The 288,358-nt window shown below is 37.2% G+C and overlaps 6 protein-coding genes and 1 long non-coding RNA gene across 11 annotated transcripts; 5 read left to right on the forward strand and 2 right to left on the reverse strand.

Annotated features, from left to right (window-relative positions):
* The first annotated feature begins 5,708 nt into the window (after window positions 1–5,708).
* On the forward strand, window positions 5,709–71,296 carry LOC137238212 (microtubule-associated protein futsch). 2 transcript variants are annotated; one of them, XM_067762951.1, is made up of 12 exons: window positions 5,709–5,758; window positions 19,681–20,009; window positions 56,194–56,214; window positions 56,590–56,894; window positions 57,033–57,158; window positions 57,237–57,356; window positions 61,044–61,435; window positions 61,491–61,691; window positions 61,754–69,149; window positions 69,225–69,317; window positions 70,642–71,100; window positions 71,175–71,296. In XM_067762951.1, the coding sequence occupies exons 2-12, from the start codon at window positions 20,006–20,008 to the stop codon at window positions 71,181–71,183; spliced, it is 9,126 nt and encodes a 3,041-aa protein (XP_067619052.1). In that variant the 5' UTR covers window positions 5,709–5,758; window positions 19,681–20,005; the 3' UTR covers window positions 71,184–71,296. The 2 variants fall into 2 exon arrangements, with proteins under 2 accessions (XP_067619052.1, XP_067619051.1); XM_067762950.1 differs by having other exon boundaries at window positions 71,201–71,227.
* Window positions 71,297–74,874: 3,578 nt separating this feature from the next.
* On the forward strand, window positions 74,875–88,176 carry LOC137238213 (uncharacterized). Its single transcript, XR_010949135.1, has 2 exons — window positions 74,875–82,357; window positions 82,521–88,176. It is a non-coding gene; the product is annotated as an uncharacterized lncRNA (long non-coding RNA).
* A 2,936-nt stretch (window positions 88,177–91,112) lies between these two features.
* LOC137244998 (glycine dehydrogenase (decarboxylating), mitochondrial) lies at window positions 91,113–97,964 on the forward strand. Its single transcript, XM_067774938.1, has 6 exons — window positions 91,113–91,412; window positions 91,493–91,571; window positions 95,013–95,313; window positions 95,374–95,599; window positions 95,661–97,721; window positions 97,783–97,964. Exons 1-6 carry the CDS (start codon window positions 91,194–91,196, stop codon window positions 97,891–97,893), a joined length of 2,997 nt encoding a protein of 998 aa, XP_067631039.1. The 5' UTR covers window positions 91,113–91,193; the 3' UTR covers window positions 97,894–97,964.
* Window positions 97,965–102,924: 4,960 nt separating this feature from the next.
* On the forward strand, window positions 102,925–104,735 carry pont (pontin). Its single transcript, XM_067762954.1, has 3 exons — window positions 102,925–103,922; window positions 103,983–104,181; window positions 104,241–104,735. The coding sequence occupies exons 1-3, from the start codon at window positions 103,106–103,108 to the stop codon at window positions 104,593–104,595; spliced, it is 1,371 nt and encodes a 456-aa protein (XP_067619055.1). The 5' UTR covers window positions 102,925–103,105; the 3' UTR covers window positions 104,596–104,735.
* LOC137238214 (uncharacterized) lies at window positions 104,644–125,702 on the reverse strand. Of its 2 annotated transcripts, none has more exons than XM_067762952.1 (3): window positions 124,800–125,702; window positions 106,701–106,871; window positions 104,644–106,609 (listed from the first exon to the last, which is right to left on the reverse strand). In XM_067762952.1, exons 1-3 carry the CDS (start codon window positions 125,583–125,585, stop codon window positions 105,683–105,685), a joined length of 1,884 nt encoding a protein of 627 aa, XP_067619053.1. In that variant the 5' UTR covers window positions 125,586–125,702; the 3' UTR covers window positions 104,644–105,682. The 2 variants fall into 2 exon arrangements, with proteins under 2 accessions (XP_067619053.1, XP_067619054.1); XM_067762953.1 differs by lacking the exon at window positions 124,800–125,702 and adding an exon at window positions 106,986–107,188.
* Window positions 125,703–135,148: 9,446 nt separating this feature from the next.
* Window positions 135,149–227,620, forward strand: LOC137238219 (piercer of microtubule wall 1 protein-like). 3 transcript variants are annotated; one of them, XM_067762961.1, is made up of 3 exons: window positions 135,149–136,555; window positions 218,189–218,379; window positions 218,452–227,619. In XM_067762961.1, the coding sequence occupies exons 2-3, from the start codon at window positions 218,241–218,243 to the stop codon at window positions 218,634–218,636; spliced, it is 324 nt and encodes a 107-aa protein (XP_067619062.1). In that variant the 5' UTR covers window positions 135,149–136,555; window positions 218,189–218,240; the 3' UTR covers window positions 218,637–227,619. The 3 variants fall into 3 exon arrangements, with proteins under 3 accessions (XP_067619062.1, XP_067619064.1, XP_067619063.1); XM_067762963.1 differs by lacking the exon at window positions 135,149–136,555 and adding an exon at window positions 163,835–164,672 and having other exon boundaries at window positions 218,452–227,620; XM_067762962.1 differs by lacking the exon at window positions 135,149–136,555 and adding an exon at window positions 194,150–194,888.
* Window positions 164,042–164,984, reverse strand: LOC137238218 (serine protease SP24D-like). Its single transcript, XM_067762960.1, has 2 exons — window positions 164,714–164,984; window positions 164,042–164,656 (listed from the first exon to the last, which is right to left on the reverse strand). The coding sequence occupies exons 1-2, from the start codon at window positions 164,953–164,955 to the stop codon at window positions 164,122–164,124; spliced, it is 777 nt and encodes a 258-aa protein (XP_067619061.1). The 5' UTR covers window positions 164,956–164,984; the 3' UTR covers window positions 164,042–164,121.
* Window positions 227,621–288,358: the final 60,738 nt, after the last annotated feature.

Consider the following 288,358-nt stretch of genomic DNA (forward strand, 5'->3'; position numbering starts at 1 on the left):
AGCACGACCATATGAGCCACTTAAGTTTCGTAAAATAGTTTTTAAAAATATTCACCATTTATCGCATCCTGGCGGTCGAGCGATTAAAAAGTTACAAAGAAAATTTTCTGGCCTTCAATGAATAAGGATGTGGTAGAGTGGACCAGATCTTGTACCTCATGTCAAAAATAAAAAATTTCAAGGCACATTTCGAGTTCACTTGGCAAATTTCCAGTAAGCAGTGGTCGTTTTAAAGAAGTCCATATAGATTTGGTTGGTCCATTACCAATATCCGAAGGATGCAGTTATTTACTCACTTGTGTTCATCGATTTAGTCGATGGCCGGAAGCTTTCCCTATTGTAAATATTAAAGCTGAAACAGTTTGCAGAACGTTTTACGATTTTTGGGTATGCCGGTTTGGATGTCCAAATAATATTATTTCTGATAGAGGTCATCATTTTGTATCATCACTTGTTCGTGATCTTGCAAAGTTTCTTGGAGCAAAACATCATGTCACCACAGCTTATCATCCTCAATCGAATGGTTTAGTTGAGCGTTTTCACAGTACTTTAAAGGCAGGATTCAGATGTAATGAAAATTTGCAATGGACATCATCGCTAAATTCCGTACGCGAAACCAGTCTTTCAACCGAATAAATTGCGATATTAATTATTATTTTCACCTTTATGTAATTTCTTAGAGGGGAGCCTTGTTATGTAATATTCCATTTAATATTTTTATTTCAAGAACTCTTTGTGAAATATTTAAATGTGTTCGTGGTATGACATATATAAATAAATTAGCGGTACCCGACAGTCACCCTGGTCCACATTTTGGTCGATATCTCGAAAACACCTTCACATATACAACTAAGGGCCACTCCCTTTTAAAACCCTAATTAAGACCTCTAATTTGATACCCATATCGTACAAACACATTCTAGAGTCACCCCTGGTCCACCTTTATGGCGATATCTCGAAAAGGCGACCACCTCTAGAACTATGGCCCACTACCTTCTAAAATGCTCTTTAATACCTTCCATTTGATACCCATGTCATACAAACACATTCCAGGGTTACCCTAAGTTCATTTTCCTACATGGTGATTTTCTCTTATTTTGCCTCCAAAGCTCTCAGCTGAGTATGTAATGTTCGGTTGCACCCGTACTTAGCCTTCCTTACTTGCTTATTTAAAACTCATTTGAAAGAATTAAACGAATCTTTAATTGATTAGAAATTTTACTATATACCAATTTTATTGCATGCGAATATTGCACACCCGTTTATTCAAATTTCAAAATCAGCAATAAATTGATTGATTGCGAAATCGGTTAATGTAGACAGCTGCTTACCTACGTATATCGCGTTTTCTTTCCCACATCCATTTGAATACCCCAATGCTTTCGAAAAATTTACATATCAAAGTCACTAAACTAAAATTCATGCATGGAAAAATCTAAAACAAAATAAATATACAAATTCGTTTTTTTGATAAAAATTAAAATTTTGTTAAATCGTACGCAACTCAAGCCAAAAGTTGATCAAATTAACCTATTGTGCACCAGTGCAATAATAACAGCAACAACATGAGGTATGTACAATCGGAAAGCCGCTGATAAGCCTTAATTAAAACAAACTTGCACGTAACTTTTTGTTCAATTCCCACCACTTATTCAAACTTTGTTTTGCATTTTACCATTAACAGCGACGTTAAACAATTGCTGAGCTCACTTTTGTGGGACATTTACGGTAAGCAACGACGTGACGAAAGTGCGCAACGTTTCGAGAAATATCGCAATAAATTTAGTGAAGACGATCCGGATATGGCCGATATGAGCTCGTTTCGATTTGCCACCTGCGCCAAGGATTTAGAACATTTAAGTGAACGCAAGTTGATTGATATTTGTGCAATTTTAAAGGTGGAAATACGTTTGATGGGCTACTTTTTGGAACGTGTACTAATTGCGCGTGAACGCAATAAAAATCATCAGGATGTGTTGTGCGCATTTGTGGACGCTTTGCTTTATGTAGAATATCGTAAGTTTGAATTAATATCTTAGTGTAAATATTTTAAGTGATTAAACCTAGACAAGGACTCATCAAATTTGATCCTCAAATTTAAGAAAATTAAAAAAAAGTGTGAGTACCAAGTAATCTCGCATACCACAGCATCTAAAAGTGGGTAAGAGTCTAAGCAATCCCTTGAAAGATTCGAGACAGGGAAAAGCACACATCTATATTGGGTCCCAGGGCATATGGGAATAGGTGACAATGGAAAAGCGGACGGACTAGCTAACAAGGGCGCATCTCTCGAAGTTTACTTGGTCGATATTAGGATAAGGCACATGATCGACCAAGCGGGAATAGCGTGGACACAAGCGCGGGCTGCAAAGTTTCGAATATTATGTGTAGGTCTTACTACCTTAGACTAACAAAGTTACTCCTATCATTATAACGAGAGGACTGTATACTCATGACAGGTATTTTGACTGGGCACTGCCTTTTGGCTTCACAGGCCTTTAAATTAAGCTTAGTCAGTTACAGCAGATGTAGGAAGTGCGGGTTGGAGGAGGAAACAATCGAGCACGTTTTGCGCTTATGCCGCTTGCATTTGTTAAGGGGACGGAAATATTTGATATTATATTTGATTGGATTCTTCAGTTTAGTTGTTAAACAAATTTCTGGTAAAACTATGGACTCATCCAATCTATTTGAGGTCCTCATTGACCGGAAAGTTCGACCCTACCTAACCTAAGTGCTCTAAGTTTGATTTTTGAACACACACGTTAACTACCCTGCAAAAATTGTTGGATTGCGTGTTCCATTTTCTTCATGTTGGAGTACTCTAACAATAATCCTTTACAATGCGTTTGCGGACCACCATCAGCCGATCGTTGCTCGTTTTTTAACGACAGTGATCACGACACGATGACGATCGAACAGAGTTGCCAAAAGTAAAATATTGCATGCAAATAACTAATAATAAAATTTTACTTTGGCAACTCTGATAAAATGCAACAGCGCACTGGCTTTATGTATACATACTAAAGTATGTATAGAGAAATATTAGTTTCTTTATTCACGCAAATGCTAAATAGCATAAGAATATTCGTAGTATAAAATATAAAAGTTGTATTGCCCCTCTACATTTATTTTCATATTAAATTAAATTCACTTCGATAATTCTTTCCGACACAATTCCTCTTTAGTACTTTGGCATATGATCATCTGCGGGTGCTCCATGGAGTACTACAGTGAAAGTACGTTGGAAAGTACTCTCACGTATGTACTCTATGGAATACTCACAAACAAAGCAAGAGTGGGATCACCTACTCCTCTCCTAGGACATCGCAATGTCGCCCAGGTGTTGAAGTTAAACCACAATAGGGTTAACTTTAATAGTAACAAATTTTGAGAAGAACTTCGTTGGATTCTTATCGTTACCAATCGATATCGACAAGATATGGTTATATTATCGGATTATTATCGAGAGCCAATTATTTTCGAATTGGCGCCGGTTGGCAGAGAGAAGGAGCGACTGGCGCGCCTTGTTGGACGGCCATAACCGTTTAAACTGTTAAGCGCCAATTAAGTAAGTAAGTAATTCTTTTGGGCGAGTCATCGGTTTCTTATTGGTTTCATATTAGCTTCATAGCGACGGCCGACGGGATTTTATATTGAAAGACTTTCGTTTGTGTTTGGTTGAAAGAGTTTGTGCAATGGCTGATGCGAGTGGAAGATGATCTTAAAGGATGTAAGCTTGCAATATGCCAAATTGGAACTGGTGAGGGTTAAAGAATCAAAGGAACATAAAAAACAAAATTCTGTAGGGTCATCGGAGCAGATAGGGAATATGTGTAATACAACATGTTATATGAGACTTATGCACATTTATGAAAGTACCAGCCTTATTTTGTTCAGCACGATACAGCGTCGGTGTATGCTAAGACATGTTTTCCTGTTAGAGTTAAATTTATATATATCTGGGCTGCATGGAAAACATGAGGGACTTTCTCGCCCGAATAAGGTACCAAATTTGAGAACTTAACTAATTTCGTGGGATTTTTATTCTTGTTTAATTGGTATCACTAGACACAGCACGCTGTTTTGCACAGCTCTCTGTACACGGTGGCGGATGACCTGATTCATATGCACTGGATCTCAATCCTGGCCAAATGGAGCTGACTATTTGATATAAGATCTCTACTTTCAAGACTCCCAACATTGCGGAAATACAGCTGGCACTAGAAAGTGTTAAATATTTAGGAGTTATTTTGGGGCGGGCAGAAAACTGGCTTGAAGATTAGAGCTAAGACGACTTCGCTTACACAGTACAATTTCAGAGTTTCTAACGGCAGAAGCTGGGAAACTGTCACCAAATGTATTAAAAAAGCTTAATGATAGACTTTCTAAACCGCTTCACTGGTGCTGTTCTGGGAGAATAAAGCCTTGAGATCAACTGTGGTGCAATGAAAGGTGAACTGGGAGTGTTTGGACCGCGCTTGGGATTGCAGCGCACTTGATTAAGATCAAAGGTATATGGGTACCGGGACATAGCAGCGTCACGGGAAATTGTCTATTTTAAACTGAGCCAAATATTGATGGCAGTAAATTCACACGTGATCTGCCGCTGTGTAGATGTGCTTTGAGCTAATTGAAGCCAAAGAAGGCTTTGGACAAGGTGACTTCATATTGGCTTATTAACGACGAGTTACAGATGTGCTATCGATTTGCAGTTTTAACGGCATCTGATCAAAAATTCGAAACACTCCGATAAGAAATCCGTAATATTTGGACATTACGTTAGTAATTTTCCTTAGCAAATCGATGAAACCACAATACAAAATGGATAACTTTTTGATAAAATATCGGTATAATTTCGATTAATATTCAAGTACTTTTCTATAATAAATTGATAAAAGAATTCGAAAAAATTGATAGTTTTTCGATAACTTTCTGATAAAACTGACAAACTATCGATACATAATGAATAACTTTTCGATAGTCAATCGATAAACTGATTGCAAAAAATCTAGAAATTTTCTATGACAAACCGATAAAAAATCGATAAGTCATCGATAGCTTTTGTCAGCGAAAGCAAGTTTATAACACTTTAATTGCAAATCGATAAGTCGTTTATACCTTGCCCATATTATACCGATATCAAACCGCTATCGATTTGTTTTTCTGTCTTCATTAATTTCCATGGCTTGATTTGCCATCTGATTTCGCTAATATCAAATGTAGCGCGTACATTGTAGAGGCCACACTTAAGGGCGAATTAATGGTGACTTATAAACATAAAGCCATATTCAGATAAAACAGCTGATCGAACCTACCTTATGGAAATCAATGTAATCGATTAATGGTGCCATACCATAACGCTAACTCGATTACATTTATTTCCATAAGGTAGGTTCGATCAGCTGTTTTATCTGAATATGGCTTTATGTTTATAAGTCACCATTAATTCGCTCTTTAAGCTTACATTTTATGTTTCCCGTAACATACCTTGGAAGTGGTACGCTTGCATTTACTCTTAACTTACGCTTACACTCTGGATATTCACGATGGAAAATATACCACAATTAACTATTTGACCCACTGTCTCAACTGCCAGTGTGAAGCATCTGGCACTTACTACGCAAACTCCCTTTATGTCAAAATATTGTGTCAATGTCAAATTATGCACTAGGAGAGTGCATATTTAACATAAAACCATTCAGTCACTTCGTGAGCCTGCTGCTGTTAACTTGTCTAAAAATCCGGAAGAAAACTAGTGAGGTTAACACATAATTAAGTGCATGGAGAGAGAAGAAAAGTACTGGGGAAGCATTGACCAAGAGTTACATATATCACCCACTGCATTGTGTATAATAACAAACAAAGTAACAAGAAATAAATGGTTACAAAGAAAATAAGTGAGAAAATTATTGGAAAAAGTTTTTCACAATAAAAAGTGCATATAAATACAATGTAAAAGCAAACAATGGCAAGCGCAAACAAAAATGTAGAATTTTCTATGAAAAAAAGTGCAAAGTCAAACAACGAACCGACAAACTAAGATAACGACTATGAACCGAGACCACAACTTCTGGGACACGACATAACCAAATTCCAACGCACAACTTAACAGACAGCAACATACACATGGAGAAAAACGCAATAAAACACACACACACAAACAAACTAATATAAGCATTTCAGTTCTAACAAGCCAAACCACCCCAATTGGAAGAGCGAACCCACACACACTTTATGTGCATACACTTTTATAAGTATGTATACTTGTGTGTGGGCTTAAAAGAGAAACGATAACAGGCACATATTCATAATATTTAACTATGATGGCTATTAGCCTTGATATTCTTGATGGATAGTTCGTTACTTGGTTTATTCGGTGTTCGGGAGGTGACAGTGTTTCTTGCCATGTACTTTCTACTACTAACTGCCATGTGTGTGTGTGTCATTGTGCTAAAAACGTGTTGTCAGCTGAGGTCGCGTTGATTACGAGAATGCACTTTTATGCGCTATTTTTAAGGTGCACTTTTTAAATTGCTATAAGCAATTTTTCAACACAAGAAATTTTCCGTCAGCTTGTTTAATAAAAATTATGTGAAAATTTTTGAAAAAAAAATATGTATTACAACAAATTAAAACTTTGTGCAAAAGTGAAATTTGTCATTATTAAATAACAGCAAGTTCGATCGATTTGCTTATTAATAAACAAAGCCCTGTGCAGAAAAACAAATTTTTATTATCCGGAAAAAAATGAAATAAAATGCCAATGTTACTCATACGACAGAGTGTGCAACGAATTCTTAGGTCATCTCTCACCAGCTCAGCGCCGCTCAATTAGTAAATAATGTTTGCTTAGTCTTATGAGCAATATTTTAAGGTTTTGTTGACAATTTGAGACTTGATTACGTGACACCTTTATAATTTTTCTGCATCTTTGCACACTCATACTTGGGTAGATGTAGAGCACCGAACACAAAAATAGCAGTGGCAATTTTTATTAAGAAAACCCTTTTAGGATATATGTAACTGTAACTATGAAAAACAGTCTAAAAAGATTTTCGAAAAAATTCGAGAAATCTTTCTAAAGTTTTGAACTGCTTATTTCGAAGTGAACGAGTTTTTTTTAATTTGAAGTTTTTTAGTTCAGTCAATTTGGGTCTAACAAAATTCAAGTTACATATAAGCCACTCAATACTCACATTGATTTTTGACAATTTTTTCCCAAGGGTGTTTTAGATTTTCCCCCATACAAATTGCAAGCAATTTTTGTATATGGAAGCAAAATTTAAACACCCTTGGAAAAAATTTACAAAATCAATGCGAATTTCGACATAACCAATCGATTATACGCCGATAACAAATTGATAGCATCTAGGCAACTTTCGATAAATAACCGATAACTTTTTGTTAGTAAATGTATAGCTTTTCTATAACAAATCGGTAACCTTTTGATAATTTATCGATGAATTCTCGATATATAAGCGATAACTTTTCATATAATACATCTATAGTAAATCGATAACTTTTTGAAAACCTATCGATAGTTTTTCGATTAATATTCTAACAATAATTTCGATAGTAAATCGATAAACTCTAGATAACAAGTCGATCGCACCTCGATAAATTTCGATAACTCATCGATAACCTTTGTTATAGATAGCAAGTTTATAACACTCAGATAACACATCAGCTTTACCAAGTAAAATGTTCCACTTTCAAACACTACGCTCACGCTTACACTTACCTTACGCTTACATTTTGAATGATCCATTCATTGTGGATGAAACAAGTGGGATATCTTATCCGTCAACTGCTTGACAGGGTGTTCAAAAAGGCTTCTTTTTAGCATTTTGGTAACGTTTTGATAATAAAGAATGAGACAACGATAGTCAGTTAACAAGTAAGGAAGTCTAAGTTCGGGTGAAACCGAACATTTCATACCCAGCTTTACACTTGAAATGCTGTTGTTGATTGTTTTGTGTGCTTAATAGTGTTACAAGGCTGCGTAATAATACATATACATATGGTTCTATTCTGAACAAATTTTTCTTCGACTTATGGCTCCCGAAACATAGAAAATTGCTTAGTCGTAAAAGGAGCGGTGCCACGCCCATTTTTTTAAATTTGAAGTTTTTCCTATTTATTGTTTTAAATCCACTCGGGAAATGAAATGCCATTGATATAAAACTCTTTTTTTCAAAGATATAGCTTATTTTATTCGTCCACGACCCTTTCAGGAATCTTTTATATACAAGTGGGCGTGGTCCTTAACCGATTTCGTTAATTTTCCTTCAAAGCATTCCTTACAGTAAAGGCAACCTCTGGCGAATTTTTTTGCGATAGGCTTAACGATTTTTGATTTATGATTAAAAATATTTGTAAAATTGATTTAAAAATTTTTTTTCTAATTTTTATCAAAGTCTCAATATCAAATTTCAATATTCTAGGTGTATTATTTACTAACAAATCATATTTTTTGTGTTTTCCAAAATGTTATATACATATAAAAAAAGTGAGAACGGTCGGTTATCATCCGATTCGCTCATTTTCAATACCAATCTATTCTGGGTCCAGATAAGCTAGTGTACCAAATTTGGTGAAGATATCTCAATATTTACTCAAGTTATCGTTTAACGGACAGACGGACGGACGGACATGGCTCAATCAAATTTTCTTTCGATACTGGTATTTTGATATATGGAAGTCTATATCTATCACTATTCCTTTATACCTGTACAACCAACCATTATCGAATCAAAGTTATAATACCCTGTGCATAAGTACAGCTGTGTATAAAAATCAGGTGATCGGTTCTATTTGTTATTTTGACGTCTATGCAGAAGCTATCAGACTTGTCTTATCCACAATTAAAGACATATACACATGATTTATTTTTGCAGAAGTTGCTTTTCTTTCGCTCTCTACTTTAACTCAACGCTCGTATTAATGCTATCACTTGCTTGCTTCCTGGACTTTGTACTTCTCATTCGTACCACTATATACCGAATACAAATCATATGTGCCGCTCCTCTTTATAGGAGGGCGCTGAAAGATTGTTGGCCATGAACCAGAGCAGAGGTGTGCGAGCACGAACAAAAAAATGAGCTAAGCAACAAACTGTACAAAGAGGGGAGGAAAGCATACTCAAAATTCAGCGCACCACTAAGGATTGTCCAACTTTTAGAAGCCCGTGGTCGCCTCAATCGGCCGCGAAGCGAGCGCCTGTTTATCGAAAAGTTATAGATTTTTAGCAAACATTTATCATTAAGATAAATCAAATTGTTATTAAAAGTTATTGATTTGTTAGCAGTGTTACAAATTTGTTATCGACGGTTTTTCGATTGACTCACGGTTTACTATGAAGCAAATACCGATAAAAACTTCGAACTAAAGTTGATGACGCATATGTAACCCTTCGATGAAAAATCCCATAAGCGACCAATAACAAGCCAATAACAAACCGATGACTCGACGATAACTGCGCCATCGATAATAAAGCGATAGTAAAACAGTTACTTAAAACCATTGCTTTTCTAGACGTGTAAGTAGGTATGTATGTAAACACGTCGAACTTTCTTTATTAGCTCTGTGTATGCATTCTAGTATTGTGCCCACTTTTTCAAAAGATGAGTGACATACACCGTTAGCTTACATTTAACGAGATTATCTTAATTTTCTTACTTAACTCCTAATCGTTCCCATATAAATTTCATCCCTTACGTAATCAGTAATTACCAAATATTTTGTCGATATGTTTTTTCATAGAAAACATGCCACCTCTTGAGTGTAATCTCTAATTGGAAGCACGAAACGAGAAACGTGAAAAATTGACAGATAACAATCTAGTGCCTACACTGAAAGAAAAAGACTGGTAAAATACGGGTCAATTCAACCGAAATTTGTATCCATCGCAACAAGATGTTGAATCAACTGCGCACAAATCGTTGATTCGTAATTGACCGCTTTAGTAGTCAAATGAACAAAAAAATTTGTAAATAAATGTAAGGCGCGATAACCTCCGAGGAGCTTCTCTTCCAATTTGCGTCGTGTTCCTCTTGATTTTCCCTACAAATTGGCCGGACGGGACCTACATGTTTTATGCCGACTCCGAACGGCATCTGCAAGGCAGATGAGTTTTCACCGAGAGCTTTTTATGGCAGAAGTACACTCGGAGCGCTTGCCAAACACTGCCGAGGGGCGACTCCGCTTAGAAAAATTTTGTTCTAATTGAAAAGCCTTATTACTAAAATTTTGATGTTGCTTTGTCCGGGGTGCGAACCCAGGCATACGGTGTGGCAGGCGGATCACGCTACCATCACACCACGGTGGCACTTACTAACCGAACGTCAACTGGGCTACATCAAATATGCTGGCACACATTAAACATTATACACTTTATTATTTTGTTTTATTAAACGTACTTTCACCAAATTCTATATTTTATAATTTATTTAATTTATAGTTTTGATTTGAACTTCCCTTTGCAAATAGAAATGAAAATAGTAGTCATAAAGCTGATTCCCAATTCTTTCAGTTGCAGCTCAGCTCATTCTCAATTTCTTCTCTCGCATGTAGTTGCCACACGTGATTGTTTCGAACAAAATTGTAGTATAAATGTTTGACGTAACATTTTAAAAAGAGAACTTGTAAGTTATAGAAAAGTAAAGAATCAAATCTCAGGAAGGTAATTCACCACTGGAGTAACTTTACATGTAATTCGGCAAGTTTAATTTTCGTAACACTTTAAGATGAAACGATTCCAAAACAACTCAAACTTTTATGTTGTCGGAAATATCAACATTAAAAAATGATGTTTTTTATTATCTTATTAAATTCGTTCGCGTGAGTGAAAATTCGTAAAAACTTGAACAAAATGTTACTAACTTTGGAAAAATCATGTTCGTTCAAACAAAACTTTTGCAAAAAGAGGGCGCAATTTTGCATTTCGCTTGGATGAGAAGTTGCCAATTTGTACCCGATAGATAGGTGTCCCGATATCTAATAATTTTTGCACAGTAAATTCAAAAAAGGGTTTTTTCGTTTTGTATTGATAACTGAAAAACTAGTTTTTTGTTGTTTTCCCATTTTGTGTGTTTTTTCGATTTGATGGTTTTCTAATTTTGGTATTTTTTTTTTTAATAAGTGGCGCCATCGTGATAAGTACAAAGTAGAGAGCGCAGTGAGCGTAAAATTCTCTTTGAAATTTGCGCATATATTGACAGTTGTTCGCCGTTGAAATGACCTGTAAGATCAGTTGTGTTAACAGAAAAATTAGTTAGATTGACCAGAAATCTGTCAATTTTACAGAATTTTGTTAACTTAAGAGTGGAAATTTCTCTTCTGTTGAAATGACTAAACTAGTTTGTTCGTTTGACAAAGAACTCGGTCGAATTAACCATAATTCGATCAATTTCACCGAATATCCGTTAAGTCAAGAACAACAAAACCGATTTGTTGACTTTACTAGCACCATTTCTTTCAGTGTAGGGATGGAATATATGTAAACGCCTAGATTACCTATTGAGGATTAATTGTAGATTAGTACATGCGTTAACGTGGTCTTAGTTTGTAATTTGATAAATATCCACTCCCTGAGTCTTACTCCTGATATCTGATTGCACCTATATCCTTCTTTATTGGTAAAACTATGGTTACTTTCAAGGCCAATGTTGCTGCTCAACTAGGTGAATCCTTCTACAGTTCATAATTTTCTTTCTGATTGTTCCAGTTATAGACAAAACAGCGCTCAATCTGACTTTAACTGTAGCTGAAATCTGTGATTTCGACATTACAAATTAGTTGTTAAGTTTTCACCAACACGTTTTTTTTTTTTTTGGTTAGTGCATCTTTATTACACTTAATCAAACATAGATGGCCTTGACAAAATTTAAAATATTTTATCCAGGTCACCTACTCACCTCTGACAGTAATTGGAGCATAGAGTTAGCAGATGTTAAGTATACTAGATGATACTGTTATCTGCCACAAAATGTCATTTTGTGTGGCTTAGACAAACTGTCAAGCTCTTAATCCGCCTTTACGAGTACTTGTCCTCCTTTACAATGTAACGCGCTTTATTTGAATTTTTTCGCTTTAATTGTTTTATTTATCTGCTCACATTTTCATTCTTTATAAAAATAATATACATATATACATATGTGTATAAGTAGTGGCATATAAAGTAGCACAGTTAACGTAAAAATAGACAGAAGGTATATCATATATAAAGTGTTTGCCAAACACTGCCGAGGGGCGACCCCGCTTTGAAAAATCTTCTTCCAATTGAAAAAACTTGTTTTTCCCGGGGCGTGAACCCAGGATCTTCGGTGTGGTGCCAAGTTGGTTGCTATATTAGTCCCAAAAAACAGTACTCGAAGGTTTTTGTGACGTACTGAGAATGAATTCTTTGTCGTATATGAATCTCTTTCTCAACGGAACTAACCCGTATGCAGCTTGAATACTTTGAAAGGATTACGCCGAATCTTATTAGTAATTTCATTTTGCAAGGCTGTACCACACAACGTAAAGAAAAAGTTGTAGACTGATAGAGATGGACGCAAAGCATTGACGTGCTGCCAGTTTCGGCATTACGAGCCTTTGCTGCATCATCTCCTTCGGTAAAGAACTTGAAGTCGGTCGGTTATTTTAGAGGATATCATAAATAAAGATGAAGGGTATATTGCGAATCGAGTGCTCTGGGAAACAGAGGATCCATGACCCGAGCTCAGTGATTTAGTAGGCAAATTAGATTAAAATAGAACGGTAACTACGAACTTAGCAACAACAGCTAACATGCATTGTTAGTTATAGTGCTTAAAAGTGAAAACACTGCCTATGAGTCATTGGTAAACTAAACAGTTAAGGCAAAACTGAATGAATGGGCAAAAACCAACCAACGTCCGGTGTTGAGTACTACACAGGACACTTTTTTATTTTCTATTAGCCAAGTAAGCAAAATCCGTGTGACTCACAAATTTGATGCTCTCTTTCTAGCATGATAGAAATCTCCTTCTTAGGATATACATAGATACATGATAAATAGTCCCTGCGCCTTATATACATTCTACTGAGTTAGAAATTCGGGAAGCTTCATAAGCCAAAATACCCTTGACGAACAAATAAGTTTTTTCAAGAAACTGCATTTACTTTGCCGCTCACTAGGTACTCCGTTTTTCAGCCCTCAAACGATTACAGCGGCGACAGGACGTATTATATTCAGATCCCATCTGTGCCGGCCGAATCCCAACTGTCGAGTGCCCGGTCCCTTATCCCTTTCTCTTCCTCGCACACTGGGCAACACCTGTTGAAACTGCAAGTTTCCGTGAACTTTCGTTAGAGGATATTTCTGACAATTTGTGAGTGGCCGCACCTGTTGGATGGGGCGAAGCACTGCTGCAATAACAGCAACAACGTTAGAGTGCAGTACCGCGAATAAACAGATTAATACCCTAGTTGTTATGCAGATCAGACTTTGAGTACCCGCACATTGCCGCAGCTACTATAGTGGTCCACATACGGTAATAACCCCAGCTCCGTCTACCTACTTACCTCTACCTACCGCACTCATTATCGTTCTACCTGTACCTTTGCCTCTACCTTTACCTCTAGCTATACCTGCATCTCTATCCCAATCTGTATCTTTATCTCTTGGAAGTTGGGGGAGCGCACAGCCCTCAAGTGGTCCAATGAAACCAGGCCAATGCTGTTCATGTACCCACACACCGGAGTTCCGCCGTTAGGCATTACCTTACAGGGGAAAAGGAGGTCGTATTTCTCTGCGCTCCCATCCGGCTCCCTCACATCAGTCCAACAATGCATGTCTGCACATTAGCTTAACTCAGCTTAATAGGCTCCTCTCCAAGAACTCTGTTTCTGCTATGTTATGCGGATATGTCATTTCACTTCACAATAGATCTACTGGGATTCTCCGAGATCTCTATCTCTATTTCTTATACCTATTTCCCTTTCTTTATCTCCTTACTCCATGCATAGTAATTTTCTTTTAATCTTTACGATGATAATTCTTTTGGCTTTACATGCGATTACGTAGCAATTGCAGGAACTGGGTCAAGATAAAAATAAAAAATCAACTACCAAAACGTAAAATGTGAATAAGAATGAGTATAAAAACTAGAGACTATAGAGATAATCGTTACAAATACTTACACAAATACACAAGCGCGTAAATAGCAAACAAGCAAAACTAAAAGCACAAATACATTAAAAATAAAATAAGTACCTAAGACAAATCAAGAAAATAGTAAAGTAGGGAGAGAAGACAAAAATAATCCTAAAAAAGGTATACTATAATAAAAAGGGATGTCGGCCAAAGAAATATGGACGTGTAACTGTCGCTTTAACCTCAGGAAAATACTTCAAGTCCACGCGTGTGTGTGTAAAATGTAATTCAATTACGCTTCACATATTTTACACGAAAACTCACGGCTGAAAGTCATAAGCCAGATACAGCACCTAAAGGGATCAAACAGCTAAAAAATGTTATTAAACCTTTGTGAAATTTTTCTGTTATTGTCATACCTACAGCTCATTTTTTCAATTTCTTTGTAAATAAACCGCTAGCGAGCTCGACATCCCGTACCCAGCAAACGTTCGTAGTCATAGAAGCGTCAGAAAGGAGTCCATAATTAGACGGTTTACGCCCTTCATGAGCTCATTTAGGAGTCCGAAACGGACGCATTTCCTTTCTTACAATGGTCGTCCGATATGAACGTAATTTTATGTATTATGTGAGGATGAAAATGAGTGAAATGTGAGTTAATATAACGGCGTCGCAAAAAGTTAATTTTCGACACTTATTGAACTCCAAAAGAACTATTTTATGACGATTTTCGGTGTAAGTTATGATCCTTGTGTATGTGCTTTTTGGCTCTTTACATTGGAATTAGCGCCTTTTCCAATAGTGCCTACAGATATTTGCTAGAAAATTCATTAAGATGTCCATACATATACGAAAACATGAAATACGTTTCTTTATTGGTAGAGCATACGAAGGAGCAAATTACGCTGGCACAATTAATCAGAATAAATGACTAAAAATAAATGTAAGGCGCGATAACCTCCGAAGAGATCTAAGGCCGAGATTCTCTTCCAATTTGCGTCGTTCTCCTCTTGATTTTCCCTACAAATTGGCCGGACGGGACCTACATGTTTTATGCCGACTCCCAACGGCATCTGCAAGGCAGATGAGTTTTCACTGAGAGCTTTTCATGGCAGAAATTCACGCAGAGCGCTTGCCAAACACTGCCGAGGGGCGACCCCGCTTAGAAAAATTTTCTTCTAATTGAAAAACCTTATTTCTAAAATTTTGATATTGCTTTGCCCGGGGTGCGCACCCAGGGCATACGGTGTGATAGGCGGAGCACGCTACCATCACACAACGGTGGCCGCCATCAAATGCAAAGACTTAAATTGAACGACACCAATTATAAAAACAAAGTCCATTTCAATCTAAAATTGGCAAGTGAACAAATTTTAAAACATAGGCCATTGTTTAATTTTTGTTTGAAATGTAAAAATTGTAACAAAAATATGTATGTATGTATGCATATGAACGTTTCACCCTAAGTGGCTTTGCTAAATCAGCATTCATGGAACACAGCTCATAATTTTCTTCATATTGGAGTCAAAAAAGATTCCTATATGATCATATTTCTGAGTCTCATATGTCTTACATCTTTTGGACTCAATTCGTATTCTGAAGCTATGAGCGCTCCTAGAATGTTTGTGGTTTAGAACAAAATTCTTTCGTTTTCTTTCGCAATTCGTTTTTTTTTTTTTTTTTCAATTTTCCAAGCCTTTCTTTATCAATTGCTGCATACATTAAAGGTCTATCTGATTTGGTGCAGCTGTGTATGATTGCCTTTTTTACTTCCTCTCTTCTCCGTTGGTGTTTGCTTTGCTTCTTTTTTTACCAACTACCGAAAATAGTTTTCAACGCCACCTTTTTTTCACTGAGAACAACAGCAAGCAAATGTTACTTTCTTGTGGCCTACTTAATATATAAACAGTTCAAACAGGCAATTGTATATACACACCTATACGAGTACACGTACATTTGTATGAATATGTCAATATACACATATCTGCATGTTAATACACAGAAGTAGGAGAAGAGAGTACTCGCTATCCACTTAACCCTTAGGATTTTAAATACCCTAGATTTTCGGCATAAATGAGAAGCCGGAAGGGGGTAGGGAATTTGCTAGTTAAAGTTCTGATGGAGATATTAAGAATAGTATTGAAGTACGTACAACGTCAAATTCCGCTAGATGGTGTATGGATTGAGACAACTTGGCGCAGAAATGAGGACTAGTAACTTTTAAGTATTTTAGATTTGAAGAAGAAGATATAGCAATATAGGAGAAAAAAAATTTGAAAAATTCATACGAAATTGGTAATTTTTCGGTAGATTTTAAAACGGCTTAATAGTTAAAATGAGACTGAGAATTTGAAATATGGTTCAATTTCCGTTGGCAATGTGAAGACTCAAAAACGGCGCCAGGTGGCGCAAGAATAAATATATTTAGAAAGCTATTACAAGAGAAAGAAATCTTGCAATTGGTTTAAGCAACTTCCTAGTGACCTACAGATTTGACACCTTCCACATAATCAGGAATTTAATCACAATGCGATATAGGAAATAAAAAGGGCTAGAATACCAAGCACAATTTGTATACTCAGTTGAGCACAGCTCACAGAGTATATTAAGTTTGATTGGATAACGGTTGGTTGTACATATATAAAGGAATTGAGATAGATATGGACATCCATATATCAAAATAATCAGGATCGAAAAAAAATTTGATTGAGCCATGTCCGTCCGTGCGTCCGTCCGCCCGTTAACACGATAACTTGAGTAAATTTTGAGATATCTTGATGAAATTTGGTATGTAGGTTCCTGAGCACTCATCTCAGATCGTTATTTAAAATGAACGATATCGGACTATAACTACGCCTTCTTTTTCGATATCGAAAATTTCGAAAAACCGAAAAAGTGCGATAATTCATTACAAAAGACAGATAAAGCGACGAAACTTGGTAGATGAGTTGAACTTATGACGCAGAATAGAAAATTAGTAAAACTTTGGACAACGGGCGTGGCACCGCCCACATTTAAAAGAAGGTAATTTAAAAATTTTGCAAGCTGTAATTTGGCAGTCGTTGAAGATATTATGATGAAATTTGGCAGGAACGTTACTCCTATTACTATATGTACGGTTAATAAAAATTAGGAAAATCGGAGAAGGACCACGCCCACTTTTAAAAAAAAAAATTTTTTTAAAGTAAAATGTTAACAAAAAATTTAATATCTTTACAGTATATAAGTAAATTATGTCAAAATTCAACTCCGGTAATGATATGGTGCAACAATATACAAAAATAAAAGAAAATTTCAAAATGGGTGTGGCTCCGCCCTTTTTCATTTAATTTGTCTAGGTTACTTTTAACGCCATAAGTCGAATAAAAATTAACCAATCCTTTTAAATTTGGTAGGGGCATAGATTTTATGACGATAACTGTTTTCTGTGAAAACGGGCGAAATCGGTTGATGCCACGCCCAGTTTTTATACACAGTCGTCCGTCTGTCCTTCCGCATGGCCGTTAACACGATAACTTGAGCAAAAATCGACAGATCTTTAATTAACTCAGTTCACGTGCTTACTTGAACTCACTTTATCTTGGTATGAAAAATGAACGAAATCCGACTATGACCACGCTAACTTTTTCGATATCGAAAATTACGAAAAATGAAAAAAATGCCATAATTCTATACCAAATACGAAAAAAGGGATGAAACATGGTTAGGTAATTGGATTGTTTTATTGACGCGTAATATAACTTTAGAAAAAACTTTATAAAATGGTTGTGACACCTACCAAATTAAGTAGAAGAAAATGAAAAAGTTCTGCAGGGCGAAAAAAAAACCCTTAAAACCTTGGCATGTATTACATATATAAATAAATTAGCGGTATCCAACAGATGATGTTCTGGGTCACCCTGGTCCACATTTTGGTCGCTATCTGGAAAACGCCTTAACATATACAACTACCACTACTCCCTTTTAAAACTCTCATTAATACCTTTAATTTGATACCCATATCGTACAAACTCATTGTAGAGTCAACCCTGATCCACCTTTATGGCTATATCCCTAAAAAGCGTCCACCTATAGAACCATGGCCCACTGCCTCATAAAATACTCTTTAGTGCCTTTCATTTAATACACATGTCATACAAACATATTCCAGGTTTTCCCTCGGTTCATTTTCCTACATGGTTATTTTACCTTATGTTGTCATCATAGCTCTCAACTGAGTATGTAATGTTCGGGTACAACCGAACTTAACCTTCCTTACTTGTTTTAATATCAGCTTATTATCGGCAACGAGTAATAATCATATCGTTTTGTTAACGAGTCATCAGCTTCTTATTGTATTCTTATCGGCTTGTTGTAATCGTATCACATATGTAGATATGTAATCTTTTTTAAAGTGAAGTTTTATCGATAAAAATTTGGTTTTATTTCGATAACAAATTAAACTTTTTTCAATAACACACTGATAGCAACCAAGTAACATTCTTTAACACATCGCCAACTTTTTAATGAGATATCGGTAACTATCGGAACTTTCGATAAACAGTCGACAACTTTTCGATAGTAAATCGATATATTTTCAACAACATGATATCATTTTGTTAACATGTCAATCACTTCGCGATAAATTTCACCTATAACAAACCTATGGAACACTTCGATAAGAAATTGATAACACGCCATCCAGTTGCGGCTCCGGCTTCGGTTTTTACTTCAGGTTCGACCTGAAATTTCTTTTCTTCTCCCCTCTTTTGTTTAATATTTTCGTTTCATGTCTATTCCTTTTCGTTTTCTTAACTCTTCTATTTTCCCTTTATTGCCTTTCCCTTCCCTTCCCTTCCCTTCCCTTCCCTTCCCTTCCCTTCCCTTCCTTTCCTTTTCTTTCCTTTCCTTTAGTTTCCTTTCCGAAAACGAATTAACGAAATTGGGAGTCTCTTAATCTAGTCTTAAATGGCTTCACGTTAGTTAGAAGCTTGAAATGTGAAACATAATCACCGCACCGATCGAAAACTTAGTTACGGGCAATTTAGAATGTTTACTAAAAGCGGTGCTAAGCTCGGTAAAGTAATAGGCACCCGGATACATATATGCTATCGGCGCGGAATGATTCGCTGAGTTGGCTACGAAAATATTAGTATTTCGAAACCACGAAGCCGCAACAATAATAAAAAAAATTAGAATTAAGATTAGTATGAAACAAACTAAGAAGCGAACATGATCATCGTTCGTTTGTGCGTATATGCATAAACATACATACATAGATAGTAACGTTATACAAATTCAATGCGCACAAACGAGCTACGGTTAGGTATACTTCGTAGTTTGCTTCATACTAATCTTACTTTTTATTAAATGTATATAATAAATTGCGTTCATGTGTGAAGACACCGACTCGTGGTCTACTTAGTCTACTGGGTATATTTACTGTAAAGTTAGGTCAATATTTATATACGCATTTATGCACACACATGCATAATTATGTATATGTATATATATTTGTACAAATGTATTTTCATACCAAATGAATTTCTATCTTTGCACCTGCTTACGTTTTCACATAAAAGTTTCATTGCATAATCTTAGGCGCAATGAATGCGTACACAACAAATAAAATATGCAAATTAATGCATACAAATTAGAAAATTATTTAGTGAGCTACGATTTACTTGAATATGTAAAAGTATAATAAAAATTATTAAAAAAATAAAAAAACAAAACACAAAACACAAAAGTGCTTAACCTAACAAGCATCTATATATTTAACAAAAAAAAAAAAAAACAACAACAAAATGTAAAACAGCAAATCATTTTATCTACTCAACTACCAGCTGGGTTAGTCTACCAGCGTTCCAAATAAGCAAAAAAAATCGTATTCGCCTTGTATGGATCATGGGTAAATATGCAAGTTCCTATTTGCAAAGTTATTTGTATTTTAAGAAAAAAGCGTGAGAAAAAACCGTTTTATTTTGTACAGTTTAAGGCAATGTAATCACGAAATTTTCATGTGCTGTTTAAGTGTTTTTCATGAATATTTTATTAGAAAAAATTAATAAAACGCTTAGATATAAATATAATATTTTTATTAATATAATTTACTTGTTGTTCTAACTACTATTATCGCTATCTCTATACATTTGGAACAAGCTTATGTTTTCAGCAATGAAAATTTTATAATTTTCTATACAATTTAAAATGTTTGAAAAATAACTAATATATTTCTAAAAAAACAACACATGATATGAAACTTAAAAGTTAACATCTGAGACAGGTAACTTAACACGTTGAACACTTAATAGACCATTTGTCAAAGGGGTCGTTCCGTCTCAAATCGACAAAAGTTGGGAGTCTATCATTTGCAACAATTTTACTTTCAATTTTTGACAGATGGCGCACGGGTCGCAACATTTTGAAAAATGGTCCAAACCTGGAACTTTTACGGGCTTGAAGTTTTTAACATAGCCTACAACAAAAAGGAAATTTTGCATTTCGATATTTAATTATATTTCCATAAGGCTACAGACTACGAATATCATACATAACTTTAAGCGCCAAGAGAGTGCAAAAAAAGTAGTTATAATTCCGTTAGATGACGCACGAATCAATATAATTAGAAAATTCGTACGAAGTGTTTATTAAAGTGTTATTTCTATGTGGCAGTGGAATATTTAGGTGAAAAAAGTTCCTTAAGGAGGCGCACGAGTCCAGATATTAAGAAAAGTTGTACGAAAAAAAATTTTGTGATGAAGTTTTAAGACAAAAATAGACGAGATTCAAATCCAAAAAGTTGAGCGCTCAATATCGAACTTAGTTTAACAAATTCGTTTAGTTAATCTATTGATTTTTTCGCAGTGCAAATCTCTCAATTGCGAACCATAATTCCTAGTACCTAATTGTAGTTTTCCGTTTGGTCCTCCAATATATCAGCGAAACAGGTCTCCCGAATACAAGAGCCAGTCTGGTAATACCACTCACACATTCAGTTTATATGTTTATATGAAGTCTTTATTGACCGGGCAGTTAGTTCTTACATTGCACATACATTTTTGCAGCAGCCATTGTTGACATTTCAAAAGGCTCGAACTAGTCCAGAGTTGATCCTGAAAGTAAATCCAATACTATCAGAACACCGACCTGACATTCTCTCGAAAAAGTTCAAAAATATGCGGCCAAACGGCGGAACGAATTGATACCGAAAAGCATCCCGAAATAGTCCCGAATTTATACCGAAATCACTCAAGATTTATTTTTAAAAGCGTGCTTGAATAATCATGAAAAAAAACATATCTAAACAAATCTCGATACCGAATTGATCGAAAGATAGAAGTGAGTAGTCTCGAAAAATTCTTAAACCATACCAAAGTATTTCTGAAGTGATTCCAAAATACAGTGTGTTTTCGAAATTATCCTTAAACCATTCTAAAGTATTCTGAAGTGATCCCGACACAGCAGAAAGCATTTCTGAAAGACTCTAAAATGCTTCCCATAGGTCCGAACAATCTCCACATCCGGCCTTAAATTGTCAGGTATATTCATTAGTCTCAAAATTATTCCTAAAAGCTAGCCTGAAACTGCCCCAAAATAGTTCCGTAATGATCTCGAAGAATATATATCAATGGTATTAAATTAGTCTCAAAATTCTTCCAAAAACTACCCAAAAATATTGAAAAAATTACTCGGCCAAAATAACCGAAAATATTCCCGAAATAGCATTCACATTCATTCCCGAAATCCACACTCCTGCAATGATCGATCAGTTGACAAAAGGACTTGACCAACGCCTTGTCTTGTTCTGCTCAAAACATTACAAAAAGCGCATATTTCTTTCTTTATTGCAGTGCTTCGGTTTTAAATAAAATACCAAATCAATCCGAAATACTAACAGCAAAATAATTGTTTCCTCTGGATACGGGACTATTTTTTTTTAAGTTTTGATTCATAAATCGAGGCCTCGAGCTCGTTAAATATTTAGAATTTATAAATCTTAGGCCGAAAATAATCAGAAGATAAGTTTTGATTCATAAGTAAAAAAAATCCTTTTATCATTTTTCGAAGTTGGGAGACATTGACTTTTGAAATTCGAAATTCATAACAAATTTTATTTATTTACTAGCAGGCCCAGCAGATGTTGTTCTGACCTAACTTTGGTCTAGCTGTATAACTTTTAAGGAGTTTTCAACTCTTAATCTCCCCCCCCCCCCTTGGTCTAGCTGCTTAACTTTTAAGAAGTTTTTAACACATAATCTCACCACCAAAATTCTGAACTCCTTTAATAACTCTAAAAAAATTCTTTGGCCCAATATCCAACCAACTGTTTTACGGAGAGATGATAGACTCCCACCGATACTTTTAACGAATTTGAAATGGAATAAGATAAAGATATCTTAAGCATTTTTTCATTTCAAATTAATTCAACAACTGAGTACTTTAAAGTGATATTCATTACTAATGCATTATTGAAATTGAATGTGCTTTCATTTTACTTTAAATACATTTAACCATTATTTATTTTCCATTTACTTTCATCTTCGCATTATTACATAAAGGCATCGTTCATTAGTTCAATTAAATCTAAATTTCATTCTATCAACATTTACCCCTTACATGCTCCTACCTGCCGCAAATAGCATTTGCCATCGTATAATGAAACCAATTAATTTCTATAATTTTCATTTTACAACTACAACAAAGATTTTGTTCACCTGCCAACAGCCACATTGTTTTAACTCAATAAACCCACTTTGCGAGTCTTCATTTTATTTCATTATTCCTAATAATCTTATTATATTTCGAATACTTAAATTGAACCACCACCTTTAATATCCTTGCACTGTCAATGCATGGTATTTACCCTTTGCATTTTTTTTTTTATTTATCTTGAATTTATTTTTATGTTTGTAGTTCGATTTACAGCACGTTTTTTGTATTATTTGATTAACAAGCGGAGTTTCTTACTTACTACAGCATGCATATTAACAGCAAAATCTATAAACAGCAAAAACTCCCAAATTTTTTTACAACATAACTTCCCACTTAGTAAGTATCTATTTAAGTACGCCCACATTATTACAAGTTCAAGTTTTTCATAGAAAGTTTGCCAGTGTAAAAATGTTGAAAAACATATCCCTATGAAATTATTTTTGTGAAGGTGCAACTTACACCCACATGCGTACATATTAAAGGTTGGTATATGAGAACTTTTATGTATGCATGCGGGCGGCACAAATAAATGCATGCACATTAGGGAGGGTCACAAAAAGTCGAAGCTTGTGCAGAGAAACCTCTTCTAGAATACACTTTTTGTTACATCCTTTGCATTAGTTTCGTTTCACATACGAGTTTCAGTACAAAATTGTGGAATCTTTTCAATCGGTTTTTGAATAACTTCCCGTGGAGCTACAGCCTTGAGACGTGAAATTATTCAGAACCCGATGACAATTTAACATGAGGGAAGAAAATTTCGGTAGGTGGCGCAGGAATTGTGATATTTTAAAATATTTTCCGAATTAGGAAATTTTGCGAGCAAGTTTTAAGTAAGTTCAGGAAGTTAGTTAAAGAAATTTTGAACACAGCTTAGAGCCCTATTATAATTCAATTTTAGGATAAAATAATTTACTGGGTTGAACAGGGATCGATATATTTAAAAAATTTATAAGGAGAATGTGGATTCTTGTAATAGATTTTTAAGTACTTTTCCATTGCAATGCAACAAATTTAGAAAAAAATTCCGTCAGATGACCCATGTATCGAGATAACAAAAAAATTCGTGAAAAATTGAGATCAGTTTTAAGGCGATTTTGCGATAACCTAGGAACTTGAAACTTTGAGCATTGATTAAAGCCGTTTTTTTTTTTTTAATTTAGAATAAGAAAAAACTATTCTATATGGAGACATCCATTTAGAGCATTTCGAATCTTGCGATCGCCTTTGGAGTAATTCTCATTGAGTTAGAAGCTTATAGTATAAGATATACTGAGTATAAGGTATACTGAGCTATGAATACGGTCACCTTGACATTAAATTGTTCGGTATATTTAGGAAAAATCGTACTGATCGCATTTGAGCTACAATCTCAATACCTCATCCGTAGTTGAAAACTCAAGAAATTTCGTACCACACTGTGGCATCTTTCGATAAAGTTTTAAGAAACTTCCCTTTGAGATACAAACTTGAAAACGTACGCATTGTTCAGAGGAGCAAGTCAGTATTCAGAATTCATTTTTAAGGAACTTGCCGGTGAGCTAGATACCTGAAATTTAAAACGTGGTTGAGAGTTCAATGACAGTTTAGCGCATTTGATAAAAAGTTTCACACGGATCTAGATATTTTTAAAAATCATACGGAAACGCTGGAGTTCTACTATCAATTTTTGAGAGACTTTCCATTGTGATACAAACTTAATATTGATAACATTTGATTACTTTACATTAATAAGGGACGTTTTGTAAAACATCACTATGCTGTTAGTAAATAAAAACAACAACAGTAAGCCATTTACACACATACATAGAAAGCGACGAAGAATATTTCACACATATAACCAGCAAAGGTAGTCATCAGATAAGAGCGAAGAAGAAACAATCACACATCACGTTATCGTCAGCTAAGAGCAAAAGATGCTACTTACGCATACACACGCATATAGCTAGAAGAAAAACATAAACCACAGATAAACATGTATATAGCTAAATAACTAAGTATGAGATCCAACGGTTCTAGAAGGCATGTTCAAGAAAAGTTCAGACCTTAGGACAAATAAGCGAACGAAGCTAGCTGAGAGTATAAAAGCAGCGTGGTGCAAGCGATAATCAATCAGTTTGATTTAAGCTCGCTTTAGTGAAGTACGCGATGATTGTAATCAAGGAATTTCTTAAAATTCGTTACAATATTTTAACTTAGAGTGTTTTCAACCTATCTGTCGTGGTAAAGTTATATTTCATCCAGCAGTCGATATCTTTTTTTATTTTTCAATTGAGCGCTGTGGTGTCAGTGAATTTGGATTTAAAAACGTACAGATACCCATTATAAGTTCGCTGAAGCTTTCTCAGCAAAAATGCTTAAGTTTTCTGTCTTTCGCCAACCAATCCGTAAAAGAGAAGTTAGGTACCGGCAATTTGTATGTGCGTCGAGCGATATTGGGTGTTTTGCTATATAAGCATAAAAAAGGAAAGGGTCAGAGCGCAGTATGTCGTTTGTTTATTTTCTCCAAACGATTATGAAGCAATCAGTTTATGTATGCTTGGACGTGTTGTAAAATTAAATAGTTTAATTTAACATGTTTTCAATAAAATTGCTTTTGAAACATATCCCTGTATTAATCTGGGGCAGACTGATGTAATTTTAGGATAGAAATCAGGTAAATCGATCTAGTAGGCGATCGGCTATTTTGCTTTAAGGGAGTAAGGGCTTTGAATTTCATGTTTTCATGTTCATGTTTAGAAAGTTTTTTCTAGTTTAGTTTTAAGACAAATAAAGCATATTTCCCGTCTCCAAAGTAAATTTTCTCCTTCTCCGGCAGCAACTAAATTCATAGCTTGTAAACTCTTCTGAACTCAAGAGTATAAACAGATTGTAGATTTCAAATTTTGCATACTCAGCTCCCTTCGGCGTCGGGTGTAATTCGCTTATTCAATCTTTTCATTCATGTAAATGTAGAAATTGAATTTCAACGCAAATTGCCATATCTAAGTACCTATTTAATGAAATGCTAGTCTTGACGTCAGCTGCTGCTATCGTTATTCTCACAATCACTGTTTTAGTTGTCAACATTTTCATGTTATATTATTATTTGTATGCTTGCACAGCGAACAATACATGTGATGTCTTGACGCAAATTAAAAAAAAAAACCAAAGTTATTTCCTGCGTAAAGCTAAAACGCTGTCAAAGCCAAGCAGTTAAAAATAAGCATAAATGAACACCGAAGTGTATTTACTTTGGTATTATATTGTGGGTTATTAGAAAAATTTATTGAATAAAATTTTAAAACAGAAAAAATACTCAAATGGAAATTGTATATTCTTGAACGGAAAACTTTTGGGACAATTTTATAAATTTTTAAAAAGTTTTGTTAAGTTTTTGTTGACTCTTCGCAAATTGAATTCTCCTTAATTTTTGCACATGTAAAAGCATTTTTATAAAGCAAAAAATATTTATAGGCACATAAGCTTTTCACCTAAGATAAAAATGTCTCTTCAGCATCTCAACAAGCTTTTGCGTATTTATTGACAATACCAATGCACTTGAAATACAATTTCTTTCTACAACTTTCGTTACACTCAGCAAAAGCATACGAATTTTTACATACGTACAGACATACGTAATAGATACAGTAGCGGCAAGAAAAATAGCAGTGACAATTTTCAACAAACTTCACCTATCAAATCCTTTTTTAATTATCGATATCTAGACCATAATTTCTTTGAATTTCGTAACTGAAACTAGGCAAACTAATCTCAAAAACATTTTCGAAAAAATTTCGAAAATGCGAGAACTTTTTATTTGAAGTTTTCTGAATTTCTTTTTTTTTTGTTTTTGAGTATACAGTTTTATAGCTCAATCAATTCTAGAAGAAATACAAGGTATATGTCTCTAAAAAATGGCATTGAATTTTCACAATTTTTTTGCATAAGGGTGTTTAAGATTTTTTTTTTTTATGCAAGGAAAATAATAACGAATTTTGAGAGAACTTTAACTTGCAATTTGTTATACCTTTTCACACAGAAACTTAATCGAATAACAATTCTATTTAATGAAATAATTAAGTGGCGACCACCGTGGTGTGATGGTAGCGTGCTCCGCCTACCACACCGTATGCCCTGGGTTCAAACCCCGGGCAAAGCAACATCAAAATTTTAGAAATAAGATTTTTCAATTAGAAGAACATTTTTCTAAGCGGAGTCGCCCCTCGGCAGTGTTTGGCAAGCGCTCCGGGTGTATTTCTGCCATGAAGAGCTCTCAGTGAAAGCTCATCTGCCTTGCAGATGCCGTTCGGAGTCGGCATAAAACATGTACATAGGTCCCGTACGGCCAATTTGTAGGGAAAATCAAGAGGAGCACGACGTAAATTGGAAGAGAAGCTCGGCCTTAGATCTCTTCGGAGGTTATCGCGCCTTACATTTATTTTTTTTTAATTATTTTCCCTTTTCATACAGGACATTTTGCTTCATTAAACGAACATCTGTCAGCAACCCCAAACAATTATTTCGTTTTTAAAAAAATTGTTAAAATGGAAAGCAGCAGTTTCTTTTTAACTATGTACATAAACAATCCATACATGTTGCACCTAACCAAATATGTGCCTATTTTCGAAAAAACCATATTACCTTTTGCAGCAAATGCAGCGAAAATTAAATTTTGAATTTTTTTGTGTTTTTCTATTTTTCGTAAATCATTGAAAATAATTTATTTTTGATTGTCATTTGTTACATTGACAATAAAATTTGAAGCACCAGGGAAAGCCGACTAAATTTTTCACTCGAATAGGCATTTAATAAAGCAATAATGAGATAATTAAGAATTTGTATTTTGCATGGAAGATTGAGTTCAATTAGGGCTTTAAAGTAGAAAACTTGACTAATTATTTCATTAAGCCTCTGTGTGAAATTGGCATTAGGCTTAAATCGATTTTAATTTAATTTGGTGTTTTCATAAAAAAATCATAGAAGTTTTTTCTCAAAATATCAAAAAGAAAAAAAGGAGAGTAACTGATGAAATTCGATAAATATTGCAACTATTTTTCTTTTCGCTGCTGTACTTATGCGCCTCAGCAGTTGCTGCTCTAGTTTTTGCCAAATTTGAACTTTATAACAGTATTTTCATTGAAATTTTGCCATAAAGCGGACAAAAGTTTCCAAGGACATATGTGAAATTAAGTAGCGCGAGTGTGCATTACTAAAAATGTATTCATTCTTGTTTTCTTTGGCGTTTTCGATTTTTTGTTTTTGCGACAAATGTCGTAGATATAATCGATAAAAGAAAAGACAAGATTTGTGCATTGCATTCGAGGTCAGGTTTGCAATCACGGGCTAAAGAATACCTACGAACTTTTGAAGGCATCAATGGCCACAGCTTCATGCCGCATTATGTACTAACTTATTTATTGCATTGCTTGGAAGGTATAACAAAAACTAAACATAAAATGTTTAATGCTTTGAACTTTATACGTGTATATTACTTGGTTATAAGGTCGCTATTTACTCTGTCATGTTATGCTCCGGCTAAGACAGTATTTTTAGCAGAACTCGCCTAGCGAAGCAGAGGAGATTCACATCCCAAATTTGTTAAGTGGATGGCTTTGAGATGAATGATTTCATCTATCAGATCCGTAGAAATATCAATGCCATAAATCGTGCAGAATGCCGCTGCATTTTCTCTGGGTTCTTCTTCCGTCAGATCCTGATACTTCCACAAAAAACTAAATTTAATCGCAATGTCATTTACGGCTTCGAAACGTCTTGTCATGTTACCAATCAAGCAGTCCAAAAGAACGTAAAAAACTTGCTGTTTGAATTGAGTTTCGGAATCACACTCAGGTGATTCGCCAGGTAATTCATCGAACTGGCGCTTCTTATCTTCCTTCTCTTCTCTGCGAAGGTATTCACAACTCCTATACTCCCTGCCAGAACCTTACATTCTTGAAGTATGATCGACCATTGATCCCTGAACTTCTTCAACTCATCAATGACCTATGTAAGCTTACCCACGGCATACTCATATGTTTGCACAAATTTGCGCTTCGCAAAACAAGTCAAGTGTACTAATTTTTTCAAATTAGCGCTCTAGTTTATTATCAGCCTGTATTTACAGATGTCGCTGGTTTTACACAAATGAAAAAGCAATACGACCAAACCGATAGGGGCATAGCTATAGTCGAAATAAAATGTGATTTTAAGTTAGTTGAAGCATTTTTGACAGATAGCGCTTATAAAATTGTGTCAAAAACGTTTATCTAAGTTAAAATCACATTTTATTTCAACTATGACTATGCCCCAGAGTATTTGACTGGATGCTTATGATTTTAGTTTAGTGATTTTCAATTTAAAAATAATTTTTTGTAGCAACAAAATATGTATGTATCTATGAAATCCTAGTTAGAGTACTGTCAATACTGCTTTGCCTTGCCGGGCCCCCAAAAACCTTCCGCGCCCCAGAGCAATTGCCCTAGCAGCCTCCCCCCCCCCTCTCAGCGGCCTTTAAAAGCATTGTAGAAATGAATTAACAAAAGTATGTTGTGATTATAACATATAATAATAATATTCAGTAGAACTAAAATAAACTTAATTAATGGGCCATAATAATTTATGAATATAATTAGCAACGAACTTGTGTGCACTTGGCGATAAAATAGGGTTGTGCAGCACAGTAATCATCATAAATTTGTTTGGTGTAGTTAGTAGTGAATATAGATGAACATGTACGCGTAAATGGATATATGAATAAACGGTTCATATTTCTGGTACTGCCAAGTGCTAATGCGTATTGCTTATTAGTTTTTGGTAATTTTACGACACAGCGCAATGATTAACAAATTAGTAAAGTTTTCTTGAGTTTAAATAGCAAATCTACCCATAATTATATTTTATTGAGAAACTCAGTGGTAATCTTATAAAATATCCTCCGGAATGCCGCATTAATACAACTTAGAAGCAGCGTTTACCCTATATTCAAAAAATCATGGAAATAGGTCAAACATATTTTGATTTTCTCTCAGATTTATGAAGAAACTAGTACAATGTGGCTGGGTGGCAACCTCGTGTAGGTAGAAATTCTATATTAAAATATTATCATTGAAATTCGACGTTAAATACCCTCTGGTTTGAGTCCCTATTGGAATATCTTTTCTTAATTATTTTGTTTTTCAAATAGGTGGCAATGTTGCGAAACATCAGGATTTAACAGTAATGGCGTATGAGAGTTGAGAGTGATATCGTATTACTTTTATTCAAAATTTCAGCCAAATTGATTAAGTGATCTTTCATATAGTAGCAAACACATAAACAAATAAATAATGGTGTTTGGTGGTAACATATATAGGGCAATCGTACTTGAAAATATTTTTATTGAAATGGCACTGCAAATAAAATAAATATTAATAAATAAATGTAAGGCGGTAAAACCCCGAAGAGATTTTAGACCGAGCTTCTCTTCCTATTTACATCGTGCTCCTTTTAATTTATCCTAAATATTGGCGGGATGGGACCTACCCTCTTACTTGTTTTATGCCGACTCCGAACGGCATCTGCAAGGCATGGCAAATACCTTCTGTTTAATATCGATTCTGACATACCATGCAAAAATCGCGAGTACTCTATGCATGCATATATGGAGTAATCGCTATGGACCAACTGAGTGCTCCAAAATTAACCACAATTCATACAAAAAATATGGTACAATTAACATTGCGATGTCCTAGGACTGGACGATATACTCCAGCTCCGCATTACATCAGAGTAATCCAAGGAGTACCCACAGTCCAATAAACGTCGTGTAGTTATTACAATCGTTAAAAACGAGCAATGATCGGCTTCCAATATGTTCGTGTAGAAACATGAGTTGGTCCATTGCTGCATTACAGTGGAGTATAATGGTAAGTAGTCCAGTGGACCACATGATCCAACGATTTTTGCAGGGAGGGAGCTGGAACAGCTTAGTGATGTAATGATGTGCGATAACATCCGCTATAATAAATACGGTTTTTTCTGGCTAATACCATATCATTTAAAAGTGAAAATATATCAATGAACTTTAAATGTTTAAATATGTCGAGAAAAGTTACAGTGGTTAATATAAGAAACATTAGTGCGAACATTTTTGGGATTTTTCTATTTTTATTTTTGGTTCATTCCAAACGAAAAAAAAAAATGTCCGATGAATATCGACCTCATTAGCATAATTTCTCCTTAAACCTTTAATATCAAATTTCATTTTATTTAAAAGGTGTTCAAGGCTTTTACGTTAACTTAATGATTGCAACACAAAACTGCAGCTTTTAGCATGAAATCTAATTTTGATATTTTTTCCATCTTTTTCTCTGCTATTAAACGCCAAAGGAAAGATTCAGTTTCTGCAATTAAAATAAAAAATTATTACGCAAGTGAAGCCTATACAACCACTGCAAAGACCAACACATAAAACATACCACACACGCACAGATGAAAAAAGAAATTCGAGTCTGCTCGTAGGCTGCTTTGTGCAGTTTAATTACAGTCGGGAGTGAAAAAATGGCAATTTTAATTGAAGAGCTAAAAATTTTAAGTTTCTTATCCAGATGCTTTACGCTTTTCCTTTCATGTATGAAAAAGTAATTTGCCCAAGTAAATTCAATGAAATCTTAGGCACCTTGAAGTGGAGTGACATTAATTGGACTCATACATTAAAAACTGAAAAAAGTTCTCAATCAAAAAAATAAAAACTTCGATAAACCTTCTTTAGCACGTTTATATAAGCTTCACTTTTAACTATCTTTTGTAACAAATATTAAAAGAAATGTTATGTTTACGCACAGGAACCCGTCTTTTTATGTGGTATGGATATGTTTACGTGTAATTGGTTTTTAATAAAATAAGGTGCTTATTGAAGCATAAAGTTGTTTGGTGAGCTTTGTGTACGGTTTCGATTTGTTTGCTGTTTTTTCACCCACAACTGTATGTAAATCCAAAAGTTTAGTAAATTATGTACCTATTTATGTGTATGTATGTATACATAACTGCGGCATAGTCGCAACATGACTGCCGGCGCCAACAGAGAAATACATAAATAAAGAGAGCCATTTTCTAACTGTGGTGGCGTCATTAAACGTGTCAAGGATGCCCAAAATGCTTGCCATGGCACAAAGTGACGATTGCCGAACGCGTAGCGGATGAATGAATGCTTTTTATACTCAGTTGAGCAGAGCTCACAGAGTATATTAACTTTGATTGGATAACGGTTGGTTGTACAGGTATAAGGGAATAGAGATAGATATAGACTTCCATATATCAAAATAATCAGTATCGAAAAAAAATTGGATTGAGCCATGCCCGTCCGTTCGTCTGTCCGTTAACACGATAACTTGAGTAAATTTTGAGGTATTTTGATGAAATTTGGTACGTAGGTTCCTGGGCACTCATCTCAGATCGCTATTTAAAATGAACGATGTCGGACTATAACAACGCCCACTTTTTCGATATCGAAAATTTCGAAAAATCGAAAAAGTGCGACAATTCATTACCAAATACGGATTAAGCGATGAAACATGGTAGGTGAGTTGAACTTATGACGCAGAATAGAAAACTTGTAAAATTTTGGACAATGGGCGTGGCACCGCCCACTTTTAAAAAAAGGTAACTTAGAAGTTTTGCAAGCTGTAATTTGGCAGTCGTTGAAGATATCATAATGAAATTTGGCAGGAACGTTACCCTTATTACTATATGTATGCTAAATAAAAATTAGCAAAATCGGATAACGACCGCGCCCACTTTACAAAAAAATTTTTTTAAAGTCAAATTTTAAAAGAAAAGTTAATACCTTTACAGTATATATGTAAATTATGTCAACATTCAACTACAGTAATGATATGGTGCAACAAAATACAAAAATAAAAGAAAATTTCAAAATGGGCGTGGCTCCGCCCTTTTTCATTTAATTTGTCTAGGATACTTTTAATGCCATAAGTCGAACAAAAATTTACCAATCTTTATGAAATTTGGTAGAGGCTTAGATTCCAGGACGGTAACTGTTTTCTGTGAAAAGGGACGAAATCGGTTGAAGCCACGCCCAGTTTTTATACACAGTCGACCGTCTGTCCTTCCGCTCGGCCGTTAACACGATAACTTGAGCAAAAATCGATATATCTTTACTAAACTCAGTTCACGTACTTATCTAAACTCACTTTGTATTTGTATAAAATATGGCCGAAATCCGACTATGACCACGCCCACTTTTTCGATATCGAAAATTATGAAAAATGAAAAAAATGCCATAATTATATAACAAATACGAAATGAAACATGGTAATTATATTGGTCTATTGACGCAAAATATAACTTAAGAAAAAAAAACTTGGTAAAATGGGTCAAAATGGTGTCACACCTACCATATTAAGTAGAAGAAAATGAAAAACTTTTGCAGGGCGAAATCAAAAGCTCACGGAATCTTGGAAGGAATACTGTTCGTGGTATTACATATATAAACAAATTAGCGGTACCCGACAGATGATGTTCTGGGTCACCCTGGTCCACATTTTGGTCGATATCTCGAAAACGCCTTCACATATCCAACTAAGGGCCACTCCCTTTTAAAATTCTTATTAATACCTTTAATTTGATACCCATATCGTACAAACACATTCTAGAGTCACCCCTGGTCCATCTTTATGGCGATATCTCGAAAAGGCGTCCACCTATAGAACTTAGTTCTACGCCCTTTTAAAATTCTCTTTAATACTTTCCATTTGATACACATGTCATACAAACACATTCCAGGGTTACCCTAGGTTCTTTTTACTACATGGTGATTTTCCCTTATTTTGTCTCCACAGCTCTCAACTAAGTATATAATGTTCGGTTACACCCGAACTTAGCCTTTCTTACTTGTTTTATATTAACGATGTTATTGTAAACATTTTTTTTTAATTTGTTCTTTACATTTCTCCTTGTTTGGCACAAATGTTTACCATGTGCCATGGCCAACAAAATCCGCAACAGAATAAACAGAAATATGTACTTTGTTATATATGTATGTATGTATACTAGGACGCGTCGTTTCCCCATGCTCACTGAACTCGATATCTATTAAGATGAAAAATGCGAAGTTATGGAAACTATTGAGTTGAACAAAAATGGGCAAAACTCAAAAGCTGATGAGGGGCCTTATTCTGTAACTCGAATCGAGAAAAATCTCTTTCACATTTGAAAAGAAAGCATGTAAGTTAATACTATTCGTATCGCCATTCCTTTGGGATGGAATTATAGAACAAGGACCCAGAACTAGAAATTCAATTATCTAAACAAATTTTACAGAATTTTGTTTTAGTATAGAAATAAGATCGGAAAACCGGAAGCCGCCAAAATACTTCCGAAAACCCCCCAAAATGATTCGAAAATTTTCCCGACATGATGCTGCAAGTTATTCAGAAATAATTCTGGAACTATCCGAAAACAATGTAGCAATACGAAAAAATTCCGAAATTATCCCAAAATGGTTTATAAGTGGTTCCATAAAAGTCATGAACTCTTTCAGAAATAGCTTTAAAATAATCCCGAAATGATGCCAAAATAATCATGAAAATATTTCAAAATAATCTGGAAATGATCTTGCTATAGTTCTGAAATGATTTCGAAAAAAATGAAAAAATGATCCTGAAAAAAATTATCCCGAATGGTGTATATTATACAACGAAAATTGTCCCGATAATCCTGAAATTACTTCCAAATACTGTCGAATTGATGATAAAAACAAGTAAGGAAGGTTAAGTTCGGGTGTAACCGAACATTACATACTCAGTTGAGAGCTGTGAAGACAAAATAAGGGAAAATCACCATGTAGTAAAAAGAACCTAGGGTAACCCTGGAATGTGTTTGTATGACATGTGTATCAAATGAAAGGCATTAGAGAGTATTTTATGAGGGAGTGGGCCATAGTTCTATAGGCGGACGCCATTTAGGGATATCGCCATAAAGGTGGATCAGGGTTGACTCTAGAATTTGTTTGTACGATATGGATATCAAATGAAAGGTGTTAATGAGTATTTTAAAAGGGAGTAATCCTTAATTCCATAGGTGGACGCCGTTTCGAGATATCTCCATAAATGTGGACCAGGGGTGACTCTAGAATACGTTTGTACAATATGGGTATCAAACGAAAGGTGTTAATGAGTATTTTAAAAGGGAGTGGGCCTTAGTTCTATAGGTGGACGCCGTTTCGAAATATCGCCATAAAGGTGGACCAGGGGTGACCCTAGAATGCGTTTGTACAATATGTGTATCAAATGAAAGGTGTTAATGAGTATTTTAGAAGGGAGTGGGTCTTAGTTCTATAGGTGGACGCCATTTCGAAATATCGCCATAAAGGTGGACCAGGGGTGACTCTAGAATGTGTTTGTACGATATGGGTATCAAATTAAAGGTATTAATGAGGGTTTTAAAAGGGCGTGGGGCTTATTTCTATAGGGGGACGCCTTTTCGAGATATCGCCATAAAGGTGGACCAGGGGTGACTCTAGAATGTGTTTGTACGATATTGGTATCAAATTAAAGTTATTAATGAGAGTTTTAAAAGGGAGTGGTGGTAGTTGTATATGTGAAGTCGTTTTCCAGATATCGACCAAAATGTGGGCCAGGGTGACCCAGAACAGCATCTGTTGGATACCGCTAATTTATTTATATATGTAATACCTGCCAAGATTTCAAGGGTGTTTTATTTCGCCCTGCAGAACTTTTTATTTTCTTCTGCTTAATATGGTAGGTGGCACAACCATTTTACAAAGTTTTTTCTAAGGTTATATTTCGCGTCAATAAACCAATCCAATTACCATGTTTCATCCCTTTTTTCGTATTTGGTATAGAATTATGGCATTTTTTTTCATTTTTCGTAATTTTCGATATCGAAAAAGTGGGCGTGGTCAAAGTCGGATTTCGTTCATTTTTTATGCCAAGATAAAGTGAGTTCAGATAAGCACGTGAACTAAGTTCAGTAAAGATATGTCGATTTTTGCTCAAGTTATCATGTTAACGGTCATGCGTAAGGACAGACGGACGACTGTGTATAAAAACTGGGCGTGGCTTCAACCAATTTCGCCCATTTTCACAGAAAACAGTTAGCGTCATAAAATCTATTCCCCTACCAAATTTCAAAAGGATTGGGAAATTTTTGTTCGACTTATGGCATTAAAAGTATCCTAGACAAACTAAACGAAAAAGGGCGGAGCCACGCCCATTTTGAAATTTTCTTTATTTTTTTTATTTTGTTGCACCATATCATTACTAGAGTTGGATGTTGACATAATGTACTTAAAAACTGTAAAGATATTAAATTTTTTGTTAAAATTTTACTTTTAAAAAAAATAAAATGGCCTTTATTAAAATACTTCACAATAACACTTATACTTTGTAACTAGCTTGCTTAACAACCAAACTAATTGATAATTCAAATGAAACTCTACTATTGCCCGCTAGATTGCGTGCTTAATCAATAACTTCTTGATAGCTCAACTCAAACTGAATTTTAGCGCCTCTACATTTGCTGCCTTTTATTCTCTCTGATTTCAACGTTCGCATCTTCTAGGCACTTCCAGAATTTACTAGTTGACATCAGCTCTCAAACTTCTCAGCTGTAACTACAATTGCATGATTTTATAGCTTCTCTCATTGCAAACTTTCAGGATTATCTCAGATATATGCACGTGTTTGTGCATTAACTCTCCACTGCTCGTATACGTACATGGTACATATGTGTAGACGCAATTATTATTTTGTTTATGTAGATACATAATGATTGAATTATTGATGTGAATTCACGTCACTGCTTAGCATCGGCCTAGAGATAGCAGCACCCCTTAGTTTTGTTAATATTCGTAACAATATTGTAAGTGAGCGGCCAAAAGGCCGAACTATTTCTAAACATCTAATTTATTTACCAATTTTCTTGAAACTTGGTGAAAAGATAGCTTTTTTAGTATTAGGCGAATCCTTTTCCGGCAAGGGGTCAGGGACCGACACACTGCAAGAAAATATGTAAGTGCGCCCGCGTCTCTACCGAATCATATTTTTAAAAGCACAACTGCTCTGGACGCAGGTAATCAACCAGCTTAGGCAACTCGACACAAGACCAATCAACAGTGAAATACAGACGTTTTTTCGGTCATTATCAATCAGCTCTCTGATGGATAAGGAGGTTTGGGAATCTGATGTTAACCACCAACGCCTGGTCTCTTAGTATCATTTAAAAGTTACACACCCTAATATAGGTACCTTTCTACTTTCTCATTCGTACGTGAAATTATGGCATAACTTTAGGCTTAGTATGAAGTAGTAATGAGAAAAAAAAAAAACTTTGGGAAAAGTCACGTTTCAACTGCACACGCACGCACATTGGGAAAGTGTTTCAGAACATTAAACCGCAACAAAACTATGAGTAAAAGGCTTACACGAACATATTTTACTTTGAAAAATGTTGCCGAATGCGTACAATGCAAAATGAGCGCAAGTTACATAATTGCCTGGGGTGACGTCAAAATATGCACGCAAGGCAATAATCGCTGTTTTTTTAACTTTCTGTGTGCTAAACAATAATCTCTAAAAAAAAAACTATAGAAATAATGGGCGTGTCAACAAAAAATCCACGCACACACAGACTAATCCCAACTCTCAGCAGACGATGTACCAAGTCATCCATTCGCCGCTTTGCACGCACACTTCCTGTTTGAGTTATTTATGGCATAGTTTTTTGAAGCTACTTAAGTATGTGTGCATGTTAATATGGCGATATTTAAATTTCGTAATCAAATACATACGCATTTTCTTTTATATTCAAATAAATCGTGCGCCATTTAGTCTGTGTAAGTTTGCTTACACTTTCTACTCAAGCGTTTTGTTTTATTTTTGGAATCCTCAATCAATCATAATAAAGTAATGAGTAAAAAAGAATAGTTTGTTTATTTCTGATACAATTTCTACCTACAGTAGTTTGGGTATAATTGTTTTTTTTTTTTTACTAATTTCTATGGAAAGTCTTTTATGACTCAGTTACAGCTAGTAAGTAGTTTGCTTTTAACGTGAGTACTTGCCTTAAGGCTCAACCTCGCGGTGTCAAAACAGCACAGATCTAATTGCTTGATCAATGACCCAACTTTCATGTTTCCTTCCCAACCACTTCAGCGCCCGTTCAATGGTACGAAATTAGCTTTTAATGGGTTGTACAATCACAAGCTATTACCTTGGTGGGACATGGAGTCTATCAAAACTCCTAACCATTTTAAGGATTATGGCATGCGGTTGCAAGGCAACTCCACCGTGAGTTCTATTACCATTATGTTCCAAAGATAAATAATTCATTGTGATGCTTGGGACACCGTTAGATATATGATACCACTCCACAATTTTGAAACAAGTATTAAGGGATATGAACAGCCTTTTCTGTGGACCAAGAATAACCCTCATAGTAAAGGATGTGATAACAACCTTTTCGCCCCATCAATGCGTTCGCTGTAGAATTTACAGCACTTCTCAGCTGCTAGTCGCATAGCCTGAAGCAGCTTCAAAATATTTCAAAAAGAAGAGTGAGCACAAATTATCAATTGTTATCCGAAAATGATAGATATTTGCTTACGTCCATTTAATACATCCATGTATTTTGTTTAAATCCTCGGTCCCTCAACAATGCGATACATCTTCATTTTCAATCCAATTTTCACTCCAATACAGCTCAATTTAGGAATGTGCATCTCAACGTTTTCTTTCACGCAGAAGAATTTTCGAAATATATATGCTTAGTGCCCAAGTGTCAATAAATACGACACTATGGCATCATTACCATAAAACAAGTTCATTGTTCACATCGTTTCTGCAACAGATGTCGCAGCATGATAGGAGTAGAAATAATTAAGATAAACAAACTATGGCAGCGGCGTCTAAACGTTACCGTTGAAGGAATGTAGCACCTTTGGCAATTGTCTAAATTTTTTCTTTATTCTATTCTAATTTAAAAAATTGTTCGTTTAAGAAAAAATGTATCGTAACAATAATATTGTTAGCCCTTGAGTACGATTCGCACCCGGGATATTATATATGCTTAGGTTAGAATACATAAGAAGTCTGCTTTACCTTTGTAAGCGAACCAAGGGAAAACTTTTTGGCCAACTTTCCAACGAAGAAGACCGCATAACTGCGAACAGAATGCTTTATTGTCTACTTCGAAGGCTGAACTGACCGTATTACTCAGAAAAGAATGCTTAATTGCCAACTTCAGCGGAGTAGAGACTGCATAGCTACGTTAATTATGTTTTATTGTCAACTTCTCCAAAAGTTAACTCGACCTCATGTAAGAAAAAAGTCAATATGCGGGATAAAACCACTGCGTACCGTGAATCTCCCATTAGGGGACTGGTCCCAAGGACAGGAGATGATAGCCTTTTTAGTAGTTTGCTCACGTTTTACGAACAGTATACCTAAGATAGTTATATTCTAACCTCTTATCCACAGCGCGGCTATCAGGATATGGTATAGAATGGTTTGTAGTTAAAAGGGCATGGTACTTATAGGTACGACTTGAAAGCATTCCGCCAATTCGAAAAATATAGTTTATTTTAATTTTTACTTCCCCTAATACTGAAATTGGTTTGTGTAGTAAATCTCATTTTTTTACGAGGCAACGTTTTTCTTAATCAAGTTCTTCCTACTACGCTCGTATGTACCACGCAGATTAATTTTATGTTTTACTGAAGGCAAAAAATATAAATGAAAAAAACAAATGCCATAATTACATCTGAATCATACACTACTATATAAGTTTGTATGTTAATTTGCAATAACCTTCCGCTCATTCTTCCATGCATTCTGAATAAACAAGTGAGCGTTGTTTAAGTTGCGAATTACATTACTCATACGCCGTGTAACACCACAGCAAATGACGCAGTTATTTAATAAGTTCATATGCATTTGTAACAATATACATACATACATATGTATGCCATAACATTAATGGTAAAGCGGGCAAATAAACTTGATTTAATTGCCACAAATTTTACCTTTACATAAATGGATCAAAAATGAGCAAATAATTTATATAGGACGCATACATATATACATATGCACATGTGTACGTATATAGGGTGAGTCGATTTGTATAGACGAAAGTTAACCGATATCGCGCCATCGATTTTTCGATAGGATTTGGGCTCAGGAAAAATGTTCCACTACTCATACCCAAAAAAATAATTTTCGAGCCTGCGAAATTTCATTTTTTTTACTTTTTTCGACTTTGATTTTTAAGGTTTTTTCCATGACCTACTAAAAAAAATTTCATATGTATACCCTGTCCGACCAAAAAATGTCCGCTAAAAACGTTGGCAATAACAGTTTTTTGAAAAAAAAGGTAATTGTTTACTTTAGCTCACAACTGCTAAAACTGCAAAATTTTATTTCTGTCAAAAGTTATTTCCAAAAAACCGAAAAATGGCCCTGGAGCGCTCCGAAACCGGGGGTGGGATCCATAGTATTTTTGCGCAGAACACCTTTCTGCATTGGCGGCCTCCGGCCGCGCTTATAAAAAATTACCCTGGGTGGGTCCAACACCGGTTTGGAGACCAAAACTATATCAGCGCAAAACACTTTTACCCACAGTTTTTCTTGTGGGTACAACAAAATCATCAAAACAACAACAACCACATGAAAATTTTCAATTTTGTTTGCAAATATCTCCGAAACGAAATAAAATTTTGAATTTCCGCTTTCGGAAGAGTTTTAGCAGTTGTGAGCTAAAGTAAACAATAACCAAAAATAAATATATTTTTGTTTAGTGAACATTTTTGGGTCGGAATTTTTTTTTTAAATTTTTTAGTAGGTCATGAAAAAACCTTAAAAATCAAAGTCGAAAAAAAGTCAAAAAAATTAAATCTAGCAGGCTCGAAAATTATTTTTTTGGGTATGAGTAGTGAAACTTTTTTTCCTGAGCCCAAATCCTATCGAAAAATCGATGGCGCGATATCGGTTATTAAATCGACCTAGTTCAATGTATATCACAACTTCATATTAAGGCAACTCACTCAAACTCAAACCTTGTTAAGATGGACACCTCATAAATGTAACGACTTTTCATATAAGTTTACGAGACTTACATGGTGTATGAGCTTGCAAGCTTTCTGACTGTCTGAAAGGAACCCTTTCTCAGAAAGCTTTCTAAAAACTCCCCTTTTCAGAACTCCATTGAAGGTAGGGTAGGGCTTCCCACCTCGGAATTTTATTGAAAAGCGCCCTGTCTCAGCTTAAATTTAATACATTTGGCAAGTTTATTTTCACCGCGAAACTTTTCATGCCATATGTTTTCAAAAACTTTTTCTGAAGATTTTAGTATTGCTTTTCTCAGGCCTGCAACCTAGGACCTTCGATGTGGTAGGCGTAGCACGCTACACCATCACAAGACTGGTTTGTCTTTAAGTAAAATACTTATTAAGATACAGTGCCATAGTTGGCAACTTTTTGAATGTATAGCATACACCATTACTGCACATTTGATTCATAAACCTCACACACATACATACATATATACAAAACAATCTTAGTTATTGCATAATATTTTTCTTTGCCAATTTCTCTTCATCTGCTTCTTTTGTTTTGTAGCTCTACTCCTCGCTGCTTTTATATTATTTTTCTCTTTCCTTTGTTTCGTCAATTTCGCAGTTTTATGAATTTCTCTTTTCTTTGCTTAAGACGTTTCCGTTCCACTCCCTATCTGGTTTTCCGACTTCTTGTCCCTTTTATTCCCAATTACCTTTTCCACGCCCCCTCCTTTTCTTTCTGCCATATTCATTTCCTTCACGAGGCCTCTTCCTTTTCTCAATACCCCTTTTTTTCTTCTTTTTTGCTATACATTGTCCACTGTCTCCCTTTGGTTTTCCAACTATCGTTCCGCCTACACTCTTCGATTTCTTTTCTTCTTACTTCCTTTTCGACTTCACCTTCCTTTCTGACTACCTTTCCGTCTTTAAGTCATTCCTTCTTTTACCTCCTACTATTTCTTTTCATAACCATTCTCCTCTTTGCTCCTATTCATCTAATAATATCTTTCCTCATCCATCATCAATTTTACCATGCCTTTTCGTCTGCATTTTCCTTCCCGATTTTCTTCTCTTTTTCCACCTCATCTTCACATACTTGGCCACCTCATATCTCCTCTATTTTCTTCTTACTCTTCCCCTCCTACTCATCCCTGTTTACCCTTCTCTTCTTTTCGTCTCGCACGGCTACTTCCACTTTCTCCAATTTTATAATTCAGGATCTTCAAGATTCATATACATACATCTGTATAAATACGGGCCTCCTTTTCAAACGGTTTTTCCTTTCTTTTTCAATCAATTTACTCTTTTTCTATGTTGCACCCCCTTAGCCTCCCTCTTTTTAGCATTCTCTTTCTCCCTTTATCTTCTTTTTTACTCCGCCCTCCTTCTCTCACTCTTCTTAATCTTAAATGGGATCACAAACAGTTGCGGAGATCACTGTTTTTTTCGAGGCTGGGCGTGGCACCGCCCACTCTAATCTTTAAAAGGAATGAAAAGTGTTTAAAAGCCATCACATCTTGCACACAAAATACGATGATATTGCGGTTAAAATACGAAATATATGCCAGTGACCTAAGTGTGCGCACCACTATCAATAAACATTTATTATTACATGACCACCAGCGTTCTTTGGGCTAATCTGTGCTAATTTATTATTCACAGCAATTGACTCAATTTACGGTAATATCAATTTGCCACGTACAAACTATTGTTGATTTTTATGGGTTAGAGTGCACAGTTCCATTCATACTAACACACATACACAGGTTATTATTTACATTCACAAATTCTGCTAGCCGTGACTACTTATGTGTTTCTAAGCGCAGTGATTTTAGTTCGTCACTGTTACTCAGCAGTGATTGAAAAGCAATAACATCTAAACTGCAGCTTAAAATCATGCTCACCAATAAACGAAATCACAGCTTTCTCACAGGAACAACTAGCTACGACAATTCGAGTCAATAAATCCGTGATTTGTCCTGCTATATGTCGCAATAAACTTATATATAAATAAGCTGTAAGAGAGCGTTTGCAAAGTCACCAATATAGGAGTATATAGTGGCACCTATCGGAAGATAGCAGCACAAATCACGGACTCATTGACTCATGTTCTCACAGCTAAATGTACAAGTGCTATGATTGAGCTTGCGATTGTGATTATTAGTAGACGTTATTACTAACCAGGCGCAGATGACGACACGGGCAATTGGTCGCTGCAGTTTCTTCAAAGCTATCGCTATGAGTCACTATAGTCATTGTGATAAAATCTTACATGAATTTACATTTTTCATCTCTGGTTAGTATGCGTAGCTTTGAGAATGCAAGATAGCGTCCAAAGAATGCAATTTCAATAGGTTCGTGGTAGTAATAATTTTAAATGTTAGTTGCTGTTGCATCGCTAATCAACTTTTTGAACAAAGTACAACAAATATTTAATTGATGTAGTTATTATTAAATCCTTTATAAAGCTATTAACGTATCGCTCGTTTGCTATGCCTCAAAATTCATTAAATCCTCATGACAAATACGCTTTTCTTTTCTCGCGCAACGCTTTCAACCCGTTGCCCCTCTATTTGTTGCTACTCCCTTAGGTGCACTTACTTTTCATCCTCAATTTGTAGCACAGATTTTTTTGTTGTACTATGACCTCTTGTTAGCCTTTCATTCGGTTGTTCACTTCACTTCGGTCCATGAACTGTTGCAAACTTCCTATGAATTGCCTTAGTTGTGATTTATTTATGTGTTAGTGATGAAGCTTTAAAGTTTGTTGATGGATGACAAATACGATAAATATGTAAATAATAAGTTGACAGCTAAAAGTCCGCAATTTTATGGATTAAACTTTTTATCCGATTAAATATCTCTTGTGTATATTTTATACCACGCTGCATTGTGGTAATTCGCTAATGACTTTTTATGACTAGATTATGCTAAGATCCGTCCGAGGTTGTAGCACTATTAATCACGGAAGGAAGAGCTGATAAAAGTTTAGGAAGTGAGTGCGTATTTCTTAAAATTTTGCTTCAGTTTTTGACGTTTGCTCACCGTACGTGTTAGTGCAATTCGAGAACAATGTACATGGTCGAGTAGAAATGAGAGCGATCAGATATAAATTCACCAGTACCTAAGTCGTAGCCAAACCCTTATGTAGTGTGAATCCGGAATCAGACATTAAACCGAACAGAATTTGGAACTGTTGGCAGAAATGAAACTGTATCTAGAACCAAAACTGAAATAGATAACGGATCGAAAGCAGCACGTAGTCTGAATCCGGAATCGGAACTGAAACGGAACCAAACCCGGAACTGAAACCATACCGAGTCCGAAACTAATATCAGAAACGAAATAACTCAAACCAAAAGTACATCTTGAAGCAAAACTGGAACCAAACTGGCAACCACAAACCAGGAACCAAAACCGTATAGGAAACCAGCACCAAAATCGGAGCCATACGGTAACCGACGCTGTAATCAGATCTTGAATTAGATTCAGAATTTAATGTCGGAGTCGAAATCGGACCGGAAACATAAGCAGAATTTAAACAGCACCGAATCAGGAACCGAAATCAGAAACGAAACTGGACCGCGAGCAAAAACTGAAGCTGGAACCGAAAGCCGGATTATATCTGGAACGAAACCAGAAACGCAACCTAAACTGAATCGGGAACCAAAACCATAATCGAAAATGAACTAAAGCCAGAACCAAAACCAAAAATAGACTTAAACCGAAATCAAAGACAGACGGACACTGGAACCGAAGTCAGAAACGAAAATGGACCGAAACCGATACAAAGACAGATCGAAACCAGAAACCAAAATGAACCGAAACCAAAACCCTGTCAAAACCTGCCAAACCGAAATCGTAAAAGGACAGAACTAGAACCGAGTGCTCTACCAAAATGGGAACACAACTTGATCGAAACTGAAACGGAGTACGGATCCGAATTAGAAACCGGAACGAAAATTATATCAAACCTGTATCACAATGTTAGAAGTGTCCGTTGAAAGCACTGCAAAGGGACATAATTAGAACTATTACCGCCTCTTTATGCAATAGTTTTTCGCTAGTTCGGAACTGGTGCGATTGGCTGAAGAGTTGCCAAGGGAGCCTTTTTTAGTACCTGATCCTTTTTAAAGTCGTATTCGTTGCAAGATAATGTTTTGCAAATTCTGGCCAACGCTCGTTGTAGCAGACCTTTAACTTGTGGATCCGTTTATTCATGGATGGAAAGTGAACGATTGAGCAGAATTATAGCGAAGAAAAACAGTCCAAGGCCTTAAGCTTGTCTGTCGTAAGAGTAAAAGTCATTGTACACTTTTGCGAATTTGGTATCTATTGCATTTGAATAGCTTTCTAAAACCCACATCTTATCCTCCCGTTAAGCAAGTCTATGATCTCTTCAGGAGTTGGACCTTAATACCAAACTTCAAGTCCTTTTTATTGCATCATAGGCTTATCTGTAGAAACTAAATATCATAATACAAAAGTAAGCCTTGACCTGATTGTTTGTCTGATTGTAATATTTCAAGAGCAAATAAGTATGTTATTGGTTTTGTCCTTCATAGTTTATATAAAGCAACATTTCCTATGACGTAATATAAAAACTTCATTCTCACAAGTGACAAAAACATAAGTATACGGAAGCATATATATGTACATAAATAGCAAATATATACAAGATTTTCGTCAGCATATGCGCATTCGATAACTTTTGTTACCATACAGCAAAACCAACTATTTGGAAACTACATACTTCACAGCTATGGCGAATCTTATGGCCGACTAGGCTGCGAACTGAGTTCACTTTTGCAGAGTGGCATTCTCTTTGCAACCGCGGGTGAATGACAGGCGCTCAACTGCACTAATTGGGTTCACTAAGAGAGTTTACTAAATGCAGACTCCACCGAATTTACTCTTGAACAATTTGCTACACTCTATAAATATCGCTGTCAAAATAACCTGTACTCAGATTCCAGATACTCTGGTTTTCATCAAAAGTTACTAGTTAGAACAAAGCATTTCCTAATGGATCCAGTTCGATTTTAGACAGAGAATTTTAGTTGTAACTCGAATATTTTGGGGCAATTTGAATGTTTCACTGGTGGGTAAAAGTGCACATAAGAAGTCAAACTACTACGCATACGCCAACACATGCATAATATAGATATGTATATGTATGTATGTGTCTAGTTTATGATTTTGCGTAAATCGAAATTTACTCACAGTATGCATGAGCATAAGTCTTCAACTAAATTTGAGTAAATGTTATGGTCCACTTCACGTCATCATGTTTATGCATACATACAAAGTTTACTTATCTAAAACGCCATACATGTTAGGTTAGGTCAGTTTGAACTGACCAGTCCATGAGGACCTACGCCATACAAGTACCTATATCAGGATGATCTTTAAAAATCATATTTTTGATTTTATTCAGTGCTAAAAGTTTGGATTTTGCTATACAAGCTTAAAAGAATTATAAATTTTTTTGCAATACATACATACATACATATGTATGTATGTAATAAACACTTTCACTCCGACCTACAAAAAGTGACGCCTCAACAAATAACTTCCAGAAACAACTAATTACATAGCTGCCAGCTATAATTTTTATTAAAATTCAACAGTCCTGAAAGTTTCACTGCGTGTTCAGCTGAAATTTCTGTATACCTGAAATACTGCCTTCCTATTCAATCCATTGTTCAGGTCATTCATTTCTTACTGAATTTCAGGGCATTTTTAATGCTGAAATTTTACCTAAATTTATAACACCTTACCTCAAAAACTGCTGGGATCTCTTCACTTCGAGCTGTTGGTTATGTGTGTGCATGTACTTCTTGTCGCCTCCCATGTATGTGTGAAAATGATGATTGATGATTGATGTGTTCATGTACAGAAGTGTGGCTTGCTTTAATGTTTTTGTGTTATGATTATTTACTCACATAGTGATGCTAATATTCGCCACAATATATTTGAGTTTTTAAAGACCATCCTAATGTACACAAACAGCATATTAATTTTATGGTATATGCCAAACAAAAAAAGACTTCACTCAATGTTAGCAAAACGCATGTCAACTTAACTCAAAAACAATTTCGAAAGCATCGCCAGCGAACGGAATAATTTTAACTTGCAACTCTCACAAAATGGTTTTGCAATAGTCCGAAATGACTCGGAAGTTGTTCCAAATTGATACCTGAACTAATGTCTAAGTAATCCTCTCATTGTTGTTGTTGTTTTTGTTGTAGCGATAAGCATACTTCCCGAAAGTTTTGGGAAGTGTTATCGATGTTAATGGTCCTTTGTCGGATAAGGAACCGGCGCGTTTCGGTTACAAGCACCATTAAAGTACTAGACCGACCATCGCGCGAACAATTTAATATGAAAACATTGAACTTTCCACAAGTGATCTTGAAATTGCCTAGAAATCTCACCGAAAGGGTTTCGAAATTACCTTAAAATAACACTGAAATGTTCCTACAGTAATCTGGTAAGGTTTACGAATCAGTCCGGAAATAGTGCCAAAATGGTCCAGACATTTGCGACACAATTACTTCAAAATTGGATCGAAGTGCATCATTCCGTTACGCATGAATTCTTAGTAGCTTCACATTAGTTAGTATGCGAATCTCCCCCCCCCCCCCCCTGACTGAGTCTGTTCATCTTTAATTGAATGACCTGATATGTCCTCTCCTTATGGAAGAAAAACCAAGAGTCCCTTCTAAATTTTATGAATGGAAGTGTACCAGTTTGAATGAGAAAAAAATTGGTCCCGTGTTTACTGAACTTTCGCTAGTATTCACTCTTAATTAAAATGCCGTTTTTACTGTCGCCCTCTCATCTTAGTTCAAAAACAAAACACATAGTAAGTAATGCATTTTTTTAGTATGAAAATAAATTTCACTTTATCTAGCTCTGGGAAGTTTCCTTCATGACCTCCCTCCTTTTGTGAGGATATATAAGGAAATTAATTTATCTCGAATTCTGTCAGCACTTTTTTAAGGACAAGCAATGTTATGGTTACAATGCTTACAATGAAATGTTGTTTTATGTAAGTTGTTCCCCGCGTGGTTTTAGCAGAGCAGCGCATACAACAGCAAATAAAAAAATAGCAGTGACAATTATATTATCAAATTTTGTCAACTAAATTCTTATTTTTTTTTTTATTTTTGATATTTTAAGAAAAATTTCAAACAACATTTTCGAAAAAGTTTGAAAATTCGAGAAAATTTTACGAAAGTTTCTAAATTTTTTCTAGGAGTTTTCTGATTTTGTTTTTGGGAATGCTGCTTTTGAGCAATAAATTTTTGTCTCACAAAGTACAAGCTCTATCTTTTTCAAAACTTGCATTGATTTCTGCCAACTCTTTTTTTCAGTAGCGGTTTAGATTTTCAAGCATATAAACAGAAACTTTCACACTTAGTATTCCGAATAGACCTCAACATTAAGGTATATTTCGTGATGAAATCCGCCACAAAATTTAACTTTAAAGTTCCTGAAGGGAAGTCAGTAACTAGTGAATATAAATATGAAATAAAATACATGGTTCGTTGCTAGACCTAAAGTGCCAAATAAGTGTAGCTAGATCCTCTCCAGTTATAAAAGCGGTAGTTTGGATTTTTATTTTTCATATTTAACATACAATTTCAGAATTTGTCCAGGAACAAAAAAATCTGCTGGCATCGCGAGTTAATATCGAGCTCAAGGCCTAACAATAATTATTTTATCATTATTATTGTTATAATATATTTTTTCTTAATTGAAAAAATTTTAAATTAGAATAGAAGAAAGAAAAAATTTAGACAACTGCCAAAGCTCGTTGTATAGATCCATTTCGGGAACTGCTAAATTCCTTCATCGGCAACGTTTAGGCGCCGCTGCTATAACCATTCAGCCACCACAGCGTTTTTATTTGTCTTCATTATTCCTACTTCAATTCTGGTTCTTGCCAATTGATATTCACAGCACTGCGACATCTGTTACAGAATAGTTGTGAAAATTGGACTTTGTTTATGGCATCTTTAAGGAGCTTCGTATGCCTTTTTCCCCACACTTTCCCACCAGGTCGGAACTATCGAAAAAAGGAATAATATCGTACCAGAAGCAAAATGTAGATTTTCTATGCGGTTCGGAGATAAAGAAATAGTACCAATAAAGAACTAGATCTAAGCTGTAAATTTTTCCACTAATTCGAAGCTATCGAAAAAGTGTCAATAAAGAACTAGTTCTAAATTGGAATTTGTGTATCTAGTTCGGAACTAGTAAAGAGGGGAATTCCCATCGCTTGGGGCATCGCCTTGTTAAATTCGCCGTTGTAAGCATGTAAAAGAGATAGAGGGTGAGCTAGTAGTGGTTCCGAATGCACTAGAAACGCATTAGTTTTGAACTAGAGATTTTCCCTACAGGGCTAGTGCACATTCGTAGCAATACACTCTGTGTTAACTTTTTATTTGTTTTTGTTACCGAAATTTGCTTATATTCATACACACACACTCTCACTTCCACTGACGTCAGCTGCTGCACATATATGTTGGTTGAGTTTTATGTTCGCACGAGCTCATAAATTTGAAGATGATGCTAATGATGGTTTTTTTGGTAATAAAAATGAAATGCACTTTTCGTTCGTTGCTCATAGATCAAACTTCAGAAGAATAAGCAGTTCGAAATTAAAAACAAACATCTATTAAGTACATAAATTAAAATAATTATTTCATTTTATTTAACAAAGCATTTTATTTTTCTAAAACAAAAATAATAAAGATACAGGCACAGAGTAATGTGAGTAAAGCTTACAACTTCTTCATTTGTTCGAGAGGAATTTCTTGCTAGTTTACGATTCTCGCAAGATTTCTGCGTCTCGAAATTCTCACAAGACTCGCAAGCTTCTCGACGTTAATTTTTTCCAGAAAAGAAAATGTTGAGTAATTTAAGTATCATTGAAAAGGTAATATAATGAAAAATAAAGAAAAAATAGACATCATCATCATTCATCGTTAATTGACGCTTGATCGCCTAAGCGATTTTCGCCGTTTCGTAACAAATCACTCCATCTATTTCTGTTTCGCAATAACTGACGCCAATAGAGAGTACCTTCCCTATCCAAACTCAGTGGAGGGCTCTCCCTTCTTCTACATTTAAACTGCGGTGCCGACTGAAATACTTTCTTGGCCGGAGCGTCTGTGTCCATTTGCATGACATGAACTAGCCAATGCAGCCTTTAGGTATTTATTCGTTGCACAATCGTCATATCTGAGTAAAGCTCATACCGCTCATCTTTATACTTTTCCGCCGTCGGTAACACGGAGAGGACCATAAATCATACGTAGATCTTTTCTCTCGAACACTCCACGAGCTAGCTCATCTTCTCTCGACTACATCTATGATTCCGAGCCATACAGCAGGACAGGTATGATCAGTGATTTGTGGAGTGTGATTTTTGTTCGTCGAGAGAGGACTTTATTCTTCAATTTCCTTCTCAGTCCAAAGTTGCACTGTTACTTACTTACTTAATTGGCGCTTAACCGTCTAAACGGTTATGGCCGTCCAACAAGGCGCGCCAGTCGCTCCTTCGCTCCGCCAACCGGCGCAAATTGGTCACACCAAGGGAGTTTAAATCGTTTTCCACCTGGTCCTTCCAAAGGAGTGGGGGCCGCCCTCTACCTCTGCTGCCATAGGCGGGTTCCGATAGAAACACTTCCTTGGCCGGAGCATCATCTTTCATTCGCATAACATGGCCAGCCAGCGCAGCCGCTGCGTTTTAATTCGCTGGACTATGTTGATGTCTGCGGATAGCTCGTACAGCTCATCGTTAAATCTTCTTCGGCACTCGCCATGGTCAACGCGTAGAGGTCCATAAATCTTTCGAAGAACTTTTCTCTCGAACACTCCCAAAGCCGCTTCATCTGGTGTTGTCATGGCCCATGCTTCTGCCCCATATAGCAGGACGGGTACGATAAGTTACTTGTAGAGTATGATTTTCGTTCGCCGAGATAGGACTTTACTTTTCAATTGCCTACCTAGTCCAAAGTAGCATTTATTGGTAAGATTGATTCTTCGCTGGATTTCAGTGCTGATGTTGCTAGTGTTGATGCTGGTTCCCAAATAAACTAATTCTTTTACTATTTCGAAATTATGGCTGCCAACAGGAGCGTGGTTGCCAAGGAGCATATGCGCTGACTCTTTGCTCGATGACAGCAGGTACTTCGTTTTGTCCTCATTCACCATCAAACCCATCTTTACCGCTTCTTTTTCCAGTTTGGAGTAAGCAGAGCTAACAGCGCGTGTGTTTAGGCCGATGATATCAATGTCATCAGCATATGCCAGTAATTGCACGCTTTTATAGTATATTGTTCCAGTGCGGTTAAGTTCTGCAGCTAGTATAATTTTCTCCGGCATCAAATTAAAGAAGTCGCACGATAGGGGGTCACCCTGTCTGAAAACTCGTTTAGTTTCGAACGGCTCGGAGAGGTCCTTCCCAATTCTGACTGAGCTGATGGTGTTGCTCAACGTCATTTTGCACAGCCGTATAAGTTTTGCGGGGAAACAAAATTCAGACATAGCGGCATATACGCAGCTCCTTTTCGTGCTGTCGAAGGCGGCTTTAAAGTCGACGAAGAGGTGATGTGTGTCGATTCTTTTTTCACGGGTTTTTTCCAAGATTTGGCGCACTGTGAAAATCTGGTCGATGGTAGATTTACCAGGTCTGAAGCCGCACTGATAAGGTCCAATGAACCGGTTCACGGTGGGCTTTCATCTTTCGCACAATACACTTGAAAGGACCTTATATGCGATATTGAGAAGGCTAATTCCAAGTTGCAATCTTGGCAAGAGTTATTCTCACTGCGCGTTTGTTCAGGTCAACAATATCAATGTCATCAGCATACGCCAGCAATTTCACGCTCTTATAATAGATCACGGTTTGGTTCTGCTGCTAGAACTACCTTCTCCAGCAATATGTTAAAAAATTAACAGAGTGTATAAAAATAGCCAACGCAGAATCTCGAAATACGAGAATCTCGCGAGAAGTCGTGTTCTAGATTTATCGAGTCTCTATCTTCTTGCTTGTGCTCGAGAAGAAGTCCTCAGCTCTTTAAGTGAGTACTATGTTTTTATGTTGTGTTGTTATGGGTTGTGGGCTAATTTTTAGGTAATCAAAACTCAAAAGTGGTTGTATCACCAAGGTCAGTCATAAATGAAGCAAATAATGATCAATAATTGAGATATGGCTTTACGAATTGCAAAGTATCAAATATTCTTTAACAGGGGATCCGAGGGATTACTATGACCATGCAACTGGCGCTGTACTTTTTCGAACTCAAAGAAGAATTTAATAAACTGTTATTACATATTGTAACGACTTTAGGGAAATTCCGCTTATTCCAAATCTTCTGCCAACGTTCGAATCACTAAACTGTTGAATAAATAACTCCAATATTGAATAATGCAAAAATGGTATTTTTTTTAGACTACTTGAAAATAACACTTATATTTCGCAACTGATAGCTTGCTTAAATCAAACTGATTGCTCGTGCCTCAACTGTTGCTGCTTTAATACTGTTTGGTTTCCTCGTTGCATATTTCTAGGCTTTTCTATTTCTAGAATTTACTAGCTAGTTAGCAGCTATAAAATTACCTGCTATAACTACGTTTATAGCTTCTCATATGCGCGTGTGTGTATGACTGATACTTGCAAAAATTATTGCCTACTTTTGGGAGTATCTCAGATATATGCATGTATTTGTGCGTTGCTCTCCGCTGCTTGTATGGACATATGTATAGACATAATGACTGATTTATTGATGTGCATACAAGTCACTGCTTAGTATTGGCATAGAGATGATAGTATCCCTTAATGGTGCTAATATTCGTCACAATATACACCGTGTTGATTTTGGTGTTTATAGCATGAAACTATATAGACTTATATATATTTATTTTATGTATGTAGGTATGTAACTATATCTTAAGTAGTACTTTAATGACATTTTTCAACCCACTCAAACAATCTACGCACCACGACACCCCCTTTCTTAATTATGAATTTGTGCACTTTCATATTTTTGAGCTTTTCCGGTAAGCAGCTTTAAACTTTTTTGTAATTTTTTGTTTAAACCAAAACATATTTTAGTTCGTTTATGATAAATTAACAACTATTGCCTACTTTTATGCCTATGTACATTAGGCTGCTTAATTTTAAGTTAGCACGAACTGGCCAGTCCGTGAGAACCAACCTCGCATAGACTGAATGAGTCCGTATTTTTATCAGAAGTTTTCTCAACGACCAAACTGAAAAGCTCTATTAGAAACCTGGACCTATGCTATAAAATAAATCCGTCCTCTTGGCAAATACTTAAAGCTTTCTAGGACCTACGCTACTTTCTGCTTCTAGATCCGATAGCTGTGCCACTCCTAATAGTTTTAATCTCAGCCTGGCGAGCGGAAAGCGCGTTTTCATCTGCTATAACTGACCAAGCCTAATTTAAACGCATGTGACGCCAGATGGTCAGAAGTGTCCAGTCAGAATACCCGTCATGAGTCGACAGTCCCCTCTTTTTTGGAATATTACTTTGCGAGTTTAAGGTTGTAAGACTTGTTGTTGTTATTGTATCAACGATAACGACACTGCCAGAAGGTTTTGGTGAATGTTATCGATGTTGACAGTCCTTTGCTGGATATAGATCCTGTACGTTCCGGTAACAAGCAACATTAAAGTACTAGCCCGACCATTTCGGGAAGGTTGTAAAACCTACACATGGTTTTCGACACTTTGCAGTTCTGCGCTTGGATCCACGCCTTTCCCGCTTTATCGATCATGTACAGCCCTCGCCCTCTTTTAATCTCGACCAATCTGATTTGCACATCTCCGGTGTAAGCTTCGAGGAATACGTCCTGCTTAGGTAGCTCATACGCATTACAATAAAACGCAGCAATACTTGGAAGAACTTGCCGTAACTGTCGAACTGTGACGACAATTTCGTCTCATTCGCAGTCACTCATACTATAAATTGATCCATTTCACACTCAAATCTCACGGGAGCACTTTGGTCTATTGACTAACCTCCGAAGTAGAGTTGCTGTTATGTTCATAAGCCGCTTTTGTGTTCCATTTTTCTTATAAGGAGGTACTTATATTAAACACCATGCCACACCAAAATGATATAGCACCTCAGATTAAATGTCAAACACTGAAATAAGTGAACGTTCTGATAAGATACGAACTTCCTTTTAGACCAGGAGAGTGAATCCTTGCACTTTATAAAAGTTGACCGAAAATAGCTACGAGACGAAGCAGCGACATCCGGATTTGAAAAAAATCGATTTATCGTAGAAATGTGTGCAAACTGAAGATGTGAAACACAACAAATTATAAGGCTCAAATTTTAAAACAGACATCTATATAGATCTATATGTATCTGAATCCGGATAATAGTACTCGAATAACAACTATTAATAATAAGCGTGAATGTGAACTGCGATTAAGGTCATATTGCTCTTACATCAATGACAGTCACAGTCACGTATAAAAACCGCTGCTACTGAGAATTCAAAGTTTCGAGTCACTACTGCGAGACCTGCCAAATCTAGTTTCTATAGCCAAGTTGTTGTTAGTCATAAATTTATATATATATATATAGGGCGAGATATACTTCCGAAGAGATGTTGACCATGCTTCTCTTCCAATTTGCGTCGTGCACCTTTTATTTTGTCCTACATGTTTTACGCCGACTCCGAACAGCATCTGCAGGGCAGGTGAACTTTCACTGAGAACCCTTCCATGGCACAAATACACTTGGATCCCGGTTAGAAATGCTTTTCTCTAATTGAAGAAAGTATTTCTAAATTTATGATTGTTCAATTTTTGAGTGGGAGTTGAACTCAGGATCGTCAGTGTGGAAAGCGTAGCACGCTATCGCCACATCACGGCAGCCGCTATCCCATTAATAAGAAACAAATTCGAAATCAACCAAATTAAAACACAGTCTCTATTGACCTGTTGAATCCAACCTATAGAAACCAAAATCAAAAAAATGATTTTCATCGTATGTCTTCTATGGCAAATGTTAGTTTTCAATGAACTAAACATGTTAGGCACATTTCTTTTCTTCCTTCCAGTTAGCACAAAAAAGGAAATGCACCTCAGATTTAAACACCCTAATGTTAGTCGTACGATATCGCTTTCACGCCAAAACATTTCACATTAAATTCATATGCGATTTTACACATTTCGCTTTCACTTTACGTATATTCAAAAGCTTTGGGCTGCATAAAAAATATTTCGCTTTTAAATAAATCGAATTGTTCAAATGTAATTCCAATTTTTTCTAAATAATTTGACTTCTACGGTATATATGTAGCATTGTGCATAAGACAAGTGCGATATCAAAGGCCCGAAAACATAGCAATAACCTATTTGACGATCTCCATATCCAGCACCGCGCGCTGACAGATGAGTTGACTGTGTGTGTTTCCATGGGGATCGTCAAATAGGTTATTCTTATGTGTTCGGGCCTTAAGGCGTAGACATCAAAATTACAATCAGCTGTTTTTAAATATTACTATCTTCTTGTCATTCTGCGTCTCTTTCTAACACTTATTGAAGATGGCAGTCAAATTGAAACCTTGTACAAATTATGTCATTTTGTATGATTAAAGGCTCCATTACTAATACTTAGCATAGACTTGACTTGACTTGAGAACTGTCACTTACAGTTCTGTTAAATGAACATTGCATGTTACTGATTACTCAAAACTTAGAAACACTTAACTTGACTTAGAAGTCTGTTGAATTTTGATTTTCTATGTAAATTTTAAGTGACGTTATATTTTGAGATGCCATTTGTTTGTTTCCATTTTATTTTGACATTTTGTCATATAAATTGACATTTATTGATTATAATCCCAGATTGTATGCGCTAAGTGGAGTATAATCGTGGCTAAGTTGCCAAGTTTACGCCAAGTCAATTCAAGTCTACGCTAAGTATCAGTAATGGAGCCTTAACCGGTAGAGTTTACGTACAGAATACGCTGTCACTCAGTTTGACAGCTACCATATCACGTTTGTGTTTGTACACAATGTTATATAAAATTGTAAATTACTATTTATGCTGAAATTGTGTGTAATTTTTTTATATGTGTGTTCATTGTAAAACAAAACTTGGTTCTAAAATAAATTTTTGATTTTTTTTGTTTCGTTTTCTCTTGTTTTCTTAACAAAAAAAATAAAAAACTCAAAAAAAAAACTAAAATGCTAAATGCCGAAACTACTACTACTACTACTGCTACTACTCTACTACTACTCTCTATTTACCAAAAAAAAAATAACTAAAAGTTTGCATACTGCACGGATATTGTAAGTCTTAGCCGAACTGTCAATTAATATACTAAATTATTATTATTTAAGACAAAAATAATAAATACAAATTTATTTATAATACATATAAACTATATTCTATGTAAATATATATCTTTGTATATGCATTAACAATATATTTTTAAAATCTCTCTGTCTATATATCTACATACATATACATATAACTTTATATCTCTGTCTCTCTCTCTCTCTATCCAACCAATTCTCTCTATAACTCTTGACAAATATACAAAAAGTATCTAATTTTTCTAAGCGCCTTTATATATGCTATGTTTTTAGATTTCACATAGGGTACATTTAATTACTCTTTCCGTTTTGCATTTCCATTTCAATACCACCATTGACAATTTGCAGACAATGTTCATCCAAAAATGCGATTCAGTCTCTCACCACCACCATCCAAGTCCGCTTCCGTCATAACATCGCCCACAAATATGCAATCCAATTACAAACAAAACAACAATAAAGATTCACATGCTTCCGGCATTGGCACACGAAGTGATGATGATATTTCACCCGGTAAAGCCACCTCCAACTTCAGCACTCCACTCAGCACCAAGGATGCAGAGGATGCTGCATCTGACTATAATCAATGGCTGCATGCAATGAAATTGGTTGCGCGTTTGCCTGGTGGCATGCCACCGGAATTTAGACGTAAGGTAAGTACTTAAGCTAGAGGCAATAGTAAGTCAGGTCGACTAGCTTGGCGCGGATATTCAAGTAATTGCTTTTTAATTGAAATATATATATTTTTCTACGCTTTCATGCACCCACACACACCACTTACTCCAACATAGTTGTGGCTGTCGTTGGCTGACAAGTATTTGAAATCGAAAAATGTGGACTGGATAAAGGAAGAGGAAAAATGTTTTTGTGAGAAATGGCGTGAAGATGACGAAGAGTTGGGCATACAAATTGTAAAGGTGAGTAGGATGGTGAAAGAGACGTATGAAAAAGACGGTGTGAGTTGTATAAATATATTTCATTTTGTAATTCCGTAGGATTTGCATCGCACTGGCTCAAATTTATGCACCGGTCCGGCGGGCTCTATTAATCAAGCTAAATTAAAGCGCATACTTTTAGGCTACGCGCGCTACAATCCTGAAGTTGGTTACTGTCAGGTAATTGTACAGAAAAATTAACTCTTTTACTGGCATTTTCTACTAATTTTATGATTCTAAATGTGTCCTTTTTACTCTGGAACTAGAATTTCCCGGTCCGTAACGACCTTGTATTTACTTAATGGGGCCTCTGGGACTTGGTGAAGTAAGTTAATTTTTATACTCAGTTGAGCAGAGCTCACAGAGTATATTAACTTTGATTGGATAACGGTTGGTTGTACAGGTATAAAGGAATCGAGATAGATATAGACTTCCATATATCAAAATCATCAGGATCGAAAAAAAATTTGATTGAGCCATGTCCGTCCGTCCGTCTGTCCGTTAACACGATAACTTGAGTAAATTTTGAGGTATCTTTATGAAATTTGGTATGTAGATTCCTGGGCACTCATCTCAGATCGCTATTTAAAATGAACGATATCGGACTATAAATAACCACACCCACTTTTTCGATATCGAAAATCTCGAAAAACCGAAAAAATGCGATAATGCATTGCCAAATGCGGATAAAACGATGAAACTTGGTAGATGGGTTGACGTTATGACGCAGAATAGAAAATTAGTAAGATTTTGGACAATGGGCGTGGCACCGCCCACTTTTACAAGAAGGTAATTTAAAAGTTTTGCAAGCTGTAATTTGGCAGTCGTTGAAGATATGATGATGAAATTTGGCAGGAACGTTACTACTATTACTATATATGCGCTAAATAAAAATTTGCAAAATCGGATGATGAACACGCCCACTTTTTAAAAAAAAAATGTTTAAAAGTCAAATTTTAACAAAAAATTTAATATCTTTACTGTATATAAGTAAATTAAGTCAAAATTCAACTCCAGTGATGATATGATGCAACAAAATACAAAAATGAAAGAAAATTTCAAAATGGGCGTGGCTCCGCCCATTTTCATTTAATTTGTCTAGAATACTTTTAATGCCATAAGTCGAACAAAAATTTCCCAATCCTTCTTAAATTTGGTAGGGGCATAGACTCTATGACGATAACTGTTTTCTGTGAAAATGGGCGAAATCGGTGGAAGCCACTACCAGTTTTTATACACAGTCCACCGTCTGTCCTTCCGCTCGGCCGTTAACACGATAACTTGAGCAAAAACCGATATATCTTTATTAAACTTAGTTCACGTATTTACTTGAACTCACTTTATCTTGGTATAAAAAATGGCCGAAATCCGACTATAACCACGCCCACTTTATCGATATCGAAAATTACGAAAAATGAAAAAAATGCCATAATTCTATACCAAATACGAAAAAAGGGATGAAACATGGTAATTGGATTGGTTTATTGACGCAAAATATAACTTTAGAATAAACTTTGTAAAATGAGTGTGACACCTACCATATTAAGTTGAAGAAAATGAAACAGTTCTACAAGGCGAAATCAACAGCCCTTGTAATCTTGGCGGGAATACTGTCCGTGGTATTGCATATATAAATAAATTAGCAGTACCCGACAGATGATTTTCCGGATCACCATGGTCCACATTTTGGTAGATATCGCGAAATTGCCTTCACATATAAATCTAAGGGCCACTCGCTTTTAAAACCATCATTAATACCTTTAATTTGATATCCATTTGTACGATATACATTCTAGAGTCACGCTTGGCCCACCCTAATGGCGATATCTTGAAAAGGCGTATAGAACTAAGGATTACTCCCTTTTAAAATACTCATTACCACCTTTCATTTGATACCCATATCGTACAAACACATTCTAGAGTCACCCCTGGCCCACCCTAATGGCGATATCTCGAAAAGGCGTCCACCTATAGACCTAATGCCCACTCCCCTTTAAAATGCTCAGTAACACCTTTCGTTTGATACCCATATCGTACAAACATTCTAGAGTCACCCCTGGCCCACCTTAATGGCGATATCTCGAAAAGGCGTCCACCGATAGACCTAAGGCCCACTCCCTCTTAAAATGCTCAGTAACACCTTTCATTTGATACCCATATCGTACAAACACATTCTAGAGTCACCCCTGGCCCACCCTAATGGCGATATCTCGAAAAGGCGTCCACCTATAGACCTAATGCCCACTCCCTTTTAAAATGCTCAGTAACACCTTTCGTTTGATACCCATATCGTACAAACATTCTAGAGTCACCCCTGGCCCACCTTTATGGCGATATCCCTAAATGGCGTCCACCGATAGACCTAAAGCTGGAGTCATTGGTGCCGTATGTCGTATCGCTGTATCCGTATCCCTAACGTAATCAGCTGTTTATCGTTACGACGGTAAACCAAAACCCAATTGGTTGGCTACGATACGGCTACGACTTTAGCGGCACCAATAATCGATTGCATTGATTCTCATAAGATTGGTCGAATCAGCTGTTATAAGGTTACCGATACGGTTACCGATAAAGCACCCATGTATCCAGCTTAAGGCCCACTCCCTCTTAAAATGCTCATTACCACCTTTCATTTGATACACATATCATACAACCACATTCCAGGGTTACCCTAGGTTCATTTTCCTACATGGTGATTTTCCTTATTTTGCCTCCATAGCTCTCAACTGAGTATGTAATGTTCGGTTACACCCGAACTTAGCCTTCCTTACTTGTTTGTACATAAAAATGTTCAAGGCAATAAACAAATGTTTGACATATAGTGGTAATTGCACCAAGCCCAACTAACCTAAATAGCAGCCAGTTTTATGTTTTCCATTGCAAAGAAATCGATTTCTTGAAGAATTTACGCAGGGCCCATGTCTTCTTCATCCAGATAGTGCGGTATCATAACAAAGAAAAATTCTACCCCATAATCTATGGTAGCGGCCACCCAGCCGGTCCTAACCTCTCCATAGCTTTTTCTATGTTTTCCACACTGTCTATGAACTCAATGAACTTAGAGATAAGTTCGGCTGTAATAGGTAAAATTAAAGCTTGAGTTTGGGTTTCGTTCTCATTTATTCATTTTATTGACAACCCGATTACAATTCTGTGCCATCTTCAGTCCAAAGTCTGTGGAGCGCGAGAGCTTAGCTGTAAACGAGAGACGGACTAGTTAAGCGAAGACGGTTTTGGTAAGAACCTACGGTGGTAGTCAATAGTCGGCAACAGTTGAGCGGGATATCGTTGGAGTAGCCGAACGACTGAAGATACCAAGGACCGTAACAGTAACGACAACTAGTAGGACCAGCTGCGAGGTGGTAGAATATCAGGCGTTCTTGGGTATCTGTAACAACTGAGTACATCAGAAAGCAATGTCTGGCTATGGATCAGTAACAGCAGCGAAAAGAACTTAACCGGTAACACTGAGCGCCACAATAATTTTGTACGGCACAAACTGATTTTCCAAGCAAAAAGTTAGTGTTGGCGCTGATGCAGTGGCCACGGTAGTTTTTCCTCTGCGAAAACGTTCCCGAAGGGCACTGCCGCCAAGCAAAGTATAATCGGTTCACAGTTGAAGCCAAAGCTGAAGACGACTAAGAGGTCCGACTGATTCGCTTGATGACCTTTAACAGCTGTTTGCTGTTTGTGCTGATATTAAGGCGTAGCCGAGGTTATATGCAACATCGTGACTGCAGGTATACTGTAAGGAGTCCTGTCTAAATTTGCAAAGATTTTTCGTAAAAACTAGTCTCCCTGCCTTCAATTAGATCGCAATACCCAATAGCCTATGAGATTTTGATATGATTTTCTCTTATTTCACAGGGTTTCAATATGCTTGGCGCACTTATCTTACAAGTGATGGAAAAGGAAGAAGTCGAATCGATGAAAGTAATGATTTATTTGGTTGAAGGCGTGCTACCACCTGGCTACTTCCACGGCTCTATGGGTGGTCTGCAAGCAGATATGGCTGTATTTCGTGAATTGATGCAAACTAAGCTGCCGCGCTTAGCAAAACATTTGCAAAAGCTACAAGGTCCCATTGAAAATGCTTACGAGCCACCATTGACGAACGTCTTCACCATGCAATGGTTTCTGACATTGTTCTGCACCTGCTTACCCATGACATGTGTGCTGCGTGTATGGGACTTGGTGCTTATCGAAGGTAGTGATGTTTTGCTGCGTACAGCACTGGTATTGTGGAGCCTCCTGGAAGAGTAAGGATATGAAATTAGATTTAATTAACTTATGCTAAGCGTAATGTTTCCACAGACGCGTCTTGAGCACACGCACAGCTGATGATTTCTATGGCAAAATGGGTTCCTTCTCTAGCGAATTGCTTAATGGCCATCTCATCGACTCGAATGGTTTGATTGAAAAAGTGGTGCAACTTGGGCCGATACCCGATATACAACGCTTGCGCGACAAGCATCTCTACAACATTACGCCATTGCGTCACAAGCAGGGATTGCAGTAAGTAAATATGCAGGAGACACAAATTTTTTTTTTAACTCGCTTTTCCTTTTCTCTTTAAGATTTTATTACGACGACGAAGAGCCAGCCGGATCGGATGAGGAATCACGTCTAGCCGTCGCTACTGTCTGGGGCATGCCTTGGGCACGTCGTGGCTCTCAGGGTAACACAAGTACCAACACCGCCACCACCAATAACAACAACACATTCAACAAGCAAGTGACCGAAAATAAAGAACGCCTCGCATTAGATATTTCTCTACTGAAGAAGCAGTACGACCGTTTGCGTGAACGTCAACGTCAAGCTCATATAATTTTAACCACCGCCTGCTCTACAGCATGTCAAAGTGCCACTTCAACTACCCAACATCCCAGCCAATCTCTCACGGTCAATCAATTACTTTTAGGACGTCCGGCTATAGTGACAAATAAAGGAAGACGAATCGGTCCACCGCCTGGTGCAATACCACCTGCACGTAAACCTTCGTTACCCACGATTCTGCATAAACGAACACCAGATCGCCAATTGCGTCGCGGTGAAACCTTACATTGGCAGGATACAGACATAAGCAAGCGACGTAGAGAGAGTCTAACATGGAAAGAGATTAAAGCAGATCGTGCTACATTATTGCGTGAGGGTGCTGACGCTATGCCGAAATCGCAAAAGCTACGCAAACGTCTTGGTAAGAGTGATTCGTCATCGTACAGTGAAGAGAGTGATGACTATGATGCAGATGTTGGTGTCGGTGGTTCAAGTTCGGATACCAGTCTGTGTGATGAAGACGAAGCAAATTCAGGTGCCAATTCGATTGAAAATAGCCCTAAGCGTAAATCGAAATCGACACGCAAAACGAGACAACTCGCGGCGAAGCTCGGCAGCTTACACGAACGCAGCGATAGCGACAGAGAACGTCAACGTCCTAAATCATGGGCGCCATCATCCAGTGAAATACCTTTCATGCTGATGACTGCAGATTCACCCACGCTGAGTGGTGATGACCAAAAATCGACGCGTTCGCACGGGGAAATGATGAAAGAGGAAGAAGACAGCACAACCGAATGCGATCGATTAGGTTATAAAAGCAGCACAGCTACGCTTGATTGGCCGGAAGCGCGGTTCTCATATATCGCTGGAGATCTTGCATCTACCAAGTCGGCGCCAGTGCATATCGAAACGGATGTGATAAAGTTTCCCGTGATAACAAGTACAAGCCAACTTTCGCCTATGCCCGATGTAACGGCCTATCTCAATGGTACGCATATAAGTCCATTGCCAACACCAAAGCCTTTCTTTTTGGACTCGACAAATTCGCTGGGTAGCGGTGAAGAGGGCGAAGGTGGAAAAAAATTTGCCGTGAGCGATGATGGTGTGACAAACCAATATTTTGAGCGTGTCAATAGTGTAGAAAGACCAACAAAGTTAGATTTGTTTTATTCGCTCAACGAAGAAGAAGATGGGATAAGAAGAGATGGAGGTGACGTAGTAGAAGGTAAACGTAACAATAAAGAATTGGAGAAGGAAGAGGTGGTGTCTGCGCTCGAAAAAGTTATGAGTCAGTCCTACAGTGAAAAACTTTGCGCAGAGAAGAATACAAGCGAAATTGCGGCTAAAACCGAAATAACTGATAAAGACGCTCATAGACGCATGGAATTGTTAATGAGCTATTCGGAAAAGTCCTCGGCGGCCTTCATAGCCGAAGCGACAACTGAACTCTCCACAAATCTAAGACATGATAAGACTAAAAACTCTAGTGAGGCAGACGATCTTTCATATGCAGTATGCAGTAAAACGAAAAATCACGAATTTGAAAACGCCATACCCGCGATGAGAGATGATAATATTCCCGGAGAAGCATCTTACGAATTTATCGAAAACTCTACAAAGGTTGACGAAGAATGGAAAACGTACACACCACGCTCAAATAATGTGGTTATGCGGAAACCGAACGCAATGAGTAACGCTTGCCGCAAACGCCGCGATCCTAGACGCATGACGCTGACACGATCCACAACCTTGGATATCGAAGAACGCTTTCAAGCGTTTGAACGACGCTTGAGTGAGGAAACGAAGGAGAACATGGCTGAGAAGGAAGTTAAGAAAATAATACCAACAACTGCAGAACTTGAGAAGCGTCTCAGCAAACTGGAGCAGCAATTAAGTAGTGATGCGGATGAACGTAAAAGGTTTGCTGAAAGTAGTAATCTTAGTAGAGATTTAAATACACCACACGAAACAACCAAACTAATTAAGAGCCTATTTACAGAAATAGAACAAGAAATCCCATTAAATACAAGTTTCAATGAGAATATAGCTTTAAAAGAGCCCGTACACCCAATAGATAGGAAAGTTAACATACCCGATGTCGTACCTTTTCAAGAAACACATGAGCCTAATCAATTTGAACGCACTCATAATCACATACTGTTAACTACAGAGCTGGAGGAACGCTTCAATGCGATGGAAAGGCAAATGAGCTCTAACGGTTCGCCGAGCAAGCAATCAATGGACTTGCGTCGAGTTGAAAGACGGGTGAGCGGAGAAGAAGCGCAAACACCGCCGAATACGCCAAGCGAGAATAATAATAAACAAGAATTAGAGAGAGGTCAGAGCAAGGGGCGACTTAGTAATGAAATAGAAAAGGAACAAGCAGCGGAGTTCGAAGCTGAGGAGGTAGAGAAACCACGGCTAAAAAAATTGCCATCCACTGCCGAATTAGAAGATCGGTTCAATGCGCTTGAACGTAGGTTGAGTTCGCAGAAGTCAAGTCCGGCGAAGACAAAGAAGGAACCACCCGATGAAGAGAGGGGTGGAGGAGAAACACACAAGAAACCAAATCCGGTCAAGTCAGAAAAAGAGTCACCTGACGAGAGAGAGGCGCGTAGCAAAAAAACGACGCCTGATGAAGGTGGGAGCAAAGAGAAGAGTGCTTACTCCAAAAGGCAGGAAGAAAAAGCAATGGAAGTGGAAAACGAAGAAGAAGAAATTAAAGTGGTGGCTAAAGATAAAGTTTCACCAACAGAAGAGAAAGAGCGAAAAGAAAGGCAAAGCAAGAGAGAGACAGAAACCGGCACTACTAAGAGACGAGCAGCAGGCGAAGATGACACTAACCAAGAGACCAAAAGAAATATGAATCAAGCAAGCACAGAAAATAATAAGACGGTGAAGAAATCAGACACTACAGAATGCGAAGTTGAAGAGAACACCACAATGAAAACTAAAGACAGAGAAAGAGAGCAAGTGAGTGAAAGTGAAGTTACAAACAGCGTAGAAAGAAGAAGTAAAGTTAAAGATGAAGAAAAAAGCACAAAAAAACAGGCCGACGACGACGGAGCAGAAGAAAAGAGCGATCGGTCCAACAAAAGATCCCCACCCAGTACCGAGGAACTTGAGAAACGCTTTAAGGCGCTAGAAAAACAAATGAGCAGTACAAATCTAGAAAGCAACAAAAACATGGAAAATGCAAAAGAACCTAAAAAGGCGCCGGCAGGAACTAGCAAAGAAAGGAAGAGTCAACAAGAGCATGAAAGAGGACAAACAAAGTCTAGCAAAGAAGTTGAGATGGATACAGACTCTAACAAAAAGAAAACGCAAAGCCAAGTTGCAACGCATGAACCGACAACCAACACCAAGACCATGAAAAGTTTTGAAGAAAAATGCAAACATGTAAATAAAGAACCCGCCAAGCAAACCACAATTGAACCACATAAAGCGGAACCCAAATTCGTGGAGGTTTTCAATGACAAATGCAAAGAAATTAATAAAGAGCTAACAAAAACTACAGGAGAGGCCGATGAGGAGGAAGGTGCCTCTGAGAGCAAAAGTGAGCAAGTGGAAGCTGAGAAAACACGCACCTCAGAACCGCCATCTACAGAAGATTTGGAAAAACGTTTTGAATCTTTAAAACAGCGCATGAACACTAAGTCTATAGTCGAAAAGGGATTTGGGACAAAAAGTAAAGCCAATGCCTTGGTTGATGAAGAGAGGCAGGAAACGCAAGACCTACGGCTCGAAGCTGAAAAAATAGTAAAAAGAAAATTTTCCGAACCACCAAGCACTGAGGACTTAGAAAGCCGTTTTGAAGCGTTACAACGTCGAAAGAGCGAGCAGAGAGCATATGAGCACGAGAAGCGACAAACAAAAAATAAGTTAGAGACACGCGATAACATAGAAATTGAAGATGGGAAAACAAGCAAACAAGACGAAGCAACAAAAGGAAAAACACGTGCTCAAGTTGCAAGAAAGGAGAGAAAAGAAGAAGAAGCAGAAATAAGCGAAGATAAAACAACTGCCGCACACATACCAGCAGCACCACCTATGCCAAGCCGATCACCAGGCGAACCCGTAATCAATGTCGAGCAACATCGAGCGCTCATCGAAGAATTCCAAAGCAAAATCAAGATACAACCCAATGGTGAAAATGTCAAACCGAGTGATATAAAACCAAATCGTCGCCCAACACCCGAACGTCAACGCACTTTGCCATTCGATGGAACCTCGGAAGCACATGCAAACACCGCTTTCTTTAGATCGGAAAATTACGAATCCTCCTGGTATAGTCAACCACACATAATGGTTCGTCGTTTTTCCGATTTACCATCAAGAGCTGATCTTGAGAACCGCTTACATTTTTTGGAAAGGCAATTCCTAATGAAATTCTACAAGCAGCGCTGTGCAAGTGATTCCGAAGTGGCATCGAGAAAACAATTTATGGACGCGAAGAGTCTATCGGCCGAATATGACAGACCGAGTACATCAATGCGTGCTCAACAACAAGCAGCAGATGATTTGGAGAAACGGGTGTTGGCATTAGAAAAGCAACTCAGTGAAAATAGCCTCAAATTGTTGGAGGCCGTGCGTGCTAAGCAAGAGCAGATACAGGTGACGGATGAGACAGACACAGCACAACGTCTAAGCACGGATACTGTTGATGCAACAGGTAGAGAACTTGTACGGTATGTAGGCGAAGTTGAAGAGGCTGGCGGGGCTATGAAACCAATTAATATTAGTATTAATATTAAAATGTTGCTAAAGAAGGGTGAGATTGCAAGCAGCGAAACGAAGGGGACACTTCCAACCGCAGCAGAGTTGGAGAAGCGCCTAGAGGTGTTGGAACAGCAGCTAAAAATATCGAGAACACGGCGAGAAGGGAGTGTGGATCACCAAAGTGGGGATAGAGCACATGAATTGAAAAGTGATCAAGAGAGAGCGGCAGATGTGCCTTCAAAGGAAGTAGCTGACGCCAGTATAAAAGAAGCGAAGGAAATTAAAAAGGTTGTAAAAGAAACGCTGAACGAAGAATACAAAAGTATCGACAAAGCGCCGGAAAAACTCCCAAAAACACCTACAGAAAAAGTCACGAAAAATATTACAGATGAGGTTCAAAAAAAGGTCGTAGCAAGTGGCAATGAGAAAGAGCAAGAGGTCGAAAAAAATAAAAGTAAAATAGAAGCTTCTAAGGCTGAGAAGACACTAGAGAATCAACAAATCGCGCGTTCAAATAAGGAAATCATCGAAAATAGCGAAACTGCTATAGATGAAGGGAAAAACAAAACAAGCTCTAAGAAGAAAGATGATGAGAACGACAGTCAGAGGAAAGTGGAGATATCAAAAGACGAAATGCCCGAAATGAAGCAGACTAAACATGAGCGTGAAATAACAAATCAAGTTAAATGCGACAACGAAGATGAAGAAAAGAGGATGGTGAAGAAGGATGAGACAGATACAGAAAAGCAGGATGTTAGCAAAGAGTCAACAGAAGCGTACGAAGTCAAATTACCAAAAAGTGCTGACACATCAGGTACGCCCACACAAACTGTCATACAAGTTGGTTCGTCTGATCCCAACAAGAAACCTCTTGTCTTACTGCTCGATAACGAGCCAAAAGCCGTTAAAGTACGACGGCTAACACGCGCCAACACGGAAGAACTAGAGAACCTCTTCCAAGCGCTAGAAAAACAGTTGAGTGAGCGCAATCTTATCAAATCTGAAGATGGCAAGCTAACGCACGCAACCGCAAAACAGGATGCGCTACCAACAGAAGAGTCCAAAGCGCTAACACAGCTCTCAAAAGAGATAGAAGACTACACCAAAGCAGATCGGACCGAACTTGAGAGCACAGCGAAAAATGAAAAGGGAAGGGAAGTATTGAAAACTCCACCACCACCGCCCGATGATTTCGATTGGGGTCTAGACCCAGTTAAGAGGCATTTGAAACGAAAAACTGCTCACTTGCCATCAACCAAAGAATTGGAGTCACGATTTAGATCGCTTGAAAGACAAATCAAATTACTTGAGGATGTAGAGAAAATCGACGTGGAACAGCGTTTGAGTGAAATTGAGCGCAAAATCAAATTGCAATATTCGCTATCGCATGAAAAAGATCTTACCAAATTTTTAGAATTATGTGAAGGCAAAGGTTTGGATGAGTTACCCGATGCTATAACAGCTGCGCGTGATAAATACCAGCCGGAAGAGGCACGCGGCTCAAGAACGCCCACGCCAAAACAAGCTAGATCGCCATATACTTCGCCGTCGCGTGCTAAAGAGAAAACTCCGCCTTACATATCACCAGCACATACACCACGCGAATCGCGCAGCCCCAAGCGGTATGTATCGCCTGGACGTGTACGCATACAGGAGGATGAACGTACAACATCCAAAAGCCCCAAAAAGCATACCTCACCAGGTCGTGTTCGCTATGAGGAGCCACCACACATACCAACAACTGAAGATCTTGAGTATCGGTTTCGTGCTTTGGAGTTGCCTAGATCCAAATCAAAAGAGTCTCTCAAGACAAAAACTAAAAAGAATTATACAGAAAAATCACTCATACATCCCATAGAAATGTTGCTCGATCCCAGCTCTGATGAGGATGCCATACCTTCCACAGGTGAGTTGGAGCATAGGATGCGCGTTCTGGAAGAGAGGAAGCGAACAACGTCACCAGCTCAGCACCGTTCAGGCTCACGTTCGCCTACAATTGAAGACATAAAAAATAAAAAATTAATTGAAAGTCAACAACCGCGTACACCCATACACAACTTGGAGAAAAGGGTCGTTTCGCCTACCAAAAAGGAGTTACCAACAGCTGATGAGCTTGAGGCACGTATGTATGCTTTAGAGCAGGACCAACGCTTCGACTTTAAAATGCAGAAGTCATATGAAGAGTTCAATGAAAAGCTCAAAAAGGTAATATCACCATCACTCTCCTTTGAAGAGTTGAAAGCAATGAAATCACGCGAGCAAAGCCCCAGACGCAGTGGCGAGGCAAATCGTGCTACTACACCCAAATCAGCTTTACGCGAATCTGCTAGTAGCTATGATGATATGGTACACACTCGCTCGGTTAGTCCAAAATCGATCAGGTTTCGCGATGAAGAGGAGGATGATTATATGATGAGCATGTCATCGAGACCTAAATCGCGTGCGGAATCACGTGACACACGTGAAGGACGAATGGTGGGCACTAATTTGAATGGCGCTTTAGAAATAATTAAGGAAAATTCTAAATCACTTGAACGTATTCTTATGCAGACTCTTGCAGATTCATGTAGCAGTTTGAGTACCGCAAGTGCAGCAGCGCATGTGTCGGAAGGGGTCGATGAGTTTGGCAGCCGTATGATGAGGGTGAGTTTAAGAAGGGCATGAGGGGATAGCATGTTGCGTTTAAACTATGTAAGATTACCCGGCCAAAAAAAAATAATTGTCTGATCGCCAACGGTTCGTGGTTCGGCCCTTACCTTAAAAGTCGCACAAAAATCATGGCTGATTGAGCGTTTTATGATCATACAGCTGAATCGGGGCGATATTAGGCTAGGTGATCTAATTAGGCTGTGATAGCTTTAGCTATGCTATTTTTATATAGATATAGATATTTTGTTATGAAATTATATATTGTGTTATATTTTGTTATGTTAAAATAACAATGTTATGTGTTATATTGTAACATGTCATGCATTTTGTATTCTGTTGTGCTGTTTTATGTTATTTTTATAGAATGTGACTTCATGCTATGCTATGTTATGATATGTGGCGTTATGTATATTATGTTATGGTAGGTTATTATACCATATCTTATATGATTTTTTATTATTTTTTGTTGTGGTTAAATGGGGTTACACTGAAGTAACAGCCCTTGGTCGGGAAAAATCTCGAGTTGCTCCAGATCATAGAACCGGCTAACTTGGGAAGCAATTGGGATTATTTTTTGTCATTTTTTGTTGTGTTGTATTAAGTTTTGTTTTGATATGTTATTTTATGTGACGTTTGTTATTGTGTGTTATTTGAGGTATCGTAATTTATGTTTTTATATTATGCCTATAAGGTTTTGTGATGCTGCCTTTTGCTATGATATGCTATGTTATTTTATGTTATGTTTTTTGTTATATAATGCGGCGTTATGCTAAAATAAAAAGAAATGTAAGGCGCGATATCATCCGAAGATATTTTATGCCGGGCTTTTCTTCTGATTGGCGTCGTGCTTCTTTTACTTTTTCCTACAGATTGGCGAAACGGGACCTACTTGTTTTATGCCGACCCCGAATGGCATCTGCAAGTCAGATGAGTTTTCACTGAGAGCTTTCCATGGCAGAAATGCACTTACAATGCACTTACACACTGTCAAGGGGCTACACCGCTTACAAAAAACTTCTTTTAATTGAAAAAAACTAGTTTCTTAAATCTTGATGTTACTTTGCCCGGGTCGTGAACCCAGGATCTTGGGAGTGGTGGGCGGGGTACGTTACCATCACACCACGCCAGTCGCCATTAAGTTACGTTATGTTATTTTATGTCAAACTTTTTTATATTATTCAATGTTTTTTATCTTTCGTTAACTTATGTTATGTTAAACTATGTTCTGCAGTGCTTTGTTGTGTTTTCTGTTGTTGAGCTACTTCAAGTACATACATATGTCCAAATATGTATTCCTAAACTTTCCATTTTCTTTTAGGAGACATCACCTCTACAACGCACTGGCAGTCACACAGGCGTACCTCTTCGAACCAACGACAATATCAACGAACGCTTGGATTCCATTAAAAATACAATCAAATCTATTGACACGCTCTGCGAAGAGAAGCCATATCGCAAAGAGCGTTGCCAACGCTATATCAACTCCTTATTTTCTGACTCCATACACTTTGCCAGCAAGAAGACCTCCTTAGAAGATCTTTCGCGTTCGGAGAGTCGTATACATCGTGATTATACGCCATCCATACGCGTCTCCGATCATAGCTACAGACAAGCCGATTATTTATACGGCCGCACCGTAGGCTCAGCGGATTCGTTACGTTCGACGAGCCCATTACGTGCTGCCAGTCCATTACATCATCGTTCAAATCGTGATATACGACGTGAAATTTCACCACGACGCCGACGCGAAGAAGAACGTGAAGAATATCAAAGTAGGGTAAGACGTGCAAATATGTTGCCAAATTTTAATTTTTATGATAATCCTAGTGATATACGAGTAAGTAGCGATAGTTTAATTAAGTTTCATAATAAAGTAGATAGACAACTAGACACATATGTAAGTGATGATGAAAGAGATAGATCTTATTCACGATCGGCCTCCAGATCGCCATTGATATCGCCGTATGGATCGAGGGAGATAATGATGTGGAGGATGGAGGAGGAGCTGGAGCTAACACGAAATAAAACCAAAAATACGGCGAGCACACAACAACAACACAAAAACACCACGACTGACCATGCGCGTAGCGATGACGATGACGATGAGTACCGTTATAGTAGTAGTAAAAGGAAAACAACGAAAAATTTTGAATTGGATTTAGACAGCAGCACCACCATCAGAAACATAACATCGCACAGCTATGATCCATTTAAGCGTTCGACAATAACATCCGCTTATGAGCCTGGACGTCTTGATATACGTCATACTACGGTTACGGCAACTTTTTATGATCGTTTATTGGCTGAAAAGGAGATTGAACGTAAATTTTCACGTCCTCTCAGTCGTTCGCCTATCGTTTCACCTTCGGTTACCTCGAAAAGTTATATAGATTTGGTAAGCGCAAGCTCTCGAACATACAACTACCAGGACAGATCCCCAACGGCGACGTTGACAACATCTACAACTACAACGACTACTACTACAACAACTACAACTACAACCACAACAACCTCAACATATCCAAGTAGCAGAAATTCCGTGATCGGTAGTTATGCGGATAGCGTTCATACCGTTGTCACCTCGACGCTGCATCCGACGCAATGCAGTACAACAACAACTACAATCACAGCTTATTCCGTTTCCCAGCAATCCTTGAATCTTTCCAAATTTAGTACCTCCTATACCGAAAACGACACTACTACCGCTACACAGAACTTGTCTACTACCACAACAACAACAACACCGTACACAGGTAATTTAAGCTCTAGTACTAACTCATATCAGTCATTAAAATTCATGCGGTTACCTGAGGTAACACGCGACTCGCTCACACATTCTTCTACTCCAAATGTTTTAATCCAATTCAAATCTAATATCACAAATATGAATGCAGCTGGGTTAGGACAGGAGCATATGGCTAGCCTTACAACAACAACAAGTACTCCAATAGCTACAACACCGACCACAACAACAATAACCACAACAACAGCAACAACAAGTGCTATCAAATCAGCAACAACAACGGATACTTTTACTACACCAACAACAACTACTACTTTGTTTACAACAAGCATTTCGTCGCTGCTACCACCGCTGCCTATAACGCAGCCGGTAACGACGGCCACAGCGATAGTGACCGAAACACTATTAGATGATAGCGAATTAGAAACAAATCCCATTATGATGAATTATCGCATTGCGTTAATTGAAAAAGAGAACAAACAAAAACACACCCGTGCAACTTCAACAATGGCAACAACAATTAGTTCATATTCCTGTACCAGCATCACAAAAACAACTACAACAACATATTATAATCTTATGTCCACAGGCTTAGACAGATTAACAACAACGCTACCGATTACAACAGCAAAAATTGCAGCAACAACTGAACCGCCAACTGATAGTTTTAGTACGAGCACAATGACACCAAACACTACAACAAAAATAGCACCAGCAACAATAACAACTACTAGAAGAACATTACCAATAATAACAACACTTCCAGCAACAGCAATATTACCCATGACAACTACAAAATTACCGATATTACCAGCAACAACACCATATACAATCCCAACTACAACTACAGCCACAACAACAACAGCTAGTACTTACAATTTTTATAATTTTCAAAGAAATACAAAAACTCCCACCACAACAATTACAATAACAACTAGTAGCTACAATTTTAATAATTTCACAAAAACTACAGTACTGCCCACCCCAACAACAACAACAACAACATCCACAACAACAACGTCTAGTAGCGAAACTACCTTTCAATTCAAAAAACCTCCATCGCTGTTAAGCTTCAAAATGCCATCGATTGGTTTCGGTTCCTTAATGGGTAATAAGTAGTACGCAAGTCTCGCAAGTGTCCCGATCTTTGCGGCAAAGCTCTCAGTGCGTCAACAGTCCCTACACTGGGTTTTTATACTGGACGTAAATGTTTACAGCAGGAACAATTCATGTGATCATGTAATTACAACACCACATTGCGGAGCCAGTAACAGGTGACAGCCGGAAATCTGGTACTTTTTTAATATGTTTTGGCCCTTCAACTTCTGGCGCAGTACGATTTTGACATTAGTCCATCGATTTACAAAAACAAAGTATATGGAACTTTTATTTATGTTTGTAATTATGGTTCCGCCATGCAATACCAGTAAACATTATAAAGGGAGAGTAAACACGAGGCTTTATAAATTTGTGAACGTATTTCCCTATTTTAGACAGTACTTAAAAACTTAAAAATAATAAGCATTGACCTGAGATGCCTGAATGCAACTACAAAGAGTGAAATAAGCGGTTAATAACATTGTGCAACTTTTTACATATCTCCCTCGTGAAAAGGTATTTTTGGCATCTTTGTGAGAAGGTACGAATAAAATTACGAATAATATGCACTATCAAATTTCACTTATCGTGTTCTTGAATAAAATCCTTGTGCTAGAACACTTGATAATCGACTTTCGAAAAATGATCGATTATTTCTAATCGAGGAGTTATTTGCTTATGGCTAGTGACAGATTCTTTTTCTTTCGTTTAATTTTTCAATAAGTTTTGAGATTCGTAAGAACGTTTTGGAGTTATTGTAAGTCATCTGCAGCTAACATATTTCGCATTTTGGTTCTTTGCATACTCGGGTTAGGAAAGAAAATCCCAGGCCAGCTACGTTTTCTGAAACTCATTTTACAGCAAACAATTTAATTTTTAAGAAGAATGAAACCGTCAGTGCTCGAATGATGACAGTCGGATGCATAATTTTATAATCGATTCTAAATAAGAGGCCAACCTTGTATACATAATGTAAATTTTTGTTTCCGACAAAAAGTGCGAATTAGGTAAAGCATGACAAAATTACAAAAACACTTCAAGGTGGACAAGTTTTTTTTTTCTTTTTGTTGTGTTTGTGGACCTTTCACTAAGATTTTGTAAAATGTAAAATTTTTACACAAAATAATCTTTTACAATATTGTAACGAATTAAGGGAATTCCGCTTACTTGAAACCTTCTGCTAACATTCTTATCGCTAAACTTTTAATAAATCACTCCAATATTCAGTATTGCAAACTGGTCTTTATTTAGATTACTTTAAGAGTAGTACTTCACAACCAATAGCGAGTTTAAATCAAACTGATTTTTGATTACTCAGCTTGGGCTGCTTTTATCTATCCATTGTTTCGTTCGCATATTTCTCCTAAGGTCTAGACGTTTCGTATGCGGGTGTATGTATGAGTAACTACTTCGGCTGATGATTACATGTGTTTCTGAGTATCTCTTCGTTGCCTTGTACATAAGTGTGGCTAGCTTTAATGTGGCGGCTTCATATTTTTTGTTGTTGCGTGATTATTAACTAGCCTAGTGAGCTCAACATTCGTCACAATATTTTCACCCTCGAGCTACCTCTCTAAATCCTAGGCTAGGTGCGAGTTCGCCTAAATTTTAGGTACCTAAACTACTATTCCACTGGAACCTTCCATCACTGCTACAGTTAAGACTAAAAGCTGTCGAATTAATTTGACAACTAACAAATTTTTGTTTATGTATATTTTAAGCTACGCAGATCTATTGTGTTGGATGCAAATAAAAACAAAGATTATTCCACCTTTCAGCTCGACGTTTCGCCAAATTTCCTTGGCATCTTCAGGAGCGCGACAAATGATGGAAAATTAACGAAAAACACAATTTTCAATAAAACATTTAAACATTTAAAAACATTTGAATATTAAAAAAATTGTGGACAGTTAATAAAGTAGAAAAAATCGATACCACCTACACGCGGTAAACTTGTCATACTCCGCACATGTGGAATAATCTTTGTTTTTATTTGCACCCAACACAATAGATCTGCGTAGCTTAAAATATACATAAATATTATTCAAACACATCGGAAGAAAATTATATATAACAAATTTTTGTCTATGCAAAGCATACAAAATTGCGATGAACTCGCATATGCAGGCTTCAACCGGGCAGGGGTTAAGGGATGGGAAGCATCCCTAGAGAGCAGAACAAGAAATGCAGCATCTTCGGCTTATATAGCCCCTGTTTTGGACTAGCATTGGGTACTGCTCAAAAATCTTATTTTAGGCAGCAGTGCATTGAGGAGTATGAGCACATTTCTTATTCTGCCTGATTAAAGCTATGAGGTAACATCTCTACACTATTCAGGAAACGATTGGACACCAACCGCAGTACGAATCACAGCCCTCTGGTCTATATGGCAGCTCTTATGAATGCTTAGGCGCATTTTATTTACATGCAAATCAAAAAATTAAATAAAAACTCAATTAAGAATTTTTTTGTTTTTGGAATTGGACATTTAATTTAGGTTGAAAAGTATGCCAAAAAATTCGAAATACTTTCTTTTGTATTTTTTCCAGTGATTTAGGCTTTTTATCTATTTAGATAGCAATTTAGGGGAACTCGCCCCAGCCTTATTCGATTTTTATATAAAAGAAAATTGAATCAAAAGCCGCCTTATGTATTTTATTCCAAAATTACCAAAGCAAAATATTGCTCAAGTTCTATATAAGCCAGGGCCTTTGATTCATAAACGGAATTATTGCGACCACAAAAATGCTGTTGCACAGTGTAATTTTAGTTTGTTCCGTGAAGTTTATTAAGGCTTCAATTGTTCGAATTCAAGGAAAAATTTGTTTCAATATCTTTTCTTGGTATCGTAGTTTTCATTATGTTTACTTAACTTCTCGTACTTCGTTTAATCATAAAAATATTGAGAGAACGTTCAGGCAAATTACAAATCAGTGATCAAAGTGCATTCAAATTAATTATAAGAAGAATATGTCGAAGATTAATAGATTGATCCATATAAAAGGCGAATATCAATGTACATAAAAAATAAAAATAAGAATAGAAAAGCTCTCTGCCGTTGTTAATCCTTTATTCTATATTCACTATCAAATTTTACTTAAATTACATATGTACAATTACCTATAAACATTGAAAATTACATAAAAATATAGACCAATAAAAAGCAATAACACAAACATAGTTACATAGGCAAATACGCGCTTAACAAATAACTTCAATCTGAATAAGTGATAAATAAAGCACCAGGGTAAGACTTTTTCAACTGAGCACCGTTTTCACCAAAGTCAATATTTTACGACGATATTTGGTCAGCGCCGAATCTTGTGGTCGAGAAGAACACTGTGTGAATTTTGTTGCAAAATTCTGCATGTTTTTTTTTTATACCTTTCATGAAAATGAAATGGTATATTAATTTCGTCACGAAACCCAAAATTGTAAATCCTTAAAGGAAAATAGATAGACCCACCATTAAGTATACCGAAATAATCAGGATGAAGAGCTGAGTTGATTTAGCAATGTCCATCTGTCCGTCTGTCTGTTTGTATGCAAACTAGTCCCTCAATTTTTGAGATATCTTGATAAAATTTGGTGAGCGGGTGTATTTGGGTGTCCGATTAGACGTTTGTCGGAACCGGCCGGATAGGACCACTATAGAATACAACCGATTTTTCAGAAAAAGAGGATTTTTGTCATATCTTACTCAATTTAACAGATTAAAGCTTCAAACTTCACCATATAATTTCGTATATTGCACATATTGTTGCCTGAAAAAATTGATGAGATCGGTCGTATATATGTATATATCCCCCACAACCGATTGTCAGATAAGAAACTTTTCGTAATTACTGCCCAATTTTAAGAGCTAGAGGCTTCAAATTTCAATGAATGCTTACGCTTATAACATATATTTGTCAAAGACGACTGAGTTACAAGTAAATGATTCGTATACACATATGTACTATGTATTTATTGGAATTTAAAGAAATAAGAGTTTAATATGAAAATTGATGTTTGAATTACTGAATATTATGTATGGGACTCGCACGTCTGCACCTGGCGAATGCTCAACGCACACTACTCTTTACATTCGGCCTCTCCTGACTCTTCGACCGGCCCGGTCGATTGGCTATCGTCATCATCGGTTGTATCCAACTCTGGGTTAAGTGCGCACCAAGGTTTAATGTGATCTACACTAACTACATTACTATATCGTCGTTGAGTGATCATTGTATCCGGTAAATCTTCGATTAGATACCTGTCATGATCCAGTACCTTAGATACAATGTATGGACCCCTATAGGCTGGATCAAGCTTGTGTGATTCGCCCGTAGCCACTGGTGCGTAACCGACAAATACCAAATCGCCGACTTCATACTGGTGTGGTTGTAAATGTTTTTTATCATACCTCTCCTTCCACTTTTGGCGTTCAGTTAAGATATTCGTGGCTGCTTCTTTACGCTTTGTTTCGATGTCTCCATCTTCATATTGATCATGCAATGCTTGGATGATTCGATTAGTAGATACGTCTCTTGGATTGAAATGAAACACCAGCTCATTTGGAGTGAATTTGGTAACACTGTTTTGCTGTGAGTTTAACGCCCATTGGATGCTTGGTAGGGAGCAATCCCAATTTTTCGTTTCTTTGGTACTGCACTTAATGCAACTGAGAATATTTTTTTTGACCCGCTCGGCCTGACCATTAGCTCTAGGAGTCCTGACAGCTGTTTTGACGTGTTGTATACCATTCTTTTGCATAAAGTCCTGGAAAGCTTTAGAGGTGAATGCTGTACCGCGGTCAGATATGAGACGGACTGGCTGGCCAAATATGGACATCATCTCTTCCAATGTTTTCGTGACAGGTTCGGTTTTTGTATTCCGCAGTGCTTCAGTAGTACATACTTGCTGAATCCACATACAATGACCAAGACGTATGCATTACCCCTTTTGCTCTTTGGAAACGGTCCCAGGTGATCAATATTCACCGTTCGGAATGGTATCGGTAAGACTTCGATAACATGAAGCTGACTCTCAGATTTCCCTCCTTTCACCTTGAAAAGACAACACTCTTCGCATGAGTTAATGTACGATTTTACATACCTTCTTATTCTTGGAAACCAGAAGCGCTTCCCAATGCGTTCCACTGTCTTCTCTACGGCAAAGTGGCCCATATCATCATGACATGCTTTTGTTATTCGCCATCGTACTGCTTTCGGAATTACCAGCTTTGGTTGCCCTTTGACGTCACGATATAACCGACCTTGCTGCATCTGGTAATCACTCCGTATTTGCTTTTCGTCTACGTCAGGTGTGGAGGTATTGTTTTTTAAAATGTGAACGATCCGCCTTAACTGGTTATCTAGTATTTGCAGAGCGTAAATCCAATCATCTTTGATAGCTGTCGGGTCACGTACTCTCATCACCTTTTCGGCTGCTGTCATCGTGGCTTGCGTACCTGCTTTCAGCTGCACTGCACTGTCGACTGTAGTATTGTACTGTCTTCAGACCTTCGTCTTCCTTTTGTAATAATATACCTGAGATACCTAGAGCGCTGGCATCTGTGTGCACCTCATGTGGCTTTGACGGATCGAACAGTGCCAGAACCGGTTCAGATGAAAGTGCTAACTTCAGTGCATCGAAGGCTTCATCTTGTGCTTTCGTATATTCGAAACATTCGCCCTTTCTGAGCAATTGAGTGAGGGGCTTCGTAATGACACCATAATGTGGAATGAACCTACGAAAGAAACCGGTTAGTCCCAAAAACTGACGTACCTGTGTCGCTGAAGTCGGTAGTGGGAAATCTTTGACGCTTTGCACTTTCCCCTCGCCTGGCTGAATCCCATTTTGACCAATTATATGCCCCAGAAAAGTAACTGTCTCCGCCAAAAAAACACATTTCGATGGTCGGAGCGTCAAGCCTGCTTCGCATACTTTTGCTAAAAACTCTGCCAATACGTGAATACCCTCGTCCTTTGTTAATGAAGCAATGATAACTTCGTCGACATAACTCACAATCTTGTCCCGTTGCTTGAGCTTCTGAATAATCTTCAACACCATCTCCTGGAATACCATAGGTGCATTCACCAGCCCGAAGGACATAACATTGTGCTCAAACAGCCCATCCGGGGTAATAAACGCAGTGTATTGTTTGCTCTCTTCCTTCATTGGGATTTGATAATATCCCGCGGTCATATCCAGTGTGGTATAGAATCGGTTGTTCCCTAATCTCGCTAGCTGTTCCTCTACTATAGGCATTGGAAATGGTTTCTTGACAGTCACAGCATTGAGTGCGCGGAAGTCGACACACATTCTGTCTTCACCATTGGACTTCTTAACTATGACCACTGGAGCTGCATGTGGCGACGTACTTGGACGAATGATATTGTGATCCAATAGATTTTCCACTATCGTTGACAACACCGGACGTTGCGAAAATGGCAATTGATAGCGCTTTCCCACAATTGGCTTATCAGTGGTGACTTGAATCTCCATTTCAGTCATGTTGCATCTTCCTAAGGCTGACAACTCTTCTGAAAAGCAATCTTCGTACTGATCTAACAAGGTGCTCAACTGCTTGGAGTCACCCCCATTCACGATGTTTACTTTCATCTGTGGCCCTGGCTCTTCTATCCTCAACACTCCTGAGTCGATGACAAATTTTGCGTCTCCACTACATAGCACATCACGACCGATGAGTAACTCATATGGCATAAACTCGTCTGCCACTATGATTAACCAAACTTGCACTTCTTTACCATCCAGCTGCATGACGACATTTACCTTCTGCTCTGTTTCGACTATACCGCCTCCGAAACCTTCAAGTTTCTTATTGGCGGCCTCACGTTGTAAAGTGATAGGAACTAGAGACTCCTTGACCATTGACACATCGCTGCCCGTGTCAATAAATGTTGAAATATCTCGCCCAAATACATTTACATTTTTGGTTACTGGTGGTGGTACTGTATCCACTGACTCTGCTATGTTTGCTACCGATGGTTTCGCTATGCCACATGATTTGGCTTCGTGTCCAAATTTGTTGCATTTCGTGCACTTTATTTTGCGCTGTGGATGTGGACACTTAGCTGCTATGTGTCCCACCTCGTTGCAATTATAGCACCGTACTGACTTCCGAGCTTCTTTACTATTCGGAGCTTCTGTTGTACCCTGGCGCTCGTCTAATACACTCTTTTGCCACCCAGGCATCGCAGATAATCTTTCAATTGATAAAAGTAATTCGTGGCATGACCCCAAATTCATAGCATGTAAAGTTCTGGAAAGATTCATATCATTTAGACCATTAATAACATAAGAATTTATTGATACTTCATCTATATTTCCGCTGCGTCCCAAACTTAGCATTACGTAAAAGTATTCTTTCAAAGATTCACTGGGCCTTTTCCTGCGTCTCCCCATTTCGTATTTCAGCTGAGCTTGGTGCACTTGGGAAATCTTTTCTTAACATCTCAACGAATTGAAACCATGTTCTGAATGCTGGCTGGGAATCAGCCCAATCTTTTGCCACCCCTCTTAATTTTTTTTTCGCCGCGAATAGTACTTCTTCATCACTCCATAAATATATATCTCGCAATTGTTCGATCTTCGCTATGAATTGACTCGTTGCTCGGTGTCCCTTTAGTGGGTCAAACTCTGGCAAAATGCCGATAATCTCCCTCATTGAATACCTTGTACCTGCATGCGTCGTCGTCGATGCTTGCGAACTCCCAGATGCTATTTGCTGTTGGCTTACCCCTTGTTCCAAATTCCTATCTCCAACCTGGATTGTTTCACTACGCCCTTGCGTTATAGCCTGTAATCCACTCACGGTTTTTGATAAGCTGCTCATAATTTCTTTGAGTTCACCAATTTGTTGCTGCCACGATGGATATTCACGCGATTCGACCTCCTCAATATCCACCTCATCCGACTCATATACATAGTTCCATTAGCGATGCAATCTTGTCGCTCTTATTGCCCGAAACTGCGAGACTACATTTTTGCAACAAAGCATTCAGTTGCTCCACTTTCAGCGATGAAAACTTAACCTTTCCTTGGCTTTCCTCCAATCCTATGATTGCAATGCCTTCTGTTACATCCTTACCGCTTGTACAACTTTCAACTTCTCTCTCTTAAATTCAACCACCAAAATATTCGTCGAAAATCCAACTCTGCTAGCTTACAATTCCTCAAAATCTCCGTTTTCCAGTTAATTGCAGGAACTGTCATGTTACTACATAAACAAAATCTTCTTCACATCTTTTCAATTACTCTGTTTGCGTCTATCGCTGCCTAAAATTTTTGTCTTCTAATGTTGATTTCCACGAACGACTATAGTTTCTCTGAATTTTTTTGAACGTCTATCGTTTCTCTGAATTTTATCGCGTCTATCGCTGATCTCTCCTGCCTTACCAGTTGCGTTCAATAACTTAATTCCGTGAAGCCAATACACACAAGTGTGTATATACTTTAGTTTAAAAAAAATTCTTTGCGTGATCAAAATTCCTTGAATCGAATCCTACTTCTGACGTTGTCAAAGACGACTGAGTTACAAGTAAATGATTCGTATACACATATGTACTATGTATTTATTGGAATTTAAAGAAATAAGAGTTTAATATGAAAATTGATGTTTGAATTACTGAATATTATGTATAGGACTCGCACGTCTGCACCTGACGAATGCTCAACGCACACTACTCTTTACATATTGTTGTCTGAAAAAATCATAAAGATCGGTGGTATATATGTATATTATATACCCCATATAAACTGTAATTTTTGCCCCTTTTTTACAGCTAAAAGCTTCAAAATTCATCAAATTTAATCAAATAGTTACGTTTACGTCATATATTTTTGAAATACGTGATTCGTAGTCATAGTTTTTACACGCAGACCACAAAAAACCTGAAACTTTGCATCCTCACACAAAGTACCTACCTGTTTTTTATTTTATATTTATCTTAAAAATCGTTTAGGTATGTAGATCTGTTCACTATATATTTCTTATCTTATACATCCGATTATTCGGAAATTACGAACGGGATAAGGTTATTGTTCAGCCCCATTCATGAAAGGTATGAAGTCTTCGGCACAGCCGAAGAGTGTCCCGTTCTTACTTGTTTTAAATTGACAATTAAATATTTTTGGATCCAGAAAAAATTCCATCAGGTGCCAATTACATCAAGAATACTGCCATCAAGTTGGAAGGACCAGGTGGAAAACGATTTAAACTCCCTTGGTGTGACCAATTGGCGCCGGTTGGCGGAGCGAAGGAGCGACTGGCGCGCCTTGTTGGACGGCCATAACCGTTTAGACGGTTAAGCGCCAATTAAGTAAGTAAGTAAGTAAGTACTGCCATCAAGTAGTTCGGCTTATTTTTCCGATTTTTTTTTTCACTGTCGCCCATAGGATTTTCCACAATATTTTGCGAACCGTCTTCAACAGTGGAATTTATTTACGTGACATAAAAAATAATTATAACCTTTGCACAGGGTATGACCAGTATTTCCATTAGGAGACGAATGTAATTTTCCGTTGTATAAACATTTTCATCACTTATTTGCACTAAATTTGTCTACACTGTATTGTGGTTATTTCTTTGAAAAGGGTTCACCAGTGATTTGGATTCGGCATTTTGTTCACCAATATGCTCGTATTTAATATCAATGCAAACACAATAATTATTAATAACTCTATTTTTATTTTTTTCCTTATTAAAAACAAAATGTTTAGTACTAAAGGTTTTGTAAAACAAAGCAATGTTTTCAAACTATGTCAGATCTCAAGTATTTTTTTCGTAGATTATCCTAGAAATGGTTCCTAAATAAGCTGTTCTTTAAAATTTCCATCTGCAAGGCGGAGAAATTGTTTAAATATTCAATTGTTTATAGAAAATTTATTGCAAACCAACAAAAGAAACAATTTTTACAAAAAAAAATAATTTTGCCCTATACTTGAATGCCTTTTGAATCTATGCATACCTAAAAAATTGTTCCATTTGGACGCTTACTTTCGGATAAACAATTAATTTCCCAAAACAGTTAAAAAATATTTAATTGCCAATTTAAAAAAAATCATGCAGAATTTTGCAACAAAATTCACACAGTGTTCTTCTCGACCACAAGACTCGGCGCTGACCAAATATCGTCGCAAAATATTGACTTTGGTGAAAACGGTGCTCAGTTGAAAAAGCCTTACCCACCACTTAATATGCATGAAAGTATTTACTATTCAGGCGGCGGCCACGGTGGTGTGATGGTAGCGTGCTCCGCCTAACACACCGTATGCCCTGGGTTCACACCCCAGGCAAAGCAACATCAAAATTTTAGAAATAAGGTTTTTCCATTAGAAGAAAATTTTTCTAAGCGGGGTCGGCAGTGTAGTGTTTGGCAAGCGCTACGGGTGTATTTCTGCCATGAAAAGTTCTCAGTGAAAACTCATCTGCCTTGCAGATGCCGTTCGGAGTCGGCATAAAACATGTAGGTCCCGTTCGGCCAATTTGTAGGGAAAATCAAGAGAAGCACGACGCAAATTGTAAGAGAAGCTCGCCTTAGATCTCTTCGAAGGTTATCGCGCCTTACATTTATTATTTTATCCTTAATTTAGTTGTTGAAATTTTTTCTCTCGGCCGTTGTGGCAGCTCACGGCCCTTAAATGGCACAATGAAACCAGGCTAATCCTGTTCAATTCAATTTCAAGTTTACAGTGATTTTAAACTTAGGTTAGGTTCACACTTTCATGCTTTAAGTCTGAATCTTCATTTACTCATAAACGACATAAAAACTTAGTAAAGTTTTAGTAACGAATGTACAACTTTCCGTGTAAAGCTTAGATTGCAAGTTATATTACGAATAATTATGTAAACTAATTTTGTATATATAATCTATAATCTAGTGCTACTGGCCACACTGCCGCGTGAATTACTTTTCTTTAACCCCTGCAACTTGCGAGTCTGTGGAATTAGCTACCTTTTACTACAAGCCTTTACCCGCAGGTATAAAGAATATCTATTCGTTGTGTATTGTATATTGTATTCCTTTCCCATGGCTTCCAGTATAATAGTTGAATAAGTTTGATTGGACGTATTGATCATTATTGCGATGATGCCAAAAGCTTTTGTTTTTGAGGCTTTAGCTTCCTATGGAACAGACTGAACTTTGCGTAAAGAAATTTTTTTTGACTTAACATTGAGGCCGAGGTTGTATAATTCTCTTGCCACTCGATACTTGGTACTGTTTACTTAGAGAAGCATTATGAAGTGGGGTTAAATAATCTTACTTTGTGCGAAGCAGAACGAAAAACGCCGATCATCTATGACGAGAAGAAATTGCTTTCACGTTCCTGGTAGAGTGCATAAACCTAGGAGCTGTACTTATTTTTACCCTTAGCGGTCATGACACGCCTCAGCGGGAAAGCTCGCATCCACTTTAGCAAAACATCCTAATGTTCTCAATCGTTAACCCTGCTGGGTAGTAAGCTTAGTCTGGGGAAACCCCTTCGAGCTAGCAGCAATGGGTCACTTAGTTTGGGTAGTGAGACCGCGGCACAAATTGGGTTCAATTAATCCTTTGTATGTATATGAAGCAGTTTCTTGGATCGTAACGGGATTTTGAAATTCGCTCGGAATGTGATTTTTTGGCCTTGGCAGATTTCTTGTCTTGTATTTTGATAAGTTTTGTAAAATATTGTTGAATTGGAAATGGAAAGGTTATTGAATCTTTCTGAATTGCGAAATCAATTAAAAGTAAACCAATCGAATTCTGAGTGATATATCACCGTGCCGCTGTTTTGATAGTATCATATCTTAAAAAAAACTTTTAAAAAACGTCCTATCTTAGAAGCATCTCAGAATTTGCTAAAAAACGAACTGGTTGCCGAGATAAGAGTGATATTCCACTCAGCACTCGAAATTATGTGTAGAAATAATGCCATTTAAATTAACTGAAGATAGTCATATATCCGATAGTTCATCTAAAGCATGTACAAACTGACGTCCAATCCCATCGCATAAACGTCCTGCATATGTGGGAATGAGCCATAAGTCACAGTAAAAAAAAAAAATTAATACTACAACTTGCAGAAGTAGAAGCTAACTACAGTTAACTGAGAAATAGTGTCAAATAAGCCAATGCACACAAAATCAGCACGATTATTTGATTATTTTTTTGGCGGAAAAAAAGCAGAGATTACATCTGCATTACTTTACGACTACACCTTTTCCAGATTAAAACCAAAAGAGCGCAGTTGTATTTCAGAATAGGTACCTGGATTTCAGAAATTGTCATTTGGATTTAAAAATAGATGATTGGATTTCAGAATGTGCTTACAGGAATTCACAAAAGCGAATTGGATTTCAGAAAATCAAAATTAGATTTCAGGATAGTTAATTAAATTGTAGTTTGTGTAAAATGGATTTCAGAAATATGCAATGCAGTTGCGGAAATCGGGTATTCGATTTCATATACGTTCAAAATATATTTGAGATATTTGTAAAGGAATTTATAAGTACAATATGTATTCAGATTGATTAATTAACATAAAATAAATAATAAGTTAATATATTTATTTAGAAAATATTTTAAAACAATTATTATCCAACTCTGATAAGTATGTCGCATTGCTATTGCGTCTTAAAAGAACGTTTTCTGAAATAAATTTAACCATGTTTGAAATTCAATTATCTATTCAGAAATCTAATGAAAATAAAAAAAATAATAAGTAGGAGCAACAACAACTAACTATGATAAACAAAAATAAATAAATGGAAGGCGCGATAACCTTCGAAGAGGCCGAGCTTCTCTTCCAATTTACGTCGTGCTCACTGAAAGCTTTTCATGGCAGCAATATACTCGGAGTGTTTGCCAAACACTGCCGAGGGGCGACTCCGCTTAGAAAAATTGTCCTCTAATTGAAAAAATTTGTTTCTAAAATTAATGAACCCAGGATCTTTGGTGTGGTAGGCGGAGCACGCTACAATCACACCACGGCGACAGCGATAGCTGGTTGCCAGGCCTGGATTGCCCTTTTGCTTTCAAATGTATTCAAGTTTTTTTTATAAGCAATTACTTAAATTTTATTTTATTGAATGTTTGGGAAAAATTTAAACAACTTGGCATTAGGACGCACAAGTGAGTGCGAGTTCAAATACCGAAAAAGCTGTCGCCTTGTTCATCCTAATGTCGAGTTGTTTACATTTTTCCCAAACATGTAATAAAATTAAATGCTTTTAGCATTCTTACTTTTTTAAATTTAACCTGAAATTGGTTCTGTTGAAGATTAAGGCCGGCTTGCAGAGAGCAAGTTGTTTTTAAACTTACAGTTAACTTGAGTTAACTTAAAATTTTGTAAAAAATATTTGAGTTTAACCTCTCATTTGAAGCCAATTCTGAGTTTAAAAGATAATTCGCCGCTGGTCTGAAGGGGTTTGCTACTAAATCGCAAAGCTTTCATTTGTTAAGTTAGTTAATCTGGATTAAGGGGTGCTGTTTGTCAATGCTTTAACATTAACATACCTCATATATATACATACTTACATGCAAATATACTAAAATACTTGAAAACATATTTACATAAAGAAAAGTGAACAAAAAGTGTATATAAACACTCTTTAACTACTTAAACCGCATATGCGAACTATACTAAGCAAATACAAATGAGTTGACAGTTTTTCAAAATCTAAAACTTAAACATATTTAAAGGACTTTCGAACTCAAATTTCTTCAAATCTCTTTTACTTGCTTGTTATATTTGTGAGCTTCAAATATTAATAATAAATATGATTTTAATTTTAATTTTAAATTTTGTATGTTTTATTGCGTTTTTAAATATATGTGACCCGGTCTATGAAAAGGTGGCTTATGCAGCTATTTCTCGCAAAAAAAAAAAAAAAAAACTGTTAACGGCTGTTTCTCGCAATTTCTTTTTTGAGTCATAAGCCACCATTTCATAGACCGGGTCATATATGTTCATGCTAGTTGTGCGTAGTCAGAAAAAAGTTTCAGTCAATGCCGATATTTGTAAAAATTAAAAAAAATTAACTAATTTATTGCAATATACAAGCGCAAATACAGTAGACATTATGCAATTGAAAAAAGCATTCAAAAAACATTAATTAGTTTTTTTTGTATTAAATTATAAAAAAAAAAATTTAGTTTACAAATTAGTACCAAATTTATAATTACAGTTGTTAAAACAGAATATGTAAACGAGAATTCAAAAATGCAATGCCATGGCTGCTTTGGATAGTACCAGAAAGTATTAAAAAGTAGAAAACGAAAAAAAAAATAATAAAAATTAAATGATGAAAAAATTGAAAAAACAAAAGTATTCATCGATAAAAAAGGTATAATAAAACAAAAAAATCACAATGAAATAAAAAATAAAAAACAACAAAAAACCGCAAAATGAACTCGAAAATGATATACTTTTCAAAAATTTGTTTTTGCAAGCGTTACATTATATATACAATAATTATTATATAGTTTATTGAAAATATATATATATGTATATATATACAGTACTTATGCACTAAACGCGTTGCCGAGTAGATATACTAAATATACAAGAAACAAATAATTAATTACAAAAAAGTTAATATATTTAAATAAAAAAAAAAATAATAATATTTAGTTAAATTTAAAAAACAAACGCAGTTTAAATGAAAATTTTATTTATGAAAAATATTTATGTATGTTTATAAATGTATGTACTATATGTATTAGGAAAATTTTTTTTTAGTTACTTGCTTTTTTTAAATGAACCAAAACGAGCAAATATGAGCCATTGGAAAAAAAAAACAAAAAAAGTTTAAATTTATTTTTATGCATGTTATGCATTTTATTGTACTGTATTATTCTTGTTGTCTTTGCGAGACAATTTATAATTTAATTTCAGCAGTTCATTTCATATTTGTGTATATGTATGTATCTACTTATATGTATTTGTACATTACTGTAATTTCTTAATTTAAAAATAATAAGATCCACACCCTTACAACAATTTAAGTACAACAATTTAAGTACAATATGTGAAGTTTTCAAAAAAAAAAAATTAATAACTGTGCAATGTATGCATTCTATATGTATGCATTTTAAATATCTATATTTGCTGTATTTTATATAATTTATGAATATTGTTTATTTATTCCCTTATAAAACTTTAATATTATTAATAAATAACTAACAAATCCACTAAAAGCGCATTAAAATGAAATTATTGAAAATAAAAATACGAAAATTGTTTAAAACTCATTTGCAAGTTAAAACCTATATGTTTTTTGCAAGGTAAGTACAGTTAACGCCGAGCGGATAGCCAACTTTGCTAGCTCAAAATGATGATGATTATAAGGCGATTGCAATGATGATAAATTATTAATAGGAGCTTAACCGCCGAGGCGATTTTGGCCATCAAGTAGCAAAGTGAAACCTTCTTAGCATTAACTGACGCGAGTTTGGGAAATCTAAGATATCTCTTCCCTTTCGCATCTCAACAATGCTCCCATACACTGCACGTTGCTGAGCCGGTAATTGGCCCTGCATGCAGCGTCTTACCCCAAGATAGTAATTTAACTCGTTTGGTCGAATACGTTGCTCAATGAGCAGCCGCGAGAGCCGAGTGTATAACTGTTTTCTTCGAGCAAGCTTCCAGGAAGCAAAATTTTCTTCTTTTCCCCCTACGAGAACACTTTTCTCTGCGCGACGTTTACGTATCTCTGGTGCAACAAGATAAGGATCCGGGTGGATATTTAGATGTCGTGAAGTGCGAACGTTTAGAGTATTGCTGCTTTGCTTGCCGTCGATTAAATTGTTATAGTGTCATAAGAAGACTGTCAAGTAAGTTGGTGTTATTTTTACCTGCAATCTAATATTACAGATTACCATATTTTGAGCTATGGCGAAGTCAATCTACTTCAATCCATTGAGAGATATTACTTATTGGAGGCTGAATCAAGCGACTTTAGTATCAAAGCTTAATTTTTATGTCAAATCACAGCCATAGTATATTTTAGGTAATTTTTTCTTTAAGGAGTACGTCGAGCGCCTAGATGTAAAAGTAAAATTTAGGACCCTATGTGAAAGTATATCATCCACTTCTGAGACAGTAAAGCCCTAAAAATATTTCAATATATATATTTATTAATCAATGTATTAACCCTCTTCTGCAGCTAAGTATACCTCGCCAAACCTGAGGAAGCTCGGTATCCAAGCAACCTCAGACTGAAGCCTCGCAACCCCGCTCTTCTGGGCGGTTATATGGGCAATAGGGTCCTTTGATCGAGAGAATGTCAGGAAGTGGACGTCTGCGTTAAACCAAAATTATAAAGCGGCTGAAGGTTGAACATCAATAAAAAGACTGGCAAATTAACTCGGGTAAAAATGTCTTCGGATTTTAAAATTTTCCCTATATATCATGGCGCTGGACGATCTCTGCCAGCAACTAACCAACAACGGAATGGGCTACCGAAGCAATGGGGACGATGTTTTCATTATAGTAAGCAAATTTGATTATTAATCCCACCTCGGTAAACCACTCCCTTATCACTCTTTGTAATTTAATCCAAAGTGAGTTGACATTAATTGGGGAACTGAAATATAAGTAATAAGCAACCCAAATAATACAGCTATGTCTATTTTGGAACTATAGGAGAAGATCACTCAGATCAGAATCATCGCATCTAAGATCTGTATATAAAACTCAAGATTTCTTATATGGAACAACATCCACCATATACACAACCATAATATTATTTGGAGCGGTTATTTGGAGACAACCCGAGCATCGCTTATGACAGACCAGAAGTATCTTACTATACATACAATGTATATACATTGCCGGAGCCGCTGAACAAGTTCCCAGTGGCACATAGTAAAGTCAAAGAGGTATATCCTGCTAAGGTAAGCTTTGGCAAAGTCGAAGAACTGAGATGGTAGCTTGCCAACAAGTGCTGCTTTGGGCTGAGTAGACAATTGAAAAGTAAAGTCCTCTCTACAAGTCGCTCATCATAACTGCCCTGATGTATTGCTCGGAATCAAGGACGGTGTCGTGAGAAGATGAGATGGCTCTTGAAGTGTTTGGGGTAAAAGCTCTCCGGAAGATTTATGGTCCTGACCGTGATGCCGACGGTGAGTATAGAAGGAAGTATAATGATGAGCTCTATAAGCTTTACGCAGATATGACAATAGTGCAGCGTATAATAACCGAAAGGTTTCGCTGGCTAGGGGTTATGATATGCGAATGGACAAAGAGGCGACGGCCAAGAAAGTATTTCATTCGATACCTCAGTTTAGAAGCAGAGGAAGATAGAGAACTCCACTTAGTCGGTAGAGAGAGGTGGAGGAAGACTTGGCCTCCCTTGGTGATCTCAATTGGCTTCAGTTATCGCGAAACGGGGATAGCTGGCGTGACTTGTCAAGAAACTGCCAAACCGTTTAGGCGGTTGAGCCCTTATTAACGATGAACAATGATGACGGGATGGCAACATTCATTAATTAACCTATCTAAAAAACTTCCACCAAGGCTACACTATTTTATGGTACACGAGCTTCTGGGGGTCTTTTGCTGCAGACCCATATGTATATACTTTTGGAACAGGGCTCACAAAATTTAATTAAACAACGTCTTTGGTACGCTTCATATTCTCTATTTATATTACAACTCCAAAATAAACACTCTATTATCCGATACCTTTTTATATTTGTATATCAAAAAGGTCTTCTAAGCTAATCTTTAAATAATTCATATCATTGTGCTACTACACTGATAAGAGAAGCATCTCAATGGCAATTTAAAACACAGACAAATTGATAAGAAAATTGAGCAGCAAAGCGCGGCTCAGACTCTCTGCTAAATATTCTTTTTAGTTGCATTCAATCAGTCGGTATTTCGTGTTTGGCGGCAGTTGAGCCAATTGTCTCTCGCAAAGTGTCTTTAATCTTTAGCTTTAGTGACGTCAATAATTAATTTAAAAAAGTGGTTTTCTATGTAACCGCTATCCTTGTGCATATCTCAATAAAAAATTTCAACAAAAAATACTAACAATGCAACATTTAAACCGCGTTTCCTCGCGCCAATTTGTTGTGCTATCAAGTGTTACTAGTAAAGTCGGAAAACTGCCACGTGTACTAGTCCAAGCACGTTACCTAACAACACCACCAATACAAGATATTTTATATCCCACAAAAACAGACTTTCCTAGCCGTCATATAGGACCACGTAAAACGGATGTTGTCGCCATGTTGGATACGCTTGGCTTCAAGGTAATTTTAGCATGAAGGCGCGAGAAAGAAGCATTTTTGTAAAGTTTAAAAACAATTTTTTGCTCTTCCTCCACAAATAGTCCTTGCAGGAGCTAACGGAAAAGGCTGTACCAAAGCGTATACAATTGAAGCGTGATTTGAATTTGGACAAACCTTTGAGTAAGTATAATTTTCTAGTGCGTTTGCCGTCCTTCTTTGCCAATCATCTCCCTCAAGAGACTATTTCGTAGTGCTCAACTTGTTATGTACTAGATGTTTCTGTGTGATTCCATATCGCTTACTATTTTGAGAGTTGTGATGTGATAATCATCCTGAATAATATTGAACTCATGCAGGGGGTATAGCGATAATGATTATGCACACCTCTTCTGATAAGATAGTCTATGTGTGACAACAATAAATATGTAAACGCGTTGATTTGTATAAAAATAAAAAAATAAATGAAAAGCGCGATAACCTCCGAAGAGATTTTAGGCCGAGCTTCTCTTCCAATTCGCGCTGTGCTCCTTTTTTAATTTTCCCTACAAATTGGCGGGACGGGACCTACTTGTTTTATGCCGACTCCGAACGGCATCTGCAAGACAGATGAGTTTTACTGAGAGCTTTTCATGGCAGAAATACACTCGGAGTGCTTTCCAAACACTGCCGAGGGTCGACCCCGTTTAGAAAAATTTTCTCCTAATGGAAAAAACTTGTTTCTAAAATTGTCGACGTCCCGGGAAAAGGGGCGTGAACCCATTATCTTCGGTGTGGTAGGCGGAGCACGCTACCATCAGCCGCCGTGATGATATGATTTACCACTTTTTTGCAAAGACGCCACAGCTCACATTCCTGCTGACATCGTCTTCATTAATCCTCAATTAGTTACGATTATTTACTACTACTAGACTAAACCCGCGGCTCCGCACGCGAAAAACATCAAGATCCATCACACAACTTCCAGGAATGCCTAGAATCACTATACAAAATTTCATGGCATTCCACGTTGTGGTTCAAAAGTTATAAGTGCCCAAACGAACAGACATTGAATTTTATAGATATAGAAAGAAGATAGAAGATAGGTCCCCATATCCTTTTCTTCCCTTTCTTACAGATATTCTTCTCTACTTTTATCTTTATTATCTAACTATAGGTATAGCATCGCTATGCCTTTAGATGAGTTTATTGGTGCATGTAAAGAGAGAGGCCTTCACATATCCGAAAGTATGAGGAAAATTCACTATATGTATGTGTCAAACTTTGCTCTAAGAGAAAGTGCGAGAGTTGGAGGTGGCGGAAGGATATTACTATAAACGGTCTGCCCTATGACGGGCGCGCTTGGCGGGTGCTCCAGTGACGCAAAGACATGCGCGCAGTCTTTGTGTCGACGTCACAGTAATGAGAGCTGTTATTTGTGCTCCTTACACCACTATTACTATCAATTTGTACATACTCTCCGCCTCTGAGGACTGCAATACACCATTATTGCTTTTCTGGCCTCTCTTCTCTTTGAAGCACTAATGCCGGTAGTATGTCATTATACCAAGAGATTTTTATCCTTCCTATGATTTTTATATCCACTTGACTGCAACTTCAGAGTAGAGGCGAGTCTCCAGTGCAAAGGTGTCGTTATTCCGTCCTTTTGTCCTTAGTTCGAAAAACGATACATTCGAAAAATGAGCACCTAACGGCTAACTTTAGCACTTTCGGCTCATGGCTAGATATCAACTTACGAAACTCCCCCCCCCCCCCCCCGACGAGGGGGACTACTTCTAGACTCAAAATTGCAGCTGTAAAAGGTAGAACCTAATGAGCAGAACGGTGAAATCCAGTAAAAAACAGCTACATTCTATGTTGAACCAACAGGCCTTAAATAATAGCCACAGAAGGTAAGCTTCTGCACCGTGAACTTTGTAATCAAATATGCCAGAGAGACTAGCGATCTTTATCATAACTACGATCTGAATATGTCAGTGCTACTTGCCTGGATACAAGGCCAGAACGGCGGTAGTTCGTTTAGGGGCTGATAGCTTAGCAAAAAATTCAGAGGCTACAAAGCCCATTCTGCCTAATCCATTTCTTGCAACAAGTTCAGATACCATCAGGAATCTACTTAGCGAAGAAGAGAAGCAACCAAAAGAGGCGCTTTGGCATTAGGCCACGGGTCTGCGACACTCAAGGCTCTTATTGGAAGGATATAATATCAATCGATCATAAGACTATCCAAGAATGAGTAAAAATTGTTCATACATATTCAAAGAAGGCACCGTTTACTGAACATTCCATGGGGCAGCCTCTGTCGGTTCGATGGCATGGCAAATGAGACTGATGAGGATATTATTATAGAGTGCGATGACATTGCTCAGAAAATAGGAAAGTATCTTGGCTCACTTTTGGCAGAAGATAAGCATAGAATCTCTTTGTCTATGTGAAGTTCCGTGACGAGAAGAGGACACAATAGACCTAGATGACAATCCACTTTATCGAGGAGCTCAAAGGAGGCAACTCATCCTAGCTCTGAATGATGATGATGAGAAGGCTTTGGAGGCATGTAGTGCAACGATCACGTAATTTATCTGAATTTATACGTCAATTAAAGCAGAATTCCATAACCGGGCCTTCGATTGTTGTTAAATTTTACCTCGTTTGTCACCACCAAGTGTGAAAGGACGCTTACGGAGTGCCGGCTTCTGAGCAATGATACTGGTTTGGGGGTCTTCTTTGCTGCATGCGTGATTTACGAGCAGTCGGGAGTTTAAACTTATAATCGCCTAAGTAGTTTACTACCTTCTTTGACTTTATATTTCCAGAAATGGTTTTAGAGCCAACCTCTGGCGGTATGTACTTAACTTTTAGGTGCATCTAACGTCCCAAAGATCAGAAACATGAATTGATCCTTGTGCTGCTTCGAATGTGATTTTCATGTTCTTCGAGTCACCTCAGGTTTGGTATATAATCCGACAACGCGGGATTCGGTAACATGGGACTTGAAATCGTTTGTCTAAGGCGCTAGCATGTTTGCATATGTCGTGCTGAAAGCGTGTCTTACGTCAAAGATTTGAAGGAGGACAATTAGTATTTGGAATTGCGCTCCGAGGTTAATTTTTTTCAATTCTGAAGCTCTGCTTTAGTGATAAAAGTCATCCTGTTTGTGTTATGAAGGGTGTAATAAGTAGTTTTTAGAGCTTCTCAAAAGCATCCACACTGGTCAAAATGTGGATAGACACTTTGGATTCCCGATATCTTATGGCTATTAACACTAGCCTTTCCTATCAGAACATCTGAGCCCATTTTTTTAAGTTTTAATGGATTATCGTGGATTTCCGTTGTTGTTGTAGCAGTGCTTCCTGGGGTTCCGGCCCACCCTGTGATCATGTAGTTTTCCAATCCTATACCTGCATATTGGAATTTTTCCGTGGTAAACGGCCGAGACCTACGACTTTCTGGCTTGTTTTCTCTTACTGACCTGATTTCTTGAATTGCTTATCTTATCCTTTTTTGTTGTATTCGGCTATGGTGTCAGCACACTTACCCTGATCCCTTTAAGGACTATATTTCAGCCCAGACCAAATATGTTTGTGTAGAATTTTCAAACTGTACCAATGCAATGTCACCCTTCAGACGAGCACGAATTGATAGCACACATACGCGATATCGCCAAACGCAATGAAATCTGGCGTTCATACATCGGAATGGGCTACCACAACTGTCATGTGCCACATACAATACTACGAAATATCTTTGAAAATCCCGGCTGGTTTACACAGTACACCCCGTATCAACCGGAAATCTCGCAAGGACGCTTGGAATCGCTATTGAACTATCAAACATTGGTAACCGAGCTGACTGGATTGGGTGTAGCAAATGCATCGCTATTGGACGAGGGCACTGCCGCTGCAGAGGCAATGAGCTTGTGCACGAGGTATGACGATCCAAAAGAGTTACCATATTGAACATTTTCAAAAATATTTTTCAATTTCAGACATAACAGAAGAAAGAATATTTATCTATCCAATAAACTGCATCCGCAAACTCTATCTGTGGTGCAGACACGTGCAGAAGCTCTAGAGTTTATAACAGAAATCGGACCTATAGAGAAAGCTGACTTAGGAGGACGAGAAATATCCGGTATATTGCTGCAATATCCTGATACTTTTGGTGATGTAAGGGACTTTGAGGATATTGCCGAGAAAGCACGACAAAATGGTGTAAGTTTCATGAAGGAAAAATTGTTTTAAATTTAATGCTTATTTTTTTCTTCTTTGTTAGACCCTCATTGTGGTCGCCACAGATCTACTTGCGCTGACATTGCTACGGCCGCCTGCTGAATTTGGCGCTGATATCGCCATAGGCACATCTCAACGGTTGGGCGTGCCGCTCGGATATGGCGGTCCCCATGCCGGCTTCTTTGCTTGCAAACAAAACCTCGTACGTTTAATGCCGGGACGTATGATTGGGGTTACGCGTGATATGGACGGCAATGATGCATATCGTTTGGCGTTACAAACCCGCGAGCAACATATACGGCGCGATAAGGCCACAAGTAATATTTGTACAGCTCAAGCACTACTTGCCAATATGTCCGCCATGTACGCAGTGTATCATGGTCCGGAGGGGCTTAAGGAGATCGCAAACCGTGTGCATCATTTCACGCTTGCGCTGCAAACCGGACTACGAACGGCGGGTCATCAAATAAATAACAAAAACTTTTTTGATACTTTACATATCACGCCTTCGGAGAGTTTGTCACTCGATGAAATTAAGGCGCGAGCAGCAGGGAAGCGCATAAACTTTCGCTACTTTCCAGATGGTAATGTGGGTGTGGCACTTGATGAGACAGTTGGAGTGCAGGATGTCGATGATGTTTTGTGGATCTTTAAATGCAAGACGTTGGATGAAACGCTGACTGAGCAAAATATACAAACGAGCTCAATTGAACGCTCTAAATTTCATCGCACCTCACCTTACTTGCAACATCCCATATTCAGCTCACATCACAGTGAGTCGCGTATGGTACGTTATATGAAGCGTTTGGAGAATAAAGATATTTCACTCGTCCACTCAATGATACCGCTTGGTTCGTGCACAATGAAACTAAATTCTACCACCGAGATGATGCCGTGCTCCTTCCGTCATTTTACTGATATACATCCCTTCGCACCGGTAGAGCAAGCTAAAGGTTTTCATCAAATGTTCGCCGAACTTGAGAAGGATCTTTGTGAGATTACTGGCTACGACAAGATTTCTTTCCAACCCAATTCTGGCGCTCAAGGCGAATATGCGGGACTTCGTGCCATACGTCGATATCATGAACATCATGACGAAAGTCGTCGCAATGTTTGCTTAATACCAATTTCGGCGCATGGCACCAATCCAGCTTCAGCTCAAATGGCTGGCATGAAAGTCGAACCCATTCGTATCCTAAGCGATGGCAGCATTGATATGGCCCATTTACGTGATAAGGCGGCGGAGCATGACGTAAACTTGTCATGCTTGATGATTACATATCCTTCTACAATGGGTGTATTTGAGGAGACCGTGGCGGATATATGCGAGCTCATACACAAACATGGCGGTCAAGTATACTTGGATGGCGCTAATATGAATGCGCAAGTTGGACTCTGCCGTCCGGGTGATTATGGCAGTGATGTATCACATTTAAATTTACACAAAACTTTTTGTATACCACATGGTGGTGGTGGTCCTGGCATGGGTCCTATTGGTGTTAAAGCTCATCTGGCTCCCTACTTACCAGGACACCCTGTGATCAGTCCACTTGAATGTGAGCAAGAAAGTTTTGGTGTAGTTTCAGCTGCACCATTTGGCTCTTCGGCTATCCTACCGATATCTTGGTCCTACATCAAAATGATGGGTAGTCGTGGTCTAAAGCGCGCCACACAGGTAGCCATCCTCAATGCGAATTATATGTCGAAACGCTTAGAAAATCATTATAAGACTTTATATAAGTCATCGCAGAGTGGTTTGGTGGCTCACGAATTCATTTTGGATCTGCGCGATTTGAAAAAGTCGGCTAATATTGAGGCTGTAGATATTGCCAAACGCCTAATGGATTACGGCTTTCATGCGCCCACTATGTCTTTTCCAGTCGCCGGCACTTTGATGATTGAACCGACCGAGTCAGAAGATAAGGAAGAGTTGGATCGGTTTTGTGATGCGATGATTTCAATACGTGAAGAGATTGAAGAAATCGAGGAAGGCCGTATGGATAAGGTTGTGAATCCTTTGAAGATGTCGCCTCATACACAAGCACAGGTTATATCGGATAAATGGAATAGACCATACACACGCGAGATGGCTGCTTTTCCGGCGGTGAGTATAAAAGAAACTCATTTTAGTTTTCGGGTTTTTTTTACGAAGTCCTTTATTGCAGCTTTTCGTGAAACCTGACTCCAAGATTTGGCCAACTGTTGGCAGGATCGATGACGCTTATGGTGATAAGCATTTGGTATGCACTTGCCCGCCTATCCTGCCTGATTTATAGAGTACTGCCTTAAATTTGAGATTTATAATGCTTTCCTTTAGGAATTTTAAGACATCGAATGTAAATAAAGAGTAAGAGAATTAAGATAAGCTCGAGGATAACTCGGTTGGGATTGATTCACTTGCCGTTGTCTGCGAAGGTTAAGGGGAGTGTAACGGCAGTCTTTTGCCGGATATGAAGGTCCAAAAGCGCCAAATTAGTAGTGGGGAGATTAGCCATTGAGTTGTGCGTCACTACCCTTTGCGGGTCTTTATAGGGTTGATGCCTTGTAGATTGTGCGATGGTTTAAACGAACTCTGCCTTATCGCCGCCATAGTCCAGGGTGTTATACGGAATGTTACGAAACCGAGCTGACTGAGGATGTCGTGGAGGCTTTTCCACATTAAGGGGCGCTGCTGTGGGTGACAAGCAATACCAGAGAAGAAGAGCAGCGATAGGACGGAGCCGAAAGCTTTCCTTTAAGATGCATCAGGGGGAATGGCATGGGCAGTTGTTGTTAATGCGCCATAGGAAATGAAATCATTTGAATAACAATTATAGAACTCTAGAAGCCGGGTAGGTTGAAAGGGTGCTGTTGGAGAATACAAACTGCGCTATAAGGAGGATTCGTTTGATGTAAAGTATATTTTACAAGAGTCAATGTCTGTGCTTAGAAACCGCGGGTTCAGTGTTTATTACGCGAAGAGAAGGTGGGAGTTGATGTCTTGTAAGCTAATTGTTACAGCTCTCTTATTCCTGTAGTGGTCTAATTCCAGCAAGCTTTTATATTGGCACCCTGCACATGATTGAAACCGTGGATGCTTCACCAGAGGAACTAAAGAGGATACTGGATGAAAAGTGGCCGATAATGGCACCTCATAGGCATATGCGAATACGCACCACGCCATGTCTTCAGTGGCGAATTAAATAAACAAGGAGTCCCTCTTTTTTGTTTTATACTCCAAGGCTTATAAGTGAGTAACATGTATGGCGTTCGTACCAGGTCAGGCAATTGAGTACTGAGCCGGATATATCAATAAAAGCCATCCTTCTCAGATTATGCGTATATCAGCATCATCCTCCTAAAGAAGTAAGAGAACGGAGGGGCCTTAAAAACTCAATGGTAACGGACTGGATCAAATTTCAAAAATATGTAGAAATAAAACTGCTACAGCCTAAAAAGTTATAACCGCATTGTAGGTCGAACGATCAAACAAAGCCGCTAAAAAAAGAATATAACAGACTAAAGCCTGTTAAGATTCCTTATAAAAGATAAAATCAAGGCAGTAATGAAAGGATGAGTAGCTGAATCCTCTTGGAAAGAGTTTTATAGATGTGCCGAGTTTCGAGTGCTACCGAGAAACAGGAGTTTGGGGAAATTGAGTTTCTAGTCTCTAAATGAGCCTCACGGCACACATTTTTCAACTAGATATAAAGTTTTATTTTAAATAGGTGGGTCCTGATGGGGTTTTCCTGCTATGCAGCAGATTGCAGCCCTCAGCGGTTTAAGGGGCTTAGAATATTCTCTAAGTCGAGGTGTCGAAAAAATCGTTCTCGAGGCAGTCGGGCTAGTACCACAAATTCCATTTTGCGGTGACAACATTGTAGAAAGACTTCAGATAACTGAACACATTTCGCGCTCTTCAAGAACGGCTGGAGCCTTCTTCAATCCAATAAATGCTAAACACTGTTCGTATTTCCTGTTTTTATGTACTCTATTGACTGGTTAACACACGTCCAACGTATTCAGAGGTTGTAATTTAACGACTTGGCACGTTTTGTGAACTGGGCTTTGTCAGTTAGGTTGGATATTTACACAGCCAGCGTATGCTTTCAGAACGTGTGCGAAAGATAAGAACCACCGAATTTGAAGGCATGTGCTTCTTAAACAACCTGTTCTTACAAGTCCGGTCCCGGTGAAACTACGAGTTTCCTGCGTCTTCGGTTGATGAGCTCGACCAGTGCATGTTGTATCAAATCCTGATACAAGAGCAACAAAACCGCACTCGTGGGATTTATATGAAAGCAGTGTTTTTATTTCTAAACGTTTAAGTGCTAACAGATATGAGTTTTTAAGATCCATATGTCTGCTGGGATGCCTTCCCGCTTCCCACGGCAGCCGGTTCTATGCACCGGAGAAACTCGGGATTTGTTTCCCGGCCAAAGGCTGTAATTTCATTGTAACCCCATTTATTTTTCTGCGTTCATCCCACAAAGTTTCATCCTTGGAGTTCCTTGCAGCTGGACTGCTCCATACCCTCTTGCTCCGAGCAGGTATTGAACCCAACCCCGCCCACGTGCTCCGAGTCACCAGTTTGGCCAAGGAGCTCAACATTAGAGAGCACACTAAATGCTGAAAAGTTTTTGCCTAATGCTCGGTTTTTCAGTGCGAGTTTAAACTCTAGTTAAAGTTGACTACAGTCTGCAGTTTAACTTTGCCACTTTGTTCGATAACATAAAATTTTGCTGCTCATCTCAACTTAAGTGACCGAAGTGGCAGGGTTAAACTCTGGTCACGTTTAACTGGAGTTTAAACTCGCACCGAAAAACCCGGCCTTATTGTCACAAACCTGGACACCCTATCAAACAATTGCTTGATCTATCCTCACCTCCAAAATGGTTAAGGGACATCTCCATAACAAAGAAGTTGAAATTTTACCTTCTTTTGCATCACTAACAACAACATTGCACCATGTCCATGTTGTTGTTGTTGTATTAACGATAAAGACACTCGCCGAAAGCTTTGGGGAGTGTTATCGATTTTGATGGTCCTTTGCCGGATATTGATCCGGTACGTTCCGGTAATAAAGCACCATTAAGGTACTAGCCCGACCATCTCGGGAACGATTTATATGACCACGTTAAACCTTCTAGGCCATCCCGCCATTCCGCCATCCCCACCCCCTAGAGGAACTTTATGCGCCAAAACCTCGCCTACTAAATATGTGTACAATACATTCCTTTAGAGGATTCCCCTCGCGTAGGTGAGAATGACAATTGGGTTGTGGAAGCTTTGAAGCTATAAAGCTTTGTATTGCGCCTATCAACCCCTTGAATTACAAGCACCATGTCCATCTTGCCTGGCGGCCATCATCTGGCGGCCACCGTGGTGTGATGGTAGCGTGCTCCGCCTATCACACCGTATGCCCTGGGTTCAACTCCCGGGCAAAGCAACATCAAAATTTTAGAAATAAGATTTTTCAATTAGAAGAAAATTTTTCTAAGCGGGGTCGCCCCTCGGCAGTGTCTGGCAAGCGCTCCGATTGTATTTCTGCCATGAAAAGCTCTCAGTGAAAACTCATCTGCCTTGCAGATGCCGTTCGGAGTCGGCATAAAACATGTAGGTCCCGTCCGGCCAATTTGTAGGGAAAAATCAAGAGGAGCACGACGCAAATTGGAAGAGAAGCTCGGCCTTAGATCTCTTCGGAGGTTATCGCGCCTTACATTTATTTTATTTTTATGTCCATCTTGCCATTCACCATGTCCATCTCGCCTCTCACCACATCCATCTTGCCTATCACCACACCCATCTCGCCATTCAACGATTCATTCAACTCGCTATTTCGACTCTCATCATATCAAGGCGAATCTATACCAGGTGGTGGCAAAGCGAATTCAATCAATTCGCCGAACAGATGAATGTAAAGTCAAAAGAAAATTTTCATAGATTTCGATTAACTGACATTTTGTTGTACAAGGCTTTGTATGGAAAATTATCAAGAAGAAGCAATCAGCTGATGGGATAACACCACCTGGTACTGAATTCGCCTTGCATCATATCGATCTCGCCCAAGGCGAATCCATACCAGGTGGTGGCAAAGCGAATTCAACCAATTCGCCGTGCAGAAGAATGTCGTCAAAATAAAATTTTCATTGATTTCGATTAACTGACATTTTTTTGTACAAGGATTTGTATGGAAAATTATCAAGAAGAAGTAATCAGCTGTTGGGATAACACCACCTCTACTGAATTCGCCTTGATCTCGCCATTCACCATAATTTGTGTCACATAAATACTACACTGCCCCACTTCCCTAAAACTTTTGCGTTTCATTGCGTAACGATACAAGGTGGCAGCACGGGACAGCTGATTATAAACTTTTTTTATTTGATTTGATATATCAACTTCCGGCGCAGTACGATTTTGACATTTGTCCATCGAATTTACAAAAACAAAGTACATGGAACTTTTATTTATGTTTGTAGGTACGTCACCATGCTGTTACCTTGTATCGTTCCGCCATGAGTGACTTACAACAACCTCCGCTGCCGTCTTTCAGTGAGTTTTACAGCTCCGGCTCACGCTCAATTCTCACGGGAATGCTCTGGATCATTGAGAGACTTGAGAAGCAGATGTCGTGAAATTTTCGCACTCGTGAAATGTGATAGGCAGATGTCGCCGCTATTTTTCATTTAACTCATACGGCGAAAGGCTAAGCAGCGACATCTATTTTTGAAAAAGTAGGTATATTAAAGGCCGCGTTGCCAACCTAAAAAGAAGTAATTAACAAATTATCTGGGTCACAAATTGAACCAGACTTCTATCTGGATTTATCTGGCTCAAATCGTTGTTGTTGCATTTACATGCAAAATTATTTATCTGGCTCAAGCCCCCATTACTGATACTTAGCATAGACTTGACTTGACTTGGCGTAAACTTGGCAACTTAGCCACGATTATACTCCACTTGGCGCATAAAATCTGGCATCATAATCAGTGTTGAAATTTATTTTTAAATAAATGTCAATTTGTATGACAAAATGTCAAAATGAAATGGAAACAAACAAATGGCATCTCAAAATGTAATCGTCACTTAGAACTTACATAGAAAATCAAAATTCAACAGACTTCTAAGTCAAGTTAAGTTTTGAGTAATCAGTAACATGCAATGTTCATTTAACAGAACTGTAAGTGACAGTTCGCAAGCCAAGTCAAGTCTATGCTAAGTATCAGTAATGGAGCCTTCAGGATTTTGCCACCGGATGATAGCTTGTGTGTGATTTGTACAACAAGCTGAATGCTATGAACGCAAATTCATTTCTCACTTTTCACCTTGACAACAGCAATTGTTTGACAGCCGGCCGTCAACTGAAAAACCAAAAACAACACAATAGCGAACAAGCGTGCGCTGCGAAAATTGTTAAATATTTCAATTATTCGTAGAAAAATATAAATTTGATCGATAAAACCACCAAAGTTTGCCATTTGTAAAACCCAGAGAATTAGAAACGATATGAAGATCGAAGAAGTAAAAAGCACAGTACGAACACAACGCATTGCAGCGCACAGTCACGTGAAGGGCCTGGGACTGGACGAGAATGGTGTGCCACTACCAATAGCGGCTGGTCTAGTGGGACAAAAAGCGGCACGAGAAGCAGCAGGTATTGTAGTCGATCTAATTAAATCGAAGAAAATGGCAGGGCGCGCATTACTTCTGGCCGGACCGCCTGGCACCGGTAAAACTGCAATTGCTCTGGCCATAGCGCAGGAATTGGGTAACAAAGTGCCATTTTGTCCAATGGTTGGGTCTGAGGTGTTCAGCAGCGAAATTAAAAAGACCGAAGTTCTTATGGAGAATTTCCGACGTTCAATTGGCCTACGCATACGCGAAACAAAGGAGGTGTACGAAGGTGAAGTAACTGAATTGACTCCAGTTGAAACTGAAAATCCAATGGGTGGCTATGGCAAGACTATTAGTAATGTTGTAATAGGTTTAAAGACAGCAAAAGGAACAAAACAATTAAAACTTGATCCCAGTATTTTTGAATCGTTACAAAAAGAAAAGGTTGAAGTAGGTGATGTAATTTATATTGAAGCGAATAGTGGCGCTGTGAAGCGTCAAGGACGTAGCGACACTTTTGCTACAGAATTCGATTTGGAAACAGAAGAATATGTGCCACTACCCAAAGGCGATGTACACAAAAAGAAAGAGGTTATACAAGATGTCACCTTGCACGATTTGGATGTGGCTAATGCAAGACCACAAGGCGGGCAAGATGTGCTCTCAATGATGGGTCAGCTGATGAAGCCAAAGAAAACTGAAATTACAGGTAGGCACCACTTTTATTTATTTTGGTTTCACAACTTAATACACTTAAATTATTTGGCAGATAAATTGCGTATGGAGATAAATAAAGTCGTCAACAAATATATCGATCAAGGCATAGCTGAACTTGTCCCCGGTGTCCTCTTTATCGATGAGATACATATGCTTGATTTGGAAACATTTACATATTTGCATAAGTCACTTGAATCGCCGATTGCGCCTATAGTCATCTTTGCTACAAATCGTGGACGCTGCGTTATACGGTATGTTTTAGAAATCTCTATAGCTTTTGTGTTTTAAACTAGTGTGTTTCTCCTTACAGTGGCACCACCGATATCGCATCACCACATGGCATACCCTTGGATTTACTTGATCGTTTACTTATCATACGTACATTACCGTATTCCTCAACCGAAATGGAGCAGATTATTAAATTGCGCGCTCAGACCGAAGGTCTACAATTAGAGGAAGCAGCTTTTACCCGTCTCAGTGAAATCGGTAGCACTTCTACTTTACGCTACGCTGTACAATTGCTTACACCTGCACATCAAATGACTAAAGTGAATGGCCGCACACAAATTACCAAGGATGACATTGATGATGTACATTCTTTATTTCTCGATGCTAAACGTTCTTCAAAACATTTATCAGAGAAGAATAATAAATATATGATGTAATGTGTGGCGCATATTGTACCTATATGGAAAATGCGTTTTCTCTACTTTTAAGTATTTTTTTTTATTTTTCAAAACATATTTCGAAGGCTGTAGAATTTCGCTTGTCTTAAAAATAAATCCAACTAACTTCATATACTATACTTAAATCTCGTGTAACATTAATATATTATTTTTTAATGGAATTAGGCAATCCCTTTGTTGTCTAATTTTGTACGTCAAAAATTGGGACTGCAATTTTGTCAATTATTCAATAATTTGGCTTTCCGGTTTCAACTACCCATGTATATTTAAAAAAAAAAGTGAATTTACATATAATTTCTTAAATGCATATTGACGATCTTCATTTTATTTTAATTCAGCCGTTTTTCAATCTCCGCACGATTTGTAAATCGATGAGGTTCATATCATTGTAAATTTCGGTAAGCTAGCTATTGTTTTAATTGTAATAGTTTGCAACGAAATACAGCTAAAGATGTTTTTGTTCAAGTGACACGGTCTGTATTTCATCACTCTTGTTATTGGATGGGAATCCTAAGACAGTTTACGACTTTAATGCGTATCATGAATTTCTTAGTAAACAATTTTTTCAACATTAAAAGTTTTGTTCAAAATCATAGGTTCTTAATTTTATAGTTTAATGTCAACTTTACACAGTGGCCTATCGAAATAATAAGTTAAGTTTTATAGATTAAAGCCCTTTTTGAGCTCAATATTTCATGCGAAGGAAAATATATGGTAGCAAAGCTTCTGATTTTAGAAATCCTCTCGAAAGGCTGACCAACAACTGTTTTTTTTTTAAATCTGTTGACGAGATTTGATTTTAATGGTAATTGGCTCGGCACCAATGATATCAGCAAGTACACTACGCGCTATAGCCCAGAGGTGGACGAGAGGTTCGAGTATTCGAATTTTGTTTATTCGGATACGGTCTATAACCTTCATTAAAGCTACCTTGCATTGTAAAAACTCAAGGCATATATAAAAATTACGAGTGTTACAACATTCTTAAACTTAAATTAGAGACTTATAAATAGGACATGATTCTCCCAGCGTTAAGTGTATTAACAATTGTAGAGAAACACATATTTTAGTAATTTCGCTTTTTCAAACGTACTATAAAGCTAGCAATGCATCTCTTACGATGTTTAACAAATCTTACAGAGCTTTTGCAAACTCGCTTACATATATTACAGCGATGTGAAGCATTAAGTTGAATGTTAATCGGCCTTTTCAACACCATCATACGCTCAAGTGTAAAAGTAATGCAAGCCCGTCCTTGTTTGACATCATGCAAACGTAAGTGTTCATTGAACATTTTTCTAGAACTGCAAACAAATCCACACCAATATATCGGACACTGTTTGTATGACTTACGACGTTGCTTTTTAGATTTTGTTTGCCGCTTTTCCACCTTACAATTATGTGTTGACATTAATTTTTGATGCTCAAATTTTAAACCACACAAATGACAAAGCGCCGATGGCCCCCAGTGTAGAGCCAAATGCGAAAGCATACGATCCAAACTTATTTCAATTTCCCCACAAACCATACATTCTCTTCTACCATTCATATAAAATATAGACTTTTCTCGTGAGTATATTAAAAATTCTTCTCTTTCGCTTAATTTGTTTTCATCATTTAACACACCATTGTTGTTGTTGTTGTTTGCAAATGATAAATCATCTTCTATGTTACATTGGATGCCAATATCTCCTGATTTTTTGGTACACTTTGTTGTTTGTATGGCACGACTACGACAAGGGTTGCTACAATCAGTAGTAACTTCGGCATCTGCGACATCAGGTTTTACTGTTGATGCTTCATCTACAGATAATGGTGGTGCTGCTGTTTGGGTAGATATTTGAGAGAAGGACTTCCTTATCATCGAAGCATTCCTATTGTCAGTGATTGGTAGTAATGTTTGCGCGGAATATATTTCATTTTGTATAGCTATTTGCTCAGTTATGAAGCGTGTCTCGACTACTACCATTTGAGGCAGCTCTGTCCAAAAATTCTAAAAATGTAGAATTGATCAAAACATACGATATGAGATAAGATATCTACAGCGGCGTATCCCTCACTCATTTTGTTTTTTGTATATCTACCTTGGCTACTGGTGAAGATTTCATATTAATGCCGGTTAAGGGGCCACCATTTGCTAGTAAGCTTCTGGTTGTGTGATCTAGATTGGCTAATGGTAGATCCTTTTGACCTGGCCTTTCCAGCGACACCGTGATAATGGGTTCGCCACCATTATTCATCATTTTGTTATTTTTCTACAAAAATAAATGACGAAAAAATTAATGCATCCAACTTCAGCTTTACCTTTGTAACCCAAATTCTTTTTAAGTGTTACTTGGGAAAACAATATTTCTGGATTTATATATTACCGGCGCGTAATTTCGAAACAATGCAACAAATAAACAAAATTTGGAGACGCAACCCGCTGTACTTGACAACTGCACGCACATTTTTCGTTTTTATCGATATTTCGACAACGGTAGCGATAGATACTGAGAAGAAATTGGGCGCATTAGACTGTGCCTAAACCATTGTGGGCTCCTGCCAGTGAAATAGCTTCTCATCACTCTAGGCCCTAATTAGGTATTAAAATAAACTGAGAGGGAAATTAAGGACAGTTGTTGTTGTAGTTGTAGCGATAGCGACACTCCCCGAAGACTCTTCTCATCTCTCTCAATATGAGATTTCTCATTAGATACAATTTTTCTGACTTGCAATGATTTCGGTATTCAGTAAGTGAAAATCACAAAAAAACTGTATTTGGTTCGTCCCACATCGTTTTTATCATGACACTAATCAGCTTCCTTTCTACAAATCTCTACCTTTCGGTAAACATTGTCCCAGAGGGGTTGAAGTGATGTCTTGTTTATCTCTACGTGGACAGGCGGGGACGCAACTTTAAGGGCTAATTAAATTTCCTTAACCCTCACGCCATAGTCGTAACCATACCCATATCCATAACCATCTCCAATGTGACCGATTAATCGTGCCTTAACCTAAAAATCGTGAAAATTTCATAAAAATTAAGGAAACGCAAGAAATTACAAATATATTCCACAATAAATAAGTCTCTTAGTCATAACGTATCCAAAACAATGAATAAAACCTACAAAAAGTTATTAAATCCACCAACTCAAATATTTTTAGGTTATGGATATGGCGAGAAACCAACCGCCTTAGACGTCCTGATGTCACGTTGTTTAAATTTTTCCCAAATTATTAAATAAATTATAAAATTAAAAATTGCTTAAAAAATGTTTTCATACATTTAAAAAAGCAATACGGGCAATCCCCGATTAAATCATAAAAACCAATTGGTTGGCTATGATATGGTTATGGCGTTTGCGTTATGGTATGGCACTATTAATCGATTACATTGATTTCCATAAGGTAGGTTCGATCAGCTGTTATCTAGTTATGGTTTTCTGGTTATGTTACCATTAATTGTGCCTTTAGCTTCCGAGTGAACAAGGGACTCCTTTCTAGCTTCCTTTAGCTTAACAAAAATTTCGTCCTTTCTGATAATATCGCTAGTCCCCTCCTTTGATGTATATAGGTCCATAGTGGATAGCTTGTTTCGCGGACCTGAAATTGTATGTTTTCCCTTATCTTTCGTCTCATAAAATGAGGTTTGCCGCCTTCATCCGGTCGGCGCTTTTTCTTCCTCGACGGATTGTTCGCCACGAAGTTCCAAACGCTAGATTTCGCGGCCAGTAGAGTCGACTACTGCTGTTGTTGTTGTTGTTGTAGCGATAAGGTTGCTCCCCGAAGGTTTTGGGGAGTGCTATCGATGTAATGGTCCTTTACCGGATACAGATCCGGTACGCTCCGGTACCACAGCACCATTTGGTGCTAGCCCGACCATCTCGGGAACGATTTATGTGGCCACATTAAACCTTCAGGCCATCCCCTCCCTCCCGACCCCCAAGTTCCATGAGGAGCTTGGGGTCGCCAGAGCCTCGTCTGTTAGTCAAACAGGATTCGCCTCGGATAGGTGAGGTTGACAATTGGGTTTGGAGAAGCTATATATTGCGCTGGCAACCTGAAAGGTTGCGCTACACAGCTCCTTGAATCTGGTATTTTAGTCGCCTCTTACGACAGGCATACCTACCGCGGGAATATTCTGACCCCCTAACCCGCTGGGGCATGAGAAGCGTAAGTGCACTTAGAAGCGTACTGCTCATAATCCCTTGTATTATATGGCGCACTCCTCCCCCTCTGTATTGGAATGACTCTTGTTGTTGTTGTAGTAATGATGCTTCGCCTCATCAAATGGGCGTAGTTTCTCACAAATTGTCATCAATATCCTCTACTTCCATTCCGAACTCCCGAGGAAATTTGCTTATTCAACAGGTTTGTACTAAGATGGGACCCCAGCAATTAGTTGTCTGCTAGGATACCCAGGTTTCGGAGTATTTAACAGTAACTGTCTGGTCAGCATTTCGTTTTTCTCCTTTATAGGGAGTTTTCCCGCTGATGATGTTGTTCTGCCGACATAAGACGTCGCGTGATAGTTTTGAATGTGGTGTTTGGAAGGCCTACATTTTCTTTCAGTGTTCATTTTAAGCTTGGCGATCATATTGCAGACGATTAGCGCACAAGCGGCTGTTCAATTTTTTTATGGGTTGTTATGAGCGTTTCTTTGTCTCCGGCCCAAGTGGGGTAAGCGAGGGAGTTTGGGATATTGTTCTTCGGCTCAAGTGGAGTTGAGGGTTTTGCTACACCTCTGAACCTTGGGTACAATTGCTGCTGAATGCTCGCGAAACTTTTGGGTGTCAAATAGTCGAGAGCGAAAGCCATCGACGCGGATGTCCAACATAGCGGAAATTTTCTTTACCGCATTTGTGAACAAAGTATGTAGAAGTAGTTCTTAATTGTACACCACAACTCATCAGAAGGACAAGGACCTGCTACCATTATCGTGCAGTCGACGGCGTAGGCACCCCTTATTCAATTTATCTTGGTTTTGATGTTCCGTTCCTGAACTGGACCGATACCTGTCGACCACTCAATTTATTTGCGGTCCAACTTTTGAGACTAGGTAGATCTTTCCAAGTCTTGAAGAAAAGTTGGTGTGGTTGACTCTGCTAAAAGCTTTAGATAACTGTGGCATTACGCGTACAGTTCTGTGGTCAGGTTCTTGGTTCCATCCTCAGTTTACTTGTGTGTCGATGCCCGTTAGCGCGGTGGTGGCGTGATGTAATTTTCGAAAGTCATGCTTTTGGTTAGCAAGCCGCACGTTTGTGAAATAAGTTAGCAGGACTGGTTCAAATGTCTTAGCTACTGCCGACAGGGGAGATATCGGGCCTAACATGACCACATTGAACTTTCTAGGCCATCCCCCACCCACTCCCTAGTTCCATGAGGAACCTGGGGTCGCCAGAGCCTCGTCTACTAAAGAACCAGATGAAGAAGCTATTAATTTCGCTAGCAGCCCTGAATCCTCTCGGTATTTTAGTTGCCTCTTATGATTGGAATACCTATCGCGGCAATATTCTCTGCCCCAAACCCGCTGGGACATGAGAAGCGTAAGTGCACTTTGAGTGTCCCAAGGCAAGTTCCGTTGTTGTTGTTGTTTTAGCAGTGTTTCGCCCCATCGAATAGGTATGACCAATTACAAATTGTCATCAATGTCCTCTAACGGGAGTGATTAATTAAATAACATAAAATAAATAATAAGTTAATATATTTACTTAGAAAATATTTAAAAATAATTATTCTCCAACTCTCATATGTCGCACTGCTATTGCGTCTGCATAGAACGTTTTCTGAAATAAATTTAACCATTTTTGAAATCCAATTATCTATTCTTAAATCTAATGAAAATAAAAAAAAGTAGGAACAACAACAGCTAACTATGATAGTTGATTGTTATTGCAAAGCGGGGATTGCTCATGTGCTTTTAAATATATTCAAGCATTTTTTGCAAGCAGTTATTTAAATTTTATTTTATTTTATTATGTTTGGGAAAATTTAAACAACTCGAAATTAGGACGCACAAGGGAGTGCGAGTTCAAATCCCGACCCCCAGCGGGTTAGGGGATCAGAATATACCCGCGGTAGGTATGCCTGTCGTAAGAGGCGACTAAAATACCAGATTCAAGGGGCTGTGTAGCGCAACCTTTCAGGTTGCCAGCGCAATATATAGCTTCTCCAAACCCAATTGTCAACCTCACCTATCCGCGGCGAATCCTGTTTCACTAACAGACGAGGCTCTGGCGACCCCAAGCTCCTCATGGAACTTGGGGGTAGGGAGGGAGGGAATGGCCTGAAGGTTTAATGTGGCCACATAAATAGTTCCCGAGATGGTCGGGCTAGCACCTTAATGGTGCTATGGTACCGGAGCGTACCGGATTTGTATCCGGCAAAGGACCATCACATCGATAACACTCCCCAAAGCCTTCGGGGAGCAACCTTATCGCTACAACAACAACAACAACAGTTCAAATCCCGAAACAGCTGTCGCCTTGGCCGCCCTGATGTCGAGTTGTTTAAATTTTTCCCAAACATTTAATAAAATAAAATGATTTCAGCATTCTTACTTTGATGAGTTTATCGTGAAATGGGTTCTGTTGAAGATTAAGGCCCGCTTGCAGAGAGCCAAGTTATTTATTAAACTTAGAATTTTGTATAAAATATATGAGTTTAACCTCTTATATGAAGCCAATTCAGAGTTTAATGCCCCTATTACGGTATACAACTCAACTTAGTTGGGTTGTAATTAAAACAACTCAACTTTCAGACAACTCAACTCCTGTTTGGTATTACGAATTACAACTTATTTCAGTTGAAGTTGAATTGAGTTGCCAACTTCAGAAAGTGATGATTTGACAGATAAATGAACAGCTGATCAATTTGTGGAGGAAATTCGTCGATTTGTCGTTGAAGCTCCTCATTTTCTACGCGAAGGGTAACGAGCTGATCTTCATCTCGAAGCATTTTATGAGATACGCGTTAAACTTTTATCGGGATCACCAATATAGGAAAATAAAGAATAAATATTTCCTATTGAAATTTAAATATAAATGTATTTTATTATTTCACAATGAAAAATATTTAATGACTGACTCAACTATGAAAACTTGTTGAACAATATAAAATTTAAATGTTAGTTGCTAAGCAACACTTTTGTTCTGAAAACTTGAACTGCACCGCCACACATTTACAAAATAAAAGTAAAACGGACATTATATGAAAATCTATTTTATAATGGCGAAAATGTTGGTGATTGACATGTCGCGAATACGGAAAACATTCGCGTGATCATTCCAATCCCTTGGAACTACCAAGCACCAAGTAAGAAAATGTTTAAGTAACAAATGATGAGCTTCTCATGAAGTTATTTGCAGATTTGAATGGAAGGAATTTAAAATACGCGTTCGTATTTTAAAATTATGCGCCATACTCCGATTCCTTGCTGACGGCAGCTATCAAAAATGCTGTGGAAATGATTTTGGTGTTGGACTGGTTTTAGATATTGAGGAGCATATTTGTGCCATGTGGATTAAAACCCAAACAGCAAATATTGTATTTTACTCTAAAACAGGATTCCCAGGTGTAGTGGGTAGTATCAATGGTACTCACGGTCGCATAATTTCACCTATTTTGGCTGCCACCGAACTCCGGCCAGCCTCATCCAACTTCGGAATGCCGCTCCATAAAGTCAAAAAGTTATTCAACGTAATCCTTCGTTTAAACGTTCTTTTTTTCCATATATGTGTACAAAATTGTTGATTATTGTTTGATTAAAAAAGGTTTAACTACTGGCTTTAAATTTTTTGGTTTTTTTTTTTTTTGGTAACGTTTTATGAGCCCGTGCACCATCTAACTCTTATCAAAGGTGGTATCAAAAGACACGTTTCGATGTCCGTTTTTAGGATTCGAAAGCGGAAATTAAAATTTTTTTCTATCGAAAAATATTTACAAAAACCCACAAAATGGGCCGAGAGGGTCCGAAATATGAGGTTCGATCCACAGTTTTATTGTACAGAACATCTTTCTGCGTTGGCGGCCTTTGGCAGAGATTTTTAAAAATAACCCTGGGTGGGTCCAACGCCTTTCTGCATTAGTGTGTACAAAAAATATGGCGAAATACAACAACCACATGAAAATTTGAACCGAAATGATATGACAGAAGTAAAATTTTTAATTTTTGTTTTCAGTTTCTTAAATCTGTGGTCGAATCGTGTCTTTTGATACCAACATTGAAAATTTTTGTTAAAAATCAGGTGGTGAACCGTTTTGTAAAACGTTACATTTTGTCAAAACAACTGCAAAATTGTATGAGACAACTGCTAGTAATCAGTTGTAAGATTTTGATGGCTTTGGCAACTACACCAACACAAGGTTGTAAACGGTAATGCCACAAAAAGTTGTTAGACTAGACAACTCAACCGACATTTTTTTGACAGGTTGAGTTGTAATCTGTAATACCAAATTGCGAAATTTCAACCCGACCAGAGTTGAGTTGTAAACGGTAATAGGGGCATAAAATAAAGGGGTTGCTGCTAAATTGCAAAGCTTTCGTTTATTGAGTTTGTTAATCTGGATTAAATGGTGCTCTTTGTCAACGCTTTAACATTAACATACCTCATATATATACATACTTAAATGCTAGAGATACACGCCGCCGCCGTCGCCGATTTCTCGCACGCCGCCGCCGAATGTCAAAAATATCGGCGCGGCCGCAGCGGCGGCGGCGTCCAGCGCGTTACTATATTTTCTACTCGTTTAAGACTATTTAGGCCATTTATTGTTCAAGTCGAAAATTGGTCGGATATGGTCGAAAGTTATAAGAAACAATTGCTAAATTTTACTCTTTCTAATTGTTCAAAAGTTATTTTAAAAAAGAGGCCTTTTCGATGTCAGCTTAACACGGACTTTGCATCATCCAATTCGCCAAGTTATTAAAACAAAACATTAAAAGTTATATAATACATTTATATGCTCACTAAAGTTGGCGGCCCTATCCAAACTAGTCCCTTGAAGGAATCACACTGTCAACCTCACCTTCAAGCGGCGAATCCCGTTTCACTAACAGACGAGGCTCTGGCGACCCCAAGCTCCTCATGGAACTTGGGGTGGGGAGGGAGGGATGGCCTGAAGGTTCAATGTGGCCATATAAATCGTTCCCGAGATGGTCGGGCCAGCACCTTAATGGTGCTGTGTTACCGGAGCGTATCGGATCTGTATCCGACAAAGGACCATCACATCGATAACACTCCCCAAAGCCTTCGGGGAGTAACCTAATCGCTACAACAACAACAACAACAGCAGTTAACATCTTTCAACTTAAAATCGGTCGACTTTCATTCTAAAATATCGTTTTGATTTAACGAAGACTATTGAAATCAATGATGTGAACACAAACGTCTGCAAACTTTGGTCTGAATTTTAAAAATGTTATCCAAGGTCCTTGTAAAATTTTAATTATGTAGATGCGTCGAGGATTATACGATTTTCACCCTTTACGCAATGGCATCCACTTAGTTTGCTTATGATTTCGAAGGCGGCATCCTTGGCCGAATAGTCACTCCCTAACGTTTCAAGGTGTTTCTCTGGTGTAGCTCGGCAGCATATCGCGACAAAAGCGTCCGTTACAAAGTCTTCGGAGCTACAGCTAGAGCTTCTAGGAAAGTGACGTCGACGAAGGTATGAGTTCGAAGTCGCAGTCCTATAGCTTCTGTGCTGGCATATAGTGTGAAGGTCAAGAGGCGTGGTATCGTAAAAACAGCCGAAAAACGGGAGGCGCCCTGTGCCACGAGAGTCATGAGTATTAATAGACTATTAATAGCAACCGTAAGCCGCCTTTGTGCGTGACCGCCAAATAGCCACAAATGATTTAAAGAAATTGTGTTCGCGACGATTATTAGGAGTTAACCCCCTAGGTGAAACTACGCTTTCCGCGAGATATACAGACAAAAGTGTGGCTATTTGGTGTATCTCTATTTCTTTTCAGCAGACGCAGCTGTACCAATTCCAAAGACCGGGGTTAGGTTCGGAGCATCTCTGGAGTAAGTGAACGAGGGACGATCCCTCCGCAAGTAGCTACTCCTGAAAATTTTTGAACAATCTGCGAGATCGTGAGGCAAAATCACCGGATCTTTCCGAAATGGTCAACATGTTGATTTCCTTAAATGCATACAATCAAAACTTTTCCCAAAAACAATTTTTTTAAATATAAAAATCAAGTAAGAACACCGGCGTACGCCGCCGCCGATAAAGTGATCGGCGTAAACCTATATTACATGCATATATACAAAAATACTTGAAAACGTATTTACGTTGAGAAAAGTGAAAAAAAGTATATATAAAGACTCTTTAACTACTTAAACCGCATATACTAACTATACTAAGCAAAAAGAAATGAGTTGACAGTTTTTCAAAATCTAAAACTTAAAATATTTAAGGGACTTTCGAACTCAAATCTCTCTTACTTGCTTATTATATTTGTGAGCTTCAAATAGCCGTGTTTTTTTATACACACGTATACGTTTACGTTTGCGCGTGAAAAAAAACGCCTATCCTCGCTTAGATAATGCTTAGGAGACCCATCTAGCGGCAGTGGTTAAATAACTAGCTACAGCCACAGGGTGTACCGCAATGCGGAGACACAACCCTCTCATGGCCATAGGGTATAACATATAGGTAAATCATTTACGATGAATTGTGGACACACATAGAACACATAGAATTAGTGAAGAGGGTGAAACAAAAACACATATTTCAGTTACATCTGAGTATAATGCGTATTGAAATTTAGTACCCTTCAAAAAACGCGAGTACTCCATAAATAATGTAAGGAATACCCCTTTAGGAGTATAGGAGTGTTCCAAAACTAATCTATATTCATACAAAAAAGGGCTCCAATTATCATTGCGATGCCCTAGGAGAGGAGTAGGTGATCCCACTCTCGCTTTGTTTGTGAGTATTCCATAGAGTACATACGTGAGAGTACTTTCCAAGTACTTTCACTGTAGTACTCCATGTAGCACCCACAGAGGATCATATGCCAAAGTACTTAAGAGGAATTGTGTCGGAAAGAATTATCGGAGTGAATTTAATTTAAAATGAAAGTAAATGAAGAGGGGCAATACAACTTTTATATTTTTTACTACGAATATTCTTATGTTATTTAGCATTTGCGTGAATAAAGAAATTAATAGCCGTGTTTTTTAACACGCGTATATCCGTTTACGCTTAAACTTTATATTGACTGCTAAGAGACAAACTATAAATACACCTCTGAAATTGCTGCGCATAAATTTTGTCGTACTAAATATCAATACGCATTATACTCAGATGTAACTGAAATATGTGTCTTTGTTTCACCCTGTACACTAATTCTATGTATTATATGTGTGTCCACAATTCATCGCAACTGATTCAGCTATATGTTATACCCTATGGCCATCAGAGCGTTGCGTCTCCGCTTTTCGGTACACCCTGTTGCTGTAGCTACTTGTTTTACCACAGCCGCTAGATGGGTCTCCTAAGCATTATCTAAGCGAAGATAGGCGTTTTTTAACACGCGCAAACGAAACGTATACGCGCGTGTTAAAAAACACGGCTAATATTTCTCTATACTATAGTAAGTATACATGAACCCAGTGCGCGGTTGCATTTTATCAGAGTTGTCATAGTAAAATTTTATTTTCAGTTATTTGTATGCAATATTTTACTTTTGGCAACTCTGTTCGATCGTCATCGTGTCGTGATCACGGTCGTTAAAAAACGAGCAGTGATCGGCTGATGGTGGTCCGCAAAAGCATTGCAAAGGGTATTGTTAGAGTACTCCAACATGAAGAAAATGGAACACGTAATTCAACAATTTTTGCAGGGTAGTACACATTTTATGCGCAGCAATTTCAGAGTATTTGAAGTTTGACGCTTAGCAGTCCATATAAAGTTTAAGCGTATAGACGTTTACGTGTAAAAAAAACACGGCTAATATTAATCTTAAAATATAAAAAACACGGGTCACACAATTGAGGCCAATGGACTCCTAAACTACTGAACCGATTTTGAATTTGTTTTGCACCCCGTGTGTAGTTTGATCTAACTTGAAATATAGGATAGGTGACTGGGTGACTAGGGTCTCGAGATATAGGCCAAAACGTAGACCCGGGTACCCCTAGAGTGTGTTTATAGAATATGGATATCAAATGAAAGCTGTTGATGAGTGCTTCAGTAGAGGGTAATTTTCATACCCCTGGGTGGCTAGGGTCTCGAGATATAGGCCAAAACGTGGACCCGGGTACCCCTAGAATGTGTTTATAGAATATGGATATCAAATGAAAGCTGTGGATGAGTGCTTTAGCAGAGGGTAATTTTCATACCCCTGGGTGACTAGGGTCTCGAGATATAGGCCAAAACGTGGACCCGGGTACCCTTAGAATGTGTTTATACAATAGGGATATCAAATGAAAGCTGTTGATAAGTGCTTTATTAGAGGGTAATTTTCATACCCCTGGGTGACTAGGGTCTCGAGATATAGGCCAAAACGTGGACCCGGGTACCCCTAGAATGTGTTTATAGAATATGGATATCAAATGAAAGCTGTGGATGAGTGCTTTAGCAGAGGGTAATTTTCATACCCCTGGGTGACTAGGGTCTCGAGATATAGGCCAAAATGTGGACACGGGTACCCTTAGAATGTGTTTATACAATATTGATATCAAATGAAAGCTGTTGATGACTGCTTTAGTACAGAGTAATATATTATCCAGGGACGGACTGGGACTGAGACTCGGAGTTGGACTGGGACTGGGACTGGAATAAAATACATTCCACCTTCTGGCACAGGCAATAAGGGATGCAGAAGAATAAGAAGAAATTGAGAGAAGAGAAAAGAGAGAAGGAGATTGAGAAAGAGATAGACGAAGATGGAGATAGATGAAGCGAAAAAGACAGAGGGAGGAGTGAATAAAAGGATTAGAAAAAAGTGAAGAGGGGGGAGGGCAGAGTCAGACGGAAAAAGCTTATTAAAATGTGTGTAGATTGGCCAAATTTAGGGCAGGACAACGTCTGCCGGGTCTTCTAGTCTAATATATAAAATTCTTGTGTCACGGCGTCAGAGGCTTAACTCCTCCGAAACGGCTGAACCGATTCTCATGAAATTTTGTGAGAACATTGGGTAGGTCTGAGAATCAACCAGCGTCTACCTTTTTTTTCGCTACGTGCCTAGGGTCTTGAGATCAAAACGTGGACCCGGGTACCCTTAGAATGTGTTTATACAATAGGGATATCAAATGAAAGCTGTTGATGAGTGCTATAGTACAGGATAATTTTCATACAACTGGGAGGCTAGGGTCTCGAGATATAGCCCAAAACGTGGACCCGGGTACTCCTAGAATGTGTTTATACAATATGGATATCAAATGAAAGCTGTTGATGAGTGCTATAGTACAGGATAATTTTCATACAACTGGGTGGCTAGGGTCTCGAGATATAGCCCAAAACGTGGACCCGGGTACCCCTAGAATGTGTTTATGCAATATGTATATCAAATGAAAACAGTTGAGTGTTATAGTACAGGATAATTTTCATACAACTGGAGGCTAGGGTCTCGAGATATAGCCCAAAGCGTGGACCTGGGTACTCCTGTTGTTGTTGTTGTTGTTGTTGTAGCGATAAGGTTGCTCCCCGAAGGCTTTGGGGAGTGTTATCGATGTGATGGTCCTTTGCCGGATACAAATCCGGTACGCTCCGGTACCATAGCACCATTAAGGTGCTAGCCCGACCATCTCGGGAACGATTTATGTGGCCACATTAAACCTTCAGGCCATTCCCTCCCTCCCTACCCCCAAGTTCCATGAGGAGCTTGGGGTCGCCAGAGCCTCGTCTGTTAGTGAAACAGGATTCGCCGCGGATAGGTGAGGTTGACAATTGGGTTTGGAGAAGCTATATATTGCGCTGGCAACCTAAAAGGTTGCGCTACACAGCCCTTTGAATCTGGTATTTTAGTCGCCTCTTACGACAGGCATACCTACCGCGGGTATATTCTGATCCCCTAACCCGCTGGGGTCCTGGGTACTCCTAGAATGTGTTTATACAATATGGAGCTCAAAAGAAAGCTGTTGATGAGTGTTATAGTACAGGATAATTTTCATACAACTGGGAGGCTAGGGTCTCGAGATATAGCCCAAAACGGGGACCCGGGTACCCCTAGAATGTGTTTATACAATATGGATATCAAATGAAAACTGTTGAGTGTTATAGTACAGGATAATTTTCATACAACTGGGAGGCTAGGGTCTCGAGATATAGGCCAAAACGTGGCCCCGGGTACCCCTATAATGTGTTTATACAAAATGGATAACAAATGAAAGCTGTTCATGAGTGATTTAGTAGGGGATAATTTTCATACCCCTGGGTGACTAGGGTCTGGAGATATAGGCCAAACGTGGGCCCGTGAACGCGTAGACAATGTTTTTACATTGTAGGTATCAAATTCAAGCTGTTGATGAGTGCTTTAGTACAGGGTAGTTTTCATACCTATTGGTGACTAGGGTCTCGAGATATAGGCCAAAACGTGGATCAGGGTAACACTAGGATGTGTTTTTACATTATGGGTATCAAATTGAAGCTGTTGATGTGTGCTTCAGTACGGAGTAAGTTTTATGCCGCTGGGTGACTACGGTATCGATATGTAGGCCAAAACGGGGACCCGGATACACCTACAATGTGTTTCTACAAAATGGATAACAAATGAAAGATGTTGATGCGTGATTTAGTAGAGGATAATTTTCATACCCCTGGGTGACTAGGGTCTGGAGATATAGGCCAAACGTGGGCCCGTTAACGCCTAGACAATGTTTTTACATTGTGGGTATCAAATTCAAGCTGTTGATGAGTGCTTTAGTACAGGGTAGTTTTCATACCTATTGGTGACTAGGGTCTCGAGATATAGGCCAAAACGTGGATCAGGGTAACACTAGGATGTGTTTTTACATTATGTGTATCAAATTGAAGCTGTTGATGTATGCTTTAGTACAGAGTAAGTTTTACACCGCTGGGTGACTACGGTCTCGAGATATAGGCCAAAACATGGACCCGGATACACCTAGAATGTGTTTTTATATTATGGGTATCAAATTGAAGCTGCTGATGTATGCTAAATACAGAGTAAGTCTTACACCGCTGAGTGACTAGGGTCTCGAGATATAGGCCAAAACATGGACCCGGATACCCCTAGAATGTGTGTGTATGATGGATATCAAATGAAAGATGTTGCTGAGAACTCTAAAGTTCATTGTGATATTCGATTTAGGCGCATCAACCTGGCAAAACTGATAAATATGCATGCGAAGCCGAAATAAAGACAAGAATTAATAATACCCACATACCTACTTACAAACTTTCTATTCAATTTGCCTGAAATTTCGTATATAAATTTGCCTATATTAGTATTTACGATGCTTTTTTCCGGGAAGTATACCAGAGACGGACTGGGACTGGGATAAGGACTAAGACTGTGACTGAGACTGAGACTCGGAGTGGGAATGGGGCTGAGACTCGGAATGGGACTGGAACAAAATACATACCACCCTCTGGGACTGGCAATAAGAGATGAAGAAGAATGAGAAAAAATTGAGAGAAGAGAAAAGAGAGGAGACTGAGAAAGACGGAGGGAGGAGTGAATAAAAAGATTAGGAAAAAGGGTAGAGGGGTAGGGCAGAGGTAGACGGAAAAAGCTTATTAAAATGTATGCAGATAGGCCAAATTTAGGGCAGAACAACGTCTGCCGGGTCTGCTAGTAATAAATATAATTTTTATTTTAAGTTTCATATGTTTTATTGCGTTTTTAAATATTTATTCATGCTATGCGTAGTTAAAAAAAGTTTCAGTCATAACAATAATCTAACATATTCGTAAAAATTAAAAAAATAATAATTAACTAATTTTTTGCAATACACAAGCGAAAATATAGTAGACATTTTGCAATTATAAAAAAAAAACATTCAAAACAAGTACATTTTTATACTCAGTTGAGCAGAGCTCACAGAGTATATTAAGTTTGATTGGATAACGGTTGGTTGTACATATATAAAGGAATCGAGATAGATATAGACTTCCATATATCAAAATAATCAGGATCGAAAAAAAATTTGATTGAGCCATGTCCGTCCGTCCGTCCGTCCGTTAACACGATAACTTGAGTAAATTTTGAGGTATCTTGATGAAATTTGGTATGTAGATTCCTGAGCACTCATCTCAGATCGCTATTTAAAATGAACGATATCGGACTATAACCACGCCCACTTTTTCGATATCGAAAATTTCGAAAAACCGAAAAAGTGCGATAATTCATTACAAAAGACAGATAAAGCGACGAAACTTGGTAGATGAGTTGAACTTATGACGCAGAATAGAAAATTAGTAAAATTTTGGACAATGGGCGTGGCACCGCCCACTTTTAAAAGAAGGTAATTTAGAAGTTTTGCAAGCTGTAATTTGGCAGTCGTTGAAGATATCATGATGAACTTTGGCAGGAACGTTACTGCTATTACTATATGTGCGCTCAATAAAAATTAGCAAAATCGGAGAAGGACCACGCCTACTTTTAAAAAAATTTTTTTTTTAAAGTAAAATTTTAACAAAAAATTTAATATCTTTACAGTATATAAGTAAATTATGTCAACATTCAACTCCAGTAATGATATGGTGCAACAAAATACAAAAATAAAAGAAAATTTCAAAATGGGCGTGGCTCCGCCCTTTTTCATTTAATTTGTCTAGGATACTTTTAACGCCATAATTCGAACAAAAACTAACCAATCCTTTTGAAATTTGGTATGGGCATAGATTTTATAACGTTAACTGTTTTCTGTGAAAATGGGCGAAATCGGTTGATGCCACGCCCAGTTTTTATACACAGTCGTTCGTCTGTCCTTCCGCATGGCCGTTAACACGATAACTTGAGCAAAAATCGGCATATCTTTAATGAACTTAGTTCACGTGCTTACTTGAACTCACTTTATCTTGGTAGGAAAAATGAACGAAATCCGACTATGACCACGCCCACTTTTTCGATATCGAAAATTACGAAAAATGAAAAAAATGCCATAATTTTATACCAAATACGAAAAAAGGGATGAAACATGGTAAGGTAATTGGATTGTTGTATTGACGCGAAATATAACTTTAGAAAAAACTTTATAAAATGGTTGTGACACCCACCATATTAAGTAGAGGAAAATTAAAAAAGTTCTGCAGGGCGAAATAAAAAACCCTTAAAATCTTGGCAGGTACTACATATATAAATAAATTAGCGGTATCCAACAGATGATGTTCTGGGTCACCCTGGTCCACATTTTGGTCGATATCTGGAAAATGCCTTCACATATACAACTACCACCACTAACTTTTAAAACTCTCAATAATACCTTTAATTTGATACCCATATCGTACAAACTTATTCTAGAGTCACCCCTGGTCCACCTTTATGGCGATATCTCGAAAAGGCGTCCACCTATAGAACTAAGTCCCACGCCCTTTTAAAATACTCATTAAAACCTTTCATTTGATACCCATATCGTACAAACATATTCTAAAGTCACCCCTGGTCCACCTTTATGGCGATATCTCGAAAAGGCGAACACCTATAGAACGAAGGCCACTCCCTTTTAAAAATACTCATTAACACCTTTCATTTGATACCCATATCGTACAAACAAAGTCCAGAGTCACCCCTGGTCCACCTTTATTGCGATACCTCGAAAAGGCGTACACCTATAGAACTAAGGCCCACTCCCTTTTAAAATACTCATTAACACCTTTATTTTGATACCCATATTGTACAAACAAAAACTAGGGTCACCCCTGGTCCACCTTTATGGCGATATCTCGAAACGGCGTCCACCTATGGAACTAAGGATTACTCCCTTTTAAAATACTCATAAACACCTTTCGTTTGATACCCATATCGTACAAACGCATTCTAGAGTCACCCCTGGCCCACCTTTATGGCGATATCTCGAAAAGGCGACCACCTATACAACAACCACCACTCCCTTTTAAAACCCTCATTAATACCTTTAATTTGATACTCATATCGTACAAACACATTCTAGAGTCACCCCTGGTCCACCTTTTTGGCGATATTTCGAAACGGCATCCACCTATAGAACTAAGGCCCACTCCCTTTTAAAATACTCATTAACACCATTCGTTTGATGCCCATATTGAACAAACAAATTCTAGGGTCACCCCTGGTCCACCTTTATAGCGATATCTCGAAACGGCGTCCACCTATGGAACTAAGGATTACTCCCTTTTAAAATACTCATTAACACCTTTCATTTGATACCCATATCGCACAAACGCATTCTAGAGTCACCCCTGGTCCACCTTTATGGCGATATCTCGAAAAGGCGACCACCTATACAACAACCACCACTCCCTTTTAAAACCCTAATTAATACCTATAATTTGATACCCATATCGTACAAACACATTCTAGAGTCACCCCTGGTCCACCTTTGTGGCGATATCTCGAAACAGCGTCCACCTATGGAACTAAGGATTACTCCCTTTTAAAATACTCATTAACACCTTTCATTTGATACCCATATCGTACAAACGCATTCTAGAGTCAACCCTGATCCACCTTTATGGCTATATCCCTAAATGGCGTCCACCTATAGAACTATGGGCCACTCCCTCATAAAATACTCTTTAATGCCTTTCATTTGATACACATGTCATACAAACATATTCCAGGTTTTCCCTCGGTTCATTTTCCTACATGGTTATTTTCCCTTATGTTGTCACCATAGCTCTCAACTGAGTATGTAATGTTCGGTTACACCCGAACTTAACCTTCCTTACTTGTTTTTTTATTAAATTATAAAAAAAAATTTTAAGTTTACAAATTAGTACCAAATATATAATTACAGTTGTTAAAAAAGGATATGTAAACAAGAATTAGAGCCGGCCTTCGTATGACCAAACCTTCCACAATTATAACACTGTTTGGCAGGGGGGAAGTAATGCCCCACTTGACAACTTGTAAAACATAGTTGTACCTTTTCTGGCAGTTCTCCGCCAGCAAATGTAATTTTTACTGTCTCTGTGTTGACGAATATTAGTTTGTCTTCATTGTCCCTACATTTAATCCTATCTATTATTGTTCTGTTTACTAATATATGCCCCACTTTCAATTAAGATATCTCTTATACTTTCATGATCGCTAGCAAAATGGAAAGGATCGCGTCCACAACTATCACACACATTAACACATGCTCCATGTTCAATCAGAGTTCTTATACCAAGTCTCATTATTAGAAGTGCAAATAGGAGACATTGCAGAGTTCTTTAATTGTGTGGTAGGTAAGAGTAGTAATAAATTTGCACAAAGTGCTTTCAAGCAAAGCAATATTATTGCATATTTTATTGTGCAAAATGTTCTGTCTACGCTTGTATGACCAGTGGTCACCAAAATTGAACCTGTGGCTGTGTTGTTAAGAGTAAAATCATTATGATTAGTGGTTTAGTAGTTGCTAAAAAAGCAATGAGCAAAGCTAACGCAATGAGGTAGGACGTATGTACGCATGTTTGTTAACACTCAATAAACAGTACGGAAATATGTCATACAAATACTACTTTATTGCTTGGGTATAACAAAAAATTTAAACAAAATAAATTGGGAGGGACGCATCAATTAAATGGCGTTACACTAAAAGACAGTCCTTGGTCGGGAAAAATAGATTGCTCATATTTAACCATTAAAACATTTTGCGCTTGGGCGTTTGCTTGCACAATATCTGTTTGTAAACACGCAAATAAACAATAGCCCCTCTTATGTTGCTACTCTGCTTGTTCAGCACATACTAAACAAAAGATAATAATAACGTGTGTGAAGTCAGCGCGAATAATTATTTCACTAGCTGACGACCAGTGTCCTAGGCACAGCCGTCATTTTTGTCACTATCTTTTATTGGATAACCGTGATTTATTTTATATCCTAAGAACGATAAATCCGATATGTTTGAAGATAATCCGGACTTGGCAACGTTGACGGTGAAGCCGAGCGGGGCTAAGGCTTCTTGCACTTGGTCCGGTGTAAATTTTGCAGCAGCTGCTAAAATGGAATTATCTCCAAACACCAATAGGTTATTTATATTTATATCAAACTTCATCGCTGCGTAGTTGAGTAGAATATAATTGCATATGCTACCTACCAACTGTGTGAAGTAGCTACCACTAGGTAAGCCCGACGATTTCAAATACCTTTCGCCGTTGCACATTCTAATTCGTGTATGAATGCAATAGTTACTAATCTTTTGCCACATCCAAATCATTGCACGAGTTATAGGGATGCCAGCGTCCTGGTATTTTGTAAAATCCATATTATACGCTAGAATGTCAAACGCAACCTCTATTAACCATTTCGGTAAACTTTTATCAAATTTCTTAAATTCAATTCCGAGGAAGGACCTGCCTTCAAATTGTTCAAATGTTTTCCACATTCCACCTGCTTCAGTTTCGTATCCATATGCTATTGGAGTTCTGTGCTTTTGGTAAGCTCTAATGAGAGGCAGCGCAAATACTGCTTCACCGAAAGTAACTGTAGCGGGATAGTCCAACTCCACTCTAACTTTCCTATCACCAACACCACACAGATGAGATCTTACATGGGCGCAGCTGTCTGGAAGTTCTAGTTCTTCACCATTTTTAATCCTATGCCAGAAATATCGTATACGTTGTATTGCGTCGGGGTCGTTACGTATGTCGCCTTTCGTTTTGTATGCCTTAAATGCACGACGAATTGCTTTATCTAAAATTGGGTCCTCTGGTTTGATTGCATCTTCATTCAAGCGATACTCTTTTATATCCTCTCTGATTAGTGATATCGTGACTCTACTGCCTGTGTCTTGTGAACACAATGGTTGTAGTTCTGCTGGGTTGGGGGTGAATTCTGGTGGTTCAAACTTCTGATCAAAACCTTGGACTTTTCCGATATACATGCCTTTTCCGTTCAATCTGGAAGGAAATTGTGCGACGCTTACTTTCGAAAAAAATGCAACAAATAAAGAAAATTTGGAGACGAAACCAAAGACGACGACGAAACCCGCTGTGCTTCGCAGCTGCACGCACATTTTTAGTGTTTATCGATATTTCGCTAACGGTAGCGATAGATTCTGAGAAGAAATTGGGCGCATTAGACTGTGCTTAAACCATTGTATGCTCCTATGAATGAAATAGCTTCTCATCATTCTATGGCCATCAACTAGGTCTTAAAATAAAATGACAGGGGAATTAACGGCTCATTTCTGTAACTCAGTCTCATCTCTCTCACTTTGACATTTCTCATTACATAAAATTTTTGTGAATTGAGATGATTTCGGTATTCAGTAAGGAAAAGACACAAAAAAACTCACTAAATCAACGAAATTCACCAAAATAACAATAATTGTGTTTTTTTTTTACATCCATATACGTTTACGCTTAAACTTTATATGGACTGCTAAGCGTCAAACTTTAAATACACCTCTGAAATTGATGCGCATAAAAGGTGTACTACTAAATTTCAACACGCATTGTACCCAAATGCAACTGAAATATGTGTCTATGTTTCACCTCTACACTAATTCTATGTATCACTTCTAAAAATGGTGTGTGCCCACGATTCATCGCACCCGTTTCAGCTATAGGTTATACACAGTTATACAACAGAGGTTTGTGTCTCCGCTTTTCCGAACAACATGCTGTGTAGCTATTTGCCGCTATATGGGTCTCCTAAGTAGGTATTTGCCACGAGATCGATCTCGTAAGCATTATTTAAGCGAGGATAAGCATTTTTTTTCACGCGCAAACGTAAACGCATACGCGTGTAAAAAAAAACCACGACAAACAATATAATACCTCATTTTGGCAACGCAACATTATATGGTGTTGTGGCTGAGCTTGCTAAGGCGCCGCTCTGACTTCTGTTTGGCAGATCTCGAAGTGCGAAGGTTCGATTGTCAGTCGCGGTACATCTTGACATTAATTTTTATTTATTTTTCGTTTCTTTGCTAATTTTAAATTTTGGAAATGAAATAATTATTTATAAGGCTTTCATACTTTGCTTTTGCTAGTTTGAGAGACTACCCTCACTAGGGTAGGCACCTTGTCGTTGGTGTGAGGGCTTAGCCGAACTCCATAGCGCCCGACTATGAGGCGGAGCTGTTTAGGACTGACATCTACGCCGTTTCGTCTCACAGGAGGGCGGTGGGATGTCGGTGACCAAGAACTGCCAACCCCCTAATCCAGGGTGTTATGCGCACCGTACCTATTGGACGATTTGCAGCCAGGGAATAAATTCGGCTGTATTCGAAAGGAGCCTTCCCGATACCGGGCCACCTCGGGATGTATTTATGGCCTTACCACAGTAAGGGGCGCTGCTGTGGTGGACGGTTTTTTCCCCGTATATAATACTGTACCGCCGAGCCCGCCTTGTCGGGCAGGTGGTCGTACGACCAAGATGAACGACTCGTTACCTGATTGTAATAAGGACGATGCAAAGAGACTGAGTCGCAATCCAAGGACGACAAATACGAATTAAGCGATGCGTCGGACTCTGGGAGCGAGAGTAGTGCTGATTCAATGAACTCCGTGTTAGAGAAGCACACAAATGAAAACGGAGTAGAAGAGTGGAGAAGGGTACAAAGCAGAGGAAGTAAAAGAGCTCTCTTGCAGTACCGTGCAGCGCTAAGAATTGTACAACGCTTGGCAGCAGTGGCCGACCCAACAGAAATAGAGATCGAGCGCTTGGAATGGACCCATGAGGCGGTAGAAGTAGGTCGGAGGCAGTTTGCTGCGAGAAACCCTCGGTTCTGCAACCGGTACGATGAGGAAGAAGCGTCGAATGGCAGAATGAAGGGGCAACGTTCGGCGGAAGGCGACAAGCCTGCCTTCAAGAGGCAGAAAGAACCCAGTCCTAGAGCCGCGAAGCAGGGCAGTCGCATAGACAAGACAAGTAGGCCCAAAGCTGTAAAACAGATGGGCCCCAATAGCGAGGTAGCAACTAGCTCGAAAGCTGCGAGTCAGAGGGAAGTTCCAACTACGGAAGTAAGAGATAAGCCAAAGGGAGATAACGCTAAGACTCCCGCTTTATTGGAGGTGCTAAAGGGAGCTAACGCTAAGACTCCGGCTTTCTCGGAGGTGCCAAAGGGAGATAACACTAAGACTCCGTATTTTCCCGAAAAGATGAGTGATGTGGCAAAGCAGTCACAGACTGTGGCGTTTGTTGATCGTAGCAGTCCTTTCGGACAAATGACTACTGAAAGGTGGAGATCTGTAGAAAGGGAGCTTATTAGCTTAATGCTTAAGATGATGCGGGAACAACCAAGTAAGCCCTTTCCAACCTTTGATTCGGGGGGATGGTATAATGGTCTGAAGATGATAGCGTACGACAACATCGCGAGCTTGCGGTGGCTGGAGGAAGTGGTTCCAAACCTCCAAAGGCAAGGCACGAACGCGCGGTTTGAGGTGATGGATAAAGTGCAAATCCCCACGGTACCAAAAGTTAAGGTATGGATACCATGCGTCATGAAGTTGGAGGATACACTGCGACTTCTGCATAATCAGAATCCGAACATACTGACACAGGATTGGAAGGTACTTACTGTATCTCGGCCTACCGAGGATGGTCAGTTCTACATCTTCCAAATAAACAAGCACGCGGAGGATATTTTGTACACGCAGCTTGGCAAAATGTCCTTTGGCACTGGCAAAATTTATATGCGACTCAGGAAAAGAAGTCCCGAATATAAAACCCCTAACACGCTAGAGGTGGGCGAAGTCGAAAAGGACCTCAAAAGCCTAAGGGGGAAAAGCCAGGTGGAGGTCTCCGACGTCACCACGAAGGTGTTAGAGGACGACCAACCGCTAAATGGTGCTGTGACTCGCACAGAGGAACACCCGGCAAAACAGTCACGAGAGTCTGAAGGAGCCCACGAATACTCTAAACCAAAAGGGAAAGGGGAGGACGATGACGTCACGACGAAGGTGCTGGAGGGGGAAAAACAGCCCAATGGTGCTGCGAGTCCCACAGATAAACCTCCAACACAGTAAAGTGGCGTCGAGCGAACTCCTCCTAACCCTTGAGGAGGGTTCGTTTGACGTGGCGCTGATCCAGGAGCCATCGCTCTCATCGCGCGCGTTTGGCGTTTACTACGCGCAAACGGAAGGAGGGGTGCGAGCTATAGTAATGGTAAGGAAACAGCTGCATTCATATATGCTGCCTAATTACACCACTGAGGACCTCGTAGCGGTGGCCGTTAAGCAAAAGAATAAGGAGGCATTTATCCTGGCGTCCTGTTACATGGCCCATGTTGCGGAGGTTCCACCGATGGAGTGCGAAAGACTAGTACAGGAGGAAGGGCGGTTGGTCATAGGCGCAGATGCAAATGCGCACCACAACGCGTGGGGAGGAGCAGATACGAACGAGAAAGGCGAATCTCTATTTAGTTACATCCTGCAAATCAATTTGCAGATAGCCAACAGGGGAAATGTCCCTACATACAATGGTCCAACATCCAGCAATGTTCTGGATATTACATTGAGCTCCTAGCGTGATATATCAAGGTATGATTGGATGGTTCTGGATAGACCATCCTTCTCCGACAATGCGTATATCAACTTCAGCATCCCCCTAAAGAGGGTAGAGAAGGGAGGAACCTTTAGAAACCCTAGGTCAACGAACTGGACTAAATTCCAGAAACATGTAGAAACAAAACTGGGACAACCTAAAGAGGTTGCCAATGCGGAGGAACTGGAGGAGTCGAATGAATTGCTAACAAGGACACTTAGGACTGCGTATAACAAAGCTTGCCCTCTAAGAAGATTCAGAGGAAAAGCAAAGCCGCCAATGTGGTGCAATGAGCTGAATCTTCTAAGAAGACAGGTAAAATAAATGTTTAAGTTCGCAAAGACAGCGGAAAGCGAAGCGTGTTGGGACAAGTACAGGGACCTACTGAGGATCTACAAGCGTGAAATTGCCAGGGCGAAGAGAAACTCATGGAAAAGTTTCTGTACGGACATAGAGTGCTCTATCGAAACAGCACGGTTGAAAAAAGTCCTAGCAAGGGGAAACATAGTCGAGGGACGAATAAAGAAAGAGAACGGGGAATGGTCACGTAATAGTGAGGAATCCCTTGAGGTGCTTCTCGACACACATTTCCCGTCGGGAGACCGTTTAGAAGAGCCAACAGACATCACTACACTTCGATCACGGAGCTAGTAGTGCCCGGCTTGGCGACCGATACCAAGATAAAATGGGCAGTGAAAACGTTTTCTACGTTTAAATCGCCGTGCCCAGACGGTATATTCTCGGCCATGCTACAAGTTTCAAGTATGGTGGTCGTGGAATGGCTTAAAATAATATTCGATGGGTGCATAAGGCTGGGCCCGTATTACGTGTTACGATCAGTGACTGAAACCCATTTTCACTCAAGCGGTAACTACGCAACTGTGAAACAATTTCTAAAAATTATAATATGTTATCAATTTAACGAGTACTATTTGTCGCTAGCTCGCATATGCCATTAATCTTATACACCATTTCAGAGTTATTGTGATTTCAAAATGAGATTCGATCACGGATCGTAACACGTATTACGGGCCCTGAATTATGTACCGCACTCTTGGAGAACTGTTCGTGTATTAGTGATGGAACGATATTTCGCTATTGGTGATTGCATCACCGCTATTGACAAATCGCTAATAGCTATAGCTATTGCAATTCAAATATATCAGTGATTGGCGATTTTCCTTCATTCGATTCTTTTGAATGACAATCACCTCTGGCAGAATATCGCCAATAGCGATTATAGCGATTGGCGATTTTCCTTCAGCATGAAATTCTAATACTAATAGTGATAGCGTGGATGCAATCATCGATAGTGAAATATCGTTCATCACTACTCATCTGTGTGTTTTACTTTCCGACTGAGTAAAAAAGTTTATTGGATACAAAAAGGAATAATTTTCTCTAAAATTGGAAAAATATACTTTAACAAAAGTTTGCCAGCTATTATCGAAAAATGGGGATAATTGTCTTAAGAACTGCACAATGAAAAAAATTTCTCGTCAAGAGATAGTGGTAAATAAGAGCGAAAAAGTGTGCTTTTTGTGCAGAGAAATTGTGGAAATGGCGAACGGAACAAAGCAAACTTGTGCAACAACAATTTCGACGACGAAGTGATGTGCAATAATTGCAAAAAATGGTTTTGCAAAGGGCGTGGAAGCACATCTGGATCCCAAATTGTTAATCTTTCGGTGAGGGCTAAACATAGGGAAGTCACCCTACATTCTGAAGGTCCACTTGGAGAAACAGTACTAAAATGTTACTCGTGTGGCTTATGTATTGTATATGAATTGGGATCAAGAACAATGGAAGCCACTTATAACTGATCGTTCGTTTTTGCCGTGGTTGGTTAAGGTTCCTACCGAGCAAGAGCAGTGGCGTGCACGACAAATATCAGCAGCACAAATAAAAAAATTAGAGGAATTATGGAAGGAAAATATTGATGCTACATTTCAGGATTTAGAGAAGCCAGGTATAGATACTGAACCATCACAAGTTCTATTGCGTTATGAAGATGGTTATCAATACGAGAAAGTTTTTGGTCCACTTGTGCGCCTAGAAACAGAATACGATAAAAATTTAAAAGAATGCCAAATACAGGAGGGTATAGAAATGAGATGGGACGTTGGCCTAAACAAAAAAACAATAGCATATTTTACGCTTGCTAAAACTGATTCGGACATGAAACTAATGCATGTGTTATTCATAAGTTAATACCTCTAGGCTGTAGCCGTTAACAGTTTTATAAAATTTGTGTGTTTTGATGGAATAATAAAAGAATTATAGAAGCATATATCACTCGTCTTATTGTAAACAGATTAACTCAAAATTTTAGTTTTTTGGGAGAATGCAATTCAAGCTTTGTCATATGGTTTGTATAAGGTTGAATTCTCCGGCTAATATCTAGGACATTGAAGTGGGTGGCTAATTTTCTGCTAAAGAACATTTTTATAATAGTTTGAAGAATTTTCTATATTTTGCTCTGTATTTTTCATTAAAAATTGATTCACTGTACTATACAAATATTATGCATCCAAATACAACTTTCAGAATAAATTAATACGGATTATTTTTGAATACATCGGTGTAGTATAATATAGTAAATAAATCATGTTTTTATGGTGTTAAATATTCAGATTTATTTCGGGTTGATTCATCTCACATTTAGAAATCAAAGCATTTTCAATTAGCAAAATTTATAAAACCTAGATGCATAGACATCTATTTCAGCTAGTTTCATCTCATTGAGTGTAATACAAGACTGAACATATTATCGTAAGCCAGGTAATTATATATATCATAACATCTCAGAAAAACTAGAATTTCACATTACATCAGTTTACAATAAAAGGTACATATTTTTGTCTTTTTATTCCTATTTTGGTTCATATATTCTGTATACTAAATTAAAGTAATGTATAACATTCAATCTACTCCGGTAAACAAATTTAAACATTAATTTTTTATATCCAAGTATACAAATAATTGCAGATTCGTTTATCAAAGATAAATGGAAGTGATAGCCATAGCTGTAAAAATAGCCATATCTATATTCACTGATAGCTCAAAATCGCTTTATCGCCCATCATATCTTCTGTATAGAATCGCTTGTTAAAATAAAGCGATCGCTATAGCTATAAAATATAGCCGTGATTCAAAAATAGCCATATCTATTTTCACTGATAGCTGAAAATAGCCATATCGTCCATCACTATCGTGTATCTTTCCTACCAAAGGTGGGGAAGATCGGTCACGTGTATCCCAAATACTATAGACCCATTAGCTTAACATAATTTCTGCTTTGAGGGGCTGATAGATGTGTACATAAAGTCCAACATGGATGAAAAGCTGCTCTCCACAACACAGCATGCGTACACAAAAGACAAGTCGGTAGACACTGCATTGCATAGGGTGGTAATAAGCATAGAGAAATCCCTCGAATATAAGGAGTATGCTCCAGGAGTCTTCTTAGACATTGCCGGGGCTTTCAATAATGTTGCAAAATGGGTGATTATGGATGGTCTTAATTACATTAAAGTACATCCTGCCTTAATCAGATGGATCGGCTGCATGTTAAATTGCGGAAAGATTACATCACAATGGGTATTGTACGAGGCCACAAAATCAGTGGACAGGGGCACGTGGCAGGGAGGGGTGCTATCACCTCTGCTGTGGACGCTGGTCATCAACCAACTGCTCAGGCGATTCGAGGAGGGACCCGTAAAACTTACGACTTACGCAGATGACGCTGCAATTGCCATAAGTGGAAAGTGCCTTCCAAAGATTAGTTTTTTGATGGATCGGGCGCTTCGCGATATTCATACCTGATCATCTAATGTCGGGTTGAAAGTCAATGCGGAGAAGACGGATATGGTCTTGTTTACAAAGAGGTACAAGGTCCCAAATTAGGCTTGGCCTAAGTTAGAAGGGGTAACCTTACAGGAGAAACCTTACACAAAATATCTAGGAATCATCCTATACAGTAAGCTGTCATGGAAGCTCAACGTGGAGCAGAGGGTCAAGAAGGCCTCAGCGGCACTCTATGCATGTAAAAGAATGCTGGGGAGTACGTGGGGCTTATCGCCCTCTCTTTCTCATTGGGGTTTTACAGCGATTGTAAGCCCTATTCTATACTATGGAGTTCTTGTTTGGTGGAAAGCCACACAAAAAACAACATACCTCAAAAAATTAGAGCGGGTATGCAGACTATCGATGCTTAGCATTACGGGAGCCCTGAAAACAACTCCGACGGCTGCACTGTATGCCAATCTGCACATTCCAACCGTATACCTGGTAGCAAAGAACACAGCATTAATTTTCAATAGGATTCGGTTACTAATACGCATCCAAACTTCGGTGAGGTGTCAACCGACGCGCCTTGAACTCACTATTAATATTCAGAAGGCGGAAAAAATGTTTTGTCGTTCAAAAGATATAAAAGAAAACCTAAGAATGGGCTCTTCGAACCCGTAGGTGGGATCCATAGTATTTTTACGCAGAGCCCTTCTTGCTTTCAGCCCCGGTTTTAAAAAATTACGCGGGCCGGTCCGCCAATGGTGTGGGATGAAATCCCTTTATACACAAAGTTTTTGTATACGGAGAAAGTTTAAGTTTTTCTTTTTCGCCTTCGGATTATTGTCTCCCAATTTTGAATGCGTATCAGCAGTCGATCCCTGTTGTAAATTATTACCTAAATAACCCTTTGCTTCTTGTATAATTTTGAAAACAAAAAATAAATTGTTTGACTCGTTTTGGCAAATATGAAAGTTGGTTCCCAGACTTGGTTTCCCTTTCAGAAAAAGGGAGGCTTTTTCATTACGATACAAATCAGTGCGGCTTGGAAGTTTATGGTGTTTGGTTCTCTGCTTATTGTATTAAAAGACGCTAGCGTTTTTAAATTTTTCCAATCAATATCTAACAATTTAATAATGTTAGTGCCAAAATATAAGCACAGAATTGCTCCGCAACTACATTTTAAACGCACTGGCTTATACTAGGCAAAACACATGTGTCGCTATATGCTAAGCAGTGCGCTGCGTGACCTGTTCAAACAAAATTTGCTGCATGAAAACTCAAACATTTTAACCGTCACTTAAGTTGTTTTACCTAACAAAAATTAAAAATTTGTATTCAAAACAATTTTTTTCGTATATTAAAACTGAGTTTACATTTACGAAATCAATACTAAGCGATATATATTGTGATCGTTGGAAAGTGGATGAATTGTTTAGTTTATACAATTCTTTGCAAAGAACAAAAATATCTGATGAAAATGGGTAGAAGCAATTTAGAATTACCTCGCAAGTGGTACATTACAAATGAGTTTCGAAAAAAAGTACAAACTGACGTCCCTTATTATTTCAATCCTCTTTGCCAGTGTGTTGAAATCTTAGCAGCTTAGAAATTCTGCACTTATATTTTGAGCAGACAATTCAAATTGTGTGTGTGAGTTATTTAACTTTGGAAGTGGGTGCTAGCCTACCTAAACATAGTCTAATGTTACAAAGAGCTTCAACAATACGATCTCTAATAGAGACGATAGAATTTTTATCGCTTTGTTTATCTGCATTTGATTATCTTCCTTCATTGAACACACCACCAAGGTTGCAAGAAAGAGTAACACTCAAACACTAAAAATAATTCAGTCGCTTTTTGAACAATAGAGCAAATTTGAACAAAAAATTATAAGCACATAATCAAATACTAATTCGATTTGCTTTTTGCCGTCTATATAAGCTTTTTATTGATTCTAGCAGAAAAAGTACTTTACACATTTTTACAATGGCAACACTCACCAACATTTTTTAGCAGCGACGCATTTTCACAGCGCAACGTCTACGCTTCAGTCGGCTTCTTTCACCGTCACAATGCGGTTTGTTTTATCTGATTAAAATTTCTTATGCTACCGTGGTCAAAAGTGTATAAAACAAACATACATACGTGTAAAAAATTAATCTGACCACATCCTACCAACGCCCAAGTAGTTTGAATAAAAAAAGTTTAATTTTGGAAAAGTGGAAGTGAAAATGCAAAAAATTACAATGAAAAAGTTAAGCAATAAGCTGTATTGTGTAATTTTAGAAACGTCTGGCGCATAAGATTTAATTGAATAAAAAAAAAAGACGTGAACGGCGGTGGGCAACGATACAAATTAGAGCAGCAAGCGCGTAAGACGAGTGGGTGCAGTGTTGAAATACGAAATCATAAATACCATTTTTATAGATAACAATTAAATACGGCGTGTTACTCAGATTTCTATTGTTGTAATAGCAGCAACAGGAAGAATAAAACGAATTGCCAACAAATGCCCTTATCTATCTACATATATTTTATTGCTGGCGTGTGTGGTCAATCAAGTAAATGTTGTTGCTACTGTTGTTTCACGACCCTCATTTGCAATTGAACCGTATAATCACTTTTCCTAGAGCGCCACTCAAAAACTCCTGCACTGCGACAAGGTTTGCTGTGTGCCAACAACAACAAAAACACTACGCACTCGAGAAATCCACCCACGCGAACGCTCAAAATTAGATGGCTGACGAATTTGTTGTTGCAGCTGCGTGAATTTGGTTGCTATTTTGTCTTTAAAATCGCTTTCATTAAGGCATGGTTTTTGTATTCTTTGTTAAACATCGATATTCAACTTGCTTTTGTAGTTTGTTCCTGTTGGTTGATATAATTTTCGGCCATTCTGGTTCTGCCAAAGACATGCTGCTGCAGATTCTGTCTACGTCGCCTGCGCGGTCGCTTATATCTTGACTTTTAACAAAAAACAAAAACATTTATATTAATAAAATTAAGCTATTTAAAAAGCAAATAAACACTAAATAGAAGAGACAATTGTGTATGAAAAAAGCATTGGTGATAAATGAAGACACCATGCGTAAATAGTGAAAACAACAACAAACTGCTGCGGGTTGAGTCACTGATCGAGTTCTCTGCCCAGAACCTCTGCCGGAACCTGCATTCATAAATAAATTGCCCCATAAGCACTGAAATCAGAAATTGGGCAACAAGTTTTTAAAAGACCAAAGCTGAAATTTTAACGAATATCGCTTATAATATCGTGTAAATCAAAGTTATAACTGTTTCCTACAATTTATTCATTAAAGATATGCCGCCAAGCGTAGTCCCTAAAAGGAAAATCGTATGTGGAATGGTTAGTAATTTAAAAAGATGACACTGCCACTGAAAAAGTTGAAATTGTGAAATAATCTGATACTTAATTCGGCATTAAAAAACGAAATATAAAGATTTGTATTAAACTAGTTTGTTGCAACCTTCTTGCACTTAATAGATCATCACTTCGTAGTATAAACAACAAAAAGTAAAAGGCTTAACGAATTGATGCTGAATTTTAAAAGGGTATGTAACGGAATCCTTTTCTCTATGTACATGAATTTTTCACTTGAGCAGATTTTCTTTTATTTAATTACCGATGCACATATATATGTAGTAAGCACTTCTTAATTACGTATATTGGAACGATTTTCCGTCATCCCTTGTCAAATTTGCTTTCGAGACAAACCGGTTTCAGCGTTGTGCCATCATCAGTGTCCATCATAGTGGATAACACAACTGTGATAACTTCTGCATAGACGTCAATATTACAAATATAATGAATCACCTGATTTTTAACTGACTCTCGCTGTCTCATTCTGTATCTCTTTCTATCACCCGCGGAAGATAGCCGGCGCTATGCGCCGCCATATTGAACACCCTGTCAAAACGCAAAAAAGTGGCCATATTAAACATCTTCTCAGGCATTTGACGTTTAAGATATCACACTTGTTTTTTTCACAATGATGTCGATTTTCATTCTGATCTATTGTTGTCGTTTGTCTTGTATTTATAGTTCGTAGGTACATGATGTTTGTGTATGTACTGCGTGTTCATTCAGAACCTAGGGCGGTTTTTACTGTGCGATTTGTGTGGCTGACTGAGGCAGGTAAAAGTCAGTAATTCTAGTCGTTTGACCATATTTGTGGGTTTGTAGCTTCGGTGCGTTTATTTGTTGTTGTTGTTGTTGTGTTGTTGTTGTAGCGATAAGGTTGCTCCCGAAGGCTTTGGGGAGTGTTATGGATGTGATGGTCCTTTGCTGGATACAGATCCGGTACGCTCCGGTACCACAGCACCATTAAGGTGCTAGCCCGACCATTTCGAAAACGATTTATGTGGCCACATTAAACCTTCAGACCATTCCCTCCCTCCCCACCCCAAGTTCCATGAGGAGCTTGGGTTCGCCAGAGCCTCGTCTGTTAGTGAAACAGGAATCGCCGCGGATAGGTGAGGTTGACAATTGGGTTTGGAGAAGCTATATATTGCGCTGGCAACCTGAAGGGTTGCGCTGCACAGCCCCTTGAATCTGGTATTTTAGTCGCCTCTTAAGACAGGCATACCTACCGCGGGTATATTCTGATCCCCTAAACCGCTGTGTGTTTGTCTGTTGTTCATGTGTGATTACTTTGTTTCTTGTAAACAAGTTTTAAAGGTTAAAAGTAGATAAGCTATTGAGCGAGAACTATTACTGTAGTGAAGTAGTACAGTATACGCTCACAAATTAGAACCACTTTGTTTTTAGAGTGATTCTAATTTCTGAAAAATTTTAATTCCTGGATGTTTGTCTTATTGAATTTTATTCAAAAACACGAGAAAACATATAACAATCCAGTGCATTACATGTCACATGTTTTTTATTAAATATACACATATGCATATATACGCTAAATCCATGGCTCAATTATATGGTTGGCTTATGATTTTATTTATTGCATGGTTAATGGGATTGTCAAAAGCTGATGGCAAACTCAAAATGAAACCAACACACTGGCAACATTTTCTTACGACATGCAATTTTATGTTTCCATTCCATACCATTCGCACCAGCACGCAGATTTTGACAATCTGAACTAACATATTTTGTTTTTGTACAGATGAGCCAACCACTTGAACCATGGCTAAATCAAAAAAGATCCAAAAAACAAAAACTCTAATTACAATAAAGATATTTTTTTATTAAAAATACATAAAAGATCGATAGAAACACATTAAAAAAACCAAAAATGAAACAAAAACTTCATAACTAATATTCAGCGATGTGCAATGATTTTTTGTTAGCCTCATGAGAGGTATTAGAAACAGCGTTTAAAATGTATGGTTTATTCGAGTTGATATAGCTGATTGCAGATGGTGCCACATCAAATTCTAGGGCTAACCGCTTTCCATGCACACCTTTGTCAAGCTTTTCCAAGATATGAACTTTGGTTTCCAAGGACAAAGTATTTTTCTTACGTCTATTTGGCATTTCAGCGAATTACTTTTGCTTTTAAACAAATAATGTCAAAACATTTCACACAAAAACTGCTCAGAACCGTGATGAAAATCCAACGACTACCGAGCGTTACATGAATAAATTGTGGATCCCCCTTTTTATATCAATTTGGCAACAAAAAAAAAAAAAAAAACAAAATACGCTCAGAAATTCGAATTTTCGATTCTAATTTCAGATCGTGTAATGGGTTGAAAAAGTTGATTCTAATTTCTGTACATTCTAATTACTAAAGGTTCTAATTTGTGAGCGACTACTGTATAGCTGAACGTTAGTTTTCAGCAAGTCAAGTTTAATGCAGGAAGGACCGGAATTTCAGTAGTTGGTTAAGCTAAGATTAAACTAAGTTTGCTAAAACTCTTGTCAAATTTAAACTCCAGTTAAACTACTGAGCAGTTTTTCAGTCACAGTTTAAGGCCACCTTTGGGGTATGCTTTTTTGTGCGGCAACATTGTTTTTTTATTATCTAGATAATTTTTAGATACGGCAACAGCTGGATTTTGTTTACCCAACAAACATGGGAAAATTTTCTCCAGGGAAATATATACCTAGTTCCGGAAGTGTTATCCCACATCATTATTTAATTATTCTTAAATCAGATAGTTCTCTAGTTGATATCCAACTTCATTCTCCAATCACTATCCAACCTTTGAGAAATTTTGTAAAATGTATAGTTATCGAATCTTCAACGTCGAAACATTCCTTAAGACGTCATTCTCAATTATTATCCGACATTTGAGAGATTTTGAGAATGTATGGTTATCAAATGAATATTCAACACATTTCTGCAGTTGATAGCTTACAATGGATATCGAGTTGAGGTGGAGTTGAAAACAAAATCTCCAAGGAGGTACCACCAAAACCAACAGCTTAAATAATAAGATCCGTCACTCGTTACTTTGTGGTGAGTAACTCGCTGGAAATAAAAAAAATTGATGCCTAATGTTTTCTGAGAGGGAAATTTTTAATTATCTCGCATTTATCCATGCCGTGTAGGCACCTTGTGCAACTGTGATTTTTGGAAAGAGAATTAAATAACTAATTAAATACAGTTGGAAAAATAAACACAAGAACCCCACGAAAATGTATAAAAGACATTTGTAAGCATCTCGCCCAAAAAAAAGTAGCGACCAGCAAATGCCTAAAAATAACGAGTGACGGCTCTTATCATATTTATCCTCTTTGGTAATGAAGCGTAATTAATCAAATATAAATTATATATATTTTATTTTCGTGAAAATACTGTGGTATGGAATCTTACATTCGAGTCCAGTTAGAGAACCACAAGTAGGGAATTATTTATAATATATATAATTGTTTTATAAAAAAATCCCTCTTTTGCTGAGTACGCTATGATTCCCGATTTGAGCCACTGTTTCGAAATAACTCTTGAGATTTTACAAGTATGCCTTGTTATCAACACGAGCGCTAATGGTACTCAAGCCCAAATGCTTGTTGGGTATATTCGATGCCATTTCGAATGATCGCAAATAACTGATAGGTTAACTAAACCTTGCCAGATAGGCCGCTTAAGCTCAGGTTAAACTTCAGTTAAAATATACTGAAAAACTGCAGAATAAGTTAAGGTGTAGTTTAACCAATAAACTAAGTTGAACTTGTACTGAAAAACCGGGCCTAAGGACTTCGAAAATCGCGCAGATCCACGACACTGGTGCAATGTCAGTCGTGAAACACGCTTCGAGTTCTTCATTCAGCTTACAGCCATTTGACTATAATCTCCGAATACTATCCCGACATCTTTTGAGGGTCACTTATAGGAATTCATAAGTTTAAGTCGAAGAACAAATAATATTTAATTAACTGAGTTAATCCAGTGTTATTTCATGTTCCCTCGGCAACTCCTCCTACTCGAATCAAGAGTCTTAGGACGATTTTGATGAGCTTCAGCTGTCTCATACAGCTTTGCAGCCTTCGCATCCCATAAGACACAACAAACTACATAAATCCGTTACTATGTTATGTAGGTTATCTATAGACTATATGTATAATCTCGTTTATACGAATTCAATTAATTTTTGGATGAAATATCCAAACAAATTAAATTTTGAACAAAGATTACTTTAAAAAAGATATAAAAAAAAAAACTGCGAGAGAGAAGTGGACCAAGAACCAACAATAACATCGCTGATGAAACGCCACCAGCAACACATTCCATTATAAAACAGCTGCTCTTTGCTCCACTATAGCGACACCTTATTGTGTCAAGCAAAATTTTTATTTAAATTGGGACTCAGTAGTGGGCGTTAAGCACTAAAATACCATAAGTATATACATTTGATGTATAATGAAACAAATGTACACATACACACCCTGTACAAGACGAGCATAGCAAAAATACCAAGAAAAATGTGGGTGCCGAAAAAAGCGGCAATTTATCACGACACGATTCTGAGAAAGGTGATGAAAATACAAAGCAAAAGAATAGATAAAAGTAAAAACAAAATATGCAAACCGAAATTAAAATACAGCAAATGACAAACAAACAGACGGTCAAACAGCTGTCGGACAACGTGACTGCTGACAGCTCGGCAAGGTCGATTTGTGGTGATGGAAGCATATTTTTCAAAGAAATTTGCGAATAACGCCCCGATTCTAGTGTGGTAACAACATTCTTCACCACGGTAACGAAATCATGTAGCAACTTTTACACCCTTTTAGTATTCTACCCGCGAAAGTAGCCGGATAATTTTTTACCCACAAAAGTAGGTGGTTACATCGAAATAACCACACAACAGCTGTTGTTTAGAAAAAGACAAAAGTGAAAAATAAAGAATTGTAAGCGCAATTAAGTAAATAAAAAATAAAAATAAATGTAAGGCGTGATAACCTCCGAAGAGATCTAAGGCCGAGCTTCTCTTCCAATTTGCGTCGTGCTCCTCTTGATTTTTCCTCCAAATTGGCCGGACGGGACCTACATGTTTTATGCCGACTCCGAACGGCATCTGCAAGGCAGATGAGTTCTCACTGAGAGCTTTTCATGGCAAAAATACACCCGGAGCGCTTGCCAAACACTGCCTAGGGGCGACCCCGCTTAGAAAAATTTTCTTCTAATTGAAAAACATTATTTCTAAAATTTTGATCTTGCTTTGCCCGGGGTGTGAACCCAGGGCATACGGTGTGGTAGGCGGAGCACGCTACCATCACACCACGGTGGCAAATAAGTAAAGATAATAGTAAAAAAGTGTTGCCTCCTGCTATACATATTTGTTTACATTATTTATTTTCACAGAATAAATTACAATATACCTATGCAGAAACTTATCATGCATAATATGCATATACACATCGTCCCGTTTATTCGTGAACCTCGTTTCTACAAGTGAGACATTTTCGGTAAAGCGAACACGGTTGCCACACCATGTTCTCATTTGGGACCAAAATTCATCGAAAAAAAGGACCAAATTTTTGATTTATTTTATTAACAAATTTTGTTGTTATATCGGCCTACTGATTTGTAAGATCGCGGGTTCGAATCGAGCTCAAGGCCTAACAATAATTATTTTATCATTATTATTGTTATGATAAATTTTTTCTTAATTGAAAAAATTATTAAATTAGAATAGGAGAAAGAAAAAATTTAGACAACTGCCAAAGCTCGTTGTATAGATTCATTTGGGGAACTGCTAAATTCCTTCATCGGCAACGTTTAGGCGCCGCTGCTATAACCATTCAGCCATCACAGGGCATCAAACAAGGCCAATTTTCACATTCATTCTGCAACAGATGTCGAAGTGTTGTGGCAAAGTGGCAACCGTGAAAGCGAAGAAAACTACCTTTAAAATTTCTCCACAGACACTGGTGAGTTTTTCGGTGATGACAGCGTTACCACTTGGGCCAGAATCGCGGATAAAAGAACTGGTAACGATATTCGGTTACATAATGTTCTGGGAACTATTTTACCGGTAACGCTCAGAATCGGGGCGTAAGTGTGAAGCTACGAAATGATAAAGATACGAGTACGGAATATTAAATATTATTTCGGAATGAAATGTTGGCAATCAGATAAGTAAGCACTTCTAAAAGGAAGCAGGATAGGTTTTTTTAAGATGATAAGTAGATGAACAGTTTTTATCCATTTGCTGATTAATAAGAATTATGAAGTACATACTTATATCCTATTCAATTTTAAATGCTTAATAAGTAAAGTATTGTTTAATCACTATCAATTTGGTCAATACATTGTTATAAATAAAAGCCGCAGAGCACAGATATTTGCTTGATACCGAACGAAGTTTGGAGAACTGTATCCGAAAACTGGTTCTTATCAAAGTTAAGTAGGAATTTTGTTAGAAGATACCTACAAGGTAGAAAGATTTGTCAAAGGACCATGCAGTACCAATACGGATTGCCTCAAATAATCGATATTTTGTATTTATAGACATATGGAAGAATCATTTAGAGATGAACTCGATATTCCACGAAACGAGCTCAAGGCCTAACAATAATTATTTTATCATTATTATTGTTATGATAAATTTTTTCTTAATTGAAAAAATTATTAAATTAGAATAGGAGAAAGAAAAAATTTAGACAACTGCCAAAGCTCGTTGTATAGATTCATTTGGGGAACTGCTAAATTCCTTCATCGGCAACGTTTAGGCGCCGCTGCTATAACCATTCAGCCATCACAGGGCATCAAACAAGGCCAATTTTCACATTCATTCTGCAACAGATGTCGAAGTGTTGTGGCAAAGTGGCAACCGTGAAAGCGAAGAAAACTACCTTTAAAATTTCTCCACAGACACTGGTGAGTTTTTCGGTGATGACAGCGTTACCACTTGGGCCAGAATCGCGGATAAAAGAACTGGTAACGATATTCGGTTACATAATGTTCTGGGAACTATTTTACCGGTAACGCTCAGAATCGGGGCGTAAGTGTGAAGCTACGAAATGATAAAGATACGAGTACGGAATATTAAATATTATTTCGGAATGAAATGTTGGCAATCAGATAAGTAAGCACTTCTAAAAGGAAGCAGGATAGGTTTTTTTAAGATGATAAGTAGATGAACAGTTTTTATCCATTTGCTGATTAATAAGAATTATGAAGTACATACTTATATCCTATTCAATTTTAAATGCTTAATAAGTAAAGTATTGTTTAATCACTATCAATTTGGTCAATACATTGTTATAAATAAAAGCCGCAGAGCACAGATATTTGCTTGATACCGAACGAAGTTTGGAGAACTGTATCCGAAAACTGGTTCTTATCAAAGTTAAGTAGGAATTTTGTTAGAAGATACCTACAAGGTAGAAAGATTTGTCAAAGGACCATGCAGTACCAATACGGATTGCCTCAAATAATCGATATTTTGTATTTATAGACATATGGAAGAATCATTTAGAGATGAACTCGATATTCCACGAAAAACTAACGCAGGTCGCTCTTCGGGTCCCCACATTGAAAATTATAGAGTAACTTCATTGCACTAGAGGTTGTACTTAAATGCACACGTTGAACTATAAAAGTACTTCGTAAGAATTCCATATGCAAAAAGTAAAAAACAACCCGAAGCTCGCAGGAACTAGCGGTAATAATACTCCTCGCAAGTTTTGGAGAGTTGCATCGATGTTGTGGTACTTTGCTGAAAAGTAGCACTAATAAGGGTCCTATTAAGGTGTCAGACACACTATAGCAAACAAAAAATATTATATAGTAAATAATTTATACCTCATTTATTGGCAATTTAATACCGCAAAAAAAAATTTAAAGCTGCGTCCGGTTCCGAGAAACGGGAGTGTCTGCTAGCTTAAGACTCAAGCCAGCAGACACTTCGTGAAAACACGACCTACGACTTCCGAACGACTTGGATAATTGATATTACATTTATTGGCAATTTAATACCGCAAAAAAAATTTAAAGCTGCGTCCGGTTCCGAGAAACGGGAGTGTCTGCTAGCTTAACACTCAAGCCAGCAGACACTTCGTGAAAACACGACCTACGACTTCCGAACGACTTGGATAATTGATATTACATTTATTAGCAATTTAATACCGCAAACAAAAATTTAAAGCTGCGTACGGTTCCGAGAAACGGGAGTGTCTGCTAGCTTAAGACTCAAACCAGCAGACACTTCGTGAAAACACAACCTACAACTTCCGAACGACTTGGATAATTGATATTACATTTATTGGCAATTTAATACCGCAAAAAAAAATTTAAAAGCTGCGTCCGGTTCCGAGAAACGGGAGTGTCTGCTAGCTTAAGACTCAAGCCAGCAGACACTTCGTGAAAACACGACCTACGACTTCCGAACCACTTGGATAATTGATATTACATTTATTGGCAATTTAATACCGCAAAAAAAATTTAAAGCTGCGTCCGGTTCCGAGAAACGGGAGTGTCTGCTAGCTTAAGACTCAAGCCAGCATACACTTCGTGAAAACACGACCTACGACTTCCGAACCACTTGGATAATTGATATTACATTTATTGGCAATTTAATACCGCAAAAAAAATTTAAAGCTGCGTCCGGTTCCGAGAAACGGGAGTGTCTGCTAGCTTAAGACTCAAGCCAGCAGACACTTCGTGAAAACACGACCTACGACTTCCGAACGACTTTGATAATTGATATTACATTTATTGGCAATTTAATACCGAAAAAAAAAATTTAAAGCTGCGTCCGGTTCCGAGAAACGGGAGTGTCTGCTAGCTTAAGAGTCAAGCCAGCAGACACTTCGTGAAAACACGACCTACGACTTCCGAACCACTTGGATAATTGATATTACATTTATTGGCAATTTAATACCGCAAAAAAAATTTAAAGCTGCGTCCGGTTCCGAGAAACGGGAGTGTCTGCTAGCTTAAGACTCAAGCCAGCATACACTTCGTGAAAACACGACCTACGACTTCCGAACCACTTGGATAATTGATATTACATTTATTGGCAATTTAATACCGCAAAAAAAATTTAAAGCTGCGTCCGGTTCCGAGAAACGGGAGTGTCTGCTAGCTTAAGACTCAAGCCAGCAGACACTTCGTGAAAACACGACCTACGACTTCCGAACGACTTTGATAATTGATATTACATTTATTGGCAATTTAATACCGAAAAAAAAAATTTAAAGCTGCGTCCGGTTCCGAGAAACGGGAGTGTCTGCTAGCTTAAGAGTCAAGCCAGCAGACACTTCGTGAAAACACGACCTACGACTTCCGAACGACTTGGATAATTGATATTACATTTATTGGCAATTTAATACCGCAAAAAAAAATTTAAAGCTGCGTCCGGTTCCGAGAAACGGGAGTGTCTGCTAGCTTAAGACTCAAGCCAGCAGACACTTCATGAAAACACGACCTACGACTTCCGAACGACTTGGATAATTGATATTACATTTATTGGCAATTTAATACCGCAAAAAAAATTTAAAGCTGCGTCCGGTTCCGAGAAACGGGAGTGTCTGCTAGCTTAACACTCAAGCCAGCAGAAACTTCGTGAAAACACGACCTACGACTTCCGAACGACTTGGATAATTGATATTACATTTATTAGCAATTTAATACCGCAAACAAAGCTTTAAATTTTTTTTTGCGGTATTAAATTGCCAATAAATGTAATATCAATTATCCAAGTCGTTCGGAAGTCGTAGGTCGTGTTTTCACGAAGTGTCTGCTGGCTTGACTCTTAAGCTAGCAGACACTCCCGTTTCTCGGAACCGGACGCAGCTTTAAATTTTTTTTTTCGGTATTAAATTGCCAATAAATGTAATATCAATTATCAAAGTCGTTCGGAAGTCGTAGGTCGTGTTTTCACGAAGTGTCTGCTGGCTTGAGTCTTAAGCTAGCAGACACTCCCGTTTCTCGGAACCGGACGCAGCTTTAAATTTTTTTTGCGGTATTAAATTGCCAATAAATGTAATATCAATTATCCAAGTGGTTCGGAAGTCGTAGGTCGTGTTTTCACGAAGTGTATGCTGGCTTGAGTCTTAAGCTAGCAGACACTCCCGTTTCTCGGAACCGGACGCAGCTTTACATTTTTTTTGCGGTATTAAATTGCCAATAAATGTAATATCAATTATCCAAGTGGTTCGGAAGTCGTAGGTCGTGTTTTCACGAAGTGTCTGCTGGCTTGAGTCTTAAGCTAGCAGACACTCCCGTTTCTCGGAACCGGACGCAGCTTTAAATTTTTTTTGCGGTATTAAATTGCCAATAAATGTAATATCAATTATCCAAGTCATTCGGAAGTCGTAGGTCGTGTTTTCACGAAGTGTCTGCTGGCTTGAGTCTTAAGCTAGCAGACACTCCCGTTTCTCGGAACCGGATACAGCTTTAAATTTTGTTTGCGGTATTAAATTGCCAATAAATGTAATATCAATTATCCAAGTCATTCGGAAGTCGTAGGTCGTGTTTTCACGAAGTGTCTGCTGGCTTGACTATTAAGCTAGCAGACACTCCCGTTTCTCGGAACCGGACGCAGCTTTAAATTTTTTTTTGCGGTATTAAATTGCCAATAAATGTAATATCAATTATTCAAGTCGTTCGGAAGTCGTAGGTCGTGTTTTCACGAAGTGTGCTGGCTTGAGTCTTAAGCTAGCAGACACTCCCGTTTCTCGGAACCGGACGCAGCTTTAAATTTTTTTTTGCGGTATTAAATTGCCAATAAATGTAATATCAATTATCCAAGTGGTTCGGAAGTCGTAGGTCGTGTTTTCACGAAGTGTCTGCTGGCTTGAGTCTTAAGCTAGCAGACACTCCCGTTTCTCGGAACCGGACGCAGCTTTAAATTTTTTTTGCGGTATTAAATTGGCAATAAATGAGGTATAAATTATTTAATATATAATATTGTTGTTTGCTATAGTGTGTCTGCCACCTTAATAGGACCCACTAATAAGCTACTAGCCAAACCAACTCGATGTGATGTCATCACGTTGAATCATCTAGGCCATTCAACCCCCTCCTTACGTGAGAAACGGGACTCGACACGGCTAGGTGAGGTTGAGAAATGGTTTGGAGAAGTTAGTAATTGCGTTGCCAATTTCTTAAAAAAGTTGCGCTACACAACCTCTTGAATGCCACAACCTATCGGTGCAAAAGAAAGGACTGCTTGCTCTTCAATAATACAAAGCGGACATATATCTAGGGTGAGTATAAGTAGTTATATCAAATCTAACCGCATAAAAATAGCGTTTAGGCAAGCAAAAACGAGAGGTTTGCAGCACATCTGCGTCGGGTAGGCTTCACAAAGAAATACAAAAATAATAAATAGACATTTACATACGTATCAGTAAAGTTTCCAGATCGACCATTTACTAGTACGACCAAGTGCCGTTCATTCTCAAGAAAGACTTAGCCCATTGACTACCAGCTAATAACCTATTTACTCAGAAATTAATCTAATTGAAGGTGGGATTTTTTGAAAACCAGAAATATCCGTGGGATAACATACCGAGCACTTCGCTGCGAGGCCAACAAGTGAAGCATTTTTTTCGCTCTTAACCGATGTTCATTCGCATTCTAGGAGTTAGTTACCTAACATCGAAAGTGCATTCGATATTACCAAAAAAAAACCTTGTTGGGAACAGTGCAGTTCCATACTAAATATAAAGCACTGCCCCCCTTGAGGATCCTCTGGTGGTGGTAGTGACTTCTGTGAAGTCTAGGGTATTTCTAAAAACCATGTCGGTTGGGCAGATGACATTGTGATACAGTTCAAAGGCATAGTGTGTTCTCCAAATTGGCGTGTTAATCAGGATGGAGTTAAAAGAAAATGTAACTGCAGTAAAGCACTTACCTGTAATCTCAGACACCGAACACCAGTGGAAGCAACACCTCAAGACCATGTCAACCAAGCACAGAGTGCATAAGGGTGGCTGAAAATCATCGGGTTTACATACATGCCCTGGATGTCAGTGTGCTGAGCAGAACCTGCGACGTGGATACCTCAACGAAACGTCGGAATAACCAGCGACTCCGCCGCACTCATGGCGATCCTGTCACAGGAAATAAAATCAAAACAAGCTGTGGAGTGTGAAGCAAGGTTCAATATACTTGAAATCCGGAATATCGTTCTGCTAGCCTGGGCTTCTGAGGTGGAGAGCGACGGGAAAGCGGACGACTTAGCGGAAGAAGCAGCGACTCTCAGACTCACTGTTGGACAGTGTAGGACAGTTGGTCCTCAAATAATTAGGGAGTGAAAACAATACACCAGACTGAGGGCGGTCATAGCATAAATCGCAACAGTGCGAATAAAGGCCTCGTAAAGAATAATTTCAGACTTCCAAACGGGTAGTCTTGCTCTATTTCTTATTTTCTTCTTCTATTTGATTGATACTCAACGGTCTCAACAGGTAGGTCGAATTTCCATCATATAAGCACAAGCCAAACAGATTTATAATGAGTCATCCTTTTTACTAAATCTTAATTTTTTTGGACAATGACCTATCAAAACTCCAATTGTCTAGGCTCGGTTAGGTTAGGTTAGGTTGAACTGGCCGGTCCATGAGAACCACACATAGACTGAATGAGTCCGTAGTGTTACCAGAAGTTTGTTTTAACTGCCAAACTGAAAAACCCTAAAAACCAGGACCTATGTTATAAAATAACTCCGTCCTCTTGGCAAATACTATAAGCTTCATAGGACCTAAGCCACTTGCTGCTTCTAGATCTGACAGGTGTATCACTCCTAATAGCTGGAGTCTTGGTCTGGCAAGCGCAGGGCACAAGCACAGAACGTGCTCGATCGTTTCCTCCCGCACTTCCTACATCTGCTATCACTGACCAAGCCTAATTTAAAGGCATATGACGGCAGAAGGCAGTGTCCTGTCAGAATACTCGTGATGAGTCTACAGTCCTCTCTTTTTAATGATAGAAGCAACTTTGTTAGTCTAAGGTTGTGAGACCGACACATAATCTTCGACACTTTACAGCCCCGCGATCATGTGCACCTCTCGCCTTCGCTTAATCTCGCCCAGTCTAATTGGGACGTCTACGGAGCAAGCTTCATGGGATGCACCCTTTTTAGCAAGTTCATCTGCATTTTCATTTCCATCTATACCCATATGCCCTGACACCCAGTATGCTTCTCCCTGTCCCGATTCTCTCCAGGGACTGCTTACACTCTAATACGCATTTAGATGCTGTGCTATGCGACATTATTGCCTTAATTGCTGCTTGACTGTCAATATAAAAGTTAACACGGTTGCAGCTTAAGCTATTCTCTTCCAGGGTTTCTACTGCTTTGGTTACGGCTAATATTTCCCGCTTGGAAAACGCTACAGTAATCCGGCAGCCTGTAGGATCTGTTGATTTCCGGATCAGCACAGTATACCGCAGTCTGCCTCGGTAATCTCATGAAATTTTGCATCAAAGCCTTGTCAGAACCACCGTGCTCCCCTAAAACAGCCAAGTCAGTTCCAGATTTTCGAGTTTAGCAAAGCGAATCTGTTTAAGCAGAAACCAATACATACTTAGTTTGGAATAACGTGTACATGTGATGTCCACTATCTATGTCCTTGCATTGCTTCGATTATTACTCGATGGCTGTATTACATCCAAGAAAAAATTAAAGCGGGTGGAAGATTTCGGCTATTTAACAGTAGCGGGAGCAAACCGCATTTTGTCAATGTTGTCCAAGAAACAAAAGAGGAAATTAATTGTTTACTTACTACTTCAACATTTTATTGCGAATATACAAATTGTGCTTATCCAAAACAGTCGTACATAGTCTTTATTACAGATGCTAAAATATCTCAAGGTTTATTGACCTGAAAATTGCGTTTAAAATACGTAAGTTTGTGTGTCAGTATTGTATGTAAATAGTCACAACCAACACAGAACGATTTGTAATCCGCTACTATCTCATCTATATTTATTTTCGCTGCAACAAAAAATTGTACTGGGTCCAGGAAAAATGTGTGTTTTCGCCAAATTAAATTACCCAGCATTAAATTCCCCAAACAGTTAATGAATTTGCGTGACGTAGAATAAATGTAGCTACAACCCAATTTGAACAACGAATTCGCCTACAATTCGAGCCAAATTAGCTTTGGCTGATATTATTAAAGCAGCACTACTTTGCGAGTATAGATCGGCAAATTCGAATTCTTTGGAGTGCCATCTTTCATTACAAATTCGAATATTTCACTTGGTTGTATTGTTGGTAGGTAGAGATTTTCTTCATGATTTATACGCATTCAGTATCTGACTCTTTGGAGATTGCTCGCAATTTTGTTCTTTTTTTCAAACCAAAAAGAACAAAAGTATGTACGTTTACTTAACTGCTGAAAACATGAAACCCCTAATTTCGCAGGTTCAATACGAGATATCATCCTCTTTGGGTTCATTGGGATGTGCAGCCATGTACTATAAAGCTACAAGTGTGCGTGTGTGCATACTACAGCGAGGAAAACATAGTGTGGCAATTTTTATCAAATTTCGCTAACTAAATTCTCCTATTTTTGTTTTCGACATTTTAAGAAAAACTTTTTTGAATTTTGTAATTGAAACTATGTAAAGTTGTCTCAAAAACTTCTTCGTAAAATTCGAAAATTTGAATAAGTTTCGAACGTTTTATTTGGAGTTCTATGAATCTTTTTGGGTGTGCAGTTTTGTAGCTCAATAAATTTTAGTCTAAAAAATACCAAATTATAGGTCTCTGAAACTTCGCATTGATTTCGACAATTTTTCTCCTAAGGAGCTTTAAGATTTTTCTCAAAATAAAGTGTGAACATTTTTTTATGTCGAAGAAAATCTGAACAACTATCGAAAACTGTGTTTTTTTTTTAATTAATCTGAATTGCGAGAAAACTGTAACTTGTGCTTTGTTAGACTAAAATTGACTTGGCTACGAAATTGCATACTCAACAAAACTTTGGTTTTGAGATTAGGGTCGAATTCTGAAAGCGGACTCACCGCATCAAAACGCATGAGGGTATATGTGTCGCAGAACCAGATCCGTCACCTTTTCATTTTACACAAATGTATGGCTTTAAACTTTTCGAAGATCTGACGTTTGCCGTCTTATATGTAATATCTGTTGTATAAGTTTGAAAAGTAAATAAAAAATATACACTTCAATCTGTAAAGAAAAACTGTGAACAAGAAAACTCACTTATAAAAACTTCGTCACATTGTGAATGATAACTAAGTGTGATATCTTCCGCATAGACGTCAAAATTGCAAAGTGATTTGATCACCTGATTTGTATTTGACTATCGCTGTCTCATTCTGTATCTCTTTCTATCACCCGCTGAAGATAGGCGCCGCCATATTGAACACCCTGTCAAAACGCTAAAAAGTAGCCATATTGAACATCCTGTCAGGCATTTGACAGATAAGATATCACACTTAGTTATCATTCACAATGCTTCGTCAGTTTTCTTGACAAACAGTATACACTATTTTGATATTACAGAATCGCATGAAAACTTAAAGTGTAAATTTTGTGTGCAAATGAGTTTTCAATAAGTGTGCATTTTTCAGTTTTTCACAGTTAGGTAATTGACCCCCTGTTGGCTAACAACCTCTTCAAAAAATTTTGGTATGATTCAATATCCAGCCTACTGTTGCACAGTAACACAAACTAAATCAGCAAATACTATATATCTGTGGCAATTTGAAAAACAACGTATTTCGAGTTAGGATAAAAGTGATATTCTGGCTTCATAATAGAAATCCGTTACAGATCTCCCTGCGTTACTTACTCACAGCCCTAGCGCCAAATAGCTGCTACAAAATATAGGAAGTTACAATGGTGAATTGCGGCTAGCGTTTCAGATATAGGTCTATGTATCGCCATTATCCTAACTCGAAATAGGTTGCTTTTTCAAATTGACACAGATATACGCAATAGCTTTTGCTAGCATTGCCGCTATTTATCTTGTTAAGTTTTTATACACGTTTCTGATGGTCCCGTTTGTTTTTGTTGTTATCATTGGCTTAGCTTACTTGCGCTACAATTTGCAAAGTATTCCGAAACGGCTGTCAAAATCTATAGCCAAACAGTCGAACATCCAACATTTATTGTTTTTTTTTTGGTCAGAATAAACAAAGAGCGTATGTTATAGTATGCATACAAACAAACAAACAAACTAGCGAGGCAGACAAATGTACACACCAATTTGGCTAAATTTTTATGCAAAATAACCATACGAAAAAAATCGAAAGAGATTTTTAAATTAAGCTAAAATATGCACGCTTACACAGAAATACAAGTGGCTTTATACATACATCTGCGTGTGAAAAAATAAGAGCGAAAATGATTTGCAAATTTTATCAGTTATTTTTATCCTTTTTTCTATTTCGTTTAATTTAAAAAAACTTCAAATATGTCGTTTTCGAAAACCTTTTCGAATTTTTTTCGAAAACAAGTTCGAACATTTTTCGAAAATTCGAACAATTAGAAAGCTTTTTAAAATCTCCATGAAACATTTTTTAGTTTCGTCGATTTTCTTTTTTCACCAAGCTAAAATGAATTTCATGACAGTAGCTATGTTTTGAAAACAAATTCGAGCTTTTTTAAAAACTTTGAAAAATCAAAAAGTTTCTAAAATTGTCATGAAATTTGTTTTCTCAAATTCAAACGATTTGACAGTTTTTAAAAATTTTCGTAAAAATTGATTTTATTTACTTTTTTTTTATTTTCGCCAATTAAAAAAAAAAGTAATTTATTTTTATGAAGAAATTTTTTTTTTAAAGTTCGAAAAATCAAGAAGTTTTTAGAAATTGTCGTGAAATAAATTGGACTTAGAATTTTTCCAAAACTTTTAATATACAGCTTTGTACTACAATTCCTTTCATTCTGACAAAGTACAAGTAAGAAAGAAGTCCCTCCACATTTGCAATGGGCTTTTGTCAATTTTCTGCTGCAGTGCTTCAGGTGCCCTTCAAATTAAATATCACACACTTTGCATGGAAGAAATCCTAAAACAGTCTGCCTCAAGAAAAGCCTTTTTGAGACTGAAATGCGTTGGGTCACAAAACTGTATACTCAAAAAGCTACCCACAACTCTTACTAAAAACAGGGCCCGTATGTTGTTGTACGATTACGTTCCGAAAAACAATTTCACTCAAACGATAGATATGAATCTGTCAAACTAAGTATTCGTAAAAATGATAATTCAATATGGATCGACATAATTCCTTACTCCGATTCGACGTTTCAGAGCTACTACAATTAAAAAAATTGGTTTCGATTCTGGATCGTTTAAAGCGATACGGGCCCAGGTTTCGAATATTAATAACCGTTTTTAACAACTTTTCTTATTTGGAAATTTTTCGAACACGTTTTCGAAATTGGTTCAAATTTATTTCATACAATTCACTGCAAATTTTGATGACGATTTTTGTATACTCCTCGAACTTTGGAATTTATGCGAAAATTATTTCGATTTTGAAAACGTTTCTAATTATTTCTTAGACAAATTCGATTTTTTTTCCAAAATTCAAAAAAAATTTTAAAAATTTTCATGAAACATTTTTTTAGTTTAGCTATTTACATATTTCGCTAATTTAATAAAGGTTTAATAGAAAACAATGTTTCGAATTCAAATTCGAGTTTTACTAAGCTACGAAATTCGCTTCTTAAAAAATTTAACGAAATTGTAAACAAACATTTGAAAATGTAGTTGAAGATTTTAAAGGACTTCTCGACTAAAGCAATTTTTTCGGAAATGTTTTCGCAGCCCGTTGAAAAGGATTAATTATACATTTAAAATTGGAAAATAGAAGAAAATAACTGACAAAATTACTCACAGCTGTACATACGAAGGCTTTGTATGCCTGTTTCTTGGTACATATGTAAATTTGTATAAATTATGACACAACTTCCTCTTTGCATGCTATTATTATTATTATTTTTTCTTTCGAAAAACGAAACTGTATTCATCCCTTACTGCTCTTCTACTAGTCTACACTTGTACTACACTCTTACTACTATTCTACACTTGTCTACTATTCTAGTTTTCATAATACATGGACGGTGACGACAAACATCAAAGATCCCCTTATCAAAAAAAATAGGGACTGATGTTGTTCTTGTTGTAAAGACACTACCCGAGGGTTTTTGGGAGTGTTATCGATGTTCAAGGTCCTTTGCCATATATAGATCCAGCATGTTCCGGTAACAAGCACCATAAAGCTACTAGCCCGACCATCTCGGGAAAGATTAATATGACCACATGAACCTTTTTAGGGCAACTTGCCCCTCCACCCCTGGTGCCATGAAGAACTTGGGGCCGCCAGAGACTCGCCTGTAAATATGTATATGATACATTCATATTTGTAACATGATACCCCTCGCGTAGGTGAGGTTGACAATTGGGTGCGGAAGCTCTAAAGCTATCAAACTTTGTATTGCGCTTATCAACCCCTTGAATTCCTATCAATCCCTTCAATAAAGCTTTGTATTGTGCTTATAAACCCCCTAAATGCCTGTAAACCCCTTGAATGCTGAATTGTTAGCATTTGCGTCCTCAAATTGACCTGTGAGAACCCTTGATGAGAGAGATGATGAATTACTTAAATAAATAATTAAATGTAAGGCGCGATAACCTTCGAAGATATCTAAGGCTGAGCTTCTCTTCCAATTTGCGTCGTGCTCCTGTTGATTTTCCCTACAAATTGGCCGGACGGGACCTACATGTTTTATGCCGACTCCGAACGGCATCTGCAAGGCAGATGACTTTTCACTGAGAGCTTTTCATGGCAGAAATACACTCGGAGCGCTTGTCAAACACTGCCGAGGGGCGACCCTGCTTAGAAAAATTTTCTTCTAATTGAAAACCCTTATTTCTAAAATATTGATGTTGCTTTGCCCGGGGTGCGAACCCACGGTGGCCGCCATGAGTTACTTAGCCCATGTAAATTAAGGGTCTAATAACTAGTATGATATAATATGGTGAACTTATTTATATAACTTGGAAAAGCATGCCAGCTCTGAGTACGTTATACATATGTATGTATATGAAATTGGGTATAGGTTTCTAATGTTACCCATACGCCACGTCATGCAAAGTAAAATTATCTAACTACAATCAGTTAAATGAATAAATGTAAGGCGCGATGATAATCTCCCAAGAGATTTTAGGGCGAGATTCTCTTCTTGCGTTGTGCTGCTTTTTTTAATTTTTGCTTTTCGTGGCAGAATTGCTTGCCAAACACTGCCGAAGGGCGACCCCGTTTAGAAAAATATTCTTCTATTTGACAAAACTTGTTTCTAAAATTTTGATGTTGCTTTGCTCAGGGCGAGAACCCAGGATCTTCGGTGTGGTAGCCGGAGTACGCTACCATCACACCACGGTGGCCGCTATCTAACTACTATAATTTCGTTATTTAATACATTGCCAACAGATATTTCTAAAGCTTAAACAAATATAAAATAATGCAGATGCTGTATTTACATCTTCGCAATCCACAACAAAAATAAAATTCTCAAATAGTTCTGATTTGTGCAAAATTTCTTCATGTCAGAGATACGCTTGCCTAACATTGGGATTGCTAACAAATGAAAGCAAATTTTTCACTTTTCGCAGTCTTTCTTTCCTATATCAAATTTTCCATCATTTATTATAATCGTGTTATGGGAAAGACAAAAATTTGAAGATTAGGTTAGGTTAGGTTGAACTGGCCGGTCCATGAGGATCTCACATTGACTGATTGAGTCCGTAGTGTTACCAGAAGTTTGTTTTAACGACCAAACTGAAAACCCCTATCAAAAACAAGTACCTATGTTATAAAATAACTCCGTCCTCTTGGCAAATACTAGAAGCTTCCTAGGACTTAAGCCACTTGCTGCTTCTAGATCTGACAGCTGGAGTCTTAGCCTGGCAAGTGCAGGGCACGAGCACAGAACGTGCTCGATTGTTTCCTCCTCCAACCCGCACTTCCTACATCTGCTATCACTGACCAAGCCTAACTTAAAGGCATGTGACGCCAGAAGACAGTGTCCAGTCAGAATACCCGTCATGAGTCAACAGTCCTCTCTTTTTAATGATAGAAGCAACTGTGTTTGTCTAAGGTTGTAAGACCTACACATAATCTTCGACACTTTACAGCCCCGCGCTAGAATCCACGCCTTTCCCGCTTGGTCGATCATGTGCACCTCTCGCCTTCGCTTAATCTCGCCCAATCTAATTGGGACGTCTACGGAGCAAGCTTCAAGGGATGCGCCCTTTTTAGCTAGTTCGTCCGCTTTTTCATTCCCATCTATTCCCATATGCCCCGGGACCCAATATAGATGTATGTTTCTCCCTGTCCCGATTCTCTACAGTGACTGCTTACACTCTAACACGCATTTAGATGCTGTGATATGCGAGATTATTGCCTTAATTGCTGCTTGACTGTCAATATAAAACTTAACACGGTTGCAGCTTAAGCTATTCTTTTCCAGGGTTTCTACTGCTTTGGTTACGGCTAATATTTCCGCTTGGAAAACGCTACAGTAATCCGGCAGCCTGTAGGATCTGCTTATTTCCGGATCAGCGCAGTGTACCGCAGACCCTACTCCTTCCACTACTTTGGAACCATCGGTGTACACATGTATCGCCTCGTCCGCCATTGGCCCACCCTTGCGCCAACCGTCCACCTCTATTGTGGCCTTAAGATCTCCCTCGAAGCGCAGATAGGGAATCATGTAGTCTGTTCGTCTTGTGATTGATGACGGTATACTACTATGGCCATATGGTCGGCGCTCAAGCTGCCCCGAAGCACCGAGCCTGGTTGCGGTCGTTAACGCTTTGTTCTTTGCTACCAGGTCTACAGGTGGAATGTGCAGAATGGCATACAGTGCAGCCGTCGTGGTTGTTTTCAGGGCTCCCGTAATGCTAAGCATCGATAGTCTGCATACCCCCTCTAATTTTTTGAGGTATGTTGTTTTTTGTGTGGCTTTCTACCAAACAAGAACTCCATAGTATAGAATAGGGCTTACAATCGCTGTAAAAACCCAGTGAGAAAGAGAGGGCGATAGGCCCCACGTACACCCCAGCATTCTTTTACATGCATAGAGTGCCGTTGAGGCCTTCTTGACCCTCTCCTCCACGTTGAGCTTCCATGACAGCTTACTGTCTAGGATGATTCCTAAATATTTTGTGCAAGGTTTCTCCTGTAAGGTCACCCCTCCTAACTTAGGCCTGGTCCAATTTGGGACCCTGTACCTCTTTGTAAACAAGACCATATCCGCCTTCTCCGCATTGACTTTCAACCCAACATTAGATGCCCAGGTATGAGTATCCCGAAGCGCCAGATCCATCAAAGAACTAATCGTTGGAAGGCACTTTCCACTTATGACATTTGCAACGTCATCTGCGTAAGCAGTAAGTTTTACGGGTCCCTCATGGAATTGCCTGAGCAGTTGGTTGATGAACAGCGTCCACAGCAGAGGTGATAGCACCCCTCCTTGCGGCGTGCCCATGTCCACTGATTTCGTGGCCTCGTAGAATCCCCATTGTTATGTAATCCTCCTGCAATTTAACATGCAGCCGATCCATCTGGTTAAGGCTGGATGTACTTTAATGTAATTAAGACCATCCATAATCGCCCATTTTGCAACATTATTGAAAGCCCCGGCAATGTCCAAGAAGACTCCTAGAGCATACTCCTTATATTCCAGGGATTTCTCTATGCTTATTACCACCCTATGCAATGCGGTGTCTACCGACTTGCCTTTGGTGTATGCATGCTGTGTTGTGGAGAGCAGCTTTTCATCCACGTTGGACTTTATGTACACATCTATCAACCTCTCAAAGGTTTTGAGCAGAAATGAAGTTAAGCTAATGGGTCTGTAGTCTTTGGATACACGTGACCGATCTTCCCCGCCTTTGGTAGAAAAGCTAAACGAGCAGTTCTCCAAGAGTGCGGTACATGATTCAGTCTTATGCACCCATTGAATATTATTTTAAGCCATTCCACGACCGCCCTACTTGTAGCATGGTCGGGAATATACCATCTGGGCCCAGCGATTTAAACTTAGAAAACGTCTTCACTGCCCACACGGTCTTGGTATCGGTTGTTGTTGTTGTTGTTGTAGCGATTAGGTTACTCCCCGAAGGCTTTGGGGAGTGTTATCGATGTGATGGTCCTTTGTCGGATACAGATCCGATACGCTCCGGTAACACAGCACCACTAGACTATTGACAGACTATTGATTCGTGATATATATGAACAATGCCACCAGTATACTCTCGGCTTTAATCTAATCAGAGCTATTAACTAAAATAAAAATTTTCCTCTCAAACTCGTTTAGGCAGAGTCCAACTAGTTGTATCTGAAAAAATCGTTTAGCTACCGTAAAATTGACTACAGGGCTTGTAAAGAAACTACTACTTGAAAAGAAACGTTAAAATCGCCCGCTTGACATACATAAATTCTTACAAAGAATATTTGCATACTGCGGTATTTACAGGCGTTCGCGATAGTATGCTTGGTGTGCATGTGGTTGTGAGCACAAACAAGTTTCCAATGAGATTAAAAGCCACAGTCAACAATAACAGAAACAACGCGTTTTTAACTGAATCTTGCTGCACAACAAACAAGTAGAAATAGCAGTCAATAAACCTACAATAGCAGCTGTAAAAACAACAATAATACACAAATTTCCGCTAGGCAGTCAGCCACTCGCTCAGTTGGTGAGCGAAATAGTTAGGCGCTCAGTTATGATTATTGCAAAAACAATGCGAATAAACGACTGAAATGTTTGTACTCATGCCTACGCATCACTCTGACAAGTACCACTGACTGACTCACTAATTGGCCAGCCCTATTCTGCATTTCGAACCATTGTTTACTATATAGTTTGGCAGCTTAAATTGAGGTTATGTTGCGAATAGAGTGGAAGGCAGTCGAATGACGTATAATGAAGGAATGATGTTCGGAGCTTTTTCAAAATATGCCCAAAATCCTGAATCACAAAAGGAGGGAGTGTAGTTAAGTACGAAAATGAAAAAATTTAGTTAGGTTTTGCTCCTTTTTTAGCATGAGATTTTAATTTTAAAAATGTAATATACAAAGCAATGTTCATTCGATTACTATTTTAGCAGAAGATTTTCATTTAAAAAATGTAATATATAAACCAATATTCATTTTTTATTACTCATTTTATCAATGCGGCTTCGCATATACTTTACAATGGCATGATTTTTATTTTTACGATTTATTCCTCAATGAAAATAAATGAAACACGTCATTAATCATGTTTTTTTCTTCTCTGTATTGAAAATAGCAGAAGTAAAATCCCAATGTCATACTACTTTTATATAATAAAAATGATTTTATGCATGCAAGCATTTTATACCTACGCATAATATTGTAACGAATTTGCTTGCAAATCCTCTTATTTGCAATCCTCCGCTAAGTTCGAATCACTAAACTGTTGAATAAATAACTCCAATTTGTAATAATGCAAAATAGCCTTTATTAAAGTACTTCACAATAACAAACTGTGCAACGAATAGCTTGCTTAATAACCACACTGATTGATAGCTCAATGAAACTCTACTATTCAAAATAACACTGCTATTGCTCGCTAGATATCGTCTTAATCAAACTGCTTGACAACTCAAATCAAACTGAATTACTTCTTACTCGCTTGCCCCGCTTTTATAGTTTACGCTGCATACTTCTAGGCTCTTCGATTTCCAGAACTTACTAGTTGTTTCGGCTACAAAATCGCCAGCCACAACTACGTGCACAAATTATTGCTCTCTCTTGTGACAACTAAAATAAGATATATGCATGTGTTTGTGCATTGCCGCTCCGCTGCTCGTATACGTACATATGTGTAGACGCAATTATTTATTCGTTTATGTAGATACATAATGATTGAATTATTGATGTGCATTCACGCCACTGCTTAGCATCGGCCTGGAGATGGCAGCACTCCTTAGTTTTGCTAATATTCGTAACACTGCCCTCCACCTAAGTCTGATCGTCCCGATCAGACAAATCTCCCAATCTAAACGCCGCTAGCATCTCCAAATGTACCACCCTTCTAATCCGTGGTTTCCCAGTGGTTTGTATGCGGTAGATGGTATCACTGATCTTCTTCACAACTTTGTACGGGCCTTCCCAACTGCACCGAAATTGGGCTGGAACACCTTTCCGCCGGTGAGGGTTGTTTAACAGTACCAAATCTCCATTCCGGAAACCTTCCGAATTTTTTTCCCTGTCGTACCTGTGTTCCATCTTACTACTCATTATTCTGGATCGTTCTCTCGCACTCTGTTGCTTGGTCAATGAAGAACTACTTTGTAGAGCTTGTTCTTGACGGATTGGCTTCACATACTCAGTATCGTTCCGACGTTTCCCAACAAAAGTGCGCGCTGGCTTGAAACCATCCTTGCATTCTTTCTGAAAAATTCTTTCAGTCATTTTAGTGCGTCCATTAGGGTTTGTTGATGCCGGTCTTTTCCTCGCAGGTACTTTTAATTTCGCTTTATTTGGCACATTAGATCCATCAACCTTTGCTCGATCTACTTTCCTTGACTTTCGTGGTCTCTGTCGAATCTCCTCCACCAGCACTCGCTTACTGCTGAACCCTTTTTCTAAGCTGAAGTTAAGTGGCGCATCTTGGTTCTCATAATGCATCACCCTTCTCTGCATATCGATCTTGATGTCATGGTCAACCAAGAAATCCACTCCCAATATAACTTCATCAACGATCTCCGCCACAACGAATTTGTGTAGAACCATGACCTTCCCAATTAGGACTTCACATATTACTTCTCCCTGGTCTTGGTTATATTCGCCTGTGACCGTACGCAACCTCGCTCCAGGTAATGACTTTACTCTCTTGTAGACCAAATCAGATCGAATCAAGGAATGAGATGCGCCCGTATCTACAGTCAGTACACGCTTCTTGCCATCCACATTCCCTCTGACGGTAAGACTGCTTGATTTCCTTCCAAGTTGCGACACAGATATCACAGGGCATTCAATAGCGGGGGCAAGTTTTCGTTCTTTATCTCTTACTCGCTCTTGCTCATCTCCTCCAGCTTTGCGTTTACGGCCACCCACATTGTTGGAACTATTAGGACCAAGATCACAATGACGTGCAATGTGACCGGACTTCCCGCATTTGAAGCATTTGATAACTTTTTCACTCCGCTTTTGCGATCCTTTCAGCACCTCCAATATTGCGTCTACCCACTCTGGCCTTTCTACTTCCACACGGCGTGCTTTGAAAACTGGCTTACACAGAAGCGACGCTGTTTCCTGAATCAGAGCTTGTGACACCGTTTCTGCGAATGTTGGCTTTGGGTTTGCGTATGTAGCTCGCTTCGTTTCCACGTCTCGTATGCCATTTATAAAACTCTGGATTTTTACCCTCTCGGTGTATTCCACGGGTGCGTCCGCATTTGCGAGATGAGCCAACCTTTCAACATCTGAAGCAAACTCCTGCAAAGTCTCGTTAGCTTTTTGGTAGCGGTTTTGCAATTCTATTTGAAATATCTGTTTTCTGTGTTCGCTTCCGTATCGCCGTTCTACAGCAGCCATCAATGCGTCATAACTGTTCCGCTCTCCTTCGGGAATCGTCTGTAGGATTTTCGCTGCTGGCCCCTTCAATGCCACGAACAATGCAGCAACTTTATCTTCCGCATTCCAGTTGTTCACTGCTGCGGTCTTCTCAAACTGAAGCTTGAAGACCTGGAAAGGAACAGAACCGTCAAAAGATGGAGTTTTTACCTTTGTATTACTCGCTGAAGCAGCCGGCCGATTAAGTTGCAATTCCTGTATACGACCTCTCAACGCATCCACCTCTGCCTCGAATTTTTCTTCAAACTGCATTATTTTTTCGTCCATGCGCGCTTCGAGTTTTGATGATATACGCGCCTCTTGTGCTTCTAGTTGTACTGTTATGCGTGTCTCTTGTTCTTTCAGTTGGGTTTCCATATATGTCTTTTGTTCTTCCAGCTGTGATGACATATTTGTGGATATTTGTGATGACATTTCTGTTATACGTGTTTCTTGTGCTTCAATCTTCGATGTTATTTCTGACGACATTTGTGCAATATGTGTCTTCTGTTCTTCCAATTGTGATGACATGTTGGTAGATATTTGTGATGACATTTCGGACATTTGTGCCGATATTGCAGCCAATATCATGTTCAGGCCTGTGTTCGCCATTGTCTGCGGTGTTTCATTTTTCTCTTCAATTTTTGTTATCTCCTCGCCATCAAGATGAAAGACATGCTCTTCCACATCAATTCCTTCTGCTTCCATTGCTTCTCGTAGCCGTGCCTGAAGTTCGAGTTTAACGCCGCTTGTATTCAATCCACGGCTCTCCAACTCCTTCTTCAGTTGCGGGATCTTCAATTCACTTAACTTTGCCATGTCCTTGTTGTCCTCTAGAATTTATTCAACAATTCCTCTTCTGACACCAATTGTAACGAATTTGCTTGCAAATCCTCTTATTTGCAATCCTCTGCTAAGTTCGAATCACTAAACTGTTGAATAAATAACTCCAATTTGTAATAATGCAAAATGGCCTTTATTAAAGTACTTCACAATAACAAACTGTGCAACGAATAGCTTGCTTAATAACCACACTGATTGATAGCTCAATGAAACTCTACTATTCAAAATAACACTGCTATTGCTCGCTAGATATCGAAAAAAGTGTGGTAGCTGCTAACGAAAACTGCGTAAAATTTTTATCGTAAAGTTACAAAGAACTATCCTTATTTACTTTCAAACGAGCACTTAATTGCATCTCTCTTTAAAATCCATATAGTTTGGACAATTTTGTTTAACAAATTGTGATAATTTATTACCGGGGAAGATTGCTAAAAGACGTCCAAACCCGTCGGGGGAGGTATTAATAGACGCGTTATTGCTTCGCTTTCAATAATTCGAATACTTTTTCGCCTTTGGACTATTTATAACAGGACAAAACGCGTCTTTTCATATCTCTTTCAACATTTTTGGACGGGTTATTGCAGTCGACCTCGGTTTCAAACTGTTTTTCGCGGAGAAATTTTGAACGGGTAGAAAAACTTAGCACCCGTGTTTGTATTCTTAATACTGGAATAACTACGCGTCCTCAGATACCCCAATTCAAGACTTTTGTATAATTTTCTGTAGGACCCATATAGCTGCACTACATTTTCATACTAAATTTGTTAAAAAAAATTTATCATCACAGCAACCCATATCTGATATTCCGCTCCTTTTTTTTGTTTCCCTGCGTCGCTTTCCACGACAGCAACCCCGGACACGTCGTTCAGTGTCAAACGCATGTTCCACTGAGTTCCACAATAGTTTGACACAATAGTTGTTCCACTGAGTTCCACAATAGTTTGACACTGACCGAAGTGTCAAAGGGCAGTGTGTTAGAAGGAGATAGGAATTGTTTCCATCTCATACATATCATACTTGTAAACCTGTACTATGGTAACGTCGTCCCGTCAAGTTCGTTTTTCCCCACAACTCATCCGCGTGCTATAAAAGGACGCTATTCATGTGGTTGAGAATAAAATGGCGGATAGTGCTGGAATCGAAGTGACAAAAGGTTAAATTAAAAGCATTTATAGTACTTGGAGTAAACCATCAAATCAGAAAGAAATTAAAAGCATTTATCGAAAAGAAGCAGCTGTTTATATTTGAACGAGAGTAAATACAAACAACTTAAACTCTACAAACGTGTTTCGAAATTCATATTATACATATATCCGAGTGCGCTCTTATCCAGTCCAAATGTGTAGAGATCTTTGCAGAAACATCGGGTTCATTACTGCCACAATCATCAATCACGAAGCCAGTCACGGCCACTAGCTTGTCGACCAAAATTGCAGGACCACCAGAATCGCCAAAACAGAAACCCTCATTAACCGGACGAGCTAAACAATATAAGTCAGAAGTATCCAAAATAAATACGTCATTACATGCTGATCTTGGCAAAACCTTTTCGGTAGTATATTGCAATTTTGTCGCTAAGGTGCCAGAGGGCGACTGTCGTCCCCACCCAGCTATAGTCACTGGTGTGCCGGCAGGTACCTCCGTAGTATCCAATGCGATAGCTTTTATAGTATCAGAATAAACGAGCGGTGTTTTCACGCGAAGAATTGATAAATCATGTAATTTATGAAAATAATTCTCATTAGCAACGATTTCAGCAACTTCAACGATTTCTCCACCACACAGGCGCTCATTGGAACCCGCACGAATAGAATATTTTTTGACGTCTTCCCTGTAAAGATGAAAATGTAAGTATTGTATTCGCTGTGTAAATCGATAAAAACATTACAAGATAAATTTACTATTGTCATCGATGTGGCCAACACAATGTGCGGCTGAGAGTACATATCGATTACTTAAAATCGATCCACCACAAATATGTAGATCTTCCTTTATTACGGATACTATAAATGGAAACTGTCCTATTGTGGCGTCAACACCTTTAAGTATACGCATGTCGTTGGAGGGTTTAGCGCTAGTAGATGTGACTACCACGAAACAGAGTGCTATAATGGCGAATACTTTGCACATACTTCCTGATGTTTAAGAAAAAAACTGAATTTTAAATTTATACGAGTCTACCTTATATAGGTAAAGTAGATTAATATGATTTGAAAAAAAAAGTATGCTCTCCCAAACTTGAAGGTGGTGGGTGCTGGATTACCATATATCTGTCGAATATCGAGATATATTTTTTTGTTATTCTTGCGACATTTACTACACTATACGACAAAATCACGTTTTCGGGACCAAACCAATTTTTTTTAGCCATAAGCAAACAAGTAATTTCTCTCTTTTTCGAAGTAAGCCTCCAAAATAAATATGCTGACTTACGATGTTCGAAAATCGGGCCATTCTAATATGTTTGTTTTTTATTTATTGTGCTAAAAATATAAAAAAAAAAACAAAACAAATTTTTATACAAGATTAGGTAAGACTGAATGAGTCCATAGTGTTACTAGAAGTTTGTTAAACGACCAAACCAAGACCTGGAATGTTATAAAATAATTCTACTATTACTGCTTCTAGATGTGATAGTTGTATCTGCTCTTTTAGTTGTAGTGTTATTTGAACTTCGTACTTCTACTTCATTATAACTTTTGCCAAAGTGAAAAAAGCAAAGTTAGATAGCGGATTCGATCCCAGCGCGTTGAAATGCCAGATTATGCTTTCCTCTTCTGCGAGTTCAGGGTATTTAACTTTAAGACTGGAGTTCGCCGGGAAATTCGCGGCATGGAAGTCGGACGTCTTTTTGTGGATATCATTGAGGACCTTTTTGTGTTCTTCTACATACTGCTGAGTTTCCAGGTGCCGCATTTCCTCATAATGCTTGCGGAGATGGCTTGTTAAGTCCCTGGGACGCAGGGCCTCTTCAATCAGATGTCCGTTGGGATGCCCAGGTACAGCATTTCATGTCTCTCCCTAATGGAGAGTACTCTCGCCCCACTGTGTAGATGGTGTTCTGGGGACATTAGAAGACAGCCCGTAGCGTTTCTGAGAGCGGTGTTTTGATAGGCCTGTATTTTCTTCCAGTAAGTAATTTTTAGGCTCGGCAACCATAGCGGGGTAGCCTCATTTATCAAAACATATCATAACATCTTGTATGTGTAACACAATATTTCGAAAGAATTTCTGGAATCTCTGATTTGCAGCACTTTTCATAAATGAAATTTTTTATTTTTGGATTTTCAGCAATAAATTTAAACTCCTCGGTTTTGTTAGTAAACCAGAAATGAATGCACGTTTTTGTTTTAATTGTTTAAACTTTTTGGGTTTGTTTTAAGACAATTCCGAGATCTTAGACGTATGACACTATTAAGTTTCAAATTTAAACCCAATAAGATTAAAAAAACAGTTAAGTAAATTAAAGGAGTTTGAATTTAGATACAAAGAAATTTAAAATATTTCTTAAGCAGATGAATGGCTTAAAATTTGTGTTTAAAATTTTAACAAATTGAATTTTCAACAGTAAATTTATACTCTTGGGTTTTGTTAGTAAGCCAGAAATGTAAACTAGTTGCTATATTAAGATATTATTTTTGGGTTTGGTTTTAAAACAATTTTGAGAATCAATTAAGTTTAAAATTTAAACCAGATAAGATTAGAAAACAGTATAGTAAATTGAAGAGTTTTGAATCAAGGCAAAAATCTTGAAAAATTGCTTAAACCGATGAATGGTTTAAAATTTAGACTCTAATTTCTAACCGTACAGGTAAGGTTGAACTTCCGGTTAGTATGCACATCGTAAGTTTCATCTCTTCTCTCTTCAGAGATATGAGCCACTTTGTTCTTATATCGTAGGCTTTGCACAAGATCTTAGAAATTTTGCAGCACCGCGCTTTTGTCCATGCCTTTCCTGCTTAAAGGATCATGTGCAACTCCTGTCTCCTTTTGCTGTCTCCCAAACTCATTGGGACAACTATCGTCGACTCTTCGAGTACTGCACGCTCCTTTGTCAGCTCATAGGCCTTTTCGTTATCTTCAATCCCTTTATGACCGCAAACCCAATATAGATATAAGGTGCGGTCGGAGCGAAGTCTCTGTAATGCTTCTTTGCATTCCAGTACACTTCTTGATGAAGTATTGTATGAGATTATTGCCTTAATCGACGCCTGACTAGCAGTATATATAAGGGCGCGACTGCAGCTTAAGCACGCTTCCTCCAGAATTTCTGCTGCTTTCTACACCGCTACAATTTCCGCCTGAAAGACACTGCAGTGATCTGTCAACTTGTAGGATCTACTTATTTCGGGATCGACACAGTAAACAACAGACGCGATCCCTTCCGTGAATTTGGAACCATCAGTATACACATGCATAGTGTGCTACACCATTTCCGCACCTTTGCGCCAGCCTTCCGGCACTATCGTGGCCCCATTCTAACGGTGTAAGCTTAAAAAAATGAGTATAGATAAAAAAATAAAATAAGGCAAATCACGTCTCCATTTTTACTTTTTTAACTATTCAAACACAATAACTAAATCGATAAAATATATAAGGATATTCGAACTTCGAAAGCCAATATCGAAAAATTGGGAAATTACTTGTTTGCTTATGAATCATTCCCTTAAAAAAATTTTATTTCTTGCATTAACCAACCGAGTGTTGTACAGTGTTATTTATTCATCTGGTACCGATGTTTTTGTTGAGTTAGTTAATATTAATTTAAGCATAACCCAGCAAAAAGTCATGTGAACAAATTTTGAGCAAACTGATTTTTTGAAACCGATAACCTGTAGATACAAATGCGGGATATTTCATATTCGCAAAATCAAGATAACTTGAGCAAAAGTTTAGTCCCTTTACGAAATTTGGTACCCTGGCTTATCTCGACTTAGAGTACATTGGTATTGAAAATGCCCGAAATCGAATCGACATCGAACATTTCCAAAATTTAGAAAAATGCGATATTTTAATACGAAAGACTTAGTTATAAAGTGATGAAACTTGGTCCGGGGGTTGACCTTATGAAAAAAAATGAAATTTGGAAAATTTTGGCGTGGCCCGCCCCTTTTTTAGGTAATCTCTATAATACTATTAATACCACAAATCGAACAAAAATCGGCCTATCCTAACGAAATGTGGTATTGGATTGTTTTTGTAACAAAAACTGTTTCTTGCAAAAATTGGCAAAATCGGTTGAAAGCCAAGACAGACTTTCTTTCGAAAAATGGAAAATATGGGACAATGCATTAACAACTACTAGTAAAGTGATGAATTTGGGCGAATGGAATATGTTCGTAAAGCCGAATAAAGATTTAGCAAATTTCTGGCGTGGTGCCGCCCTTATTTGGGAGCAGACACTTTACTTGGTATATTTATTTTTTTATTTGTTTTATATATCGTCGCTCGCTTGCCAGAAGCATGAATGTGCCAAAATGAAAATGTTGGGAAATCGAGTTTCAAAGTCTATTGCTCCCTCAAAATTAGAAGAATTAGTTTCTAATATATTCACACTATGGTCTTTCACCTGAGATAATTGCTCTGCTCGCATCCCTTCTATTTTCCGAGATTTAGCACATTCATTTTTCTGGCACAACAAAAATTGTAAAAACTGATATAATTTTTTGTTAACACAGCTATACAAAAAAATTAAAAGTAGTCGGATCAGCTAATGCGACTCATGTTTTCTATACATTTTGATGCACTGAACCCAAATACGCTATAAGAATTGAACCAAGTGGTGATGGTATGGCCTTAACTTCAAAACACGTAAAAAATTACTGCAGATTGATTTTTAAATAATTTTAGGGCCAAGCCAATACCTGCTAGGCCAATTCTGTTGGCGGATTGGGATTCGGAGCATCACAGTACTTGGGAAAACATCCGCGGCTTTGACTTATCGAAAGTATGTATGTAAATGAAAAAGTTACACATTCAATTCAATTTCATATACACTAATGTGTTTTTACTTAAGATATTATTGCAAAATTAGAACTAGTTATTATTCTCATCAGAATCAGAATCTTCTGAAATATTGGGTTTGGTAAAGCGTTGCTCTCAAGATTTTTATAAAAAGAATGATAATGTAGAATGTTTTTGGCCGTTAATATAAAATATTTTAAAATTTTATTGAGCTCAAGGCCGGTTTTAAATAAAACAAATAAATATGTTTTTGTTTTAATTTAATATTTATTTGTTTTATTTAAAAACGGCCTTGAGCTCAATAAAATAAAAAAAAAAGAATGATATTATTTTGGTATAACCAGTTTTTGACACAATTTTTTCAAGTATTTTAGTTTTGATTCGAGAAAAGGCAACGGCTTCGAATAAACCGGGTTGCCTTCAATTAAAGAACTATCTTTTTCGGATATTCAGCTATTAAAAATTCTTCATCGCTATAATTTTTTTTTGAAGAATACCTTATATAGCTCATCTTTTGTGTATCTCAACTAGCATATGCATATATCGCATGGGTAGTTTTATAGCTCCCTGGGTAAAACAATTATAAATAAAAAAATCGTCAAACAACTCTGTGTGAACCTCGAAAAGTTTTGGTGAGTTACGAGCTCCTCTTATAATTTGTACCCAATCTACAGGCACGTATACCGGAACATTCGAACATACGAATGTGTGCTGTTCTTACTTTTTTTCAAAAATTGTTTAGCCATATCAACGAATGTGTCATACAAACAGGAAAATCATTACCTTTTTGCCAGCCCGAAACATGAATCTGCTACATTCATTTTTCTCGCTCAACTTTGTGTGATTGAATTGTACATTCATGAAAATGGCACTGCAAATTATTGGGGTTTCCATGTGCGTAGGAAGCTCTAGATTGCAGTGCTAACATGCTGTGTTGGCACTGATGTGTTATAGGTGAATATCGAAAGTCGATATGAGTGTTGACACAATAACGAAGCACAGTACTGTCTTACTCACCTCTAATGCCATTCTCTTTTGACGCTTTTGGCGTCATTTAGAAGATATCATTTGTAGCTCAGACTGAATATTTTATTTTTGGGATAAAATGGTTAAGAAGTATTTCAATTGAACAAAAAACGTTACAAAGATTTTTTTTGCAAAATGAAGAGAAATATAATTTGCAATCCGAAGACATTTTACGGACTCTAAACGCAGGGTGAAAGGGTTTCGATCATCCATGAAATTCCAAGATAATATTTCCAGCGATGATCAAGAGATTGCCGGATTCTTTGCGGAAATTTTAAAATTAAATTACTCTATTGAGACCAAAGTTTCGCTTAATGAATATCCATACTATATTGATACATGTAATTCAATCAGAGCTCCATTTATATCTTCAGAAGATGTATTATCTTATTTAAAGACTTTAAAAGTATCATATACATATGGCCCTGACATGATCTCGACACAGTTTCTTAAAAAATGTGCTGCATTAGGGTGCTTACAAGGGATATGGTGAATTTTAATTTTTGTTCTATCTTTCGGGGCACTCTCTTAAAATATGCCAATAGATCAGAAAGTGGTTATTGCAAAGTTTCAGGCCAATCCGATAATGTTAACACGTGCCTCATTGAGGTCAAAGTTAGGAAAAACAGCGATTTTGCAGAAAAAATTTTAGTGTTTCGTCAGTAAAAGCGAAACTATTTACGCCAGGAACTTCACTCGTATATCATAGGTATAGGTAATTTTCTTTGTATTAATTTTGATAATATTTTTATAAAACGGTTATTTTTAGCAGTATTTGGCATTTATCCGATCATCTTAAATTAATACAAATAAAATTACCTATCGAATGATATACGAGTGAAGTTCCTGGCGTAAATAGTTTCGCTTTTACTGACGAAACATTAACATTTTTTCTGAAAAATCGCTGTTTTTCCTAACTTTGACCTCAATGAGGCATGTGTTAACATTATCGGATTTGCAATAATAATTTTCTGATCTATTAGCAGATTTTAGCAGAGTGCTCCGAAAGATAGAACAAAAATTAAAATTCACCATATACATTGTAACCACTATCAGCCGCTAACAGATTTATTTAATTTATCTTTAATATATGGTGTTTTTCCAACAATGTGGAAAGAATCTTATCATATCCCGCTCCATAAGAATAGAACCAAGTCTTCAATAGAAAACTCCCGGGGCATAGCAAAGTTATCCGCTATCCCAAAATTATTTTAAGCTATTGTTACCCACCACCTAACGTTCTTTATTTCCGCCATAATTGCGTTTCTAATGGATGTAGAAAATGCCTTCACACTGATGTAATTTACACCGATTTCTGTAAAGCTTTCGATAAAGTATCACACCCATTACTTATTTATAAGCTCGGTCAACTTGGTTTTCAACCCCGTGTTATATGTTGGATTTCTTCGTATCTTGGTAATCGTACGGAAAAAGTAATCTTTAAAAATATACTTTCTGGCGTCATCAATGTGTCTTCTGGCGTTTCACAGGGCAGCCATCTTGGTCGGATTCTGTTCTCGTTGGTCATAAACGATTTATCCAATACAATAAAAAAACAAGTAAAGAAGGTTAATTTCGGGTGTAACCGAACATTACATACTCAGTTGAGAGCTATGGTGACAACATAAGGGAAAATAACCATGTAGGAAAATGAACCGAGGGAAACCCTGGAATGTGTTTGTATGACATGTCATTAACATTAACTATTAAAATCTTTCGAAATAAAACAAAAATAAGCTTGAGTATGGCGTTTTTTGTAACTTGTCACTGTTGACAAATGTTCAGAACAAAAATACCTTCCTTAGATACAACAAAAAATATCATAAAATGATCTGAAACATTCCGCTAACTGACCATTGTCGTGTATCCGCTCCACAGCTTAAATTTTTTCCAACTAGGCTTCATAGGCCCTTATCAAAATGTATGTTTTTTATGTTTACGAAAAAACACTGCAAGATCGCTCACAAAGAAGACTCTGTTTGGATCCTTCTATTGCCGCGTTCCCGCTCTGGTTAACCGGGTGCGTACCTAATGCACATACTCATATACATAGCACTAACTCTTTTTATTGTTTCTCATCGTAAACAAACCCAAAACAAAACTTTGATTGAAAAAAAAATCATTTATTCTTGTTAAAACAGTAGCAGTACACGGACCTTTAGAAAAAGAATGTTGGTAGACGAAAAGTTGAGAGCTATGGTGACAACATAAGGGAAAATAACCATGTAGGAAAATGAACCGAGGGAAACCCTGGAATGTGTTTGTATGACATGTCTATCAAATGAAAGGCACTAAAGAGTATTTTATGAGTGAGTGGGCCATAGTTGTATAGGTGGACGCCATTTAGGGATATCGCCATAAAGGTGGACCAGGGCTGACTCTAGAATTTGTTTGTACGATATGGGTATCAAATGAAAGATGTTAATGAGAATTTAAAAAGGCGTGGGCTTAGTTCTATAAGTAGACGCCTAAAGGTGTTAATGAGTATTTTAAAAGCGAGTAGGCCTTAGTTCTATAGGTAGACGCCTTTTCGAGATATCGCCATAAAGGTGGGCCAGAGGTGACTCTAGACTTTGTTTGTACGATATGGGTATCAAATTAAAGGTATTAATAAGGGTTTTAAAAGGGAGTGGTGGTAGTTGTATATGTGAAGGCGTTTTCCAGATATCGACCAAAATGTGGACCAGGGTGACCCAGAACATCATCTGTTGGATACCGCTCATTTATATATATGTAATACCACGAACAGTATTCCTGCCAAGATTTCAACGCTTTTTTATTTCGCCCTGCAGAACTTTTTCATTTTCTTCTACTTAATATGGTAGGTGTCACACCTATTTTACAAAGTTTTTTTCTAAAGTTATATTTTGCGTCAATAAACCAATCCAATTACCATGTTTCATCCCTTTTTTCGTATTTGGTATAGAATTATGGCATTTTTTTATTTTTGGTAATTTTCGATATCGAAAAAATGGGCGTGGTCATAGTCGGATTTCGGCAATTTTTTATACCAATACAAAGTGAGTTCAGGTAAGTACGTGAACTGAGTTTAGTAAAGATATATGAATTTTTGCTCAAGTTATCGTGTTATCGGCCGAGCGGAAGGACAGACGGTCGACTGTGTATAAAAACTGGGCGTGGCTTCAACCGATTTCTCCCTTTTTCACAGAAATAAGTTATCGTCCTAGAATCTAAGCCCCTACCAAATTTCACAAGGATTGGTAAATTTTTGTTCGACTTATGGCATTAAAAGTATCCTAGACAAATTAAATGAAAAAGGGCGGAGCCACGCACATTTTGAAATTTTCTTTTATTTTTGTATTTTGTTGCACCATATGATTACTGGAGTTGAATGTTGACATAATTTACTTATATACTGTAAAGATATTAAATTTTTTGTTAAAATTTTACTTTAAACAAATTTTTTTTTAAAAGTGGGCGTGGTCGTTCTCCGATTTTGCTAATTTTTATTAAGCGTACATATAGTAATAGGAGTAACGTTTCTGCCAAATTTCATCATGATATCTTCAACGACTGCCAAATAACAGCTTGCAAAACTTTTAAATTACCTTCTTTTAAAAGTGGGCGGTGCCACGCCCATTGTCCAAAATTTTACTAATTTTCTATTCTGCGTCATAAGATCAACTCACCTACCAAGTGTCATCGCTTTATCCGTCTTTAATAATGCATTATCGCACTTTTTCGGTTTTTCGAAATTTTCGATATCGAAAAAGTGGGCGTGGTTATGGTCCGATATCGTTCATTTTAAATATCGATCTGAAATGAGTTCTCAGGAACCTACATACCAAATTTATGAATTTATTTCATCAAGATACCTCAAAATTTACTCAAGTTATCGTGTTAACGGACGGACGGACGGACGGACCGACGGACATGGCTCAATCCAATTTTTTTTCGATCCTGATGATTTTGATATATGGAAGTCTATATCTATCTCGATTCCTTTATACCTGTACAACCAACCGTTATCCAATCAATATACTCTGTGAGCTCTGCTCAACTGGGTATAAAAACAAACTGATGAAATAGCGCAGGAAAATATTTTCATACTCATTTACTACATTTCTTTCATAAAAAAATTTATTTCTTGTTTGGATTTGTGCACAAATTTTTGGTTAGTTTGGTTAGTGTTATGTCTTAATGTTATTTGGGTGTTCTCGGCAATTAAATACGTTTACCTAATGATCGCAGTATTTGGCTTCAATGCGAACATAATATTGGTAGATTTTGGCCTTTGGTGGTAGAAAATGAAAATGGGTCAAAAAGTTGGTAAATCTACCAATAATGTGGTAAAGTCCGTGCACTGAACAGTAGCAAAACAGATCTCACTCTTTCTCTGAATACTCTCTTATTTTCACCTTTGTTTACAAGCAAATATATTTACACAAAATTGTACGTATTTCAAATTTTATCAAGGTATTTCTGAAGAAAGGCAACGCCCTACTTATACCAAAACTAAAGTTTTTTCTTTTGATAGATATACTCGTCTATGGTGGTGGAAAAGACATAGAACGTGGGGGGAGAGATCATCAAACATCACATGCTATTACGTGTCTATCGTTTTATTGGTCTACTACTTAATTGCACAGTACAAAAAAAAAATTGAACTATTTTTTGCAACAGAACAAACTTGTAGTTTTTTTATAAAAGCAAAGAGGATACAAAATCTTTGATAAAACAGGTTCCATAAGAATCATTTTCGCTGATCGTCCTTACATCATACATATAGTAGAGCACAGCTGAGTTTTTTTTTTTTGCATATAGATAACGGTTAGGGACAAGCGCTATTTTGAAAAGTTTAAAAATATCTTAATATTTTAAAGTTAATGCGCTTAACACCGGCTTATAGTAATTGAATATTTAATTATTATGTTCGTTTTTAAAAGAAACTGAAAAGAAAGAAACATTTTCTGGCATATTGCGATGGTAGTTGTATTCCTAGATAGAATTGAACATCTAGTTGACAATCGCAAAAGTTAAAACTAATACCATAGCCATCCAGAAGCACAACTTATCGCTCCTAGTCGGAGCATAGGGCGGAGACGAACGCTCTACAGCGACTTCTATCAGTCGCTAAACGTCTTATTTCATTCCAGGTGGCGGTGGAAGAGCTCTCATTGAGAATCGTACGCATCCAAGTTTGTCGAGGGCGCCCCCTGCGCCGGCTTCCCTGTGGGTTCCATTGGAAGGCCATTTTGGCAACGTTGTCATCTTCTCTGCGGAGAGTGTGACCGATCCAACCCTACTTACGTTTTTTAATTTCAGTGTAGATTGGGGTGTTGTTCGTGAGTGACAGTAGATCGGCGTTGCTTATTGTTCTTGGCCAGAAGATACGGGAGACTATTCTCAGACACTTGTTTATAAACGTTTGCAGTCGTCGGTTAATGCGGTCAGAGACAAGCCAGGTTTCGGACCCGTATAACAGAACTGATTTCACGCTGGTGTTAAAAATCCTCAGTTTTGTTTTCATCGACAATATGCGAGAGCGCCATACTCGGCCTAACCTGTGGAATGCAGTTCGTGCCTTGCATATCCTTGCAGATACATCCGATTCTGCGCCGCCATCTTTAGTAATTTGGCTGCCAAGGTAGCAGAGTTCTTCTACATCCTCAATGAAGGTAGTGCTGCCATTTGATACAAGTTGGAGAGGAGATATGTTCATTGTTTGCAGTCTCATTAGCTTAGTTTTTGCGTAGTTAATTTTCAAACCGACTGCGCGGGCGTTGATTTCGAGTCGCTGGAGTTTTGCGGCAACAGCAGCTAGTGTATGAATAGTGAAGACGATATCATCAGCGTAGTCTAAATCACTTAGTTTCTGATTCAGCCTCCATTGTAACCCATCTGTGGCTTCTGCGTTTGTGCGCTTCAGGACATCGTCCAGCACTACTATGAAAAGCAGCGGTGATAGGACGCACCCTTGTCGTACGCCTTTGTCTATGCTAAATTTGTTGCTGTTTTTTCCTTTGAAGCGTACACTGATCATTGCATCTTTGTAGAGGGCCTTAATAATGTCGACGACTTTCCCTGGGACCCCGCAGTTTTGTAGCGCACTCCATATCGCGTCACGGAAGATTGTGTCAAACGCACGCTCAAAGTCAACGAAGAGAAGATATAGTGGCGATCTCCATTCATTAGACTGTTCTATGATTATTCGTAGGGTATTGATGTGGTCCACGGAAGATCGATTTGGTATAAAGCCGTTCTGTTCTTTACGCAATTGTGCGTTGAGCGTGGGCGATATTCTTGCCAGTATGATGAATGCTATAACCTTGTGGATTGAGTTAAGCAATGTAATGCCGCGCCAGTTTTTGCATTGGCTGAGATATTGCGATGGTACCATTTCTAAAACCGCCACGTAATCATCATCAAGCGAATCACACTGTAAAACTGCACTTGCTTACCAACTAGGCTATCCTGCCTATATTTGTTTTCTTGCTTATTTCAGTTTATTTTATTTTTACACTAACAACACAATTGAGAAATTCTGTCTCTATATTAATTTGTGTGTTATGTAGATTTGTTTTTGTAAAGTTCCTTTTTTCATTGCGAATAAGAAGCTTTCTTGTAAACTCGGCCTCAGTTTGTTTAGGTTTGTTTAATGGTGTGTTCAATTTTTACTTAATATTTAAGAATTCATGAGCTTAACACGTTGGTTTGAAAATATATGGAAGAGTTACCACTGTGGTGTACTAGAAAATATTTCTCCCTGTACAAGGCTTAAAATTTCCTACCAGCACCACAACCCTTGGCGATTAGTCCTGCGATAGTTTTTAACACACAAGTGTAAATATCGGATAAATCTTTAGCAGCATGTGTCATCAACATGTAGTAAATAAATTCCGGATGCCTTCTGGAAAAATGCGGAATTGTCATGAAATGTTATTTGGTTTTTAAGATAAAATAATCTTAGAAATCAAAGTATAACTCTTCATGACTCTGCACACTGCACACATACCCAAAAAACACTTTCTGAGAAGTTTGATTTTTATATGAAAATTAAAACCAAACCAGACATGCTGGGACATAAACCTTTTCGGGAGCATTGTGGAATTATTTTGAATTTTTATCCGTGACTGTTAAAGTAACTTGACTTTAAGAACTATTAAAATCTTTCGAAATAAAACAAAAATAAGCTTGAGTATTTTTTGTAACTTGTCACTGTTGACAAATGTTCAGAACAAAAAGACCTTCCTTAGGTACAACATAAAATATCATAAAATGACCTGAAACATTCCGCTAACTGACCATTGTCGTGTATCCGCTCCACAGCTTAAATTTTTTCCGACTAGGCTTCATAGGCCTTATCAAAATATATGTTTTTTTATGTTTACGAAAAAACACTGCAAGATCGCTCACAAAGAAAACTCTGTTTGGATCCTTCTATTGCCGCGTTCTCGCTCTGGTTAACCGGGTACGCACCCTAATGCACATACTCATATACATAGCACTAACTCTTCTTATTGTTTCTCATCGTAAACAAACCCAAAACAAAACTTTGATTGAAAAAAAAAATCATTTATTCTTGTTAAAACAGTAGCAGTGCGCGGACCTTTAGAAAAAGAATGTTGGTAGACGAAAAATGAAAATAGTAGTAGAAGTTGGTAGATTTTTTTCCCAAGAAAAAAAAAAATGGCTACAGTTTATATATGTACAAAACAATTCATCATTCTTGTAAAACAATTAAAGCACATTTCACGGAAAAAACATGTAAACAAAACAAAACAAGTAAAGGTGTCTAAGTTCGGGTGTAATCGAACATTATATACTCAGCGTGAGCTTCAATTGCACATTTCATTTCAGATATTTTACTTTTCTACATAACACATGGCACCGCCAGATAAAAAAAAATGTCTCCCCGTTTCCTCTTACAATAAAACTTGATAAGTGAAGTATCATTGTTTCAAAACTATTTTTTGCTAAGTTATAGGTCATTATTCTAGTCTACGACCCTTTTAAACCTTTTAAACTTGTTTTATATTTAAGTTGCCGTGGTCTTTAACCGATCCCGTCCATTTTTACTAGAAATATTTTCTGCTATAAGGAAAATATGTGCGCCCAAGTTTCTTACGATATGTAAATTTTTCTTCGAGTTTTGGCTCCCGAAACATAGAAGTCATAAAAGGGGCGGTGCCACGCCCATTTTTTTAAATTTGAAGTTCTTCCTGTTTATTGTTATAAATCCACTTGGGAAATGAAATACCATTGATATAAAGCTCTTTTTTGCAACGATATACATAGCTTATTTTATTATATTAAATCTTTTACATACAAGTGGGCGTGGTCCTTAACCACTGATTACTTTAATTTTTCTTCAAAGCATTCCTTATAGTAAAGGCAACCTCTCTGCCGAATTTTGTTACGATAGGTTTCACGATTTTTTATTTATGATTAATAGTATTTGTAAATTGATTTTATCACAAGTGGGTGCCACGCCCATTTTAAATATTTTTTTCAAATTTTTATCAAGAGTCTCAATATCAGTTCACATGTCAAATTTCAGCATTCTAAGTGTATTATTTACTAAATAATCAGGTTTTTTGTGTTTTCCAAAATGTTATATATATAAAAAGTGGGCGTGGTTATCATCCGATTTCGCTCATTTTCAATACCATTCTATTCTGGGTCCAGATAAGCTAGCGTACCAAATTTGGTGAAGATATCTCAATATCTACTCAAGTTATCGTGTTAAAGCACATACGGACGGACGGACATGGCTCAATCAACTTTTTTTTCGATACTGATGATTACGATATATGGAAGTCTATATCTATCTCGATTCCTTTATACCTGTACAACCAACCGTTATCCAATCAAAGGTAATGTACTCTGTGTGCAAAGCACGCTGAGTATAAAAGGACATGTAAATTTGTATGTACATAGCTTATGCCTATATGATACTTGCTTTTTTCATGTATTTTGAGCTCGAAATACTGACGAAAATTTACCGAAACGTCTAATGACAACAACAATTTTCCAATGTACCAAAAATATTGCCACAAAATAACCAACTTTTACTTACATTTTTTTTATTTTCGTTCAAAATTATTAAAAAAAACTGATGAAAATAGCGCAGGAAAATATTTTCGTGCTCATTTACTACATTTCTTTCATAAACAAATTTATTTGTTGTTTGAATTTAGCACAAATTTTTCAAAGTTGGTTAGTTTGGTTAATGTTATCTCTTAATGTTATTTGGGTGTGCTCGGCAATCAAATACGTTTACCTAATGATCGCAGTATTTGGCTTCAATGCGAATATAATCTTGGTAGATTTTTGGGCTTTGATGGTAGAAGTGGTAGAAAATGAAAATGGGTAAAAAATTTGGTAAATCTACCAATAATGTGGTAAAGAGTGTGCACTGAACAAAAGCGAAACAGATCTCACTCTTTCTCTGAATACTCTCTTATTTTCACCTTTGTTTACAAGCAAATATATTTACACAAAGTTGTACGTAGTTGTACCAAAATTGAAGTTTTTTTCTTTTGATAGATATACTCATCGATGGTGGGGGAATAGGCATAAAACGTGGGGGAGAGATCATCAAACATCACTGTCGAGACCGATGCTATTACGTGTCTATCGTTTTATTGGTCTACTACTAAATTGGATAAGAGGATACAAAATCTTTGATAAACTAGATTCCATAAGAATCATTTTCGCTGATTGTACGGACACACATATAGTACAGCACAGCTGAGGTTTTTTTTTTTGCATATAACGGTTAGGGAGGGACAAGAGGTCTTTTGTGAAGTTTAAAAATATCTTAATATTTAAGAGTTCATTCGCTTAACACCGGCTTATAATAATTGAATATTTAATTATGATGTTCGTTTTTAAAAGAAACGGAAAAGAAAGAAACATTTACTGGCATATTGCGATGGTACCATTTCGAAAACCGCCACGTAATCATCATCAGGCGAATCACACGGTACAACTGCAGTTGCTTACCAACTAGGCTATCCTGCTTGTATTTGTTTTCTTGCTTATTTCAGTTTATCTTCTTTTTACACTAACAACACAACTGAGACATTCTGTCTCTATATTAATTTGAGTGTTATATAGAATTGTTTTTGTAAAGTTCCTTTTTTCATTGCGAATAAGAAGCTTTTTTGTAAACTCGGCCTCAGTTTGTTTATGTTTGACAAGGGATGACGGAAAATCGTTCCAATATACATCACTTTGTGAGAAGTTTGATCTTTATATGCAATTCCATCGAGTTTAAGTGCATCCGAATCTTACTAGGACGGGGTCATATTTACTTAGCCGTTTGCTATATTCCACCGTCTTCTGAACAATCAGTGTATATGCACCATATTTCACTGTTACAAACAGTCAATTCGATGATAAAGCCCACGGACTCAATGATTGTATTAGGCGACTTTAACCTGCCACATATATCTTGGAATACCGTTGATCACAATATTGTCCCCGTATCATCCAAGATGCATAACAATGACTTTTTGGATGGAATTACTAATCTTTGCCTTAATCAGATCAACTTCTTTCCGAATAAGTATGGAAAATTCTAAGACTTAGGATTTGTTGACGACATATCTAAATTCTCTATAAATCGGAGTGGACCTCTTGTTTTGCCAGAAGACCTTTACCATCCTTCTCTTGAGATACCTTACGAAATCATAAGCAACGAAGTCGCCTGCACTAACAAAACACGTGTCTGTACCAGGTGCTTTGATTTTTCCAAAACTAATTTTAGCAATTTAAATAAAGAGCTTTCTGAGATAACGTGGCCTCGATATAAAGAGGATGTAGAGCAAAACGTTTTACATTTTAATAAAACCATTTTTACTTTATTTGAAAAACATGTGCCGAAACGCACACGCTTGTACACTGAACCAGTGGAAGCCTGGTTCACTAAAGAGCTAAAAGCTTTAAAAAAATAAGAAATCACGGTTATTCAAATTATATAAGAGAACCGGTTTAAAAAATAAAAAAAAAAAAATAAATGTAAGGCGCGATAACCTCCGAAGAGATCTAAGGCCGAGCTTCTCTTCCAATTTGCGTCGTGCTCCTCTTGATTTTTCCCTACAAATTGGCCGGACGGGACCTACATGTTTTATGTCGACTCCGAACGGCATCTGCAAGGCAGATGAGTTTTCACTGAAATCTTTTCATGGCAGAAATACAATCGGAGCGCTTGCCAGACACTGCCGAGGGGCGACCCCGCTTAGAAAAATTTTCTTCTAATTGAAAAATCTTATTTCTAAAATTTTGATGTTGCTTTTCCCGGGAGTTGAACCCAGGGCATACGGTGTGATAGGCGGAGCACGCTACCATCACACCACGGTGGCCGCCGATCTGGTTATGTACAGTACGCTATTTTCCGTCATAAGTATTTTGAACTTAATAAAAAGTGTTATAAAGCTTACATATGTAAAATTAAAAGAAACATTATTTGCAACCCCAAGTCTTTTTATGATTTCGTAAATAATAAACGCAGAACTAACGGGTTTCCTACTGCCATGAAGTTTAGAAATAGCATTTCCAGCGACAATCAAGAGATTGCAAATTTCTTCGCTCAATTCTTTCACTCTAATTACTCTGCTGTGGTTGATTCATCACCTACAAATTATCCATTTGAGCTCCATTCTAGTAACTCAATATATGCTCCGCATTTGTTGCCTGAAGATGTTCTATTACATCTAAAGATCCTAAAAGAATCCTTCAAATACGGTTCCGATTTGATCCCAATATGTTTTCTTTAAAAATGTGCGGAATACATTTACCAGCCCCTTACTGATCTGTTTAACCTCTCTTTAAAAAATGGCATTTTCCCGACAGCTTGGAAGGAATCTTTTCTTATCCCACTCCATAAAAAAGGAAACAAGTCGGCTATTGAAAACTATCGTGGAATAGCAAAGCTCTCCGCTATCCCTAAGCTTTTCGAAGCAATCGTTACTAGTCACCTTACATTTTCGATTTCTACATTGATAGATAGTTCTCAGCATGTCTTTTGTAGAGCCAAATCAACCACAACCAATTTGCTTGAATTTACAACTCACGTCTTTAATGGGTTTAGAAACAATCATCATACCGACGTACACATACACATACATTGATTTCAGCAAAGCTTTCGACAAAGTACGCCACTCATTACTTGTTTATAAACTCGAATTGCTTGGCTTTCAACCTGGCCTAACTCGCTGGATCTCCTCCTATCTTTGCGGTAGAACTCAAAGAGTCATTTTTAAAAACATTTCTTCGAATGTCATCGATGTTCCCTCCGGTGTGCCTCAGGGCAGCCATCTCGGTCCTATTCTGTTTTTGCTCTTTATAAACGATATTTCCACAACTATATAATATTCTAAAATTTTAATGTATGCCTACGACGTAAAACTTTTTAAGTCATACGCGTCGGTTGAAGAACGTTCTGTACTCCAGGCGGATTTAAATTGTTTAGTTACTTGGTGGTATGCGAATTTTATGCCGCTCAACATAGAAAAATGTAAATTCATGTGTTTTTCACGTGGGAACATACAGCCAGCTTCTCACACAATTAATGGCCAAACTCTGGAAAGCGTTGGTGTTTTTGTCGACTTGGGAGTTACAATGAATTGTAAACTTAGTTTCAACCCTCAAATTAATGCCACAGTCAATAAAGCAAGAGGAGTTTTAGCATTTGTGAAAAGATGGGCAAAAGAGTTTAGTGATCCTTACGTTACAGATACCCTTTTTACATCATTGGTGAGGCCGATATTAGAATATGGATCGATAATTTGGTATCCGCGTCATCAAGTTCATGTGGATAGACTAGAATGAATTCAAAAACAGTTTTTACTTCTCGCCTTGAGAAATCTTCAATGGGATTCTCCGTATAATCTTCCTTCTTACACTAATCGGTTAAAACTAATAAATCTTCCTACCCTTGCAAGTCGTAGAGAAATGCTAGGTGTACTATTTATGTCTAGACTTTTAAAGGATCGATTTCCAGCACATTTCTTTTGAACGAAGTAAACTTGAATGTTCCACGCCGAGTTTCAAGGCATTGTAAACCTATAATTCTTAAACAAATCAGAAGCCATTTCCAACTAAACGAACCTTTTCTGTGTTTGTGTGAAGATTATAACTCTCACTCGAGAATAATTGATGTTTCGGACTCGCTCTTTGCCATAAAAAACACGGTTCTATCTTCTCTTAAAAATTAAAACAAATTATATTTATACTTTTAATCTATTGTAGTTTGTGAATCTATATTTCTCAGCTGATAAGTTTCTCTGTAGCTGAGAGGTTTTAGATCTCGGCGCGTAAGAAGACACTGCTCAAAGACTCGGTAACAAAAATAAAAAATAAAAAAAATAAAAAAAGCTATGTATGAATTAAAAAACACAAAAACAAAAAAAAAAAAACCAAAAAAAAAATAACAGGATTAGCCTGGTTTCATCGGGCCACTTGAGGGCAGTGCGCTGCCACAACGTCATTTAGTTCTTTTTTTTTACTAAATTACAAAAATATATAAAAAATACATTAGACAAAAATAATTTTTAAACAGATAACTTGATAAGCAGGCTAGCGTGAATAGCACATATATTTTATTTTCTCCTTGCGGACGGGGCCGCGGGTAAAGGCTAGTAATTACATATATTACATGGAAAAAAGTCAGAAACTAATACAAATGAGCTATGTTCAATATTTCCAGTGTTGCTTTGGGAAAATTTACAATAATAATGTTCAATAGAATTATTTTCATTATACATATATATGTCTCTTTCCCAAAGAAAAATTTAATTTGGTAATTCTATACGACAGCATGACACTGCTAATACGCGTCCAAAAATATCGAGAGAGGTGTCAAACGGCGCGTCTTGACATCAGTATTAATAATCCGAAACTGGAAAAGAAAAAGTTTAAGTCGTTCAAAAGATATTAACGAAAAACCTAAAAATGACCCACGGGTCCCTCCGAAACCGGGGGTGGGATCCACAGTATTTTTGCGCAGAACACATTTCTGCATTGGCGGCCTTCGGTCGCGCTTATAAAAAATTACCCTGGGTGGGTCCAACACCGGTTTGGAGACCAAAACTATATCCGCGCAAACCACTTATGTTCACCATTTTTTTGTGGGTACCCCAACATTACAACAACCACATGAAAATCGCCAACTGATACTGACTGATACTGATGTCAATACGCGTCTTTTCACACCTCTCTCGACATTTTTGGACGGGTATTAGCAGTGTCATGCTGCCGTATAGAATTACCCTTAATTTATATCTAACAAAGAGTTTTAATTATTTATTCCAAAGTATCTTTTTAAAATTCAACTAGCTATGATTACATAATTACTAACATAATTTTTTGGTGGGAGCCCAATCCCTGATCTACCTCAACATTTCTTCTTATACATATGTGATCCGTGACCTACTTTTAGTTGCACATATATACATACATATGTATATGTATACAGAGGAAGATAAAAAAAAAATAATAAGGAGAAGCTCAGCTGCTTTGATTTATATGTAGAGAGGTATGTAGAATCATTCCCGAGAAAAATTTCAATACAGTAGCGTCCAAAGAAAAATTATCAAAAAAGAAGTAAGGAAGATTAAGTTCGGGTGTAACCGAACATTACATCCTCAGCTGAGAGCTTTGGAGACAAAATAAAGGAAAATCAACTTGTAGGAAAATGAACCTAGGGCAACCCTGGAATGTGTTTGTATGACATGAGTATCAAATGGAAGGCATTAAAGAGTATTTTAAAAGGAAGTGGGCCTTAGCTCTATAGGTGAACGCCTTTTCGAGATATCGCCATAAAAGTGGGCCAGGGGTGACTCTAGAATGTGTTTGTACCATATGGGTATCAAATGAAAGGTGGTAATGATGGTTTTAAAAGGGAGCAATTAGTTGTATATGTGAAGGCGTTTTCGAGATATCGACCAAAATGTGGACCAGGGTGACCTAGATCATTATTTGTCGGGTACCGCTAATTTATTTATATATGTAATACCACTAAAAGTATTCTTGCCATGATTCCAAGGGCTTTTGATTACGCCCTGCAGAACTTTTTCATTTTCTTCTAATTAATTTGGTAGGTGTCACACCTATTTTACAAAGTTTTTTCTAAAGTTATATTTTGCGCCAAAAAACCAATCCAAACCAAACCATGTTTCATCCCTTTTTTCGTATTTGGTATAGAATTATGGCATTTTTTCATTTTTCGAAATTTTCGAAAAGTGGGCATGGTCATAGTCGGATTTCGCCCATTTTTAATACCAAGATAAAGTGAATTCAGATAAGTAGGTGAAGTAAGTTTAGTAATGATATATCAATTTGTGCTCAAGTTATCGTGTTAACGGCCGAGCGGGAGGACAGACGGTCGACTGTGTATAAAAACTGGGCGTGGCTTCAAACCGATTTCGCCCATTTTTACAGGAAACAGTTATCGTCATGCGATCTATTTTCCTACGAAATTTCGCAAGGATTAGTAAATTTTTGTTCGACTTATGGCCTTAAAAGTATTGTAGACAAATTAATTGAAAAAGAGCGGAGCCATACCCATTTTGAAATTTTCCTTTAATTTTGTATTTTGTTGAGCCATATCATTACTGGAGTTGAATGTTGACGTAGTTTGCTTATATATTGTAAAGATAGTCAGTTTTTTGTTAAAATTTGATTTTAAATATTTTTTTGTTAAGTGGGCGTGTTCCTCATTCGATTTTGCTAATTTTTATTTAGCACACATATAGTAACAGGGGTAACGTTCCTGCCAAATTTCATTTCATCAATCCGTTGTCCAAAATTTTACTAATTTTCTATTTTGCGTCATAAGGTCAACCCACCTACCAAGTTTCATCGCTTTAGCCGTCTTTGGTAATGAATTATCGCACTTATTCGGTTTTTCGAAATTATCGATATCGAAAAAGTGGGCGTGGTTATATATAGTACGATTTCGTTCATTTTAAATAGCGATCTGAGATGAGTGCCCAATAACTTACATACCAAATTTCATTAAGATACCTCAAAATTTACTCAAGTTATCCTGTTAAGAGACAGACATACGGACGGACGGACATGCCTCAATCAAATTTTTTTTCGATACTGATGATTTTGATAAATGGAAGTCTATATTTATCTCGATTTCCTTTATACCTTTACAACCAACCGTTATCCAATCAAAGTTAATATACTCTGTGTGCAAAGCACGCTGAGTATGAAAATAAAAATGATTTCGATCATTTGTATTACTTGTAATGGGATATCACTTTCCGAACAGAGGAAGTTCGTGAAAGGCACTCCCAATCCAAGGTACGTACCTCCTCTCGTTTGCTTATCGATCACTTTCACTACAGCCTAAGCCTCAGTGAAGCTGACCGATAAACCCCTAAAACTGTCCGAGAAGGAAAATAAGAAACAGAAAAAATAGTTGAAATTCAAACGAGAGAATTGGCTAAAGGCAGTTTAAAGTTAAAAATAGAGGTAGAGAATATTGGAAAATTTTAAAGAAACCGGGTTATTTCCGTTGGCGCCATTTTTTTTTTTTTTTTTTTTTTTTTGTGTAAGCCACGGTTTGTGTGCAAGAAGTCATGGTGGCACAGGCATGCTGGAAACCCAGGCTAAGCTCGTCGTTGGTCGCGGTTCTTTCCACGGCTTTCCGCTCACAGCTACACAAACAAAAAAAAAAAAAGAAGTAGATGCCTGTGATGAAACGGAGAAAGGAAAGAGAAAGAAGAGCATAGCGGAAGAAGACAATCTTGTCAGTTGGAGCCAACCCACCCCTTTAGCCCACATCCCGCGAACTACCTTTGAATTGTACTGTGCTTCCACAACAAAAGTAGCATTCCTTATTACTGACAATCGTACGTCTGTCATAGAGACAAGTCATATACGTCAGTCGGTCTATGGATCGGACGCGTGGACAGCAAACATTATGCCGGAGGACAACACCCACTCTAAAATATGGCGAATTTAGCCTACCATCCTTAAAACGGAGAAAGCAGAAAATGTGTCTCATTTGCATTGGTTTTATTTATTAACAAACAAAAGTTCTTCATAACTCTGATAAAGAGGTACTAACTATTTCCACTCGGTGGTTAACTTAAATAATACAAAATGGTGAAAAGAATAAAATTAACAAGTAAGGAAGGTTAAAGGAAGGTTAAGTTCGGGTTTAACCGAACATTACATACTCAGTTGAGAGCTATGGTGACAACATAAGGGAAAATAACCATGTAGGAAAATGAACCGAGGGAAACCCTGGAATGTGTATGACATGCCTATCAAATGAAAGGCACTAAAGAGTATTTTATGAGGGATATTGCCGTAAAGGTGGATCAGGGTTGACTCTAGAATTTTTTTGCACGATATGGGTATCAAATGAAAGGTGTTAATGAGTATTTTAAAAGGGAGTAATCCTGGCGGCCACCGTGGTGTGATGGTAGCGTGCTCCGCCTATCACACCGTATGCCCTGGGTTCAACTCCCGGGCAAAGCAACATCAAAATTTTAGAAATAAGATTTTTCAATTTTTCTAAGCGGGGTCGCCCCTCGGCAGTGTCTGGCAAGCGCTCCGATTGTATTTCTGCCATGAAAAGCTCTCAGTGAAAACTCATCTGCCTTGCAGATGCCGTTCGGAGTCGGCATAAAACATGTAGGTCCCGTCCGACCAATTTGTAGGGAAAAATCAAGAGGAGCACGACGCAAATTGCAAGAGAAGCTCGGCCTTAGATCTCTTCGGAGGTTATCGCGCCTTCCATTTATTTTTTTTTAATCCTTAGTTACATAGGTGGACGCCGTTTCGAGATATCGCCATAAAGGTGGACCAGGGGTGACCCTAGAATTTGTTTGTACAACATGGGTATCAAAAGAAAGGTGTTACTGAGTATTTTAAAGGGAGTGATCCTTAGTTCCATAGCTGGACGCCGTTTCGAGATATCGCCATAAAGGTGGACCAGGGGTGACCCTAGAATTTGTTTGTACGATATGGGTATCAAATTAAAGGTATTAATGAGGGTTTTAAAAGGGAGTGGTGGTAGTTCTATAGGTGGTCGCCTTTTCAGAGATATCGCCATAAAGGTGGACCAGGGGTGACTCTAGAATGTGTTTGTACGATATGGGTATAAAATTAAAGGTATTAATGAGGGTTTTAAAATGGATGGTGGTAGTTGTATAGGTGGTCGCCTTTTCGAGATATCGCCATAAAGGTGGACCAGGGGTGACTCTAGAATGCGCTTGTACAATATGGGTATCAAAAGAAATGTGTTAATGAGTATTTTAAAAGGGCGTGGGGCTTAGTTCTATAGGTGGTCGCCTTTTCGAGATATCGCCATAAAGGTGGACCAGGGGTGACTCTAGAATGTGTATTGGTACTAAATTAAAGGTATTAATGAGAGTTTAAAAGGGAGTGGTGGTCGTTGTATATGTGAAGGCGTTTTCCAGATATCGACCAAAATGTGGACCAGCGTGACCCAGAACATCATCTGTTGGATACCGCTAATTTATTTATATATGTAATACCTGCCAAAATTTCAAGGGTTTTTTATTTCGCCCTGCAGAACTTTTTCATTTTCTTCTACTTAATATGGTAGGTGTCACAATCATTTTACAAAGTTTTTTCTAAAGTTATATTTCGCGTCAATAAACCAATCCAATTACCATGTTTCATCCCTTTTTTCGTATTTGGTATAGAATTATGGAATTTTTTTCATTTTTAGTAATTTTCGATATCGAAAAAGTGGGCGTGCTCAAAGACGGATCTCGACCATTTTTTATACCAAGATAAAGTGAGTTCAAATAAGTACGTGAACTCAGTTTAGTAAAGATATATCCATTTTTGCTCAAGTGATCGTGTTAACGGCCGAGCGGGAGAAAATTCCCTTAGTAATGCTACATAAAAATAAAAGTTATGTTTACTAATATGTATATGTTTAGGTAACCTACATTAGTTATATAACCACAACGTTTGTTCAAATAGAACATTTTGAACTAAGAACATACGTTTCTTGCTCATATCTTACAAACTTATGAATGGAATCAACACACAAGCACAATGTAATATGTATGTATGCCCATTTACAGTTTGAGTGTCATTCTCTGTGCGTCGAGTGTGTTATCAGCATTTACCAGTTTGAGTGGCATTGCAAATTGAGCTTTGTGCCATTGTGTTATAAATTAATCCATAAGTGTGCGTTTCGCACATTACAATAACACAGCACAGTGCTGTGTTACCCAGCCTTAATTGGCGGTAAGAACACCTATCAAAAGAAGTACGGAGTACGTGGTAAGCGCTAAGCTCGCCGTACTAGTTACACATTCCAAGAATTGTAATTAAATACAATGTTCACTGCGTTGTAGTGTGGACAGCGATGGTTGGCCGCTGCAATAGTACAGGTCTACAAGTAGGATATGTTTGCTTCCTTCTCTTTCTAACACACTGCCGTTTGACACTGACCGAAGTGTCAAACTAGCGTGGAACCTGCGTGGAACATGAGTTTGACACTGAACGAAAATTACCGGGGTTGCTGTCATCGACATTGACGCAGGGAAACAAAAAAAGGAGCGGAATATCAAATATGGGTTGCTGCGATGGTAACTTTTTTTAAACAAATTTAGTATGAAAATGTAAAGTGCATCTATATGGGACCTACAAAAATTTAAGAATAACAAGTAAGGAAGGCTAAGTTCGGGTGTAACCGAACATTACATACTCAGTTGAGAGCTATGGAGACAAAATAAGGAAAATCACCATGTAGGAAAATGAACCTAGGGTAACCCTGGAATGTGGTTGTATGACATGTGTATCAAATGGAAGGTATTAAAGAGTATTTTAAGAGAGAGTAGGCCATAGTTTTATGGATGGACGCCATTTAGGGATATCGCCATAAAGGTGGACCAGGGCTGACTCTAGAATGTGTTTGTACGATATGGGTATCAAATGAAAGGTGATAATGAGTATTTTAAAAGGGAATGGGCTTTAGTTCTATAGGTGAACGCCTTTTCGAGAAATCCCCATAAAGGTGGACCAGGGGTGACTCTAGAATATGTTTGTACGATATGGGTATCAAATGAAAGCTGTTGATGAGTATTTTGAAAAGGAGTGATCCTTAGTTCCCTAGGTGGACGCCGTTTCGAGATTTCGCCATAAAGGTGGACCAGGGGTGTCTCTAGTTGTACGATATGGGAATCAAATGAAAGGTGTTACTGAGCGTTTTAAGAGGGAGTGGGCATTAGGTCTATAGGTGGACGCCTTTTCGAAATGTCGCCATTAGGGTAGGCCAGGGGTGACTCTAGAATGTGTTTGTACGATATGGGTATCAAACAAAAGGTGTTACTGAGCATTTTAAGAGGGAGTGGGCATTAGGTCCATAGGTGGACGCCTTTTCGAGATATCGCCATTAGGGTGGGCCAGGGGTGACTCTGGAATGTGTTTGTACGATATGGGTATCAAATGAAAGGTGGTAATGAGTATTTTAAAAGGGAGCAATCCTTAGTTCTATAGGTGGACGCCTTTTCGAGATATCGCCATAAAGGTGGACCAAGGGTGACTCTAGAATGTTTTTACGATATGGGTATCAAACGAAAGGTGTTACTGAGCATTTTAAGAGGGACTGGGCACTAGGTCTATAGGTGGACGCCTTTTCGAGATATCGCCATTAGGGTGGGCCAGGGGTGACTCTAGAATGTTTGTACGATATGGGTATCAAACGAAAGGTGTTACTGAGCATTTTAAGAGAAAGTGGGCATTAGGTCTATAGGTGGGCGCCTTTTCGAGATATCGCCATTAGGGTGGGCCAGGGTGACTCTAGAATGTGTTTGTACGATATGGGTATCAAATGAAAGGTGGTAATGAGTATTTTAAAAGGGAGTAATCCTCAGTTCTATAGGTGGACGCCTTTTCGAGATATCGCCATAAAGGTTGACCAAGAGTGACTCTAGAATGTTTGTACGATATGGGTATCAAACGAAAGGTGTTACTGAGCATTTTAAGAGGGAGTGGGCATTAGGTCTATAGGTGGACGCCTTTTCGAGATATCGCCATTAGGGTGGGCCAGGGGTGACTCTAGAATGTTTGTACGATATGGGTATCAAACGAAAGGTGTTACTGAGCATTTTAAGAGGGAGTGGGCATTAGGTCTATAGGTGGACGCCTTTTCGAGATATCGCCATTAGGGTGGGCCAGGGGTGACTCTAGAATGTTTGTACGATATGGGTATCAAAGGAAAGGTGTTACTGAGCATTTTAAGAGGGAGTGGACATTAGGTCTATAGGTGGACGCCTTTTCGAGATATCGCCATTAGGGTGGGCCGGGGGTGACTCTAGAATGTTTTTACGATATGGGTATCAAACGAAAGGTGTTACTGAGCATTTTAAGAGGGAGTGGGCATTAGGTCTATAGGTGCACGCCTTTTCGAGATATCGCCATTAGGGTGGACCAGGGTTGACTCTAGAATGTGTTTGTACGATATGGATATCAAATTAAAGGTATTGATGAGGGTTTTAAAAGCGAGTGGCCCTTAGATGTATATGTGAAGGCGTTCTCGCGATATCGACCAAATGTTTTTCAGGTGATCCAGAAAATCATCTGTCGGGTACTGCTAATTTATTTATATATTCAATAACACTAACAGTATTCCTGCCAAAATTCCAAGGTCTGTTGATTTTTTCATTTTCTTCTACTTAATATGGTAGGTGTCACACCCATTTTACAAAGTTTTTTCCAAAGTTATATTTTGCGTCAATAAACCAATCCAGTTACCATGTTTCATCCCCTTTTTCGTATTTGGTATAGAATTATGGCATTTTTTTAATTTTTCGTAATTTTCGATATCGATAAAGTGGGCGTGGTTATGGTCGGATTTCGGCCATTTTTTATACCAAGATAAAGTGAGTTCAGATAAGTACGTGGGCTAAGTTTAGTAAAGATATATCGGTTTTTGCTCAAGTTATTGTGTTAACGGCCGAGCGGAAGGACAAACGGTGGACTGTGTATAAAAACTGGGCGTGGCTTCTACCGATTTCGCCCATTTTCACAGAGAACAGTTAACGTCATAGAATCTATGCTCCTAGCAAATTTCAAAAGGATTGGTAAATTTTTGTTCGACTTATGGCATTAAAAGTATTCTAGACACACTAAATGAAAATGGGCGGAGCCACGCCCATTTTGAAATTTTCTTTTATTTTTGTATTTTGTTGCATCATATCATTACTGGAGTTGAATTTTGACTTAATTTACTTATATACAGTAAAGATATTAAATTTTTTGTTAAAATTTGAATTTAAAAAAAATTTTTTTAAAAAGTGGGCGTGTTCTTCATCCAATTTTGCTAATTTTTATTTAGCACATATATAGTAATAGTAGTAACGTTCCTGCCAAATTTCATCATGATATCTTCAACGACTGCCAAATTACAGCTTGCAAAACTTTTAAATTACCTTCTTGTAAAAGTGGGCGGTGCCACGCCCATTGTCCAAACTCTTACTAATTTTCTATTCTGCGTCATAACGTCAACCCATCTACCAAGTTTCATCGCTTTAACCGCCTTTGGCAATGAATTATCGCATTTTTTCGGTTTTTCGAAATTTTCGATATCGAAAAAGTGGGCGTGGTTATAGTCCGATATCGTTCATTTTAAATAGCGATCTGAGATGAGTGCTCCGGAACCTACATACCAAATTTCATCAAGATACCTCAAAATTTACTCAAGTTATCGTGTTAACGGACGGACGGACGGACGGACGGACGGACGGACGGACATGGCTCAATCAAATTTTTTCTGGATCCTGATTATTTTGATATATGGAAGTCTATATCTATCTCGATTCCTTTATATATGTACAACCAACCGTTATCCAATCAAACTTAATATACTCTGTGAGCTCTGCTCAACTGAGTATAAAAACACGGGTGCTAAATTTTTCTGCCCGTTCAACAGCTCTCCGCGAAAAACAGTTTAAACCCGTGTGATCGGCTGCCAAAACATTTCCAAAAATGTGGAAAGAGGTATGAAAAGACGCGTTTTGTCCTGGTATCAATAATCCAAAGGCGAAAACGTGTTGGGATTATTAAAACCGTGGGCCTCCCCCGACGGTTTTGGTCGTGTTTTAGCAATCGTCCCTGGTAATTAAGTATCACAATTTGTTAACTAAAATTGTCCAGGACATATGGATTTTAAAGAGAGATGTAATTAAGTGCTCGTTTGAAAGTAAATAAGGATATTTCTTTGCAATTTTACGATACAAATTTTAGGCAGTATTCGTTAGCAGCTACTACACTTCTTGGACCTAAGAAGTACAACAGTGCCAAATAGCATCCACAAAAAATCGAACAAGAGCAAGCATTTTGATCAGGTGAGCTTAGCTGTGTGTGTGTGAACTAAAAATAAATAATTGGACTTCGTTTTGTAACGTCCATTGTAAAGGTGTACAAGTAGGATATGTAGCAGCACGCATATAAACAGCCACGCTCACCTGATAAAATGCTTGTTCTTGTTCGTTTTTTTTGTGAATGCTATTTGGCACTGTTGTACTTCTTAGGTCCAAGAAAAGTGTGGTAGCTGCTAACGAAAACTGCGTAAAATTTTTATCGTAAAGTTACAAAGAAATATCCTTATTTACTTTCAAACGAGCACTTAATTGCATCTCTCTTTAAAATCCATATATTTTGGACAATTTTATTTAACAAATTGTGATAATTTATTACCGGGGAAGATTGCTAAAAGACGTCCAAACCCGTCGGGGGAGGTATTAATAGACGCGTTATTGCTTCGCTTTAAATAATTCTAATACTTTTTCGCCTTTGGACTATTTATAACAGGACAAAACGCGTCTTTTCATATCTCTTTCAACATTTTTGGACGGGTTATTGCAGTCGACCTCGGTTTCAAACTGTTTTCGCGGAGAACTTTTGAACGGGTAGAAAAACTTAGCACCCGTGTTTTTATTCTTAATACTGGAATAACTACGCGTCCTCAGATACCCCAATTCAAGACTTTTGTATAATTGTCTGTAGGACCCATATAGCTGCACTACATTTTCATACTAAATTTGTTAAAAAAAATTTACCATCACAGCAACCCATATCTGATATTCCGCTCCTTTTTTTGTTTCCCTGCGTCGCTTTCCACTACAGCAACCCCGGACACGTCGTTCAGTGTCAAACGCATGTTCCACGCACGTTCCACTGAGTTCCACAATAGTTTGACACTGACCGAAGTGTCAAAGGGCAGTGTGTTAGAAGGAGATAGGAATTGTTTCCATCTCATACATATCATACTTGTAAACCTGTACTATGGTAACGTCGTCCCGTCAAGTTCGTTTTTCCCCACAACTCATCCGCGTGCTATAAAAGGACGTTATTCATGTGGTTGAGAATAAAATGGCGGATAGTGCTGGAATCGAAGTGACAAAAGGTTAAATTAAAAGCATTTATAGTACTTGGAGTAAACCATCAAATCAGAAAGAAATTAAAAGCATTTATCGAAAAGAAGCAACTGTTTATATTTGAACGAGAGTAAATACAAACAACTTAAACTCTACAAACGTGTTTCGAAATTCATATTATACATATATCCGAGTGCGCTCTTATCCAGTCCAAATGTGTAGAGATCTTTGCAGAAACATCGGGTTCATTACTGCCACAATCATCAATCACGAAGCCAGTCACGGCCACTAGCTTGTCGGCCAAAATTGCAGGACCACCAGAATCGCCAAAACAGAAACCCTCATTAACCGGACGAGCTAAACAATATAAGTCAGAAGTATCCAAAATAAATACGTCATTACATGCTGATCTTGGCAAAACCTTTTCGGTAGTATATTACAATTTTGTCGCTAAGGTGCCAGAGGGCGACTGTCGTCCCCACCCAGCTATAGTCACTGGTGTGCCGGCAGGTACCTCCGTAGTATCCAATGCGATAGCTTTTATAGTATTAGAATAAACGAGCGGTGTTTTCACGCGAAGAATTGATAAATCATGTAATTTATGAAAATAATTCTCATTAGCAACGATTTCAGCAACTTCAACGATTTCTCCACCACACAGGTGCTCATTGGAACCCGCACGAATAGAATATTTTTTGACGTCTTCCCTGTAAAGATGAAAATGTAAGTATTGTATTCGCTGTGTAAATCGATAAAAATATTACAAGATAAATTTACTATTGTCATCGATGTGGCCAACACAATGTGCGGCTGAGAGTACATATCGATTACTTAAAATCGATCCACCACAAATATGTAGATCTTCCTTTATTACGGATACTATAAATGGAAATTGTCCTATTGTGGCGTCAACACCTTTAAGTATACGCATGTCGTTGGAGGGTTTAGCGCTAGTAGATGTGACTACCACGAAACAGAGTGCTGTGCAGACGTGTTTACACTGCTCTCTAAGTAAATTTCATTTATCTCGTGAAATCAATGTAAACAAATAAATATTTCTATACTTGTGATTTATATCGCGATCTCTAAACAAAATGTCTAATAGTGCCTTTAGAAACTATAATTGAATAAATATTTTAATATTCAAAAATTATAAAGTTTATTGACTTTCATATAAAAAAATTTTGCATAAGTGCTTCTGCATATTTTAATTCTTTATGACTATTCTTCGTTACTCTCAAAATGCCGTGCATATGTGGCTGTAGAGTAGAGCGAACGCAACCAAAAGTGCAGTGCTCAAAGTGCATTGAACTTTTTCATATGGACTGTGTCAAGATTCGCCCAGCTGATCTGGATTGCTTGACTGAAACGGGTAAACAATTCATATGTAATGGGTGTATTGCCTTGCGTCGTAACTCTCTGCGCTCACCGCCACCTATCATAGATTTCAATAAGTCTATTAATCTCAGTGATGCTACAACAACATGCATTCCTGATAAAACAAATAACTTCAATAGTCAACCTATGCTTTCTTATGTTGGCAGTGTTGACGTAAGTCATCCTCACTCATCTCAGCAAACAAGTGCTTTAGATTTGGCTCTAATTGAGATCAATTCTCTCAAAAATTATAACAAATTTCTTATTGACCAATTGGAAATATTAAGTGAAATTCGCTCTCTACACAACAAACTTCGTTTAGATGAGTTGTTCTCGGCCATTGCTTCGCTAGCTTCAGATTTAAATACAAATAAATGCACATGTTCTACAGATATTCGTTCTGCTTGCGCCGCTACTGCAGTTAAAACGTCAGAGACAACATCGTCGAGTACAGATGACGCATCTCTTGCCTGTGCAATTGTCGACGCCACCTGCAATGATACTGCGATCTCTGCTGCTGCTATGACTTCTGCTGATGTTGATGTCAACAACAAGAGTCCAATTGTTACTGCTATCACCGATCGTTGCCCAATTTCTAATGATAACAATGTGAGTGAAATTCAACTATGTGCCACTAAGCAGAATGTTACTACTGTGGTTCAGGCATGCTCAACACATCTCTCTCACAGCTCTTCTACTGCAAATAATATTGAATCTCCCTCACAGTGGACTCAGGTTCAGAGAAAAACGCGTAAAAACAAAAAACGCACTAAATCTCTGTCTTCTGGTACTAACGTTGACGTGGTAGGCAATGATAAAATCAGTGATTCTAATAACGCGGGAAGTCAAGTCCATCAAAAGGAAACCCCCCAAGTCCAAACCAGATCGCGTAGTCTAGTGATCGGAGTCAGTACTAACACTGAACTTGATGTAGTTTCCGCAAAAAAATGGATCCATCTATCGTCATTCAAATCTAATGTCACTGCTGATAATATAATCTCCTATGTGGTTAAAAATACGAAAATCGATGGCAATGAACTTGCCTGCTTCCCTCTGGTTAAAAAAGATACAGATTTTACTAAACTCTCTAGAGTAAATTTTAAGCTTGGCGTGTCAGCTACCTTCCTGGACGCAATTATGGATCCCTTGCTATGGCCAGCAAATGTGAAAGTTAAACCGTTTAAAAATGTTCGCAAGCAAGCAAGTAGCTCGGACCCAGTGTCAAGCGACGATTAGCAATCACTGAACAATGTGGTGAGTGCTCTGCCTCCAATTAATGGGCATAGTGAGATAAAGGTATATTTCCAAAACCTTTCTGGGATGAGGACCAAAGCCGATCTTGTTCACACCTTCAGTTCCCAATTGGATTATGACGTCTTTGTTTTCATCGAAACATGGCTGAATGGAAGTTTTTTCGACAGTGAGTTCTTCGACTCTAATCTTTTTAATGTATTCCGCAAAGATCGAGATGCTAACGCTACTGGTTTTCTTCGTGGCGGTGGGGTCTTAATTGCGGTCAAACGTCAGTTATCCTCCTGTTTCTTTCCGCTTAGTAATGGTGACGTTTTGCTCGACCAAATTTGTGTTTGCATTAATAGTTCTGATTCACAAGGCTCCCTATATCTCCTTGCATCATACGTGCCACCAGGCAGTTCCTTTGAACTATACAAGGCACACGCTGACAACATAGTTTCGCTAGTTATTAATAACCTAAGTGATAATCATCTCTGCGTGCTTGGTGACTTCAACTTATGCAATATTGACTGGTCAACTAATGTTTGTAATTTTGGTCTTACACCTAATAATCTCTCTGCAAATCACGAATTATATTTCATTGACAATTTACTTAGTCTTAATTTATTGCAAATCAACAAATGTGTTAATACTTTAAATAGATTACTCGATCTCATATTTATTAGTGATAATATTAATTGTGAAATCAGTGAATGTACAAATCCCATCACTCACAAGGACAGGCATCACCTACCCTTGGTTATTAATTTTAGTTTTTATAGTTTTGCACAGGATACTTCTGAAAGCAGATTTACTTTTAACTTTAATTCGTTTGATTTTCCCAGTTTTAATAGTTTTTTATCTGAAATAGACTGGAAAGTGGTACTTGAAGGACTGGATACTTCTAATAGTTTCCAAACTTTCAAATCTATTCTATTAAATCACTGCCTGCATAAAATTCCTATGAGACGAATGAGTCTTTAAAAGTGGTAACAAAAATGATGTGCGTAATTACAGACCTATTTCAAAGCTTTCTACCATTTCCAAAATTTTCGAGCATGCTGTTAATGCCAAGTTGAGTTTTGCGGTTAAGTCTTTAATATCTCCCTTCCAGCATGGTTTTGTCGCTGGTAGATCAACAGTTTCAAATCTTGCTGTTTTTAGTGAATATTGTATTGAATCTTTTTCTGCAGGTTATCAGGTTGATTGCATTTATACGGACTTTTCAAAAGCTTTTGACAAAATCCATCATAGTGTTTTAATTAAAAAATTAGGTTGCCTTGGTTTCCACTCTTCGTTTCTTTTATGGGTAAAGTCTTATTTAAGTAACAGACAGTGTGTTGTTTCCATTGATGGACAATCGTCTAGTCCGTTTGTAGCCACTTCTGGGGTTCCCCAAGGGAGTATATTAGGTCCACTTTTATTTATCTTATTTATTAATGACGTAAGTAGTTGTTTTTCATTCGCGAAGTGTTTGCTATACGCCGATGACTTAAAGCTATTTTCTGCCATTAAGACGCCAGATGATGCCTTAATGTTGCAGAATGATATTAATAAATTGCACCAATGGTGCCTGAATTCCGGTATCTCTTTGAATCCGTCCAAATGCTTTCAAATGACCTACTCGAAGTCAATTAATCTTCTAACTACAAATTATAGTATCTCTAATTATGAGCTTCAATGTGTTAATGAGATTAAGGACCTTGGTGTTGTCTTTGACAATAAGTTTTCTTTTAGTAAGCACATAAATTTCATAACCTCTAAATCATATTCTATGCTTGGCTTTGTAAGGCGCAATGCTACCAAATTCTCTGATCCCTACACGTTTAAGCTACTTTACACATCTTTTGTTAGATCTAATCTGGAATATGGCGTATTTATTTGGAGACCAAGTAGTCAAACTGCTATTACCAGAATTGAAAGAATACAAAAAATTTTTCTCAAATATGCCCTTCGTCCATTAAACTTCTCTGATCCTATACCCGCCTACTCTGCGCGACTTATGCTTTTAAGCCTTAAGTCTTTAGATAATCGCAGATCAATACTCTGCTTGTCATTTACGTATGATATTATTAATGGGTTCGTTGACTGTCCATATTTATTGGATAGGATTCGATTTAATATTCCTCGGAGGTGTCTTCGCAGTTTTTATACATTTTATTGTGAAAATTTTAAAACCCACTATTCCAGTAATGCTCCAATTGCTCGTGCTCTCCGTGAGTTTAACTCTATCAGTACTGTTGTAAATCTAGACTTTTCTGCTCCAAAAGCGAAACTGCTAAATATGTTAAAATCTGCTTTCTAAGTATTATGTATTATTTTTCAAATAACTATCTCTTAACTTTAGTTTGTATCATAGTCTGTAAGGATTTAAGTCCATTGACTAAGTGAAATAAAGAAATAAAGAAAGAAAGAAATAATGGCGAATACTTTGCACATACTTCCTGATGTTTAAGAAAAAAACTGAATTTTAAATTTATACGAGTCTACCTTATATAGGTAAAATAGATTAATATGATTTGAAAAAGAAAGTATGCTCTCCCAAACTTGAAGGTGGTGGGTGCTGGATTACCATATATCTGTCGAATATCGAGATATATTTTTTTGTTATTCTTGCGACATTTACTACACTATACGACAAAATCACGTTTTCGGGACCAAACCAATTTTTTTTAGCCATAAGCAAACAAGTAATTTCTCTCTTTTTCGAAGTAAGACTCCAAAATAAATATGCTGACTTACGATGTTCGAAAATCGGGCCATTCTAATATGTTTGTTTTTTATTTATTGTGTTAAAAATATAAAAAAAAACAAAACAAATTTATATACAAGATTAGGTAAGACTGAATGAGTCCATAGTGTTACTAGAAGTTTGTTAAACGATCAAACCAGGACATGGAATGTTATAAAATAATTCTACTATTACTGCTTCTAGATGTGATAGTTGTATCTGCTCTTTTAGTTGTAGTGTTATTTGAACTTCGTACTTCTACTTCATTATAACTTTTGCCAAAGTGAAAAAAGCAAAGTTAGATAGCGGATTCGATCCCAGCGCGTTGAAATGCCAGATTATGCTTTCCTCTTCTGCGAGTTCAGGGTATTTAACTTTAAGACTGGAGTTCGCCGGGAAATTCGCGGCATGGAAGTCGGACGCCTTTTTGTGGATATCATTGAGGACCTTTTTGTGTTCTTCTACATACTGCTGAGTTTCCAGGTGCCGCATTTCCTCATAATGCTTGCGGAGATGGCTTGTTAAGTCCCTGGGACGCAGGGCCTCTTCAATCAGATGTCCGTTGGGATGCCCAGGTACAGCATTTCATGTCTCTCCCTAATGGAGAGTACTCTCGCGCCACTGTGTAGATGGTGTTCTGGGGACATTAGAAGACAGCCCGTAGTGTTTCTGAGAGCGGTGTTTTGATAGGCCTGTATTTTCTTCCAGTAAGTAATTTTTAGGCTCGGCAACCCCCGCTATGGTAGCCTCATTTATCAAAACATATCATAACATCTTGTATGTGTAACACAATATTTCGAAAGAATTTCTGGAATCTCTGATTTGCAGCACTTTTCATAAATTAAATTTTTTATTTTTGGATTTTCAGCAACAAATTTAAACTCCTCGGTTTTGTTAGTAAACCAGAAATGAATGCACGTTTTTGTTTTAATTGTTTAAACTTTTTGGGTTTGTTTTAAGACAATTCCGAGATCTTAGACGTATGGCACTATTAAGTTTCAAGTTTAAACCCAATTAGATTAAAAAAGCAGTTAAGTAAATTAAAGGAGTTTTAATTTAGATACAAAGAAATTTAAAATATTTCTTAAGCAGATGAATGGCTTAAAATTTGTGTTCAAAATTTCAACAAATTGAATTTTCAATAGTAAATTTATACTCTTGGGTTTTGTTAGTAAGCCAGAAATGTAAACTAGTTGCTATATTAAGATATTATTTTTGGGTTTGGTTTTAAAACAATTTTGAGAATCAATTAAATTTAAAGCTTAAACCCGATAAGATTAGAAAACAGTATAGTAAATTGAAGAGTTTTGAATTAAGGTAAAAATCTTGAAAAATTGCTTAAACCGATGAATGGTTTAAAATTTAGACTCTAATTTCTAACCGTACAGGTAAGGTTGAACTTCCGGTTAGTATGCACATCGTAAGTTTCATCTCTTCTCTCTTCAGAGATATGAGCCACTTTGTTCTTATATCGTAGGCTTTGCACAAGATCTTAGAAATTTTGCAGCACCGCGCTTTTGTCCATGCCTTTCCTGCTTGATGGATCATGTGCAACTCCTGTTTCCTTTTGCTGTCTCCCAAACGCATTGGGACAACTATCGTCGACTCTTCGAGTACTGCACGCTCCTTTGTCAGCTCATAGGCCTTTTCGTTATCTTCAATCCCTTTATGACCACAAACCCAATATAGATATAAGGTGCGGTCGGAGCGAAGTCTCTGTAATGCTTCTTTGCATTCCAGTACACTTCTTGATGAAGTATTGTATGAGATTATTGCCTTAATCGACGCCTGACTAGCAGTATATATAAGGGCGCGACTGCAGCTTAAGCATGCTTCCTCCAGAATTTCTGCTGCTTTCTACACCGCTACAATTTCCGCCTGAAAGACACTGCAGTGATCTGTCAACATGTAGGATCTACTTATTTCGGGATCGACACAGTAAACAACAGACGCGATCCCTTCCGTAAATTTGGAACCATCAGTATACACATGCATAGTGTGTTACACCATTTCCGCACCCTTGCGCCAGCCTTCCGGCACTATCGTGGCCCCATTCTATCGGTGTAAGCTTAAAAAAATGAGTACAGATAAAAGAAGAAAATAAGGCAAATCACGTCTCCATTTTCACTTTTTTAACTATTCAAACACAATAAATCAATAAAATATATAAGGATATTCGAACTTCGAAAGCCAATATCGAAAAAATTGGGAAATTACTTATTTGCTTATGAATCATTCCCTTAAAAAAATTTTATTTCGGCCATTAACCAGCCGAGTGTTGTACAGTGTTATTTATTCATCTGGTACCGATGTTTTTGTTGAGTTAGTTAATATTAATTTAAGCATAACCCAGCAAAAAGTCATGTGAACAAATTTTGAGCAAACTGATTTTTTGAAGCCGATAACCTGTAGATACAAATGCGGGATATTTCCTATTCGCAAAATCAAGATAACTTAAGCAAAAGTTTAGTCCCTTTACGAAATTTGGTACCCTACCCTGGCTTATCTCGAATTAGAGTACATTGGTATTGAAAATGGCCGAAATCGAATCGTCATCGAACATTTCCAAAATTTAGAAAAATGCGATATTTTAATACGAAAGACTTAGTTATAAAGTGATGAAACTTGGTCCGGGGGTTGACCTTATGAAAAAAAAATTGAAATTTGGAAAATTTTGGCGTGGCCCGCCCCTTTTTTAGGTAATCTCTATAATACTATTAATACCACAAATCGAACAAAAATCGGCCCATCCTAACGAAATGTGGTATTGGATTGTTTTTGTAACAAAAACTGTTTCTTGCAAAAATTGGCAAAATCGGTTGAAAGCCACGACAGACTTTCTTTCGAAAAATGGAAAATATGGGACAATGCATTAACAACTACTAGTGAAGTGATGAATTTGGGCGAATGGAATATGTTCGTAAAGCCGAATAAAGATTTAGTAAATTTCTGGCGTGGTGCCGCCCTTATTTGCGAGCAGACACTTTACTTGGTATATTTATTTTTTTATTTGTTTTATATATCGTCGCTCGCTTGCCAGAAGCATGAATGTGCCAAAATGAAAATGTTGGGAAATCGAGTTTCAAAGTCTATTGCTCCCTCAAAATTAGAAGAATTAGTTTCTAATATATTCACACTATGGTCTTTCACCTGAGATAATTGCTCTGCTCGCAGCCCTTCTATTTTCCGAGATTTAGCACATTCATTTTTCTGGCACAACAAAAATTGTAAAAACTGATATAATTTTTTGTTAACACAGCTATACAAAAAAATTAAAAGTAGTCAGATCAGCTAATGCGACTCATGTTTTCTATACATTTTGATGCGCTGAACCCAAATACGCTATAAGAATTGAACCAAGTGGTGATGGTATGGCCTTAACTTCAAAACACGTAAAAAATTAGTGCAGATTGATTTTTAAATAATGTTAGGGCCAAGCCACTATGCGGCAGAATTGTCGCAGCGGAGTGGGGTGGGGCCATAATTAAGAGGAAGGTGTGCAGGGGCACGCCACAGGGGGGTGTCCTATCTCCTCTCCTCTGGGTTGTGGTAGTCAACGAGCTTCTTGTGGAGCTGGAAGCCAATGGTTGTCGGGTGGTTGCCTATGCAGATGACCTCGCTATCCTAGTCAGAGGCAAATTTCTGGGCACCCTGCGCGATGTTCTGCTGGGCTACCTGGATACTGTGGCTAGGTGTGCTAAGTCATGTGGGTTGGCGGTCAACCCGGGAAAAACGGAATTGGTCCTTTTCACAAGGAGATATAAGATGCCCGATTTCAGAACGCCCTCGATTGGAGGGGTACCGTTGGTACTTTCTGATAGGGTTAAATATTTGGGGATTGTTTTGGACAAGAAACTGTCCTGGATACCCAATGTGGAAGATCGGGCCAGGAAGGCCGCCATTGCCTTGTACTGCTGCAGAGGAGCTATTGGAAAGAGATGGGGACTCTCGCCAAGAATAGTACACTGGCTTTATGAGATGGTGGTCAAACCGATTCTGCTATATGGGGTGCTGGTCTGGTGGAAAGCACTGGACACGGCGAGCACCTCCAAAATGTTAGTGTCAGTGCAACGGACGGCGCTGATCGGTATCAGTGGCGCTCTCAGAACAACAACTACCTTGGCACTGAACGTCATGCTGAACATATACCCAGTAGATATTGCGGGAAAGGCGGCCGGGGCAAGGTCGTTGGTCAGGCTTCGTGATATGGGATATAGACTTTCTGACCGCGGACACTCTAGCCTTCTTACCAGTTTCGACTTCATCCCGGACAGAACGGACTACTGTATGCCGATAACTGCTCCCTATACAACCTTCACCCCAGTTATTCCAGAGAGAGAGGATTGGGGAAGTGGAATTATCTGGGGCATGGGACCGGTTAACTTGTTCACGGATGGGTCAAAGCTGGATGGAAAGGTTGGTGGGGGGGTCTTTTGTCAAGAGCTAAATTTAAGCCGCAAGTTTAAGTTGGCTGATCACTGCAGTGTATTCTAAGCGGAAATTGCTGCGATTAAGGATGCGGTGGATGGAATGCTATCCAGTGCTATCACGGTTAGGGAATTTAACATCTACTCTGATAGCCAAGCGGCTATCAAGGCCTTGAGCTCAACTACAGTGCGATCGAGGGTGGTCTGGGAGTGCCTGACCTCGCTTGCGATTGCATCGAATTATTTTACAATTAAGATTATCTGAGTCCCGGGCCATAGTGATATCCCGGGTAACTGTCAAGCGGATCTCTTAGCCCGCATCGGTACAACTGAACCGGATGAAGATGGCTGTAGGGATTTCGGGATCCCGATGGCCACCTGTGGATTGCTCCTCCATAGCTGGGCCTCGAATCAGCTCAGCAAACGTTGGACGGATACCACGTCTTGCAGGGTAGCAAGATCTTTCTGGCCAAAAGTGGATGGCAGGTCTGCTGAAATAATTGGGTCCACTAAGGCTCACCTATCAATGGTCATTGGGGTTTTGACGGGGCACTGTCCCATGGGTATCCATGCGGTACGTCTCAATATACTGGAAACTCCATCCTGCTGCAGCTGTATGGAGGATGATGAGGTGGAATCACCAAATCACTTTATGCTTGATTGTCCAGCTTTTGCCAGAACTAGGCGAAAGTACTTCGGTCGCGACACACTTGGATCTCCCGAGGATATATCCAAAGTTGAGATCGGTATCATTCGGAGCTTTATCGTTGCTACCCAGCGATTCTCTAAGTAGCTAGATCTAAGTCACCGTTATTTTTGGTGTATGTGGTATCACAACGGACCTTCGTGTTGTCCAAGTGAGCTATCCTTATCAGGGCAGCTACCACCTAACCTATCCTATCCCTATCCTAGGGCCAAGCCAATACCTGCTAGGCCAATTCTGTTGGCGGATTGGGATTCGGAGCATCACAGTACTTGGGAAAACATGCGCGGCTTTGACTTATCGAAAGTATGTATGTAAATGAAAAAGTTACACATTCAATTCAATTTCATATACACTAATGTGTTTTTACTTAAGATATTATTGCAAAATTAGAACTAGTTATTATTCTCATCAGAATCAGAATCTTCTGAAATATTGGGTTTGGTAAAGCGTTGCTCTCAAGATTTTTATAAAAAGAATGATAATGTAGAATGTTTTTGGCCGTTAATATAAAATATTTTAAAATTTTATTGAGCTCAAGGCCGGTTTTAAATAAAACAAATAAATATGTTTTTGTTTTAATTTAATATTTATTTGTTTTATTTAAAACCGGCCTTGGGCTCAATAAAATTAAAAAAAAAAGAATGATATTATTTTGGTATAACCAGTTTTTGACACAATTTTTTCAAGTATTTTAGTTTTGATTCGAGAAGAGGCAACGGCTTCGAACAAACCGGGTTGCCTTCAATTAAAGAACTATCTTTTTCGAATATTCAGCTATTAAAAATTCTTCATCGGTATAATTTTTTTTGAAGATACCTTATACAGCTCATCTTTTGTGTATCTCAACTAGCATATGCATATATCGCATAGGTAGTTTTATAGCTCCCTGAGTAAAACAATTATAAATAAAAAAATCGTCAAACAACTCTGTGTGAACCTCGAAAAGTTTTGGTGAGTTACGAGCTCCTCTTATAATTTGTACCCAACCTACAGGCACGTATACCGGAACATTCGAACATACGAATGTGTGCTGTTCTTACTTTTTTTCAAAAATTGTTTAGCCATATCAACGAATGTGTCATACAAACAGGAAAATCATTACCTTTTTGCCAGCCCGAAACATGAATGTGCTACATTCATTTTTCTGGCTCAACTTTGTGTGATTGAATTGTACATTCATGAAAATGGCACCGCAAATTATTGGGGTTTCCATGTGCGTAGGAAGCTCTAGATTGCAGTGCTAACATGCTGTGTTGACACTGATGTGTTATAGGTGAATATCGAAAGTCGATATGAGTGTTGGCACAATAACGAAGCACAGTACTGTCTTACTCACCTCTAATGCCATTCTCTTTTGACGCTTTTGGCGTCATTTAGAAGATATAATTTGTAGCTCAGACTGAATATTTTATTTTTGCGATAAAATGGTTAAGAAGTATTTCAATTGAACAAAAAACGTTGCAAAGATTTTTTTTTGCAAAATGAAGAGAAATATAATTTGCAAACCGAAGACATTTTACGGACTCTAAACGCAGGGTGAAAGGGTTTCCATCATCCATGAAATTCCAAGATAATATTTCCAGCGATGATCAAGAGATTGCCGGATTCTTTGCGGAAATTTTAAAATCAAATTACTCTATTGAGACCAACGTTTCGCTTAATGAATATCCATACTATATTGATACATGTAATTCAATCAGAGCTCCATTTATATCTTCAGAAGATGTATTATCTTATTTAAAAACTTTAAAAGTATCATATACATATGGCCCTGACATGATCTCGACACAGTTTCTTAAAAAATGTGCTGCATTAGGGTGCTTACAAGGGATATGGTGAATTTTAATTTTTGTTCTATCTTTCGGGGCACTCTCTTAAAATATGCCAATAGATCAGAAAGTGGTTATTGCAAAGTTTCAGGCCAATCTGATAATGTTAACACGTGCCTCATTGAGGTCAAAGTTAGGAAAAACAGCGATTTTGCAGAAAAAATTTTAGTGTTTCGTCAGTAAAAGCGAAACTATTTACGCCAGGAACTTCACTCGTATATCATTCGATAGGTAATTTTCTTTGTATTAATTTTGATAATATTTTTATAAAACGGTTATTTTTAGCAGTATTTGGCATTTATCCGATCATCTTAAATTAATACAAATAAAATTACCTATCGAATGATATACGAGTGAAGTTCCTGGCGTAAATAGTTTCGCTTTTACTGACGAAACATTAACATTTTTTCTGAAAAATCGCTGTTTTTCCTAACTTTGACCTCAATGAGGCACGTGTTAAAATTATCGGATTTGCAATAATAATTTTCTGATCTATTAGCAGATTTTAGCAGAGTGCTCCGAAAGATAGAACAAAAATTAAAATTCACCGTATACATTGTAACCACTATCAGCCGCTAACAGATTTATTTAATTTATCTTTAATATATGGTGTTTTTCCAACAATGTGGAAAGAATCTTATCATATCCCGCTCCATAAGAATAGAACCAAGTCTTCAATAGAAAACTCCTGGGGCATAGCAAAGTTATCCGCTATCCCAAAATTATTTTAAGCTATTGTTACCCACCACCTAACGTTCTTTATTTCCGCCATAATTGCGTTTCTAATGGATGTAGAAAATGCCTTCACACTGATGTAATTTACACCGATTTCTGTAAAGCTTTCGATAAAGTATCACACCCATTACTTATTTATAAGCTCGGTCAACTTGGTTTTCAACCCCGTGTTATATGTTGGATTTCTTCGTATCTTGGTAATCGTACGGAAAAAGTAATCTTTAAAAATATACTTTCTGGCGTCATCAATGTGTCTTCTGGCGTTTCACAGGGCAGCCATCTTGGTCGGATTCTGTTCTCGTTCATAAACGATTTATCCAATACAATAAAAAAAATAAAATACAATAAAAAATCTTGATGTACTCTGACGATGTAAAACTTTTCAAATCATACGGGTCTGTTGAGGAACATTCCTTGCTTCAAACGGAGTTAAATCACTTGGTTACCTGGTGTACTGTAAATTACATATATGCCGCTCAATCTTAAAAAATGTAAAGTCATGTGCTTTTCTCGGAGAATTTCGCCACCAGCTTCATATATAATTAACAACTATAGTCTAGAAATTGTAAATAATTTTGTTGAGAGTCATGATGGATTCTAAACGTAGTTTCAACCCACATATTAATGCTACTGTGAATAAAGGCAAAGGTGTTTTGCATTTGTTAATCTTCAATGGGATTCTTTATATAATATTCCACCTTATACTAATCGATTAAAGTTTATCAATCTTCCAACTCTTGCTAGTCGGAGGGGAATGCTTGGTGTAATATTTATGACAAAACTTTTTAAATGGATCAATTTCAAGCCCATTACTTCTAAACGAAGTGAACTTTTGTGTTCCCTCTCGGACTTCGAGGCACTGCAAACCACTTCTGCTGAAACAATGTAGAACGAATCTCGAACTAAATGAACCTTTCGGCGTTTATGCCAAGATTATAATTCTCACTCAAACACATTTGTTAGCTCGGACTCCCTTTTTTCTATAAAAAGGCTGTTCTCACCTCTCTTAATAATTAATGTATTGTGACGAATATTAACATCTTTAAGTGTTTACTAAGTAAATAATCACGCAACAACAGAAAAAAAACATTGTACACATGTACATGTACATAAACACAATCATCATGTACACACAAGCAACAGAGAGATACTCCCAAACGCATGTCATCATCAGCTACTACTTTGCTCACATATACACACGCATATGGTTACACACTACAAATACACGCGGGTCGTATGGCTGGTGACCAGGTAGAGGATTCTAGAAGAAGAAACGTCTCGACATGGGCAGAGAGTATAAAAGCAGCAGAAGCTGAGTAGTCCGTAATCAGTTTGATTTAATCACGCTATTGGTTGTGAAGTATTATTGTGAAGTACTTTCAAGTGGTCTAATAAAGACCAATTTTGCATTATTGAATATTGGCGTTATTTATTCAACAGTTTAGCGATTCGAACGTTAGCAGAGGATTTGGAATAAGCGGAATTTCCCTACATTCGTTACAATTGGTGTCAGAAGAGGAATTGTTGAATAAATTCCGAAGATTTCGAATACAAAAAGGACATTGCAAAGTGGAGTGAATTAAAGATCCAGCAACTGAAGAAGGAGTTGGAGAGCCGTGGATTGAATACAACCGACAATAAACTTGAACTTCAGGCACGACTACGAGAGGCAATGGAAGCAGAAGGAATTAACGTGGAAAAGTATGCCTTTCATCTTAATGGCGCTGAAATAACAAAATTGGAGAAGAAAAATGAAACACCGCAGACAATGGCGAACGCAGACTTGAACACGATATTAGCTGCAATATCTGCACAAACGTCGACAGTAATATCCAAGATGGAAACTCAACTGGAAGGACAGAAGACATATATGGCATCCAAGATGGAAACTCAACTGGAAGAACAGAAGACATATATGGCATCCTAACTGGAATTGCAGGAGACACGCATAACATCCAAGATGGAAGAACAAGAGGAGCGCTTATCATTGCAGGTGGCACAAATGTCTTCGCAGTTAGAAGCACAGGAAGCTGGAAGCGCAGGATGCAAAAATCGCTCAATTTGAGGCAGAAGTCGATGATTTAAAAGGTCATATGGAGCAGTTGCAACTAAATCGCCCAGCAGTTTCAGCGAGTAATCCAAAGATAAAAACACCATCCTTTGACGGTTCTGTTCCTTTCCAGGTCTTTAAGCTACAGTTTGAGAAGACCGCAACAGTGAAAAACTGGAATGCTGAAGATAAAGTTGCTGCATTGTGCGTGGCTTTAAAAGGACCAGCTGCGGAAATCTTACAGACCATCCCGGAGTACGAACGGAACAGTTATGAAGCATTGATGGCTGCTGTAGAACGACGGTACGGAAGCGAACACAGGAAACAAATCTAACAAATATAATTGCAAAACCGCTACCAACAATCTAACGAGACTTCGCAGGAGTTTGCCTCGGATGTTGAAATATTGGCTCATCTAGCAAATGCGGACGCACCCGTGGAATACACTGAAAGGGTAAACATCCAGACTTTTATAAATGGCATACGGGACGAAGAAACGAAGCGAGCGACATATGCAAACCCAAAACCCACATTCGCAGAAACGGTATCACATGCATTGACTCAGGAAACTGCCTCCCTATTGAGTAAACCAACATATAAGGCTCATCGTGTGGAAGTAGAGAGACGAGAGTGGGTAGACACAATTTAGGAAGCATTGAAGGGTACGCAGCAGAAGAATAATGATGCAGTCCAATGCTGTGTGTGGAATTGTGGAACGACACTTCCAACAATGTGTGTGGTCGTAAACGCAGAGCTGAAGGAGATGAGCAAATCTCCAAGACCAATCAATCGTTAAACTAAAGCGAGTCAGCCGCAAGGGGCGACAGCTGGCTCCCTCAATTGAATGCCCCATAATCTCTATCTCACAAATTGGAAGAAGGTCAAACAATCTTACTGTCGGGGTACATGTGGATGGAAAGGAACGGTTACTGACTGTAGATACGGGTGCATCTCATTCATTCATTCGAGCGAATTTAGTCAACAAGAAAATAAGACCATTGCATGGAGCAAGATTGCGTACAGCAACTGGAGAAGACGCCACGGTTCTAGGAGAAGTATCATGTGAAGTCGCAATTGGGATCGTCACGGTAGTACACAATTTTATAGTGGCAGAGATTGTTGATGAAATCATAATTGGAGTGGACTTCTTGATCGACCAAGGCATCAAGATCGACATGCAAAGCAAGACGATGCGATATAAGGACATGGATGAGCCACTTATTTTCGGCTACCAGAGAGACTACAGCAGTAAGCGAGTGCTGGTGGAAGAGAGTCAGCAAATACCACCAAAATCAGAAGCAGGCATCTAGGCAAAGGTTGATGGGGATTATGGGACAAACAAATTGTAGGTTGTCGAAGCAGCAAACAAATCAACACTGAACGTACTTGTAGGAAAAACCCTGGCTATAACAAAACAAGATGGACGTATCCCGGTAAAAGTACTCAATGAGTTCAAGTCACCACTCAAACTGACCAGAGGAGTTATTTTGGGAAGATGCCAAGAGGCTGAAGAAGTAATCAATTGTGAACAGCTCCAGGAAGACGTTTCAACTAGCAATATTGATCTTTCAGATGACATCATGGCATGGACGGAGGGGCTAGAGGAAGACTATCAGAGTAAGGAAAAACAACTGCTCCTAAAGTACGCAAACATATTTGACCAGTATGGTTCCCAACCAGGCCGCACCAACGTTGTGAAACACCAAATTGACACTGGAGATGCGAGGCCGATCCGTCAAGCTTCACGTACTGTTCCACTGGTGAAGCGGGAAGTTGTGAGTCAAATAATACAAGAAATGGGCGACAGCGGCGTCATCGAAACATCAGCTAGTCAATGGAGATCACCGGTAGTACTTGTAAAGAAGAAGGATGGAAAATGTGGTTTTGCGTGGACTACCGGAAGTTGAATTACGTTACGAAAAAGGATAGCTACCCATTGCCAAGAATCGACGATACTCTGGACTCGCTATCTGGTACGAAATGGTTTTCCACACTGGACTTGAAAAGCGGCTACTGGCAAGTTGAGGTGAAGGAGGAAGACAAAGAGAAAACAGCCTTCAGTGTCGGTGATGGTCTTTGGCAATTTACAGTGATGACTTTTGGACTTTGTAATGCACCAGCTACTTTTGAGAGACTCATGGACCATGTACTGAAAGGACTACATTGGAAACATGCTTGGTGTACCTGGACGACATCATCGTATTGGGCAATAACTTTTATGGACATCTTAAACACTTGGAGGAAGTTTTCCAGAGAATAGCTGGCGCTGGTCTGAAACTAAGTCCCAAAAAGTGTTCCCTGTTTAAAAAGGAAACAAATTATTCGGGTCACAAGGTAACGACAGAGGGCATCTGCACTGCGAATGAAAAGATCGAAGTTGTAAAGGATTGGCCGAGACCACAGAACTTGCATGAATTAAGAAGTTTCCTTGGGCTGTGCACATATTACCGCCGGTTTGTACCAAACTTTGCCAGCGTAGCACATAGCCTCCACGAACTTACAAGAAAAAATAAAGCTTTTGAATGGAAGAAGGAGCAAGAAGTGGCTTTCCAAACATTGAAAGAGCGTTTGTGCACTGCCCTAATGTTGGCATATCCGATTCCAGGAGCTACGTTTATTCTAGATACAGATGGGAGCGGATATGCTATAGGAGGCGTTTTATCACAACTGGTCGATGGACAGAAGAATGTAGTTGCCTATTACAGCCGATCAATTGGAAAACCAGAGAGGAACTATCGCGTTACACGGAGAGAGCTGTTGGCATTGGTAGAGTGCATTAAACATTTTCACAAGTACCTCTACGGGCAGCGATTTCGCGTGAGGACAGATCACGCAGCGTTAAAATGGCTCTTGCAGTTCCGTAATACAGAAGAACAATTGGCATGGTGGATCGAGCGACTACAAAGCTATGACCTCTCCATTGAGCATCGAAAAGGTAGTACCCATGGAAATGCTGATGCCATGTCGCGAAGGCCATGTAGTTTGGAATGCAAACACTGTTCAAAGGCCGAGACTAAAGGAGACGTTGTAGATGTCCGGCTAATGACTATATCATGTACGGATGAATGGGACGAGGAACGACTAAGGAAGTGTCAGCTAGAAGATACAGATCTGCCACATGTTATGCAAGGGCTCGAACGAAACGAAAGAGCAAATAGAGAGGAGATGTCAGCAGAAAGTCCCATTGCGAAGTCATATTGGGCACAGTGGAACAGTTTAGAGTTGATATCCGGTTGCTTGCATCGAGTATGGGAGAGTGAAGATGGTCAATGTAACCTTATAGTTGTTCCCAGGAAAATGATTCCTGACGGTCTCAACGAGCTACATAATGGTCCAAGTGGACGTCATCTGGGAATCACGAAGACGCTCGAGAAGATTAAGCAGATATTCTATTGGCTTGGTTGCCGTCAGTCGGTCACTGAGTGGATTGCGCACTGCGAGGTTTGCAGCAGAGCGAAAGGGCCCAAAACCCGAAGTCATGGCCAGATGAAGCAATATAACTCAGGTGCGCAATTTGAAAGGATCGCTATGGATGTCGCAGGTCAATTTCCTACTAGCAACTGCGGAAACAAATATGTATTGGTGGTTATGGATTATTTCAGCAAATGGCCAGAGGTATACCCAATCCCAAATCAAGAAGCGGACACAGTAGCAGAAGTGTTCATAAACAATTGGGTTGCAAGGTATGGTGTACCAATGGAGTTACATTCTGACCAAGGGAGAAATTTTGAATCAGCTGTGTTCCAAGAAATGTGTAAAATATTGGGAATTCGAAAACACGGACAACTGCATTGCATTCTGGATGGTATGGTGGAACGATTCAATAGAACATTTTAGGAGTTCTTAAGAAAAGTAGTGGACAAGCTCCATAAAGAGTGGGATACACGCATACCATTATTCCTGATGGCTTACCGATCGGCAGTGCATGAGACAACGGGCCAAACACCCGCAAAAGTAATTTTTGGCAATGACCATCGACTGCCAGCGGATTTGGAGTTTGGGACAAATGCCGATGCGGAGAGAAATGCCAAGAAATTTAATGGTGTCTTGGAGGAAGAGCTGAGGGAAATACATGATCTTGTAAGACAACGAACCAAGATACGAGTGACAAGATGAAAGCCAGATACGACAAAGCATTTAATTCGGTAGGTTTTCGGGAAGGAGATTTGGTGCTGTTATACAATCCTCAACGGAAAAAAGGTTTGCCCCCGATATTGCAGTGTAATTGGGAAGGCCCATACAAAGTTGTAAAACGGATCAACGATGTAGTTTACCGCATACAAACCATTGGAAAACAACGAACTAAAATGAAAGTGGTTCATTTGGAAAAGTTGGCAGCGTGTAGATCGGAAAATTTGTCTGAACGGGACGATCAGACCTAGGTGGAGGGCAGTGTGACGAATATTGCCATCTCTAAGTGTTTACTAAGTAAATAATCACGCAACAACAGAAAAAAAACATTGAAGCGAGCCACACATGTACCAGTACATAAGCACATTAATCATCGTGTACACACAAGCAGCATAGCGATACTCCCAAACTCATGTCATCATCAGCTACTACTTCGCTCACATATACACACGCATATGGTTACCCACTACAAATACATGCGCGTCGTATGGCTGGTGACCAGGTAGAGGATTCTAGAAGAAGAAACGTCTAGATATGGGCAGAGAGTATAAAAGCAGCAGAAGCTGAGTAGTCCGTAATCAGTTTGATTTAAGCACGCTATTGGTTGCGAAGTATAAGTGTTATTGTGAAGTACTCAAATAAAGACCATTTCGCATTATTGAATATTGGAGTTATTTAGTCAACAGTTTAGCGATACGAACGTTAGTAGAAGGTTGCAAATAAGCGGAATTGCACTACATCCGTTACAATTGGTGTCAGAAGAGGAATTGTTGAATATATGAATATAGTGTTAACTACTTTGTACTCTTTACTTTGTAACGTAGCGTTACAATAACGTACCCCCCCTGTATTTCCTTATTCACTTAAACCTGAACCTCCCTTAACTTATTTTTCTATAGCATAGCCACCTGAACCTCCCTGTACTTATTCTTCTATAGCATAGTCAACAACCACGTGTACTTATTCTTCTATAGCATACTCAACAACCACTGATAGCAAACCAATGAAAATCACAATAATGGTGTGTTGATTTCTCAACCAGTTTGCGGCACCACCCATATAAACAGCGAATTTGCATTTTTGCAATTCAGTCCTCGCAGGTGAGCCAGCGGGAGTGGTTGTCTTTTTAAAGACAAAATTGCCACTCGGGCTAGCCAGCTGAGTGGAGGGGGCGCTGTCATGGCGCGGGTCACCCTTCACCCAGGTAAGGACGAGCGGGGCGGATGCCTTTGTGCTATTGCCACTCGTGCCCCCCTGGGTGTTGAGCGGCCCGACGCCTTGATGACTATGTCGTCCCTCCCCCTCAGCTCCGGCTTCGGCCAGCTGAGTGGAAGGGGCGCTGTCATGGTGCGGGTCACCCTTCACCCAGGTAAGGACGAGCGGGGCGGATGCCTTTGTGCTATTGCCACCCGTCGCCCCCTGGGTGTTGAGCGGCCCGACGCCTTAATGACTATATAACCCCCTCCCCCTCAGCTATGGCCACGGCTAGTTGAGTGGAAGGGGCACCGTCATGGCACGGGTCACCCTTCACCCAGGTAAGGACGAGCGGGGCGATTGCCTTTGTGCTATTGCCGCCCGTCGCCCCCCTGGGTGTTGAGCGGCCCGACGCCTTAATGACTATACCCCCCTCCCCACAACTCTGGTTTCGGCCGTTAGCCGATGCGTGCGCATAAGGGGCTACCGCTGTGCCGTTAGGGTGCACTTCCCCTCCGCGCACGGATCGACCCACGGTGTATCGGCTGGTACAGCCCCGCCCATCCTACGCACCTTCTATTAGCTTGCAACTAGGGAGGCGGGGGTGTCCAGCGGTGAAACCAGCACTAACGAGTCCTCGCAGTGTCTTCCCCAGGTGACCGACCGGCCTACTATCGATTCTGCCGAAGACTGCCGACCAATCCGATCCCGCCGATACCGTCAACCGACCCCGCCCGGAACGAGCCGCCGCTGCCCAGGCAAACACCATGGCTAGCCTACTTCCCCTCTCTCCCCGGCCCTGGTACGCGCTCCGTAGCCACCGCCGCTGCCGTCGCATCGTCGCCCCTCTGGTGCCGCCGCTGCTTCCATCCCGCCGGTGCTACGCCGACCGTTGGCCGTCCGCCATACTACTGCCGTAGATCACCGCCGCTGCTTCCATCCCGCCGGTGCTACGCCGACCGTTGGCCGTCCGCCATACTACTGCCGTGACCATCCCGCCTTGCTGGTGCCGCCGCTGCCCCACTAACCGTCGGCCGTTCGCCATCCTACCGCCGTTAAGCCGCTGCATCCGTCACGCCGCTGCTACGACAACCGTCAGCCGCCCGCTATCCTACCGCCGTTGCACCGCTGCTACGACAACCGTCAGCCGCCCGCTATCCTACCGCCGTTGCGCCGCTGCTGCGACAACCGTCAGCCGCCCGCTATTCTACCGCCGTTGCGCCGCTGCTACGACGACCGTTAGCCGCTGCTACCGCACCACCGTCCAACCAGCTCGCTGGTACCGTCTCTGCGTCCATACCACTACATCCATCCGTCCGCTAATACTGTCCGCCGTCCAGCCGCCGTGCTAATCCCGCCACTGCATACCACTGTACCAATCTGTCCGCTAATACTGTCCGCCGTCCAGCCGCCGTGCTAATCCCGCCACTGCAAACCGCTGTACCAATCTGTCCGCTAATACTGTCCGCCGTCCGGCCGCCGTGCTGATCCCGCCGTTCGACCGCCGCACCGACCCCTCTGCTATTACAACGACCGTTAGCCGCCGCTCGCCTCCCTCCCCCGCCATCTTCGCACGGGAAGCTGCTGCCTTCACTACCCGTCAAGCCGTGTGTGTGTGTGTATTCGTCATTAACACATAACAACTGTGTTCTTATTAAGTGGTTTGTGGGACCACTACTTGACCCTGGATTGACTGAGTGTTACCTCAGCCTTTGACAAAACCCACCTCATAACTTTAATTTTTAAATAATTTTTAATTGAGTTTTCGTGTTTACTTAAAAATTTTGATTGACTTCAAAAAAGAAAATTCTAATTAGTTTGTTAAAAATAAAAACCTAAAATAAATAAAAACTATATTTCCTAAAAAATAAAATATTATTAATATATATTTCGTTTATCACGAAAGTCGGTTTGTTGCAAGTTTGTTATCGACGGCCCATTGGTACGTTAGTTTTCGGTTTTTAGCGAATGAGCTAAATATTAAGTATCGGTTTGTCTTCAATAAGTTATCGATCGTCCATCAGCTTGTTATTGATAATAGCCCTTACGAAGAGTCATCAATTTAACAGTGATAATAAACCCATAACTCGTCGCTAATAAATCGATAACATTTTAACTCAAGGATATTTCGTGGTTTTGAAGCTTATAATATTTCAAAGGGATCCTCTGCGAAAAAAAAAACAAATTGGTCTCCATCTTGCTTAAACTTTTTTGAGGTTTTTCATTTTTTATGGTTTCTATTTTGCCAATTACCGTAGGACAAACTTTTTTCGTTCAGTGTAAATGTAAAGATAACGTTTAAGGAAATATCTTTCGGAGATCGTTCAGAAAATCTTTGGAGAAAATAGAGATCTAAGAATTCTACAACAACTCTGGTCTGTTACAGCAAAAGTCGATGTAACTTTTTGTAGATTTAGACGACCTCTATGGTTTAAAATCGAATTATTATTTGCTACTTGGGCGACCCGGACCCCAGCCACTATAGCTATGCACCTGCCTACGAAGTGAGTGCCAATATTTAGCGGGAACTTTACTTGTTGGTTTTCAAATCAGAACTAGCTAATTTTGAAAAGAACATGATCGATTTTCAGAGAATTGGTTAGGGGGTATAAATATACTCACTTTAAAATAGTACACATTTTTTTCTTCATCTGTCATGCCACCCAAATTTAATTCAAGGCCCATATCTTTCAAATCTTCATTGATGTTACTGAAAATTGAATAAATTTTAATACCTGAAATTTTTTTTAACAGCAAATAAGGCATTGTATGTAAAAACTCACTGCTCTTCATGCGTCAAATGTTGATCAACTTTACGCGTTTTTGAACTTTCGTTGAACTAGAAAAAGTTGTTTAAATTATTATTGCAGTTAACTTTCGATGTGGAAGGAATTTTTCGTTTATTTTCACTATACCTATAATTGCATGCAAGATATGAAAGTGAAATTTTGAAGGCGTGTTTTCATATATCAAAAATCAGTAAAACATTGAGAAAGTGCTAATAGGCGGCCAGTGCGCATGTCAAGCTAATGGTTTTGACAGTTGCATACAGTTGCTGTCAGCTTTGGTGGTGGTAAGCGTGACAGTGGACAGCGCATTGAACAGCTGTTGCACGGTTAAAATAGTGTAATCGAAGTGAATGTTGCTGTGAGGCTCAGGAGAAAGCTGCTATAGCTTACAGCTGGGTATATTATATCAGAATAGGCACATCAATATCAAGGTGGACCGAAACGTCGAGCTGTAAGGTGGAATAAATTGATTTATTTGCACTACTCCAGAATAGATCGGAAAAGCTTACCAAAAAATTTTTACATTCAGCTTGCATTCAGCAAAACAATGAGCACAATGAGCAGAATTGCATGAAAATTTAAAGTGTAAATTTTGTGTGCAAATGAGTTTTCAATAAGAACAAAAAAATTATTTTACCGTATAATGTTATCGATACAATTTGTTATCGATTTTGAAAAATTTCTATTTTGATTGTCATAGAAACGAAAGTTTGTTTTGTCAATAACTTCATTGATTCGAAAACTCTGAAAAGCAAGCAAGCAAATACAAATTTCAGCAGAATTTTTATTTTAATTTTTTATATTTTTTTATAATTTTAAAGAACTGTGAATATTTTCGAAGTCATAAATCGCATCCGAAGTTAACAATCAAAGATGTGCAAGGATTGTATTGATCGTTTGGAAACCTTCAATCCCGAAATCGAATACCAGAAATTTTTGAAACGTAAACCCATCATACAAACAGCTAAACTTTATGAACAGTTGCATACGCGTGAAACAATCAAATGTCCTTGTGAGTATTTACAGAGTAGTTTGAAAAAATAGTGGAAGCCGATTTGCATATAAAGCAAAATTTCATTTTCAGACAACTTCAAGGGCTATGGCGTTGAGACGGACAATAATACCATGTATCACACTTCCAATTCCGAATATGGCTATTACCCCCCGAATGCCTATACAATACCAACACGTTACTTTCCGCTTTCACAGAAATTCTCTAATGAGCTTCATCGCTGCGGCATGTATCGCAATTTCTCGCTTAACACTTAAGGGATCGTGTGTATTTTTGAATATTTTTTTGAACGTCATTAACTGCTAAACTATTTTTTTGAAATTGTTTAGTGGTATTCAAATTAAGATGTTGCTGCGTATTAATTAAAAATGTTTTAGGTATTGTTTGTCCAAACATAAAGTAATGCTTTAATAAATTATGGCGTAAATGGGTTAAGAATCTCAAACTAAGACTAATTTTGTTATAATTATTTGTGCTTGAAACGTCAGAACTGCTGGTTTTATGGCTTTGTTTGTAGACTCTCAACGTTGCCGTTCAATTAGATTATCAAATTCACGGTATGAAAATAACTCAATATTCAGTGAAGCGGAATTTGTAACTGTTATTTGTCGTTGTTGTTTCAATATTGTTGGGGAAGTGAAACGTTGTGTAAAATAGTTTTCCATAATATTTAACTGTATTGTATTGATTTAAGTTTGGAATTTGCAAATACTATTTGGAAAACTGATAGAATCATTATAATTGCATGTATGGCTTGACCATTTTTATATACAAAATGATCGGTAGATTCTCGAGAACTACGCTCAAAACTTAGATCTGTTAAGAATAGGAAATCCCAAAGGCTTCGCTGTATAGGTCGTGATATGCGAATGGGCAAAAAAGCTCTGTTTACGAAAGTATTTCTATCAACAACCGCATTTGGAAGAAGACGGAGAGGGAAACCTCCACGGAATTGACAGAAGAAGCCTTGATTTCCCTTGGTCTTCGCCTATCACTCATATTCTTTTATGAAGAAACTACTTTTATCTATGGAATTTTTGCTTTTGAGCAGCATTACGTGATCAGAAAAATATTAAAGCTTCCCACGTTGAGCCACATTTAAAATTGGTGTGTAAGTATTCATAGAGGCTTCAGTTGTGGCTCATATTGTTTTCTGTTGTGACCCACATTGTTTACCTACTAAAGTATCGGTTAAAAGCACCATGATCACACGCTATCGCACTGCCCACGGATGCAAGCTTGTCAAGCTACAGAGGTTCAAAATTTACAACTTTATATAAGAACTTACGTGGAAATAATTTTTTGCTTAAATAAAATGTTGGAAACGTTGATCGTCAGGTCATAAAATCATGGTCATTGAGAAGAATCTGCTACTTAGGCTTAAAATACACTTAAGTTTTTCGCTTAGTATCATTTCATTCTTCAGGTTGCAAATAGCCATTTTTAAGCACAAAAGTTCAACTTCTGACCACCAAACACCAGGATCTGTGAAGTACGTCTTTACGTTATTCGATATTAAAACTTTTTTTTCGCAAATTACGTCTATGGCTTATCGAAAAATTGGTAGAAGAACCTCGCTTTAGGTCTGAGTTTTAAATCTTCTTCCGCTAAAAACGCACTATTATGTACATAGGTATACATATATTTAAATATAATCTCCTTAAAATAAGTAAGCTTATAGTTGTGCTTTTACTACAACATGATATCTCCAAGAGTTCCAATTCATTTTGCAGTTTTCAGCTCGCGAAGTAAATAATTCAATTTAAAGACCACTTGAATAGGAGATTGCTTGCCTACTGAGGGGTGACGTTGAAACATTTTGGTATTTGAATTACAAAAATACGAATTTGCTTGAAAATTTTGAAATTATAATAATAGCCTTGCTGATAATCAGGGCTGTTCAAAAATGTTTATATTGAAGTCCAAATAACAATACATAACCGAAATTATAAGTGCACTGAAATTTTTTAAAATGAAAAAAAAAAAAATATTTATTTTAAATGTTTAAAGAGTTTTGAAAAATTGTTTGTTGTCAATTTGTAAGTGTAAATTTGAAAATCATACCGAAGTGCCTTGGCTTCATATGGAAGTGCTTTTTCCTTGCACTTTAATATGAAATTCAGGCACTTTCGTATGAATCGAATTCATATGTGAGAATTTGGTTGAAAAACGCCCTCTCTGAGCTGAAATTTACTACATTTTGACATTAGCTAGGGTGTTTATGAAAAAAAAATTCTCCTTAAACCGAATTCTGAGATGCGGTGCTTTTGAAACAAATCCTAAAATAGGGCGTTATTCATTATTTTCTGAGGGCGAAACGGGAGCACGGATTAAAGTATTGGCACAGTAATAAAATCAATATCCCTTAAAGTTTAAGATCTAAAGTTAAATTTGCGAAAATTCGAAATCCAAACACAAATCTTCTGTAAAATTTTAAAGCTTTCACTAAGAATTTTTAAAATTTTTCAGAGTATGCAATTCTTTAGATCCTTGAATTTTAGTGCATTGAATTTTAGTGCATTAAAATGCAAAGACTTAGATTAACAGTTCTCTTAAAAAAATTTACTGAGTATTGACTGTGAGCTGAGTTGAAAATTTTCTTTCATACATACTTACTTTTGAACGTAATTTTTAATTTTTTAAATGGTTTTATTTAACTTGACTCTGTGTAGCGGCCGACCGTTGTTTTCAAATTTTGGTCCCATTTGGCTCATATTTGGAACACATAATACATGCATGAATAGAAAGCGACCTATGAATCACCGCCAGGTGGCGCAAGGATTGAGATATTAAAAAAAATCGTATTTGTGGTCCGATTTGGCTCATATTTGGAACAAATATTACACACAGTCCGGTAGAAGTAACATCAAAATACTTTTGAGTTTGAGGAGGGACAAGCATACGTGGCGCTGAGTCAAAAAAAGTATTTGGAAGGATTATGTATTGAGATTATAACAAATTGTCAGGAAAGAGTCCTTGTAATAATGAGTCACTAAATGAACTAAAAATATTATGAGAAATAATAGGCAATTAAATAAAGACTAAAAATTTGAAGAAAAAAAAAAAATATTTAAAAGAAATGTGTTTAAGTTAAACGGTTTTATTAAAAACAATATTTACGTTAAGTAATAATAATCCTAAAAGCTGGAAAATAATTAGGTGGGTCCTAGGTACTTGTCATCACACTCCTCATCAATCTAGGGCGTTGATCAGACAATTATAATTTTTTTTGATAAAAAAACATTAACAGTGTTGTTGTAGAAACAATTTGCGTATCCTTTAATGTAAAAAAAGAATTGCAAACAAATTCTAAAAAATTTTTTGTTTGAAAACAAAAAAAATTCTTGCAATTCTAACTTTTTTTATGTTACTGTCAATATTTCCAAAACAAATTAAATATTTCAGAATAAAAGGCCTTTGGAGTTATTAACGTTTTGCGTCTCGGTAATATTGAAAGCTTTATAATAGTCGATATCTTCTTGCACACCAAAGTTGAAACTCAAAATTTGGGCATTTCATCCAATGACTTCCTGTGAGATCTAAATGCATCAGGTGCAAATAAAACATCACAGAGCTACAAATCAAGATATCAAATCAAATCATAAACGCAAGAACCATAAACACAAAAGTCGCTCCCGCTCAGATGCTCCTAAATTCCAGACAAAGTTGTGCGCATTAAAAATCTTTTCCCAGATAATTTTCTTTTGCATTACTTTCTCCATTTAATTTTCCGCTAGCAAACCGTAAATACTTGAATTTCAACGAAATTGAATAAACATTCAACAAAGCTACCGCGCGCTAAACAAGTCGATTTAACGATCGCAAATACAACATATCAACAGCATAGTAAAGTAGCACGTTTTGCGCCATTTTCTTGAAAATCTAAAAAACAACAAAAAATACACACTCGCGTACATACGCCAACTGTGTGGGTGGTCGTCGTCACACTCAGTGATAAAGCGAATTGTGGGGTTTGCATTATAAATTGGCGCAAGGTTAAAATCTACGATGGCAGCTGAGTGAGGTAGGTTTTTAAGTGATGAAAACGAAGTAAAAAAAAAAGTTAGAAAAAAAGCTATTGTTAGTTGCAATGCCTTGTTGCATGTCGCACGTTTGCAACTTGTCGATTTAAAGTTTCGTTCACTTTTGCTTAATGCATTAACAGTATGTAAGTAAGTATGCAACGAATGAAGTAACAACAAAATGTGGCTAATTTTTTGTGTCATTTTATAAAAAGTAAAAATTTTTTTCTTTCTCCAATTTTTTATTTATCGAGCCTTTGGCATTTTACAGTTGCAATCTGTAAGTGTTACTAATTGAACAATTATGCTAAAATATGTAATTGGGAGGAGAAAACTTTTTCATTAGTAGTTGGTTACTTACTCACTTAGTTTGTTAGCTAGTTAGACATTTCGTTTACTAAGTTAGTTTGTTGGATGTGTGTGAATTCGTGTATGGAATAGCAATTTGTGTGCAATTGATATTTTGTTGGAGTTTTTTTTAAAGCTTTTGTGCGCAGTTGGTTGCCATGCAATTAACGAAATTTATAGTCGGGGTTTCTAATGAGAGTCTCATTACTAAAAATTTTGCATGTAATGCAAAACGGGTTTGCAAATATTGAATTCACATTATAGTAAAGTTAGCTTTGTAATAAATTACGACGCAATTGAATGTACAATCATATGGTTTGTATTCAATTTTCTTAAATTAACACATAAGTACTATAGAGAAAATAAATTAAAGTAGTTCTTGCCGCGGTTAAAGTGAAGTCTTCCAGCCAGCAGGAAAAGGAAAGCAGCGTTTCTGTACAGCTCTGAATTGTGAAATACCGCTGCTAGCTCATTTCTGTACATCAGCTTGTCGCATGAAATCAGCACCATCAGTGCATATGATCAGTATCCATCGACCTATGTATTAACGCTCGAATAAAAAGTTAGGAAAAGCAAAGAAGCAGAGACATCAAGAGCGCATAAGCTTTGGTAAGGTAAACTTGTTTGTTACATAAATGCGATGATGAACACATCTTTGAAAGCTAGGGAAAAGTCAGCCAAACCGCTATTAGTAATATGTACAACAACAAAAAAGCCCACTTCAAGGAATCACACTCACAGCAAAAAAGTAGAACTAGTGTACAGGGACAACAGGCCCTTAAAAAGTAAAAACAAGGGACACCACAGTGAAGCAATGCGAAAACGGTCCTGGGGTAGGCGAAATGTATAAAGCTTGTAAGGTTGCCCCCATTGGCAACGCCCGCAAGAAGAAGTAGTTCCGTCTATTTAGTTTTGAGTAAAATAGTTCTGAAAGGCTATGCAAAATCACGAGTATGGTGAATTAAGAGCTCACCTAGAATGAATATGTACATATCGTTTCCAGAATTTGTTTGGCGACCACACGAAAAACCCCATTTGGTAGTAGGATTTATGTCGTAAAATAACTCCTTTGGCTTGGAAAAAATTAGAAGTTTTCTGGGATCCAACTTAATTGCTGCCTTGACATCTGACCGCTTTGTTGCCCCTATTAGCTGTAGCCTTGACCTCGCGAGCGCAGAACACGAGCACACAAGGTACTAAGTACTGTAATTACAAGAAATTTAAAAATATAAAATAAAATAAAATAAAATAAAATAAAATGAAATAAAATAAAATATAACAAAATTATAAAATAAGAAAAGATAAAAAATAAATTTAAATTGAGTAAAGCAAAATAAAATAAACTAAAATATAATAAAATAAAATAAAATGAAATAAAACAAAAAATAAAGAAAGAAAAAAACTTAAAAAACATATAATAAAAACAATTTAAAAACTTAAAATAATCAACAAAAAAAAAAAAAACAAAAAATACTTAAAAACAGAAGGTAAAAAATTTAATTAAATTAAATAAAGTAAAACAAAATAAAATAAAATAAAACAAAATTATAAAATAAGGTAATATAAAAAAATAAAATTAAATAAAGTGAAACAAAATAAAATAATAAAAAAACTATAATAAAATAAAAGAAAATAAAATAAAACATGTAAGGAAGGCTAATTTCGGGTGTAACCGAACATTACATACTCAGCTGAGCGCTTTGGAGACAAAATAAGGAAAAATCACCATTTAGCAAAGTGAACCTAGGGTAACCCTGGAATGTGTTTGTATGACATGGGTATCAAATGGAAGGTATTAAATAGAGTTTTAAAATGGAGTGGGCCATAGTTCAATAGGTGGACGCCAATTCGGGATATCGCCATAAAGGTGGACCAGGGGTGACTCTAGAATGTGTGTTTGTACGATATGGGTATCAAATGAAAGGTGTTAATGATTATTTAAAACGTAGTGGGCCTTATTTCTGTAGGTGGACGCCTTTTCGAGATATCGCCATAAAGGTGGACCAGAGGTGACTAGAATGCGTTTGGACGATATGGGTATCAAATGAAAGGTGTTAATGATTATTTAAAACGTAGTGGGCCTTATTTCTATAGGTGGACGCCTTTTCGAGATATCGCCATAAAGGTGGACCAGCGGTGACTCTAGAATGTGTTTGCACTATATGGGTATCAAATTAAAGGTATTAATGAGGGTTTTAAAAGGGAGGTGACCTTAGTTGTATATGTGAAGGCTTTTTCGAGATATCGACCAAAATGTGAACCAGGGTGACACAGAACATTTTAATTTATTTATATATTTATATTGTTATACCACGAACAGTATTCCTGCCATGATTCCAGAGGCTTTTTCTTTCGCCCTGCAGAACTTTTTAATTTTCTTCTAGTTAATATGGTGGGTGTCACACCCATTTTACAGAGTTTTTTCTAAAGTTATATTTTGCGTCAAAAAACCAATCCAATCACCATGTTTCATCCCTTTTTTCGTATTTGGTATAGAATTATGGCATTTTTTCGGTTTTTCGAAATTTTCGATAGCGTGGCTATAGTCCGATTTCGTTCATTTTAAATAGCGTTAAAAAATTAATATACTCTGTGAGCTCTGCTCAGTTGCGTATAAAAAAAAAAATAAATATATGAAACAAAATAGTGATAAAAGTAAAGGCAACAACAATTATAAATAAGAAAAAAAATATTTGGCGCTATTAAGAAGTGGTTTAAGGTTGAGCTTCTCTTCCAATTTGCGTCGTGCCCCTTCCGATTTTTCCTACGGTACCTAAATGTTTTATGCTGTCTCCGAACGACATTAGCAAGGCAGATAAGTTTTGACTGAGAAGCTCTTCATGGCAGAAATACATTCGGAGTGTTGGCTAATCACTGAAGAGGGCGGGCCGCGCTTAGAAAATCTTTTTTCTGATTGAAACAACTTTATTTCGAAATTTTCGATGTTGCTTTGCTCAGGGCTTGATTGAACACAGGACCTTCGATGTGATAGAGGCACCACGGCGGCCGCCATCAAATAAGAACAAAAAATAAGGTTTTTCAATTAGAAGAACATTTTTCTAAGTGGGGTCGCCCCTCGGCAGTGTTTGGCAAGCGCTCCGAGTGTATTTCTGCCATGAAAAGCTCTCAGTGAAAACTCATCTGCCTCGCAGATGCCGTCCGGAGTCGGCATAAAACATGTAGGTCCCGTCCGGCCAATTTGTAGGGAAAATCAAGAGGAGCACGATGCAAATGGGAAGAGAGCTCGGCCTTAGATCTCTTCGGAGGTTATCGCGCCTTACATTTATTTATTTATATGGCAACATAGGTACTTTCGTACAAAGCTGTCCCAACAACTTTTTTGTTCATTTGACTACTAAAACGGTCAATTACGAATCAAAGATTTGTGGGCAGTTGATTCAACATCTTGTTGCGATGGATAAAAATTAATTTCGGTTGATTTTACCAGTCTTTTTCTTTCAGTGTAGAAATCATGTTACAATAATATCAAAGCACAAAAGCACTTTGTAAAAACAAATTACCAACAACTTTTCTTGGGTTTTCCGCATTTCAACAACACTCACCAACATCTTAATTAAGTGCATATTCAACTTTTCTTAGCTTTACATTGTTATAGGAAACATATGCAAGTATGTAGATCTACATTTGTACGTCACTCACATAAGTCAAGTTGCTGATAAAAATTTTGAATTCAGTTCTTGTTGCTTGCGCTTGCTGCTCGAATTTCTAGCTGTTCAATGTAAATGTATGCAACAACAACTTAATTGATTACAATGAAACATGTGTTTGTAAATTCAATTTGCTTCGTTAGTTTTTTCATTATGTTACTATTATGTGGTTTTCTTTTTTGCTTAGTAATTTAGAGCAAAAATGGCTTACCTTTTTTAACACAAAACAGAAAAAAACGAAAAAAAAGAACCACTTTAAATGAAAGGACGAAAGTAGCTTTAGAATTTTTCTATAGACAAACTGCTGATGTAATAAAAGAAGTTGCGACGTGAGCTGAAGATATTTATGTTGTTTAGAGTACTAGAGTAAGAAATTTCAGAGTATTTTTGTGCTTTCATACATACAAGCTTTTAAAAAAATAAACAAAAAATAAATGCATTCTGTACGTGAATAAAGACGGCACATTTGTTCCGTTGTTTTGTTTGTTGGCTTTAGTATATGTATGTAGACTTACAGTGTCGTGTGAAACAAATGCAACCACCTAAGTGTCCAATTCTATATAGTATAGCAAATACAATCCACAAATATTGTTTTTTGGAAAATATAATGATAGTTTACAAAAATGGGTTTCAATAATTCCTTTTGTCTTTCCTAGTGTCCAATTTATTTGCGTTTTAGAAATGTTTTGAGATATCTTCTCTAGCTCGAAAGGCGGCGTAGCGCAAGTAATTGAGGGGATGTGTGGAATAACGGTATAACCCAAAAATCAACCTTTTGAGAAAAGTGAAAAAACTTAACAATGCAGGAAAAAATAAATTTATAATAATCCTACTTTGATAAGAACAAGTAAGGAAGGTTAAGTTCGGGTGTAACCGAACATTACATACTCAAATTTCATCAAGATACCTCAAAATTTACTCAAGTTATCGTGTTAACGGACGGACGGACGGACGGACGGACGGACATGGCTCAATCAAATTTTTTTTCGATCCTGATTATTTTGATATATGGAAGTCTATATCTATCTCGATTCCTTTATATATGTACAACCAACCGTTATCCAATCAAACTTAGTATACTCTGTGAGCTCTGCTCAACTGAGTATAAAAAGTAATAAATTTTATATATACATAATTTTATTAGAAAATGGATGATTTCTTTTTTTTGAGTTATACCGTTATTCAATAGATCGAATATTAAATATTTTTATTGAGATACTTTATTAAGCAAAATACATAGTAGATACATTAATAACCATTGTTAAATATCTTATATTCTATTATTTAGAAATGCTTATAACTATTTGTTATTCCTGCTTGTTATTTTTAGCAATCTTTTTTTTTACTACTTTTATTATTTTTAAACTTTTCTATTTTTAACAATGGAGTTCTCTGTCTGCTTAGTCGTTTTTGAAACCACTTCAATTCATTTATTTTTCAGTTCTTTCTGGTCTACGAAATTGAATATATTTTCTTACCATTTCGATGCTTCACTACTGCAAAATTTTATTAGAGAGTTATACCGTTTTTCCATAAATGAAGCTAATATCTTTGTTTAAATATCACTATTATTTTCTAAGATTAATATGGTATGTCTATGTAATCGTGCTCTTTTTATTTAGTTGATTTATGGAAAAACGGTGTAAATCGACTTATACCATTATTCCACACATCCCCTCAATTGTGATTGTATTGATATAAACCGTTGTTAGCTAAGTAGTTGTGAGTAAATACCATTGTTAAAGGTGAATGAAAGGGCTAAGTATTATATGTATGTTTCCCCATCTTCCATTTTACAAATTAATAAAAAAAAAAAACGACAACAATGAATCCTTAATTCGTCACAATAAGTATCGGTTATATCAAGGGTTATTGAATTAAAAATCCAGATACCATTGGCAGTGAACTCGATTTACAATCACGGTTCCGGGAGGCTCAATTTTGGTATGGATTTTATTTTGGAATTTCTAGAGAATTAAGCCTAGAAAACGAAAGAAATGATAAAAAAAAAGAAATCGACTTCAAAACGGCTAAGAGACTCTGAAGAATTTTCAGACATTGAATGTCGTGAGTCCATGGCTCGTATTGAGAAAATAAAAACACGAAGGTTCTTTAATGGAATTCAAGATGCGAATACGAGACATGTTCCCTAAGTAGATCCAAAATTTTGCAATCAGCGGAACTCTTCCTATGCAGGATATGACATCGGTCGTAAACCAGACTATAAAGGAGAACGGTGGCAACTGCTATGCCCCCCTTAGCAGCTCTCCTGGTAGAAATGGCCTTGAAGAGATTTAAAAGGTATAATCGAAACAGCTGTCGCCTTTTCCGTCCTGATGTCGCGTTGTTTTAATTCTTCCCAAAATATTTCATTTGGATCAGCTATAGACCCGACATATTAAAAGGAAATTGCAAATCACATAATCCAAGTACCGCAAACCGGTTTAGTATAGGCGAGGGTATTTAGCGTGATTGGTTGTAAACTCGTCTATGGAAATTATCGAGTAAAAACTTTGGATACGAGCGACACGGCCGCAAGAAGCTTAGTTGCAGAAGGTAAGCTCTGAACAGTTACTAGTGAAAGCAACCAACCATTGGCGGAGGCATTGTACAGGAACAAATTTTCATGCAAATATTAAATAGTTTCATACGAGGACAAAGAAAAAGGACTACCTCCCAAAACGTTTTAGCGGATATCATCGACAAAGGCATCGTTGACTAAGCTTTCCTGATTGAGCGGGGCATTACCATCAATATGAGAAGAAGAATTGTACGGCACAGAAGTGTCTCTGGGCTATGGGCACTGAAAAACAATCATTGATTTGAATTTTTTCTTCAACTCATTAAATTGCACTGCTTTTATTCACCTTCTTAGACCGACTTGCAGAACGAGAAATTCTTTTTTTAATATATCGCTTCCCCGGTTCAATAATGACGCAAATGTCAATTTTAAAGTTTCGATATAACGCGCGCAAAAGCTTTAAAGAGTACTAATCTTTGCTGTGTATAATTTTTATAATTGTATTACAAATAGTTTCCGCGCTAGACCACTTGCGTCATTATTGCATTTGCACATTTTTTTAGTTGGCGCCAGTTCAATAACGACGCAATTTATTAGTTGTGACGCGTACCGACATAACCAATGACAATACAGTGTGTTTTTTCTGGCACCAGGGCCTTGGACATAGAGGTGCTGTTGAAATAGGCTCGTGTGTCCTTATGTTTATAGAAGAAATTGCCGTAAGCAGACCTGGTGCCGATATAGTGTTCTACGCAGACAACTGTTGTGGCCAACAAAATAACCAGTAACAACATTACTTTCTATTTGAATGTTACGATAAATTTTAAATAAATATTTTGATATCCTATACTTATTTGTTGTAGGTTTGTTTTTGCTATGTACTTATACGCTGTTTCAACATTACCTATAATTTCCATCACTCACAAGTTCCTTATATCAGGCCACACACAAAACGAGGGAGATACTATTCGTAATATCATCGAAAAATCAATGAAGAGAGCCAAAAACGCGGGTCCTATTTCTGTTCCAGACCACCTGGTAACGCTTATACGAAATTCTAAAAAATTCCAGTATTTTTTGAAATCAAAATCCTTGTGAATTTCCCAAAATGGCTGTAAATTTTCTTTGTTCCTAGTATATTATATAAGTTTATTTGAATTAAAAATAAAATAAATATTTCAATGACAAAAATGATGGTCACATGTATTACTTGATCATACATTTTAGGGGAATAAGTCTAGTTCAAGAACGACGCAACTGAAAGAGGGCTGCAAAAAAGGGGTGTAACTTTCTAACTTTAAAATATAATGTGACAGACTTATCGTAATCATATTTATTAAATCTATTCTTTACAGTATTTAATGTCATGTTAAAAAAACAAGCAATTTTATGGGACTTTTTATTAAAATGAACGGATACAAATATTGAAACTTGCTTCACCAAAACTTAATATTTTACAATTGCGTCATTATTGAACCGGGGAAGCGATATACTGCAACGATTTTCTGCCAGCCCATGTCAAATTTCGTACGGAGACAAATCGGTTTCGGCGTTGCGCCATCATTAGTGTAATTTTTCGTTATCGTTCTTTTTTTAACACAGAGATAGCTTCATACATTTAAACAATTATAACAAATTTTTAAATTAACTGAGAGAAAAAGCTCTGCAAGCGGACTTTAAAAATAAGACCGAAGTATATTACTACTCAACCTAATATAAACGCACGCAAGTTATTTTCTGTCAAAAATGTCTCATGCACATACAACTTCTATGAGAGCAACTGAAATTGAATTTGCTGCGTGGAAACCTAACTCGATATCCAATTTTTGTTCTGCGTGACATTTAGATTTAACTTTTACTGCCAGCTGACGTTTAATTTTTATACAGATATGACAGCTCAGTTACGCACGCACGCATGCTTATTTCGGTTAGGGCAAAAAACGCCGGTTGTTCGCGTGCGCTAAAAAAAACGCAGTGCGGTTTTATTAGGCTGGTTTGTTAGACTTGCAACTTTTGTGATCAATATTAAATATTCTATATGCGCGAGCGCACCCATATATACACGGCGTACACATACATTCATATGTATATGCACTCCTATCATATGCTCTCAAATTCTACAATATTATGTTTTCATTAGTTTTACGTGTTATAACTTGGTAAAAACGTCTCCATTATTGTTCACTTTTCGTGCTTACACTTCCCTTTTACGAATAAAAGCAGAATATATATATAGTATAGTCCCATTGAGATATGAACACACTTTTGTGAACACTAGGGATGCCCAGAATTAGTATCTACTGGCGGCCCGAAGCTGATTTTGGGCAAAGGGAATGAAATTTGTTCATGTATGCAGGCAGGATGTTTCTGCCTCTGCAGTGGTAGCACTAAAGGCGTTGCCTAGCCCTCAACTACTTCAAAATTGTAAGGTAAATAATTCTTGTTCCTGAGAGCTTCTACGAGACCGCAAAGCACTTTAGCAGGGTTGCCTATGTTTCCGGCACCAATTTTAGCACTCCCTTCTTCCATTATCGAAGCATTGATCAGAAATTTTGTGATAATTTCGATAAGACGAGACTGTGAAGAAGTGTAAGCGCAAGCTGCTGTTAATATGAGAAGGTTTGGCTGGGTATCTGCTCTTCTTGCGCAGACGGGACATTTGTCCTTGCTGCCTTGAGCAGAATAATATAGCTAAGCATTTTCTATTCGTCAACGCCATCTTCACTTAGATAAAATCAGGTTTTTGAGATATAAATGTTAGGAACACGAAAAGAATACAGTGGACGGTAGGCAGTCCCGCGTGCTCACCAACTAATAAAATTGCTGCTCTTTTTTTTTGGTTTTTGAGTTTAATGGCAGGAGCTTTATTCGCATACGCGAAGATATCCCCCTTATATTTCTTTATGTATGTATCTATTTTACTGTGGCGTATTGCAATATAATTACATTTTTCGTTATTTCACTATTTTACCAAATCCGTTATAGTTTATAATTTCCCGTTATCTTTTCCTTAGTTTTTTATTGACACTACGCCAGGTACCAAATGATTTTTAGTTTTAATGCACACTTGTTCCTGTTGAGAGTGCAAAACTTTACCGAACTCCAGTTCAGGGAAAACATCGCATCCCTCAACTCCGCCAAACTCGCAGTACGGAGCGCTTCAGCCAACCTTGCGGCCTACTTTTATTCCCAGACCAACTAACTAAGCCCGAATATTTATTTATTTATTGTTGTAGCTGAGCTGAGGATGACTCTGTACATCCGCTTAGACGAAAAGATAAGAACGGAATGGTGATTCTGCATTTTCATTGGCCCTTCAATTGCTCACAATGTTACGTACTACCGTAACAGTATCAAGTGGCCCTCTTTCCCACTTTTTCTAGCTACACCCGTCGTCCTTCGATTAGTCTACAATGTTTAAATCAAATATATATATGTATAAAATAGAAAGGTATCCTTCAATTCCACACCCCCTAGCTATGTCCTTGAGCTTAAAAAATGTTTTGTATTTTTATTGGTGGTTGACAAGTTAACAATATTTATACCACAACTTGCCATTTAACACGGGGAAGCCTCCCCCCTTTCTTCCCTACAGTTCTTTTGGGGCCGTTTTCATCATCTTTGGTTCAGTTAGGATTTAACTGGAGGATAGCAATCTTTCAGATAGCTTTATTTGAAATTTTTATTTTCATCAACACGAGGTGACTAGCGCCCAGTTAAATCGATTATTGTGAACACTTTGTAAAATAAATCGCAAAAATCTATTGTGATTACACGGAATTAAGCTAAACTACTGACTTGTTAACACTTTTGACTTCCATTTAGCTCACAGTCAATGCTGCAGTTAGCATGAAGAAAACGAGAATTTTGATGTCGTGTAGATACTGCCGTCCTAATAAAGAATTGGAATATCTGCATTTTTTTTTTCGAAGATTAGTGATTTACACATTCAAATTAGTCCAACATATTTATTTGCAATAAAAGAACTGAATATGTTGGAAATTTACAAACAAGTTAAGTTCAATATGTCAGTTTCAGTAAAAATGTAGATGCCCACAGTCGTTTTTAGGACGGCAGGATAAATGCCTAGCCTTTATTGGGTACTCTGAACTTTAACCCCTTGAGTACAAGTCTTAATGTCTATAATCGTGACCATAATGTATATGCTATATCGCAGACCGTGGTAGTACCGTTGAAAGCAGGAGAATGCTAAAAATCATTCATTAAATTTTTAAGGACCACCATAATACTAAAACACATACTTTCAAATCTCTATTATTTACAATTATAAACAGCTGAGTATAAATTTTGCGCGCTATACGCTTCTCAAAAGCATTTGCACGATTCAAAAGTCAACGTCGTTTGTGGTTTTTGTAAAATGTCCCCAACATTTCCATCTCAGCCCGCAAACCCCTTTAAACAATTACGCTTAATTTCGCCAACTAACAAATGTGTGCACACACAAAAACCACGAGCCATTCACACCAGTCCACAAGTCTTTTAATGCACATACACATTCACATGCATATGCACACAGCCCCTCGCGTACTTAAATTACCTGTTTGAAGTGACTTTGAGCGCGCACTTACTATATTCTGTGTTATAGCATATTCTGACTTTACTAATGGCTTTGCTTAGTCTTTATGTGTGCACATATTCATGTACTTACTTATCGCGTTCTAAATACATATTTAGTTAGTATTTCAAAACTTGAAACATTTTCACACATTCACCCTTGGGCATCTATGTATATACAGCTATTTTTTTTTTACTGTGGGCGCATGCTTCTTGTGCCACACCCTTTATCAATACCATTTCTGATCGAATGAGTGAGCGCTTTAAAATTTACCGGCATGATTTTCATATAATTATTTTGTTAAAAACTAACCAAAAAAAGGAAGCGTCGGTATGGTTTTCATATAAAAGTATTTACACACGTATGTGTGTACACCTGCGAGCATAAAAATAGCAGCAAAAATAATTTGAAAATTGTACGCCCTTTATTCTTCTTTTTGTTAGATACGTTTAATTAATTAAATCCTTTAATAAATTTTTAAACGAAAAATATGTAATCAAATTTCGAAAGCGTTTTCGAAAAAATTCGAAAATTAAATATTGTAACGATTTTACTTGCAAATCCTCTTACTTGCAATCTTCTTCTAACGTTCGAATCACTAAACTGTTGAATAAATAACTCCAATATTGAATAATGGAAAAATGGCCTTTATTAAAGTACTTCACAATAACACTTTATACTTTGCAACTAGCTTGCTTAACAACCAAACTGATTGATAGCTCAAATGAAACTCTACTTTCAAAATAATACTGCTATGGCTCGCTAGATAGCGTCTTAATCGAAACTGCTTGATAGCTCAACTCAAACTGAATTCCAGGGCCTCTACATTTGCTGCCTTTTATACTCTGTGATTTCAACGTTCGTATCTTCTAGGCGCTTCCAGAATCTACTAGTCCATCAGCTCTCAAACTTCTCAGCTGTAACTACAATTGCACGATTTTATAGCTTCTCTCATTGCATACTTTCAGGAGTATCTCAGATATATGCATGTGTTTGCGCATTGATTCTCCGCTGCTCGTATACGTACATGGTACATACATATATGTAGACGCAATTATTGTTTCGTTTATGTAGATACATAATGATTGAATTATTGATGTGAATTCACGTCACTGCTTAGCATCGGCTTAGAGATAGCAGCACCCCTTAGTTTTGCTAATATTCGTAACAATATCTATACAAAATGTTCAAAATTTTATTGGTTTTCCAATTTATTTAACCTAGCTTTTTTTATTGAAGACTTTTTCGGGTATGAAAGAAAATCGAACAAAGCCCTGAACAACAAAATTTTCAAAAACAAATTTTGGGAGGATTCATACTTTTCATGACTATCTTTCAAAACTTCTGCAATTTTGAATTATTTCGCGAAAGCTTGCGAAGTTGGTTTGCATAAGTTTTGTTTAACCATTAATTCAGTAAAATAAAACATGAAATTTCCATGAAGAGTTTTATAAAAATTTCAAAATTTTAAGTTTTTTCGAGAAGTCGAAATGGGCTTACAAAATTTTTCTGTAAAAAATTAAATAAAATAAAAAGTTAATATATCTGCCTTCTTGATTTTCGAATTGTTGGATCATTCAATTGTTAAATTATTCAATAAAATCAAAAGTTTGACATTTTTATGAAGAACTAGATATTTGATTATATGTTTGTTTTGAGTGCTAAGCAACGCAAATATCTGGCGAAAACGAAAAACACGTAAAACTCCTTTTCGTCACTTAATATATTTTTTATTGTATTATAAAAACAATGTGTTGAACACTACCAACTGAGGATGGCACCACGCGAGTGCCGAAACAATTTTGTATTGGAAAGTATTATTGTTTTTATAATACAATAAAAAATATATTAAGTGACGAAAAGGAGTTTTACGTGTTTTTCGTTTTCGCTAGATATTTGAATTTCGAACTCCTTCGAAACCGCTTCCCAAATTATTTTATTAAGTTCTTACTATACTTATAATCCACTAAAATAAAGTTTGAAATGTATATGAATAATTTTAAAAACTTCTCCAATTTTGCCTTTTTCAAGAACGTTTTCTAATTTGTTTATATAGTGAAGAGAGAAGAGTTTAAAAAACTCCTCAAATTTACGAATTTTTTCGAAAATATTTTCGAAATTGGTTAACACTGAAATAAATAAAAAGTTTTTAATTGTCAGTAAGAAATTTGACAACATTCCGAATTTTAAAATTTTTTGTTCGAAGATGTTTTTGAAATGAGTTTTTCATAAACATTTCAATAGAATTAAAAGTAAGAGTTTTAAAAACTTCTTCAATTTTCGAAATTTGTCGTGCACCTTTTCGAAATTGGTTTACGTATAGGGCATTCACGTGAGCTCGGCATCAATCTCTCTGGCGGAAATTATTTGTTTAATGTGTATTGTGTTTTTTCAACTGTGTAAAAAATATATCGCAATAAGCAGATAAGTTGATAACCAGCGTCACTAGGGAATACCACAATAGCTTTCATTATACAATTGATTCTACTTATTTTTTTTTAAACAAATGAAAAAGCGAAAAAAATAACTCATAAAATTTGAAAATAGTTTTTGCAGTTATTTTTTTCACTCACAAATGTACACAGATGTACATACATATGTATGTATGTGCTGTCTCTTCACAATCGTAGAAAAAATCGTAAGTACCTTCATACGTGTGTGAGTCAACTAAATGGAATTTAAGCGCATTTTCACTCAGGCGAATACACACAAATACCCCAAATTTGGGGAATGTCATGCATTATTATACCTTTCATGAACATGAAATGGTATATTAACTTTGGTCCGATGTTTGTAACGTTGAGAAATATAGAAGATAGACCCACCATTAAGTATACCGAATTGATCAGGGCGACGAACTGAGTTGATATAGCCATGTCCGTCTGTCCGTCCGTCCGTCTGTCTGTTTGAACGCAAACTAGTCCCTCAAATTTTGAGATATCTCTATGAAATTTGGCACAAGGATGTATTTTGTTATTATATTAGAAATTTGTCGGATCCGGTAGGATCGGACCACTATAACATATATCTCCCATACAACCGATCGTTCAGATAAAACGATTTTGGCCATTTCTCCCTTAATTTAGGAAGTATAAAGGTGAAACTCGGTGTTATATATTCTAATATATCATTGGAGATATCCTGAAAAAAGCGCTTTGATCGGAGCTATATATAGTTATATTACATACAACCGATCGTTCAGATAGAAATATTTTTGGCCATTTCTCCCTTAATTTAGAAAGTATAAACGTGAAACTTGGTGATATATATTTTAATATATCATAGAAGATTTTCTGAAAAAATCACTTTGATGGGAGCTATATATAGTATATATCCCATACAACCGATCGTTCAGATAGAAAGATTTTTGGCAATTCCTCCCTTAATTTCCAATATAAAAACGTTAAACTTGGTGATATTTATTCTAATATATCACAGAAGATTTCATGAAAAAATCATTTCGATCGGAGCTATATATAATATATATCCCATACAACCGATCGTTCAGATCGAAAGATTTTTGGCAATTTCTCCCTTAATTTCCAATATTAAAACGTTAAACTTGGTGATATTTATTCTAATATATCATAGAAGATGTCCTGAAAAAATCACTTTGATCGGAGCTATATGTATATTGTATATACCTATCCATATATGTAATACTCCTATATTGCTAATAGAAAATGCTCGCAATGTGTTTTGAATTCGAAATCGAAACAAGACAGCATATAAAATTTTTGTGATTGTAGCAGCATAAGTGTGACAAGAAAAAATTTAAATTTAGGTACATTCGATTATTGAATACAAAAGCAAAAACGTGTAAACAGCAATATATCGGCAATCTGATGTTTGGGAATGTACCTAGCCTTTTGTAGCAATATAGGAGTATTACATATATGTACCTATCCCATACAACCGATCGTTCAGATAGAAAGATTTTTGGCCATTTCTCCCTTAGCTTCCAATATAAAAATGTGAAACTTGGTGATATTTTTTTTCTAACATATCATAGAAGATTTCCCGCAAAATCATTTCGATCGGAGCTATATATAATATATATCCCGTACAACCGATCGTTCAGATAAGGGGGTTTTTTGCCATTTTTTATTTTATATTTATCTTAAAAATGGTTTAGGTATGTACATCTGTTCACTATATATTTCTTATCTTATACATCCGATTATTTGGAGATTACGAACGGGATAAGATTATTGTTCAGCCCCATTCATGAAATGTATGAAGTCTTCGGTACAGCCGAAGACAGTCCCGTCCTTACTTATTTTTTACTTACATTTCGTTATTGCTTTCGTTTAAAAAAAAGAAAGAAAATGAAACTCGTTTAAACTTTCGATTTATAATATATCCAATCAATTGCCAATTGACTTGTCTTTCGAAACTCGCTCTGCTCATAAATAGACGTGTGCAGCCACTAAAGTATTCATAAAAAAGTTTAATATCGTTTTTTATATTTTTTTTCATAGCGAAGTGCATCAATAAATCAGTTTTTAAATGTTTTATTGAAATTACGCATAACTTTTTATGACTACTTTGGATAAAAGAAAAAAAACATGCCTTTATTTCCAACATCAATAAAATTGATGGGAAAATTTGTTTTTTCTATAAATACCTACTTCAATGGTGGGATTGAACGCATTTGCGGAAAAGCAATTGAGAAATTTAAATTACCTAACAATTTATCATTAAGCAGAATAATGTTTTAATTTTTTTTTAGTTATTTAGAGGTTAAACTCAACTGATAGCCTTCAGTTTGGCTGCACAAATTTTTACTATTACTTAATCACTTCGATTATTTTAGACGTTATGTTCTTATTGGAAACGTATTATATATACCCCTTTAGTAGCCTTGCCCTTCAAAACGTTATTGAAAGGACTCTGTGATGACTCCGAATTATATAAATTTGGAGCATTTTATTTTTATTTGTATTTTTAAGGGAACTTCGAAGCCTTCTTAATGTCAAATTGGAGCATTTTTCTGATTCTTTTCATACTTTTTAGACTTCCTTTTGATCGTTTTCGCTTCATCGAAACCTTTGAGTTTCATATCCCAATTCGAGTTAAGAATAACTACTTTTGAATTTAGAAAATAGTGTAAGTCTTAATATATATTTTTCCAAAAAGTCCAAAAAACAAGAAAGAGACATCGGAACAGTGATATTAATCACTTGGGAAAAATCTTGATCGGACTGTTTCAATCTTATTATAAAAACAGATTATTACAAGTAAGGAAGTCCAAGATAAACGGAGAAAGACATCATCTTTACACGTCGTTAGGCACGAAACGGGAATGTCTTATTTTCCTTTTTCTCCTATTCTGCCTATAGCTTTTTGTATAAATATTTCTATCTCTCTCTCTCTCTCTCTCTCTCTCTCTCTCTTTATCATCGCCACTTGTTGTAACCCTCATTAATACTTTCTATTTGAAAGCCATATTGTGGCAACAACAGTTTCTAGTGTCACCCTTATCCACAATTTGGTTTTTATCTCAGATCTTTAGTTATAAAGTTAGCCATAGATTTCGCTGTCATTTTTATATATAAGATTTAACTTAGTATATGTCAGGCAAATCGTTCTACATATAAGATTTGTTACACTCGGATGCTGGTCCAATTTCCGGAAGGAAATGTTTCTTAAATAAAAAGCTAGTCAAGGAGGTACCCTTGTACCAAATTTCAAGAAAATCGCCCTATAAATAAGATTTTTTGGAAAAGGTTGGCCCCTGGTCCACTTGCCGGAAAGAAAAGATAGGACACCTACGAAATTGTGAATCTACAGCATTCTCCAATCTCCTTGAACACACACACAACCTTAACTTAAAATCGGTCTAGTCGTTTATTGGAAGCTCAGTCACAAACACACGCACACAAGAAATATGTATCTAAAGATATTCTTTTAAAACGGGCTCGACCCTCGGCATTGTTGGGTCATGTTCAAGCATCACAGCTAAAACATTAATCTTCCTAAGATGCCGTTCGGTAGACAAGTTCGGCTTTAACCGATGCACCGCGATTTCTGTAGTTACTCTGATCGTCGTCAAGTTTACCTCTTCGTGTAGAACCTCCCTATCGCTATCGATGACATAAGAGGATATGCCTTCTAATCTTCCTTCATTAATAATCTTTCCTATAAGCTTGTAGTCCATTTTGACGTGTGTTTGAAATGGACTTACAAATTTGTCTCATACCAGCACTTTCCATCTTTACACATACAACCCACTTAGACTCTATGCGATTCTTACCGTAAACGCAATATTTGAAACAAATTATCGCATTATAAAAACCATTTTATTCAATCTATGAATCAGTTCACGATCTCATTGAACTTAAATTTGCATACAAATAATTCTTGTTAAAATACCACAAAACATACCAAGGCACTTAGCATATCGACCTGAACACGACTGATTGTCAGCTGCAAAACGATTGAGCTAACATTTATGGGAAATGGAAAATACTCATTTCAGAATCACTTTCGGTGTCACTCAAATTTCGTTATGCAATCACGATAAAAAGCAAAGGGAGAGTGAGACGTATGTATGTATGTAGATAAAATCTAAAATCTACAGCTGTGCCATGCTGGGTGGTTAAGTGGAAAACAAAGTACAGGTAAATGGGCAGGAAGTTGAAAGACGGACAGCAGAAAATGCGATTGCAGTGAGCCACTTGCACTAAGAAGCGACTATGAGTACCTCAAAAATAGATTAACTAAATGCAATTTGCGAATGGTACTCTGCACTTCAAACTTCACTTCCCACACCCCACAACTGCGCCAAACAGCCAGCGCTTACTTACATATTTCTTTGTACATATGTAAATAGCATAAGGTGATTTTAGCTAGATGAATGTGTTACTATAAAAAAAGTACGTACGTATGTATGTACATATGTACAAACGTAAGTATTTGTTTGACAATGATAAAAGCTTGAGCGTCAGCCTTCAACCTTAAAGCGGATTAATATTAAACGAGTCGAAATCAATTTCATGAAATCGCATTTCATTTTATCCTATTTCATTTGTGAAATGTAAAAATTGCTGAAAAACATATTCATGCATAAAATAGCTGAGCTGCTAATTTTTCACTGATGCTTTTGTGTTTGCGCTTTTTTGCATATGGAAATTTGCAAATAAACCAAAATATTTAGATATTTGGTTTTTAGTAAGCTGTGTATGCGTTTATGTGGGCGTGAGCTTTTACCACATCTACTAACACTGCAGTGTATTTAATGCAATATTCATACAAACATATTTTGTAAAATATTTGCATGCTTTTAGAAGCAAATTTATCCTTTCGTCTATTCCATGAGCACGTCATTCACCCACCCAGCAAAGCATCTACCCCTCACTCAACCTGATCGCTGCTTACGAATTTTTAATATTAGTTAGCTTTATGCACCCAAAAATATATACTCGCCTGATTTTATTTTCATATACCCTGTTGGAAAGGCAAACACGTTAAAATGCAAATAATTAGTATAGTGTGAAATTTACAGAATATTTAAAGACTATTGAAGAAAGAAAATTTTAAGACAACTGCTTTTGCTTGTTCCATAGATCTTTTTAAGAACTGCTAAGCTCCAAAGCTTCTTCAGCAACCTTCTGTTTTAATTATTTTAGAATTTTTGCTTGTTCCATAGATCTTTTCAAGAACTGCTATGCCCCAAAGCTCCTTCAGCAACCTTCTGTTTTAATAATTTTAGAATTTTTTGTTGAAATTTTACAAGCAATGCGCTGTTTTATTGATAATTTTCAGTAGAACACTGAAGAGAAACCAGATATATGTACGCATTTTTTGTTGTTTATTTTAGTGGGTTTGGTTTTTTTATGTAAACTACTACGGACACATTGAGGCATTTTAGAGCTTTAGCTCCCTAACCTGACTATAGATTCAATAATTATTCAGCCGATAAAAATTTTTTGGCAAGTATTGTGAGTGAATTCATGAAATAATTAAAAAAACTAACAAGAAGATTGCTCAAAGAGTCTCGATGGGGATCAGCATTAGCGAGCACAGTGCTAAATGCAGCACTCGTGTTTGTGTTTATGCGTTCTCATTTACACCTGGCTATTCTCGTTTCCATATGACGATTTGTCATTTACAATTGACTATTCTCATTTCCAAATGAGGCTTTCGCATTTATTATTGGCTATTCTCATTTCCATGTGACGCTTTCTCATTTCCAACTGACTAATCTCAAACACAAATTACGCCTACGCATTTTCATTTGACGCTCTCTCATTAACAAATGACTATTCCCGATATCCAAGTGACGCTTTCGTATATACAATTTACTTTTATCATTTTCACATAACGTTTTCTAATCTCACAATTTAATAATCTTATTTCCAACTGACGCTTTCTCATTTACAAGTAACTATTCTCATTTTCATATGACGGTTTCTCATTTACATTTGACTATTCTTATTTCCAAGTGACGCTTTCTAATTTACAATTGGAAACGGTGTAGAAGGAAATGAAGAATATCTAGCTTTCATAACCTTAAGCTTAATAAGCAGATTAAATGTTATTTCCTACTAGGTACCTTGAATTAAACGTTATTTGGTTGTTGTTGTTGCTGTAATTTTTGAGGTTCCGGCATCAAATATCGGCCAAGGTTTTTTGTGCGATATTCGTACAAAAAATGCCACTAAATTTTATATTATGCAAAGTTGTTGCTGCGTTGCCTGCTTTTGGCTGTTTCGTTATTGTTGTAGTTCTTGTTGTTGTGTAACATATATGGTATTTTTGCATTCATTGTCCTTTGGGTTGCAGTTACGAAACATCCAGCATTTTCTATATATATATTTTTTTTTACTTGGTACTCCGCAGAAATGGTAAGAGAATATATGAAGTGCTAAGGATCTGTGATATATTTTATGAATGTAAGAATGCTTGCATGCGTATTTATTTAATATGCAAACATCAAAGGAATAAGGCCAAGGATTTGGCAGGGATATGATTTGTATGTTAAGTAAAAGGCTCTAAAAGAAAACAAGTAAGGAAGTCCAAGTTCGGGTGAAACCCAACATTACATACCCAGCTGTACACTGTAAATGCTGTTGTTGTTTGTTTTGTGTGCTTAATAGTGTTACAAGGCTGCGCAATAATACATATAAATATGGTTCTATTCTGAACTAATTTTCGTTTAAAAGAAGCAAAAAGGATACAGAGGCTAACAGCAATGACTTTGAGCGGGTAATAATGCAGTTTTCCTTTAGATATGGGGATTTCCCTACTGTTTATTTTAAAATAAAGATATAACAGAACAATAAAAATACGATTGGTACAAAACTATTTTTCGCTAAGATTTAACTTACTATTTTTGCCTACGACCGTTTTTAAAGTCATTTATATAAAAAAGTGGGCGTGGTCCTTAACCAATCTTATTAATTTTTACTAGAAATATTTCCTGCTATAAGGAAGGAGTTATGGCTCCCGAAACATTGAAAATTGCTTGGACAAAAAAGGGCGGTGCCACACCCATTTTCAAAAATTTTAGTGTTTTCAAATTTAATGTTATAATCCAATTTAGAAAGTAAAATTCTAATGATACGAAACTATTTTTCGCTAAGATTTAACTTATTATTTTCGTCTATGACCCTTTTAAAAATCTTTTATATAAAAGTCGGCATGGTCGTTGACCGATCTAGTCCATTTTTTCTAGAAATATTTGCTGCTATAGGGAAAACTTGTGTACCCAATATTATTTTGACATTTGAGCACAACTTGTGTTGTTAACAGTAACTTAAAAATTGTATCTCAGCGAAAAAATGGAATTAACTCGTGAAAATTTTCGTGCGATTATTTTTTACGACTTTCGACGTGGATTATAAAGACAGGAGTGCTTTGAACAACTTACATCCACTTTTGGTGTGAAGCCCCACTGTGAAACGCTGGTATAATGAATTCCATCGTGACCGCCGTACGCTCAAGGACGAAAGTCGTGAAGGTCGTCCAAAATCAGTTGTTGTGCAACATAACATTGACGCTGTGCGCGAACTTATATTGCAAGATCGTCATACCTCTTATCGTGAGATTGAGGTATCCCCGGGCATTAGTATGACGAGCATCAATAAGATATTGCATGAAAATTTAGCTGTGAAAAAAATTTGTTCGCGTTGGATCCCGCATAATTTAACAAAAGCTCAAAAAGATGCTCGTGTCAATTGGTGCAAAAAATGCTCAAGAAATACAATCGCGGTGCATTAAAAGCTGTATATAACATCTACACAGGTGGCAAATCTTGGATCTATGCGTATGAGCCCGAAACAAAACAGCAATCCACTGTATGGGTCTTTCAAGATGAGAGAAATCCGACAAAAGTGATTCGTGCGCGAAGCACTTCGAACCAAATGATCGCCTGGTTCTTCGGAATAACTGGACATGTGGCTACCGTGCCATTAGGGCAACGAAGAACGGTGAATTCCGAATGGTACACAACCAATTGTTTGCCAGTAGTGCTTGGTGAAATACGGAAGAAGAAGCGGCAACAAAGGATCATTGTTCATCATGACAATGCCAGCTTTCACACATCGGCTGAAACAACCGTTTATTTGACTGGCCAAAACGTCGAATTAATGAGTCACCCTCCGTACAGCCCCGATTTAGTGCCAAATGTCTTCTTTTTATTTCCGCAAATGAAGAATAAATTCGTGGCCAACGTTTTACGGCGCCTGAAGAAGCCGTTGATGCATTCAAAAACCATGTTTTGGAGATACCTCAATCGGAGTGGAAAAAGTGCTACGAAAATTGGTTTGAACGCATGCAAAAGTGTATTGATTATCATACAGAATACTTCGAAAAACAATAAAGTGATTTTCGATAATAAATTTTCTTTTCATAATTAGGTTAAAAATATAAATAGCAACCCTTGTAATATTGGTAAAATTGATTTTATCACAGTGGGCGGTGCCACGCCCATTTTAAAAAATATCATCAATATCAGTCTACACGTCAAATTTCAATATTCTAGGTGTATTATTTACTAAATAATCAGGTTTTTTGTGTTTTCCAAAATGTTATATATATAAAAAGTGGGCGCGGTTATCATCGGATTTCGCTACTTTTCAATACCAATCTATTCTGGGTCCAGATAAGCTCGTGTACTAAATTTGGTGAAGATATCTCTATATTTATTCAAGTTATCGTGTTAACGGACAAACGGACGGACATGGCTCAATCAAATTTTTTTCGATACTGATGATTTTGATATATGGAAGTCTATATCTATCGATTCCTTTATACCTGTACAACCAACCGTTATCCAAAGAAAGTTATAATACCCTGTGTACAGGTACACCGGGTATAAAAATTACAAGTTCCTGTCCCTATATGATGAAATTTTTTGGTATAGTTGTATGCACTGCTCTGATTTGGGCATGTTGCAATGCAAGTTCATGAAATATGTAACAAAACAAAAAAAAAAAAAAAAAACCAAAAAAAATTCAACAAAAGCAGTTTGCAAAAAACTGCATTCCGGAAATGACAGCAACGAATAAATAGCTGCTGCAAAGAATTTATATATTGCGCACCGGAAACAAGCGTTGCGGTGTGCAAGAAGGGCCCGCTCAAACGGAAATATTCTGTGAAATCACAACTAAAAGGTGCAAAAACTCGGCTAGGTAGAAGTGTCGTGAAAAGCAAAGAGCAACAAATAAAAAAAAAAGAGAATAAGTACACGTAAAAATCTCAATCTTTTCGTGCGTTGCAAGAAAACATATTAAAAAAAAAGTTTAAAACTAACAATGAAAATCTTTCAAGCAAGTTATTGAACTCATGCAAGTTTAATTAGTTCAATTCACAACCTCTGGCCAAGTTAACTGTATCATCGTTACGAGTAGTTATGCCGTTTTTCCACTCCTTTTGCTTTCAATACTTTGATTTTAATTTATTTTTTTAAATTTTAATTGCCGCTTATAATGGAAGTGCCAACTATCTTTCTTTCACTTGGCTACCATTGTTTCTTCTTGTCACATATTTCCGTTTTTAATTTGGTATTTTGTCAATGATTAAATTTCTTGCCATATGCTTCCTCTTCTTCTTTGACATTGCTGCTCCTTCCTTAAATTCACATTCATTTGACTATTCTTATCTCATGATTTTCACTACTCAGACATTGTGAAGTTAGTTTGCTAAATGTCGGGAAGCGAATGTTTACTTATATGGAGGGACTAATAAAAGTTTTATATTTTTTTACTATTTGCAAGCAGACACAGAAATCAGTCCTTTCGTCTGCTCCCTCCAATTTTTCTTTTTTTCCTTCAATTACTATCTTAACTCTTTAACAGTTTGATTTCTATTTATGTTAGCGTTTCTTATCCATTATCTTTTCGTCATTCCTTTTACTTTCTCCTCCTATAACCTTTTTCCTTTCTTCTACCAGATTTCAACTCCTATTCCTATCCCTAACGTAGCCAGCAACTCCTTCCAAGGAAAGGAAAATTAAAAAAATAAAGGAAGAAAATGGAAGGAGAAGACATTTAAATAGGAATGAAATAGAAGGGGAGCATAAAAGAGAAGGAGCATTAAAAGAAAAGGAAAATAGGGGATACAAACGAAAATAATACAATCAGCAGAAAATAAAAGAAAACGTGTAAATTAAAGAAGTAGAAGAATAAGAAGAAGGATAGAATTGATAATGATAATGATGAGGCTAATTGTAGGGGGATTGGTCTAAGAAAATAAGTACACTGGACCGATAAGATTTCGGGTGAAGCTAAAACTACAGTTATGGTAACGGCTACGTTAAGCGTCACGGTTACAATTTGCAGTCAGGGTAACAGTTATTGTTTCTCATTTTTTTCTTTCATATTCTGTTTTCAAGCATATGGTTACGAATTTGGCACTACTATGGTGAAACTTATGTACGGGTTACGGTCAGGATAGTTACGGTCCAGGCTCGGATAACTGTTACAGCTACGATTTTAGTCATAGTAACTGTTGCTGTTATGGTCATTATTACGTTAAGGGTCATGAGCACGGTGTGCTCACCGTTATGCTCCCAGTTATGGTCTTGGTTATGATTACGTTATAGTTAGGGTTTACGTAAAGCTCCACGAGTATTTGGTACCATCGTTATTATCGAAATTCTATCAATCCCCAGCTACTACTGCGATGTGCCCTGAAGTTAACTTCAACTTGAATGCAATTTCCATCATAACTTTATTCATTGAGTAGATAATTTTGTTTTGTTGTTGTAGAAATACATTACAAAATTTCGCTTTTGTTAATTTTTGCTAGCAAAAGTTTTCGCTCTTATCATTAAAAGAAGCCATGAAGTGCTAAAACTATCATTTCAACCACTTTAAAAGTACTCTTTTACCTATCTACCGTAAAATATGTAAATGCATCGTTCGTGTTTTACTTTCCGTGACTGAAGCTGTGAGCGTTTATTGCACTTTCTGTGCGCATCTGAAAACAACCAAAATTATATTTGCCCTTTGATTGTGAAAAATACGCAATCACAAATGCTGTGGAATGAAAATTTATTGAATTATTTATTTTATGCAATCATAACAGGTTTACTTGCAATCTTGTTTATGGTTGATTTTGTCCTTAATGTCATGTAAATTTCTTCGTCAAAGGGCACAAATTTCAGATAAAAGATGTATATTTGGATAAACGAGAATAAGTTCATTACGAAATTTTATATGCAAAAATGTAGGTGTTTTACATATTTATATTTACGTTGAGTGCAGGGAAAAATATATAAAAGATATTAAATTTTTAAGAATTTCTGTTCTTATTTGGCGTTAAATACCTGAATGAAATCTTCGATGTCTGTGTTCTGTCGCATTTTGATTTAAAGTATGCTATTGACTTGATAATAATCACAACAGTCACACGTGAAGTAGCTTCTATCCGACTTTAATCAAGTCCTAATATCTTAGTAGATTCATAAAGCAGTATTTGTTTACATCTAAATAATGCCAAATATTATAAAATTTCAAATCTGGGGCTGTCATTGCAGTCTAGATCTCGCGCAGTGGTAATTGATGTCAAAATTGTTTTTTTTTTCTGTCAACATCCTTAGTACGATCCAAAATTTATGCTGTATTATAACTAGAGCCAACAACCATGAATCATCATCAGCTCTATTATCTCTAATAATAATACATGCCGATAGATATATACATATAACTACACGGGATCAGGTATACTGGAGAGAAATAGATAGAAATAGTACCAACGAATTTTAAAAAGACAATCCAACCAACAGACGATCAGAGACGTGGAAAACGTGAAGCCACAAAAAAAAAAAACATCGTCAGACTATAGAAGGCGGTATACACCCAAGTGAGCTTGAATATTTGAAGAACTAACATCTTTGACCTCCGAGAGATTCTCGAGAAACAATTTTCCAATAAACTTCATTCCATTCCGACAGCGTCGTAGTTAATTGCACAACAGGCGCGCCTACGCTTCTTCCCTACCCAAAAATACCCCAATCTTATCCATGTAGCATGCATTTCTATTTTATCCAGAATACTTCATATGAATGGTTGAGAATCGTTGTTAGTTTTTTTGATGCCTGCATGCTCTTACAAGCTCTGTCAGACTACAATCGATTCTTACTATCATTGTCTGCGCTAAGTCGCTGTAGAGATATGCGACCTTTGATTACTCCCAGGCCAACAAGGGCTTAATTCGCGAAATCAGGATCCGATCTACATATGTATACCAACTCCAGCTTTTTCAGTGACCACCCACCAATCGAAGACCCAATGAAGCTAAGACAATCCATAAGTTAGTTACCAGCCTTGACGCTATCCGCTCTGTGATCAGAATGTGAGCACTGCCTATCGGCTCCTCCGAAACTGCTTTCGATGAAAAATGAATGTCGATACACGTCTTAAGGAATCCTTCACTAGATATGTACTCGTGCTTCCCCTTCTTTTTAAGATTTTTCAGGAGGTGTATAATATCTTTAAAGCTTCTTTTCTGAACTTAAATAATAAATTTCTGAATCTTACGTGTGATTTTCCGAATTCAAGGTGCAATTACTTTATATTCGAAATAGAAACTTTTGAAGCTGATTGTGATTTTCCGAATTTAAAATTAAAATTCTGATTATAACTTGTAATTTTCTGAACTTCAATTGTGGTTTTCTGAAATTAAAGTAAAAATTCCGAACCTGAATTGTATATTTTACACTTCTATTGTAGTCTTCTGAATTTAAAATAAAAATTCTGAACTTCAAATGTAAGTTTCAGAATTTAAGTTAAAAATTCTGAGCCTCAATTGAGTTTTCTGAATTCAAATTAGAAATTCTGTACTTGACCGTTCGGGACCGTGTACGGGAGAATTTTCGAGAATATTTCTGAACACTTTCAGATAGTGTTCGGGATAATTTAGGAATTGTTTTCGGCATAATTTCGGAACTTTTCATGAACATTTCGTGTACAGTTTGGAATTGTTTCATTTCGAGACTATATCGGTGTAATTGGAAGACACTTTGGGCCTATTATTCTTGAAACTATTTAAATATAATTTAGGGAGTGTTTTCGGGAACATTAGAAAACGCTTGGGTATTGTGCTCGGGACTATTTCGAGATTACTTCGACGCTAAAAACTAAAGTTTTCTGCGCATCAATTGTAACATTTTTAATCAAAAATGGAGTTTTTGAACAGCAATTTTCTAAGTTTGAAATGGAATTTCTGAGTTTGAATTGCCACTTACTGAATTTATACCACAAAACTTGTGTAATTGTAAACTGAACAAAAAATATAACGCAATAACATAAACATAATATTCATCCAGCTTGAAAATATATGCCAGTTGAAGAGTTATACACCGAAAAAAAATGCCACTAGACGTATGAGTAACATTTTATATTTGCGCAAGAGATATGTAAATTTGGAAGCTTACCTGAACAAATTGTAGATTTTACCAGTCTTCCTAAATGCATGCTTTAGTAAAAAGAGTGTTGATATTAAAATCTACATTTAGGGTTATTCATTGCCAAAGCTTAAGCTTTCTAAAGTTTAAGTATGTTCCAAATCAAAAATGCTATAAAACTGTTTTTAGTTTACGCAAAAGTTTTCTACGTTCTGTCGTCCTTATTGTTCAATATGCTTTTTTGGAATGTATATTACAATTTTAAGTGCTTACAACGTATTTTCAATTAAAACTTTTTAAATTGACAAAATTTCGAATTTCCTTAATATGACTTCTTTCCAATTATTTGTATGTATTGTGTGCTATTTGCTAAACCCCTTTAGTTAATTGACAGTGCTGAGTAGTCACATTATTTCACTAATAAGTAAACATACAAACATCAATTAGAATGGCATATAGACACACTATATCTTGTTGTTGTATGTTTTGTCAACATCTTTACGATGTAAAACTACATATTTGGGTCGACTCCAATGTTGTGCATTACACTTCATTACCTAAAAGTGAGTGATATAAGAGTATGTATCTCTCTATATATCTTCTTTAACATCAAATCTTTAAGTAGAGTACGTGAGATGTTTTAGTAGCGTAAGGATACAGTTGGTTGGCAAATTCTCAAATAAGTTACATTCAAAAAGTATGACAAACACATACCGGTACATATTTGGTTTAAAAAAGAAAGTTAAAAAACTGTGCGTATAATTGTGTTTGTACATCAATTCATGCATGATTGTGTTGGTACTTAGAGGCGAAAAAAGAAATAACTATACGCTCGTATTTGTATTTGAGTCCTATATACACACATATGTACGTGCACATAACTGTTTGTATGCATTTAGTTGCATCCTTGAGTTAAGACTTGATAGACTTGCCATATCACAATGGCGCATCATCGTCCAAGTTACAGAACATCTTCGACGTTGCTTTCATTCTTATTTTGCCTCCCTCAATCTTCTTCGTGCATGTCATTGTCGACAACATCTTCAAGTTTTGAGTATCTCGGTATCTAACTGTGTCTTATTCCATTTTTGTGTTTTTGCTTTCAAGCATAAACATAGAGATTAAGCAAGTATGTATACGTGTGTGTAAATACATATAAAATACATTCATAAAGATTTAATATTTTATTTTTATTTATAAATTTATATACTTACATTCGCAATCTTCTCCATCCTACACCTAAAACACAATTTTCCTAAATAAAGAAAATTGGTAAGATTTTTCGTCATGGATAATTTATTGCACTAATTTTCCAAAGATTAAAAAAAATTTGTATTTTGAAAGTTTTTCCAAGTTCGAGGAAACTTTTCCTCCTTAGAAGCAACAATCTTTCGTTTTTTTCACGTTATGAAGAAAATGCTTTTTAAGTAAGTTTAAAATATCTAAACGAAATTATTTTGGAATCATTCCGTAACTAGATCCGTACCCTTTCGGGATTATTTCGTTTCTGAGTTAGGTAGGTAGGTGAAATGGCTGCGACCCTGGTCGCCCAAGTAGCTATTTAAAACCGCTTTGATGCCATGTAACTCCCCTAAAAACCTACGGAATGTTACGGCCAATGTATTACAACCAGCCAGAGTTGTTGATAAAATTAAGAATATTCGGGATTGCTATCACAGATAAACCTCTGAGGTCTTCTAGAAACGGGGTTCCAAGGAACCTTAGTCGGCCTCTGGTTAGAGATGGGCATTTACACATAAAGTCTTCTACTGTCTCCCTGGCATTTGGATCTTTGCAGCTTCTGCAGTAGTCGTTATACGGAATGTCCATCTTTTCCGCTGAACTATTTAGGAATAACTTCAAATAGTGTTTGGGACTATTCCGAAACCTTGTATATAATTTAGATATTCCGAAAGCAACGGAAGTGTTCTCACACTCAAAAAAACTGTCCCACTATATGGAAAATGGGATTTTTTCCATGTTCATAATACAGGTTTCCTTGGTACAGGATAGCTTCGGTATAATTTCAAAATAGCTTTGAGATTATTTCGGGACTGTTTTCAGAACAATTTTAGACACATTTCGGAATAATTTCTGTACTACTTTGAGATTATCTTCGGATAGTCTCAGGTGGGTTTAGAAATATTTCGAAACCGTTTCGGGATAATTTTGGGATGTTTGGAATGATTTTGAGGATATTCGGAAACCCCTTTGGACTTGTGTTTGGTATAATTTCAGGATAATTTCGGAACTTCCGTAAAATGCGGGTCTATTTCGCAACTCGTTATTGTTTCGGGATTATTTCAGGAATTTATTCGGGATAAATTCGAGACTATTTGTGCAAAAGCTATACGACAGTTTTAGGCTTGTATCGAATGTTCGGAGTGCTTCCGGGATCTTTGTAGGACCTCTTCGGTATTGCGTTCGAGATCCCAGCGACACTAAGTATTTCGATATTGTTCTCGTTTTAATCGCTTCGTGAATATTGCCAGATGTTTTAAGCAAAACTTGGGACTACTTCGGTACAGTTTCGCTTCGGAATCATTTTGGTACTATCTCTGGGTTTATTTGGGGATAATTTCTGACCGTGTTGGTATCACTGCGGCGCCGTTTCGCGATCATTCCATGACTATCCTCAGATTATTCCCGCGTGAGTGTCGAAATAACTTCAGGACTATTTTGAGATAATTTGTAGATGTTTTTAGGATCATATTGACGCAATTTTCGCAAAATACGAAAATCTTGTAGAAGAGGTTTACGTTCCTCAACAAATTAGTAAAATATCAAGAGAGCTGTCGTTCAATAGGCAGCCGTGAGGTTGGCGAAAGCTTGCATAGTAGGAAATAAAAACATGTGACAATTTTGTTTCACTGTCGTGATCATTCTGTTTTATTCTTTCAAACTTAATTTTATTTATACAACTATTTAGTCACAGAAAATGCCTTCCATAACTCCTCACTTTTTTTTTGTTTGCTCAAGCACTTTCTACAAGGCCTAGTGCATGGCTCAGTTCGCTGAGTCAGTATTAGTCAGTCGCTTGCATTTGGCAGCGCAGCGTGTCTTCAAAATTTTGCTTGCGTCACAGTTTCATTAACCTACTTCAATGGCTATGTTATTGGCCGATCGACTTCTATTGCGCTTATTGGTGTCGACCGCGTTGAATGCACGTTCGAATGCTTGTACATGTATTTATGTATGTACATCGAAAGAGCTACGGGTCGTAAAATCATAGTTTAGGGGGCCTTTTCGAAATCATTTCGGGACACTGCATATATTTTCGAAATAATCTTCAATGTAATTGCAGGACGACTTCGGATATTGATATTAAAATTTAAAGTTTCAATTCAACGAAATTTCATGTACAAGATTCCTCAATTCGGGGCACGATGAATTGGGGGAGTACTGCTGGTGTAGTCAGGGAAAAGTGTCTCCGGATTATTCTTTACAGCTAGCTGTAATAAGGGTCTAATGTGATGAATTCGTAGGCGGTTGCCATCGTGTCTCGGTTCACATCGTGTCAACCCGGGCGTTAGGAAGCCTTCGATGCGCGGGATATCGCTTCTGTGTCGTTCGGGTTCAGTATACTGACCAGCTGCTACTTTGCCCTCGCGGGATAGAATACTGTGCGCCGATTTCAGTCCCTGCTGCTGAGTCGCCTCTTTTATCTGCACAAGGGTGGAATGACGTGTGAAACTAATACGCGCCGGGAGTCTATGTAGTGAAATTGTTCACAGATAGATTCCTTTATGAGCTCGAAAGTTCAGGCTACCCGATCACTTCAGCGCCTCACAGTTGGCGGTCATTGCAGATGCATTGATGTGATGCTCTCCGCGGGGGACGAGATGCTTTCCACTGCATGAAATATTTGACAAATATTTGCTCGAATAGTCAGGCGGATGAGCTCTGCCACTATGCGGTCGAGTGCTGTCAGCGATAGCCGAATTTTGACATTAATTTTCCGAAGGAATGTTCAGATTTTTTTTTGATATAAAAAATATATTTTTTTCACATTTTTTATGGAGGAAAATCTAAAACACCCTCGGGAAAAAACTGTCAAAAATCTGTCCCATAACTTGTACTTTGTTTGACTAAAATTGATTGGGCTACAAAACTGCTTACTCAAAACTATTATGATAACTCCAAATAGAAAGTGCGAAATTTTCGTAAAATTTTCTCCAATTTTCGAAAACGTTTTCGAGATTGGTTTGCATAGTTCAGTTATTCAGTCAGAAGAAAATACTTGACAAACTTTAATAAAACCCGTCACTGCCGTTTTTCTGTCTGCTTCTGAATATATTTTGTTGAATATAAGTATACTATTTGCTCTTTTTAATATTTTTTGTCCCATGTGCCTCCATATGTCACAAGACTTTATATGCGCTCGGCTTGTCGCTTGTGAGTCTTTGTGAAAATCAAAGTCTCCCATTGAAACGTTGAAGAGCGGATTTCTTTATACATTTTTACTTTTGATTTTCTTCTCTGCTAACTTTTCATGTTTCTCCGCATCTTAAAGGTTTTTCACACTTTTCTTCTTTTTTAATATATCATACTTTAGCATATATTTCTTTAACATATCCCTGTGGTTTCCTTTGTAGTCAGCACATCCGCTCTTCTGCTCACTTATTAGTTCGTATTCGTTTTACTATATTTTATTTATTTTTGGTTTGACCCACATCCACACTTGTTTCTGCAAACAAATGCACATATTCGCCAGCTTTTGGCCACCCGATTGGGTTTATTTCATTTGACGCATTTACCAAGGCGTTCTTCATACCACCACTCTGCACTCTGACCATTCGCCCACTCGTTTGCGTTAATATTTTAAAACTTTACTATATTTAATAAGTTATTGTTTTTCTTTTTTCAGCGCAAGCTGCTTTTGTTTTGCTATTCCTTAGCGTTGTTCTGGTAGCCTTCTTAATTGGGTTCTATTCTTCGTTTTCCATTTCCTCGTTGTGATTATTTCGCTTACGATATTGTTTTAAAGTATTTTGTCTAAGTTGCTTCGATAGTTAAATTTTTTGTTCGAATGTAATTTTTGCTGTATTTGAATTAGTTTGTCTCGGAAATGTTATCATTATTTCATTTGTCAAAGCTTTCATTGTTTTATTTTATTTCTGCGCTCATACTTACCTATATTTATGCTCAGCTGAGCTGAGCTCATAGATTATATTAATTTTGTTCGTAAAACGGTACCCCGTAACAGCATAAACTAATCGAAAAAAGAAATGCATTTATCCATGTCCGTCCGTTCGTCCATCTGTCCGTAAACACGATAACTTGAGTAATTTTTGAATTTAATGAAATTAGGGATGCTTCTGGGCACTCTTCTCAGATCGCTATTTAAAATGAACGAAATCGGACTATAACCACGCCTACTTTTTCGATGTCGAAAATTTCGAAAAACCGAAAAAGTGCGATAATTCATTACCAAAGACGTATAAAACGATAAAACTTGGTAGGTGGGTTGACTTTATGAAACTTTTAAAAGAAGGTAATTTAAGAGTTTTGCAAGCTGTAATTTGGCAGCTGAGTATGTAATGTTCGGTTACACCCGAACTTAGCCTTCCTTACTTGTTTTTGTATAAAAAGTTTACCCAATAACTGAGCTACGTTACTGAAGCTTTTTCTTGAAAGACCGCCCAGTTTGTCAATTAACTAGTGCTAAACAGTATGTCACTCGCCAGATCTAGATGCAGCAAGTTTTATAGGTCCCGGAAAGCTTCTGGTACTCGTCAAGAGGACGGAGTTATTTTATATCATAGGTCAGTTTGATCGTTGCCCACACTTCTGGTAACACTATGGACTCATTCAGTCTATGTAAGGCCCTCACGAACTGGCCTATTCAACCTATCTTAAGCAGTTCACTGTTACTTCCGGCTCCTTTCTGAAGGCTGCCAGATCATTCCATCTTGCGCATATGTAATTTTTGATGTGTAAACATATTTGCCCACAGTTTAGGGGAATGTAAGCATAGGGTAACTGTTAGCGTAAGCCACTAGATTGGTAGGTGTGATATTGATATGTTGTATAGAATGTAACCTTAATCGTAAACACTGCATTGTAGCGTTATGTGGGAACAATTTACGTGGAAGAGTTGATACGAGCAAACTTGGAGAGCAACTCAGAGGCAAGGCAAGGAAAGTAAATGAAAAAAATGAAAGAAAAAAGAAAATAAAAGGAAAAAGGAAAATGAGAGGGGAAGAAACAAAATATGAGAAATCAAAACATAAGCCGGAATCAAAACCGGTCGGCGTGTTATCAATTTTTAATCGAAGTGTTGACGGTTTGGTATCGATGAGTTATAGATTGGTTATCGGGTGTTTAATCCATTTCTTATCGAAAAGTTATTGGTTTGTATAGGTAGATTATTGACGAAGAATAAACGTCTTATCGATAGGTTATTGGAATGCTACTACTTTTTCGAAGTATAGATTTGTTATCGAAAATTTATCGATTTACTATCAAAAATATGTTTAAAAAGGTTATCGCAAAGTTATCTTATTATTATTAAAAAAGTTATAGGTATGTTATCTAAAAGCTATCGATTATTACTCAAAAATTTGTCGATAGTTGTGAAAAAATTATTGATTTGTTTTTGATAAATTATCGATTTTTTAAAAAAGTTATCAAATTCTTATCGGAGTGTAATCAATTCGCTATTGGCTTGGTATCGACAACTCATCTGCTTTTAATGACACATATACATATTAAACTTCACGATGAAATCGATGACACAACCGTAAGCCGTCGAAAACAAGCCGATAAGAAACCAATTAAAAGCCGATAACAAGCTGATGATAATAAACCAATAAATCGACAATGATAATTCGCTAACAATAATAAGCAGTTTTTACCGATAGCAAGCTCTCAAAACCCGCGTTTCTGTCTGATTGTCTTGTAGACCACAACGCAAGCTCTGATCGAAATCCCAAAGGTGCGCTTTTTAAGTATTCTGAGTAATAATTGATTGGGGAGCCGCTGTGGAACTTGCACCCTCTTCGAATATGCTTCGACAACAATGGTTGGAATACTAATTAAAGTTATTGTGCTCAAAACTAAAAATGCAACTGCGAAAACAGTAAGAACTACTGCGGTAATACAAGAACAAAAACATGCGTTCCCAGATTAAAAATGATAAACAAATTCAAAACTACTTGATAATCTCAAGGTCGCTCCCCACGTTGGGCGCCGGTGTTACAGCACTATCTGTGGCAAGCAGACATATTTCCCACTTCTAAGTACTTTCCAAAGCAATCAGTGTACGTTGTAATATATATGACAAAAGGACCTTAAGGATGTGCAATTATAGTTACCTTAATAGCGCAGTATTCAGTTTCCGTCAGGAGGTATGCCTTTTGGAGCGTTCTATGACCTTCTCAATAGCAGTATACTTCCTATACATCTTCTCAAGACATTCAAATTAAGTATGTAGAATTTTTATGAGAGTTCAATTAGAAATGTGATGCATAGTTGCCTCATCAGTTAAGATGAAATTTACATAAAAAAGCCTGAGCAATAACGGCCATAAATTTATTCATACACGATTAAATGTACAGTTGTAAATAGTACAAGAACAAAAAACTTAATGTCATCAAAGCAATTTGTTTGTAAATACATATGTATGTATGCTTTTGTACGTATGTACGTATTTCCAAAAACAATGTAATTAGCACGAAAACTGGTCAGACAAGTCAAGTGGAAAACGTATTAATTACACTGCGACCTACTACATAACAGCGTACATATTGCCTATACTACAAGTACGACAAAAAATATGCGAATACAAAGTATACAGAAAATAAGTGCGATACACCCACACCTGAAGCTAACAAAAAAAAAAAAAAAAACAACAAATGCTTGTTTGGGACACAGTAAAACGACGTCATTAAGGCCTTAATATAAATTAATATATATGTGCAATGTTCATTAGTTTGCTAGCTCTGGCTCTCTGAAGATTACGCCATAAACACGTCTGTGACACAACAGCCACCACGACTGACTAGGCTGACTGGCAGGCAGTTGACATATTTTAGTTGCAGGAGCAAAGAAATGAAGTAATTAAGAGCAATTTTCAGCGAAAGCAAGCAAAAAGAAAAGTGCGAAAAAAATGTAGATTTAATGGCATAAGTTTATTGTACATTATGTATGTATGTATGTGCGGATATTTATGACTTTTTATTTAAATTTTTATTTTTAAATGAATACTTAATATTCTTGTAATTTTTTTTACTATGACTTTGTACTACTGCAGCCAAGTTTCTATCTTTAACGAATTATGCAAATGTGCATATTAATATCGCCTGTCGTTTGCTCTGTCAGTTATCAACATCGACTATTGTCACTTCAGCAACAGCCGCCTTCTTTATGAGGCTGTGCAAGAACGTAAAGCAAATAGGACGGCTGGCGTATAGGAACTAAGTATAGCCTCCCACTCTTGCTTACTTCCGCTGCTATTTGAAAGTAATAGTTCGCGTTACCCTTTCGCAAATATTGTTTAAAGTGAGTTTTCATTCGACTGTTGTTGGATTTCCACATATTTTAGCCCTCAAATAGTAAAAAAATAAGCAAAGACGGAACTGTCTTTGGCGGAGCCGATGTCCTTATTAGCTTTCTTGTTAGAAGCTAAACAATAATCTGATGAAATTCGAAAAATTCATAAATGTGAACAATCAAATATATGTCATATATATCATACATACAACCGATTTTGACGATTTCTTCAAGCTGTTAAAATGAGGAAGAAACGACGGAAACCCTATTATCCGAAAAATCGGTTGTTTGGGAGATATATGCTATAGTAGTCCAATCCGGTAGGTACCTGCCAATCATTAATCGAATTTCATTAAGATGCCGCAAAAATTAAGTGACAAGTTTTTGTTCAAAAAGACAGACGGACGGTAGACGGACATGGCTTAATCAACTCAGATATTCATCAATTCGTTATATTTATGGGTGGGTCCATATTTTAAGAACTTGCAATTTTCGAAATACATGTGTACCTCATGAAAACGAATGTTCTTAGAGCTCGGTCTGTTGGCGAAGTTAAACTACAACAGAGGACACTATATCAGAAACAAATATACACGGAACCAGAGTGTGCGGAACTGTACAAACTAATAAAATACTTTGACATATTTTCTCTATATTGAATATTGTTTAGTAAAACAATGTACGAAAGTGTACATAACCTAAATTGTTAACTAAATGTGCGAATCCCGTAAATATCTGTAGGGAATACTGCAGGCTTTCGGCCGCATTTATCGGTCTTCTAAGGGATTCGTATCAAAATTTTTTTCGTACAGTTAAAGACTCGGTTGGGGATCTTTTTGAAATAATTTTGTATTGATCTTTCTCGAGTAACGAGTTCGGAACCTACTTCGTTATCAGTTTGGCTTTCTGCAGCACTATTCACTGTCTACTTTGGAACTGTTTTCGGAACTACTCTTTGGAAACAATGCCGGGAAAATTCAACAGCCATTTCGGTATGATTTCGGGGCTTTTTGATAAGAGCTTTATCGGCTTATTATCGGAAACAACCAATAGCGACGAATTGTGTTTTTAATATCGGCTTACTATCGACAGCGAAATTAACGTCGAATGAAGGTTTGTTAACGCCGAGGTCTTCGGCTTCTCAATGGTTTCTTAATGGCTTGTTGTCGGCGGGTTTTTGATGTGTTATCGATTGTATAATGCAGTGTTCTTGGTATATGTTTAAAAACAAATCGATTAGTAGTTGGTAACGTTTTTGGCGCTGACAAACCGATAACTCTTCGACAGCAAACTGATAACAAACGAAAGGTTTTCGATAATATATCCGTAGCACTTCGATGGAAACCCTAATACGCATATAAAAAAAATGTTGATAACAAATCGGTAAATCGTCGATAAAAAATCGATTACACATCAAAAAATAGTCGATAATATAACGCTGCAACTCCGAAAGAAACCAGAAAACGCTCACCAGAATAAATTTTCGATAAGAATTCGATAGCTTTTCTATAAATTTTTGCAAAGAAAAATCCATCGATAACGATTTTTAAATGTTGTAAAATACTTCGATGAAAAATTAGACTAAAACTATAAAAAATGTATAACATATAGGTAACTCCTCGAAAATAAATGAATAACATGTTCCTAACCCTTTCCAAAACAAAACAACAACAAACGGATTACAAACCGATAACTCTAAACTTCCAGTAAATCGCACCAAAACTCTTCAACCACCTCCAACCGAGATCAACATGATATTGTGCTAGCGTGCTAGCTTAAGACACCGAAAGTACCGCGTTCAAGTCTTGGATAACCCAATATGTATTAGTTTAGAAACAGTTTTTGTGTAGGGTTTTGACAGTTTGGCAATCCTTCCATGTGTACTTCTGGCATGAAAAGCTCCTCAGCGAAAATTCGCCTGCCTCGCAGTTGCCGTTCGACCTACCAATTTGCACAGCCTAATAATACCGAAAAAATATATTACCTTCACGCACCGGTACGGTACCCTTCCTTTTCGGTGTGACGGATGTGGTTGGGTATGACTGGTTATTTTTTGATAAAACAAAGTGCTTATTTTTATACCTTTCATGAAAATGAAATGGTATATTAATTTCGTCACGAAACTCAAAATTGTAAGTCCTTAAAGGAAAATAGATAGACCCACCATTAAGTATACCGAAATAATCAGGTTGAAGAGCTGAGTTGATTTAGCCATGTCCGTCTGTCCGACTGTCTGTTTGTATGCAAACTAGTCCCTCAATTTTTGAGATACTTTGATAAAATTTGGTGAGCGGCTGTATTTGGGTGTCCGATTAGACATTTGTCGGAACCGGCCGGATCGGACCACTATAGCATATATCCTCCATACAACCGATTTTTCAGAAAAAGAGGATTTTTGTAATATCTTACTCAATTTAACAGATTGAAGCTTCAAACTTCACCATATACTTTCGTATATTGCACATATTGTTGCCTGAAAAAATTGAAGAGATCGGTCGTATATATAGTATATATCCCCCACAACCGATTGTTCAGATAAGAAACTTTTCGTAATTACTGCCCTATTTTAAGAGCTAGAGGCTTCAAATTTCAACGAATGCTTACGTAATAGCATATATTGTTGTCTGAGAAAATTATACAGATCGGTGCTATATATAGTATATATATGGTGGTATATATAGTATATATATATAGTATATATATATATTATATATATAGTATATATATATAGTATATATATATATATATATTCGCAATTTTAGCCCCATTTTAACAGCTAGAAGCTTCAAATTTCACCGAACGCTTACGTATATGGCATATATTGTTGTCTGAAAAAATCATAGAAATCGGTTGTATATATAGTATATATCTCATACAACCGATTGTTCAGATAAGAAACTTTTCGCAATTTCTACACCATTTTAACAGCTATGAGCTTCAAATTTCACCGATTGCTTACGTATATAGTATATATTGTTGTGTCAAAAAATCATAGAGATCGGTGATATATATAATATATATATCATGGTATATATAGTATATATATATAGTATATATATATTTTTTTTTTGCGATTTCGGCCCCATTTTAAAAGCTAGAAGCTTCAAATTTCACCAAATGCTTACGTGTATAGCATATATTGATGTCTGTAAAAATCATTGAGGTCGGTGATATACATAGTATATATCTCATACAACCGATTGTTCAGATAAGCGACTTTGCGCAATTTCTGCCCCGTTGTAGAAGCTTCAAAATTCATAACATTTCATCAAATAGTTACTTTTACGTCATATATTGTTGAAATACGTGATTCCTAGTCATAGTTTTTACACGCAGACCACAAAAAACCTGAAACTTTGCATCCTCACACAAAGTACCTACCTATTTTTTATTTTATATTTATCTGAAAAATCGTTTAGGTATGTAGATCTGTTCACTAGATATTTCCTATCTTATACATCCGATTATTCGGAGATTACGAACGGGATAAGATTATTGTTCAGCCCCATTCATGAAAGGTATGAAGTCTTCGGCATAGCCCGTCCTTACTTGTTATTTCTATTTTTTATGTTTAGTTATACTGTTCGAAGAGGTGACACAGGAAAAAAATCGTTAATTTGATTTGTAAGGACAACTCTTATATTGCCGCTATACCGTATATTTGCATTCACAATTATATGCCCGCTATGACACTTAAAATTTACCTATTTAACCTATTGGCTTGCTGCCTTTACTTTGACTAATCATGATTAATGCTGACCTTCATCCTATCTGTGGTTATTACGCTATTTACGTTTTAACCAAAAAGCCCTTTGTGGTTTTGGACAGCATTTGATAAACGTTCACTTATTCGTTAGGATAAGTTTTGAAAGGAAAAAGAGGTAAATCAAATTTTGTGCATGTACAACAGGACTAATTTTTTTTTGGTCAAGAGGGAAGTGAAGATTCCTACTTATCATACCGCCGAGAGTAGTTATTGTAATACTTAAGAGTTGTGAGTAAAGATAAATTGTGGACAGCCCAATTCATTTTAATGTCACATAAATAATAATTTCTTATTTTATAACTAATATTACAAAAACAATACAAATTGTTTTGACACTCGCGCGGTGTCCTCTTCAGTTGCTTTTGTTTTACATAAATATATACCAAAATAGAGATTTCCCTTAAAATGCTTACATTTTCTTACTGGGCCATTAACAATTTAAGTATTTCAACAAATTTCAATTCACAGTTCCTATGTCAAGGTGTTTGCTCACAATTTTTGTCCTACAATTTAACATTGTCCGCATATAAAATTTGTCACATTAACCGCAACGTTTGTCCACTATCGAAAGTGCACTCAACCAAGTGCACGCCCAGTCAATTAAAATCAGTGGTGTCGTTAGAGGCTGAAAAGGCCATGAAACTTTGTGCAAACCATTGAGATACGCGTACACGTGAATTGCACAAAACATAACTAATTTTGTGCGCAACGAGGCGAACATTATGGTGAACTTGCACCCACACAGGCGCACATATATACGCTGAGGTACGCTGAGCCACACCCCGTGGACAATGGTTTGCAATAACATGGCAACGCGAAATTGTTAATGCCTAACATTGCCCTACAGATGTTCATTTGACTTATAGAAGCGGGATCGTGATCAGCGGCGAGCAATGTTCTTACGCTATGAAACTTTGTGACATAACTTTGAGTGCTGTATGAATGAAAGAGCGATGCAGTGAACGAATTGATGTCAACTTTTGGTCCACGGCCGCTAACCCCGCAAAACAAACCACTCATGCAAATGCACTTTGAAACGTTGGACCTTAAAACTTTTCTACTTTACGTTACTTAAGTAGTTTTTTTTTTTTTGTTGCGCGTACTTTATATTTATAAAGAGTTATGCAAATGTACATATAATTGCATTAGCGTGTGCATAAAAATATCTTCAAGCTCAGCGTACTGCGTATATTCATCGTGATCTGAACGAACCTAGCATTAAATTTGTCTGTTACTCGTTAAAGAAAAACAAATTAAATTCTTTTGTAGATCACCCTAATGTATATAGACTCCGTGGGTGGTTTGTATGGTCAACTATGTAGGTTTTTGTTTAATAACTGCAAGTGTTGGTATTTTTGTGTGTTTTGGTAGCATAGCGTTTTACGCCTAAATACGTGGTAGTTGGAACATCGCATTCAACTGAAAACCAACAACATTTATAAAGAGAAACTGAAAGCGCTATAAGCTACAGTGGATGTTCGACACTGTGGAATTGTTTGAATATTTTTCGATCTAATCCAGGAAAACTCTGGCTTCATATTGACTCATGACTTTTGATTAACTTTTATTGATTAGTTACTTTTATTATAAAAAACAAATTCAAAATGATATGAAAATATATAAAAGAAAAATCTTGGAAATAAAATAATTTGTAAGAAATAAAAACATAAAGAAAAATATGAACGAAAGGTATTAACACATTTTTAAAACAAGTTATAAAAAACAATTATAAAAAAATTTTTAAGGAAATTATTTTAAACATTAAAAAAATTATAAAATAAATTTGAAAAAAGTATTAAAAGATAAAGGTAAAAAAAAATTGGACCACAAATTCATCAAAAAACAAAAAAAAAAAAAACGATTCAAAAAATTATATTAACATATGTAAAACAATAAATACATGAAAATAAAACCTGTAAAAAAGAAGAAATCATACAATGCATATATGTACATATATATAAAAAGTTGTAAAAACATGGTTGTCAGTATTCATATAGAGGAAAAAATTTCTTTATCTTCATTTATTATAATGTTGCTTTTATTATAATGTTGTTTTTATTATAAAAAAATTTAGTTAAAAAAGTATTATATAACATAAATTTAAATAAAAAAATGGCAAAGAAAAAAAAACCAAAAAATTTGATGAAAAAAAAATTGTATGTAACAAAATCATAAAAAATATTAAATAAAAAATAAGAAATAGAAAAATGTAAAAAATTGTAAAAATTATTATATAAAAGAAGATCTCACTGCAACACACAAAAAACCGGAGGTATAATAATTTTTCGTATTAATCGGTAAGATTTATTTGAAAGTGCTTTTATTTTCGTTTTTCTAGCGGATTTTTATTTCTTTAAGCTTTTGTTGCTGCCGCCTCTTTCCGCGTGGCTTTTGTTGCTAATAATTTAACAATATAACTTTAAAATCTAGGAAAAAAACCTAAAATTCCAAAATAAAAAAATATTGATAAAAATTATTTAAAAAAGCAAAGTAAAAGATTTGAAAAAAAAAAAAATTATTAAAATATGGTTAAAAAATAATAAAAAAGTAAAGAAAAAACAATTAAACAAAAAATTCAAAAAAGATCACAACAATTTGGTTCAAAGAAAATTTAAAGGACAATTTTTTAAGTAAATTTATAAAAAAAAAATAGAAAAAAACCTTGGGGTTGCGTTTTCAAAAAATTGTGAAGAAAATTTCGTTCAAAGAAAATTATTGCAATACAAATTAAAGAAACAATTTTAAGTAAATTTATGAAAGAAAAAAAATTAAAAAAATAACTAGAAGAAAAGTTCTTTTTGTGTTTTAATAGTGTGGCAAACATTTTTTTTTTTAATATGAATGAATTAATAAATAATATACATATAATAAATATCCCTGGAACTATGAATTTAAAAAAATTTTGTACAGCACAAAAAAGGATCACAAAAATATTTAAACAAGATAACAAAAAGTTTAAAAGAAAAAAAATCGTGGTATAAAATATTAACATATGAAAAAAGGTTATAAAAAACCTAGAAAAAAGAAGCCGTAGTAAATATGCATTGAGCACGTTCTATGTTCATGCCTTACGCTCGCCAGGTCAAGGCTCCTGCTATTAGGAACGGCGGAGTTGCCCGATCTCGCGGCAGCAATTAAGCTGGATCCTAGAAAACCGCTGGTATTTGCCAAGAGGACAGAGCTATTCTATAACGTATGTCCTGGCACCTTATTGGGGTTCTTCCGTTTGGTCGTCAAACAAATTCTGGTAACACTGTGGACACATTCAATTTATGTGAGATCTATATTGACCGGCCAGTTCAACCTAACCTAAATATACATTACAAAAAAAAAAAAAAAATGTATGAAAAAGAAAAAAACATTACAAATAAAAAGTGAGAATATAAATAGAAAATAAACATTAAAAAACATTCGTTCCATTAATAAATGTAGCCTACATTCCTCAATCCGATATATTTATACACTCACATTATAAAACAAGTCCTACTGTCTTTAAAACCTTTATAAAGTCAGTTTTCTACCAGCAATTTAAGCTAGTCAATTTCAGTGCGGCTTTATTCATTTATTCGCACACTTGCTTGAAGGCAACCAGCTGTAGTATGCATGTATTCATGTAGGATGTCAGGCGGAAATGACTTAGAGAATACATTGCACGCTAGACTACCTTGAACTATAAACGAGCATGCGAAACCTTTATGTGGTCGCTTGGCCAAATACTTGCAGTTAGCACAAGTCATTTACTGTGCAAGGTGCAGCTGCACTAGAGCTTTGACGAAGGCGAAAACGCTGATAAGGTCAAATGAAGGAATTTTTTTTATATTAATAATGATAAAGATGATGACGATGTTGTTGATGGCGCTAATGGTGTTAGCGTTAGTAGTGATAATGATATGCTTTATTAAATTCGTTTTGCCTATACACATTAACATTGTATCCATGTAAGAGCAATATTGACTGCGATTAAGAAGATGAAGTGTGAAATGCGCCACAAAAGTTTGCTTTTGCAGCAGCCGCTACGAATGTAATGACTCAGCCGGATGCTGCGTAGGGCGTGCAAACCAAGTGCTATATTGTTTACTTCTGACCGCTGTTTGTACTTAGAATGCAATTTTCATTATTCATTTATTCATTCTCTTCTCATTTCTGTTTTTCGCGTTATTGCGCAATGTCATATTAATTTTTGTTTTGAATGAAAAACTTTAATTCAAAACTTTTCCTACGCATTCGCCTTACTGCATTATTATGCAGCATATGCATTGGTTGTTGTTGTTGTTTCTATCATATGCGTGCGTAGGTGCGTTTTTCGCACATGAATGGAATATGTTAATTTGCTCCGCTTAATCTTCTATGCTTTATTAACTGAGTGACTGATGTGTTTTACGCCCACGCCCATACATGTGGATTTACAGTGTTGTGTAATACAAGTGCAACACTTTATCTTGAGGGTTGAGGCAATTTTCATGTTCAGTGCTACGTCTCCGCACAAGCCCTTTCATTCGATGTAATTATCAGTCTATTACGTCAATCTTAAAGCATACGGCTTATAATGTCAGTTTCGATTTGAAATTAAATTGTCCTAGATTTCGATTTTGGTTACCGTTGCGATTGCGGTTTCTGTTTCACTGCCGCCTTTTGTTCGGGTTTCTTTTAAGTTTTCATTCTAGATTCGGTTTTGATTTTTATTCTCTTTTGGCCCAGTTTCCATGTTGTTTTTGTTTTTGTCTCAAATTCCCCCCGCATTCGGATCAAATTTCGCCCAGGTTTCAGTTCCGGTTTCGGCTTGATATCTGTTTCGGCTGCGGTTTCTTTTTCGCTGTCGCTTTTTGTTGATGTTTATTTTAAGTTTTTGATTCTAGATTCTGCTCTGGCTTTTGTCCTATTTTGATCTAATTTTCGTTTGGGTTTTGTTTCCGGATTCGGCTCCGCTTTCGCTTCCGGTTCAAGTTCCAGTCTCGGATCGCTTTTGATCCTGATTTTGTTGTGTGAGTTGTGCATTGGATTTTCTTTAATACTGACTTCGATCCGAATTCGGCTAGGGTTTTTTTCTCATGTTCACCGAGGCTTCGTTTCGATTCCGGTGTCGATCTTAGCTTCAATTTCGATCCGGTTTCAGTACTGATTTTGATCCAGGCTCCTGTTTCGATTTAGGCTCGGCTTTGTTACCGTATTTAGTTTCGATACGCATTCGATATGCCTCTTTATTCTGGTTTCGATTTCAGTTAATGTTACGGCACAGTTTTGATTTCGGTTTTGATCCCGATTTTAGTATGCTCTCGATCTTGCTTCTGTGTTCAGTTCCGGTGTTCATCATGATTTCAGCTTCGGTCCAGTTCAGTACCGATTTTGCTTTCGGCTTCGGTTTGCGCACGTGTATGATCTCTGTACGGTTTCGGTCTCGGTTTTTGTTTCCGGTTTGGGTGGGTTTCCGATCTATATAGGTTTCAGTTCTGGTTCAGGTACGGTACGGGCTTCGAATATATCTCTATTTTAGTTCCGGTTGCGGTTGCGCTTCCGGTTTAGTACAGTTTCGATCGCAGTTTCAGTATTGTTCGGATTTCGACAAGGTTCCTGTTTTGTTTCCGAGTTTCGTGTTGACCTCGTATTTGTTTCTCCTTGCGATAGTTTAGCGCAACACTGCGTCTGTGTTATATACCGGTAAAGTAAGAGACTGATTGACTGCAAATTAACTATAACTATATACTAAATATGTAGTTACATGCATAAATACATACATACCATGCATTGAACATAACTGCAAATTGCAAGTTCGTGGTTTACTCAGTTGAATGAATGAATCGAAAGTGCATTTACATACATAAATACATATACATGTGGCAAGTGTAGGGCCACTACTTCCTACCAATCCAGTTATTCATAACATAAACTTACACACACACGTTTACACCAGCCAGCAACATATGCAAGTCAAGGTGTTCACCTGCCTTTTCAGTAATTTGAATGAATTTTAATTATTCTCATTATAATGTTGCAACAACTCTTTGTATTTGTATTTACGTTAACAAACTCTCGATGATGACTACAAGAGCAAAATTTTTCATGAATGACGTGAGCCTTTTGCCATTTACAAAAAGCCGTTGGAGCGTTGACGTTGATTTTGTCGTTTATGATGAGCGTGCAATGTGAATTTATAGTATGAAAAAATAAAATAAAAATAAATAAATACAATTTTACAAACATGCAGACATGTTATCTTTGTATGTATATTTTGTATATTTAATCAACTTTGTGCTGTTGTTTTTGTATTCGCTGTCGTCGTCAACGTAATCATGCCTTAGCTAGCCGTTCAAGTTCTTCGCTTTTGAGGTGCTAAATGACTCGACGTTTATATATTTGTAAATAAAGTTTATTCACATGTTTACATATGTACTTACATTTGTAATGAAATGACTTGACTTAACAGGTGATAAAAGTATGCGTCATCGCTAGTTTAATAAGTTTTTTTATATTCAGCCTTTTTTTAAATTTATCAGGTACCTTCTTAGTGTAGGTTGTGCACTATCTTTTTTCGCTTAATTTATGAATTTACAGAGAGAAAACGATGTTTAAGAATCAAATGGGTTTATTTAATATTTATTTAGTAATATTTATCTAGCTAATGATAAATATTGTTTTGCTTTGAATATTAGTTTACCACCGTTTTTTAATGCGACCACAGGAGGACCTCTTAAAAAGTTACTCATACGCCATGGTGCACCGAATGGGATCGCAAAAGTAATTAACCTCGCATCCATTGTATATTCACGATGGACAGGAACCAACGATAGGTTGCATGAAAATGTCGCCAAAAAAGGAAAGCGGGGTTGTATTTGGTGAAGATTATTGAAGAAAAATTCGTTGGATTTGAAATCCTACCTGCTCCTATTTCAAAAATATGCACATTGTACATATTTCCGATAGCATCAGTTTTTGCGATATAGAAAAGGCGTGTTTTTGAATCGCTGGAACATATTTATGCCAGACATATTTGATATTTTATAATTTATATTTGATACATAAATATATCTAATATATAAAATTCTTCTGCCACAGTTAAGCCTCTAAACTCCTCCGAAACGGCTGAACCGATTCTCATGAAATTTTGTGAGCATATTGGGTAGGTCTGAGAATCGGCCAACGTCTACCTTTTTTTCGCTACGTGCCTAGGGTCTTGAGATCAAAACGTAGACCCGGGTACCCCTAGAGTGTTTTTATACAATATGGATATCAAATGGAAGCTGTTGATGAGTGCTATAGTACAGGATAATTTCCATACCCCTGGGTGACTAGGGTCTCGAGATATAGGCCAAAACGTGGACCCGGGTACCCCTAGAATGTGTTTATACAATATGGATATCAAATGAAAGCTGTTGATGAGTGCTATAGTACAGGATAATTTTCATACCCCTGGGTGACTAGGGTCTCGATATATAGGCCAAAACGTGGACCCGGGTACCACTGGAATGTGTTTATACAATATGGATACCAAATGAAAGCTGTTGATGAGTGCTATAGTACATGATAATTTTCATACAACTGGGAGGCTAGGGTCTCGAGATATAGCCCAAAACGTGGACCCGGGTACACCTAGAATGTGTTTATACAATATGGATATCAAATGAAAACTGTTGATGAGTGCTATAGTACAAGATAATTTTCATACCCCTGTGTAACTAGGGTCTCGAGATATAGGCCAAAACGTGGACCCGGGTACCTCTAGAATGTTTTTATACAATATGGATAACAAATGAAAGCTGTTGATGAGTGATTTAGTAGAGGATAATTTTCATACCCCTGGGTGACTAGGGTCTGGAGATATAAGCCAACACGTGGGTCAGGGTAATACTTACTTACTTACTTAATTGGCGCTTAACCGTGTAAACGGTTATGACCGTCCAGCAAGGCGCGCCAGTCGCTCCTTCGCTCCGCCAACCGGCGCCAATTGGTCACACCAAGGGAGTTTAAATCGTTTTCCACCTGGTCCTTCCAGGTCGATGTGTACAGAGTAAGTTTTATGTCGCTGGGTGACTAGGGTCTCGAAATGTAGGACAAAACGTGGACCCGGATACACCCAGAATGTGTTTTTACATTATGGGTATCAAATTGAAGCTGTTGATGTGAGCTATAATACAGAGTAAGTTTTACACCGCTGAGTGACTAGGGTCTCGAGATATAGCCAAAACATGGACCCGGATACCGCTAGAATGTGTGTGCATTATGGATACAAATGAAAGCTGTTGCTGAGAGCTCTAAAGTTCATTGTGATATTCGATTTAGTCGCACCTACCTGGCAAAACTGATAAATATGTATGCGAAGCCGAAATAAAGACAATAATTAATAATACCCACATACCTATTTACATACGTCCTTTTCTATTTGCCTGAAATTTCGTATATAAATTTGCCTATATTAGTATTTACGATGATTTTTTCCGGGAAGTATACCAGATTCGGACTGTGACTGGGATTAGGACTAGGACTGGGACTAAGACTGAGACTCGGAGTGGGACTGGAACAAAATACATACCACCCTCTGGGACTGGCAATAAGAGATGAAGAAGAAGGAGAAAAACTTGAGAGAAGAGGCAAGAGAGAAGGAGACTGAGAAAGAGATAGAATGAGACGAAGTTGGAGATGAAGCGAAAAAGACGGAGGGAGGAGTGAATAAAAAGATTAGGAAAAAGTGTAGAGGGGTAGGGCAGAGTTAGACGGAAAAAGCTTATTAAAATGTATGCAGATAGGCCAAATTTAGGGCAGAACAACGTCTGCCGGGTCTGCTAGTACATACATAAATAACAAAATTTGTAAATAAATAAATATATATACATATGTGTGTATATACAAGGGTCAGGGTGGAGGTTGTATTTGGTGATGATTATTGATGAAAAATTCGTTGGATTTGCAATCCTACCTGCTCCTATTTCAAAAATATTCATATTTTACATATTTCTAGTAGTATCAGTTTTTGCGATATAGAAAAGGCATGTTTTTAAATCGTTGGAACATATTTATGATATATACATATATTTGATATCTTATATTTGATACATAAATGTATACATACATAAATAACAAAATTTATAAATAAATAAATATATATTTATGTATAAACAAAGGGCAGGGTGGGGGTAGCCTTGGCGTGTCTTGCCTAATGATTCCGTCGAATATAAATATTCTCATTTTAACATATTTATACGTCAGTATTAAAAGATGTATGAGTGTTTAAACTCCAAATGTATGTACGTGCGTAAATATGCAAAAATTTTACGTAAGTTTTTAGCCGGTTTCAAACGTTTCCAAGGTACAACACGTGGAGGCAACTTACTTTGCACCTCGTTTTTTTTTAACTTAATTTTTTTATTTTATTTTTTTCGTTTTTATGTTTTAAATTTTTTTATTATTTTTAATATTTTCTTGTTTTGTTTGTTTATGGGTTTTCAATTTTTTTAAGATTATATAAACTTTGTAAACTTACCTTTTAAATTACCAAATCTTTTTACATTAAAATAAAATAGATGTAAGGCGCGATAACCTCCGAAGAGATCTAAGGCCGAGTTCTCTTCCAATTTGCGTCGTGCTCCTCTTGATTTTCCCTAAAAATCGGCCGGACGGTACCTACATGTTTTATGCCGACTCCGAACGGCATCTGCAAGGCAGATGAGTTTTCACTGAGAGCTTTTCCATTATATTTTATTAAATACTAAGATTACAGATTTAAACATGCTGTGATGAAGATCTCACTACAGCTTTCTTTAACCGTGTCAAATAATTTGGTTTTTCAATCATATTTATTTTAAATCTTTCCCAGAATTTTTTGAACTCCTTATGAATCGACTCCCCAGCCTGTTCGGACCATAATCCTAATCCATTGTTGTCGTTGGGTCGGTATACTTATCCCCTATGGTCACTTTTTTTACAGTGGGAAAGAGGCTAGCACCAGGTAGGGACTTCGCCGCGTAGCGGTAAAATTATATGTATTATATTTACACACGTACATACATTTGGAGCTTAAACACTCATACATCTTTTAATATTTACAAATAAATGTGTTGAATATTTACATTCGACCGAATCATTAGGCAAGGCACACCAAGGCTACCTCCCACCCTGCCCCTTGTATATATGTACATAAATATATATTTATTTATTTATACATTTTGTTATTTATGTATGTATACATTTATGTATCAAATATAAAATATCAAATATATATATCATAGATATGTTCCAGCGATTCAAAAACACGCCTTTTCTATATCGCAAAAACTGATACTACCAGAAATATGTAAAATGTGAATATTTTTGAAATAGGAGCAGGTAGGATTTCAAATCCAGCGAATTTTTCATCTGTAATCATCACCAAATACAACCCCGCTTTCCTTTTTTGTCGACATTTTCATGCAACCTATCGTTGCTTCCTGCCCACCGTGTATTATGGTAGATAACACTGGATCACAAATTGCATTTTTTTTCTGCACCAGAGACGCCATTATAAAATTCTTATGTAAAATCACCCCCTGATTCCGAAAATCAAGGTTATTTTGAATTCTATGGTAACGTGTTTGAGATATTTACGAATTACCGTTTTTTCACAAAAAAAAAAAAAAAAAAAAAAAATAAGTAAGGAAGGCTAAGTTCGGGTGTAACCGAACATTACATACTCAGTTGAGAGCTATGGAGACAAAATAAGGGAAAATCACCATGTAGGAAAATGACCCTCGGGTAACCCTGGAATGTGTTTGTATGACATGCGTATCAAATGGCAGGTATTAAAGAGTATTTTAAGAGGGAGTGGGCCATAGTTCTATAGGTGGACACCTATAGGTGGAGATATCGCCATAAAGGTGGACCAGGGCTGACTCTAGAATTTGTTTGTACGATATGGGTATCAAATGAAAGGTGTTAATGAGTATTTAAAAAGGGAGTGGGGCTTAGTTCTATAGGTGGACGCCTTTTCGAAATATCGTCATAAAGGTGGACCAGGGGCGACTCTGGAATTTATTTGTACGATATGGGTATCAAATGAAAGGTGTTAATGAGTATTTTAAAAGGGAGTGGGCCTTAGTTCTATAGGTGGACGCCTTTTCGGGATATCGTTATAAAGGTGGACCAGGGGTGACTCTAGAATGCGTTTGTACAATAAGGGTATCAAACGAATGGTGTTAATGACTATTTTAAAAGGGAGTGGGCCTTAGTTCTATAGGTGGACGGCTTTTCGAGATATGGCCATAAAGGTGGACCATGGGTGACTCTATAATGTGTTTGTACAATATGGGTGTCAAATTAAAGGTATTAATAAGAATTTTAAAAGGGAGTGGTGGTAGTTGTATTTGTGAAAGCGTTTTCGAGATATCGACCAAAATGTGGACCAGGGTGACCCAGACCATCATCTGTCGGGTACCGCTAATTTATTTATATATGTAATACTACGAACAGTATTCCTGCCATGATTCCAAGGGCTTTTGATTTCGCCCTGCAGAACTTTTTCATTTTCTTTTACTTAATACGGTAGGTGTCACACCTATTTTACATAGTTTTTTTCTAAAGTTATATTTTGCGTCAATAAACCATCCAATTACCATGTTTCAACCCTTTTTTCGTATTTGGTATAGAATTATGGCACTTTTTCATTTTTCGTAATTTTCGATATCGAAAAATTGGGCGTGGTAATAGTCAGATTTCGGCCATTTTTTATACCAATTGAAAGTGAGTTCAGATAATTATATGAACTGAGTTTAGTGAAGATATATCGATTTTTGCTCAAGTTATCGTGTTAATGGCCGAGCGGAAGGACAGACGGTCGACGGTGTATACAAACTGGGCGTGGCTTCAACCGATTTCGCCCTTTTTCGCAGAAAACAGTTATCGTCCTAGAATCTAAGCCGTTACCAAATTTCACAAGGATTGGTAAATTTTTGTTCGACTTATGGCATTAAATGTATCCTAGACAAATCAAATGAAAAAGGGCGGAGCCAGGCCCATTTTGAAATTTTCTTTTATTTTTGTATTTTGTTGCACCATATCATTACTGGAGTTGAATGTTGACATAATTTACTTATATACTGTAAAGATATTAAATTTTTTTGTAAAAATTTCAATTTAAAAAAAATTTTTTTTTAAAAGTCGTTCTTCGATTTTGCTAATTTTTATTAAGCATACATATAGTAATAGGAGTAACGTTCCTGCCAAATTTCATCATGATATCTTCAAAGAGTGCCAAATTACAGCTTGCAAAACTTCTAAATTACCTTCTTTTAAAAATGGGCGGTGCCACGCCCATTGTCCAAAATTTTACTTATTTTCTATTCCGCGTTATAAGTTCAACGCACCTACCAAGTTTCATCGCTTTACCCTTCTTTGGTAATGAATTATCGCAATTTTTCGATTTTTTGAAATTTTCGATATCGAAAAAGTGGGCTTGGTTATAGTCCGATATCGTTCATTTTAAATAGCGATCTGAGATGAGCGCTCAGGAATCTACATACCAAATTTCGTCAAGATATCTCAAAATTTACTCAAGTTATCGTGTTAACGGACAGACGGACGGACGGACGGACATGGCTTAATCAAATTTTTTTTCGATACTGATGATTTTGATATATGGAAGTCTATATCTATCTCGATTCCTTTATACCTGTACAACCAACCGTTATCCAATCAAAGTTAATATACTCTGTGAGCTCTGCTCAACTGAGTATAAAAAAAAAATTGGGGCCACTTAATCGTATATATCTCAAGAACGAATTGAGCAATCCTAAAACGGTTTGAAGCTTTTAAAAGTAATAAAATTTGCATACAACACTTTTTGCTAGGCCCTGCAGATTCAAAGATAACGAACAATCATTACGGATTTTTAAAATTTTTTTTGTAAAAATATAAAAAAATTTGTACTTTGCCAGGAAGGATCTCGAAAACTTTTTATTTTTTTGTAGATTTTTTTTTCTCTCTAAGCTCTGTTTTATTACAAACCAAATTAAGTTTTCATTCAACAAAATTGATGGACTAATACAAAAGTTCTAAACATTCAAGTAAATATATCCATTTAATACTTAAGTACCCTACTGGTACATATGTGTTAGTATTCGTATATCAGTTAGTTAGCAGGTACATTTTCGAAGGGTTATTATATACAAAAAACTGTTAGTGCCGTTTTCTCAAACCCAGGTACATTTCAAGCAAGAGTATATTTTTAAGGCGTGCAGTCTTTTCTTTGTACAACTAGGGAACCTTTTTGTCTAGGTAGGCTTGAATTTTTACTTGATCTAAGTATAAATAATAGTACATGCGCCTTGTTCCTTCATAATATCTGCTCGCCGGATACTGTTCAGTTTATAATTGCAGTTTATAACCCGTTATTTACTTAAAAATATAATATGAATAAAAGGGCGCGAGAGTTTGAGTGTACAAATGATCCAGATATGTTCTGTTTCATCTGTGGTCAATTTATCGTGAAAAGGATGCGACGTGTGTTTTCAAATCTTTTGAAAGTTACTTACTATAAGTATAGATAAGTAAGATAAGTAAGAAAAACCATGGACACCGAATACTGTGTGCACCACATGTCGAGTCGAATTGATTTTTTCGGAAACCGGAACAAAAAGGTGCGTTGTAAAAATTAGCAATTGGCTCCCTTTTAATGCATAGCTGACTAATTTCTGAAACTATCTATTTAGGCGACATATGAAATTTATTACACCAATGAAGTGGAGGGAACCAACTTGCCATTCAGCGGACTTGTACTACAAAAGTACTTGGGGTTGGAAAGTCAAGAAAAGTATCCTATGCGAGCTTATCTACAGTGTCATTACCAGAACTAAATTCAACGGAAGCTACATTGCCAGAATCAAATTTAACTTTAGTTCCGGCTCCAGTTTCATTGTCAACAGCAGTATCTGATCACGCGGCATCATGTTGTACTGGATTTCAAACGGAAAACGAAAGAAACTCTTTGTCACAAGCACAACTCAATGATTGGATAAGGGATTTGGAATTGTTAAAGGAAAAGGCCGAACTACACGCCTCTCGTATGCAACAATTTATATTTGTTTCATCCGATGTTAAGGTAACACATAGAACTCGTCACGAACAATTTTCCAAGTACTCTACGAAGGAGCACAGTGTTTGTTACTGCAAAGACATTGCTGGTCTATACAAACAGTTTGGTGAACCATATGATTCAAAAGAGTGGCGATTGTTCATAGACGGCAATAAATTAAGTTTAAAGGCCGTATTATTGTTTTCTCAGTTAACTTTAAAACCTATATGCTCGACAAACAAAAAATTTGTATGAAAGTTTTTAAATTTAAACAAAAAATTTGTATTAACATTTTTAAATTTACATGAGAATATATAACCAATAATAAGAAAAAATCGCCGCTGGGTGGCGCAAGGATCGAGATATTCACAAAAATCGTATTTGTGATCCGATCTAGCTCATATTTGGAACACATAATACATACAAGAATAGAAAGCGACATATGAAAAAAAATCACCGCCAGGTGGCGCAAGGATCGAAATATTCACAAAAATCGTATTTGTGGTCCGATTTGGCTCATATTTGGAACACATAATACATACAAGAATAAAAAGCGACCTATGAAAAAAACATCGCCGCTAGGTGGCGCAAGGATCAAAATATCCACAAAACTTGTATTTGTGGTCCGATTTGGCTCATATTTGGAACACATAATACATACATGAATAGGAAGCGACATATGAAAAAGAATCGACGCTAGGTGGCGTAAGGATCGAGATATTCAAAAAAATCGTATTTGTGGTCCGATTTGGAACGCATAATACAAGAATAGAAAGCGACTTATGAAAAAAAAATCGCCGCTAGGTGGCGCAACGATCGAGATATTCAAAAAAATCGTATTTGTGGTCCTATTTGGTCCATATGTGGAATACATTATACATACATGAATAGAAAGCGACCTATGATGTCCGATTTGGCTCATACTTGGAACAAATATTACATACAGTCCGGTAGAAGTGACATCAAAATATGTTGGAGTTGGAGGAGGGACAAGCATACGTGGCGCAGAGTCGAGTAAAGTCTTTGGAAGGATTATGTATTGAGGACTTATATTGTAACAAATTGTCAGGAAAGAGTAATAATGAGTCACTAAATGAACTAAATAGAATAAGAAATAATACGCAATTAAATAAAGACTAAAAATTCGAAAATAAAATAATTAAAAAAAATTTTTTAAGTTAAACGGTTTTATTGGAAACAATACTTACATGAAGTAATAATAATACTAAAAGCTAGAAAATAATTAGGTAGGTCCTAGGTACTAGTCATCACACTCTTCATCAATCTAGGGCGTTGATCAGACAATTAAATAAAAGCGTTGGACGCGTCAAATTTCTATTGATAGTCATATATAAGACCAACTGAACCTTAATCAGGTTATGCTACGCCTCACACTTTTAGAATTTTTACGCACCCAACGCTTTTATTTAATTGTCTGATCAATGCCCTAGATTGATGAGGAGTGTGATGACTAGTACCTAGGACCTACCTAATTATTTTCTAGATTTTAGTAATATTATTACTTCATGTAAGTATTGTTTTCAATAAACCGTTTAACTTAATTTTTTTTTTATTATTTTATTTTGTAATAAAACATAGTTTAGGGAGAAAAAAAATTTGCAAAAAAATAATAATGGAGTTATTTTATGACATACTTACGTTAAATAATTAGGGTTTTTTCGTTTGGTCTTAAAAAAAATGTGAGTCTATGTGGGGTCTTTATCGACTAGCCAGTTCAACCAAATCTAAGCTCACTATCACTGAGATCCTTTAGTGTGATTGAATAACAACGGTTTTTAAAAACTGGTATTTTGACACTGAAAAAAGGTTTGGGGAATAGCAAATCTGTCATATTCTTTTATAACTTGTTTATTTGGCATCGTATTTATGAAATTGACACGTCATTATTTTGGTCTTAGAAATCCACATATTTGCTTTTAATGTCCTTTCGAGCTATGAAGTCGTTTTCACTTGATTAGGACAGCTAATTGGGTTATATCGCCCCTAAAGTGTCCCTTTTGTTTTACCAGGCGAAAGTACTCCCAAATTCAAACGAGTGTTGCTTTTGAATCATTTCCCTACGTCAAACAAAGAAGTTATAGCACTTTTAATGTTATTTATAGCTACTAACTAATCAAAAATTAAAAAAAAAAATCTTTTGAAACCCTCTCACCATAACATTCAGTTTTAGGGGCGGACTTTTACAATTGTTTTTGTGAGCCAGTCTATTGGCCATACGTCATTATTTCTCTGACATTTCAATATTTTGTAATGCCAATTTATGATCTCCCTTATGAAAAGATTTTTATCTAATCAAAATCTCTATTCTCTCTCTGTATTTCAGAAGCAGTAACTTGTTCTGCGGAAAGTGGTAAGCTTATTATTTAAAAATGATTCATATAGTATGTTATAATATTAAACTAAATTATTAGGCAAATTACATGAATGATGCAAAATTGATGTACAGCAGCGTGCACGAAAATAGCAGCGGAAATTTGCATCAAGCTTGTCAATTAAATTCTACATTTTTTATTCGATATTTGCAAAAAAAACTTCCATAAATTTTAAAACTGAAACTAGCAGACCGGTCTCAAAAATACTTTCGAAAACTTCGAAAATTAAAAAAACAAGTAAGGAAGGTTAAGTTCGGGTGTAACCGAACATTACATACTCAGTTGAGAGCTATGGTGACAACATAAGGGAAAATAACCATGTAGGAAAATGAACCGAGGGAAACCCTGGAATGTGTTTGTATGGCATGTGTATCAAATGAAAGGCATTAAAGAGTATTTTATGAGGGAGTGGGCCATAGTTCTATAGGTGGACGCCATTTAGGGATATAGCCATAAAGGTGGATCAGGGTTGACTCTAGAATGCGTTTGTACGATATGGGTATCAAATGAAAGGTGTTAATGAGCATTTTAAAAGGGAGTAATCCTTAGTTCCATAGGTGGACGCCGTTTCGAGATATCGCCATAAAGGTGGACTAGGGGTGACCCTAGAATTTGTTTGCACAATATGGGCATCAAACGAAAGGTGTTAATGAGTATTTTAAAAGGGAGTGGGCCTTAGTTCTATAGGTGGACGCCGTTTCGAGATATCGCCATAAAGGTGGGCCAGGGGTGACTCTAGAATTCGTTTGTGCAATATGGGTATCAAACGAAAGGAGTTAATGAGTATTTTAAGAGGGAGTGGGCCTTAGTTCTATAGGTGGACGCCTTTTCGAGATATCGCCATAAAGGTGGACCAGGGGTGACTCTAGAATTCGTTTGTGCAATATGGGTATCAAACGAAAGAGGTAATGAGTATTTTAAGAGGGAGTGGGCCTTAGTTCTATAGGTGGACGCCTTTTCGAGATATCGCCATAAATTTTAGAGATATCGCCACCTGGTCCGTGTGACTCTAGAATGCGTTTGTACGATATGGGTATCAAATGAAAGGTGTTAATGAGTATTTTAAGAGGGAGTGGGCCTTTCTGGACCAGGGGTGACTCTAGACTTTGTTTGTAAGATATGGGTATCAAATGAAAGGTGTTAATGAGTATTTTTAAAAGGGAGTGGGCGTTCGTTTTATAGGTGTTCGCCTTTTCGAGATATCGCCATAAAGGTGGACCAGGCGTGACTTTAGAATTTGTTTGTATGATATGGGTATCAAATGAAAGGTGTTAATGATTATTTTAAAAGGGCGTGGGGCTTAGTTCTATAGGTGGACCCCTTTTCGAGATATCGCCATAAAGGTGGACCAGGGGTGACTCTAGAATTCGTTTGTGCAATATGGGTATCAAACGAAAGAGGTAATGAGTATTTTAAGAGGGAGTGGGCCTTAGTTCTATAGGTGTACGCCTTTTCGAGATATCGCCATAAAGATGGACCAGGTGTGACTCTAGAATGCGTTTGTACGATATGGGTATCAAATGAAAGGTGTTAATGAGTATTTTAAGAGGGAGTGGGCCTTTCTGGACCAGGGGTGACTCTAGACTTTATTTGTACGATATGGGTATCAAATGAAAGGTGTTAATGAGTATTTTTAAAAGGGAGTGAGCCTTCGTTCTATAGGTGTTCGCCTTTTCGAAATATCTCCATAAAGGTGGACCAGGGGTGACTCTAGAATGAGTTTGTACGATATGGGTATCAAATTAAAGGTATTAATGAGAGTTTTAAAAGGGAGTGGTGGTAGTTGTATATGTGACGGCGTTTTCCAGATATCGACCAAAATGTGGACCAGGGTGACCCAGAACATCATCTGTTGGATACCGCTAATTTATTTATATATGTAATACCTGCCAAGATTTTAAGGGTTTTTTATTTCGCCCTGCAGAACTTTTTCATTTTCTTCTACTTAATATGGTAGGTGTCACAACCATTTTATAAAGTTTTTTCTAAAGTTATATTTCGCGTCAATAAAACAATCCAATTACCTTACCATGTTTCATCCCTTTTTTCGTAGTTGGTATAGAATTATGGCATTTTTTCATTTTTCGTAATTTTCGATATCGAAAAAGTGGGCGTGGTTATAGTCGGATTTCGTTCATTTTTCATACCAAGATAAAGTGGGTTCAGGTAAGTACGTGAACTGAGTTTAGTAAAGATATATCGATTTTTGCTCAAGTTATCGTGTTAACGGCCATGCGGAAGGACAGACGGACGACTGTGTATAAAAACTGGGCGTGGCATCAACCGATTTAGCCCATTTTCACAGAAAACAGTTAACGCCATAAAATCTATGCCCCTACCAAATTTCAAAAGGATTGGTTAATTTTTGTTCGACTTATGGCGTTAAAGTATCCTAGACAAATTAAATGAAAAAGGGCGGAGCCACGCCCATTTTTAAATTTTATTTTATTTTTGTATTTTGTTGCACCATATCATTACTGGAGTTGAATCTTAACATATTTTACTTATATACATATAGTAATAAGAGTAACGTTCGTGCCAAATTTCATCATGATATCTTCAACCACTGCCAAATTACAGCTTGCAAAAGTTTTAAATTACCTTCTTTTAAAAGTGGGCGGTGCCACGCCCATTGTCCAAAATTTTACTAAATTTCTATTTTGCGTCATAAGTTCAACTCATCTACCAAGTTTCGTCGCTTTATCGGTCTTTTGTAATGAATTATCGCACTTTTTCGGTTTTTCGAAATTTTCGATATCGAAAAAGTGGGCGTGGTTATAGTCCGATATCGTTCATTTTAAATAGCGATCTGAGATGAGTGCTCAGGAACCTACATACCAAATTTCATCAAGATACCTCAAAATTTACTCAAGTTATCGTGTTAACGGACGGACGGACGGACGGACATGGCTCAATCAAATTTTTTTTCGATCCTGATTATTTTGATATATGGAAGTCTATATCTATCTCGATTCCTTTATATATGTACAACCAACCGTTATCCAATCAAACTTAATATACTCTGTGAGCTCTGCTCAACTGAGTATAAAAATACGCAAATTTGGAACTTTGTATTTGGAGTTCTCTGAATTGTTTTGATTATGCAGTTTTATGACCCAGTCAATTGTAGTCGGTCAAAGTGCAAGGTTCAAGTCTCTCTTTTCTTTTTGATTTTTAACAATTTTTTCCCGAGCATATGTACACTTTGTAAAGAACAAAATCTAAAACACTTTTTAGAAAAAATGTTGAGAAATCACTTCGAAGTTCGAGAAGATAATAACAAAACTGCAAAAATAACAATTTAATTGACGATATTGGATAAAAATTTCCTCTGCTATTTTCGTGCTCGCTGCTGTATTTATTCCTTAAGTGCAATCAACTTCATGCACGTATGAATTCAATAAATGTATAGTTGTTTAGCATAAGCTTTTAATAACTGTTTTCACAGTTTTTTTTATCACTAGAATCCTATTATATTTTAACAATAAATTCAGAATACATTTCACAAACGGGAGTGCATCGAATTGTACATTTCTATAAGTACACGCTTGTATGTATTCACATGCATATTGTTATTTCAACGGGATTGCATATAACAAAAAATTGAGTGTTTTTTAAGGGAGCTTCGAAGTGCTACAGGAGCAGTAGCAGGACTTTTTCAAAACCACTCTAACAAATATGCACAGAATTAATGGGAAATAATGTTGGTTATGTGCCGAAATATATTTTTATATGTATTCTATTTACATATGTACAGTAGCGAACAGAAGAACAGCAGTGCCAATTTTTATTAAGTTTCGTCAATTAAATTTTTGTTGCTTTTATTTGTGATTATTTAAGAAAAACTTCCCTGAAGATTGTAACGGAAATTATACAAAGCAATTTCAAAAATGTCTTCGAAAAAGTTCGAAAATTCGAAAAATGTTTACGGAAATTTCAAACTTTACTTCTTAAACTTTTTTGAGTATGCAGTTTTTGTAGCCCCATCAATTTTAGCTTAACAAAGTAAAATTTCCAGGTCTGTCAAAATTATCATTTGATTTTTTTTATCGAACGCAATCTAAAAATCCGTCTGCGGAAAATTGGCAAAAACGAATGCGAACTTTGAGTGGCTTCAGCCTTGATTTTTGTGAAAACTGTATACATAACAAATTTTCTAAAAAAAAATTTTTAGAGCACTTTAGGTTTTGTTGAATATTATAATTTTTCGAAAAAAAAAGAAGAAAATAGTTGATGAAATTTGCAAACAAATTTTGCTTCAATGTTTTTACCCGCAGCTGTATTTATACACATAGAAATACAAATCACGTGAATATAAATATTAATATTCAATATAAATGCATACATTTACTTCATAATGCAAATAACAGAGAATTAAATGTTTTCCAATTTGCCTAATGGCCATAAAAACATTCATAATATATTTTCGATAACTCTTAATTTGTTTATTTCATTTGTTAAATAACTGAATTAACCAGTGTTGTCTATTTGTATGAGTTAAGCGGGTATTGCCCTCATTGGTTTAAATGTATGAAAACATTTATTTGAAGCAATTTTTAATTAATAATTTATTTAATAATTTGGGAAAAATTTAAAAAACATGACATCAGGGCGGACAAGGCAACAGCTGTTTCGATTATACCTTGTAAATCTTTTCAAAGCCTTTTCCCCCGGGAGTGGGATTTGAACCTGCACTCCTACGATGGTTGAAGTGTTGCAAACGCAGTCAGCCATGTCATGCCTTAGTTGTTGTAAACCTTATACCAATTGCCTTCTTTGCATATTTTGCTTTATGCACTGTACATACTAGAGGTTTACGCCGATAGCTTTATCGGCGGCGGCGGCGTAGGCTCTATTATATACCGGCGGCGGCGGCGTAGGCGGCGCGCCGACGTACGCCGGTGTTCTTACTTTAAAAAGCTTGATTTTTCTATTTAAAAAATAATATTTATGAAAGGTTTTGTTTGTATGTATTTAAGAAAATCAACCTGTTGGCTATTTCGGAAGGATCCGGGGTTTTGCCTCAAGATCTCGCAGACCGTTCAAAAATTTTCAGGAGTAGCTCCCTGCGGAGGGATTGTCCCTCGTTCACTTACTCCAGAGAGGCTTCGAACCTAACCCCGGTCTTTGGAAGTGGTACTGCTGCGTCTGCTGAAAAGAAATATAGATACATAAAATAGCCGCACTTTTGTCTGCATATCTCGTGCAAAGCGTAGTTTCACCTATGGTTAACTCCTAATAATCGTCGCGAACACAATTTCTTTAAATCATTTGTGGCTCCTTGGCGGTCACGTACAAAGGCGACTTACGGTTGCTATTAATGGTCTATTAATACACATGACTATCGTACCACAGGGCGCCTTCAGTGTTTTCGGCTGTTTTTATGAGCTACAATTCCCGATGTGCGAACAGTAGCAATCCCTACAACCAGTCGCTACCGCGCCTCTTGACCCTCACACCATATGCCAGTACAGAAGCTATAGGACTGCGACTTCGAACTCATACCTTCGTCGACTTCACTTTCCAAGAAGCTCTAGGTGTAGCCCCGAAGACTTTCCAACGGATGCTTTTGTCGCGCTATGCTGCCGAGCTACACCAGAGAAACGCCATGAAACGTTAGGGAGTGACTATTCGGCCAAGGATGCCGCCTTCGAAATCAAAAGCAATCTAAGTGGAAGTCATTGCGTAATGGGTGAAAATCGTATAATCCTCGGCGCATCTGCATGATTAAAATTTTACAAGGACCCTGGATAAATTTTTTTAAATGTAGACCAAAGTTTGCAGACGTTTGTGTTCGCAACATTGATTTCAATAGTCTTCCTTAAATCAAAAAGATATTTTAGAATGAAAGTCGACCGATTTTAAGTTGAAAGATGTTTACTGCTGTTTTCCGGCCTTATGATATAAGAGCTCATTATGGATGACCACGTAGCTTCTGTATTCAGACTTGTTCGAATGTCCACTACGTTAGGGTAGTAGCACACACGGTCATTAGTTCGACTGTCTTCGGAAAGCTTTTGCTTCACCACTTTGAGTGTTCTTGCGAAGGAAAAAGCCTCACCTGGTAAATATATGTGCCTACGTATTCACATTTATAAAAGGAGCCGTAACGTGTAGTTGATGTTTAAACTTGGTTTATATGCTATAAAATAAAATAAAAAAATAAAATCATCATATAATCAATGTAATTAACTCCAAGGGACTAGTTTTGGATGGAGCCGCAAACTTTAGGAAATGGCAAACCGGGAGACTTGGGTGTTGAAGGATGAAGTGTGAAAATCAAAATTAACATTTCAGACGCTATTGTATAATTTCGCAAATAAACAACAGATGTTTGAATGTAAGCCCAAGCGATTTTTCAAACCCCTCTCAGACATACATATATCCTCTATTTAAGTATGAGGTAAGAATCATTTCAATGGACTGTTTATGCCTCTAGAACCTACTAAAGGATTTTGCATCACTGATTTCGATTATTTTTTCAGCCAATCGCAATATAATATTAAAAAAAAAAAAAATCGGCACCTTTTTTGGGTATTTATTTTGGTTTTTTTTACAACTTGAGGATAATTTGAAAACAATTTAAAACGCCTTGGGTCATTTTATTTGAATTCATTGTTCATTATTAATTTTTTGAAAAAAATATGCAAAGTGAGCATATAAATTTATTATATAACTTTTCTTTTAGTGTTTTGTTTTAATAACTTCGTGATTTGGGTGATGCAAAGTCCGTGTTATGCTGACATCGAAAACGCCGTTTTTTAAATTTCGCAATTAGTTTCTTATAAGTGGCAGTTATGCGCATCCGTTGATACCACTTTCGACCATATCTGACCAATTTTCAACATGAAAAATAAATGGCATAAACAGTTTTAAACGAGTAGCAAACATAGTAACGCGCCGGACGCCGCCGCCGTCGCCGCCGCGCCGATATTTTTGACTTTAGGCGGCGGCGTGCGAAAAACGACCCTAATCGGCGGCGGCGTTTATCGGCGGCGTATATCTCTAGTACATACTTCGTATGTAATCATCAAAAAAAAAATTTTTTTTTTCAATTTCACGTGCGCCACTGGGAGGTGCGACAAATTTTGTATGCCAGCAAAAGTTACCCATACGCCATGTACGTACTTAAAAGCAGAACTTTTGTTTGGTCGTAGCATTGAATTCACAAAAACTTAAAACGATTGCATTGAGTGATTTAAAAGTTTTTGTCAAATTTAAGCATTCAATTGTAAAAATAGCTGTCTTTATGGGATGATAGACATCAGCTAAAATATTTTGATTAAGTTATGAGATTTTGAGTATGAATTGTGTGTGACAAAATAAAATTTGAAAAATAAAGTAAAGTATAATAAATTAGCGGAATGAGGGATCTAAGAAAAAAGAAGGAGAGACATAGAAGGTGTAAAACAGAAATAGGGAGAGATAAGGAAATTATAAAGGGTAAGAATGAGAAAAATTGGGAGATACATTTTGAAGATCATTAAAATCTTATATACTGATTGCTTGACTTTGAGTAACGGGTAGGAATGCGTTAAAATACACCTTCTTATTTAGATTAGTATCGGCCCAACTCGAGCAACGCCGGGTACCCTGCTAGTCGATAAATAAAAAAAAAACATTAATAAACTGGTTTCTGTCAGACAAATTTAGGTCCAGCTAAACTTACGTGAAAACTGGGAAACTCCCTTTGACGATAACCTATCACCAGCAGTATATCGGTTTTATCGCAAACGATGAAGTAACTGTCTATCTGAATTGGACACGTACTGCTGTGCCAGGAAAGAAATTAAGCGATGAAACGATCTTAATATTTAACAAATCACTTAGCCTATACGTGATAGAGACAATCGTGCTGTAAATGTTATAAACTTAGAGCTGTCGGAGTGCATGTGATTCCGAGCACCGTAGTGTATGTTATTTCGGTGATTGAAAGGAGCGTGCTTCGAATCCCTCAAACCTCTGGAGTATAGCAAAGTCTGCAATCTACAACCACACTGCATTCTTATTGATTGAGATTTAGCGTTTAGAATTAGCCACTCTGACGGGGTGGTTGGAAAGGATACGTACGCCAAGCCCTCTCATTAATTGAATTTATGTAGTTGAGGTAATAACTGGATACCCTTTTTATTCAGAAAAGTGCAGTGGTATCAAAGTTCCTGCAGTGATTATTGAAGTGCTGGGTCAAAATACGAAAGGAGGGTGCACTTCTAAATTCCATCCACAAGTGCTTGGAAAAAGCCCCACGGACCTAGAGATATAATTTCAAACCTTGCCCAGTAAAATGGACTTACACATTATTTACAAAAAGTTTGACAAATAACAAAACATCGCGCAAGTTATATTATGATTAATTTTAATTGTAATTTTTAAGTTAATTATTACTATAAACTTTAAATAACTTTGTATGAGAAATGTTTTCTTATATTCATAGAAAAAATGATTTTAGATTTTCATTTTATCTATCAAAAATTTTCATTGTAAGAAATATTCTTGAAAAGAATAGTTTTAATAAACAAACATATAAAAATATATCTAAATCATTGAACATAATGCTCTTAATATTAAAGATAAAATAAGTAAATCAATTGAATTTTATAACAATAGTTTTCATTCTATAATAAAAGAAAAGCCAATAAATGTTGAAATTGGAAAATGTAATAAAATAACAATACATGAAAATATATTTAAAACAAAAAAAAATTATATTGAAAAAATAAATAAAAAAAGAGAAAATTATGTTGAAAGTAGGAAACAAGGATTTATTAAAAATTATAAATCAATTAGACATAAACAAGAACCCAAATATAAATTTCACAAATTAGACAACATTCACCCTTCGAATATAAAAAGGAAATTGAAATTTGAAGGCATTCTTAATACCAAAGAAATAGATAAAGGTTAATTAATTTTAAATTTATGAATTTCAAATTTATTATTATTAATTGTTGTATTATAAACATATTTAAAAGTTAATAAAATACAGGTGTATTTTAATTTAAATGAGGGAGAAGTTATATTATGATTAATTTTAATTGTAATTTTTAAGTTAATTATTACTATAAACTTTAAATAACTTTGTATGAGAAATGTTTTCTTATATTCATAGAAAAAATGATTTTAGATTTTCATTTTATCTATCAAAAATTTTCATTGTAAGAAATATTCTTGAAAAGAATAGTTTTAATAAACAAACATATAAAAATATATCTAAATATTTATTTGGCGCAGTCTACGGGTCAACCTAAACTCAAGGTGAACAAAAGCCGTTTTTTAAAAAACGATGATACAATCGATATAAAAACGCCTAAAAGCAGATTATAAATTTTAAAGCTACAATCAAAAAGAAAATTTTATAGCATAATTTGAAAACCTAAACGCAGATTAGGAGGACCGAAAAGAAAAGAAATTCAATATACCACCACACCCATCAAACAAAAGCCATTGCAAAAGAAATCGATCTACAAGCAAATCATAGTCAAAAATTTAAAAATGGCCTTACAATTAACTTTTCAAGATATCCTCAAGGATTCCCAGCACATTAAAGAATTCAGAGGTGACGGTAATTATGCATTAACTTCATTTATTAGGGAAGTTGAATCAGTGCTATCTATATGTAATACGGAACAGCAAATGAAAGATTATATTTATTATAGAGTAATTGTAAATAAAATTCAAGGCTTAGCTCTCAATACAATTAGGATTTTAGGGCCTAACCCAATTTGGGAAGCCACTAAAAAGGTGTTAATTAAAAACTTCGGAATTAAAGAGTCTTATCATACTCTTTATCAAGAAGCATTTTCTATTAAAAATTGCGGAATACAAAATTATTTTAATAACATGTGTGGAATTTTGTGTAAAATTAATGAGAAATACGAATTTGACGAGAAAAAACCGGTTGAATTTAGTCCTCAGAGCGTAGAAAAAATTATATTAAAAACATTTTTAAATAATATAGATTTAAGCTTAGCATCTATAATTATAAACAATAAGTTTGATAATTTAAGAGATGCCTTTAACTTTCTTGAAACCGAGGGTTTAATTAGAAATTATGAAAATAAAATGAGTTATACATTTAAAAATAATCCCGTATCCTTTAATAAAAGATCAAATTATAATTTTAATAATTCTAATCATTATCCAACTGCAATTTTAAGTGACGTAAATAATTCGAATAAACCATTCCAGGGATATTTAAGACAAAATCCTCCCAATTATTTAGAAAATAGAAATAGACAAAATTATAATAATAGAAATAATTTTAGAAATAATAATTCCAATTATAATTTGCATAATAATAATTATCC

Source organism: Eurosta solidaginis, chromosome 1, assembly GCF_040869045.1.
Source record: "Eurosta solidaginis isolate ZX-2024a chromosome 1, ASM4086904v1, whole genome shotgun sequence".
Lineage (NCBI taxonomy): Eukaryota > Metazoa > Arthropoda > Insecta > Diptera > Tephritidae > Eurosta > Eurosta solidaginis.

Coding starts and splice junctions, on each gene's coding strand:
- LOC137238218 (XM_067762960.1), bottom strand. CDS start 164,955: ATGTGCAAAGTATTCGCCATTATAGCACTCTGTTTCGTGGTAGTCACA. Junction 164,657..164,713: donor GACAATAGTAAATTTATCTT/GTAATGTTTTTA, acceptor TCATCTTTACAG/GGAAGACGTCAAAAAATATT.
- LOC137238214 (XM_067762952.1), bottom strand. CDS start 125,585: ATGTATATCGGAAAAGTCCAAGGTTTTGATCAGAAGTTTGAACCACCA. Junction 106,872..124,799: donor GTAGCTACTTCACACAGTTG/GTAGGTAGCATA, acceptor TTATTTTTGTAG/AAAAATAACAAAATGATGAA. Junction 106,610..106,700: donor AATCTTCACCAGTAGCCAAG/GTAGATATACAA, acceptor CTACATTTTTAG/AATTTTTGGACAGAGCTGCC.
- pont (XM_067762954.1), top strand. CDS start 103,106: ATGAAGATCGAAGAAGTAAAAAGCACAGTACGAACACAACGCATTGCA. Junction 103,923..103,982: donor AAAGAAAACTGAAATTACAG/GTAGGCACCACT, acceptor ATTATTTGGCAG/ATAAATTGCGTATGGAGATA. Junction 104,182..104,240: donor CGTGGACGCTGCGTTATACG/GTATGTTTTAGA, acceptor TTCTCCTTACAG/TGGCACCACCGATATCGCAT.
- LOC137238212 (XM_067762950.1), top strand. Junction 61,436..61,490: donor TTGTGGAGCCTCCTGGAAGA/GTAAGGATATGA, acceptor ATGTTTCCACAG/ACGCGTCTTGAGCACACGCA. Junction 69,150..69,224: donor ACACACGTGAAGGACGAATG/GTGGGCACTAAT, acceptor ATTCTTATGCAG/ACTCTTGCAGATTCATGTAG.
- LOC137238219 (XM_067762961.1), top strand. CDS start 218,241: ATGTGCAAGGATTGTATTGATCGTTTGGAAACCTTCAATCCCGAAATC. Junction 218,380..218,451: donor TGAAACAATCAAATGTCCTT/GTGAGTATTTAC, acceptor TTTCATTTTCAG/ACAACTTCAAGGGCTATGGC.
- LOC137244998 (XM_067774938.1), top strand. CDS start 91,194: ATGCAACATTTAAACCGCGTTTCCTCGCGCCAATTTGTTGTGCTATCA. Junction 91,413..91,492: donor TGGATACGCTTGGCTTCAAG/GTAATTTTAGCA, acceptor CTCCACAAATAG/TCCTTGCAGGAGCTAACGGA. Junction 95,314..95,373: donor GCAATGAGCTTGTGCACGAG/GTATGACGATCC, acceptor TTTCAATTTCAG/ACATAACAGAAGAAAGAATA.